The sequence below is a fragment of the Oryctolagus cuniculus genome, chromosome 17, assembly GCF_051225735.1.
Source record: "Oryctolagus cuniculus isolate XC-2025 breed Fujian yellow rabbit chromosome 17, ASM5122573v1, whole genome shotgun sequence".
In the NCBI taxonomy this organism is placed as follows: domain Eukaryota; kingdom Metazoa; phylum Chordata; class Mammalia; order Lagomorpha; family Leporidae; genus Oryctolagus; species Oryctolagus cuniculus.
Window position 1 is genome coordinate 60,751,351 of NC_142883.1, and position 258,041 is coordinate 61,009,391.

At 45.9% G+C, this 258,041-nt stretch overlaps 2 protein-coding genes and 1 long non-coding RNA gene across 3 annotated transcripts; 2 read left to right on the forward strand and 1 right to left on the reverse strand.

Moving 5' to 3' along the window:
* The first annotated feature begins 9,179 nt into the window (after window positions 1-9,179).
* Window positions 9,180-198,343, forward strand: LOC103347106 (uncharacterized). The gene is made up of 7 exons (XM_089317016.1): window positions 9,180-9,400; window positions 28,362-28,393; window positions 159,535-159,573; window positions 163,145-163,219; window positions 167,953-168,006; window positions 191,239-191,313; window positions 195,840-198,343. Exons 1-7 carry the CDS (start codon window positions 9,180-9,182, stop codon window positions 195,863-195,865), a joined length of 522 nt encoding a protein of 173 aa, XP_089173142.1. The 3' UTR covers window positions 195,866-198,343.
* LOC103347368 (leucine-rich repeat-containing protein 37B) lies at window positions 133,479-135,573 on the reverse strand. Its single transcript, XM_070061472.2, is given in 2 exon segments — window positions 133,479-135,287; window positions 135,290-135,573. Coding segments are annotated over 2 exon segments (1,578 nt in total). The 5' UTR covers window positions 135,534-135,573; the 3' UTR covers window positions 133,479-133,953.
* A 7,748-nt stretch (window positions 198,344-206,091) lies between the features above and the next one.
* LOC149121260 (uncharacterized) lies at window positions 206,092-230,092 on the forward strand. The gene is made up of 4 exons (XR_016224357.1): window positions 206,092-206,264; window positions 206,705-206,779; window positions 209,860-209,931; window positions 229,877-230,092. It is a non-coding gene; the product is annotated as an uncharacterized LOC149121260 (long non-coding RNA).
* The last annotated feature ends 27,949 nt before the right edge of the window (window positions 230,093-258,041 follow it).

The window sequence follows — 258,041 nt, forward strand, 5'->3', positions numbered from 1 at the left end:
TCAATAGCTTGAACAGCTATAACTCTATGATTCCTGAATGACCTGCTGGAGTGATTGAGACTACTGGCATTGTGGCATCCCTGAAATTAAGAACTGGCTTCAGTAGAATGCCGCCCTGCATTTGACGACTGACTCAGCAATCCATGGTGCTGGATGTAGACCAGGAGAGCTCTTTTCTCCCGAAGTGGACGCCCAAGATGAGAAAATCGCATCACTGGAAGTTGTCAATCACACCCTGCTGATCCATGATCCTGTGGAGCTCAAGAGAGGCTGGGGGAGGCAGAAGCAGTGCCTCTGCCTCTCTTCTCACTCGGCAATTGATTATTGGGGTCTAATACCAAGTGTATAGCCACCACTTCCTCTCCTGAGTATCATAAAGTGTATTTTCACTATCCCTTACTATAAAAGGTGACTTTTTTTAAAGGTTATATTTATTTATTTGAAAGGCAGAGTTAGAGAGTGAGTGAGAGAGAGAGAGAGATCTTCCATCTGCTGGTTCACTCCCCCCATGGCTGCAATGGCTGGAGCTGGGCTAGTTCAAAGCCAGGAGACAGGAGCTTCTTCTGGGTCTCCCACATAGGTGCAGGGGCCCAAGGATTTGGGCCATCTTCCACTGCTTTCCCAGGCCATAGCAGAGAGCTGGTTTGGAAGTGGAACATCCAGGACAAACTGGCACCCATATGGGATGTCGGCACTACCTGCTAAGGCACAGTGCCGGCCCTTTTCTTTTTGTTTTGCAACTGTTTTGACTCTTTATTGATCCAAAAGGTGTTCATGGGGGGCCAATTCTTCACTGTGCCCCCACAGAGAATACAATCAAGAACAGGACAGGTAGGGAGCTTACAGACAGGTGACGAATAAGAGAGAGGGAAGTGCAGGTTGTGATTAGGGTTTGAGAAGAAGAGAGACAGGGCACCTCATGGAGAAGAAGCCAGGACAGTGTGGAGAGGCATCATAAGAGAGGACCTGAGATGACAGCATTTCAACTCAACCTCATGGATGAGAAGCAGCTGCCATCGCCACACTGGCATCCCCAGAATTCTTGGCTGAGTGATCAGCAAGCCTCAGGAGGATACAGCTGAGCCCTCTGGAGTGATGGGGGCTTCATGCAGGGCTGATGCGACTGGAGCCCAGTGCATGGGGACACTGTATTGCTTGCAAGTCTGAAGGCGTGCTCAGGGCACAATGTCAGACCTCCAGGCCAAGGTGCACTCAGGGCCCTCCTCACACAGGTCACTGTAGGCCCTGGTGCGGGGCCACAATGTTACTCTGCAGGGTTTTGCAGCATGGGACTGAACATGTCACATCAGTGTTTGCCATGCCTGGTTCTGACTGCCAGTAGATGATGGTTGGAAGGCAAGGCCATTGTGAAGCAGGGACCCAGTCAGCCAAGGGCGTAGCCATGATCTGCAATACCTGGGGCTCCGTCCTGGGAGTGGCAGTGACCTTGGAAGAAGCAGTGGACAGAACTGCAGTATAGGCTGGAGACCCGGCCTGCTGCGTGCACTCTCCTCGCAGCCCGGAGCACAGATGCAGTGACTACTCTGCCTTGAAAGCAGCAATTTTGGGGCCGGTGTTGTGTCCCAGCTGCTCCTCTTCCAAGCCAGCTCTCTGCTGTGGCCTGGAAAAGCAGTGGAAGATGGCTCAAGTGCTCTGGCCCCTGTACCCAAGTGGGAGACCCTGAGGAAGCTCCAGGTTCCTGGCTTCAGATTGGCGCAGCTCTGGCCTTTGTGACCATTTGGGGGGTGGACCAGCAGATGGAAGACCTCTCTCTCTGTCTTTCCCTCTCTCTGTCTGTAACTCTAACTCTCAAATAAATCATCTCTTTTTATTTTTTTGACAGGCAGAATGGACAGTGAGAGAGAGAGACAGAGAGAAAGGTCTTCCTTTCCCGTTGGTTCACCCTCTAATGGCCGCTGTGGCTGGTGTGGCCGGCGCACTGCGCTGATCCGATGGCTGGAGCTAGGTGCTTCTCCTGATCTCCCATGGGGTGCAGGGCCCAAGCACTTGGGCCATCCTCCACCGCACTCCTGGGCCACAGCAGAGAGCTGGACAGGAAGAGGAGCAACCGGGACAGAATCTGGCGCTCCGACCGGGACTAGAACCTGGTGTGCCGGCGCCGCAGGTGGAGGATTTATTTGGCACCGGCCAAACAAATCTTTAAAAACCCCAGAAAAACCAAAAAACCTGAGTCTGAAAAGTAATCCCTTTGATACAAGGTCATATATTTTGTATCTCTTAATAAGAAAATTTTATAAATATATATTTAAATATTTATTTATTTGAAAAGCACAGCTATGAACAGAGCGGGAGAGACAGAGAGCGAGTGAGAGAGAGAGAGAGGGAGAGAGAGAGAGGTCTTCTGTCCACTGGTCCACTGATGGCCAGGAAATCCAGGGCTGAACCAGGCTGAAGACAGGAGCTAGGAGCTTAATCCTGGTCTCCTATGTGAGTGCAGGACCCAAATACTTGGGCCATCTTCTGCTTTCCCAGGCCATTAGCAGGGAACTGGATTGGAACTTGAGCAGCTGGGACACGAACTGGCATGATGGCATTGCAGGCAGCAGCTTAGCCCAGCCCCCTGTAAATATTTTTAGAAGTCATAGTAAGTCAGGCACTTTAAAAAATTATTTGTGTGTGTGTGTGTGTGTGTGTGTGTGTGAGAGAGAGAGAGAGAGAGAGAGAGCAAGCTCATCTTCTGGTTCACTCCCCAGATGCCTATAACTAAGGCTGAAGCCAAGAGCCAAGGACCCAGTCCAGGTCTCCCTTGTAGGCTGCAGGGACTGAAATACTTGAACCATCCACACTGTCTCCTGAAGTCTGCTTTAGCAGGAAGCTGAAGTCAGGAGCCAGGGCTGGGTATTGAACCCGGGTCTCCAGTGTTGAATATGGGTGTCTTAAGTGCTGGGCCAAACACTCATCCCCATCATGCACTTTTTTTTTGACAGGCAGAGTGGACAATGAGAGAGAGACAGACAGACAGAAAGGTCTTCCTTTGCTGTTGGTTCACCTTCCAATGGCCACTGTGGCCAGCGTGCTGCGGCCGGCACACCACGCTGATCCGAAGCCAGGAGCCAGGTGCTTATCCTGGTCTCCCATGGGATGCAGGGCCCAAGCACTTTGGCCATCCTCCACTGCACTCCCTGGCCACAGCAGAGAGCTGGTCTGGAAGAGGGGCAACCGGGACAGAATCCGGCACCCCGACTGGGACTAGAACCCAGGGTGCCAGCGCCGCAAGGCGGAGGATTAGCCTATTGAGCCACGGCGCCAGCCCTCTTTTTTTTTTTTTTTTTGATTTATATACAGTGAGAGAGAGAGATAGAGAGAAAGGTCTTCCTTGCATTGGTTCACCCCCCAAACAGCTGCTATGGCCGGCGCTGCGCCAATCTGAAGCTGCCTCCTCCAGGTCTCCCATGTGGGTGCAGGGCCCAAGCACTTGGGCCATCCTCCACTGCCTTCCTGGGCCACAGCAGAGAGCTGGACTGGAAGAGGAGCAACCGGGACTAGAACCCGGTGCCCACCCCGTCATGCACTTTAAAACCTTTCTTCAGTCTCTCAAATACTTTGAACAAAACAAGACACAGATAATAAAGGAATGAACGGTTTTCCAAAAAAGCAGTGTCTTTAAAATACAGAGTACAGCACACCCTCCACATTCCACAGTCATGGCTGCTTGCTGCCATTGTCTAGGGTGTTCTGGGCCTTCCTGGGCCAGGCTGTGCTTAGCACACACTTGGTCGAGCCCCCCTCGCCATTCCCAGTGCTGTGCGCTGAGTGGAAGGAGATGGAAGAGGCAGATTCTGCCCTGGTGCAGGGAGAACTGGTTCTGTTAGCCTGAGAACCTCTGCTCCCATCATAGTTAAGAAACAAATGAATAGAGATCTTGCTTGATTCCCTTTCTAGACATAAACACATCTTGAAGATCAAAAATAAAACACCACTGAGCATACGCAGTGGATGGCCACTGCATAGTGGACAAAGTGAGGGAAGGTGACATCTGTCCCAGGAGGTCCCTTCTCTGGGCTGGCCTGTGGTTGACCTTTGTGGCCACTTTCTGGTAAGACGCACAGCTTGGTCGCATGTTTACATGGTTTAGCTATGGAAGGACACAGACAGCCTTGTATTGTTGGGAACAGATGGAAAAGTCATCACAATTTCCCCTGACCTTTTTTAGTAAAGGAAAACATTTTCATCAGATTGCATAAACCACTGGCTCGGGGCCAGTGTTGTGACACAGTGGGTTAAGCCGGCACTTGCAACGCTGGCATCGATACCAGAGCACAGATTGAGTCCCACTTCTTCTCCTCCTTCTCCTTCTCCTCCTCCTCCTCCTCCTCCTCCTCCTCCTCCTCCTCCTCCTCCTCCTCCTCCTCCTCCTCCTCCTCCTTCTTAAAATTTTATTTATTCGAAAGAGTTAGAGAGGTAGAGCCAGAGAGAAAGAGAAAGAGGTCTTCATCCGCAGGTTCGCTCCCCAAATTACTGCAGAGCTGAGCTGATCTGAAGCCAGGAGCCAGGAACTTCTTCCAGGTCTCCAACACGGATACAGGGGCCCAAGAACTTGGGCCATCTTCTACTGCTTTCCCAGGCCATAGCAGAGAGCTGGATCAGAAGTGGAGCAGCCGGGACTTGACTGACACCCATATGGGATGCTGGCACTGCAGGCTAGGGCTTTAACCCGCTGCGCCACAGCACAGACCCCCCTATTCCACTTATGATCCAGCTCTCTGCTAATGTGTTTAGGAAGCAATGGAAGATTGTCCAAGTACTTGGGCTCCTGTCAACTTAATTCCCTTAAAAAAACTATTTAATTATGCAAATAAGATTAATCACATCATCAAAAAGCGAGTTACCTGAGTTGGCTATTTAGCAGATTGTGTTATTTCAGTGTCTACAGAGATGTGACTATCTCTAAGATAAAAGCTCAACTTGTGGAGTGCAGGTTAGTTTTCCAGAATGTGGCCCCCGCCCCCAGTCCTGGACATCCCAGGAGCCCCGCGTGCATTCACAGGGCTCACACTACACACACCTGCTGCTCTGAACAAGTGCACACCAAGCCGCACGAGTGTTTTGCACTGAGGGCTCCTCACATGCACTCAACACTCTTCTTTCCTGTCCTCCTCACTCAGATCTGCCAAAGCCTCACAGATCACACATCTGAGTCAACTAAAATAGTTCCAAGTTCTACGGCACTAAGGTCTATAAGGCACTTGTCCACTTAAGGCAACGACTTCCAGTGCCTACCGGGAGAAAGGACATTTTTATGCTGTTCTCTGCGTGTCTTCTTTTCCGTGATAGATTTCTTATCAGTCTCCATTTTGTGGGTGAAAAGAAGCAGTTTCATTTGGGTGATGTGTGAAGTCTTTGATGAGAGTGTTTACAATAAAGCTTTTTTAAAAAATATGTATTTGAAAGGCAGAGTGACAGAGAGGGTAGAGTAACAGAGAGGGAGACAGAAAGAGAGAGAGAAAGAGAGAGACTCTTTCATCCACTGGTTCATTCCCACGTGAGTAGCAGGGGCCCAAGGGCTTTGGCCATTCTCTACTGCATTCTCAGGCACATTAGCAGGAAGCGGGATAGGAAGCAGAGCAGCCAGGACTTGAACCGGTGCTCCAATATGGGGTATAGTTTTTGCAAGCATTAGCTTAACCCACTGTGCCAAACACTGGCCCCAGTACTTTCAGATTTAGATAGACTCATTTTTTTTTTACTCCTTAAAAGCAACGTGTAAGAATTTGGGGAATTGAGGGATATGTTAGTACAAAAGTTACCTGTTTAGAAAGTATCAGTATTTTCCTACAATTTGTTCCATGCTAGCCAAGACAGCCAGTAGTGGATGGCGACCGTTTTCTATTTTCCTTTTATGTTTCAATTGTCTTTAATATAATTGATACTAGAGGGGCCAGTGTTGTGGCACAATCGGTTAAAGCTGCATCCTGCAGTGTTGGCATGCTATATGGGTGCCGCTTTGAGTCCCAGCTGCTCCACTTTTGATCTAGCTCTCTGCTAATGTGCCTGGAAAAGCAGTGGTGAATGGCCCTAGTCCTTGGGCCCCTGCACCCACATGGGAGACCCGGAAAAACTTCTTGGCTCCTGGCTTCAGATCAGCTCAGCTCCGGCCACTGCGGCTACCTGGGAGTGAACCAACAGATGGAAGATCTCTCTTTCTCTCTCTCTCTCTCTCTCCCCCTCTGTCTCTCTCTCTCTCCCTTTCTCTCTCTCTCTCTCTCTTTATCTAACTCTGCCTTTTAAATAAATAAAATAAATCTTTAAAAAATAGTTGGTACTAGGAGAAACTCATTCCTTTTTGGCCTTGAGCCTCAATGGCAACATTCATTTAGTTGGCTTAATACTTTCCAAAGAATGTTCCCTTGGACAAATAAAAGAAGTTGCTAGAAAACAAAATTATCAAGGCAGAGTTTTAATTTCCCAAGACGGAAAAATAGAAATTATTTTGTGGATGTTTTTTCCCAAAGTGTAAAGGTATAAAGTTAATTGGGAGGGTCCAGCGCTGTGGTGTAGCAGGTAAGCATTTGCTTGCAGTGCCAGCATCCCATATGGGTGCTGGTTCGAGTCCTGGCTGCTCTACTTCTTATCTTGCTCTCTGCTATGGCCTGGGAAAACAGAAGATGGGTCCAAGCCTTTGGGCCCCTGCATCCTTGTGGGAGACCTGGAGGAAGCTCTTGGCTCCTGGCTTTGGATCGGTGCAGCTCCAGCTGTTGCAGCCAATTGGGGAGTGAACCAGTGGATCGAAGACCTCTCTCTCTCTCTGTAACTCTGACTTTGAAATAAATAATAAATAAATCTTTCTTTTTTAAAAAAATTTTAGACAATCTAGTGAGATTTTTTTTAAAGATTTATTGATTTATTTGAAAGTCATAGTTACATAGAGAGAGGAGAGGCAGAGACAGAGGGGAAGGGAGAGATAGAGATAGAGATAGAGATAGAGATAGAGATAGAGATAGAGATAGAGAGAGAGAGAGAGAAAGAGAAAGAGAGGTCTTCCATCTGATGGTTCATTCCCTAATTGGCCGCAATGGCCAGAGCTGCGCCGATCTGAAGCCAGGAGCCAAAAGCTTCTTCTGGGTCTCCCATGTGGGTGCAAGGTCCCAAGGACTTGGGCCATCTTCTACTGCTTTCCCAGGCCATAGCAGAGAGCTGGATCAGAAGTGGAGAAGCTGGGTCTCGAACCGGCGCCCATATGGGATGCCAGCACTTCAGGGCAGGGCGTTAACCCACTGTCCCACAGCACCAGCCCCATAAGTAAATCTTTCAAAAAAAAAAAAAGAACCCCACCCTGGTTAAAATGCCTGCTCCCATATTGTACTGCTTGAGTTCCATACTCAGCTCCGGCTCCTGACTCCAGATTCCTGCTGATACAGGCTCTGGGAGGCAGCAGTGTTGACTCAAGTCATTGGGTTCCTGGCATCCACACGGGCGACGCAGCTTCAGCACAGCTCAGTACTTGCTCTTGCAGGCATCTGAGGATTGATCCAGCAGATGGGAGCTTAGCTGCCTGCCCTTCCTCCCCTGTGTCATCAGTGCCCCCTCACACGGGGTCAGTCCTGGTCTCCAGTATCCTACACCTTATCTACAACCCCACCCCTCAGAGCAACCCCAGAGCCCTTGAGGCTGACACCTGTGCCTGCTTCCCTCTAGTGAGGGGTAGCGGAGGGGCAGAGGTACAAGTGAGCTGCTTTGCATTGCTTGAAAGCCCCCACGGCCCCCTGTGGTCCCCTGCACCAATATCTGGGTGGCTGACGAGGAAGAGAAACCCACTCACCCCCAGGTGCACCCTCCACTCTGCATGCTCCTTCCCAGCGCTGCGTCTGATTGGTGGTCGGTTCTCAGCACCTCCTCCACTCCACCCACCGGCCCCGCCAGGGGAGTCCCCATCACCTCTGACCTTGCGTCGGGTGCCAGCGGCCTCTGTGTGGGCACACCCCACCGTCTCCTAGGTCAGTCAGCCGCCTCACCTCCACCACCTCCTTCCTGTCTGACCACGCCCTCCTGCCCGAACTGGCTTCTCTGGGTTCCTGGGCCAGACATGCTCCAGTTCTCCCTCTTTAGAGTCTGTTCCCAAATGAACATCTCAGCCTTGACCCTGATCTGCTGTATCACTGACCCAGCAACTTGAATTTCAAGAAATTTTTTAGTTAAAGAATTTATTATATATATTTAGTTGAGAGGCAGAGAGAGAGTGAGAGAGAGAGTGAGAGAGTGAGAAAGATAGCAGTCATATACTGGTTCACTCCACAAATACCCACGACAGCTGGGGCCTGGGCTGATGCCAAGAGCTAGGAACCCAATCCGGGTCTCCTTCATGAATGATAGGAACACAATTCTTTCAGCCATCGTCTGATGCCTCCCTGCACCGGCATGAATCTAGAACAAGAGCCAGAGGCAGGACCTGAACCCACGCACTGCAATGTGGGATGCAGGTGTCATTTTTTTTTTAAATACCAATTGCTCCCTTATCTTTGAATGTATTTCACTAACTTTTTTTTAAAGATTTATTTATTTATTTATTTGAAAGGCAGTTACAGGGAGGCAGAAGCAGGCAGTGGATATCTTTCCATTCGCTGGTTCACGCCTCAGATGACCACAATGACCGGAGCGTCACCAATCTGAAGCCAGGAGCCAGGAGCCAGGAGCTTCCTCTGGGTCTCCTACGTGGGTGCAGGGGCCCAAGCACTTGAGCCATCTTCTGCTGCTTTCCCAGGCCGTAGCAGAGAGCTGGATCGGAAGTGCAGCAGCCGGGACCTGAACCAGCGCCTATATGGGATGCAGGCACCGCAAGCAGCAGCTTTACCCACTTTGCTACAGCGGCGGCCTCCAGACGTCATTTTAACCACTAGGCCAAATGCTCACCATGAGAAGATTCTTTTTAAATTTTTTCAATTGTTTTTAAAATTTATTTTTTATTTGAAGGCGCAGGAGGGGTGGGGGAGAGGGGAAGAGAGAGAGAGCTTCCATACGCGGGTTCACTCCCCAAATGGCTGCCATGGCCTAGGGCTGGACCAGGCGCCAGGAGCTTCATCTGGGTCTCCCACTTGCAGGGACACAAGTGGTTCCGTAAGGGATGCTGGCATCGCAGGCGACGGCCTAACCTGCTAAACCTCGCCGCCGGCCCTGTCTTCGCTTTTTGATTGGTTGGTGCCCTTCCGCATCATCCAATCAGAATGAGCTCCGGGACCCGCCACCTTAACACCGAGGCTATAAATAGGCCGCTGAGCTTCCCCCTCGCCATTTTCTCCGCGAGGCCCGGCTTTTCTGTCCTTCGGCCAGGGGTTGCGCGGTCACCTAACGGCCGTGCGGGGCTCCAGCGCCGATCCCTGGATCCCTGGACAGGACGGCAGCGGCGGACGCCGGCGGGAAGGGCGGGCCCGCGGCCGTGCGCCAGGTGAGGGCGCGGGTTCGGCCGGGCCGAGAGCTTTCCCGCGTCCGCGCGGCGCCGGCTCCTCAGGCCTGGCGAGTCCCGGTGTCCGCGGCCGGAGCGGCGCCGTCGGCCCTGACCCCGTCCCGGAGCGGGAGCCGGGAAGGGAGAGCGAGGACCCGGCGTCCGCGTGGCTCCTCTCGGTCAGCCCCGGCCGGGCAGGGCTCCTGCGGAGACGCCGCCCGGCGGCCTCGGCCTCTGAGGAGGGAGCGGCGCGGCCGCGCGGCCCCTCGTGGCCCGGGTCCCGGCGGTGCCCGCGGGGAGTGGACACTGAGGGGTCGGGTGGAGGCGCCTCCGGGGCGGATGGTGGGGGACCCCCGCTGGGCGGGGTGGGGTGGGGGTCACGATGCCCGCCCCGTGCTGGGAATCCTCTCCTTCGGGTGTGTCTGGTGTAGTGTCCGGGGTTCACGGCTCTACTTCGGACTCGTTTTCACTTCAGGGTAACAAATCCCAGCCGCCCTCCCCTCTCTGCGGAGGGCACGTTCCAGGACCCCCAAGCGACCCCTGAGGACGCAGATCGTATGGAACCCTGTGTATACCATGAGTTTTTAAATGTACATCACGCAAGGTGCATTCGTAGGTTACCCGCAGTGCAGGTCAGGTGTTTAGACGAGAGGTTCCGATGCTGGTTCCGAGGTCCATGTCTCATATTGCAGTACCCGAGTTTGCGACCCGGCTCTGGCTTCCGACTCTGCCCACTAATGCGTAGCTAGGGAAACAGCAGTGACGGATGGAGCGTGTCATTGAGCGGCTGCTGCCCACGTGGTAGACCCTGATGGCATTTTTGGCTGCACACACGTGGGTAGTGAGCCAGCAGATGCGAAGTGTGGCTCTGTTTCTCAAGTAAAATTAAATAAATAAGGGGCATTAGAGGTTTAAAGCACCAATCTCCTTATAAATATGGGACAGTTGTTATAACTGGTGAAGTGAAAGTAGTGACATTGTTGTAGAGGGAGAAAATAGATTACTTTTATTTGGAGCTGCAATAGTTTGTTGGTTCCTAAAACCAATGGGTTATTTCTAACTTTATAGCTTAAGAAAACCATATTACTGTGTGTCTGAGCATGTTAGCCGTTTTTGCATACTTCCTCAGTGAATAAGGAGACTGAAGTTTCTGTTTTTACATTCATGAGCTAATGTTGTCTCTTTACAATGCGTGTTTCGTGAAATGATCTTAGAACTGAGTGATACAGTTATTCTTAAGTGTTGAAATTTAACTGAAATGTGATCCCTGTTAAACATAAGAGTAGGAATAAGAGAGGGAAGAGATGTACAATTTGGGACATGCTCAAGCTGACTTGCCCCAAATGGTAGAGTTAGAAACATACCAGGGGACTCCAATTCAATCCCATCAAGGTGGCATGTACCAATGCCATCTCACTAGTCCAAGTGATCAATTTCTGTTCACAATTGATCATAATGAAAGGACTAAGAGTCAAAGGGAGCACATAAACAAGTCTAGTACCTGCTAATACTACCCGATAGAATAAATAAAGGGGAGAGTGATCCAACATGGGAAGCGAGATACACAGCAGACTCATAGAATGGCACATGTCCTAAACAGCACTCTGGCCTCAGAATCAGCCCTAAAGGCATTCGGATCTGGCTGAAAAGCCCCTTAGAGTATTTCAGGCATGGAAAGCCAAGACACTCTGGCAAAAAACAAAAACAAAAACAAACACAAACACAAACCTAAATGAAAGATCTCTGTGAGTGAGATCCCAGTGGACAGAACAGGTCTTCAAAGAAGGAGGTACCTTTCTCTGAAGGGAGGAGAGAACCTCCACTTTGACTATGACCTTGTCTGAACAAGATAAGAGCCGGTGAACTCAAAAGGCTTCCATAGCCTTGGAAACTCATGACTGGAGCATAGGGAGATTACTGATGCCATAAACAGGAGTGTCAATTTGTAAAGTCAACACCAGGAGTCACTGTGCACTTACTCCTCATGTAGGATCTCTGTCCTTAATGTGCTGTACATTGAGGCTTAATGCTATAACGAGTACTCAAACAGTATTTTTCACTTTGTGTTTCTATGGGGGTGCAAACTGTTGAAATCTTTACTTAATGTATACTAAACTGATCTTCTGTAAAAAAAAAAAATTATCAATTCCCAACTTGACTCTCACTGGGATTAAACATGACAATAGGTCTGATCTGATTTCACCATCATTTAAAAAATCATCTATTATTTTTCACTTTATGTTTCTGTGTGGGAGCAAACTGTTGAATTCTTTACTTAATGTATGCTAAACTGATCTTCTGTAGATAAAGAGAATCGAAAATGAATCTTGATGTGAATGGAAGGGGAGAGGGAGTGGGAAAGGGGAGGGTTGCGGGTGGGAGGGACATTATGGGGGGGAAGGCATTGTAATCCATAAGCTGTACTTTGGAAATTTATGTTCATTAAATAAAAGTTAAAAAAAAAAAGAACTGAGTGATAGGGAAGAAGGTAATGGATATGAGTGATTTCCTCGTGTGAATGAAAGAGGGATGTTATTGATATGATATGGAAGTTTTCCTTGTTGTGTTGTGATTAGTAAGCAGATGCAGTGTATTGTGTTAATTCACAGGTTAGACTCTGTTAGGATGGTAGTAGGTTTGGACCGTGAGAATGATGTCTTTTTTGTGAACAGCCACCTGAAATTAATGATTGGCGCTAAGGCCGAGTTAGTTAGGTTTGCCAGGGTTCATCATGCTGCTGCTAGAGGTGAAACTGTTTTGTAGTCCTTGGGCAAATCGTGACGTTTGCCTGTGAATAGAGTTTGCAAGACAAAATAATATTGCTGATGTTAGGCCATGGGCCAGTGTTAGAGCTGTAGCTCCTGTAAATCTTCGTGATGTTTGAATAAGGACAGTCACAATCACCAGTGTTAATGTGGCTCACTAATGAAAAAGTGGTTAGTGATGCTAGATGTGTTTGACAGAGCGAGATGGCGCTGGTTAGGGGTTTCCTCACAGGGCTCCTCTGGGCAGTGAGAAGGCTCTCTGCTCTGTTTAAGGGATTTCAGATTGTAGGGACTCATGTTATGCTGTAGCCTCCTAGTTTTAACAGTGTGACTGCAAGGCATATTGATCTAGCAATAGTGGCCTCTACATGGGCTTCTGGTAATCACAGGTGAAGACCATACAGGGACATTTTTGCTTTTTACTATCAAAGTTATTATGCATGGTTTCCATTTAAATGCTATGTAGTTTCCTCATTGGGTAATAGTTACTTGGGTTGAAATTACTGTTGATGAAAAGTATCTAGAACAAAATTACTTCTGTGCCTGTGAATGTCATAATTAAGAATGCCTATAGATTAATATTTAAATATAGCTTTCTTTCATGGAAGTGGTCCTTTAGAAAGGGGATACTCACTAGGATTGTTAAGGGAAGCTGTGAGGTGGTATCAAGAGGAGGGTCAGAGAAGAAGCTGGTGAGAGACTGCTTATTTTATAATAGGTTTATTCATAATAAATAGGATTATGAGGTAGTGTATAAGCTCTGTGTTTATTTTGATTCAGAGTATGATGTTTTTGAGTACATTGTTATGGAAATAAGTGTAATTGTAAGTTACATAATTCATAGGAGAAGGGTTAAGTTTGTACATTATCTGACTGTAAGTGTTGGATGCTATTAACTGTGTTTGGCCCACAGTGGCTTCATAGGCTAAAAATACTAGTAGGCAATGAATATTATACATGATATGATAAAATGAGCATTCAGGATTACAAGGATTCCTAAAGTGAATGCATATAATATTGTGCCTTATAAAACACAGAACTGACCATATATCAGTATACTGATAATATTCCTAGTAAGGATGCAGTATATGCTAAAATATTTATACAGATTTAAAGGAATATTGGTGATAATAGAATACCTTAACCTAATGGATTGAAATAATTTATTTCAATGATTATACTCATTATAGTCCTTTTTGAATTCATTCATAGGCTAGACCTAGGGCTAAAATGGAAATTATAATTAGTGCTATGGTAAGTGTAAGTGTTGGGTTTTTTATTTGGGTACTCATGACAGGAGAAGTAAGATAGTAATATCTAAGCTGAATACAAAGGCTGTAATGGCTAAAAGAGAATTTATGGAGGGTAGTAGTTGGGCCGATGCTATAGGATCAAATCTACATATTGTATGGACTTTATTTTTCTATGTAGATATTTAATTACAGCAACCAGATTGTGGTGGTTCCAAGAAGTAGCACTAAAGATATATTGATTGCCAGGGAGAGAGTAAGGTTGATTATTCTTTTTCAGTTTAAAACTGAAGATAATACATTGGAAGCCAATAGCAGTAGTTAACATTAAAAGAATATGATCCTCGGGCCGGTGCCGCAGCTCACTAGGCTAATCCTCCACCTAGCGGCGCCGGCACACCAGGTTCTAGTCCCGGTCGGGGCGCCGGATTCTGTCCCGGTTGCCCCTCTTCCAGGCCAGCCCTCTGCTGTGGCCAGGGAGTGCAGTGGAGGATGGCCCAGGTGCTTGGGCCCTGCACCCCATGGGAGACCAGCAGAAGCACCTGGCTCCTGGCTCCTGCCATCGGATCAGCGCAGTGCGCTGGCCGCAGTGCGCTGGCCGCGGCGGCCATTGGAGGGTGAACCAACGGCAAAGGAAGACCTTTCTCTCTGTCTCTCTCTCTCACTGTCCACTCTGCTTGTCAAAAAAAAAAAAAAAAAAAGAATATGATCCTCATAAGTGAAGGGAGATGTGTCAGGGCCAGCGCTGTGGCATAGCGGGTAAAGCCACTGCCTGCAGTGCCAGATTCCCACATGGGCGCCGGTTCAAGTTCTGGCTGCTCCAGTTCTGATTCAGCCTCTCTGCTGTGGCCTGGGAAGGCAGTGGAAGACAGCACAAGTTGTTAGGCCCATGCACCCACATGGGAGACCTGGAAGAAGGTTCTGGCTCTAGCCATTGCGGCCAACTGGGGAGTGAACCAGTGGATGGAAGACCTCTCTCTCTCTCTCTCTAACTCTGACTTTCAATTAAATACATAAATCTTTTTTTTAAAAGAGATGCATAAGAATAATTAGACTATGTCCACAAATTATGTCAGGCATCAGTTTCAATGCCAAAATGATGGTTTGATATCAAGTGAAATTTTAATTGTTATAAGGTGAGAAAGTAAGATTTATGATTACAAATAGGCTGTGCAATCCTGTGGCTGTGAAGAGTGTTGAACTATCCACAGCCTCAGAGATGGTGAAGGATATATTGAAATATTCTGAAGTTTGTAGACTTGTAAAATCAGCTCCAAGTTTGATTGATTAGTGGAATTTGTATGATATTTTTGGTTTCTTCTATGAAATTATGGTGAGCTTGGGTAATTGATACTCCTGAGACTAATAATTCTGATTATTAGACACAATTCTAGTAGCTTTAGGGCTCAGATGCCTGTTGGTAGGTAGCAGCCCCTTTGCTTTAGGACTAGCCATGAGGGATAGAATGGATAGAAGAATCCAGCAGAGGAAAAAAACTCCTGATAGAATGAAAAAGATCATTTCATATCATGATCCTGGCCCTTAGTTGTACCCTCTCAGACTATATCATCATCCTTGGTATATTGTTAGTGTATTAGTTCCTAGGCCAGGAATGATAGAGTAAAAGAATTAAACTGGAAACCTATCATTAGCTGTATGTTAGAAACAGAGCTGACAAGGGGTTTTGTGGTGTAGCAGGCTAAGCCTCCACCTGCAGTGCTGGCATCACATATGGGTACTAGTTCATGTCCTGGCTGCTCCACTTCCAATCCAGCTCTTTGCTTCTGGCCTGGGAAAACAGTGGAAGATGGTCTAAGCACTTGGGCCCTTGCACCCATGTGGAAGACCCAGAAGAAGCTCTTGGCTTCAAATTGGCTGAGTTCTGGCTATTGCCATTTAGGAGTGAACCAGCCGAGGGAAGACCTTTCTCTCTGTCCCTCCCTCTCTCCATTGGTAACTCTACCTCTCAAATAAGTAAGTAAGTAAATAAATAAGTAAAATCTTAAAGCAATAGCTCTGACAATGCCTTTGTTTATGGTCAGGGCTGGGGTTAACTGTATGATAGCCTGATTTTGGTGGGTCATTAACCATGAGAGTGGAAATATGGGCACTTGGATTGGGTTACAGTGAATTAAAGAACAGCTAGAATTAGAATAAATCTGATTATAGCTGTTGCAGAACTGATGCATGTCAAGACTAAGGAGGCTCTGCCAATAAAATGTATGAGTATGTGAAGAGCTATAAATAGGCTGATAGTTTCTTTTTTTTTTTTTATCTTTTATTTAATGAATATAAATTTCCAAAGTACGACTCATGGGTTACAATGGCTTCCCCCCCCATACCGTCCCTCCCACCAACAACCCTCCCCTTTCCCACTCCCTCTCCCCTTCCATTCACATCAAGATTCATTTTCGATTATCTTAATATAATAATAATATCTTAATATAATAATTACTATCAAAGGAATAAATGAGGCAGGTGCACCTTGAGGGAGGAAGTGGCTAATGATGCTTTTGTTTTATGGCAGAGGCCAGTAATGACTGCTTCTGCTCAAGGCATGACAGCTAGTCCTAACAACTGATAATTGGGCTGTGTGAGCCATACAAGGTAACTGTCCTAGCTGATTTGTTGAATCACAGAATATGAGTGAGATTAGTATTAGAGACCAGGTTCTTCTTTCAGTGATGTGAATGGTTATTTGTTTAAGAATGAGTTGCACCCATCACTGTTGAAGGTAGATGAATTGATTATTGACCAGGCAGTTGGGAGATGGGATTAAAATATTAGGGGAGATGATAATTACAGTGCGTAATCCTGCTATTGTAGGGGTAATGAAAAAAGGTGAGCACACCTTCATTCTGTTTCTCATGGCATTTCGTCTTGGTGATTCAGTGTATTTTGGTGTGGGTTTGGGGGTTAAGTGTAGTTAGTGAGTTTTAGCTGGAGAAATAAAGTGCTAATTTTATTGAGATCATGCTAATTAATTATATTGGTGAGTCTAATTGTGGCATTTTATTACAGAAATATTTTTGCTTTCAGTATTAAACTGATGCTAGTTAGATTCATAATGACATAACAGATATTTGTCATTTTTCAAAGTGTTTTAGTGTTGCTAGTTCAAAGACATGGAGATGTGGTTGGACCCACACACATCAGAGCATTGTCATAATATAAACCAAGTGGAGTAGATGTGAAGGTTGCTTCACGCAAGCACCTTGGGATGGGATTTGTTTTTAGATCAAATGGTGTGTCAACTTCTGAGTGTAAGCCATCTTCAGATGAAAGTAATGTATGGATTGGCATTTCTATAGGTATGACGACTCTGTTATCCACTGTATCCTGGTTTCAAATCTTCTATGGGATTATATAAGAGTCAGAGTTTAAGTCATCATATCTGTATATTCACAGCTTCAATATTGTTGGTGTCCTGTATCTTTTATGGTTAAGAGCTGTTAATTTCATCTATCCTATGTATAGAATTTGTAATTATGACTGGGCAATTAAAATTTGAGTAATAATAATAAAAGACAACACTGTTTCTTCTTGGGCATCTTTGGTTGTCAACATAGGTGAAACAATGTGAAGAACTCAAGAGCTAGCTAAGAATAAGATTAGTAGGGTGGGCCGGCGCGGCGCTGGCACACCAGGTTCTAATCCCGGTCGGGGCGCCGGATTCTGTCCCGGTTGCCCCTCTTCCAGACCAGCTCTCTGCTGTGGCCAGGGAGTACAGTGGAGGATGGCCCAAGTGCTTGGGCCTTGCACCCCATGGGAGACCAGCAGAAGCACCTGGCTCCTGCCATTGGATCAGCGCGGTGCGCTGGCCGCAGTGCGCCGGCCGTGGCGGCCATTGGAGGGTGAACCAACGGCAAAGGAAGACCATTCTCTCTGTCTCTCTCTCTCACTGTCCACTCTGCCTGTAAAAAAAAAAAGATTAGTAGGGTGGAGTCATGAGGGTGTAGTTCTTCTGTAATGGATGATGTAACATCTTGGAATGCTAGTTGAAGTGGATATGCCATAAGGATCTGAAAGATTTCAATCTATAAATTAACCTTGACAAAGTTATGTAATATTTTTACTTATATTTTTATCAAGGAAGGGTTGTAAGGTGTTCGATTCCTTCCTTTGTTGTTTTTTAAATTATTTTTTCTAAAGATTTTATTTATTTATTTGAGAGGCAGAGTTATAGACAGAGGCAGAGACAGAGAAATGCCTTCCATCCATTGGTTCAGTCCCCAAATGGCTGCAACAACTGGAGCTGGGCTGGCCAGAAGCCAGGAGCCAGGAGCTTTCTTGGGGTCTCCCATGAGGGTGCAGGGCTGAAGCATCTTCTACTGCTTTCCCAGACCAGAAGCAGAGAGCTGGATCAAAAGAAGAGCAGCCAGGACATGAACTGACACCCATATGGGATGCCAGTGTAGCAGGCAGAGGCTTAGCCTACTGTGCCACAACGCCTGCAGGATTCCTTCTGTTGTTAATTTAGGATTTTACATAAGCTGGCTCTTCAAGTGTGTGATGTGATGTGGGCACTGTGTAGTCATTTGAGGTTTCTGACAGTTAAATTACTGAGACTTCTTGTTCTGGGGCAAAAACTTCTCAAATAACACAAATTATTACTATAATAGCTCTTAATGAAATAAATGACCCTGGGGCTGGCGCCATGGCTCACTTGGTTAATCCTCCGCCTGTGGTGCCGGCATCCCATGTGGGCACCGGATTCTGGTCCCTGTTGCTTGTCTTCCAGTCCAGCTCTCTGCTGTGGCCTGGGAGGGCAGTGGAGGATGGCCCAAGTGCTTGGGCACCTGCACCCGCATGGGAGACCAGGAAAAGCACCTGGCTTCTGGCTTCAGATCGGCACAACATGCTGGCTATAGCGGCCATTTGGGGGGTGAACCAATGGAAGGAAGACCTTTCTCTCTGTCTCTCTCTCTCACTGTCTAACTCTGCCCAATAGTTAAAAAAAAAAAGAAAGAAATGACCCCGTTGATGATGTAGTATTTCTTGTTGAAATTTCATCAGGAAAGTTGGAGTATTGTCATGGTATGCCCAATTATGCAAGAAAAATATTGATTTATGCTACAAATATAATTAAGTAAATTGTAACTCAGGTAGACTCAAGTGTATATCCTGAAAGTAGTAAAAGTCAGTATGTGACTCCTCCTGCGATTGTGAATGCAGACCTACAGACAAGACACAGTGGAAATGTGGTGTGGCACAGTATGCATCGTGAAGAATGGTGTCTAGGAATGAGTTGGCTAGAGCAAAGCCTTGGGCATCTAACAATAAATAGAAAGATAAAACCCAAGGCTCACAGTATGGGTGGGATCATTTGATATTACCTCCATATGAGGGTTCTAGTAAATGAAACATTTTACTGCTAAAATAGCAACACTTATGTGGGAAAAGCAATAATCATGAAGCTAATATGAAATATGCTCATGTGTCACTGTACATGGTGAGCTCAGATAATGAACTCTAAAAACCAGTGGATATATAGCTCAAACTATTCCTCCATGCCCCATTGCTTCCTTTTTTCTCAGAATATTAGGTTACAATGTGTGGAATTATTCCAAAGTCTGGTAGAATACTGCAGGTCCTTTGGGATGATCAAAGAATCAAAGAATAGATTTTGGTATAAAACTGGGATCTTCCTCCTGTTTGGTAAAAGAAGTAGTGTATAGGTTTCAGTCTGTTAATAGTATTGTAATTCTTGCTTCTAGTACTGGAAGAGATAATAGGATGATTCTTTCTTTTTTAAAGTTTTATTTATTTATTTGAGAGAGAGAGAGAGAGAGAGAGAGTCCCCTATCCACTGGTTCACTCCCCAGATGGCTGCAGTGGCCAGAGCTGTGCTGATCCAAAGCCAGGAGCCAGGAGCTTCTTCCAGGTCTCCAGTGCAGGTGCACAGTTCCAAGACCTGGACCATCTTCCACTGCCTTCAGGCTCTAGCAAAGAGCTGGATTGGAAGTGGAGCAGCTGAGACTTGAACCGGTGCCCATATGGGATGCTGGTGCTGCAGGCTGGGGCTTTAAGCTGCTGTACCACAATGCTGGTCCCAGGAGGATTATATTTGTAAATAATAGTGATCCTACAAATGGTTGGGATATAGTAAGTGATTTAATATTAACTATCATGATGAAATTGGTGGCTCCAAAAATTGATGAGACACCTGCCAGGTAAAGTGCAAAGATAGTAAATCTACTAAAGCTCCTGCGTGTGCTAGATTATTGGCTGCAGGTAGCTAAACTGTCTATCCTGTTCCCACTCCAGCTTCTATAGAAAAAACAGCAGTAATGAAAATGAAGGGAGTAATAATACAAAGCAGATTATCTACTTGAGGAAATGTTGTATCTGGGGCTCTGGGCATTGTAAATGTGGACAGTGTGGGTGTAATTGAGTCAAGTGTGAAGATTTGACTTAGATAGCATTTAGTGTTTATATTTTCATATGCTTTCTAGTGGAATAAGATGGGTTTTACCATATGTCCAAGTTCTTTTGAAAGTGGGTCTTGGATTGTGGTGGGCTTGCACATCCTTTGTGACTTTGGAGATATGCCATTCTCAGTATGGGCTTGTGATTATGTGTGCAGATTATAGGTGGAAATGTGTGGTCGTACTTGGTTGAGTGTCTGTTCTGCATTGACCAATGTGTCTCTCCTTCTGACAATACTACATGGGTTTTATTAGTTAATAGAAAAGTGTTGACATGGAAGGCACTTAATTCCAATTTTTTGAAATTGCTTCAGTTACTTTAGTGTCTCTCTCCACATATGATTTTTTAAAAAGATTTATTTTATTTATTTGAAGGAGTTAGAGGGAGAGGGAGAGGGAGAGAGAGAGAGAGAGAGAGAGAGGTCTTCCATCCGCTGGTTCACTCCCCTGATGACCTCAGTGGTTGGAGCTGAGCCGATCTGAAGCCAGGAGCCAGTTGCTTCTCCCGGGTCTCCCATGTGGGTGCAGGGGCCCCAGGACTTGGGCCATCTTCCACTGATTTCCCAGGCACATTAGCAGGGAGCTGGATCAGAAGTGGAATATCTGGGGCTCAAACCAGTGCCCATATGGGATAACGGCACTGCAGGCCAGGGCTTTAACTCACTGTGTACCACAGTGCTGGCCCCCACATGTGATTTTTTAAAAAATAAATGTGCATACCATTTTTCAACCAGGGAAGTTATATAACTTGCTTTTTGCATTTACTATTTAGTCACTCGTAATTTCCTCACTCAAACACAAGTTGAACTGCAGATCCATAGTATTGTGTGTACAGACGTATAGGAATTTATTTAAGGTGCCTTCTCTCACTGAATGTCTGAAATCCCCACCTCTCGGATTTTCTTATATTTTTTTAAGGGAAAAGGTTTATTGTCAGGTGGGGGAACCTGACAGGCAGGGGGAGAGGGCAAGAGAGTAAGCGAGAGAAAGAAGTCAAGAGAGAGATGAAGAGAGAGAGCACGTGTTCAGGAAGCGTGTCCTATTAAACCTTTGCAGGGGACTGGGAAATATCAGCGAATCCCATTGGAGTAGGGGTGGAGCTGACACCTGTGGTTGGGCCATTTTGTCATCTGGCTTCTAGCAGTGGTGGCGGGGGCTAGAGCTGAGGATGGTGTCCAGGGAGTAGATTTGCACCATTTTACTAAAATTCCCCCCCCCCCACTTTTTTTTTTATAAAGCAAGTGTTGTATGGGATCACATCAGCCCCCAAAGTCCAGGAGGGTTGGAGGGATGATGATCTGTCTTTAGAGCTACTTTCTGTTGACATGGGACAACAAGTTACTCTCTGCTGGCATGGGGTGATGCCTCAAGCTGCGATCTCCTGGGTGGGGAGCCAAGTATATCCCTGTAGCAGCATTGGGTTTACCACCTGACTGGTGAAGGCTTTGGTTCGTTCCATTATCACCTCCTGTAAACAGACACTGTAGTATAAAAGACAGGGTGAGGATAGCAGCCAGTGGTCATAAGAGTGGCATTAACTAAGTAATGAGAGGATTTCATAGAGGAGAGGAAATGAGGGGGGAGTCTCTGGACTCTGTAAGACTGTTTGATGGATGTAGTTTTGCCTGACCTTATTGATTAATATAATAACAACACAGTTAAGGTCCATCTATTCCATAGTACCACATCGGTTAGTGAGGCAATATGGCTTTGGAGACCTCAGATGGCATCAACTGAGGTCTCGATGGGCCTAGTGACCTCCTCTTGTAACTGCAAACAACAGTTGTAAAACTGTTGGAGTTGTTTGCAGTAGGTTGGTTGAGATAACATTGTGGCCGAAAGCTGCTCCTGAGACCACTACTGAGGACAGAGAGGCTGCAGAGCTGATCCCAACCAAGACTGGGAGAAAGGTTGCTCATCTCTTGTGGGTAGAGGGCCTTGTCTGTAGAAAAATTCTGGGGGCTGGTGCTATGGTGCAGCGGGTTAAAGCCCTGGCCTGAAGTGCCGACATCCCATATGGGCGCCGGTTCTAGTCCCGGCTGCTCCTCTTCTGATCCGGCTCTCTGCTGTGGCCTGAGAAAGCAGTAGAAGATGGCCCAAGTCCTTGGGCCCCTGCACAGCATGGGAGACCCGGAAGAAGTTCCTGGCTCTTGGCTCCGGATTGGTACAGCTCCGGCCGTTGAGGCCATCTGGGGCATGAACCAGCAGATGGAAGACCTCTCTCTGTGTCTCTACATCTCTCTGTAACTCTGTATTTCAAATAAATAAAATAAATCTTTAAAAAAAAAAGAAAAATTCTGAACAATCATACAACGTTAAGTGGGAGAGAGGACCATCAATGCGTACGGTTGGAGTGGAGCCATTGATGTAAGAGTAGAGGCTATTATTACAAAGGAATGAGTCCCTAAGTAGGCTAGACAGGGTCTAAAATAAAGGACAGAGTCATTATTAGAGGTCCCAAGAAAGCTGCTGTCTAAATCATGAACAAGTTTTTTGATTGAGAGGCAAAAAGAAACTGACAGAAGGGGCCTGATAATAGTCAGGTGGGCTTTAAGGCCTTGCCATTTATGAGGCCCAGACCTATCTGTCTCTTCACATGGGGTACATCCCAAGGGAGGTGTGAACCTCCTTGGGGAAGGCACCCTGTTGACTTCCCTTATGTAGCTAGCCTGAGAGGAGAGCTGGCCAGGGAAAAGCAGGTGGCATCTCTAACAGGAAATTTGCAGTTCTTTCTGCAATGTTACTGACCCTACTTGGCCATCCCCTCAGCAGCAGTGGTTAGTTTGGAAGCTGGGTCGAGTGAAGGGCTCTTCAGCTTAGAGCCAACAAGGTCTGCAGCTCTGATCTGGGCGTCCTTTGACTCCAGGGCAGATCCATTTCCGGTGACCCGACTGTTTGCTGGCAGAGCTGCCAGGGCTCTTCATAAGCTACTTCTGCTGAAGCCCTGGCTTTCCATATAAACCAGCGCAGTGACTGGGCGGATCACTGTGTAGAGCAGCCTTAATTGGCCTGCCACCTATCTTTGCATTTCTTCTGCTGCCTAGCTTTCGCTTCCTCCTGTTTTTTTTTTTTTTTTTTTTTTTTTTTTTTTTTTTTTTTTTTTAAAGCAGGTCACAGGAAGCTTTTAAGAGGATGCAAGTCAAAGGGGTGCTCAAATCCCATCTTTAATCTTTTATAGTCTAAATTAGAAGTCTATGGTAGGATTTTAAAAAGCATTTATCCTTTTTTAGGCCTGGTAATACAAGATCATTAGACTTTCTAACTTTGGACATTTGTATCTGTAGTATTTTATATTATCATAGCTTAAAATTTAGCACCACTTCACATCTTGACAGTACCTGTAATATAATCCAAATAGCCTGATTAGTTGGTGTCTCTACAAGATGAGAGACAGATATCCTTTGATATTTCCAGGGGCCCAACTGGAAATATCAAAGTCCAGATTTTTTTATTTTTTGGATACCAGTCAAGGATGCCAAGAAGGCTTAAAATATCTGGTTCAAATAGGGTCCCTTAAATCATGACATAATATAGACCAGATTTGATCATTGTTACAAGGTGATTACTCAGATTTTTTTTTTTTTGACAGGCAGAGTGGACAGTGAGAGAGAGAAAGACAGAGAGAAAGGTCTTCCTTTTGCCGTTGGTTCACCCTCCAATGGCCGCCGTGGCTGGCGTGCTGTGGCCAGCGCACCGCACTGATCCGATGGCAGGAGCCAGGTGCTTCTCCTGGTCTCCCATGGGATGCAGGGCCCAAGTACTTGGGCCATCCTCCACTGTACTCCTGGGCCACAGCAGAGAGCTGGCCTGGAAGAGGGGCAACCGGGACAGAATCCGGCACCCCCACTGGGACTAGAACCCGGTGTGCCGGCGCCGCAAGGCGGAGGATTAGCCTAGTGAGCCACGGTGCCGGCCTACTCAGATGTTTTAGAATAAACATATATTTAAACAAATCAAAACTCTTAATAAAAAACTCAGTTGTAAAACAATTAGAGCCTAACAGAGATATTAAGAGAGCACAATACATTACTTCAACAGAACACAAAATCTGTGTCTCTTTGGTCATTCCAAAAATCAGAAATAAAACGTTAAACTTAAGAGCCAGTGCATGGGATCATATCCCATAACTTGGAAGAGTTTTAATAGAGTCAGAACTAGGGAAGAGAGAATAGCTTACTGGAGCTGGCTTGAAAACTGAGAGTCACCAGTTAAACAAAACTATTAAAAGGAGATGCTGCAGGTTCTAAACAGATTTTTAAGACAATTTCAAAATATAAAAACCTCCTTGCTTTAACAGAAGATCAGATTCTAGTTCCATGTCAAATAATAGCTTTTGCTTTCCACCTGCTGATTTCCATTTTGAAATAACCCTTTAGAAATCTCCAAATTAAGACAACCTTTTCTAAATAAGATAACACATTGTATTTTTTTTGACAGGCAGAGTTAGACAGTGAGAGAGAGAGACACAGAGAAATTTCGGTCTTCCTTCCTTTGGTTTACCCCTCAAATGGCTGCTACGGCCATTGGTGCTTCCTCCTGGTCTCCCATGCGGGTGCAGTGCCCAAGGACTTGGGCCATCATCTGCTGCCTTCCCGGGCCACAGTAGAGAGCTAGACTGGAAGAGGAGCAGCTGGGACTAGAATCTGGCACCCATATGGGATGCTGGTGCCGCAGGCAGAGGATTAGCCTAGTGAGCTGTAGCACTGGCCAACACATTGTATTTTAACCTTAGTTACTTTCAAGCAGTGTTGAACTATTTTCATAGAGAATTTATGAAAACATGTTAGCAAACTCAAGTAGTTTTTCCCACAGAACATAAGTTGCTAAGAGTACCAAAGTTTACCTTTAGACATATTTATCTCATTTGCTTTACCCAATTTATATTTAGTAATTACACTTGAATGACTGAAAATGCTAATATTATACCATTCCTCTATCTGAATTATGGTCAAAATTACATTCACATGGAATTCTATTCCTTTTATAAAACTCTAGCTATAAATCAGTTACATTAAACCAGAGACTGCAAAATCCACCTAAGGGTCTATATTGAGTACTGATTACCCATTGCTATTTCATTGGAACCTTGTTAAACCAAATTGCAAAACAAGATGGGCAAGTTACAAAGCAACTTTTTTTTAAAAGGCAGTGATCTTGCTAGATTCAAAGAGAAATTCTTGTAAACCCAATGTCCAGTTAGAGTTGAACCAAATTCTAATACATGAGATTGTTTATTTTTTAGATTCCAATTGGATTTGAGTCTACTTTTCTTTTTACCCAAGAAAGACCTTAGGCCAGTGATGTCCTGGTCAACAGTCAGCCACTCGGGACTGCCTCTGAAACAAAAGTTCAGGCAGCTGCCAGACAGGTCCCAAGGTGACTGTGGGCTGGGGCCGATGTGCCAGGGACAAGAAGTCCACTGGAGACTGTTCATTGTGTTAGGCTTAATGGGGCAGAATATCTATGAGAGTGGATGGACACCCCTCCAGAGATTCCTAAGGAGGAAATCTGATAGGTGACAGAGCAAGGGGCAGTTAGGGAAAAGGAGATATGTCTGGAAATAGTAATTAACCTGGTGAGCTGGCTGGTTTGCAGGGCCAGTAGTGTTGATCTTTATTTCATGTGGGTTGGGAGAGGAGAGATACATCTAGGAAATGCTCACTCCTGGGACCAGGAAATAGAGTTGTAGGAATTGAGGAGACCTGGCGAGGTCAGCTTGAAATTAAAAACCCATCAAAAGACCTGATCATCCTGTCTGACTTGTTCAAGATAAAACAAAAGAGCTATCAAAAGGGTGGGATAGGTGACAGGAGAACTCAGGAGGTTGGAATCACCACTGCCTTGCTATTCTTATGGTAAAATTGGAACAGGAGCAGGAGGGGTGAAGCCCCGTTGGAGAATGAGAGCTGGAGGGTGATGGCATGGAGACAAGCCCACTCCCAAACTTGCCTTTGCTTTTCTGGGAGTAGGGTGTTAGGGAGGATAATAGATTAGGCAGGGGGAGTAGACTTTGGACAAGGGCTAGTTCTGTGATAGGTGGGAATTCCTGGACAGGAGGGGGAGGTACAATTGAGACTGCAAGAGCCGGAGCAGCAAATGTAAAAGAAAGGGGTTTTGGCTTTTTAGCGAGCTTTGGAAGTTCAGAGAACTTGAGCCAGAGGAGGTTTAGACTGAGATAGGAGAAAGCTTGGACATAGGAAATCTTCCACTTTTCCAAATGTTTACAGATAGAGATCTTGAATTGATTGTCAAGGTAGGAGACCACCGAGAGGAGGATTAACTAGAACACAGGGAGAAGCTCTCCTGGTGACCTGTAGAGTCAGACTGGGAGATATTGGGGATCCCTGAGATCACAGCCATCTGACGGGAGGATATGGGAACAGAGGGTGGGTCATTACCCATGCACCCATTGGAGCCCTGGACATAAGCCATAGAAGGGAAACAGGGTTGAGTTGTCACCCACACATGCTATTGCCTGGAGACAGAGTATGGAGGCATGAGGCCGTAGGAGATGTGCCTGGTACCAGGACTTTGGGGCAAAGTTGCATAGAACCATAACCCGTAGAGTCTAAATAAGAGGATCCTCCACCTGCCACGTCTTACTGTTGGGCACCAAAAAATATGTTGTGCCCAGATCGTTAGATCCCCACAGAGACCCCCAGAGAGTCGATCACACCGAACTGCAAAAGCAAGGTTTATTCGGGAGTACAAGCCGTGACAGGGACCCCATCCAACCTACCGGCACAGCGGAGGAAGGAGTGAGGCCCCGGTCTTTGTTTGGGAGAGTTTTTAAAGGAAAAAGGGGCTACATCAGCAGGAAAAAAGAGTTACATACAGCATGGAAGCTCTGGGTACAGGGAGTTACTTTGTTTAGCAATCTCTACTGTGCTGTCCTTGGTCTACCGAGCTAGCTGTCCCTGGTAAGCTTTGATATCTCCGGAATGCCTGAACGCCTGCTTTTACAAGGACACGGGTCTGCTATGGGAAATGGAGGCTGCTTTTTTATTGTTTTAAAATGGAATCACTTTGGTTCTTCATTGCCTCAGAAATTTGGAGGGCTGGTGTGTGGATGGAGATTGCAGAGTGTTCAGAGGTGAAGGAAGTCCGGGGTTGAGTTTTGTTGTTGGCAGAATTCCAGGATCTCAAAGCAGCTCACATCCCCGAGAGGAAAGCAAGGTTGAGGGCAGAGTCTGGCCCCAGGTTTTGGAGCCAGTGAAAGGTCACCACAAAAACAAACAAACAAACAAAAAAACTGGATTTCATTGTTTTTTTTTACTGCGGTATAGTATTCTAAAGAGTACATATCCCATAATTTCTTTATCCAGTCTACCGTTGATGGGCATTTAGGTTGGTTCCAGGTCTTAGCTATTGTGAATTGAGCTGCAATAAACATTAGGGTGCAGACCCCTTTTTTGTTTGCCAATTTAAATTCCTTTGGGTAAATTCCAAGGAGTGGGCTGGGCTGGGTTGAATGGTAGGGTTATGTTCAGGTGAAACCAGTATCTTTTAAACATTTCTTTAAAGAAACCCCGAAATTACACATGTTTCTAGGGCACCACTTAATGGGCAGGCAGCATCCTTTGCGTATGTGCATTCGCACAGATGATCCCCATAGCGTTGGCTGTTTTCACGCTGCTTCTGTGTTATGTTTAAACTTCAAGTGGTCATGGTCATTTGTCATTTCCCTTTTGTCCTCTAGGTTTTGTTTTATTCCTGAAAGCCCTTCTCCAATCGGGAATGCCAGGATCACACTGGTGCTGAGAGTCCTGGGTTTTCAATGTGGGAGGCCTAAGACACATGGTTTCTAGTTGTTTCTCAATGAGTCAGTGAGCCCGTCCTCTAGATAGCTACATTGGCCTCTAGGACAAGGGAGTTATAGGTAGAGCCAGCTCTGTAATAGGGCATAGTGTTCAGGGTCTGGGCCTGGCTTCTGTAAGTCCCCAAACATCCTCCTTGAAGTCCATTCCTGGTAGGGTTGTCCATCCAGCCTGATGGCATGTATGTGTACTGTCTGCGTGGTGAACTGAGAGCACAGTGTGAGGGAATGTTCTTAGGTTAGAGGTCAGCTTCTGCCAGACCCATTGGCAGCTGAGATTCTAAGCTCTGACTTAACCAAAAGATGGGTTTTCCTTCTAGTGAACATCTTTGGAAAGAGCGTTCAGCTCCCTAATGAGCTACCTGTTGCCATAGGTAGTTCAGTGACATGTCCCTGGTGATTGGTGTTGCCATGGACCCATGGACATGGCAGTGAAGGGATTTCCTGGGTGTGTACACACTCAATATTGCCAATACTGGAGGGAAGGCCCAAATGGCCTTTAGACAAAGGAAGTAAATGTGTGTATGTGTGTGGTTGTGTGTGCTTTGCTGTGTATCTAACTTATTTGTATATGTACACTTTCTTGTTATACTCTCATACATGTGGGATCAGGTGTTTTTATGCTTTACTTATTCCTGTGATGTACATGTTTGTATGTATTTGTGTTTGTAGAAATAATGTTGTTAATGTATTCTTTTCTCCTAGGGAGTTGAAGCATCCTGGATGCAAGAATGCAGGTAAACGAACCATTTTCTATATGTTTATGGAGTGGTACAAGTAGTCAGACAGTTAAGCATGTATCTTTAGGGGTCTGTTCAATGTCTATGTACATTTTCATAAGTGTATATAGGCCAGGATTTCTACAAGAGCACTATTTTAGTTATGAATACCATACAGAACAGAACCTGCCAATCATGGGCCAGAAATGTGCAACCCTGGCTGGGTTGAGGTCATAGGAGCCCTTGGCTGACCATCTCCCTTCCTGCACAAGAATGTGTGGGCCATAAACATCCAAGAAGACCCTCAGAAGTCCCAAGTTATCCTCAGGGCACTCTCACGTGGCAGACCTGTGCCACCAGCCTTATGTCACCAGAACTCAGGTCTTCATGGACTACCTCCAAGTCAGCCTCAGAACATAGCTCTCTGTGTGAGGAAATTCTCCACAGAGAGGGCTAGCTTCAGTTCTGTTGGCATCTGAGTTGCTCAGACTCGTGGCTGATTCAAAGGATGTGTTTTACTTTTGATGGAAAGAGTGGCCATCTTTCCACTAAGATTCAGATCCCTGTTGTCATGGCTGTTTTGGTGGAAAGGCCCTGGTGATTGGTGTGCACTAAGGGGCCCTGGAATGGGCAGTGAAGGGCCTCCAGGTGTGTTATACCCCAAGCTTGCCAGTGAGACGTGGAGGGCCCAATGCCTGGACAATTAGATTATATAGACTATACGTGTATCTAAGTGTGTCAGATTGTGTGTACTCCCCAGTGTTGTGTGTGTAGTTATTTGTATATGTACATTGTCTTGTTATAGAATCATGGATATAATACTCATGGATTTATTTCTCTGTTACTTACTTTGGAAACATATGTTTGCATGTATTTTTGAGTATATACAGCTCTAGAAATAATGGCCATAGTATATTCTTCCCTTCTGCAGTGTCAGATTATCCCATATAGCTCCACAGTTAAAGGAACCACTGTCTGTTCTGTAGACCAATAGGAGTACATACACAGTTATGTACACTTCCTCCTCAGTTTGTTCAGTACATGCACACATTTACAGATGTGTGTGTAATGCGTATTTGTCTAAGAGTTTTAACTTTTGTTGTGGATACGATATGGGTTTCCACCTGTCAATGTAGAAGCAAGGGACTTCTTGGAAAGATTAATGGCCTGGGGACTGGGGATGACCCATGGCCTTGCTCCTGTCTTCTGGCTATGTCCATGGGCAACATACATGTGCACACACGTCCAACAGTTTTTCCAAGTGTCTTGGCCTAGGATTAGTGGGTCCTAAAATAGACAGTCTCCTTATGCATCCACCTTGGCTTTCAGACCAGACATCCAGCCTGTGACCTGGTGAGGGGTATCTTTCACATGGGGGTGTTGTCAGTAAAGGGTGGTAACCAGCCATGGGTCCTGAGCGCCTCAGGTGTGGGAGGCATACAGCATGTGGACTCCAGGTGTTTCCAAGAGAGTCAGTGAGCTGGCCCTGCAGTTCTCCTGGGCAGTATCTCTAGGACATGCTGCTTTGGCCAGAGCTGGCTTTCCCAGAGTGTGTAGCCTTCAGGCCTGTGCCATTTCCTGGTCTCTTTGAAGTCCCCAAACAACCCCATTTTGGTTGCACTGTGACAGGACCATCCCTCCAGCCTCATGCCATCTGACCTGGTGCCTAGGTTTACTACCTACAAGGTAACCTCCCCAGAAACACAGATTAGGGGGAGAGGCCAGACTTCACCTACCCTTGTTGACCCGGGAGTCTTTAAGTGCCACAAGTTTTCAAAATGTGGGTTTTCTTTCTGGAAAAGAGTGGCCAACAATCCACTGATGTTGAGGTCCCTGGTTTCAGGGCTGATGCACTGACACGTCCATGGTGATTAGTGTCATCCCATGGTCAATGGAACTATCAGCAAGGATCTCTCTGGGTGTTTCTGACCCCCATGCTTTCCAGCACAGAAGAGGAGGGCTCAGTGGCCCCTCTGTGAAGAGCTTGAGTGTGTGTGTCCAATTCTGTATGAGCTCTTTGGGGCTGTGTATATTAGTTTTGTAAGCCCAATGTGTTGTGAACGTCAGGTATGTGGATGTTACAGATTGGTTTCTATCTGTATTTATTTCTAGGATACATGTTTTATGTATTTGTGGTGTGCACATTTGTAAATTAAAGGTTGTCCTGACTTCCTCCTTCCTTTGAGAGGGAAGCATCCCAGAAGGAAGGATGCAGCTTTACAAGTAAAAAACAACTTTCTTTTTCTTTTTTTAAAAAAGATTTGTTTATTGAAAGCAGCACTAGAGAGAGGAGAGAGAGATACAGAGAGAGAGAGAGAGAGAGAGAGAGAGAGAGAAATCTTCATCCACCATTTCACTCCCATGGTGGCTGCAACAGCCAGGGCTGGACCAGATAGAAGCCAGGAGCCAGGAGTTTCATCCAGGTCTTCCATGAGGGTGTAGGAGCCCAAACACTTGGGACATTTTCTGCTGCTTTCCCAGGCACATTAACAGGGAGCTACATCAGAAGTGGAGCAGGGGCTAATGCTGTGGCATAGTGGTTAAAGTCACCTCTTGTAGTACCTGCATCCCATATAGGTGCCCATTCAAGACCTGGCTGCTTCACTTCTGATCCAGCTTCCTACTATGGCCTGGGAAAACGGTGGAAGATGGCCCAAGATGGAAGATTCTCTATCTCTCACTCTCACTCTCTCTCTTTCTCTCTCTCTGCCTATGCCTATACCTATGCCTATGCCTCTCTGAAACTCTGCCTTTCAAATAAATAAATATATTAAAAAAGTGGAGCAGCTGGGACTTGAACTGGCACCCTTATGGGATGCCGGCACTACAGGCAGCAACTTTACCCACTACACCATAGTGCAGCCCCACAATATTATTTTTCAAAGTATAGAGGTATTTATAAAGTTATATATGTGTCTTTAAACATTCATTCAGTACTTTCACACATTTCCTTAAATACATCAAGGGAGGAATGTGCCCAAAAATGTTACTTTTGCTACATATCCCTTGCAGCACTCAAATTCCCATTAATGAACCAAGAGTCGTCCGGAAATCTCGTTGACATGAGATCCAGGGACTCATGGCTGATCTAGATGCTCACTCTGTCCCTATCTCCTGATCTTAGATGATGCATAGACAGCTCACATCCCTGTGCCCTCCAACAAGGGAGATAACCCACTCACCAGCAGAAGGTCCTTTATTAGACCCATTCTTGTGCTCCTACCTGGTTTTTGATGCTTTATCCTCAGCCTCTGGTGTAGGGGTTTGTTGTCTCCCACATGTCCCATTCGAATAGCCAGTAAACCAGCCACAGGTCCATAATGCCCCTCCAAGCACATGAGAAGCTTAACAGGAGTGGTTTCCAGGAAGTTACTTCTCTAGCCTCCTGCTCACTGTGTCTGAGGCTATAGCTCCTGTTCCACCCACTGTTATCCCTTTTAGACTTGCTGCCTCTGAACTATCTGCACCATGCACAAGTGCATGAGGAGGCCAGCCCAGTGCCTCCTCTGCATGCCATGCCTATGTTTCTGAAGTCACAGGTGCACACCATGCCATCCATGAATCCTGCCAACTGGTGCCTGGACGGTTTGGGGAGAGATCACCTGTGCATGCTTGTAGGGTATCAGAGGCTTGAAGAGCTTGTATGATATTAATCTTGTCTTTTGCTAACAAGCGATGCCATGTGTATGTGTTTGTGTGTTGGGGGGCAGGGCTAAGATGCAGCTGTGGGGGTCAGTGTTGTGGCACAGCAGGTTATCCTGTCACCTGGAATGCCGGTATCCCATATGGCCACCAGTTTATGACCGGTTGCTTCACCTCCTACCCAGCACCTTGCTAATACACTTGGAAAAGCAGTGGAAGATGGCCCAAGTGCCTGGGCCCCTGCACCCACGTGGGAGATCCAGATGAAGCTCCTGGCTTCTGCCTTTGGCCTGACCCAATCCCAGCTGTTATGGCCATTTGGAGAGTGAACCACCAGTAGATGGAGGATCTCTCTCTCTCTCTCTCTCTCTCTCTCTCTCTCTCTCTCTGACTCTGCCTTTCAAATAAATAAATAAATCTTGAAAAAGAAAGATGCAGCTGTGGGCCTGGCTCAGCCATTCCACCAATGGGTGTCCCTGGACAGTGAGCAGTAGAACATCCCCAGGCTCCAGGGAGCCAGAGTTCATTCATGAACTCCTGGTTTGTGAGTATAAGATCATCATTTTGTTTTCCAAGCCACCCATCCTGTAGTGTGTGTGTATGTGTGTGTGTAAATCTTTAATTGCTCAGGAATTGGATTCATGACATTATATGGATAACAGTTTTTTTTCCTGTACATTAATTTTTATATATCAGCAAAGAAAATTCAAAGAGTACTTTTGCTTAGAGAGTTTATTTCCAAGGTAGTGCATTTAAGGACAAGGGCAAATCAGTAAGATGATCCTTGTCCATTCTGTGTCAAACACAAGGGATTGTGGTAAGCCAGATGTTTATGCTTGAACTTGGCAAAACTCATTTCTGCTGGAGTTGTGGACCTAGGTGAACCTGATCTTGCATGTACCTGTTTGATAGTCTAAGGGATTCAAAATGCATAGCACTCACTAACTAAAACTAACTAACTAAAAACCATTCTGGTAACTGAAACCAAATTTTTCTGAAATAAGACTGATGTAAAAGTAAAGTGAAAATTACTAATTCTAAACTCAAATGCCACAAATATAAATAAAAAACCAAAACTCCTAAATTTTGTGATTCAAAGAAACCAAAAGAAACTAAAACTTTATGATCCTATGAATGAAATGGTGACCGATAAAGACAGGCTAACCAGTCACTCAGAGAAAAGAATTTTGTAGACATCATAGAAAGTAACTGCATAATCTCAGAGATTCTGATACTGACTCTTCATAGAAAGGGATTTTATAAATCTAGATTTGCAAAGTTGGGGGCCATTGTTTCCTTATATAACAGGCCTTCCTATGGAGTAGCAATGATCCGGTTAAGTTGAAAGAGGGGTTTTCAGAGGGGAATCTCATATGGAATAATGGTAAATTGCAGAGCCAAGAAATCAGGTGTCATGTTTTCCAGCATTGCACAAAAACAACTGAGAGAAGCTATGTGAAGACAAGTCTTTCTGAATCCTATTGCTCATGCAGAATTCCCAAAACCAAATTTTCTATTAAAAGGAACAAAACCAGAATCTTGGTGGCAATATGCCCATCCCCATATAAAAGTACTAGAGGGAGGAATCAGTAATAAAGAGAGAGAAAGTACTCTCTGATACATGAAAACACTTCCATCTTTGTGTAATTTGTGTTCTCGGCGGGGTAGTTTTCAGGATGAGGGAGACATGGTTGAGACAATGATACCAAGCATGGAAGGACATGATACTAAGAATCAGGGAAGCTCAGAAATGAATGGGCAGACTCAGGAAAGAAGGAGGAAAACAGGAAAAACTAACATCACCCATGAAATGCAAACCAGAAGAAACACAAACAGATCTGTGCCTTTCAGGAAACAGAAGGTGAGAGAGGAAATATACAGAATAGGAGCTTGACCAAAGATTTCAGAAGATGAGAGAGGAATACCAGAAGTTGAATACCTGCATGTGTATGAATGAGATTGCTGGAAGAGGAAAAACCAATGCAATGATCTAAAGCTAATAATTATAATTCAGACTGTTTCCGGAAATGACAATATGCTCTCAAACTCCTCCTTCACAGAAAACTGGGTCATACTTTGAGTGAGTGAAGCCATTTATAGCCTAGTAAAATCTGGGAATTATATGAAAAATATTCAGAGATCTAGAATACAGGGATGAGTAACATAGAAGGGAATGAAAATGATCCAGCTGGTCTGGGTTGGGAGGAAAAAGAAGACAATATTTAAGATGCTCAAGAAGAGCCAAGAACTTTGTGCCATCCAAGCTGCCATTAGGTGAAAAATAACATTGGCATCCAAGACTTTGTGAGAGATCTTGGGTGAGATGGACCCCATGATCCCTTCCAGAGGAAGGAACAGACGTGAGACAAAAACCCTAGAAAGTCATTACTGTAAGGACAGATTTTAACAGCCAACCTGGCAGTGACTTTGCTCAGTGAAGACCAAATGAGATTCCTCTCGAGGGAGTGATGATGGTGGTACTCCCTAGGGTGACTGCTCTCTGATCATTTTAAGTTCTGCCTTTGCTAAAGGTGTTTTCTTATGATGTATTTATTTTACAGAAAAGCATGTAAAGATCAACTAGTACTAGGTGAAAGAATTTAATATAAAGTTCGCAGAGGACTGGTGAGGAGGGATGTGGCTGATGTTGGGTCTCCTGTGTAGTTCAAGTTTCCGATGGTGTGGGAAACTCCAGCTCCTCTGATTGCCAGGACTCCACACTGCAGACTTCTGAGCAGCTAAAGATGTCTGCAAGAAAGACACAGGAGCAGGGGTCAGTGGGGAGGACAGGGATGAGGCTGGGGTGGGGACAGTGGGGTGGGTGTGCAGCTCTCAGAAGGCTCCTGTGCCCTGGGAGGTAACCGTAGGTCCTGAACTGCACAGCAGTCAGGGCCATGGGGGCACTGAGGCCCATTTGGATGGGGTGTGGATGTCCTACAATTGTGAATTCCCCTAGGCACTCACCTGGGCAGCCTTCATGGGACTGGCCGCTTTGGCAGTGAACCTGATGCACAGGAAGGGGGAGGTCTCTTGGCCCCTGGGATTACAAATCCAAGGCCTACTCCCCTTGGTCTTGTGAGGAGCAGGAGGTCTGATGACACAGAATGGGAGTCCTGACCCTGCCCACTCAGTCCTTACCCCACAGGTCTGGGGCCTGTGAGCTGCATGTTAATTATGGACAACTGCACAGAGCCTTTGGTTTCCTTCCTTAATCTTGTAGAAGTTCTTTCTATCCTCCCTGTAAAAGTCATCTCAGAGATTTTATTGGCAAAGAATTATTCTGTGGCATTAAAACCCCACCATTATTGCTTTAGTATATTTTGGCATGGAACATGTGATGGAAGACTTTCTTTTGAAGACATACAGCCAATGCGTATTTGTAATTGAAGTATAAATTAGAGCACAAATGAGAAGAACAGAGGGGCTTGGGGCCCTGCTCCTGCCAATCTTCGAAGTGAGCTTTGCCTTGAATTGCTGGCAAGTTTTTGAATTTTTTTTTTTTTTGACAGGCAGAGAGAAAGGGGCAGATAGAAAGGTCTTCCTTTTCCGTTGGTTCACCCCTCAGTGGCCGCTGTGGCTGGTGTGCTACAGCTGGCGCACTGCACTGATCTGAAGCCAGGAGCCAGGTTCTTCCTCCTGGTCTCCCCCATGCGGGTACAGGGCCCAAAGACCTGGGCCATCCTCCACTGCACTCCTGGGCCACAGCAGAGAGCTGGACTGGAAGAGGAGGAACCGGGACAGAATCAGGCGCTCCGACTGGGACTAGAACCGGGTGTGCCGGCACTGCAGGCAGAGGATTAGCCTAGTGATCCATGGCACTGGCCCAAATGTTTGAATTTGACAGGTACATAGGAAATTTTACACCCAGAAAAATAAAGCAATCAACGTATAAAAAAGGCTCTAAGAAAGGAGGCTGAGGTCCCCAAAAGGCCTGGAGCTCTTGTGTTCTGTGCTGGCTCCTAGTTGGTGTCAGGATGGGCTGGGAACCCACAAGGATACAAAGGTGAGTGCAGTGGGCTCTCTTCCTGGTGTGAAAAGACACCCAAAGGCACCTCTCTCTGTCTCACCCTCTTCCTAATCGTCCTGAGTTTGAAGAGGTCAGGGATGACCCACAGTGTCTCCCCACACCTGTGAAACTGCCTGTTGACTTTGGGTTGGGCAGGTGGGGATGCACCCTGTAGTGGGAGATGTTCAACAGTTCTGGGGGCTTTCCCCAGAAACAACACAACTAACATCCCCCTCCGAAGTCATTTGCATGCCAATCCTGCTAGCATCTCCAGCCTTTCCTTCAGATGAAAGCAGCTACTGGGGGCTCAGCCTGGGAGCCCTAAGGGCTGCCATGGAATGGGGATGTGTCCCTGGAACCACCTCTGGGTGCATCTTTCACTCACCTGCGTGGATCCTGAACATCCATTCATCGCTCTCCAGGTCAGGCTCGACGGCAGCCTCTCCACCTCTGGGCTCCAGTTTGTTGGCTTCCCTGAGGTGTCAAAAGAATGTGAAGCAATGGAGTCCATGTGCCCTTACTTCCCTGACCCCCGTCTACCTGCTCCAAACTCACATTTCCTGATCTTCATCGAGGTCCTCCATGTCCTGTAGACTTTCAGGGTAGTTAACGTCAAGGGAACATGTGGACAGCTGGAAGGAGACAAGTATGTTTCCTGAAACAGGCGTTAAGGAAAAGCCCTGTCCTGGGGGACATGGAGGCCAGAGTCAGACTTCCCTGGAGTCCTCCCTCCATTGACACTGGGACCCTGCCTGCCTGTCCCCAGCCAAGTTCCCTGTGTGGGCAGTCGGGTTGCTCAGTACCGTTTCATAGTGCAGTGTGGGGGTGAGGAGTGAGGGCAGGGCTGATGAAGGGAGAGGGGAGGGCTGCAGAGAGACTGGACCAGCATCCACAGTGCAAGGACATCCACTGCCTGAATGCCACCAGGTCCTTCAGGATGCGAATCATCCACTGTGGTGAGGAGGGAATGTGGGAGAAGCAGGACCAGGTGCTTGTGAGCAAGCAAGCAAGAGAGTCAGAAAAAAATAAAAGAGGAATCACTCACCCCTAGATCGCCGCTGCCAAGATAACTTTCAGATTCTGCCAGGTTGCCTTCTGTGTGCACCAGAGGAGAGAGAAGGAAAGGGGAGAATTAGGCTTGAGGTGAGGACTCGGATCCCTGCTGCTGGTTAGATGATGTAGGCCAACCTTGGACCCCATGTCTGTATCCTTATCCCAGGCCTAGATGGCTTCACCTCTGTAATGAGTGAGAGGATCTGAACTCTGACTTCTTCTTCCAGCCCTCAGATTCCCATCACTGTGCCTAAGAAGTGTCACCTTGTTCCTCCATAGGTAGCCACTGGGTCGATGTGTGCAACTCATTGTTTTCCATCCCTCGTGTTTCCCTTCCTCTATTTTGTCTCATAACTCTTGTCCATTTCCTTTGTCCTTGTCATCTACCAATCACATTATTGTCTGATATGGGAGCTCTGGAGGCCGAGATAAAGATATACTGCCACCTGGGGCTGGCATTGTGGAGGAGCAGGTTCAAGCGCCACCTGTGGGGACCCCTCCATGGGATCCCTGGTTGGTGTCCCTGCTCCTCCACTTCTGATCCAGCTACCTGCTAAAGTGCCTCAGAAAGCAGTGTAGGATGTTTCGTGCTTGGGCCCTGCCAGCTGTTTGGGAGACTCTGATGGAGTTTTGGACTCCTGATTCGGCCTTGTCCAACCTGCTCATTGAGGTTCTATGGGGACTGAGCCAGTGGATAGAAGATTTCACTCTGTTTTTCCCTCTCTGTCTATAACTCCGCCTTTCAAGTAAGTAAATAAATCTTTAAAAAACATATTGCCACGAACAACAATATATCTATAGATCACTTCTTAGGTGGGAAACAAGTGTCATGGATGCTTGTTGGGCCTTGGGAAGGTAATGAGGACCAACCCCATATGTCTGGGGTAACCTCATGGAGTTTGGAAATATTGAATCATCACAAGAATCCCATGTTTCCTGATCCAGTTGAAAAGATGACCCAAAGAGGAGAGGAAATTTAATTTGTTCAAATTCTGGTAGTCGGCCAAGGAGGCAACAGGGTGTCCACAGCAGGTGTATTCTTGGCCATATCAATAAATGGGACTTGCTAGGGTTTTCCTGAGCAGTGGGAGGACTGGGAGGTAGGACATTGGCAGGCCTGAGGACAGGGAACGTGCTAGGCATGACTGGAGGGGGAAAAAGGCTGTGTTTGAAGCAGTGCATCTGAGGGGAACAGTGATGCCCAGTCCTGCTGCCCAGAGGCCCTCCACTGAGCCCAGTGCATTCCAGGAGATGAGGTCAGCAGGACCGCGTGTGTGTCCAGCCCAGGATCCCCTAACACACATCCTCTGGGCAGCCTGTACAGCTATGCAGCGTCTCCAGTAGGTTCTGGATAATGGCCTGTCACACAGTCTACTCCAAACACTAGACTTGGATGAGATGTGGAAGCCAAGATGAACCCAGAGTAATGCTTGGCCCTCACAACTCTAAGATGCTGGGGCCTCCCCAGTCAGCCCAGAGCAAGTATTCTTTAACTCAACTGACCCTGGGTGTGTGTGTGTGTGGGGGGGTGCTCTTCTTCCTTCTGCCCTGAGCTGAGGATGAAGCAAGGAGCCCTTACTGAGACACAATGGCAGCACCTTGCTCTTTGACCTTCAACCTTGTAAGAAAGAAATTTCTGTTCCTGATTAGTTACAGAGTCTCAGGTATTACGTTGTGGCCAGAAATGGACGAAGACAATGGTCAGTGCAAAACCCAGACATCTCTTGTGTTCAATTCGAAGGTAGTGCTGTCCTGTCACAATGCAGTGGATTTGATCTTTGCAATGGCAAAGCCAGGGGTGGTCAGTATTAAAGCAAATGTAAAGTTTTAAATAGTAAAGCAAGAAATGATAGTTAACAATTTCTATTGCTCCAATCCCATGGGCATAAAACCTCTTCCTACTCTATAATTAATATAAAAAAGAACAAATCAGACGTCTACATACAATGTCTTTTTTCCTCCTGAGTTCCTATGTCCTCTCAGAGTCCAAAGCAGTGGGTAACCCAAGCATTGCCCTAATTTGACCCTCTGGTCTTTGTGGGTGTTGCTCCTACCTGAAGAGGCTTCATCGTCACTGGTATAGTCAGAAACGCTCTGTAAGACCCAATCTTGAGAGACACAAACACAGACAATAAGTGTTCACAGAGAGTCTTGCCCGTTCCTCCCCTGGATTGCTCAGCATGACCCTGCCCCTTCTCTGTGCTCTCAGCCCCTTCCTGGGCTCTGTGGACCTGACCTTCAGGCAGACATTGACCACAGCTTCAAGCCTTCCAGGGAGGGAGAGGAGCTGACGGCACCACCTCTCAACGTCTCACTTTCCCTAGTGCACTGAAATATGATGACTCCAGCCTGCATCTGAAACCCCTCACTTTTTTATATACATATTCCTGTAACCATGCAGCAATACCTCTGTGATTGTTTTTTTATAGAGAACTGATAGTGGCTTCAGAGGAACATAACTAGGGTAATACACACAAACTGCCAAACTTGTACACTCAGAACTGTAACACATGGGAGCCCACAGAGATAAAGCCCACCCCCATGCACAAGCCAGTATCTTCCAGGGACCCCAGAAAATGATCATTACCCTTTATCAGGAAGTTAATTTCCCACCAGCGCACTCCAAGTCCTCTGTCATAGCAGGAATTGGGCATCAGGTGGCCTTCCACACTAAAGCCCCCAAGATAGTCCCATCTGTGCTGTCATCTGGACTATTCGTACTATAGGGAGTAAGTGATTCCCGAATACATACCACTTGCTGTTTGTATTGAGATCACCTGTAATTAGAAAATGGCACCATGAGGGTCTGAACACTCTGTGTCCCTTTGCACCTGTCTTTAATGCCCTTGGTGACACTGGGAAACCCCATGTGAAAGAGTGGTCCTATGGAGGGAACCCAAAGACGTGAGCAGAGTGATCACACTCACTCCAGGAGGCATGAGCTCTTCATGGGGGATGTGTCTCTCCAGTCCACTGTGGTTGGAAGTCACAAAATTCCTTTCAAAAGAGGAGAAGTGCTGCAGAGAAAAGCTTGCTGTGGTCCAGTCCTGACAGTCATTTTGTCCCTGTGTCCCGCGTCAGCTCTCTGTCGGTGTAAACTCTCCCTCTCAGTGGCCCTCACCGTGCACAGGGTGTATCATGGACCCTATCCATGGTCAGGTTTTCTTCTCTTCGTATGGTTGAGAAAGGAAGAAGCCGAGGAAGGAACATTTCTGTTTTAGAGGAAGGCGGGGGCCCTTACCTCAGTGTACTCTGGAGTTTCTTTATCCTCCGTGTCACCAGGAAGCTCCTCCCATGCATCCTCCAGGGGCACTAAAAGGACATATGGTGACTGTCAGTACACTGGTGCACCAGGGAGTATTGGTGGAAATGGGCATGGGGCGAGGGTTAAGGTGAAGGAGAAGAACGTGAAAGACCTGAGAAACAGAGCCTTAAGCTTTCTAGCTCAAGGCAGCTTCATTCATGGGAACTATTTGGAGCCAATACCACCATGGTTGCTGTATTTCAGTAAGAGTCCTGGGACGACTCCTGCATGTTTAGAAACCAAATAAACTGCTACTGTCGTCTTGATGTTTCCCAAGGTCACTACTACTCAGGGGTCAATATCTGTTTATTGTATTTGAATATGTCATCTCTCCTATGAGCTTCTGAACTTAATTAAAAGCAACCGTTAGTGGGAGAAGGACTCTGTTGTAGGCAAAGCAACATGTTCATTTATTGCCAATCCCTAGGTACCACACAAGTAAATGAAGAAGATGTAAAAATGGTGAAATTCCACCATTTAAAAATGAGCACCAGGCATTATGGTAAAACTTTTCTCCTGTTCCTATTGTTTTTATTACCATTAGAAATGGTATCTTTATGGATTATAGCATAAGAATTCATTGTATGCAGACAGTGTGTGATGATCAAATCATGTTGACCTTTCCAGCTCCCTAAATATATTTTAAACTGTTTTCATTTGTATTAAATACTTTTCACATATCTTGGGAGTATGTTTCATATCCAGCTAAGCCATGGAATTGTGACCTAACCATCAGACACATGTGGGGTGAGGGTTGAATGAGCTCACTTACATAAAGTGCAGAAGGTGATCAGGTTCTTTTTTGTTTTTGTTTTTGGAGAATTGAACCTTGAGCTGTGCATTTGGGAACACATTTTCTGTGAGAAATATGTACACATATACACATCCAAGCACTTTCAAAGACATACACGCTCACTCATAAAAACTCACCATACTGGGGCACAGAAACCCCCACCATCTAAATGACATAGCTATTTGCAGAGCCTGCCTTAGATGCCTGTAGCTATGTGCTAGTCTTTCTGGTTTTTGTTTTACCACACCCTCAATCTTTTTAATCCACCAGGAAGCTGGAATCAGGTTGGCTCTCCAGAAGAGAACCGGCAGGAAGGTCCCAGTGTCTCCTCCCTTCAGTTGTTCCTCAGCACCTGAGGCATTCTAGAATACGTACAGTGTCCACTGGATCCTGAGTCCACCTGCAGTCAGAGAAAGGAAGTCACTGTGAGGTCAGATACTGTTTGCACAGGTCTCTTCTCCTGGTGCTGACCTTGGGAAACTTGATGGGATACAGTGCATGAGGCAAATGCCCCAATTAAAGCACAGAGGATACTTGTGTGAAATATGTGAGCTTTTCACAGCCCATTTTACGTGTTCATTTTGGTTGGCAAATGCAACATTCATTTGTGAAAATGAAAACCTGGGGGTTGACCTTGTGGCACACTGGGTTAGGCTGCCCCCTGTGAGGCAAGGATCCTATATCAGAGCACCAAATCAAGTCCAGGCTGCCCTGCTGCTGCCAGTTCCCTGCTCATGTACCTGGGAAGGCAGTGGAGGATGTCCCAAGTATTTGAGTCCCTTCCAACCAGTGGGAGACCCCCAGATGGAGTTACTGACTCCTGGCTTCCACATGGCCAGGCCCAGCCATTATAGCCATTTGGGAAGGTAACCAGAGGATTTAAGATCTTTGTCTGTCTGTCTCTCTGTTATTCTGCCTTTCAAATAATGAATAAATCTTTTAAATTAGTAAAATATTTAAACTATGCAGAACTGCTCCTGTGGACAATGCCCAGCACCACATCACTTGTAATTGATGCTGTGATTTCAGGAGACCCTCTTGAGTCATGTCTCACTTTATAACAGACATGCCCTGGGCTTCTCCCACAAATAAATTGTGGAAGTCATCTGCAGTATAGGTGTTCAGATTTTCGTATCTGAGAAAAACGTTGCCTGGGCCTGATGTTGTGACACAGTGAATGGAACTGCTGCCTGCAGTGCCAGCAGTCCATTCTGCAGTGCCAGTTTGCATCCTGGTTGCTCAGCTTCCAATACAATGCCATGCTGTTGTGCCTGCGGAGGCATGGAGAATGTCCCCTGTCACTCATGTGGGAGATCTGGATAGTGCACTGGACTCCTGGCTTTGGCCTGGACCAACTCTGGCCTTTGCAGGCATCTGGGGAGTAAACTACTAGATGGAAGATCTTTTGTTCTCTTCCCCTGTCTCTGTGCAACTCTGCCTTTCAAATAAATAAATAAGACTAGTGATTGTATACCAGGAACATTTGTTTCTGTGACCAAAAACCCCAGTCATACCTTGCCAAGAGATGTGACTTCCTCCTCTGCTCTGTCTCTCGGAATCGCTTCCACCAGGTCCTCAGGAGCAGCTAGGAGAACCATGGGGTAACTGTCAGGTGTTGTGGATGAGTTCGGCAGGGAGACTTGCTTGCTATGGACATGGGCCTAGGCTAGGTGGGGATAGTTGTGAGCAGTGAACTACATCAAATTTCTGTGCTGCACTCAATAACAGAGCAAGAAAAAGACAAGCCAGCCCTGCACCCACAAGTAGCAGGAAGGCCACCTGATGTGGGCTTGGAACTGCACACGTGCCACTGCTGGATCATCCTCCCTGGTAGATGAAAAATCCCAAGAAGAGGAGCAGGAAAGAAATGAGAAGGGAGTTTGGCTTTCTTACTACCAGCAACCAAATCATTATGAAATAGTCAATTTAGAAATAGGCGAATGCCATAGTGCACTGATTCCTTGATGATGCCTCATCTTTGCTCCTGCCCAAAATGGGCGTGGAAATGCCCAAAATGTAGACCATGGAAATCTCCCCATTTTTCTTATTGTGTCCCAAGATCATTTACCTCCATGAATCTACATAAGCAGCTATTTCATTTGCCGTCTTTCTTGTCAGGTATTTTTAAATTGCTGTGGGCAAGTAGACATTTATTATCTGAATCACTTGTAAGTGAAAATTTCAGTGGCATGAATTACTTGGCAGTGCTGTGTAAGCACCACCCCTGTGTGCCCCAACTATTGTCATCATACCCAATCTAAACTCTGCATCTATAAAGGAAGAACTTTACCTTCTCCTCCTTCCATCCCCAACTAATCTGTACTTCCAGTCCCTTTGAATTTGCTTTGTGTAGACATGTCATTGTATTAGAATCATACAGTGTTTGTGTTTCTGTGTCTACTTTATTGCAGTGTGTTGTTTTACCATGTCCTTCCATGGTGTGGTATAAAACTTTAATTCATTTTTATATATTAAAACTCTTCCATTGTGTTCATATACCACATTGTCATTACTCATCCGTTTGTTGATTGGCACAGCTCTGGCCATTGCAGCCATTTGGGGGTGTGAACCAACAGAAGGAAGACCTTTCTCTCTGTCTCTCCCTCTCACTCTCTGTAACTCTCTCAAAAAAAGTAAAATAAAATCTTTACAAAAAAAGGCCAACTTAGATCTATCAAAAAAGTGAAGCAAGTGGACAAGCTGCCACCCTGGAATTCCTGCCTGCAGCTGACAGGTGCAGAGAGCACAGCTGCAGTCAGCATAGCTGAAGCAGTGGTCCTGGAGCCTGTGGCTCACAGCGCACATGCATGGGAGTGTGGATGGGCTCAGAGGCTGAGTGTGCACCTGCTGGAGAACAGACCCAGTGGGGTCCAGTCTCCAGGTCACCCCACTTCTGTATGTTTGTGCTCCACAGGTCCACCAGATTCTCGTGGTGAAGGTCAGAGGAGAACCCCTGTGGGCCCAGGAGAGGGGGAAATACCCATTTGGAAATACTCAGGGGAAAGTGAGCACTGTGAAGTATTCCCAGGTGTTCTTCATAGCAAAGTCACATCCTCCAAGGACACCACCAGAACCTTATGTGACTGGATAGGGGGCATCCAGACAACTCTAGTCCCCACTAGTTTTAGTAAAATAAATAGGGAGAATAGGAGGCTAGGGAAAGGTGAAAGAGGAAAGGTCAGGGACTCGGGTTGGCTTAAAAAGGGGTTGAAACAAGGGTTGATACAAAACTTTCCTTCCCCTACTCCTCACCACCAGTTCAACAGGGCCTCCATGAAATAATAGTGAATTAAAATGGAGACAGCAGTGAGACAGGTATAATTAGGAGTATGAAGGCAAATATAGAGGCCATTGGAAAAGTAACAGAACAGTGGGAATGGAGGCACAGAAGCCTCAGACTGCTATAATTACAGAAATATTCACACAAAGCTCATCTCTCATCCATAATGACACAAAGTCTCCCACAAAGTGGTGGACATTTCTCATAATGCTTTAGACACCCTTAAATGCTCCTGTTACACACTGGAATAATGCTACTGATCCCAGGTGCTTGCTAGTGTGCACTCTGCAAGGCAGGATGTGATGGCTCTTGTGGTTGGATTCCTACTAACCCTGTAGGAGGCCTGCACTGAGTTTCCAACTCCCAGTTTCAGCCAGGCCCAGCCTAGTTGAGGGCATTTTAGGAGTGATGCAGTGAATGGGAGACTCCCTTTATATCTCTCTTTCTGTCTCTGTGTGCATCTTTAAAACAAAAATAAAACCTGGAAAGGGAGTTAATGAAAGGTATGTTTTAGCAAAGGAAAAGAATAAAAGATTAATTTCATGTAGATATAAATCTAAATGTATTGATATCACATTGGCATAGGCAAAGACTTCATATTAAGACCCGGGAAGCACAGGCAATAAAGGCAAAAATAGACATATGAGATTACATCAAGCTAGGAAGCTTCTGCAGAGTAAAGAAACATTCAACAAACTGACACCATGGGCGAAAATGTTTGCAAATGATACTTCTGATAAAGAATTACTATTTACGATATATAAAGAGCTCAAGAAGCTCAACAGCAACAAAACAAGCAATCCAGTTAAGAAATGAGAAAGGATACGACCAAGCATTTTTCAAAAGATGAATTACAGATGGTCCAAAGAAACATGAAAAGATGCTCAGCATTGCTAGCTGTCAGTAAATTCAAATAAAAATCACAGTGAGATTTTACCTCCCCCCTGTTAGAATGGTTATCATCCAAAAATCAAAAAATAAAAAATGCTGTCAAGGACATGGGGAAAATAGTAGCCTAATACTTGGTGGGAAGGTAAACTAGTACAAGCATTGTGGAAGATAGTATGGCAATTTCTCAGAGATCTGAAAATGGATCTACCACAGGTCCCAGCCATTCTACTCCTGGAAATTTACCCAAAGGAATTGAAATCACTATATGAAAGAGTTGTGTGTATCCCTCTGTCGATAGCACTCAGCTCACAGTGGAGTCAACCCAGATGTCCATCAACTGATGATTGGATGAAGAAATTATGGTGTATATATACATGATGGAATGGTACTCAGCCATAAAAAGAATGCAGCCCTGTCTTTCACAAAAATGTAGATGCAACTGCAGACCATTATGCTTAGTGAAATAAACCAGGCCCCAAAAGACAAATATGTTTCCCCAAATTTGTGGTAACATACAGAGTACAAAAAAGTAATGAATATGAGTGAAATTGACATGTTGAGATTTGATTAGTGACCTTATTTGGGCATAGAGTCATTGGAGGATTAACCAGTTAATATGAATTCATATTAGAGGAGCAAGGACTTGTTCCCATAAGACTGGCATTTTTACAAGATGAGGAAACAGGTCCAAGATGGAAGGATGCCATGAAATGATGGGAGCAGATTCAGGTGCTTTGGTAGCCACCTAGGAGGCCCAGGATTTCCAGGAAACCAGCAGAAGCTAAGAAGGGACAGGAAAGATTAGTCCTGATGGGTTTCTGTGGGAGGGTGACTATGCATAAACCTAGATTTCTGACACCCAATCTCCAGACCTGTGGGAAAATAAAATATCATGTACTTCAAACTGACCACCAACCAGGCACTTGATTATGGCAGCCTGAGAAAATTATTATCCCTCAACTAACTATTTTGATTGGCATGTAGAGACATTTCAGCCATGAGAGAAACACATTCTTCTCAGGTTCATATGAAGAAGTCTCCAAGGCAGATCAAAGTATGAGCTCTGTCACACAACTGCTCACTTAAAGTAATGTATGTCACACAGCTTGTGCCACTAGGCAACTATGGTAATACAATAGAGTTCAATCAATGAAGATTACTTGGCAAATTTTGCAAGAACTATGGAAGCTAAATAACATACTGTCCAAAACAAATGGGTCAAAGAAGACTGTATAGACATTTTAAACTATTTTGAACCAAGCAAATAAAAACCCCAAATTTGGGTAGCAATGAAGCAGTGCTCAGAAGGAAAATGGAGCCCTTGAGTGAAATACTTTCAAAAATGATGATGATCTAAAATCAAGGGATTCTTACAACCTAGAAAAGTAGGTTGTAAGTAGAAAAGCAATCTGATGTAAATTAGATAAAAAATGAAAAAATAGCAATTTTCTCAGAAATGGATGTAACAGGAAATAGGAAATGGACAGAGTAAAACAAAAAATCATGAATTAGTTTTTTGAAAAAATCCATAAGATTGTGAAGCCTCCGCCTGTCTAAGCACAAGGCAAAAAGAGAAGAAACAATGTCTGGTACTGCAAATGAGAAGGGAATCCTCACCACTGATGGCATGGACAGGAAAAGGAAAAGAAAAAAGTACTTTACATACTGTATGCCCACAAGTAGGTTCAACGAAGCCAGAAATTCCTTCGGAATCAGAAACTACCCAAACTAACCATGGGCCTGAGACTTTGAAGAGAACTTTACAGCTACAAAAGGCAAAAGAAGGTGTCAGGGCCATGTGGATTCATTGGTGAACTCCAGTCAGTTTTACCAAGAAAAATGTCATCCCCATCCAAGCAAGGGGCCATAGTCCTAGGTGTTTACCCAATTAATTTAAAAAACTTTGTCCCCACAGAACCCTGCCACATGACTGTTTCTGGTGGCTTTCTTCCTGATTGCTTAAATTGGAAACCAGGACCAAGAACATTGGCCCATCTATCCAAGGGGGTATAACTCAGTGATGAAAATCATTGAGCAGTCAAGCCACAAAAAGGAGCAGAAGAATTCTTATGTATGTTACCAAATATAATTCCAACTCTAGGAAATTGTGAAAAATAATGACTAAAGAGATAATTTTTTTTTGACAGGCAGAGTGGACAGTGAGCAAGAGAGACAGAGAGAAAGGTCTTCCTTTGCCATTGGTTCACCCTCCAATGGCCGCCGCCGGTCGGTGCACCGCGCTGATCCGATGGCAGGAGCCAGGAGCCAGGTGCTTTTCCTGGTCTCCCATGGGGTGCAGGGCCCAAGCACTTGGGCCATCCTCCACTGCACTCCCAGGCCACAGCAGAGGGCTGGCCTGGAAGAGGGGCAACCGGGACAGAATCCGGCGCCCTGACCGGGACTAGAACCCGGTGTGCCGGCGCCGCTAGGCGGAGGATTAGCCTAGTGAGCCGCGGCACCGGCCGACTAAACAGATATTTAAAATGACCAGTTCTAGGGTCATGTTCTGGGGTCATTCAAGGGTTCTGGAAACATGGGTAAAGATGAATAACTCCTAGAACTGTACCACCAGAACCAACCTTAGTACAGACTTGGGAGTTGAGTCAATGATAACATTTCTTTATTGGTTCAGTCTCCATAACAAATGTACCCTACTAATGGAAGTGTCATCAGAAAAAGGGAAGTGGGAGTCCAGTATGAGAACCTTAGGAGCTATCTTTTCAGTTTTCATATTTTATCTCCAGTTGTTAATATTGGTGTGAGATCTGGTGGCACTCTCTCAGTAAGATGTCCATTTCAGCCCATGTTGGACAATTGGCCAAACATCTGAACAGTAGCTTGAGATGTTACTACTAACAGTGACCCCAAGTTTAAGCTGTTATCATGTCTTCCCTCTGCACTGGTCACCCTGCTGATTGAGTTGACCAATTCTAATTTTGCAGTCATGGAATGAAAGACACAGATAGCATAGATTTTTAAGAGTTTTGTCTTAACTATGAGACCCTGAATAAAGTAGAATCCTGATTGTTGAATGAGCTTAATGAATGAATTTGCACAGTACCTTCAACTGATTCCTTTGTTGGGGGTATCCTGTTCTTTGGCAAGACAAAGATTTTTCTGACCTTCAGTGCAGAATGGACAGTCGATGTTCTTGACCTCTGACTTCCTTTTCGTCTAAAACTCTTTAGACAAGATCCTGGAACAGTATGACAATAGACAGCTGTTGACATCCCACCAGCAGAAGAGCACAGGGAAGTGTGCAGTTCCTCACTTTCATCCCAGTTTTCCCATTCAATAGTGCAGAGCCATCCTCTAAATCAGAGTTGGATGCTAGGCAGATCTTGCAGTGTGGTGAACATTTCCTACCCAACAGTTTGATAGGGTAGACAAAGACTTTTCTTAAGATGAGAGTACAGGGACTAGTGCTTGAAGGTTCAGACCCTAAAGGGAAGCTGCATGTACCTGGGAAAGTTGCACAGAGTCCCCTGACCCCCATCACCTGTCCTGGTTCCCTGTTATGAGATGTGGAGATACTGATATGGCCTGTGTTGTGTTTGAGCTCAAGAGATTAAAAAGAAGTGGATCTTTATCAAGTCCGGTGCTGCATAATTTTTAAAAGATTTTTTAATTGTTTATTTGATGGGTAGAGTTACAGAGAGAGAGAGAGAGAGAGAGAGAGAGAGAGAGAGAGAGAGAGACAGAGGTCTTCCTTCCATTGGCTTACTCCCCAAATGGCCGCAACAGCCAGAGCTACACTGATCTGAAGCCAGGAGCCAGGTGCCTCCTCCTGGTCTCCCATGGGGGTGCAGGGGCCAAGCACTTGGACCATCCTCCACTGCCTTCCCAGGCCACAGCAGAGAGCTGGACTAGAAGAGGAGCAGCTGGGACTAGAACCTGGCGCCCATATGGGATGCTGGCTCTGCAGGCAGAGGATTAACCTAGTGCACCACGGCGCTGGCCCTGGTGCTGCATAACTGTCTGAAATTCTTCAGTCTTCAAATGCCAGGAAGAATAAGCTGATCACTGGTTGTGACTGAATGCAGGGAGGATACGTGACCACAGAGGAGGACAGGATGGAAATTGCTCTCCCTTCTTCCATGCATAGAAAGTTTTACAGCTCATGGAGAATCTCTCATTCCCATGCTCCCCACACAGCCCCAAGCTATGGGCAGATCTGTGTCTGTTCCATGTTGATTTACTATTAAGCAAATTGAAAATTAGAGACTCTCAGTGAGTTGTCCACATTCTTATAACTGACAAATCATGGATCTGGGACAGTCTCACCATTGGTTCCCTGGGGGACAGAGGACCATGAATGTCTTTACTAGAACCCTGGACTAAGCACCCTCAGTGGCTTTCTGACATCTTCCAGGGCAGGATTTCCTCGGGAACAGTCTTGCTCAGAGCAAAGTTCTGGAGACAATAGAAATCATGACTCAGATCGCTCCCTGCAGGTTTCTTTTCCTGGCTTAAAATAGGACTCTTTCCTCCAGGACACCCTCTCTGAGGGTCTGGAGAAACCCAAACTTACACCCATCCTGGCCCCACATATTCACACTGTCACTGGCTCAGGCTTCCCCATGGCCAGGTGACCCCACAGGGCCAGTGGTGTGTTTGGTTTTAAAACTGGCTCAAAACTCAGGACATTCCACAGCAACTGCCATGTGAGGGTGAGCCAACATTGACTTCTCGGCCATGGCCAACGCTGCATGAACACTGAACAGAAATTCACCCAAAGTGGGGCCATTCCATTGTCGTGGTGTTGGGGGATGGGAAATTTGGGAACAGATTGTTGAAGGGAGTTCGTGTGGTTCTCTCAGTACTGAATTGGTTAATACTGGGGAGAGTCATTAGAACACAAGCCCAACCCCTCTTCCTGTCTCTCTTCTGTCACTCTGCTTGCTCTTCTACTTTTCCACAATGATGGGACACAGCATGGGACCCTTGATATGGGCACCTGATCTTTGACTCCTAGACTTGAGAATCCTGAACTTGGGTGTCTTCTTCCTTTATAATTTACCCTGTCTCAGATGTATGTTTTAATGCCATAGAAAACTTAATATCTGTCCTTCAGAGAAAGTGGCTGAGCAGTCTCAAATCCCTGTATGACAAAAGGCTGGCTGTACTAGGTCTGTGTGCATCTTCATGCCCATGACTTTTCTCACCAAAACCCAGTCCCTAGGAACTCTTCACCTCTCTCTAGACCCTGCAGGGACAGCATACACAGTTCTCTCTCCCATCGGTGAGGTTCATCCATGGCCAGGCTTGCCCCATCCAACCCATGATGCTGCCTGAGGACCATCAGGCAGGCCCCCTTCTCTCAGTCTTCAGATGTCTGCCCCACTGACCAACGGCACTGTCCCTCCTCCCCGTTTCCCTGTAACCCCCAAACAGCAGGGTTCATGTGTTTATCCACCCCACCCTGAAATCCCAGTTACTTTCCAATGTGACAAAAATATATCTGGGTTCAGACTGTTCTTACAGACTTGGTCTCAGATGGCGACCTCTACAGACAGAAGAGGCTAGCTTGAAAGTCCCTTTTTGTGTGATGTCTGTGTTGTGTTTGGTCTGAAATTTTCCTGGCTTGATGACAGTAGTGTGACTTTCTTTCCTATCATCATTCTCTGGATAAGGTGTGAACAAACTTGGCATTGGAAATTATTTTTCTAAATTTAGGAAATATTTTGAAACAACAAACTTAACAGAAGCATCAAAAGTAGAAACTGAATAATACGATGACCAAATGTATTTATAAATCTGTAGACAGCCTGGAATGGGGGAAATAACAGTCCATGAGGAGAGTGATTAAGCAGAAGGTAAGTGGCCAATGGAAGAAGCAGCATTGTGGAGGTCAGTGTGGCCTACCTGCTGGACAGCAGTTGAGATTTCCCATCATGGACCACTCTGGATAGGACGATACGCACGTTCCCACCGCACTCAAGTTTGAACCTTTCAGCTCAAGAGAGTGACAGTTGGAATGGCAGGATGATGTCACTCACCTTGTTACCCTGGTGACAGGACACCATGGAATTTTCAAAGTGAGCCATGCCGCACTGTAGGTGATGCTGTACTGCTATCTACACACACATTTTTCAGTGTCCAAGCGTGGTCATTTTAGAGTCCAAGTTTTGTTTCCAAAACTGACTCCAAGACCCACACATTATCATCCCCTCCTTGTGAAGTAAGTAGAGTGACTTAAAAGGATCTGTTTCCAATATAGTTGATGGTAACAGTTTGAATGAGAGGCATGACCTAGCACTGTACAATCATGTCATCTGCAAACATGGATATTTGGTTTCCTCTTCTGTGACATTTGAAGCTCATTCTTTCTTTAATTCTTTTAGCGTTTTGGAATAATTTGCAAAGTATTGGAGTTGGTTCCTGTCTAAATAAATGTTCTGTAGAATTCAGTTGTGAAGACATCAGGTCCTGGACCTTTCTTTGGCAGGAGACTTTAGGTACTGCTTCAATCGCATTGTTATGGTTTTCTATATCTTCTTGAAGTAATATTGGCAGATAGCATGCACCCAGAAATTCATCTATCTCTTCAAGGTTTTCTAAGTTGATAGCACAAAGTCATTCACAGGAGTTACTTGTAATTCTTTATGTTTCTGTGGTATCATTTTTCATATCTAATTTTATTTATTTTAGGTTTTTTCTCATTTTCTTTGTTAGTTGGCTAAAGATTTACCTGTTTTGCTTATTTTTCAAAAACCATCTTTTCCTATTTTTGATTTTAAGAGTTGTTAGTTTTGTTTGAGTTTCATTTGCTCTTCTCTGATTCTCTTGATTTCTCACCTCCTATTAATTTTGGGTATGGTTTGTTCTTGCTTTTCCAAGTCTTTAACATGAATATTAGATAATTTATTTCCATTTTATAAGGTAAGCTTATTTTTTTAAAACTTTTATTTAGTAGATATAAATTTCCAAAGTTCAGTTTATGGATTACAATGGCTTCCCCCCCCCCCCATAACTTCCCACCCACCCACAACCCTCCCATCTCTCGCTTCCTCTCCCATTTTATTCACAACAAGATTCATTTTTGATTATCTTTATATACAGAAGATCAATTTAGTATATATTAAGTAAAGCTTTCATCAGTTTGCCCCCACACAGAACACAAATTGCCAATATTGTTTGAGCACTAGTCATATCATTAATTCACATTGAACTACACATTAAGGACAGAGATTCTACATGGGGAATAAGTGCACAGTGACTTCTGTTGTTGACTTAACAAATTGACACTCTTGTTTAAGGTGTCAGCAATCGCCCCAGGCTCTAGTCATGAGTTGCAAAGGCCATGGAAGCCCCCTGAGCTCACCAACTTTGCCCTTATTTCGACAAGGCCATAGTCAAAGTGGAAGTTTTCTCCTCCCTTCAGAGAAGGCCCTTCTTTGGTGGCCTATTCTTTCCACTGGGATCTCACTCGCAGAGATCTTTCATTTAGTTTTTTTTTTGCCAGAGTGTCTTGGCTTTCCATGCCTAAACTACTCTCAAGAGCTCTTCAGCCAGATCCAAATGCGTTAAGGACTGATTCTGAGGCCAGAGTGCTGTTTAGGACAACTGCCATTCTATGAGTCTGTTGTGTATCCCACTTCCCATGTTGGATCATTCTCTCCCTTTTTTATTCTATCAGTTAGTATTAGCAGATGCTAGTCTTAGTTACGTGGGCCCTTTGACTCTTAGACCTATCAGTGCAATCAATTGTGAACTGAAATAGATCACTTGGATGAGTGAGGTGGCATTGGTACATGCCACCTTGATGGGATTGTATTGGAATCCCCTGGCACATTTCTAACTCCACCACTTGGGGCAAGTCAGCTTAAACATGTCCCAAATTGTATATCCCCCTCCCTCTCTTATTCCCACTCTTATAATTAACAGAGATCACTTTTCAGTTAACTTTAAACACCTAAGAATAATCGTGTGTTAATTACATAGCTCAACCAATGGTATTAAGTATAACAAACAAAAATACTAAAAGGGATATAGTATTAAATTGTACATCAACAGTGATGATAAGGGCTGATCAAGTCACTGCTTCTCATAGTGTCCATTTCACTTCATCAGGTTTCCTTTTTGATGCTCAGTTAGTTGTCACCGATCAGGGAGAACATACGACATTTGTCCATTTGGGACTGGCTTATTTCACTCAGCATGATGTTTTCCAGGTGTCTCCATTTTGTTGCAAATGACCGGATTTCATTGTTTTTTTACTGCTGTATAGTATTCTATAGAGTACATGTCCCATAATTTCTTTATCCAGTCTACTGTTGATGGTCATTTGGGTTGATTCCAGGTCTTAGCTATTGTGAATTGAGCTGCAATAAACATTAAGGTGCAGAGCGCTTTTTTGTTTACCAATTTCATTTCCTTTGGGTAAATTCCAAGGAGTGGGATGGCTGGGTTGAATGGTAGGGTTATATTCAGGCTTCTGAGGACTCTCCAAACTGACTTCCATAGTGGCTTTACCAGTTTGCATTCCCACCAACAGTGGGTTAGTGTCCCTTTTTCCCTACATCCTCGCCAGCATCTCTTGTTGGTAGATTTCTGAATGTGAGCCATTGCAACTGGGGTGAGGTGAAACCTCATTGTGGTTTTGATTTGCATTTCCCTGATTGCTAGTGATCCTGAACATTTTTTCATGTGTCTGTTGGCCCTTCGGATTTCCTCTTTTGAAAAACGTCTATTGAGGTCCTTGGCCCATACCCAGTTTGCTTAGAGTTTTCATCATGAAAGGGTGTTGTATTTTATCAAATGCTTTCTCTGCATTTATTGAGATAATCACATGGTTTTTCTTCTGCAGTCTATTAATGTGGTGTATCACATTGATTGATTTGCACACACTGAACCATCCCTGCATGCCGGGGATAAATCCCACTTGGTCTGGGTGGATGATCTTTCTGATGTGTTGTTGCATTCTATTGGTCAGTATTCAGTATTTTATTGAGGATTTTTGCATCTATGTTCATCAGGGATATTGGTCTGTAATTCTCTTTCAATGCTGCATCTTTCTCCGGCATAGGAATTAAGGTGATGGTGGCTTCACAGAAAGAAATTAGGAGGATCCCCCCTTTTTCGATTGTTCTGAATAGTTTGAGAAGAATTGGAGTTAGTTCTTCTTTAAATATCTGATAGAATTCAGCAGTGAATCCATCTGGTCCTGGGCTTTTCTTTGTTGGGAGGGCCTTTATTACTATATCAATTTCTGACTCAGTTATGGGTCTGTTTAGGTTTTCTATGTCTTCCTGGTTCAATTTAGGTAGGTTGCATGTGTCCAGGAATCTATCCATTTCTGATAGATTTTCCTGTTTGCTGGCATACAGGTCCTTGTAGTAATTTCTGATGATTCTTTTTATTTCTGTGGGATCTGTTGTTATGTTTCCTTTTTCATCTCTGATTTTATTGATTTGGGTCTTTTCTCTTCTTTTTTTAGTTAGTTGGGCCAATGACGTGTCAATTTTGTTTATTTTTTCAAAAAACCAGCTCCTTGTTTGGCTGATTTTTTGTAATTTTTTTAACTCAATCCTGTTATTTCTTCTCTGATTTTAATTATTTCTCTTCTCCTGCTAGATTTGGGTCTGGTTTGCTGCGGATTTTCTAGATCCTTGAGATGCATTGAAAGCTCATTTATTTGGTGCCTTTCCAATTTCTTGATGTAGGCACCTATTGCTATAAATTTTACTCTTAGCACTGCTTTTGCTATATCCCATAAGTTTTGATATGTTGTGCTGTTGTCCTCATTTACTTCCAGAAAGTTTTTGATTTCTCTTTTGATTTCTTCTATGACCCAGTGTTCATTCAGTAGCATGTTGTTCAATCTCCATGTGTTTGCATATGCTCTAGGGATTCCTGAGTTGCTAATTTCCACCTTCATTCCACTGTGGTCTGAGAAACTGCATCGTATGATTCTAATTTTTTTGAATTTGTTGAGACTTGCTTTATGGCCTAGTATGTGGTTAATCCTAGAGAAGGTTCCATGCACTGCTGAGAAGAATGTAAATTCTTTTTGTGTAGGATGAAAAGTTCTGTAGATATCTGTTAGATCCATTTGGGCAATGGTGTTATTTAAATCTATTGTTTCCTTGTTGGTCTTCTGTCTGGATGATCTGTCTATTTCTGAGAGTGGAGTATTGAAGTCCCCCAGTAATATTGTATTGGAATCTAAGTCTCCCTTTAAGTCCCTTGGCATATCTTTTAAACAAACCGGTGCCCTGTAATTAGGTGCATATACATTGATAATCGTTATATCTTCCTGTTGAATTGATCCCTTAATCATTACATAGTGCCCTTCTTTGTCTCTCTTAACAGTTTTTACATTAAAGTTTATTTTGTCTGATATTAAGATGGCTACGGCTGCTCTTTTTTCATTTCTGTTGGCATGGTATATCTTTTTCCAGCCTTTCACTTTCAGTTTGCATGCATCTTTGTTGGAAAGATGTGTTTCTTGTAGCAGCAAATAGATGGGTTTTGTACCTTAACCCATTCAGCCAATCTGTGCCTTTTAACTGGAGAGTTAAGACCATTAATGTTCAATGTGACTATTGATAAGTAGTAACTTTGCCCTGCCATTTGCCAAAGATATTTTCTAATGTATGCTTTGAACTTCCTGTGATCTTTTGCTGTGAGGTTTCCTTCGTTTACCTTCTTTCACATTGATGACCGTGTTTCTGTGTTTCTCTGTGTAGCACATCTTTAAGCATCTTTTGCAGGGCTGGACGAGTGGCGACAAATTCTTTCAATTTCTGTTTGCTATGAAAGGTCTTTATTTCACCTTCATTCACAAATGAGAGCTTTGTAGGATATAGTATTCTGGGCTGGCAGTTTTCCTCTCTTAGTACCTGGGCTATATTCACCATTCCCTCCTAGCTTGTAGGGTTTCTGATGAGAAGTCAGCTGTGAGTCTAATTGGAGATCCTCTGAGAGTAATCTGACATTTGTCTCTTGCACATTTTAGAATCTTTTCTTTATGTTTCACTGTGGTGAGTTTGATTACAACGTGTTGTGGTGAGGATCTCTTTTGGTCATGTTTACTAGGGGTTCTAAGAGCTTTCTGTACTAGGATGTCTCTGTCCTTCTCCAAACCCAGAAGTTCTCTTCTAGTATCTCACTAAAAAGGCCTTCTAATCCTTTCTCTCTCTCTCCATGCCTTCAGGAACTCCTAGAACCCGAATGTTGGGTTTTTTCATAGTATCCTGTAGATTCCCAACAATCTTTTTTAGATTTCTAATTTCCTCTTCTTTTCTTTTGTTTGACTGTATACTTTCCTGTGCTCTCTCTTCTAAGTCCGATATTCTCTCTTCTGTTTCACTGACTCTGTTTTTAAGGCTCTGTAATGCGTTTGTTATTTGATCTATTGAGTTCTTCATTTCATTTTGATTTCTCTTCACTATCATACTTTCCTGTTCTACTAGTTTCTGTGTTTCATTTTGATTCCTCCTTAAGATTTCATTTTTACAAGATTTTCTATCTTGTCCAGTAAGGATTTCTGTAGTTCAAGAATTTGTTTTTGAGAACTTCTAAATGTTCTTATCATAAATTTTTTTGTGATCTGTATCTTGCATTTCTTCTATCTCATCATCTTCATAATCTTGGCTTGGGGTGTCTTGTTCATTTGGGGGCATCATAATGTCTTCCTTGATCTTGTTTCCTCGGTTTCTGTGTTTGTTGCTCGGCATTGTTGAGATATTCTTTGAATTCTTCTTCCCTCGCTGTGGTGTTTTTTTCATGTTATACTATGACTGTGTTAAGTGGACTTTCTGCTTTTGGAGGAGCCTTAGAGGCTTGAGGCTTGAGATGGGTGTGGCCAGAGAGCTTTGCTTGGTTCTTCAGGTTTAAGGGTGTGCTAAAGGTGACACACTGAGGTTAGGCATGATAAATCTCTCTCTTTATTTATTTATATATATTTTTTGATTCAGGAGGGAAGTAATTCTGCATAGGTGAGCAGAATTGAAGGTAGTCAGCTTCCGATATCTGTCTTCTGTGGGTATTTCATTCGTTTTTCCCCCCAGGACCACACAAAGTATCTGTCCTGCCCTCAGTATTGGCTCAAATTCTCCTGCAGTCTCCCACCGGGTTGCCAAGGTTACTGAATTGTAGCGTCTCTGGAGAGTACTCACGTGAACTCTGTGAGTTCTCTCGCCCACCGTCTCTTTTTTCACCGCCTCAGTTCATTAACTCCACCCTTTCACTAAGTCCTAACCTCCTGTTATTTCACCCCCCAGAGTCAGGTTTTTCTGTTTGACTGGGGCGGGCACAGCTCTCAGGTCTCACACAGCCCTGAGATCGCTAGTGCACCTTTTACATAAGTCCAAAATGGCTCCTGCTCTGTCTCTTGCTCACCTTTGCAAGGCGGGTGGAGAGAGACTGTACTGGTCCCCCCCTTTTCTTTTTCCCTCTCTCTGTAGGTAGTCTGGTGAACTTTACCCAGTGGGGCTTCAAGCCAGTTTCCCTGCCTATGTCTCGGGGAGCTCACCTCCCCTTCCAGCGCAGATGCGTAGGCTCCGCTGTTTGGCTTCCGTGGGCGTCCTTGCTCTCCCCGCAAGTCGTCCATGTCACATCCACTAGATCCGGAAGTTTCCTCTGCAATTTTTTCTCCAAGCCTTTCCTGAGATTACCGTAATTCAACTTTTATTAACCTATCTTTTCCCGGACTATCAGTGCGCATCCTCTCTATTCCGCCATCTTGGCTCCCAGCTTATTGTTGTAAACCTTCCTCTGAATACTGCATTGTCTGATCTCAAATTTTGATATGTTTTGTTGATATTCTCATTTGTTTCAAGAATTTTTATTTCTACTTTAATTTCTTCCATGATCCATTAGTCATTCAGTAGCATGTTGTTTAATTTCCACGTATTTGCAAATTTTCCATTGCTATAATTGATTTTTTAAAGATTTATTTATTTTTTTGAAAGTCAGAATTACACAGAGAGAGGCGAGGCAGAGAAAGAAAGAAAGAGAGAAAGAGAGAGAGAGAGAGGTCTTCCATCCACTGGTTCACTTACCAATGAGCTGCAATGGCTGGAGCTATGCTGATTCGAAGTCAGGATCCAGGAGCCTCCTCCAGGTCTCCCACGTGGGTGCAGAGGCCCAAGGACTTGGACCACCTTCTACTTTTTCCCAGGCCATAGCAGAGAGCTGGATTGGAAGTGGAGCAGCCAGGACTCGAACCAGCTCCCATATGGGATGCTGTCACTGCAGGTGGCGGCTTCACCCGCTACGCCACAGTGCCGGCCCATGTGATTGATTTCTGAATGTTTTCCTTTGTGATTTGAAAATATACATGACTTCAATTTATTTTTTTTGTTTACTGAGGCTTAATTTGTGGCCTCATCTGTGGTCTTTTTTTTCTTTTTTTTATTTAATAAATGTAAATATACAAAGTGCAACTTTTGCATTGTTGTGGCTTTTTCCCCCATAACCTCCCTTCCACCCGCAGCCATCCCATCTCCCATTCCCCCTCCCATCACACTCTTCATCACGTTTCATTTTCAATTATCTTTATATACAGAAGTTCCACTTAGTATCTACCAAGCAAAGATTTCAACAGACTGCACCCACACAACCGCACAAGATATAGAGTAGTGTTCGACTAGTAGTTTTATCATTAACTCTCATAGTAAAACATATTAAGGACAGAGATCCTACGTGGGGAGCATGTGCACAGTGACTCCCATTGTTGATTTAACAATTGACACCCTTATTTATGATTCAGTAATTACCTGAGGCTCTTGCCATGAGCTATCGAGGCTATGGAAGCCCCTTGAGTTCACCAACTCTGAACTTATTTAGTCAAGGCCATATCACAGTGGAGGTTCCTTCCTCCCTTCAGTGAAAGGTGCCTCCTTCTTTGATGGCCTGTTCTTTCTGCTGGGATCTTGTTCACCGAGATCTTTCATTCAGGTTGTTTTTGCTACAGTGTCTTGGCTTTCCATGCCTGTGAGACTCTCATGGGCCTTTTAGCCAGATCCAAATGCCCCAAGGGTTGATTCTGAGGCTGGAGTGCTGTTTAGGGCATTTGCTATTCTATGAGTCTGCTGTGTGTCCTGCTTCCCCCGTCGGATCACTGTCTCCCTTTTAATTCTATCCTTCTTTTGCAGACACTGGTCTTTTTTGTGAAATCTCTTTGACACTTACCCTTTTTGATCAATTATGTACTTAAACTTATCACTTTAACAAGTGAGATGGCATTGGTACATGCCTCCTTGATAAGATTGAATTGGAATCCCCTGGCACATTTCTAGCTCCACCATTGGAGGTAAGTCCGAGTGAGCATGTGCCAACCTGTATATCTCCTCCCTCTCTTATTCCCACTCTTATATTTAACAGAGATCACTTTTCTGTTAATTTTAAATGCCTAAGAATAATTGTGTATTAATTACAGAGTTCAACCAATGGTATTAATAGAACAAAACAACAACAACAACAACAACAACAATACTAAAAGGAATAAAATAGTAAGTTGTTCCTCAACAGTCAAGACAAGGGCTGATCACGTCACTGTTTCTCATAGTGTCCATTTCACTTCAATGGATTTCCTTTTAGGTGCTTGGTTAGTTGTCATCGATCAGGGAGAACATATATTTGTCCCTTTGGGATTGGCTTATTTCACTCAGCATGATGGTTTCCAGGTGTCTCCATTTTGTTGCAAATGACCGGATTTCATTGTTTTTTTACTGCTGTATAGTATTCTATAGAGTACATGTCCCATAATTTCTTTATCTAGTGATCTGTTGATGGGCATTTAGGTTGATTCCAGGTCTTAGCTATTGTGAATAGAGCTGCAATAAACACTGAGGTGCGAACAGCTCTTTTTTTCCCATTTAATTCCCTTTGGGTAAATTTCAAGGAGTGGGATGGCTGGGTCATGTGGGTGGGCTATATTCAGGCTTCTGAGCACTCTCCAAACTGACTTCCATAGTGGCTTTACCAGTTTGCTTTCCCACCAACAGTGGGTTAGTGTCCCTTTTTCCCCACATCCTCACCATCATCTGTTGTTAGTTGATTTCTGTATGTAAGCCATTGTAACTGGGGTGAGGTGAAACCTCATTGTGGTTTTGATTTGCATTTCCCTGATGGCTAGGAATCCTGAGCATTTTTTCATGTGTCTGTTAGCCATTTGGATGTCCTCTTTTTATTTTTTTATTTTAAATTTTTTGAGAGGCAGAATTAGACAGTGAGAGAGAGAGAGACAGAGAGATAGGTCTTCTTTTTCCCACTGGTTCACCTCCCAAGTAGCTGCTACGTCTGGTGTGCTGTGGCCGGCATGCTGCGCCAATCCAAAGCCAGGAGCCAGGTGCTTCCTCCTGGTCTCCCATGTGGGTTCAGGGCCCAAGGACCTGGGCCATCCTCCACTGCACTCCTGGGCCACAGCAGAGAGCTGGCCTGGAAGAGGAGCAACCAGGACAGAATCCAGCACCCCAACTGGGACTAGAACCTGGGGTGCTGGTGCCACAGGAGGAGGATTAGCCTAATGAGCTGTGGCACTGGCCTGGATTTCCTCTTTTGACAAATGTCTGTTAAGGTCCTTGGCCCATCTTTTTATTGGGTTGTTTGTTTTGTTGCTGTGGAGTTTCTTGATCATTTTATAGATTCTAGATTCTATTTGTTAATCCTTTATCAGTTGTGTAGTTTGCTAATAACATCTCCAATTCTGTTGATTGCCTCTTCACTTTCCTGTTTCTTTTGCTGTAAAGAAACTTTTCAATTTGAGGTAATCCCATTTGATTATTTTAGCTTTGATTACCCGTGCCTCTGGGGTCTTCTCCAGGAATTCTTTGCCTTTTCCAATGTCTTGAAGGGTTTCCCCTATGCTCTTAATTAATTTCATGGTGTTGCGGTGTGTCTCTAGTTCTTTGATCCATGTTGAGTGGATTTTTGTATAAGGTGTAAGGTAGGATTCTTGCTTCACACTTCAACATGTGGACATCCAGTTTTCTCAGCACCATTTGTTGAAGAGGCTGTCCTTGTTCCAGGGATTGGTTTTAGGTCCTTTGTGAAATATGAGTTAGTTTAGATGTTTGGATTTATTTCTGGTGTTTCTATTCTGTTCCATTGGTCTATCCATCTGTTTTTGTACCAGTACCAGGCTGTTTTGATTATAACTGCCCTGTAGTATGTCTTGAGGTCTGGAATTGTGATGCCTCCGGCTTTGTTTTTATTGTAAAGGATTGTTTTAGCTATTCGCAGTCTCCTGTGTCTCCATATTAATTTCAGCATCATTTTTTTAGGTCTTTGAAGAATGACTTTGGTATTTTGATTGGTATTGCATTGAGCTTGTAAATTGCTTTTAGGAGGTTGGACATTTTGATGATATTGATTCTTCCAATCCATGAGCATGGCAGATTTTTCCATTTTTTGTGTCTTCTATTTATTTATTTAATGTTTTGTAATTTTCATCATAGAGGTCTTTGACATCCTTGGTTAAATTTATCCCAAGGTACTTGATTGTTTTTGTGGTATTGTGAATGGGATTGATCTTAGAAGTTCTTCCTCAGCCACGGCATTGTGTATACAAAGGCTGCTGATTTCTGAGCATTGACTTTGTATCCTGCTACTTTACCAAACTCTTTTATTTTTTTTTATTTTTTTTGACAGGCAGAGTGGACAGTGAGAGAGACAGAGAGAAAGGTCTTCCTTTGCCATTGGTTCACCCTCCAATGGCCACCGTGGCCGTCGTGCTGCAGCCGGTGCACCGCAATGATAAGATGGCAGGAGCCAGGTACTTATCCTGGTCTCCCATGGGGTGCAGGGCCCAAGCACTTGGGCCATCCTCCACTGCACTCCCTGGCCACAGCAGAGAGCTGGCCTGGAAGAGGGGCAACTGGGACAGAATCCAGTGCCCTGACTGGGACTAGAACCTGGTGTGCCGGTGCCGCAAGGTGGAGGATTAGCCTAGTGAGCCGTGGCGCTGGCCCCAAACTCTTTTATGAGTTCCAATAGTCTCTTATAGGGATTTTTGGATCCCCTATATATAGGATCATGTTATCTACAAATAGGGATAGTTTAACTTCCTCCTTTCCATTTGTATCCCTTTCATTTCTTTTTCTTGCCCGATGGCTCTGGCTAAAACTTCTAGGACTATATTGAATAGCAATGGTGAGAGTGGGCATCCCTGTCTGGTGCCAGTTTTCAGTGGAAATGCCTCCAACTTTTCCCCATTCAATATGATGCTGGCCATTGGTTTATCATAAATTGCCTTAATTGTATTGAGGAATGCTCCTTCTAACCCCAATTTGTGTAGAGTTTTCATTATGATAGGGTGTTTTATTTTTGTCAAATGCTTTCTCTGCATCTGTTGAGATAATCATATGATTTTTGTTCCTCAACTTGTTAATGTGATTATCACATTGATTGACTTTTGAATATTGAACCATCCCTGCATACCAGGGATAAATCCCACTTGGTCCGGGTGAATGATCTTTCTGATGTGCAGTTGGATTTGGTTTGCCAGAATTTTGTTGAGTATTTTTGCATCTGTGTTCATCGGGGAGATAGGTCTGTAGTTTTCTTTCTCTGTTGTGAATTTTCCAGGCTTAGGAATTAAGGTGATATTGGCTTCATAGAAAGAATTTGGAAGGATTCCCTCCCATTCAATTGTTTTGAATAATTTGAGAAGAACTGGAGTTAGTTGTTCTTTAAATTTCTGGTAGAATTTAGTGGTGAAGCCATCCGGTCCTGGGCTCTTCTTTTTCAGTAGTGCGTTTATTACTGATTCAATTTCTTTCATGGTTATGTGTCTGATTAGGTTTTCTATATCTTCACGGCTCAGTTTAGGAAGGTTGTATGTGTCCAGGAATCTATCCATTTCTTCCAGGTTCCCCAATTTGTTAGCATACATCTCTTTGTAGTGATTTCTGATGATTCTTTTTATTTCTGTTGTGTCTGCTGTTACATTTTCATTATTATCTTTGATTTTTTTTTGCAGGCAGAGTGGACAGTGTGAGAGAGAGAGAGAGAGAAAGGTCTTCCTTTTGCCGTTGGTTCACCCTCCAATGGCCGCCGCGGCTGGTGCACCACGCTGATCCAAATGCATGAAGCAGGTGCTTCTCCTGGTCTCCCATGGGGTGCAGGGCCCAAGTACTTGGGCCATCCTCCACTGCACTCCCTGGCCACAGCAGAGAGCTGGCCTGGAAGAGGGGCAACTGGGACAGAATCCGGCGCCCCGACTGGGACTAGAACCCGGTGTGCCGGCGTCGCAAGGTGGAGGATTAGCCTAGTAACCTGCGGCGCCGGCCTATTATCTTTGATTTTACAGATTTGGGTCTTCTCTCTCCTTTTTTGGTTAGTTGGGCCAATGGTGTGTCTATTTTGTTTATCTTTCAAAGAACCAGCTCCAGGTTCTGTTGATCTTTTGTATTTTTTTTTTTTTGATTCAATTCTGTTTATTTCTTCTCTAATCTTTAGTATTTCTTTCCTTCTGCTGGGTTTGGGCTTGAGGCTTGATTTACTGCTGTTTTTCTAAATCCTTGAGGAGCATGGAAAGGTCATTTTTTTTGGTTCCTTTCCAGTTTCTTGATGTAGGCCCAATTGCTATAAACTTTCCTCTTAGCACTGCTTTGCTGTATCCCACAGGTTTTGATAGGTTGTATTGTCATTTTCATTTGTTTCTAGAAATCTTTTGATTTCTCCTTTGATTTCTTCTATGACCCACTGTTCATTCAGAATCATGCTGTCCATTCTCCATGTGTTTGCATATGGTGTAGAGAGTCTTGGGTTGTTGATTTCGAATTTCACTGCACTATGGTCTGAGAAGATGCATGGTATAGTTTCAATTATTTTTGAATTTGTTGAGGCTCCCTTTATGGCCTAGTGTATGGTCAATCCTAGAGTATGTTCCATGTACTGGGGAGAAATATGTGAACTCTGTGGTTGTGGGGTGGAAGGCTCTGAAGATATCTACTAGGTTTATTTGGTCTATAGCATCAATTAGCACTGTTGTGTCTTTGTTGATTTTCTGTCTGGTTGATCTGTCCATTGGTGAGAGTGGGGTGTTAAAGTCCCCTGTTACTATTGTATTTGAATCTATATCTCCCTTTTAGTCCTTTAGTAATTCTTTCAAGTAGCCAGGCGCCCTGTAATTAGGTGCATATACATTTATAATAGTAATGTCTTCATGTTGGATAGATCCTTTAATCATTATATAATGTCCTTCTTTGTCTCTTTTAATAGTTTTTATGTTAAAGTCTATTTTATCTGATATTAGGATGGCCACACCAGCTCTTTTTTTGATTTCTGTTAGCTTGGAATATCTTTTTCCATCCTTTCACTTTCAGTCTGCGTGCATCTTTGCTGATAAGGTGTGTTTCCTGAGGCAGCATATAAATGGATTCTCTTTTTTTGATCCAATCAGCTAGTCTGTGCCTCTTGGTAGTAGAGTTAAGGCCATTTACATTCAGTGTGACTACTGTTAAGTACTGTCTTTTTCCAGTCATGTTTCCTGAAATGAGCTGTTTATGTATTTTGAGATTTGTTTGTAGCTTATTCTACATTTGATTTTTTTGTAGTGAAGTTCTTTTTTTATTATTATTTTTTGACAGGCAGAGGGGACAGTGAGAGAGATACACACAGAGAAAGGTCTACCTTTTCCGTTGGTTCACCCCCCAATGGCCGCTGCAGCAGGCATGCTGCGGCCGGTGCGCTGCAGCCAGCGCACTGCGCTGATCCAAAGCCAGGACCCAGGTGCTTCCTCCTGGTCTCCCATGTGGGTATAGGGCCCAAGCACTTGGGCCATCCTCCACTGCCTTCCTGGGCTGCAGCAGAGAGCTGGACTGGAAGAGAAGCAACTGGGACTAGAACCCGGTGCCCACATGGGACGCCGGTGCTGCAGGCTGAGGATTAACCTAGTGAGCCATGGTGCTGGCCCCTGTAGTGTAAACCACTATTGAATTTTATTGCAAAGCATGCTAACTAGATTTTAAGGAAACTGAGGGAATAACTGATGAGCTCTAGTAATCATGCATTGAATTCAGGGTTTTATATTAAACCCTCAGTGTTGAAAAAAGATGCCTCCTATCACTTAAATTGTCCTTTTATAGCTCTTAGCCCATTTTACCAAAGATGACACTTGTAGATTTTCTTTCCTTCTCTGTTATTTTCAGAAGTTTAATTTTTAATGTCTGTCTTAAACTTGAACCAAATGTTACAAAATGATGCAATGATTCTTTGAGGATGAAATATATTTGTGGGGATTTTGATTCCCTGAAGTTACTGAAAATTTAGAAATTTTGTAATTGAGAAACAGGATAAAGAGGTGAGCATTCACATCACTTAACCCCTTCTCTTTTGGGAAAATTTTATCTCAAATAGCCTTTCTTTCCCTAAATTGACACATGTGTTTCCTTTTCTCGCCTTCCCAATTTCTTCCTCTTTGTTCCATGGTGTTCCTGCAGCACTTTGCCCCAGAAAAGTCAGGTAAAGTGATTACTCTATAGAAAATCTTTGGTTTTTTAAAAAGACATTTGTAAAAAAAAAAAAAAAAAAGAAGAAATTATCAATTCCCAACTTGACTCTCACTGGGATTAAACATGACAATAGGTCTGATCTGATTTCATCATCATTTAAAAAAATCATCTATTATTTTTCACTTTATGTTTGTGTGGGAGCAAACTGTTGAAATCTTTACTTAATATATGCTAAACTGATCTTCTGTATATAAAGAGAATCGAAAATGAATCCTCATGTGAATGGAAGGGGAGAGGGAGTGGGAAAGGGGAGGGATGCGGGTGGGAGAGACAATATGGGGGGGGGAAGCCATTGTAATCCATAAGCTGTACTTTGGAAATTTATATTCATTAAATAAAAGTAAAAAAAAAGACATTTGGAAAAGGTGGCTAACTAGCTACTATCAAAACTAGAGGGGAGGGGCCAGCACTGTGGCACAGTGGGTTAAAGCCCCAGCCTGCAGTGTCAGCATTCCCTATGGGCGCCAGTTCAAGTCCCAGCTGCTCCTCTTCCAATCCAGCTCTCTGCTATGGCCTGGGAAAGCAGTGGAAGATGGCCCAAGTCCTTGGGCGCCTGCACCCACGTGGGAGACCTGGAAGAATCTCCTGTTTCCTGGCTTTGGATTGGCACAGCTCCTGCCATTGTGGCCAATTGGGGAGTGAACCAGCGGAATGGAAGACCTCTCTCTCTCTCTCTGGCTCAACCTCTCTGTGTAACTCGGTCTTTCAAATAAATAAAATAATTCTTTAAAAAACTAGAGGGGATGACCCGGGAGGGCAGTGGAGGATGGCCCAGGTGCTTGGGCCCTGCACCTGCATGGGAGACCAGGAGGAAGCACCTGGCTCCTGGCTTCAGATCAGCGCAGCACCAGCCATAACGTTTGGGGAGTGAACCAATGGAAGGAAGACCTTTCTCTCTGTGTCTCTCTCTATCACTGTCTATAACTCTACCTGTCAAAAAAAAACCAACTAGAGAGGAGCAGCAAGTAGAGTTTGGTGCTTCAGTAAGAGATTTTAGCCCTAGCTAAAAGTAAGTACTGGTTACATTTTAAAGGAATTGAAAATAATTTATCCTCTTGCAAAAAGAGATCTGACTTTACTATCACTGGATGTCTTCCTTATGTTTTGGCCATAATTAAGCAACCCTCTCTAGCAAAATTTCTTCTCTGCTCTACCTTGAGCCAATAAAACCAGTTTTTCTTATCTTTCTCTTTCCTGTGATCTAGAGAAGTGCTGCCTTCATTTTGGTACCCTAGCTGCTGGAGTGCTGAGATATGTTAAATTAACCTGCCAGAAATAGTGCTGCCATGCAGGTAGGGAAAGTTGTAGGAACTATGGGTGTAAGGCTTGTGTTCTGTTTTATTATACTGCACTTTGAGCCTGGTGATGGCATCAATTACTTTTCTGGAATAAATTGAAGGCTGAGCTAGAACACTCATCAGACACTCTTTTGTGGCTGCTTTGAGTTCATTTATCAAAATCAGGTGGCTAACATTTTGGCATCACTTTCTTAGGTTTTATTTCAACTTTATTAAATTAGGCCTATCTTACATAATTTCTATCAGTTATACTTGGCAGCATGGTACTTTATTTTTTTATAATTTAGTGAAAATCGGCACCATAGAAGCGGATAGTGAATAGAGTAATTCATGGGTGAGGAAGTGATGGAGACACCTAGTAACCACATGTTTTACCTGGACTCTTATGCAAGGGTACATGCTACATGGCTTTATTCAGATTATGATACAGATGGAATCACATCTTGACTTTCAGTCTGGATGAAAGTGGATATGGAGGTAGAGATTTAAGCACGTGCCTTGTGTTTCCTGGAAACTACTGAAATTCATTTGGATGAAAGATTCTCAGATGGTGATAGTTTATTACACCTCTGCCTTTTTCTTGGGACAACTTCAAGTCATATAGTAAAATACAAAATGTCCTTGATTTACCATTTTTTTGTTTGCCTGAAACTACTCATATTTGATTTTGTTCCCACATTACATATGATGGAAAAGCCAGGATTACCTGGCAGAATTTAATTCTTCCTTGGATCTAGTTTCATTTTTAATGTGGGATCCCTTCCTTAAATCTGATTACTCTAGCTCTCTAGAATAACTTAAAACATTCTTACCACATCTTTGGTCACAAGAACTAAAAACAATTCCTTTTATTTCTTAAGGTGCTCAACAAATCACCTTTATTTTGAGATGGTAGTCTTTCAAGTTACTGTTACTTACAACCCTTCTCAGTGATGATAAAATACTGAGTTCCCTTCATGGTGCACTCATATAAACCTCTTGTGGCATATTTTAATAGCTACATTCTTAGACTTAGAGAACATGCACATTTTAGCCTTTGGAATACCCCAAATATTAAAAGGTGTTGCTTTGTTTTAGGTTAGCTGCTTCTCTTTCTGATGCCATAGAATATAGCATGTTAGGTGTCCTAGCCACCTCCTCTTAATGTTTTTCACTGGTTTTTAAATCGTATAATGACCAGTAGATTCATCGAGTGGCATGCAACTGACAAGTACTATGATATTTAAGATGAAGGCAAATAATTTTAACTATTTTTGCTATAGGTTTATAGGAGAAATGGGCTGTAAAAGAAATCTCTATAAACCAAAGAGAGCATTTAGGAAACTATATTTTATAGAGGATCACTAATGTGTCCTTAATTTAAGATATAAGATATACAGTTTACACTCCTCTTCCAGTCCAGCTCTCTGCTGTGGCCCAGGAAGGCAGTGGAGGATGGCCCAGGTGTTTGGGCACCTGCACCCACATGGGAGACCAGGAAGAAGCACCTGGCAAAAAAGGGAGTGACTCAAATGCATGTCTTTTGGTAGACTCTATTTTATTGCAGGATAAATCTCTAGGAAAAGGAAAACATTGCCTTGGTTAGCTATTACCTCTATTGTCAGGATCTCCCCCTCTGGGAATTGGCCAGGTTGCTGTGAAGGAAGAGTCAAGGAGACTGAGGAAGATCAAGCTAAACACACTTTATTGGTACTCTAGGTGACTAGGAGGAGAGATCACTCAAGCCAACTCCTGCAGGCACTAGGCGCTATGGACCAGGAGCTTCTCCCCATGGGCACAAGGCACTACGGACCAGAGAGAGAGGCTGAGCAACCTCTGGTTTACAGCATCTGATGGTCCCCTTATATACAGTTTCTAGAGGCTAGCCCCGCTCACCCGCTGATCTCCCAGGGTCCCGTAGTCATGGCAACAACAGTTATGACCATTGGTTTGTGGTTTGTGGTTAGGCTGTCCGATCAGGCCATCCCTTTTCAAACTTACGCTCTAGAACGGTTACTTTTCGTCTGTGCTACAGTTACTTTCTCTGAGAATGGTTCCCTAACAGTCCTCCCTTTTCTTTAAATGCTCTCATAGCCCTGTAAAGCCGGTTGAGCCGCTAGGCCAAGGGGATGAATATTCTTGAGCATATCCCGGATTGATTTCCAGATTTGGGGTCTCCTTTTTCTTCTTCTTCTTCTATTTCTGGTGGGCTGGGTTCCTCTCGGAGGGCTAGGTATCCCTTCGTGAAATTCCATCCAGTTGAGAAGAGGTGCTGTAAGATAGGCAAGCATACAAGAACTATACAAAATATTGCTCCTATTTTAAACCATTTCCAGGATGGGAGCCAAGAGGAAACTGTGTCAGTCAGAGTATTTATTGTCTGTTCCACTGTTTTGACCTGACCTATCTTAAATGCCGCTATATTTTGAAGCTGTATTATCTGTAGAGCTCTCTTAGTAATGTTAGCCTCAAGATGAGCGGTTGCAATTACCCACTCTAGCCAGGTAGAATGGTTGTGTTTGAACATATCAGCTAGTTGTGTTGCATCAGGAATAGATAGATTGTTCCACGGAATGGTGGTAATGCAAACTCTTCCACACTTGAGTTCTCTTTCCAAAGCTAGTATAGTAATCATCTGTTCTATTTGAACCGTGTGTGCTTTGAGCATTTGGAACCCCATAGCATGTGTCTTAAGCAGTGCTGACTGATCACCTAGCTGAGCCTAGTGCTTCTGAATTATCTTCAGGAGGGACTCCAAAGCATCTCCCTGTAGTTGGGTAGTACTTATAGCCAGTACTCCAGTCACAGCACCAGCTACCACGGCTGCTGACACTGCTATAGTGACAATAGCTGCTGTTACTCCAAAGTCTTTTTTTTTTTTGTGCATCGGTTTGATTGGTATAGTCAAATCAGACATATTTACTGGTTCATATGTGAAGGGAGTTGCCTTTACCACCATATATGGAGCCAAGAATGTTATCATTCTCTCTTCCCATTCCAAGTCCCTTATATAGCAACTGATCTCCTTTTTAGAATCTAATGGGTGTGTGCATCTAGTACACAATACCTCCCCTTCTGTCCTGCATGTCCAACTTCCTGAGTCTTCCCTTACTGGAGTTTTACAAAATGTTTGGGAAACATTTCATATCCTGCCTGCCAAAAACAATGTGTTGACTGATTATTACTTGGAGGTCTGCATCTAATATCCTGACCTTGGTATATTTGAATCACAGGTAAAGGGTACATTACTAATATCAGGGTATGTATAGGCTGGTGGGTTTTCTACTAAGCCTAATACTTATTCTTCTGTTTTTACATTTGGAAATATAATTAAGATGATGATTGTCATGATCAATCCATAAGCTCTGAGCATAGGTAGTTCAAATTTTTCCCACAATCTCATTAAGTTACCTAATACTTTAAATCATGTAAGTGCTTGCTTACCTTCAATTAACTTACCTTTATCTGAGTCCCATCTCTTTAATTCTTCTTTTACCTGTTGTAGATGTGCTTGTTGTTGGGCCGCTAATTCATCTTGTTGGTCCTCGGGCAATCCCTCAAAAGGGTTTACAACTGGTGGATTTTCTTCCTCACTTAATTGTTTAAGTGCATACTGTTCGTAGAGGTCTTTTGCTTCTCTTTCTTTAATGTACATTTCTCCATTTGCTGCTGCTGTTGCCATTTCTGGAGTTCTTTAGTCCTAGCTCTGGAATACATAATCCCTAATTCTTTCTGTAAAAAGCACAACTGACAGTGGTATCTACATTTCTTACAAACACATGAATTCTTTTGACAGGATAATTGCAATTGATATTCCATTAGTGCCTAATTGGAAATTCCCAAATCCTGAGGTCCTGGGGCTGGAACATTCCTAACATGTCTTTGGGGCAAGCTAATAATCCCCTTTTCAGGTGTGTTGATCACTAATGCTCCTTCTCCTTTCCAAAGGATGGTAGTGAGCCCTTTCCAGTCTTTACTGTTTGGTAATCTATAAAAGCAAAAGAGTTTTTTGTCTTTAAATTTCTGAAGTTGGAGTGCTTGCTCTAGTTTTTGCCATCTCTGATGGATATATCTTTCAGTAGGAGTATAGCCCCCTATTCCTCTCCTTTTCTTTTGATTAAGGGTGATAAGAGCCAATTGTAGCTGTGCTTCAAAGGTTTGAACTACGTCAGCAAATTTATGCATTTCTTGTTTTAAGGATTAATTAGCTCTCTCAACCATTCCCTGCGACTGTGGATTATAGGGTGTGCCTGTAGTATGATCAATATTTAAATATTGGCACAGTCCTGTGACCCTTTCTGCTGTGAAGTTAAGCCATTATCTGTATGGAGTGCTTGGATATGAAATAGGTTCTGTAGTTCTAATATTCCCCATACTGTTTCCTGGGCAGTTTCCTTAGGAATTAGCTTAGCCCATAGAAGGCCAGTAGATGTCTCAATGGCTACCAGAATTAGCCAGGCGTCATAATGGGTCACATCCATTTGCCACAGTCCTGACCCTGATCTACTAATACGAGGAGTAGTTCCTCCTTTATGCACACACTTGGGGCAGTTCTTTATTATTTGTTCTGCTACAATTTTTGGTAAGCTGAATTGTTGTCTCAAGTATGATGCATCACTATGCCATTTAGCATGATCATCTGTGGCTGTCTCAATATGTTCTAGAAAAAAGATGTTTGGTGACTTATATATGTTTTTATATACTAATTTTTTATGGAGGACAGGCATTAAAATTAACTGAGCTATTAGTTGTCCTGTCTTTACACATCTTTCAGTGTATTTATTTGTGAAACTAATTTGCCAATATTTTCATTGCCTGGTATTCCCTTATGTCCAGGCACCCATTGGATGTAAATTTCTTCTTCACTTTGTATAGCTTCTAGTATGGTTCTAAGCAAAGGTTCTTCAATATTAACAGGTAAAGGTCTGGCCTCAATTAATGTATATACATATTGGGAATCCGTAACTATATTCATTATTGGGGGTCCTTCTTGAAGGGCTAGTAGCATGGCTCTTTTTTCTAATTCTTGATTACTTTCCTCACTCTCCTTAACTAGTTTAACTCCATCTGATCTCCAAAAGCGATATCTTCCTTGCCCCTGTTTGCTTCCTCCATCAACAGAGTAAGTAGGTCCTGGCACGGGATGACCTTGAAGACTGCTTAGCGCTCTTCTAAGCATTAAAGGCACATGGATACATTCAATCTGCAGTACCCAATGCAAGTAGGGGTCCTCCTGAATCATAATGTCTAAATCCTCTTTTTTTTTATAGGTAACCTATATATAGGTTCTTGCCCTATTCATATAATACATTCTTGTCAAATTTTATGTAGATATTTTAGGGCTCTAGTTAGAGGAGATGCTGCTAATACCTTTGGAAATTCCTGTCTACCTACCCAAAGGATATCACATCCTTGGTGCACTTTATAATTTATGGTGTTACCTCCCATCCTAACTGTACAATAAACTTCCTTGCTGGGGTCCCAGTAGCTTAAAGGTTTGTGTTCTTGTAATAGCCTCCTTATAGTCCATAACTCCTGTCTTGCTTCGGGGGTCCATTCCCTGATACTATTTAACTCTTCATTTCCCTTCCTCATGAGAGTAAAAGGTTTTGTCTTAATTCCAGGAACAGCTTGGGTCATCCAATTAAGGAGTCCTACTAACTTTTGTAGTTCGTTTAGAAGTTCTGGCAACTCTAGTTTTTGCAATGTCCATTTATTCGGGTGCAACAAGAACCCCATCCATGAATAAGGATATTATTCTTGTAATTTCTCATTTGGGGTCTTGAATCCATTTTCTAGAAGCATTTTTCTAAGTTTTTCTATGATCAGTTTGTGTTGTTTTGGAGAATGATCGGACCCAATATGTATAACATCCATATATTGATAAAGATCTACCTCTGGATGTTGTTGTCTCCAGGGCTCTAGTATGTCCCTTAGTGTACTTTGGTAAATCAAGGGACTCAATACAAAACCTTGTGGGAGGCAATTCCAAACATACCTATGGCCTGGACCTTGATTATTAGCCTCTGGGATGGTAAAGGCAGTGTACTGCCTGAAGTCCTTATCCAGAGGGATGGTAAAATAAGCATCCCCTATATCCAAAACAGTAACCTGGTTTCTTCTTTGTAATCCTCCAGGGTGTGGAATACCTAACTGAACTTCTCTTCCCTTATCTACTAATTTATTAAGTTCTCTAAAATCTATTAATATTCACCATTTACCTGATTTTTCCCTTATCACAAATATTGGGGTGTTCCAGGGATTATCTGGGCTTGCTGGAAATATCTTCCCTTCCTCTAGTAGTCTTTTGGTATTTCCTTAATCCCTTCTAATTTTTTTTTTTGGTTAAAGGCCATTGAGGAATCAAGGGACCTTTATTAGGATCCTTCATTTTAATCTATATTGGGGTAATTTGGGTAGAGAGTTGCACCATAATTAGGGCTACCCCAACTTTGTTAAGATATCCCTTCCAAATATATTGATGGGAATATCTGGGGATATTAGAATGGATGTCTTTGTCTTCCTTCCTTTTTTATCTTTTTTTTTAACAGGCAGAGTGGACAGTGAGAGAGAGAGACAGAAAGGTCTTCCTTTTGCCGTTGGTTCACCCTCCAATGGCCGCTGCGGCTGGTACTTATCCTGGTCTCCCATGTGGGCGCAGGGCCCAAGTACTTGGGCCATCCTCCACTGCACTCCCTGGCCACAGCAGAGAGCTGGCCTGGAAGAGGAGCAACTGGGACATATCCGGTGCCCTGACCAGGACTAGACCCTGGTGTGCTGGGGTGGGGGTGCAGGCAGAGGATTAGCCTATTGAGCCATGGCGCTGGCCCTATATAAAGTTTCTAAAGGTTAGCAACGCCCACCCGCTGACCTCCCAGGATCCTGTAGTTATAGCGACGATGGTTATGACAGTTGGTTTGTGGTTTGCTGTTGGACCGTTGGATCAGGCTGTCCCTTTCAAACTTACACTCTAAAGCAGTTACTTTTCTACTGCACAGTTACTTTCTTTCAAACTGCGCTCTAGTTACTTTCTCTGAGAATGGTTCCCTAACATATATAGTCAGTGGGAGTAATAAAATTTACATTTGATAATGTTGGATATGCAGTTTTTGCCTAAACTGTAAAGCTTTGGACTTGTATTTGACCTTCTGGAGATACTAACCTTTCTCACAACCTCTCCTAGTAGTCTCACTGTTAGGATCTTCATAAATGACATATACAACTATAGAGCTTGATAGATTGTGGTGGTAAACTTCCCTGAGAGCAGAAGAATTGATTAGATGAACTTTCATAGTCTTCATCCATTTGAAACAAGGAGCAAAGCTGTCATCTCCATTTTTAATCTCTAATATTCAAAAGAACACTCACAGACCTTTCCTGGTTTAGTCCTGTTTTTCTAACTTCATTCGATACCAGAAAAAAAGATGCCATTTCAAATCATTTGAAAGGAAATTGGTCTCTAATTAATTCATTATTTTGAACTGATTCAGAATTACACTTTCTGTCATACTAAAGGAAATTTATTTGTTGCTTGTTGCTTGATATTCCATGAAAGCCATGATAGAACCGTCGGAAAACAGCACGACACTGGATTCCCACTTGAAAACACTCTTGGTGGTAGAGGACTCTTACTTCCACTGATTACAATTTGACCCTCACTTTTCACCTGCAACTCATCTGTTGGTGGCTCCATCTCTAGAATCTCCTTCTCTCACCTGTCCCACGCGCAGTCACCAGTGGGACTTGCCCTAAGTGACTCTCTGAGGCCAACATCACTAGGTGCTTACAGAAGAGGCAGATTCTCAGCCCTGTTCTAGACCGACTCAGGCAGTTACTGTGGGGGTAGGGTTCAGAGCCCCAGGTAACTGTGGTGCAAGCTCAAGTCTGTTTTAGAGCACTGCTGTGATGGCATGGTTCCCCATGGTGACTCTTGCTCAGCATTCAAAGGCCTGGAAGACCTGGCTTCACTCTCCCGCTTTCCCTGCATCTCTGTGCCTCAGAAGCTTCCATGTTTTCTCTTTCTCCCATGATATTCTCTCCAAGATGTCTGTCTGATGATGCCCAGTGTCCATTGGAAGTAAGGAAATGATAAGTCAACAAATGGACAGTGGACAGAAACCTCAATGAAATATAGATGCTTTAATAAATATATAAAGACATTTAAATTTATGAGTAATCAGAGAAATCCAAATTCAGCTGGGAACACTTTTATTTTTATTAGCAAAAAGACAAAGAGTATCCGGTGGTGAAGAGGTGATGGAAGGTTTACTGTTGTGGCATAGCAGGCTAAGCCGTCACTTGAGAAGCGTAAATTCAATATTGGAGAGCCTGGTTAAAGTCTTGGACCCTCTGCTTCTTCTTCTTTTTTTAAAGATTTTATGCATTTATTTGAGAGGTAGCGTTATAGACAATGAGGCTGAGAGAGAGAGAGTGGTCTTCCATCTGCTGGTTCATTCCACAAATGGCCGCAATGGCTGGAGCTGTGCTGATCCAAAGCCAAAAGCCAGGAGCTTCTTCTGGTCTCCCACATGGTTGCAGGGGCCCAAGGACTTGAGCCATATTCTACTGCCTTTCCAGGTGATAGCAGAGAGCTGGATTGGAAGAGGAGCAGTCAGGACTAGAACCGGCATCCATATGGGCTGCCGGTGCCACAGGCAGGGGATTAACCTACTGTGCTACAGCGCTGGCCCCAGACCATTTGCTTCTGAGCCAGATGCCTGCTAGTGCACCTAGGAGGCAGTAGACGATGGGCCAAGTGCTTGATTCCTCGCCATCCCTGTGGGAGACCCAGAATCAAGTATTAGATCTTAGCTTTGGCCTGGCCCAGCCATGGCTGTTTTGGGCATTTGGGGAATAAAGCAGTGGATGGAAGATTCTCTCTTTCTCTCACTCTCTCATTTGCTCTCACTCTATCTCTCCCTCCCCCCACTCCCATTTTTCAAGTAAACAAATACATATTTTTAAAAAGGATGAAGGGAAACGAATGTTCTTATATTCTGTTATCTGGAGTGTAAGTAAGTGTACGCAGCTTTTCTGAGGGCAATTAAAATTTCCTATCTCTGTAGTCTTCATCCATTTTCGTCCTTTTTTTAGAGATTTATTTATTTATTTGAAAGTCAGATTTACACACAGAGAGAAGGAGAGGCAGAGAAAGAGAGAGGTCTTCAATCCACTGGTTCACTCCCCAATTGGCCGCAATGGCCAGAGCTGTGCCTATCCAAATCCAGGAACCAGGAGCCAGGAGCTTCTTCTGGTCTCCCACATGGGTGCAGGGGCCCAAGGACTTGGGTCATCTTCTACTGCTTTCCCAGGTCATAGCAGAGAGCTGGATCAGAAGTGGAGCATCCAGGACTCAATCCAGCACCCATATGAGATGCTGGCACCGCAGGTGGCAGCTTTTACCACTATGCCACAGTGTAGGCCTCCCCATTTTCTTTCTAGACTTCTGTTTTGCAAAATGTTTGTCCATGTTCACAAGTTTGCACAAGGATTTTCCTTGCAGCAATACATGAGAAGAGGACATAATCCAAAATTCATTGATAGAGGGATTATTAAGCAAACTGTGAAATGGCCATCCATACTACAGAATATCATGCAGGAGTTTAAATGAATAGGGGAACCAGCTGAGTACTAGGAGGGAAAAAAATCCAGGAGAAACCATGAAGTGGGAGAACCAAGTTGTGGGATGTTACTATTTAGGTTAAAAAAAGAAAGAAACCACACAACACACCTATTATGCTCTATGTAAATATATTTGTAGATAATTTTTGGAAGGATATATGCCAAACTCAGAGCATGATTATTACCTCATAGGTAGGAAATTAGGACACAATGAAGGTCTTCACTATCCCTAACACTTTTTATCTACTAAGGATATAATCAGGTATTACTGATAAATGCAAATAACTATAAGTAGTTTCTTATTTCATATTCTGTGCCTGGTTCAAATAAGCATTGAATTATAATCAGCAGATGTTGATTGTGACTGGAGAGGGGAATACTTTTTCTCAGACATACTGACCTCAAAATACTGCAACAAGAAAGCTCTTACAATGCAGTTAGTTTTTTGTATTCATGTTTTGGGAGCGTGTACTCACAGGTTCTCAGCCCAATGGTATGCTTTCCATACATTTTCTTTCTTTCTTTTTTTTTTTTGACAGGCAGATTGGATAGTGAGAGGGAGAGAGACAGAGAGAAAGGTCTTCCTTTTGCCGTTGGTTCACCCTCCAATGGCCGCCACAGCTGGCGCACTGCACCGCACTGATCTGAAGGCAGGAGCCAGGTGCTTCTCCTGGTCTCCCATGGGGTGCAGGGCCCACACACTTGGGCCATCCTCCACTGCCTTCCCTGGCCACAGCAGACAGCTGGCCTGGAAGAGGGGCAACTGGGAAAGAATCCGGCGCCCTGACCAGGACTAGAACCCGGTGTGCCGGCACCGCTAGGTGGAGGATTAGCCTATTGAGCCACGGCACTGGCCCCATACATTTTCATCAATGAAAGAAATTGAGTTTCCTTGGAAATTTCTGTAAAGGAACACAGTTCACATCCTTGAATGGGTTGGAAAAGAATGAACAGAATGAGGGAAAAATCATGGCACCCTCATGGGAGAGTACTGAAACACAGAAATATTATCAGCTTTCTAATAAATACCAGTGCCCTTAAGGTCCATAGCTCTCTACTTCCAGGTTTGCTCACTCAATAAATAATGAGGGGCCACTGACACAAACAATGAAGCATCCTCTCAGAAACTTAACTTTGTCTCTGTCCAGTCTCTTTGACAGTAAAGACAGTCAATCACTTTGAATATTAAGTATTTTCACCAAAATAACTCAGGTGTCTACACTGACTTCTACAAATCAGTGAGAAAAAGATAAATAACTCAAGAAAAAAAATGGGCAAAATGTATTGTCACTAATAAGAATAATGAAAACCTATGGCAGGTAATACCAGTGCTTTGGCCAAGTGCCCTCTGCTGAAATCTTTCTAAGTATTGAATGGATACAGACAATTTAAAATCAGAGGGACTAATGTGCTGATGTGGAAAGCCTTTTGGAATACAGCATAGGGTAAAAGTGCCGATTACTGAGCCAGGAGCCAAGCATTACCTCCATAGGAAAAAAAAAAAGAGAGGAGGTTGGAAGGAAAGACACACAGCCTGAGTTACAGGTGATAGAGTGAGGACCAGGGGATGATGAGGGTGTGTGGGGGTTCATACTTTCACATTTTATCCTACATTCTTCTGTGCACTTTTTAAAAAGGGGAAAGGTACTCATCATAATGGACACATGTTTACAAGAAGCTGTTAAATGACTTATATTTAGCTTCAACTCTGAATTGCTGTGAGTGCTTACCTTTAACTCTGTCCTCACTCCTCAGCAACAATGAACCTATTTGTTTTAGGTACACATTTTCCTGGAAGCAGGAGCAGCAATAAAACAGATACCTGTATGCTCACCTGCCTGGTGGATATGTCCTCTCGGGTTACTTTATGCTCATCAATAAAAAGTGCCTAACACTGAACACATCTCCCACTAACGGGCTCTTCTTTCTGACTGCTGTGCTTCTGCCTTATAGACCACCATCATTCTCGCTGTCATCCAGGGAAAGACTGTGGAGTCACGCATTTTTATTTTCTGTTACAACCTATCCCACAACTCTTTAAGCCAGTGACTTATTCTGTCTGTTTTTTTGTATTCTCCCGGGACTTCCTTTTCACTTCTATCCCAGCCACTCTGGCTCCATTCTCACTATGCTCCTAGATTTTGCTAGAGTATTTCTATTTTGTCTCTCAGAATTAAAATATCCTGTCTAGATCACTCTACATATGGATGCTAAAATAATCCTCCTTGGGCGGGCATTTGGCCTAGTGTTAGACACTGGGTAAGACACTGTAATGCATCCCACATCAGAGTGCCGGGTTTTGATATCCAGCTCCAGTTAGTTCCTGGCTTCAACTTCCTGCCAGTGCAGACCCCTGGAGGCAGTGGTGATGCCTCAAGTAGTTGTGTTCCTGTCACCCACATACAAGACCTGGTTTGAGTTCTGGGCTCCCCTCGCTGGCCTCCCCACTCTCTGCCATTGCATGCATTTAGAGAATGAATAAGCGAATGAGACCTCTTTCTCTGTTGCACTGCTTCTCAAGTAAATAAATAAAAACCTTTAAAAGAAAATAATAGATTAAAATATCCCCCATTTGAAATCATCTTTCTCTTGCTCACAAGCTTTTAATGACACTCCATATCTCATTATGAACTTTGAAACCCCTCAGCCAATATTCAAGGTTGTTTGCATATCTTTCATTGCTTCCTAAATCAATCTCTTGTAGCCAGACTGTCTCTTAAATCTTGATCATTCCATCAGACAAATATTTGCCTAAGATAGACTCCCCATTTTTTTCTTGATTTTACAAATTATAGCCATATTGTAGGCCTCAGGTAAAGTTTTAGAATAACTGTGCTCTATCTGTGGTTCCTGTGACACCCTGGAATGGCACAAAATGGCTACTATGTATAGAGGAACAAAGGTGAGGTCAGGGTATAACTGAGGGGCTCAGCAATAATGGTATTTATTACGAGTTTACATTCACATATGCTTGGAAGTGATGTATTGTGTGTCCACTCATCTAAATACACAACGGTCTAGTGAACTGATCACGGCCATAATCCAGTTTTACAGATGAGGAGATTGAATCCAAGCTAAGTAACTTGTCCAAAGTCACAAAGCTAATCACTGGGAGACCTGTGTTCAAAGCCAGGCAACCTGGCTCCAGAATCTATCCTTAAAACTGTTGTATCATCTCTAATAAGTTGGGATGAGGGCTGTGTTTAAGAATGGGAGTAAAGCAATGAGGTAATAATATGGCAGAAATCAACAAAAAATGAATCAGGAAAAGCAGTAAGGGCAATCACATATGAGACTGTAGAAGGCACACAAGAGTAAGAAGAGAAGGAGGATAAGGAAAGCTCACAAGCAAAGTGGCCACTTGGTGGGTGAACCAACGGAAAAAGGAAGACATTTCTCTCTGTCTTTCACTGTCCTACTCTGTCTGCCAAAACACACACACACACACGCACACACACACAGTCAACATAAGGTGGGGACTTGAGGAGGGCTCAGGAGGCTCTTGAGGAAAAGCTGCTGAGACAGGCAGGCTGTAGGGAACCATGAGGAAGGGAGATTCTTACAATATGCTGAAGGTGCCATTGTAGCTGTTGGGCTCTGGTACAGGAACTTTGTGAAGCTTCTGCACTGGGCTGAGGCCAGTGCATGAAAGTGTCTCATCTTTGCAGGAGCAGAGCTCACAGACATTTATGGTGGCAGCCGCATTCAGGGGTTGATCTGTGACTTCAGTTAGGGTTGGGTGCTGAGTCTGAACCTGGCCTGGATGTAGATCTGTAGTCTTCTTCAGGGATGGAGAATGGCCAGCTTTTGCAGTGGGTACCAGAGTTCTGGTAAGCTCCATCTTGGAAGGCTGAGCTATGACACTGGGTGATGTTGGGTGCTGAGCTTGATGCTGACCTGCTGTTGGAACTGTCATCTCATTGTACCCTGGGGACTGAGTTACAAGCTCCTTTAGTGGCTCTGTAGACTGAGTTAGGGTCATTTGCATGGTAGTAGAAGGTGTAACCTCTGTAGTAGTTGTGGGGTGTGGGTAATTTCCAGGTCCAGAGGCTTCACTGTGACTGGAGGTAGGTTTGCATGCTGAGTCTGAAACTGGACTGGAGGTGAAAATGTCACCTCAGGAGGATGGCGGAATAGTGAGGGCGCGCACCGATAGTCTGGGAAAAGATAGTTTAATAAAAGTGGAGTTACGGTAGCCTCAGGAAAAGGATCAGGAAAAAATTGCAGAGGAAACTTCCGGATCTAGTGGCTGTGACTCGGAGGACCTACGGGGAGAGCAAGGTTGCCCACCACGTGGAAGCCAAGCCACGGGAGCCGCAGAGTCTGCGCACCAGTGCTGGAAGGGGAGAAGGAAAATTGAAGAAGCTCAAACTGCCTCAGTAAGACTTGAGCAAACATCAATCTCTGGAGTTAAGACTTTGGTGGACCTGTGTGGAGAGCGTGGGAGCCCACAGTTTGGACACCAGCGGCAGACTCAACACACCAGTGCTGGAACGCAAGGTGAGCTGAACCTCAATAGCCCGAGACACTGGCAGGCAAGCAGAAAGAGGTAAAAGTTCACCAGGCTAACTAGAAGAGAGAGAGAGAGACAGAAAAAAAAAGTGACCGATACAGACATGAGTTTCTCTCTCTCTGCTCACCTCTCATAGGCGAGCAAGACAAAGAGCAGGCGCCATCTTGGACATACGTCATAAGCAGGGCGACCTCAGGTCTGCACCGGCCCTGAGCCTAGCAGAAAAACCTAACTTGGGGTGGGGGGTGCATTAACTGGAGATTAGGACCTAGTGAATGTGTGGTGCTACTGAGCTGAGACTGTGAAAAAAGAGACGATGGGGGAGAGAACTCACAGAATTCACGTGAGTACTCTCCAGAGATGCTACAATTCAGCAACCTTGGCAACCCAGTGGGAGACTGCAGGAGAATTTGAGCCCACACTGAGGGCAGGACAGATTCCCTGTGTGGTCCTTGGGAAAGAGCTTCCGATCTCTGGCTCCTGTGGGTATATCATTTGCCTGCTAACTACCTCCAATTCTGTTCAGCTGTGTGGAATTACTTCCCTTTTGAATCAAAAGAAAGAAAGAAAGAGAGAGAGATTTACCATGCCTTACCTGGGACTGTCACCTTTGGCACACCCTTAACCCTGAGGAACCAAACAGAGCTCTCAGGCCACACCCATCTCATGCCTCTAAGGCTCCATCAAAAACAGACAGTCCACTTAATCCAGAGTCATAGTATAACAAGAAAAAGCACCACAGTGAAGAAACCAAATATCTCCAATATGCCAAACAACAAGCGCAAAAACCAAGGTAATAAGAACAAGGAAGACACTATGATGCCCCCAAATGAAAAAGACACCCCAATTCAAGATTATGAAGATGATGAGATAGAAGAAATGCAAGAAGCGGATCTCATTTATTTCATTATCCATTTTAGTATTTTCTCTTTGTTTTGTTCTAGTACTATTGGTTGAACTCTGTGATTAACACACAATTATTCTTAGGTGTTTAAATTTTAACTGAAAAATGATCCCTGTTAAATATAAGAGTGGGAATAAGAGAGGGAGGAGATGTACAATTTGGGACATGCTCAATCGGACTTGCCCCAAATGGTGGAGTTAGAATCATGCCAGGGGATCCCAATACAATCCCATCAAGGTGGCATGTACCAATGCCATCTCACTAGTCCAAGTGATCAATTTCAGTTCACAATTGATCACACTGATAGGTCTAAGAGTCAAAGGGATCACACAAACAAGTCTAGTGTCTGCTAATACTAGCTGATAGAATCAAAAAGGGAGAGAACAATCCATCATGGGAAGTGGGATACACAGTAAACTCATAGAATGGCAGATGCCCTAAATAGCACTCTTCAGAATCAGCCCTTAAGGCATTCGGATATGGCTGAAGAGCCCATGAGAGTATTTTAGGCATGGAAAGCCAAGACACCCTGGGAAAAAAATAAAGGAAGACCTAAATGGAAGATCTCGGTGAGTGAGATCCCAGTGGAAAGAATGGGGCCATCAAAGAAGGAGGTACCTTTCTCTGAAGGGAGGAGAGAACTTCCACTTTGACTATGACCCTGTCGGAATAAGATCAAAGTCGGTGAACTCAAAAGGCTTCCATAGCCTTGGCAACTCATGACAAGAGCCTAGGGAGATTATTGATGCCATAAACAAGAGTGTCAAATTGTTAAGTCAACAACAGGAGTCACTGTGTACTTACTTCTCATGTGGGATCTGTCCTTAGTGTGTTGTCCAATGTGAAGTAATGCTATAACTAGTATGGAAACAGTATTTTACACTTTATGTTCTGTGTGGGTGCAAACTGATGAAATCTTTACTTAATATATACTGAATTGATCTTCTGTATATAAAGATAATTGAAAATGAATCTTGATGTGAATGGAATGGGAGAGGGAGCGGGAGATGGGAGGGGTGTGAGTGGGAGGGAAATTGTGTGGGGGGAAGCCATTGTAATCCATTAACTGTACTTTGAAAATTTATATTTACTAAATAAAAAATTTTAAAAAAAGAAAAAAAAGAAAATGTCAAAATGTCACCTCAGAGTACATTGGATAAGGAGGAGGAGATATAGACTTGAAGGCTGTAGAATGTCATCCTGTGTAGTGGATATCTGAGTTATGGTTGGCTCTAGCTTTGAAGGTTCAGCTGTGGCACTGGGTGACAATGGATGCAGAGTTTGATCTTGACTTGGTTTTGGAACTACATTCTCATAATAAACTGGAGGATGATAGACCACTTCATTATGTGGCCCTGGAGGCTGCCCTGAAGTCTCCTGCATGGTTGGGAGTGGTTCACCCTTCACAATGGATTCTGGAGTTAGGGTAAGTTCTACATCAAAAGGTTGAACTGTGACTTCTGTCAGGGTTGGATGCTGAGCCTGAACCTGGTGTGGTTGTGAAAGTACCTCCTCATGGAGCACGGGAGGTACTTTAGTCTTCTTCAGGGCTGTAGAATGTTCAGCCTTCCTGGTACGCTTTGCATTTATGGTAAGCACTGTGTCCAAAGGCTGAACTGTGATGTGAGGCAATGTTGGATATTGAGCTTGATTATGACCCAGTGTTGGAACTGTCACCTCTTGATGTATTGGAGATTGGGTTACACCCTCCGTGGGAGGGTGACTTGAGGTCTCCTGCATGTCTGTAGAGGGTTCAGTCACCATACTGCTGGTTTCTGGAGTTATGGTAAGTCCCAGGTCCAGATGTTGAGTTGTGACTGGAGTCAGGTTTGAAGATGGAGCTGTAGTCTTGCTCAGGTCTGCAGGATGCTCAGCCTCTGTAGTAGGTTCTGTAGTAATGGTAAGTGCCAGGTCTAAAGGTTGATTTGTGACACTGGGTGATAGTGGAGGTTGATTTTGATCCTGACCTAATGTTGGAACTGTCATCACATGATGCACTGGTACTGAGCTACAGTTTCTTTAGTTGGAGTCTCCTGCACATTTGTGGCAAGTTCAGCCTCTGTAATGGGCTGTGGAGTTATTGTAAGTGCCAGATCAAAAGGTCGAAACATGATGCGGGGTGATTTTGGAAACTGATCTTCATCCTGAGCTGGTGTTGGAACTGTCACCCCCTGATATCCTGGGGGTTGAGCTATACCCCCCTTAGATGGCCCTGGAAGCTGAACTGGGGCCTCCTGCATGATTGGAGAAAGTCCGCCTTCCATTCCAGGTTGTGTAGTTATGGTGAGTTCCACATCCAAAGGTTGACCTGTGACTTTGGTCAGGTTTGGTTGCTGAGTTTGAAGCTCCTGCTGGGTTGCAGATGATTGAGTGTTAGGGAAGTCTTGTGGCTTGGCTGGGGCTACATTTTGTACTGGAGCTTGTTCTGCATTCCTGAGGGGCTCTGGAGGCTCAGCTGAGAAAGTTCCATCTTTTCAGGCAGTGCCAGAGGCTTGGCAAGAGGAGGCTCAAGCTGGGTTGGAGAAAATTCAACTCACTCGGTGGGAACTGTAGGCTGGGCAGGTCCTTCCTGCTGACTCCAGTAAGGACAAACTTCTGGAGTGGGCTTTAGGGTTCTGGTAAGGTCAATATCCACATGTTTTGGTGTGGTTTTAGACAACCTTAAATGCTGAGTTCTAAGTATTTCTTCCGGAATAAGAGGTGAAAATAATGTCATATTCATTGGGATAGCATCACTCATCTCTGGGAAGATTACTGAAGGCTGGTTTGTGTTTCCCTGTTGGAGTGGTAATTGGTAAGCACTTACGGGGCACTCTAGAGGTGGAACAGAAATCCCCTGCTGGCTTGGTGAAGGTTCCTTCAGTTCTTCAGGCTGAGCTGGGATCCCTGGAACTGGGGAGTGCTCATCCTCTTCCGGGGGCTTTGGCTGCTGAGCTGTGTCTGCCTCCTGGTCTTTCAAAGGCTCATGCTTCATAGGGAACACTGAGGCGTGAGCTTGGGCTTCCTGATGGATTGGAGAAGGTCCAGCCTCCACGGGGATCTGTACATAATGGGTTCTCTGGCTCAATAGTCAGCTGCTTGCTGGTATTGTTCTTCCAGGCTTGCAATATCTTCATGAATGCCCCCTTTGGGTTCCCTATAGATGCTTCTTCAACTGTCAAAAAAAGAAGAGACTGCTTTTTGGCACAGAAGACTGATGGGACAGTTTTATGTCAGTCCACAGCCCTACACTCTGATCAATTAAATTAGGAGTCAAATCTAATATTTGGGATACCATTGAGACTTTAAATTTTAAAAAGAATTTTTTGACGGGCAGAGTGGACAGTGAGAGAGAGAGAAACAGAGAGAAAGGTCTTCCTTTTGCCGTTGGTTCACCCTCCAATGGCCGCCACGGCTGGCGTGCTGTGGCCTGCGCACCGCGCTGATCCAAAGGCAGGAGCCAGGTGCTTCTCTTGGTCTCCCATGGGGTGCAGGGCCTAAGCACTTGGGCCATCCTCCACTGCCTTCCCTGGCCACAGCAGAGAGCTGGCCTGGAAGAGGGGCAACCGGGAAAGAATCCAGCTCCCCGACAGGGACCAGAACCAAGTGGGCCAGTGCCGCTAGGTGGAGGATTAGCCTACTGAGCCGTGCCGGCCATCATTGAGACTTTAGAGAGAAAAGTAAAACCAAACTCAAACCTTATGAAAAGGCAACAACAAAGGAGAAAAAGGTATTTTTGAGAGGGGCATTCAGAAGAGTTCACAGTGTTAAAAAAGCAGTAACTATGATCAGTATTATTTCATTGGTTTCCAATGACCAACCACTCCAGGCTTAGAATAAGGCTGGAGGACAAATGGCCCCACCCAGCTGCCCCTTCTGTGGCTCTGCCCCTGCTTCTCAGCCACATCATTGCACAGTCCTGCCTCATGCTGAGGGAGCACAGGCTTCCTCCCTCCCTCCCTCCCTCCCTCCCTCCCTCCCTCCCTCCCTCCCTCCCTGTGGCCCTGTGTTCTTGCTGCCATCACAGGTGTCCATGGCAAAAGATAGGCATGTAAGGGGAGTGAGGGCAGAGGTGGTCAAGCCAAGGGGCCTTGCTCCTCACCTCAATGTGTTCTTTCCCACCCTTGTAAAGGGAGATTAACAATGCTTGTCCTTCTCACCTCTTGAGACGAAGGGAATAATATAATTGGTAGGAAACTGGTCTGGAAGGTGAGCAACACTGTGTAGATGGGTATACAGTTATCACTGTGCTAATGCCTGCCTGAGATCCGAATTCAAGCTGTCTAAGGAAGAAAGTGGTCACATTTTGGAAGTCATGACATCAGTGGTAATAACCCTCATCTACAGAAAGATACTTAAAAGTACCCGAGTGTTCTGTGGATAGAAAAGTGTGAGACTCAGAGCAGGTTCAGAGTTGGACAGTCTACAGGAATGGAGGAGCCTTCCGACTGCATCAGAGGAGCCAGGCAGCCATTTCTGGTTATGGGACCAGAAACTCCCAGGCTCCCAATAAAACAGCATCACTTGTACTCTTCTCTACAAGTGCAAAAACAAACAACCGCAGTGAGCAGTGTAGACCTGTTCTATAAGACAGAGGGCCCTTGAGGCCCAACACATAGAAAACCAGTTTATAGACTGTGTGCAAATGAGTTATCATTGGAAAGCAAAGCACCCAAGAGCACAGAACACCACGTGTGTGGTTCCCAACATTACTTCCTTCCCCTTCCATCTCTTTTTCATGATCCTTTGTGCATATGTAAGTTACATTATTAAATTACATAGTGGTAATTGGGAACCTGACTTTTAGCAAGGGAGCAGTTTAGCAATTTAGGGAGTTGAAATCTGAATGGATGAATAAAAATATAGCAGTTAATCACATTGTTACTTTAAACTTGTCCCTAAAATTTTAAAGTAAGAAATTTAAAACAAATAAAAATTAAAAAAAAAAAAAAAGATCATCAGGTAGTTCCGACTCACGCCAATGTGTCGTATTTGCCAGGCTTGATGGTCATGCAGACACTCTTGATAGTATGTTTAAATTGGCAGAGGCAGCAGGCCATATGGCTAGGTAAGATCCTATGAATAGAAACAAAGAACTAAGTTACCTGTAAAGGGGTTCCTTGGGTGGGTCAAACAGGTGAGCCAAGGTGCCAGCAAAGGCGTTCTTGAGGTGTGCGGCCAGGACATCTGGGTAGGTGCCTGGTGGCCAATTGTTGCTCTTGAATATGAGACTAGAGGAAGGAGGGAGAGGTGCCCAGAGAAGGAGTAGGCATGGAAGTGGGTGTGGTGTGCCAGCACCTGGAAGGGAGCAGAAGACCCCAGGTAATCAAAGCCGCCAGGGTCTGCCATGGGTGTGAGCGAGTCAGGCGATTCAGGTGGGACATTCAAGGAGTGGGAAGACCAGGGCTCAGAGAGCCAAGGGATCTGGACTGGGAGCCCCTGGTCTTCCCATGTGGGGTCTCCTAAGTGATGGGAAAGTGCAGGTCTCCTGTCCTCACCTTACTCGACTCCTGCTCTTTCTGTCCACTCGGGGCTTCTGTACTCTCATTGATATAGGTCTCAGTCCTCCACTGCTCTGTGTCCCATTCTTTCTTGGCTATCTTTTCTTCCTGCTGCTCACTGAGGAGCTTCATCAGGATGCCTGTTTTGGAGATGAGCTTGGCACAGGGCAGTTGCGCCTGGGCCTCAGAGCAGTCCATTTTCAGAGTGCGGATGACGTGAGAAATGAGCTTTTTCATGTCCGTGTTGGGGATGAGGGACCGTAGCTGCTGATTCAGCTGAATTTCAAACTGTTCTCCCTGGGACAGCATCACGGGGTAGGTGAAGCCTGCGGGCATGGTGAGGGCTTCAGTGCCCTCGCTGGGGTATTCCCACTGTGTTTCCTTGGTTTGGTCCACAGTTGGCATTACGTTGAACTCGGTCCCAGCAGAATCTGTAGCTGAAGGATCTATGTGCATTTTGTCGCCAGGGAGCGTTTCTTCATGCACAGTGGTGTTTTCTGTCAAAATATTTTCTTCGAAAACACGCCCTCCGGAATGGTTTTCCTCCCGTGTCTTCTATAGAAGGTTCTGAAAGTGCCAATTCTCTCAGAGGAGGACTCCCCTGAGAATGCAGGCCTCCGGGGGATGAGAAAGCCTCTCCGGATGGGGAATTTATGAGACTCCGCAGTGCAGGGAACGGAGGCCTCTTCCCAGCCATCAGCCTGTTGAGGGAATTTTTCCTTCTGAACTTCTGACTCAGTTTGGCCTTGGGGGTTCGGAGGACCAGGTGAGAGAGAGCGAGTTTTATGAAAGCGGTAATTCTGTCTGGAATGCGAGATTGGTTTCCCTGCCGCCTTATTTTTGGCTCTAGCATTGGCATCTTCTAAGACAAAAATGGTGTAGGTTAAGTCTTCCTTTGTTGTTGATCTCAGAGAGAGATTTTGGAGGGGAGGTAGAAGGCCTGCCCAGGATGTGTTTCTTCAGGAAAGAGGGGGCTGCAGCCTCACGTTCCTTCGTGAGCAAGGGCTCCATGTGCAAGGAGTTTCCGGCCACCTGCCTGGGCCTCTGAGCCACTTGAAGCTCCTTCAGCTCCCTGGAGCCTGCTCTCCCAAGCCTTCTTCCCCCAATGCTCTCCGCAAAGGGCCAGGTGCCCTGTCTCCTCCCGAGGCTCTTCCTCATCTCCTGGAGGTGCCTTTCCCGTAAGCCCTTTGGCCCCTTGGTGACTTTTTTCACTCTCTGCAGCCTGTACCCCACACTTGGCATGGTTGCCAGGCTGTTCTTCTGTGATGGGGCAGTTTCTGATTTCTTTAGGAGGATTTGAGGGTTAAATTGAGGACCTAACAGGATAGGCTGCATAAGTGTGGCTTTTTCTTCCTTTTTAACCTCATCGATTTTTTTCTTGAATAACTTCATCTAACAAATTCTCCAGAAAATAGAGCTTTCTCAACTTATTTCTGTAAGGATGAGAGGGCCTCCTTATGTGGGTTTTCACATAGCTCAGGGACTTATCTCTATCTTGCACATTTGAAAAAAGCAGTGTAATGAATGGTAATAATGTTGATTCTACATTTTGTAGATTTTCCTCTGAGAAATAAGGCAATAATAAGTGCACTAATAACGTCACTTTCATCGTTGAGGTCCCGCTGTTCACTCATGCGGCCTGGGAAGTCCACACTGTTTCTCCTTGATACTGAGTTCTCTGGCTCAATAGTCAGCTGCTTGCTGGTATTGTTCTTCCAGGCTTGCAATATCTTCATGAATGCCCCCTTTGGGTTCCCTATAGATGCTTCTTCAACTGTCAAAAAAAGAAGAGACTGCTTTTTGGCACAGAAGACTGATGGGACAGTTTTATGTCAGTCCACAGCCCTACACTCTGATCAATTAAATTAGGAGTCAAATCTAATATTTGGGATACCATTGAGACTTTAAATTTTAAAAAGAATTTTTTGACGGGCAGAGTGGACAGTGAGAGAGAGAGAAACAGAGAGAAAGGTCTTCCTTTTGCCGTTGGTTTGCCCTCCAATGGCCGCCACGGCTGGCGTGCTGTGGCCTGTGCACCGCGCAGATCCAAAGGCAGGAGCCAGGTGCTTCTCTTGGTCTCCCATGGGGTGCAGGGCCCAAGCACTTGGGCCATCCTCCACTGCCTTCCCTGGCCACAGCAGAGAGCTGGCCTGGAAGAGGGGCAACCGGGAAAGAATCCAGCTCCCCGACCAGGACTAGAACCAAGTGGGCCAGTGCCGCTAGGTGGAGGATTAGCCTATTGAGCTGGGGCGCCAGCGATCATTGAGACTTTAGAGAGAAAAGTAAAACCAAACTCAAACCTTATGAAAAGGCAACAACAAAGGAGAAAAAGGTATTTTTGAGAGGGGCATTCAGAAGAGTTCACAGTGTTAAAAAGCAGTAACTATGATCAGTATTATTTCATTGGTTTCCAATGACCAACCACTCCAGGCTTAGAATAAGGCTGGAGGACAAATGGCCCCACCCAGCTGCCCCTTCTGTGGCTCTGCCCCTGCTTCTCAGCCACATCATTGCACAGTCCTGCCTCATGCTGAGGGAGCACAGGCTTCCTCCCTCCCTCCCTCCCTCCCTCCCTGTGGCCCTGTGTTCTTGCTGCCATCACAGGTGTCCATGGCAAAAGATAGGCATGTAAGGGGAGTGAGGGCAGAGGTGGTCAAGCCAAGGGGCCTTGCTCCTCACCTCAATGTGTTCTTTCCCACCCTTGTAAAGGGAGATTAACAATGCTTGTCCTTCTCACCTCTTGAGACGAAGGGAATAATATAATTGGTAGGAAACTGGTCTGGAAGGTGAGCAACACTGTGTAGATGGGTATACAGTTATCACTGTGCTAATGCCTCAGATCCCTGACTGAGATCCGAATTCAAGCTGTCTAAGGAAGAAAGTGGTCACATTTTGGAAGTCATGACATCAGTGGTAATAACCCTCATCTACAGAAAGATACTTAAAAGTACCCGAGTGTTCTGTGGATAGAAAAGTGTGAGACTCAGAGCAGGTTCAGAGTTGGACAGTCTACAGGAATGGAGGAGCCTTCCGACTGCATCAGAGGAGCCAGGCAGCCATTTCTGGTTATGGGACCAGAAACTCCCAGGCTCCCAATAAAACAGCATCACTTGTACTCTTCTCTACAAGTGCAAAAACAAACAACCGCAGTGAGCAGTGTAGACCTGTTCTATAAGACAGAGGGCCCTTGAGGCCCAACACATAGAAAACCAGTTTATAGACTGTGTGCAAATGAGTTATCATTGGAAAGCAAAGCACCCAAGAGCACAGAACACCACGTGTGTGGTTCCCAACATTACTTCCTTCCCCTTCCATCTCTTTTTCATGATCCTTTGTGCATATGTAAGTTACATTATTAAATTACATAGTGGTAATTGGGAACCTGACTTTTAGCAAGGGAGCAGTTTAGCAATTTAGGGAGTTGAAATCTGAATGGATGAATAAAAATATAGCAGTTAATCACATTGTTACTTTAAACTTGTCCCTAAAATTTTAAAGTAAGAAATTTAAAACAAATAAAAATTAAAAAAAAAAAAAAAAGATCATCAGGTAGTTCCGACTCACGCCAATGTGTCGTATTTGCCAGGCTTGATGGTCATGCAGACACTCTTGATAGTATGTTTAAATTGGCAGAGGCAGCAGGCCATATGGCTAGGTAAGATCCTATGAATAGAAACAAAGAACTAAGTTACCTGTAAAGGGGTTCCTTGGGTGGGTCAAACAGGTGAGCCAAGGTGCCAGCAAAGGCGTTCTTGAGGTGTGCGGCCAGGACATCTGGGTAGGTGCCTGGTGGCCAATTGTTGCTCTTGAATATGAGACTAGAGGAAGGAGGGAGAGGTGCCCAGAGAAGGAGTAGGCATGGAAGTGGGTGTGGTGTGCCAGCACCTGGAAGGGAGCAGAAGACCCCAGGTAATCAAAGCCGCCAGGGTCTGCCATGGGTGTGAGCGAGTCAGGCGATTCAGGTGGGACATTCAAGGAGTGGGAAGACCAGGGCTCAGAGAGCCAAGGGATCTGGACTGGGAGCCCCTGGTCTTCCCATGTGGGGTCTCCTAAGTGATGGGAAAGTGCAGGTCTCCTGTCCTCACCTTACTCGACTCCTGCTCTTTCTGTCCACTCGGGGCTTCTGTACTCTCATTGATATAGGTCTCAGTCCTCCACTGCTCTGTGTCCCATTCTTTCTTGGCTATCTTTTCTTCCTGCTGCTCACTGAGGAGCTTCATCAGGATGCCTGTTTTGGAGATGAGCTTGGCACAGGGCAGTTGCGCCTGGGCCTCAGAGCAGTCCATTTTCAGAGTGCGGATGACGTGAGAAATGAGCTTTTTCATGTCCGTGTTGGGGATGAGGGACCGTAGCTGCTGATTCAGCTGAATTTCAAACTGTTCTCCCTGGGACAGCATCACGGGGTAGGTGAAGCCTGCGGGCATGGTGAGGGCTTCAGTGCCCTCGCTGGGGTATTCCCACTGTGTTTCCTTGGTTTGGTCCACAGTTGGCATTACGTTGAACTCGGTCCCAGCAGAATCTGTAGCTGAAGGATCTATGTGCATTTTGTCGCCAGGGAGCGTTTCTTCATGCACAGTGGTGTTTTCTGTCAAAATATTTTCTTCGAAAACACGCCCTCCGGAATGGTTTTCCTCCCGTGTCTTCTATAGAAGGTTCTGAAAGTGCCAATTCTCTCAGAGGAGGACTCCCCTGAGAATGCAGGCCTCCGGGGGATGAGAAAGCCTCTCCGGATGGGGAATTTATGAGACTCCGCAGTGCAGGGAACGGAGGCCTCTTCCCAGCCGTCAGCCTGTTGAGGGAATTTTTCCTTCTGAACTTCTGACTCAGTTTGGCCTTGGGGGTTCGGAGGACCAGGTGAGAGAGAGCGAGTTTTATGAAAGCGGTAATTCTGTCTGGAATGCGAGATTGGTTTCCCTGCCGCCTTATTTTTGGCTCTAGCATTGGCATCTTCTAAGACAAAAATGGTGTAGGTTAAGTCTTCCTTTGTTGTTGATCTCAGAGAGAGATTTTGGAGGGGAGGTAGAAGGCCTGCCCAGGATGTGTTTCTTCAGGAAAGAGGGGGCTGCAGCCTCACGTTCCTTCGTGAGCAAGGGCTCCATGTGCAAGGAGTTTCCGGCCACCTGCCTGGGCCTCTGAGCCACTTGAAGCTCCTTCAGCTCCCTGGAGCCTGCTCTCCCAAGCCTTCTTCCCCCAATGCTCTCCGCAAAGGGCCAGGTGCCCTGTCTCCTCCCGAGGCTCTTCCTCATCTCCTGGAGGTGCCTTTCCCGTAAGCCCTTTGGCCCCTTGGTGACTTTTTTCACTCTCTGCAGCCTGTACCCCACACTTGGCATGGTTGCCAGGCTGTTCTTCTGTGATGGGGCAGTTTCTGATTTCTTTAGGAGGATTTGAGGGTTAAATTGAGGACCTAACAGGATAGGCTGCATAAGTGTGGCTTTTTCTTCCTTTTTAACCTCATCGATTTTTTTCTTGAATAACTTCATCTAACAAATTCTCCAGAAAATAGAGCTTTCTCAACTTATTTCTGTAAGGATGAGAGGGCCTCCTTATGTGGGTTTTCACATAGCTCAGGGACTTATCTCTATCTTGCACATTTGAAAAAAGCAGTGTAATGAATGGTAATAATGTTGATTCTACATTTTGTAGATTTTCCTCTGAGAAATAAGGCAATAATAAGTGCACTAATAACGTCACTTTCATCGTTGAGGTCCCGCTGTTCACTCATGCGGCCTGGGAAGTCCACACTGTTTCTCCTTGATACTGAGTTCTCTGGCTCAATAGTCAGCTGCTTGCTGGTATTGTTCTTCCAGGCTTGCAATATCTTCATGAATGCCCCCTTTGGGTTCCCTATAGATGCTTCTTCAACTGTCAAAAAAAGAAGAGACTGCTTTTTGGCACAGAAGACTGATGGGACAGTTTTATGTCAGTCCACAGCCCTACACTCTGATCAATTAAATTAGGAGTCAAATCTAATATTTGGGATACCATTGAGACTTTAAATTTTAAAAAGAATTTTTTGACGGGCAGAGTGGACAGTGAGAGAGAGAGAAACAGAGAGAAAGGTCTTCCTTTTGCCGTTGGTTTGCCCTCCAATGGCCGCCACGGCTGGCGTGCTGTGGCCTGTGCACCGCGCAGATCCAAAGGCAGGAGCCAGGTGCTTCTCTTGGTCTCCCATGGGGTGCAGGGCCCAAGCACTTGGGCCATCCTCCACTGCCTTCCCTGGCCACAGCAGAGAGCTGGCCTGGAAGAGGGGCAACCGGGAAAGAATCCAGCTCCCCGACCGGGACTAGAACCAAGTGGGCCAGTGCCGCTAGGTGGAGGATTAGCCTATTGAGCTGGGGCGCCAGCGATCATTGAGACTTTAGAGAGAAAAGTAAAACCAAACTCAAACCTTATGAAAAGGCAACAACAAAGGAGAAAAAGGTATTTTTGAGAGGGGCATTCAGAAGAGTTCACAGTGTTAAAAAGCAGTAACTATGATCAGTATTATTTCATTGGTTTCCAATGACCAACCACTCCAGGCTTAGAATAAGGCTGGAGGACAAATGGCCCCACCCAGCTGCCCCTTCTGTGGCTCTGCCCCTGCTTCTCAGCCACATCATTGCACAGTCCTGCCTCATGCTGAGGGAGCACAGGCTTCCTCCCTCCCTCCCTCCCTCCCTCCCTGTGGCCCTGTGTTCTTGCTGCCATCACAGGTGTCCATGGCAAAAGATAGGCATGTAAGGGGAGTGAGGGCAGAGGTGGTCAAGCCAAGGGGCCTTGCTCCTCACCTCAATGTGTTCTTTCCCACCCTTGTAAAGGGAGATTAACAATGCTTGTCCTTCTCACCTCTTGAGACGAAGGGAATAATATAATTGGTAGGAAACTGGTCTGGAAGGTGAGCAACACTGTGTAGATGGGTATACAGTTATCACTGTGCTAATGCCTCAGATCCCTGACTGAGATCCGAATTCAAGCTGTCTAAGGAAGAAAGTGGTCACATTTTGGAAGTCATGACATCAGTGGTAATAACCCTCATCTACAGAAAGATACTTAAAAGTACCCGAGTGTTCTGTGGATAGAAAAGTGTGAGACTCAGAGCAGGTTCAGAGTTGGACAGTCTACAGGAATGGAGGAGCCTTCCGACTGCATCAGAGGAGCCAGGCAGCCATTTCTGGTTATGGGACCAGAAACTCCCAGGCTCCCAATAAAACAGCATCACTTGTACTCTTCTCTACAAGTGCAAAAACAAACAACCGCAGTGAGCAGTGTAGACCTGTTCTATAAGACAGAGGGCCCTTGAGGCCCAACACATAGAAAACCAGTTTATAGACTGTGTGCAAATGAGTTATCATTGGAAAGCAAAGCACCCAAGAGCACAGAACACCACGTGTGTGGTTCCCAACATTACTTCCTTCCCCTTCCATCTCTTTTTCATGATCCTTTGTGCATATGTAAGTTACATTATTAAATTACATAGTGGTAATTGGGAACCTGACTTTTAGCAAGGGAGCAGTTTAGCAATTTAGGGAGTTGAAATCTGAATGGATGAATAAAAATATAGCAGTTAATCACATTGTTACTTTAAACTTGTCCCTAAAATTTTAAAGTAAGAAATTTAAAACAAATAAAAATTAAAAAAAAAAAAAAAAGATCATCAGGTAGTTCCGACTCACGCCAATGTGTCGTATTTGCCAGGCTTGATGGTCATGCAGACACTCTTGATAGTATGTTTAAATTGGCAGAGGCAGCAGGCCATATGGCTAGGTAAGATCCTATGAATAGAAACAAAGAACTAAGTTACCTGTAAAGGGGTTCCTTGGGTGGGTCAAACAGGTGAGCCAAGGTGCCAGCAAAGGCGTTCTTGAGGTGTGCGGCCAGGACATCTGGGTAGGTGCCTGGTGGCCAATTGTTGCTCTTGAATATGAGACTAGAGGAAGGAGGGAGAGGTGCCCAGAGAAGGAGTAGGCATGGAAGTGGGTGTGGTGTGCCAGCACCTGGAAGGGAGCAGAAGACCCCAGGTAATCAAAGCCGCCAGGGTCTGCCATGGGTGTGAGCGAGTCAGGCGATTCAGGTGGGACATTCAAGGAGTGGGAAGACCAGGGCTCAGAGAGCCAAGGGATCTGGACTGGGAGCCCCTGGTCTTCCCATGTGGGGTCTCCTAAGTGATGGGAAAGTGCAGGTCTCCTGTCCTCACCTTACTCGACTCCTGCTCTTTCTGTCCACTCGGGGCTTCTGTACTCTCATTGATATAGGTCTCAGTCCTCCACTGCTCTGTGTCCCATTCTTTCTTGGCTATCTTTTCTTCCTGCTGCTCACTGAGGAGCTTCATCAGGATGCCTGTTTTGGAGATGAGCTTGGCACAGGGCAGTTGCGCCTGGGCCTCAGAGCAGTCCATTTTCAGAGTGCGGATGACGTGAGAAATGAGCTTTTTCATGTCCGTGTTGGGGATGAGGGACCGTAGCTGCTGATTCAGCTGAATTTCAAACTGTTCTCCCTGGGACAGCATCACGGGGTAGGTGAAGCCTGCGGGCATGGTGAGGGCTTCAGTGCCCTCGCTGGGGTATTCCCACTGTGTTTCCTTGGTTTGGTCCACAGTTGGCATTACGTTGAACTCGGTCCCAGCAGAATCTGTAGCTGAAGGATCTATGTGCATTTTGTCGCCAGGGAGCGTTTCTTCATGCACAGTGGTGTTTTCTGTCAAAATATTTTCTTCGAAAACACGCCCTCCAGAATGGTTTTCCTCCCGTGTCTTCTATAGAAGGTTCTGAAAGTGCCAATTCTCTCAGAGGAGGACTCCCCTGAGAATGCAGGCCTCCGGGGGATGAGAAAGCCTCTCCGGATGGGGAATTTATGAGACTCCGCAGTGCAGGGAACGGAGGCCTCTTCCCAGCCGTCAGCCTGTTGAGGGAATTTTTCCTTCTGAACTTCTGACTCAGTTTGGCCTTGGGGGTTCGGAGGACCAGGTGAGAGAGAGCGAGTTTTATGAAAGCGGTAATTCTGTCTGGAATGCGAGATTGGTTTCCCTGCCGCCTTATTTTTGGCTCTAGCATTGGCATCTTCTAAGACAAAAATGGTGTAGGTTAAGTCTTCCTTTGTTGTTGATCTCAGAGAGAGATTTTGGAGGGGAGGTAGAAGGCCTGCCCAGGATGTGTTTCTTCAGGAAAGAGGGGGCTGCAGCCTCACGTTCCTTCGTGAGCAAGGGCTCCATGTGCAAGGAGTTTCCGGCCACCTGCCTGGGCCTCTGAGCCACTTGAAGCTCCTTCAGCTCCCTGGAGCCTGCTCTCCCAAGCCTTCTTCCCCCAATGCTCTCCGCAAAGGGCCAGGTGCCCTGTCTCCTCCCGAGGCTCTTCCTCATCTCCTGGAGGTGCCTTTCCCGTAAGCCCTTTGGCCCCTTGGTGACTTTTTTCACTCTCTGCAGCCTGTACCCCACACTTGGCATGGTTGCCAGGCTGTTCTTCTGTGATGGGGCAGTTTCTGATTTCTTTAGGAGGATTTGAGGGTTAAATTGAGGACCTAACAGGATAGGCTGCATAAGTGTGGCTTTTTCTTCCTTTTTAACCTCATCGATTTTTTTCTTGAATAACTTCATCTAACAAATTCTCCAGAAAATAGAGCTTTCTCAACTTATTTCTGTAAGGATGAGAGGGCCTCCTTATGTGGGTTTTCACATAGCTCAGGGACTTATCTCTATCTTGCACATTTGAAAAAAGCAGTGTAATGAATGGTAATAATGTTGATTCTACATTTTGTAGATTTTCCTCTGAGAAATAAGGCAATAATAAGTGCACTAATAACGTCACTTTCATCGTTGAGGTCCCGCTGTTCACTCATGCGGCCTGGGAAGTCCACACTGTTTCTCCTTGATACTGAGTTCTCTGGCTCAATAGTCAGCTGCTTGCTGGTATTGTTCTTCCAGGCTTGCAATATCTTCATGAATGCCCCCTTTGGGTTCCCTATAGATGCTTCTTCAACTGTCAAAAAAAGAAGAGACTGCTTTTTGGCACAGAAGACTGATGGGACAGTTTTATGTCAGTCCACAGCCCTACACTCTGATCAATTAAATTAGGAGTCAAATCTAATATTTGGGATACCATTGAGACTTTAAATTTTAAAAAGAATTTTTTGACGGGCAGAGTGGACAGTGAGAGAGAGAGAAACAGAGAGAAAGGTCTTCCTTTTGCCGTTGGTTTGCCCTCCAATGGCCGCCACGGCTGGCGTGCTGTGGCCTGTGCACCGCGCAGATCCAAAGGCAGGAGCCAGGTGCTTCTCTTGGTCTCCCATGGGGTGCAGGGCCCAAGCACTTGGGCCATCCTCCACTGCCTTCCCTGGCCACAGCAGAGAGCTGGCCTGGAAGAGGGGCAACCGGGAAAGAATCCAGCTCCCCGACCAGGACTAGAACCAAGTGGGCCAGTGCCGCTAGGTGGAGGATTAGCCTATTGAGCTGGGGCGCCAGCGATCATTGAGACTTTAGAGAGAAAAGTAAAACCAAACTCAAACCTTATGAAAAGGCAACAACAAAGGAGAAAAAGGTATTTTTGAGAGGGGCATTCAGAAGAGTTCACAGTGTTAAAAAGCAGTAACTATGATCAGTATTATTTCATTGGTTTCCAATGACCAACCACTCCAGGCTTAGAATAAGGCTGGAGGACAAATGGCCCCACCCAGCTGCCCCTTCTGTGGCTCTGCCCCTGCTTCTCAGCCACATCATTGCACAGTCCTGCCTCATGCTGAGGGAGCACAGGCTTCCTCCCTCCCTCCCTCCCTCCCTCCCTGTGGCCCTGTGTTCTTGCTGCCATCACAGGTGTCCATGGCAAAAGATAGGCATGTAAGGGGAGTGAGGGCAGAGGTGGTCAAGCCAAGGGGCCTTGCTCCTCACCTCAATGTGTTCTTTCCCACCCTTGTAAAGGGAGATTAACAATGCTTGTCCTTCTCACCTCTTGAGACGAAGGGAATAATATAATTGGTAGGAAACTGGTCTGGAAGGTGAGCAACACTGTGTAGATGGGTATACAGTTATCACTGTGCTAATGCCTCAGATCCCTGACTGAGATCCGAATTCAAGCTGTCTAAGGAAGAAAGTGGTCACATTTTGGAAGTCATGACATCAGTGGTAATAACCCTCATCTACAGAAAGATACTTAAAAGTACCCGAGTGTTCTGTGGATAGAAAAGTGTGAGACTCAGAGCAGGTTCAGAGTTGGACAGTCTACAGGAATGGAGGAGCCTTCCGACTGCATCAGAGGAGCCAGGCAGCCATTTCTGGTTATGGGACCAGAAACTCCCAGGCTCCCAATAAAACAGCATCACTTGTACTCTTCTCTACAAGTGCAAAAACAAACAACCGCAGTGAGCAGTGTAGACCTGTTCTATAAGACAGAGGGCCCTTGAGGCCCAACACATAGAAAACCAGTTTATAGACTGTGTGCAAATGAGTTATCATTGGAAAGCAAAGCACCCAAGAGCACAGAACACCACGTGTGTGGTTCCCAACATTACTTCCTTCCCCTTCCATCTCTTTTTCATGATCCTTTGTGCATATGTAAGTTACATTATTAAATTACATAGTGGTAATTGGGAACCTGACTTTTAGCAAGGGAGCAGTTTAGCAATTTAGGGAGTTGAAATCTGAATGGATGAATAAAAATATAGCAGTTAATCACATTGTTACTTTAAACTTGTCCCTAAAATTTTAAAGTAAGAAATTTAAAACAAATAAAAATTAAAAAAAAAAAAAAAAGATCATCAGGTAGTTCCGACTCACGCCAATGTGTCGTATTTGCCAGGCTTGATGGTCATGCAGACACTCTTGATAGTATGTTTAAATTGGCAGAGGCAGCAGGCCATATGGCTAGGTAAGATCCTATGAATAGAAACAAAGAACTAAGTTACCTGTAAAGGGGTTCCTTGGGTGGGTCAAACAGGTGAGCCAAGGTGCCAGCAAAGGCGTTCTTGAGGTGTGCGGCCAGGACATCTGGGTAGGTGCCTGGTGGCCAATTGTTGCTCTTGAATATGAGACTAGAGGAAGGAGGGAGAGGTGCCCAGAGAAGGAGTAGGCATGGAAGTGGGTGTGGTGTGCCAGCACCTGGAAGGGAGCAGAAGACCCCAGGTAATCAAAGCCGCCAGGGTCTGCCATGGGTGTGAGCGAGTCAGGCGATTCAGGTGGGACATTCAAGGAGTGGGAAGACCAGGGCTCAGAGAGCCAAGGGATCTGGACTGGGAGCCCCTGGTCTTCCCATGTGGGGTCTCCTAAGTGATGGGAAAGTGCAGGTCTCCTGTCCTCACCTTACTCGACTCCTGCTCTTTCTGTCCACTCGGGGCTTCTGTACTCTCATTGATATAGGTCTCAGTCCTCCACTGCTCTGTGTCCCATTCTTTCTTGGCTATCTTTTCTTCCTGCTGCTCACTGAGGAGCTTCATCAGGATGCCTGTTTTGGAGATGAGCTTGGCACAGGGCAGTTGCGCCTGGGCCTCAGAGCAGTCCATTTTCAGAGTGCGGATGACGTGAGAAATGAGCTTTTTCATGTCCGTGTTGGGGATGAGGGACCGTAGCTGCTGATTCAGCTGAATTTCAAACTGTTCTCCCTGGGACAGCATCACGGGGTAGGTGAAGCCTGCGGGCATGGTGAGGGCTTCAGTGCCCTCGCTGGGGTATTCCCACTGTGTTTCCTTGGTTTGGTCCACAGTTGGCATTACGTTGAACTCGGTCCCAGCAGAATCTGTAGCTGAAGGATCTATGTGCATTTTGTCGCCAGGGAGCGTTTCTTCATGCACAGTGGTGTTTTCTGTCAAAATATTTTCTTCGAAAACACGCCCTCCGGAATGGTTTTCCTCCCGTGTCTTCTATAGAAGGTTCTGAAAGTGCCAATTCTCTCAGAGGAGGACTCCCCTGAGAATGCAGGCCTCCGGGGGATGAGAAAGCCTCTCCGGATGGGGAATTTATGAGACTCCGCAGTGCAGGGAACGGAGGCCTCTTCCCAGCCGTCAGCCTGTTGAGGGAATTTTTCCTTCTGAACTTCTGACTCAGTTTGGCCTTGGGGGTTCGGAGGACCAGGTGAGAGAGAGCGAGTTTTATGAAAGCGGTAATTCTGTCTGGAATGCGAGATTGGTTTCCCTGCCGCCTTATTTTTGGCTCTAGCATTGGCATCTTCTAAGACAAAAATGGTGTAGGTTAAGTCTTCCTTTGTTGTTGATCTCAGAGAGAGATTTTGGAGGGGAGGTAGAAGGCCTGCCCAGGATGTGTTTCTTCAGGAAAGAGGGGGCTGCAGCCTCACGTTCCTTCGTGAGCAAGGGCTCCATGTGCAAGGAGTTTCCGGCCACCTGCCTGGGCCTCTGAGCCACTTGAAGCTCCTTCAGCTCCCTGGAGCCTGCTCTCCCAAGCCTTCTTCCCCCAATGCTCTCCGCAAAGGGCCAGGTGCCCTGTCTCCTCCCGAGGCTCTTCCTCATCTCCTGGAGGTGCCTTTCCCGTAAGCCCTTTGGCCCCTTGGTGACTTTTTTCACTCTCTGCAGCCTGTACCCCACACTTGGCATGGTTGCCAGGCTGTTCTTCTGTGATGGGGCAGTTTCTGATTTCTTTAGGAGGATTTGAGGGTTAAATTGAGGACCTAACAGGATAGGCTGCATAAGTGTGGCTTTTTCTTCCTTTTTAACCTCATCGATTTTTTTCTTGAATAACTTCATCTAACAAATTCTCCAGAAAATAGAGCTTTCTCAACTTATTTCTGTAAGGATGAGAGGGCCTCCTTATGTGGGTTTTCACATAGCTCAGGGACTTATCTCTATCTTGCACATTTGAAAAAAGCAGTGTAATGAATGGTAATAATGTTGATTCTACATTTTGTAGATTTTCCTCTGAGAAATAAGGCAATAATAAGTGCACTAATAACGTCACTTTCATCGTTGAGGTCCCGCTGTTCACTCATGCGGCCTGGGAAGTCCACACTGTTTCTCCTTGATACTGAGTTCTCTGGCTCAATAGTCAGCTGCTTGCTGGTATTGTTCTTCCAGGCTTGCAATATCTTCATGAATGCCCCCTTTGGGTTCCCTATAGATGCTTCTTCAACTGTCAAAAAAAGAAGAGACTGCTTTTTGGCACAGAAGACTGATGGGACAGTTTTATGTCAGTCCACAGCCCTACACTCTGATCAATTAAATTAGGAGTCAAATCTAATATTTGGGATACCATTGAGACTTTAAATTTTAAAAAGAATTTTTTGACGGGCAGAGTGGACAGTGAGAGAGAGAGAAACAGAGAGAAAGGTCTTCCTTTTGCCGTTGGTTTGCCCTCCAATGGCCGCCACGGCTGGCGTGCTGTGGCCTGTGCACCGCGCAGATCCAAAGGCAGGAGCCAGGTGCTTCTCTTGGTCTCCCATGGGGTGCAGGGCCCAAGCACTTGGGCCATCCTCCACTGCCTTCCCTGGCCACAGCAGAGAGCTGGCCTGGAAGAGGGGCAACCGGGAAAGAATCCAGCTCCCCGACCGGGACTAGAACCAAGTGGGCCAGTGCCGCTAGGTGGAGGATTAGCCTATTGAGCTGGGGCGCCAGCGATCATTGAGACTTTAGAGAGAAAAGTAAAACCAAACTCAAACCTTATGAAAAGGCAACAACAAAGGAGAAAAAGGTATTTTTGAGAGGGGCATTCAGAAGAGTTCACAGTGTTAAAAAGCAGTAACTATGATCAGTATTATTTCATTGGTTTCCAATGACCAACCACTCCAGGCTTAGAATAAGGCTGGAGGACAAATGGCCCCACCCAGCTGCCCCTTCTGTGGCTCTGCCCCTGCTTCTCAGCCACATCATTGCACAGTCCTGCCTCATGCTGAGGGAGCACAGGCTTCCTCCCTCCCTCCCTCCCTCCCTCCCTGTGGCCCTGTGTTCTTGCTGCCATCACAGGTGTCCATGGCAAAAGATAGGCATGTAAGGGGAGTGAGGGCAGAGGTGGTCAAGCCAAGGGGCCTTGCTCCTCACCTCAATGTGTTCTTTCCCACCCTTGTAAAGGGAGATTAACAATGCTTGTCCTTCTCACCTCTTGAGACGAAGGGAATAATATAATTGGTAGGAAACTGGTCTGGAAGGTGAGCAACACTGTGTAGATGGGTATACAGTTATCACTGTGCTAATGCCTCAGATCCCTGACTGAGATCCGAATTCAAGCTGTCTAAGGAAGAAAGTGGTCACATTTTGGAAGTCATGACATCAGTGGTAATAACCCTCATCTACAGAAAGATACTTAAAAGTACCCGAGTGTTCTGTGGATAGAAAAGTGTGAGACTCAGAGCAGGTTCAGAGTTGGACAGTCTACAGGAATGGAGGAGCCTTCCGACTGCATCAGAGGAGCCAGGCAGCCATTTCTGGTTATGGGACCAGAAACTCCCAGGCTCCCAATAAAACAGCATCACTTGTACTCTTCTCTACAAGTGCAAAAACAAACAACCGCAGTGAGCAGTGTAGACCTGTTCTATAAGACAGAGGGCCCTTGAGGCCCAACACATAGAAAACCAGTTTATAGACTGTGTGCAAATGAGTTATCATTGGAAAGCAAAGCACCCAAGAGCACAGAACACCACGTGTGTGGTTCCCAACATTACTTCCTTCCCCTTCCATCTCTTTTTCATGATCCTTTGTGCATATGTAAGTTACATTATTAAATTACATAGTGGTAATTGGGAACCTGACTTTTAGCAAGGGAGCAGTTTAGCAATTTAGGGAGTTGAAATCTGAATGGATGAATAAAAATATAGCAGTTAATCACATTGTTACTTTAAACTTGTCCCTAAAATTTTAAAGTAAGAAATTTAAAACAAATAAAAATTAAAAAAAAAAAAAAAAGATCATCAGGTAGTTCCGACTCACGCCAATGTGTCGTATTTGCCAGGCTTGATGGTCATGCAGACACTCTTGATAGTATGTTTAAATTGGCAGAGGCAGCAGGCCATATGGCTAGGTAAGATCCTATGAATAGAAACAAAGAACTAAGTTACCTGTAAAGGGGTTCCTTGGGTGGGTCAAACAGGTGAGCCAAGGTGCCAGCAAAGGCGTTCTTGAGGTGTGCGGCCAGGACATCTGGGTAGGTGCCTGGTGGCCAATTGTTGCTCTTGAATATGAGACTAGAGGAAGGAGGGAGAGGTGCCCAGAGAAGGAGTAGGCATGGAAGTGGGTGTGGTGTGCCAGCACCTGGAAGGGAGCAGAAGACCCCAGGTAATCAAAGCCGCCAGGGTCTGCCATGGGTGTGAGCGAGTCAGGCGATTCAGGTGGGACATTCAAGGAGTGGGAAGACCAGGGCTCAGAGAGCCAAGGGATCTGGACTGGGAGCCCCTGGTCTTCCCATGTGGGGTCTCCTAAGTGATGGGAAAGTGCAGGTCTCCTGTCCTCACCTTACTCGACTCCTGCTCTTTCTGTCCACTCGGGGCTTCTGTACTCTCATTGATATAGGTCTCAGTCCTCCACTGCTCTGTGTCCCATTCTTTCTTGGCTATCTTTTCTTCCTGCTGCTCACTGAGGAGCTTCATCAGGATGCCTGTTTTGGAGATGAGCTTGGCACAGGGCAGTTGCGCCTGGGCCTCAGAGCAGTCCATTTTCAGAGTGCGGATGACGTGAGAAATGAGCTTTTTCATGTCCGTGTTGGGGATGAGGGACCGTAGCTGCTGATTCAGCTGAATTTCAAACTGTTCTCCCTGGGACAGCATCACGGGGTAGGTGAAGCCTGCGGGCATGGTGAGGGCTTCAGTGCCCTCGCTGGGGTATTCCCACTGTGTTTCCTTGGTTTGGTCCACAGTTGGCATTACGTTGAACTCGGTCCCAGCAGAATCTGTAGCTGAAGGATCTATGTGCATTTTGTCGCCAGGGAGCGTTTCTTCATGCACAGTGGTGTTTTCTGTCAAAATATTTTCTTCGAAAACACGCCCTCCAGAATGGTTTTCCTCCCGTGTCTTCTATAGAAGGTTCTGAAAGTGCCAATTCTCTCAGAGGAGGACTCCCCTGAGAATGCAGGCCTCCGGGGGATGAGAAAGCCTCTCCGGATGGGGAATTTATGAGACTCCGCAGTGCAGGGAACGGAGGCCTCTTCCCAGCCGTCAGCCTGTTGAGGGAATTTTTCCTTCTGAACTTCTGACTCAGTTTGGCCTTGGGGGTTCGGAGGACCAGGTGAGAGAGAGCGAGTTTTATGAAAGCGGTAATTCTGTCTGGAATGCGAGATTGGTTTCCCTGCCGCCTTATTTTTGGCTCTAGCATTGGCATCTTCTAAGACAAAAATGGTGTAGGTTAAGTCTTCCTTTGTTGTTGATCTCAGAGAGAGATTTTGGAGGGGAGGTAGAAGGCCTGCCCAGGATGTGTTTCTTCAGGAAAGAGGGGGCTGCAGCCTCACGTTCCTTCGTGAGCAAGGGCTCCATGTGCAAGGAGTTTCCGGCCACCTGCCTGGGCCTCTGAGCCACTTGAAGCTCCTTCAGCTCCCTGGAGCCTGCTCTCCCAAGCCTTCTTCCCCCAATGCTCTCCGCAAAGGGCCAGGTGCCCTGTCTCCTCCCGAGGCTCTTCCTCATCTCCTGGAGGTGCCTTTCCCGTAAGCCCTTTGGCCCCTTGGTGACTTTTTTCACTCTCTGCAGCCTGTACCCCACACTTGGCATGGTTGCCAGGCTGTTCTTCTGTGATGGGGCAGTTTCTGATTTCTTTAGGAGGATTTGAGGGTTAAATTGAGGACCTAACAGGATAGGCTGCATAAGTGTGGCTTTTTCTTCCTTTTTAACCTCATCGATTTTTTTCTTGAATAACTTCATCTAACAAATTCTCCAGAAAATAGAGCTTTCTCAACTTATTTCTGTAAGGATGAGAGGGCCTCCTTATGTGGGTTTTCACATAGCTCAGGGACTTATCTCTATCTTGCACATTTGAAAAAAGCAGTGTAATGAATGGTAATAATGTTGATTCTACATTTTGTAGATTTTCCTCTGAGAAATAAGGCAATAATAAGTGCACTAATAACGTCACTTTCATCGTTGAGGTCCCGCTGTTCACTCATGCGGCCTGGGAAGTCCACACTGTTTCTCCTTGATACTGAGTTCTCTGGCTCAATAGTCAGCTGCTTGCTGGTATTGTTCTTCCAGGCTTGCAATATCTTCATGAATGCCCCCTTTGGGTTCCCTATAGATGCTTCTTCAACTGTCAAAAAAAGAAGAGACTGCTTTTTGGCACAGAAGACTGATGGGACAGTTTTATGTCAGTCCACAGCCCTACACTCTGATCAATTAAATTAGGAGTCAAATCTAATATTTGGGGTACCATTGAGACTTTAAACTTTAAAAAGAATTTTTTGACGGGCAGAGTGGACAGTGAGAGAGAGAGAAACAGAGAGAAAGGTCTTCCTTTTGCCGTTGGTTTGCCCTCCAATGGCTGCCACGGCTGGCGTGCTGTGGCCTGTGCACCGCGCAGATCCAAAGGCAGGAGCCAGGTGCTTCTCTTGGTCTCCCATGGGGTGCAGGGCCCAAGCACTTGGGCCATCCTCCACTGCCTTCCCTGGCCACAGCAGAGAGCTGGCCTGGAAGAGGGGCAACCGGGAAAGAATCCAGCTCCCCGACCGGGACTAGAACCAAGTGGGCCAGTGCCGCTAGGTGGAGGATTAGCCTATTGAGCTGGGGCGCCAGCGATCATTGAGACTTTAGAGAGAAAAGTAAAACCAAACTCAAACCTTATGAAAAGGCAACAACAAAGGAGAAAAAGGTATTTTTGAGAGGGGCATTCAGAAGAGTTCACAGTGTTAAAAAGCAGTAACTATGATCAGTATTATTTCATTGGTTTCCAATGACCAACCACTCCAGGCTTAGAATAAGGCTGGAGGACAAATGGCCCCACCCAGCTGCCCCTTCTGTGGCTCTGCCCCTGCTTCTCAGCCACATCATTGCACAGTCCTGCCTCATGCTGAGGGAGCACAGGCTTCCTCCCTCCCTCCCTCCCTCCCTCCCTCCCTCCCTCCCTCCCTGTGGCCCTGTGTTCTTGCTGCCATCACAGGTGTCCATGGCAAAAGATAGGCATGTAAGGGGAGTGAGGGCAGAGGTGGTCAAGCCAAGGGGCCTTGCTCCTCACCTCAATGTGTTCTTTCCCACCCTTGTAAAGGGAGATTAACAATGCTTGTCCTTCTCACCTCTTGAGACGAAGGGAATAATATAATTGGTAGGAAACTGGTCTGGAAGGTGAGCAACACTGTGTAGATGGGTATACAGTTATCACTGTGCTAATGCCTCAGATCCCTGACTGAGATCCGAATTCAAGCTGTCTAAGGAAGAAAGTGGTCACATTTTGGAAGTCATGACATCAGTGGTAATAACCCTCATCTACAGAAAGATACTTAAAAGTACCCGAGTGTTCTGTGGATAGAAAAGTGTGAGACTCAGAGCAGGTTCAGAGTTGGACAGTCTACAGGAATGGAGGAGCCTTCCGACTGCATCAGAGGAGCCAGGCAGCCATTTCTGGTTATGGGACCAGAAACTCCCAGGCTCCCAATAAAACAGCATCACTTGTACTCTTCTCTACAAGTGCAAAAACAAACAACCGCAGTGAGCAGTGTAGACCTGTTCTATAAGACAGAGGGCCCTTGAGGCCCAACACATAGAAAACCAGTTTATAGACTGTGTGCAAATGAGTTATCATTGGAAAGCAAAGCACCCAAGAGCACAGAACACCACGTGTGTGGTTCCCAACATTACTTCCTTCCCCTTCCATCTCTTTTTCATGATCCTTTGTGCATATGTAAGTTACATTATTAAATTACATAGTGGTAATTGGGAACCTGACTTTTAGCAAGGGAGCAGTTTAGCAATTTAGGGAGTTGAAATCTGAATGGATGAATAAAAATATAGCAGTTAATCACATTGTTACTTTAAACTTGTCCCTAAAATTTTAAAGTAAGAAATTTAAAACAAATAAAAATTAAAAAAAAAAAAAAAGATCATCAGGTAGTTCCGACTCACGCCAATGTGTCGTATTTGCCAGGCTTGATGGTCATGCAGACACTCTTGATAGTATGTTTAAATTGGCAGAGGCAGCAGGCCATATGGCTAGGTAAGATCCTATGAATAGAAACAAAGAACTAAGTTACCTGTAAAGGGGTTCCTTGGGTGGGTCAAACAGGTGAGCCAAGGTGCCAGCAAAGGCGTTCTTGAGGTGTGCGGCCAGGACATCTGGGTAGGTGCCTGGTGGCCAATTGTTGCTCTTGAATATGAGACTAGAGGAAGGAGGGAGAGGTGCCCAGAGAAGGAGTAGGCATGGAAGTGGGTGTGGTGTGCCAGCACCTGGAAGGGAGCAGAAGACCCCAGGTAATCAAAGCCGCCAGGGTCTGCCATGGGTGTGAGCGAGTCAGGCGATTCAGGTGGGACATTCAAGGAGTGGGAAGACCAGGGCTCAGAGAGCCAAGGGATCTGGACTGGGAGCCCCTGGTCTTCCCATGTGGGGTCTCCTAAGTGATGGGAAAGTGCAGGTCTCCTGTCCTCACCTTACTCGACTCCTGCTCTTTCTGTCCACTCGGGGCTTCTGTACTCTCATTGATATAGGTCTCAGTCCTCCACTGCTCTGTGTCCCATTCTTTCTTGGCTATCTTTTCTTCCTGCTGCTCACTGAGGAGCTTCATCAGGATGCCTGTTTTGGAGATGAGCTTGGCACAGGGCAGTTGCGCCTGGGCCTCAGAGCAGTCCATTTTCAGAGTGCGGATGACGTGAGAAATGAGCTTTTTCATGTCCGTGTTGGGGATGAGGGACCGTAGCTGCTGATTCAGCTGAATTTCAAACTGTTCTCCCTGGGACAGCATCACGGGGTAGGTGAAGCCTGCGGGCATGGTGAGGGCTTCAGTGCCCTCGCTGGGGTATTCCCACTGTGTTTCCTTGGTTTGGTCCACAGTTGGCATTACGTTGAACTCGGTCCCAGCAGAATCTGTAGCTGAAGGATCTATGTGCATTTTGTCGCCAGGGAGCGTTTCTTCATGCACAGTGGTGTTTTCTGTCAAAATATTTTCTTCGAAAACACGCCCTCCGGAATGGTTTTCCTCCCGTGTCTTCTATAGAAGGTTCTGAAAGTGCCAATTCTCTCAGAGGAGGACTCCCCTGAGAATGCAGGCCTCCGGGGGATGAGAAAGCCTCTCCGGATGGGGAATTTATGAGACTCCGCAGTGCAGGGAACGGAGGCCTCTTCCCAGCCGTCAGCCTGTTGAGGGAATTTTTCCTTCTGAACTTCTGACTCAGTTTGGCCTTGGGGGTTCGGAGGACCAGGTGAGAGAGAGCGAGTTTTATGAAAGCGGTAATTCTGTCTGGAATGCGAGATTGGTTTCCCTGCCGCCTTATTTTTGGCTCTAGCATTGGCATCTTCTAAGACAAAAATGGTGTAGGTTAAGTCTTCCTTTGTTGTTGATCTCAGAGAGAGATTTTGGAGGGGAGGTAGAAGGCCTGCCCAGGATGTGTTTCTTCAGGAAAGAGGGGGCTGCAGCCTCACGTTCCTTCGTGAGCAAGGGCTCCATGTGCAAGGAGTTTCCGGCCACCTGCCTGGGCCTCTGAGCCACTTGAAGCTCCTTCAGCTCCCTGGAGCCTGCTCTCCCAAGCCTTCTTCCCCCAATGCTCTCCGCAAAGGGCCAGGTGCCCTGTCTCCTCCCGAGGCTCTTCCTCATCTCCTGGAGGTGCCTTTCCCGTAAGCCCTTTGGCCCCTTGGTGACTTTTTTCACTCTCTGCAGCCTGTACCCCACACTTGGCATGGTTGCCAGGCTGTTCTTCTGTGATGGGGCAGTTTCTGATTTCTTTAGGAGGATTTGAGGGTTAAATTGAGGACCTAACAGGATAGGCTGCATAAGTGTGGCTTTTTCTTCCTTTTTAACCTCATCGATTTTTTTCTTGAATAACTTCATCTAACAAATTCTCCAGAAAATAGAGCTTTCTCAACTTATTTCTGTAAGGATGAGAGGGCCTCCTTATGTGGGTTTTCACATAGCTCAGGGACTTATCTCTATCTTGCACATTTGAAAAAAGCAGTGTAATGAATGGTAATAATGTTGATTCTACATTTTGTAGATTTTCCTCTGAGAAATAAGGCAATAATAAGTGCACTAATAACGTCACTTTCATCGTTGAGGTCCCGCTGTTCACTCATGCGGCCTGGGAAGTCCACACTGTTTCTCCTTGATACTGAGTTCTCTGGCTCAATAGTCAGCTGCTTGCTGGTATTGTTCTTCCAGGCTTGCAATATCTTCATGAATGCCCCCTTTGGGTTCCCTATAGATGCTTCTTCAACTGTCAAAAAAAGAAGAGACTGCTTTTTGGCACAGAAGACTGCTGGGACAGTTTTATGTCAGTCCACAGCCCTACACTCTGATCAATTAAATTAGGAGTCAAATCTAATATTTGGGGTACCATTGAGACTTTAAACTTTAAAAAGAATTTTTTGACGGGCAGAGTGGACAGTGAGAGAGAGAGAAACAGAGAGAAAGGTCTTCCTTTTGCCGTTGGTTTGCCCTCCAATGGCCGCCACGGCTGGCGTGCTGTGGCCTGTGCACCGCGCAGATCCAAAGGCAGGAGCCAGGTGCTTCTCTTGGTCTCCCATGGGGTGCAGGGCCCAAGCACTTGGGCCATCCTCCACTGCCTTCCCTGGCCACAGCAGAGAGCTGGCCTGGAAGAGGGGCAACCGGGAAAGAATCCAGCTCCCCGACCGGGACTAGAACCAAGTGGGCCAGTGCCGCTAGGTGGAGGATTAGCCTATTGAGCTGGGGCGCCAGCGATCATTGAGACTTTAGAGAGAAAAGTAAAACCAAACTCAAACCTTATGAAAAGGCAACAACAAAGGAGAAAAAGGTATTTTTGAGAGGGGCATTCAGAAGAGTTCACAGTGTTAAAAAGCAGTAACTATGATCAGTATTATTTCATTGGTTTCCAATGACCAACCACTCCAGGCTTAGAATAAGGCTGGAGGACAAATGGCCCCACCCAGCTGCCCCTTCTGTGGCTCTGCCCCTGCTTCTCAGCCACATCATTGCACAGTCCTGCCTCATGCTGAGGGAGCACAGGCTTCCTCCCTCCCTCCCTCCCTCCATCCCTCCCTCCCTCCCTCCCTGTGGCCCTGTGTTCTTGCTGCCATCACAGGTGTCCATGGCAAAAGATAGGCATGTAAGGGGAGTGAGGGCAGAGGTGGTCAAGCCAAGGGGCCTTGCTCCTCACCTCAATGTGTTCTTTCCCACCCTTGTAAAGGGAGATTAACAATGCTTGTCCTTCTCACCTCTTGAGACGAAGGGAATAATATAATTGGTAGGAAACTGGTCTGGAAGGTGAGCAACACTGTGTAGATGGGTATACAGTTATCACTGTGCTAATGCCTCAGATCCCTGACTGAGATCCGAATTCAAGCTGTCTAAGGAAGAAAGTGGTCACATTTTGGAAGTCATGACATCAGTGGTAATAACCCTCATCTACAGAAAGATACTTAAAAGTACCCGAGTGTTCTGTGGATAGAAAAGTGTGAGACTCAGAGCAGGTTCAGAGTTGGACAGTCTACAGGAATGGAGGAGCCTTCCGACTGCATCAGAGGAGCCAGGCAGCCATTTCTGGTTATGGGACCAGAAACTCCCAGGCTCCCAATAAAACAGCATCACTTGTACTCTTCTCTACAAGTGCAAAAACAAACAACCGCAGTGAGCAGTGTAGACCTGTTCTATAAGACAGAGGGCCCTTGAGGCCCAACACATAGAAAACCAGTTTATAGACTGTGTGCAAATGAGTTATCATTGGAAAGCAAAGCACCCAAGAGCACAGAACACCACGTGTGTGGTTCCCAACATTACTTCCTTCCCCTTCCATCTCTTTTTCATGATCCTTTGTGCATATGTAAGTTACATTATTAAATTACATAGTGGTAATTGGGAACCTGACTTTTAGCAAGGGAGCAGTTTAGCAATTTAGGGAGTTGAAATCTGAATGGATGAATAAAAATATAGCAGTTAATCACATTGTTACTTTAAACTTGTCCCTAAAATTTTAAAGTAAGAAATTTAAAACAAATAAAAATTAAAAAAAAAAAAAAGATCATCAGGTAGTTCCGACTCACGCCCATGTGTCGTATTTGCCAGGCTTGATGGTCATGCAGACACTCTTGATAGTATGTTTAAATTGGCAGAGGCAGCAGGCCATATGGCTAGGTAAGATCCTATGAATAGAAACAAAGAACTAAGTTACCTGTAAAGGGGTTCCTTGGGTGGGTCAAACAGGTGAGCCAAGGTGCCAGCAAAGGCGTTCTTGAGGTGTGCGGCCAGGACATCTGGGTAGGTGCCTGGTGGCCAATTGTTGCTCTTGAATATGAGACTAGAGGAAGGAGGGAGAGGTGCCCAGAGAAGGAGTAGGCATGGAAGTGGGTGTGGTGTGCCAGCACCTGGAAGGGAGCAGAAGACCCCAGGTAATCAAAGCCGCCAGGGTCTGCCATGGGTGTGAGCGAGTCAGGCGATTCAGGTGGGACATTCAAGGAGTGGGAAGACCAGGGCTCAGAGAGCCAAGGGATCTGGACTGGGAGCCCCTGGTCTTCCCATGTGGGGTCTCCTAAGTGATGGGAAAGTGCAGGTCTCCTGTCCTCACCTTACTCGACTCCTGCTCTTTCTGTCCACTCGGGGCTTCTGTACTCTCATTGATATAGGTCTCAGTCCTCCACTGCTCTGTGTCCCATTCTTTCTTGGCTATCTTTTCTTCCTGCTGCTCACTGAGGAGCTTCATCAGGATGCCTGTTTTGGAGATGAGCTTGGCACAGGGCAGTTGCGCCTGGGCCTCAGAGCAGTCCATTTTCAGAGTGCGGATGACGTGAGAAATGAGCTTTTTCATGTCCGTGTTGGGGATGAGGGACCGTAGCTGCTGATTCAGCTGAATTTCAAACTGTTCTCCCTGGGACAGCATCACGGGGTAGGTGAAGCCTGCGGGCATGGTGAGGGCTTCAGTGCCCTCGCTGGGGTATTCCCACTGTGTTTCCTTGGTTTGGTCCACAGTTGGCATTACGTTGAACTCGGTCCCAGCAGAATCTGTAGCTGAAGGATCTATGTGCATTTTGTCGCCAGGGAGCGTTTCTTCATGCACAGTGGTGTTTTCTGTCAAAATATTTTCTTCGAAAACACGCCCTCCGGAATGGTTTTCCTCCCGTGTCTTCTATAGAAGGTTCTGAAAGTGCCAATTCTCTCAGAGGAGGACTCCCCTGAGAATGCAGGCCTCCGGGGGATGAGAAAGCCTCTCCGGATGGGGAATTTATGAGACTCCGCAGTGCAGGGAACGGAGGCCTCTTCCCAGCCGTCAGCCTGTTGAGGGAATTTTTCCTTCTGAACTTCTGACTCAGTTTGGCCTTGGGGGTTCGGAGGACCAGGTGAGAGAGAGCGAGTTTTATGAAAGCGGTAATTCTGTCTGGAATGCGAGATTGGTTTCCCTGCCGCCTTATTTTTGGCTCTAGCATTGGCATCTTCTAAGACAAAAATGGTGTAGGTTAAGTCTTCCTTTGTTGTTGATCTCAGAGAGAGATTTTGGAGGGGAGGTAGAAGGCCTGCCCAGGATGTGTTTCTTCAGGAAAGAGGGGGCTGCAGCCTCACGTTCCTTCGTGAGCAAGGGCTCCATGTGCAAGGAGTTTCCGGCCACCTGCCTGGGCCTCTGAGCCACTTGAAGCTCCTTCAGCTCCCTGGAGCCTGCTCTCCCAAGCCTTCTTCCCCCAATGCTCTCCGCAAAGGGCCAGGTGCCCTGTCTCCTCCCGAGGCTCTTCCTCATCTCCTGGAGGTGCCTTTCCCGTAAGCCCTTTGGCCCCTTGGTGACTTTTTTCACTCTCTGCAGCCTGTACCCCACACTTGGCATGGTTGCCAGGCTGTTCTTCTGTGATGGGGCAGTTTCTGATTTCTTTAGGAGGATTTGAGGGTTAAATTGAGGACCTAACAGGATAGGCTGCATAAGTGTGGCTTTTTCTTCCTTTTTAACCTCATCGATTTTTTTCTTGAATAACTTCATCTAACAAATTCTCCAGAAAATAGAGCTTTCTCAACTTATTTCTGTAAGGATGAGAGGGCCTCCTTATGTGGGTTTTCACATAGCTCAGGGACTTATCTCTATCTTGCACATTTGAAAAAAGCAGTGTAATGAATGGTAATAATGTTGATTCTACATTTTGTAGATTTTCCTCTGAGAAATAAGGCAATAATAAGTGCACTAATAACGTCACTTTCATCGTTGAGGTCCCGCTGTTCACTCATGCGGCCTGGGAAGTCCACACTGTTTCTCCTTGATACTGAGTTCTCTGGCTCAATAGTCAGCTGCTTGCTGGTATTGTTCTTCCAGGCTTGCAATATCTTCATGAATGCCCCCTTTGGGTTCCCTATAGATGCTTCTTCAACTGTCAAAAAAAGAAGAGACTGCTTTTTGGCACAGAAGACTGCTGGGACAGTTTTATGTCAGTCCACAGCCCTACACTCTGATCAATTAAATTAGGAGTCAAATCTAATATTTGGGGTACCATTGAGACTTTAAACTTTAAAAAGAATTTTTTGACGGGCAGAGTGGACAGTGAGAGAGAGAGAAACAGAGAGAAAGGTCTTCCTTTTGCCGTTGGTTTGCCCTCCAATGGCCGCCACGGCTGGCGTGCTGTGGCCTGTGCACCGCGCAGATCCAAAGGCAGGAGCCAGGTGCTTCTCTTGGTCTCCCATGGGGTGCAGGGCCCAAGCACTTGGGCCATCCTCCACTGCCTTCCCTGGCCACAGCAGAGAGCTGGCCTGGAAGAGGGGCAACCGGGAAAGAATCCAGCTCCCCGACCGGGACTAGAACCAAGTGGGCCAGTGCCGCTAGGTGGAGGATTAGCCTATTGAGCTGGGGCGCCAGCGATCATTGAGACTTTAGAGAGAAAAGTAAAACCAAACTCAAACCTTATGAAAAGGCAACAACAAAGGAGAAAAAGGTATTTTTGAGAGGGGCATTCAGAAGAGTTCACAGTGTTAAAAAGCAGTAACTATGATCAGTATTATTTCATTGGTTTCCAATGACCAACCACTCCAGGCTTAGAATAAGGCTGGAGGACAAATGGCCCCACCCAGCTGCCCCTTCTGTGGCTCTGCCCCTGCTTCTCAGCCACATCATTGCACAGTCCTGCCTCATGCTGAGGGAGCACAGGCTTCCTCCCTCCCTCCCTCCCTCCCTCCCTCCCTCCCTCCCTCCCTCCCTGTGGCCCTGTGTTCTTGCTGCCATCACAGGTGTCCATGGCAAAAGATAGGCATGTAAGGGGAGTGAGGGCAGAGGTGGTCAAGCCAAGGGGCCTTGCTCCTCACCTCAATGTGTTCTTTCCCACCCTTGTAAAGGGAGATTAACAATGCTTGTCCTTCTCACCTCTTGAGACGAAGGGAATAATATAATTGGTAGGAAACTGGTCTGGAAGGTGAGCAACACTGTGTAGATGGGTATACAGTTATCACTGTGCTAATGCCTCAGATCCCTGACTGAGATCCGAATTCAAGCTGTCTAAGGAAGAAAGTGGTCACATTTTGGAAGTCATGACATCAGTGGTAATAACCCTCATCTACAGAAAGATACTTAAAAGTACCCGAGTGTTCTGTGGATAGAAAAGTGTGAGACTCAGAGCAGGTTCAGAGTTGGACAGTCTACAGGAATGGAGGAGCCTTCCGACTGCATCAGAGGAGCCAGGCAGCCATTTCTGGTTATGGGACCAGAAACTCCCAGGCTCCCAATAAAACAGCATCACTTGTACTCTTCTCTACAAGTGCAAAAACAAACAACCGCAGTGAGCAGTGTAGACCTGTTCTATAAGACAGAGGGCCCTTGAGGCCCAACACATAGAAAACCAGTTTATAGACTGTGTGCAAATGAGTTATCATTGGAAAGCAAAGCACCCAAGAGCACAGAACACCACATGTGTGGTTCCCAACATTACTTCCTTCCCCTTCCATCTCTTTTTCATGATCCTTTGTGCATATGTAAGTTACATTATTAAATTACATAGTGGTAATTGGGAACCTGACTTTTAGCAAGGGAGCAGTTTAGCAATTTAGGGAGTTGAAATCTGAATGGATGAATAAAAATATAGCAGTTAATCACATTGTTACTTTAAACTTGTCCCTAAAATTTTAAAGTAAGAAATTTAAAACAAATAAAAATTAAAAAAAAAAAAAAGATCATCAGGTAGTTCCGACTCACGCCAATGTGTCGTATTTGCCAGGCTTGATGGTCATGCAGACACTCTTGATAGTATGTTTAAATTGGCAGAGGCAGCAGGCCATATGGCTAGGTAAGATCCTATGAATAGAAACAAAGAACTAAGTTACCTGTAAAGGGGTTCCTTGGGTGGGTCAAACAGGTGAGCCAAGGTGCCAGCAAAGGCGTTCTTGAGGTGTGCGGCCAGGACATCTGGGTAGGTGCCTGGTGGCCAATTGTTGCTCTTGAATATGAGACTAGAGGAAGGAGGGAGAGGTGCCCAGAGAAGGAGTAGGCATGGAAGTGGGTGTGGTGTGCCAGCACCTGGAAGGGAGCAGAAGACCCCAGGTAATCAAAGCCGCCAGGGTCTGCCATGGGTGTGAGCGAGTCAGGCGATTCAGGTGGGACATTCAAGGAGTGGGAAGACCAGGGCTCAGAGAGCCAAGGGATCTGGACTGGGAGCCCCTGGTCTTCCCATGTGGGGTCTCCTAAGTGATGGGAAAGTGCAGGTCTCCTGTCCTCACCTTACTCGACTCCTGCTCTTTCTGTCCACTCGGGGCTTCTGTACTCTCATTGATATAGGTCTCAGTCCTCCACTGCTCTGTGTCCCATTCTTTCTTGGCTATCTTTTCTTCCTGCTGCTCACTGAGGAGCTTCATCAGGATGCCTGTTTTGGAGATGAGCTTGGCACAGGGCAGTTGCGCCTGGGCCTCAGAGCAGTCCATTTTCAGAGTGCGGATGACGTGAGAAATGAGCTTTTTCATGTCCGTGTTGGGGATGAGGGACCGTAGCTGCTGATTCAGCTGAATTTCAAACTGTTCTCCCTGGGACAGCATCACGGGGTAGGTGAAGCCTGCGGGCATGGTGAGGGCTTCAGTGCCCTCGCTGGGGTATTCCCACTGTGTTTCCTTGGTTTGGTCCACAGTTGGCATTACGTTGAACTCGGTCCCAGCAGAATCTGTAGCTGAAGGATCTATGTGCATTTTGTCGCCAGGGAGCGTTTCTTCATGCACAGTGGTGTTTTCTGTCAAAATATTTTCTTCGAAAACACGCCCTCCGGAATGGTTTTCCTCCCGTGTCTTCTATAGAAGGTTCTGAAAGTGCCAATTCTCTCAGAGGAGGACTCCCCTGAGAATGCAGGCCTCCGGGGGATGAGAAAGCCTCTCCGGATGGGGAATTTATGAGACTCCGCAGTGCAGGGAACGGAGGCCTCTTCCCAGCCGTCAGCCTGTTGAGGGAATTTTTCCTTCTGAACTTCTGACTCAGTTTGGCCTTGGGGGTTCGGAGGACCAGGTGAGAGAGAGCGAGTTTTATGAAAGCGGTAATTCTGTCTGGAATGCGAGATTGGTTTCCCTGCCGCCTTATTTTTGGCTCTAGCATTGGCATCTTCTAAGACAAAAATGGTGTAGGTTAAGTCTTCCTTTGTTGTTGATCTCAGAGAGAGATTTTGGAGGGGAGGTAGAAGGCCTGCCCAGGATGTGTTTCTTCAGGAAAGAGGGGGCTGCAGCCTCACGTTCCTTCGTGAGCAAGGGCTCCATGTGCAAGGAGTTTCCGGCCACCTGCCTGGGCCTCTGAGCCACTTGAAGCTCCTTCAGCTCCCTGGAGCCTGCTCTCCCAAGCCTTCTTCCCCCAATGCTCTCCGCAAAGGGCCAGGTGCCCTGTCTCCTCCCGAGGCTCTTCCTCATCTCCTGGAGGTGCCTTTCCCGTAAGCCCTTTGGCCCCTTGGTGACTTTTTTCACTCTCTGCAGCCTGTACCCCACACTTGGCATGGTTGCCAGGCTGTTCTTCTGTGATGGGGCAGTTTCTGATTTCTTTAGGAGGATTTGAGGGTTAAATTGAGGACCTAACAGGATAGGCTGCATAAGTGTGGCTTTTTCTTCCTTTTTAACCTCATCGATTTTTTTCTTGAATAACTTCATCTAACAAATTCTCCAGAAAATAGAGCTTTCTCAACTTATTTCTGTAAGGATGAGAGGGCCTCCTTATGTGGGTTTTCACATAGCTCAGGGACTTATCTCTATCTTGCACATTTGAAAAAAGCAGTGTAATGAATGGTAATAATGTTGATTCTACATTTTGTAGATTTTCCTCTGAGAAATAAGGCAATAATAAGTGCACTAATAACGTCACTTTCATCGTTGAGGTCCCGCTGTTCACTCATGCGGCCTGGGAAGTCCACACTGTTTCTCCTTGATACTGAGTTCTCTGGCTCAATAGTCAGCTGCTTGCTGGTATTGTTCTTCCAGGCTTGCAATATCTTCATGAATGCCCCCTTTGGGTTCCCTATAGATGCTTCTTCAACTGTCAAAAAAAGAAGAGACTGCTTTTTGGCACAGAAGACTGCTGGGACAGTTTTATGTCAGTCCACAGCCCTACACTCTGATCAATTAAATTAGGAGTCAAATCTAATATTTGGGGTACCATTGAGACTTTAAACTTTAAAAAGAATTTTTTGACGGGCAGAGTGGACAGTGAGAGAGAGAGAAACAGAGAGAAAGGTCTTCCTTTTGCCGTTGGTTTGCCCTCCAATGGCCGCCACGGCTGGCGTGCTGTGGCCTGTGCACCGCGCAGATCCAAAGGCAGGAGCCAGGTGCTTCTCTTGGTCTCCCATGGGGTGCAGGGCCCAAGCACTTGGGCCATCCTCCACTGCCTTCCCTGGCCACAGCAGAGAGCTGGCCTGGAAGAGGGGCAACCGGGAAAGAATCCAGCTCCCCGACCGGGACTAGAACCAAGTGGGCCAGTGCCGCTAGGTGGAGGATTAGCCTATTGAGCTGGGGCGCCAGCGATCATTGAGACTTTAGAGAGAAAAGTAAAACCAAACTCAAACCTTATGAAAAGGCAACAACAAAGGAGAAAAAGGTATTTTTGAGAGGGGCATTCAGAAGAGTTCACAGTGTTAAAAAGCAGTAACTATGATCAGTATTATTTCATTGGTTTCCAATGACCAACCACTCCAGGCTTAGAATAAGGCTGGAGGACAAATGGCCCCACCCAGCTGCCCCTTCTGTGGCTCTGCCCCTGCTTCTCAGCCACATCATTGCACAGTCCTGCCTCATGCTGAGGGAGCACAGGCTTCCTCCCTCCCTCCCTCCCTCCCTCCCTCCCTCCCTCCCTCCCTGTGGCCCTGTGTTCTTGCTGCCATCACAGGTGTCCATGGCAAAAGATAGGCATGTAAGGGGAGTGAGGGCAGAGGTGGTCAAGCCAAGGGGCCTTGCTCCTCACCTCAATGTGTTCTTTCCCACCCTTGTAAAGGGAGATTAACAATGCTTGTCCTTCTCACCTCTTGAGACGAAGGGAATAATATAATTGGTAGGAAACTGGTCTGGAAGGTGAGCAACACTGTGTAGATGGGTATACAGTTATCACTGTGCTAATGCCTCAGATCCCTGACTGAGATCCGAATTCAAGCTGTCTAAGGAAGAAAGTGGTCACATTTTGGAAGTCATGACATCAGTGGTAATAACCCTCATCTACAGAAAGATACTTAAAAGTACCCGAGTGTTCTGTGGATAGAAAAGTGTGAGACTCAGAGCAGGTTCAGAGTTGGACAGTCTACAGGAATGGAGGAGCCTTCCGACTGCATCAGAGGAGCCAGGCAGCCATTTCTGGTTATGGGACCAGAAACTCCCAGGCTCCCAATAAAACAGCATCACTTGTACTCTTCTCTACAAGTGCAAAAACAAACAACCGCAGTGAGCAGTGTAGACCTGTTCTATAAGACAGAGGGCCCTTGAGGCCCAACACATAGAAAACCAGTTTATAGACTGTGTGCAAATGAGTTATCATTGGAAAGCAAAGCACCCAAGAGCACAGAACACCACATGTGTGGTTCCCAACATTACTTCCTTCCCCTTCCATCTCTTTTTCATGATCCTTTGTGCATATGTAAGTTACATTATTAAATTACATAGTGGTAATTGGGAACCTGACTTTTAGCAAGGGAGCAGTTTAGCAATTTAGGGAGTTGAAATCTGAATGGATGAATAAAAATATAGCAGTTAATCACATTGTTACTTTAAACTTGTCCCTAAAATTTTAAAGTAAGAAATTTAAAACAAATAAAAATTAAAAAAAAAAAAAAGATCATCAGGTAGTTCCGACTCACGCCAATGTGTCGTATTTGCCAGGCTTGATGGTCATGCAGACACTCTTGATAGTATGTTTAAATTGGCAGAGGCAGCAGGCCATATGGCTAGGTAAGATCCTATGAATAGAAACAAAGAACTAAGTTACCTGTAAAGGGGTTCCTTGGGTGGGTCAAACAGGTGAGCCAAGGTGCCAGCAAAGGCGTTCTTGAGGTGTGCGGCCAGGACATCTGGGTAGGTGCCTGGTGGCCAATTGTTGCTCTTGAATATGAGACTAGAGGAAGGAGGGAGAGGTGCCCAGAGAAGGAGTAGGCATGGAAGTGGGTGTGGTGTGCCAGCACCTGGAAGGGAGCAGAAGACCCCAGGTAATCAAAGCCGCCAGGGTCTGCCATGGGTGTGAGCGAGTCAGGCGATTCAGGTGGGACATTCAAGGAGTGGGAAGACCAGGGCTCAGAGAGCCAAGGGATCTGGACTGGGAGCCCCTGGTCTTCCCATGTGGGGTCTCCTAAGTGATGGGAAAGTGCAGGTCTCCTGTCCTCACCTTACTCGACTCCTGCTCTTTCTGTCCACTCGGGGCTTCTGTACTCTCATTGATATAGGTCTCAGTCCTCCACTGCTCTGTGTCCCATTCTTTCTTGGCTATCTTTTCTTCCTGCTGCTCACTGAGGAGCTTCATCAGGATGCCTGTTTTGGAGATGAGCTTGGCACAGGGCAGTTGCGCCTGGGCCTCAGAGCAGTCCATTTTCAGAGTGCGGATGACGTGAGAAATGAGCTTTTTCATGTCCGTGTTGGGGATGAGGGACCGTAGCTGCTGATTCAGCTGAATTTCAAACTGTTCTCCCTGGGACAGCATCACGGGGTAGGTGAAGCCTGCGGGCATGGTGAGGGCTTCAGTGCCCTCGCTGGGGTATTCCCACTGTGTTTCCTTGGTTTGGTCCACAGTTGGCATTACGTTGAACTCGGTCCCAGCAGAATCTGTAGCTGAAGGATCTATGTGCATTTTGTCGCCAGGGAGCGTTTCTTCATGCACAGTGGTGTTTTCTGTCAAAATATTTTCTTCGAAAACACGCCCTCCGGAATGGTTTTCCTCCCGTGTCTTCTATAGAAGGTTCTGAAAGTGCCAATTCTCTCAGAGGAGGACTCCCCTGAGAATGCAGGCCTCCGGGGGATGAGAAAGCCTCTCCGGATGGGGAATTTATGAGACTCCGCAGTGCAGGGAACGGAGGCCTCTTCCCAGCCGTCAGCCTGTTGAGGGAATTTTTCCTTCTGAACTTCTGACTCAGTTTGGCCTTGGGGGTTCGGAGGACCAGGTGAGAGAGAGCGAGTTTTATGAAAGCGGTAATTCTGTCTGGAATGCGAGATTGGTTTCCCTGCCGCCTTATTTTTGGCTCTAGCATTGGCATCTTCTAAGACAAAAATGGTGTAGGTTAAGTCTTCCTTTGTTGTTGATCTCAGAGAGAGATTTTGGAGGGGAGGTAGAAGGCCTGCCCAGGATGTGTTTCTTCAGGAAAGAGGGGGCTGCAGCCTCACGTTCCTTCGTGAGCAAGGGCTCCATGTGCAAGGAGTTTCCGGCCACCTGCCTGGGCCTCTGAGCCACTTGAAGCTCCTTCAGCTCCCTGGAGCCTGCTCTCCCAAGCCTTCTTCCCCCAATGCTCTCCGCAAAGGGCCAGGTGCCCTGTCTCCTCCCGAGGCTCTTCCTCATCTCCTGGAGGTGCCTTTCCCGTAAGCCCTTTGGCCCCTTGGTGACTTTTTTCACTCTCTGCAGCCTGTACCCCACACTTGGCATGGTTGCCAGGCTGTTCTTCTGTGATGGGGCAGTTTCTGATTTCTTTAGGAGGATTTGAGGGTTAAATTGAGGACCTAACAGGATAGGCTGCATAAGTGTGGCTTTTTCTTCCTTTTTAACCTCATCGATTTTTTTCTTGAATAACTTCATCTAACAAATTCTCCAGAAAATAGAGCTTTCTCAACTTATTTCTGTAAGGATGAGAGGGCCTCCTTATGTGGGTTTTCACATAGCTCAGGGACTTATCTCTATCTTGCACATTTGAAAAAAGCAGTGTAATGAATGGTAATAATGTTGATTCTACATTTTGTAGATTTTCCTCTGAGAAATAAGGCAATAATAAGTGCACTAATAACGTCACTTTCATCGTTGAGGTCCCGCTGTTCACTCATGCGGCCTGGGAAGTCCACACTGTTTCTCCTTGATACTGAGTTCTCTGGCTCAATAGTCAGCTGCTTGCTGGTATTGTTCTTCCAGGCTTGCAATATCTTCATGAATGCCCCCTTTGGGTTCCCTATAGATGCTTCTTCAACTGTCAAAAAAAGAAGAGACTGCTTTTTGGCACAGAAGACTGCTGGGACAGTTTTATGTCAGTCCACAGCCCTACACTCTGATCAATTAAATTAGGAGTCAAATCTAATATTTGGGGTACCATTGAGACTTTAAACTTTAAAAAGAATTTTTTGACGGGCAGAGTGGACAGTGAGAGAGAGAGAAACAGAGAGAAAGGTCTTCCTTTTGCCGTTGGTTTGCCCTCCAATGGCCGCCACGGCTGGCGTGCTGTGGCCTGTGCACCGCGCAGATCCAAAGGCAGGAGCCAGGTGCTTCTCTTGGTCTCCCATGGGGTGCAGGGCCCAAGCACTTGGGCCATCCTCCACTGCCTTCCCTGGCCACAGCAGAGAGCTGGCCTGGAAGAGGGGCAACCGGGAAAGAATCCAGCTCCCCGACCGGGACTAGAACCAAGTGGGCCAGTGCCGCTAGGTGGAGGATTAGCCTATTGAGCTGGGGCGCCAGCGATCATTGAGACTTTAGAGAGAAAAGTAAAACCAAACTCAAACCTTATGAAAAGGCAACAACAAAGGAGAAAAAGGTATTTTTGAGAGGGGCATTCAGAAGAGTTCACAGTGTTAAAAAGCAGTAACTATGATCAGTATTATTTCATTGGTTTCCAATGACCAACCACTCCAGGCTTAGAATAAGGCTGGAGGACAAATGGCCCCACCCAGCTGCCCCTTCTGTGGCTCTGCCCCTGCTTCTCAGCCACATCATTGCACAGTCCTGCCTCATGCTGAGGGAGCACAGGCTTCCTCCCTCCCTCCCTCCCTCCCTCCCTGTGGCCCTGTGTTCTTGCTGCCATCACAGGTGTCCATGGCAAAAGATAGGCATGTAAGGGGAGTGAGGGCAGAGGTGGTCAAGCCAAGGGGCCTTGCTCCTCACCTCAATGTGTTCTTTCCCACCCTTGTAAAGTGAGATTAACAATGCTTGTCCTTCTCACCTCTTGAGACGAAGGGAATAATATAATTGGTAGGAAACTGGTCTGGAAGGTGAGCAACACTGTGTAGATGGGTATACAGTTATCACTGTGCTAATGCCTCAGATCCCTGACTGAGATCCGAATTCAAGCTGTCTAAGGAAGAAAGTGGTCACATTTTGGAAGTCATGACATCAGTGGTAATAACCCTCATCTACAGAAAGATACTTAAAAGTACCCGAGTGTTCTGTGGATAGAAAAGTGTGAGACTCAGAGCAGGTTCAGAGTCTACAGGAATGGAGGAGCCTTCCGACTGCATCAGAGGAGCCAGGCAGCCATTTCTGGTTATGGGACCAGAAACTCCCAGGCTCCCAATAAAACAGCATCACTTGTACTCTTCTCTACAAGTGCAAAAACAAACAACCGCAGTGAGCAGTGTAGACCTGTTCTATAAGACAGAGGGCCCTTGAGGCCCAACACATAGAAAACCAGTTTATAGACTGTGTGCAAATGAGTTATCATTGGAAAGCAAAGCACCCAAGAGCACAGAACACCACGTGTGTGGTTCCCAACATTACTTCCTTCCCCTTCCATCTCTTTTTCATGATCCTTTGTGCATATGTAAGTTACATTATTAAATTACATAGTGGTAATTGGGAACCTGACTTTTAGCAAGGGAGCAGTTTAGCAATTTAGGGAGTTGAAATCTGAATGGATGAATAAAAATATAGCAGTTAATCACATTGTTACTTTAAACTTGTCCCTAAAATTTTAAAGTAAGAAATTTAAAACAAATAAAAATTAAAAAAAAAAAAAAAGATCATCAGGTAGTTCCGACTCACGCCAATGTGTCGTATTTGCCAGGCTTGATGGTCATGCAGACACTCTTGATAGTATGTTTAAATTGGCAGAGGCAGCAGGCCATATGGCTAGGTAAGATCCTATGAATAGAAACAAAGAACTAAGTTACCTGTAAAGGGGTTCCTTGGGTGGGTCAAACAGGTGAGCCAAGGTGCCAGCAAAGGCGTTCTTGAGGTGTGCGGCCAGGACATCTGGGTAGGTGCCTGGTGGCCAATTGTTGCTCTTGAATATGAGACTAGAGGAAGGAGGGAGAGGTGCCCAGAGAAGGAGTAGGCATGGAAGTGGGTGTGGTGTGCCAGCACCTGGAAGGGAGCAGAAGACCCCAGGTAATCAAAGCCGCCAGGGTCTGCCATGGGTGTGAGCGAGTCAGGCGATTCAGGTGGGACATTCAAGGAGTGGGAAGACCAGGGCTCAGAGAGCCAAGGGATCTGGACTGGGAGCCCCTGGTCTTCCCATGTGGGGTCTCCTAAGTGATGGGAAAGTGCAGGTCTCCTGTCCTCACCTTACTCGACTCCTGCTCTTTCTGTCCACTCGGGGCTTCTGTACTCTCATTGATATAGGTCTCAGTCCTCCACTGCTCTGTGTCCCATTCTTTCTTGGCTATCTTTTCTTCCTGCTGCTCACTGAGGAGCTTCATCAGGATGCCTGTTTTGGAGATGAGCTTGGCACAGGGCAGTTGCGCCTGGGCCTCAGAGCAGTCCATTTTCAGAGTGCGGATGACGTGAGAAATGAGCTTTTTCATGTCCGTGTTGGGGATGAGGGACCGTAGCTGCTGATTCAGCTGAATTTCAAACTGTTCTCCCTGGGACAGCATCACGGGGTAGGTGAAGCCTGCGGGCATGGTGAGGGCTTCAGTGCCCTCGCTGGGGTATTCCCACTGTGTTTCCTTGGTTTGGTCCACAGTTGGCATTACGTTGAACTCGGTCCCAGCAGAATCTGTAGCTGAAGGATCTATGTGCATTTTGTCGCCAGGGAGCGTTTCTTCATGCACAGTGGTGTTTTCTGTCAAAATATTTTCTTCGAAAACACGCCCTCCGGAATGGTTTTCCTCCCGTGTCTTCTATAGAAGGTTCTGAAAGTGCCAATTCTCTCAGAGGAGGACTCCCCTGAGAATGCAGGCCTCCGGGGGATGAGAAAGCCTCTCCGGATGGGGAATTTATGAGACTCCGCAGTGCAGGGAACGGAGGCCTCTTCCCAGCCGTCAGCCTGTTGAGGGAATTTTTCCTTCTGAACTTCTGACTCAGTTTGGCCTTGGGGGTTCGGAGGACCAGGTGAGAGAGAGCGAGTTTTATGAAAGCGGTAATTCTGTCTGGAATGCGAGATTGGTTTCCCTGCCGCCTTATTTTTGGCTCTAGCATTGGCATCTTCTAAGACAAAAATGGTGTAGGTTAAGTCTTCCTTTGTTGTTGATCTCAGAGAGAGATTTTGGAGGGGAGGTAGAAGGCCTGCCCAGGATGTGTTTCTTCAGGAAAGAGGGGGCTGCAGCCTCACGTTCCTTCGTGAGCAAGGGCTCCATGTGCAAGGAGTTTCCGGCCACCTGCCTGGGCCTCTGAGCCACTTGAAGCTCCTTCAGCTCCCTGGAGCCTGCTCTCCCAAGCCTTCTTCCCCCAATGCTCTCCGCAAAGGGCCAGGTGCCCTGTCTCCTCCCGAGGCTCTTCCTCATCTCCTGGAGGTGCCTTTCCCGTAAGCCCTTTGGCCCCTTGGTGACTTTTTTCACTCTCTGCAGCCTGTACCCCACACTTGGCATGGTTGCCAGGCTGTTCTTCTGTGATGGGGCAGTTTCTGATTTCTTTAGGAGGATTTGAGGGTTAAATTGAGGACCTAACAGGATAGGCTGCATAAGTGTGGCTTTTTCTTCCTTTTTAACCTCATCGATTTTTTTCTTGAATAACTTCATCTAACAAATTCTCCAGAAAATAGAGCTTTCTCAACTTATTTCTGTAAGGATGAGAGGGCCTCCTTATGTGGGTTTTCACATAGCTCAGGGACTTATCTCTATCTTGCACATTTGAAAAAAGCAGTGTAATGAATGGTAATAATGTTGATTCTACATTTTGTAGATTTTCCTCTGAGAAATAAGGCAATAATAAGTGCACTAATAACGTCACTTTCATCGTTGAGGTCCCGCTGTTCACTCATGCGGCCTGGGAAGTCCACACTGTTTCTCCTTGATACTGAGTTCTCTGGCTCAATAGTCAGCTGCTTGCTGGTATTGTTCTTCCAGGCTTGCAATATCTTCATGAATGCCCCCTTTGGGTTCCCTATAGATGCTTCTTCAACTATCAAAAAAAGAAGAGACTGCTTTTTGGCACAGAAGACTGATGGGACAGTTTTATGTCAGTCCACAGCCCTACACTCTGATCAATTAAATTAGGAGTCAAATCTAATATTTGGGGTACCATTGAGACTTTAAACTTTAAAAAGAATTTTTTGACGGGCAGAGTGGACAGTGAGAGAGAGAGAAACAGAGAGAAAGGTCTTCCTTTTGCCGTTGGTTTGCCCTCCAATGGCCGCCACGGCTGGCGTGCTGTGGCCTGTGCACCGCGCAGATCCAAAGGCAGGAGCCAGGTGCTTCTCTTGGTCTCCCATGGGGTGCAGGGCCCAAGCACTTGGGCCATCCTCCACTGCCTTCCCTGGCCACAGCAGAGAGCTGGCCTGGAAGAGGGGCAACCGGGAAAGAATCCAGCTCCCCGACCGGGACTAGAACCAAGTGGGCCAGTGCCGCTAGGTGGAGGATTAGCCTATTGAGCTGGGGCGCCAGCGATCATTGAGACTTTAGAGAGAAAAGTAAAACCAAACTCAAACCTTATGAAAAGGCAACAACAAAGGAGAAAAAGGTATTTTTGAGAGGGGCATTCAGAAGAGTTCACAGTGTTAAAAAGCAGTAACTATGATCAGTATTATTTCATTGGTTTCCAATGACCAACCACTCCAGGCTTAGAATAAGGCTGGAGGACAAATGGCCCCACCCAGCTGCCCCTTCTGTGGCTCTGCCCCTGCTTCTCAGCCACATCATTGCACAGTCCTGCCTCATGCTGAGGGAGCACAGGCTTCCTCCCTCCCTCCCTCCCTCCCTCCCTCCCTCCCTCCCTCCCTGTGGCCCTGTGTTCTTGCTGCCATCACAGGTGTCCATGGCAAAAGATAGGCATGTAAGGGGAGTGAGGGCAGAGGTGGTCAAGCCAAGGGGCCTTGCTCCTCACCTCAATGTGTTCTTTCCCACCCTTGTAAAGGGAGATTAACAATGCTTGTCCTTCTCACCTCTTGAGACGAAGGGAATAATATAATTGGTAGGAAACTGGTCTGGAAGGTGAGCAACACTGTGTAGATGGGTATACAGTTATCACTGTGCTAATGCCTCAGATCCCTGCCTGAGATCCGAATTCAAGCTGTCTAAGGAAGAAAGTGGTCACATTTTGGAAGTCATGACATCAGTGGTAATAACCCTCATCTACAGAAAGATACTTAAAAGTACCCGAGTGTTCTGTGGATAGAAAAGTGTGAGACTCAGAGCAGGTTCAGAGTTGGACAGTCTACAGGAATGGAGGAGCCTTCCGACTGCATCAGAGGAGCCAGGCAGCCATTTCTGGTTATGGGACCAGAAACTCCCAGGCTCCCAATAAAACAGCATCACTTGTACTCTTCTCTACAAGTGCAAAAACAAACAACCGCAGTGAGCAGTGTAGACCTGTTCTATAAGACAGAGGGCCCTTGAGGCCCAACACATAGAAAACCAGTTTATAGACTGTGTGCAAATGAGTTATCATTGGAAAGCAAAGCACCCAAGAGCACAGAACACCACATGTGTGGTTCCCAACATTACTTCCTTCCCCTTCCATCTCTTTTTCATGATCCTTTGTGCATATGTAAGTTACATTATTAAATTACATAGTGGTAATTGGGAACCTGACTTTTAGCAAGGGAGCAGTTTAGCAATTTAGGGAGTTGAAATCTGAATGGATGAATAAAAATATAGCAGTTAATCACATTGTTACTTTAAACTTGTCCCTAAAATTTTAAAGTAAGAAATTTAAAACAAATAAAAATTAAAAAAAAAAAAAAGATCATCAGGTAGTTCCGACTCACGCCAATGTGTCGTATTTGCCAGGCTTGATGGTCATGCAGACACTCTTGATAGTATGTTTAAATTGGCAGAGGCAGCAGGCCATATGGCTAGGTAAGATCCTATGAATAGAAACAAAGAACTAAGTTACCTGTAAAGGGGTTCCTTGGGTGGGTCAAACAGGTGAGCCAAGGTGCCAGCAAAGGCGTTCTTGAGGTGTGCGGCCAGGACATCTGGGTAGGTGCCTGGTGGCCAATTGTTGCTCTTGAATATGAGACTAGAGGAAGGAGGGAGAGGTGCCCAGAGAAGGAGTAGGCATGGAAGTGGGTGTGGTGTGCCAGCACCTGGAAGGGAGCAGAAGACCCCAGGTAATCAAAGCCGCCAGGGTCTGCCATGGGTGTGAGCGAGTCAGGCGATTCAGGTGGGACATTCAAGGAGTGGGAAGACCAGGGCTCAGAGAGCCAAGGGATCTGGACTGGGAGCCCCTGGTCTTCCCATGTGGGGTCTCCTAAGTGATGGGAAAGTGCAGGTCTCCTGTCCTCACCTTACTCGACTCCTGCTCTTTCTGTCCACTCGGGGCTTCTGTACTCTCATTGATATAGGTCTCAGTCCTCCACTGCTCTGTGTCCCATTCTTTCTTGGCTATCTTTTCTTCCTGCTGCTCACTGAGGAGCTTCATCAGGATGCCTGTTTTGGAGATGAGCTTGGCACAGGGCAGTTGCGCCTGGGCCTCAGAGCAGTCCATTTTCAGAGTGCGGATGACGTGAGAAATGAGCTTTTTCATGTCCGTGTTGGGGATGAGGGACCGTAGCTGCTGATTCAGCTGAATTTCAAACTGTTCTCCCTGGGACAGCATCACGGGGTAGGTGAAGCCTGCGGGCATGGTGAGGGCTTCAGTGCCCTCGCTGGGGTATTCCCACTGTGTTTCCTTGGTTTGGTCCACAGTTGGCATTACGTTGAACTCGGTCCCAGCAGAATCTGTAGCTGAAGGATCTATGTGCATTTTGTCGCCAGGGAGCGTTTCTTCATGCACAGTGGTGTTTTCTGTCAAAATATTTTCTTCGAAAACACGCCCTCCGGAATGGTTTTCCTCCCGTGTCTTCTATAGAAGGTTCTGAAAGTGCCAATTCTCTCAGAGGAGGACTCCCCTGAGAATGCAGGCCTCCGGGGGATGAGAAAGCCTCTCCGGATGGGGAATTTATGAGACTCCGCAGTGCAGGGAACGGAGGCCTCTTCCCAGCCGTCAGCCTGTTGAGGGAATTTTTCCTTCTGAACTTCTGACTCAGTTTGGCCTTGGGGGTTCGGAGGACCAGGTGAGAGAGAGCGAGTTTTATGAAAGCGGTAATTCTGTCTGGAATGCGAGATTGGTTTCCCTGCCGCCTTATTTTTGGCTCTAGCATTGGCATCTTCTAAGACAAAAATGGTGTAGGTTAAGTCTTCCTTTGTTGTTGATCTCAGAGAGAGATTTTGGAGGGGAGGTAGAAGGCCTGCCCAGGATGTGTTTCTTCAGGAAAGAGGGGGCTGCAGCCTCACGTTCCTTCGTGAGCAAGGGCTCCATGTGCAAGGAGTTTCCGGCCACCTGCCTGGGCCTCTGAGCCACTTGAAGCTCCTTCAGCTCCCTGGAGCCTGCTCTCCCAAGCCTTCTTCCCCCAATGCTCTCCGCAAAGGGCCAGGTGCCCTGTCTCCTCCCGAGGCTCTTCCTCATCTCCTGGAGGTGCCTTTCCCGTAAGCCCTTTGGCCCCTTGGTGACTTTTTTCACTCTCTGCAGCCTGTACCCCACACTTGGCATGGTTGCCAGGCTGTTCTTCTGTGATGGGGCAGTTTCTGATTTCTTTAGGAGGATTTGAGGGTTAAATTGAGGACCTAACAGGATAGGCTGCATAAGTGTGGCTTTTTCTTCCTTTTTAACCTCATCGATTTTTTTCTTGAATAACTTCATCTAACAAATTCTCCAGAAAATAGAGCTTTCTCAACTTATTTCTGTAAGGATGAGAGGGCCTCCTTATGTGGGTTTTCACATAGCTCAGGGACTTATCTCTATCTTGCACATTTGAAAAAAGCAGTGTAATGAATGGTAATAATGTTGATTCTACATTTTGTAGATTTTCCTCTGAGAAATAAGGCAATAATAAGTGCACTAATAACGTCACTTTCATCGTTGAGGTCCCGCTGTTCACTCATGCGGCCTGGGAAGTCCACACTGTTTCTCCTTGATACTGAGTTCTCTGGCTCAATAGTCAGCTGCTTGCTGGTATTGTTCTTCCAGGCTTGCAATATCTTCATGAATGCCCCCTTTGGGTTCCCTATAGATGCTTCTTCAACTGTCAAAAAAAGAAGAGACTGCTTTTTGGCACAGAAGACTGCTGGGACAGTTTTATGTCAGTCCACAGCCCTACACTCTGATCAATTAAATTAGGAGTCAAATCTAATATTTGGGGTACCATTGAGACTTTAAACTTTAAAAAGAATTTTTTGACGGGCAGAGTGGACAGTGAGAGAGAGAGAAACAGAGAGAAAGGTCTTCCTTTTGCCGTTGGTTTGCCCTCCAATGGCCGCCACGGCTGGCGTGCTGTGGCCTGTGCACCGCGCAGATCCAAAGGCAGGAGCCAGGTGCTTCTCTTGGTCTCCCATGGGGTGCAGGGCCCAAGCACTTGGGCCATCCTCCACTGCCTTCCCTGGCCACAGCAGAGAGCTGGCCTGGAAGAGGGGCAACCGGGAAAGAATCCAGCTCCCCGACCGGGACTAGAACCAAGTGGGCCAGTGCCGCTAGGTGGAGGATTAGCCTATTGAGCTGGGGCGCCAGCGATCATTGAGACTTTAGAGAGAAAAGTAAAACCAAACTCAAACCTTATGAAAAGGCAACAACAAAGGAGAAAAAGGTATTTTTGAGAGGGGCATTCAGAAGAGTTCACAGTGTTAAAAAGCAGTAACTATGATCAGTATTATTTCATTGGTTTCCAATGACCAACCACTCCAGGCTTAGAATAAGGCTGGAGGACAAATGGCCCCACCCAGCTGCCCCTTCTGTGGCTCTGCCCCTGCTTCTCAGCCACATCATTGCACAGTCCTGCCTCATGCTGAGGGAGCACAGGCTTCCTCCCTCCCTCCCTCCCTCCCTCCCTCCCTCCCTCCCTCCCTCCCTGTGGCCCTGTGTTCTTGCTGCCATCACAGGTGTCCATGGCAAAAGATAGGCATGTAAGGGGAGTGAGGGCAGAGGTGGTCAAGCCAAGGGGCCTTGCTCCTCACCTCAATGTGTTCTTTCCCACCCTTGTAAAGGGAGATTAACAATGCTTGTCCTTCTCACCTCTTGAGACGAAGGGAATAATATAATTGGTAGGAAACTGGTCTGGAAGGTGAGCAACACTGTGTAGATGGGTATACAGTTATCACTGTGCTAATGCCTCAGATCCCTGCCTGAGATCCGAATTCAAGCTGTCTAAGGAAGAAAGTGGTCACATTTTGGAAGTCATGACATCAGTGGTAATAACCCTCATCTACAGAAAGATACTTAAAAGTACCCGAGTGTTCTGTGGATAGAAAAGTGTGAGACTCAGAGCAGGTTCAGAGTTGGACAGTCTACAGGAATGGAGGAGCCTTCCGACTGCATCAGAGGAGCCAGGCAGCCATTTCTGGTTATGGGACCAGAAACTCCCAGGCTCCCAATAAAACAGCATCACTTGTACTCTTCTCTACAAGTGCAAAAACAAACAACCGCAGTGAGCAGTGTAGACCTGTTCTATAAGACAGAGGGCCCTTGAGGCCCAACACATAGAAAACCAGTTTATAGACTGTGTGCAAATGAGTTATCATTGGAAAGCAAAGCACCCAAGAGCACAGAACACCACATGTGTGGTTCCCAACATTACTTCCTTCCCCTTCCATCTCTTTTTCATGATCCTTTGTGCATATGTAAGTTACATTATTAAATTACATAGTGGTAATTGGGAACCTGACTTTTAGCAAGGGAGCAGTTTAGCAATTTAGGGAGTTGAAATCTGAATGGATGAATAAAAATATAGCAGTTAATCACATTGTTACTTTAAACTTGTCCCTAAAATTTTAAAGTAAGAAATTTAAAACAAATAAAAATTAAAAAAAAAGATCATCAGGTAGTTCCAACTCACGCCAATGTGTCGCATTTGCCAGGCTTGATGGTCATGCAGACACTCTTGATAGTATGTTTAAATTGGCAGAGGCAGCAGGCCATATGGCTAGGTAAGATCCTATGAATAGAAACAAAGAACTAAGTTACCTGTAAAGGGGTTCCTTGGGTGGGTCAAACAGGTGAGCCAAGGTGCCAGCAAAGGCGTTCTTGAGGTGTGCGGCCAGGACATCTGGGTAGGTGCCTGGTGGCCAATTGTTGCTCTTGAATATGAGACTAGAGGAAGGAGGGAGAGGTGCCCAGAGAAGGAGTAGGCATGGAAGTGGGTGTGGTGTGCCAGCACCTGGAAGGGAGCAGAAGACCCCAGGTAATCAAAGCCGCCAGGGTCTGCCATGGGTGTGAGCGAGTCAGGCGATTCAGGTGGGACATTCAAGGAGTGGGAAGACCAGGGCTCAGAGAGCCAAGGGATCTGGACTGGGAGCCCCTGGTCTTCCCATGTGGGGTCTCCTAAGTGATGGGAAAGTGCAGGTCTCCTGTCCTCACCTTACTCGACTCCTGCTCTTTCTGTCCACTCGGGGCTTCTGTACTCTCATTGATATAGGTCTCAGTCCTCCACTGCTCTGTGTCCCATTCTTCCTTGGCTATCTTTTCTTCCTGCTGCTCACTGAGGAGCTTCATCAGGATGCCTGTTTTGGAGGTGAGCTTGGCACAGGGCAGTTGCGCCTGGGCCTCAGAGCTTGGGCTTCCTGATGGATTGGAGAAGGCTCAGCCTCCTTGGGGTCTGTACATTTTCAGCTGTTTCCTCCTGTTGGGTCATGGAGGGTTTCTCATCCTGCATTACTTCTGGGGATTGAATTGGCAATGGTTCAACCTCTTCAAGAGGCTTTGGAGGCATAGCTGGGACTGAGGCCTGAGTTGTCGTGGCCTGATGGCTGACTGGAAATGTTTCCACTTCTGCTGCAGGTTTTGGTGTTACGGTCAGCTGCAGGTCTGGAGGTTTAGTAGTCACATTGTGCAAGTCGTACTGCTGAACTTGATAGTGACCGGGAGATAAAATGGTCACTGCGTGAGGACTTGGAGGCTGGGTTGGGACTTCTGTCTTCTTTCCAGAAGACTCAACCTCCTCAGAAGACTCAGAGGGCTGCCTTGGTTGCTCCTGCTCACTGATATAAGGTTCTGTCTCCATAGGAGGGACTGGAGTCAGAGCTAGGGCCTCCAGCTGGCCTGGAGGAGCTTGAGTCTCCACCAGGGCCTCCGCGTACTGAGCAATCTGCTGCTGTTCTCTGAGAGAAGTCTCTGTCTCCACGGGAGGGCCTGGAGGAGGCTGAGTCTCCACCAGAGCCTCCGCATACTGAGCTATCTGCTCCTGTTCACGGGGAGAAGGTTCTGCCTCCACGGAAGGGCGTGCAGTGTGAGCTCTGGGTGCCTGCTGGAATGGGGAAGGTTCCGTCTCTGCAGAAGGGACCGGAGTCTGCTCTGGGGGTTCCTGCTGGGCTGGAGAAGCTTCTGTCTCCAGGGAAGGGCCCAGAGTTTGATATGGGGTCTCCTGCTGGGCTGGAGAGGGTTTGTTCTCTACAGAAGACTCAACATACTGAGTGGGCTGCTCCTGTTCACTAATATAGGGTTCTGTCTCCACAGGAGGGCCTGGAGTCTGAGCAGAGCCCTCCTGCTGCGCTGGAGCAGAGTCCCGCTCCATGGTAGGCTCCGGAGTTATGGTCAGCGCCACATCTGCAGGCTTGATGGTCACGTTGGGCAGGTTATAACAGTGATCTTGATTCTGATCTAGAGACCAGTCTGTCCCCTTCTGAATCTGTGTTGTCTGAGCTATGATAGTCTCTTCAGGAGAGTCTAGCGCTTGAGCTTGGGGATCTTGCTGTACTGGAGATTTGACTTCCACAGGGAGTGCCAAAGGCTTCTCCGGGTCTTCCACTTGGCTTCTAGAAGGTTCGATCTCGGGAGACTCAGAAGGCTGAGCAGGCTGCTCCTGATTGCTGGGGAATATTCAGTGGTCACAGGCAGGCCTGGAGGCTGAGCTGGGGCCCCCTGCTGGCCTACAGATGGGCTGACTTCCTCAGCATACTCTGAGGGCTGAGCTGTGGCATCGTTTTGGGTAGAGAAAGGTCCAGTCTCCTCAGGGAGATCTGAAGTCTGAGCTAGACCCTCTTGAGTCCAAGATTCCACCCTCCCAGGGAATTCCAGAGTCTGCACTGGGGCCTCTTGTTGGGCTGAGGGGAGTCCCACTCCCTCAGGATGCCCCAGAGGCTGAGCTGGAGCCTGCTCCGTGCTTGGAGTAGATTGAACTTCCTCACCTGCCCCTGAGGCTTCTGTCAGCTCCGTGTCTGCAGGTTTCAGTGTGACGCTGGGGAAGTTTGCTTGGAGAGCTACAATCTGAGGTGAGGATGGAGTGTTAGGATCATGATACACTGATGCCTGACCTACTACTTCTGCAGTAGCAAATGGATTCTGAGCGGGGGCCTCCTGCTGCAACGGAGATGCTTCTTCCTCGGGCTGCTGCAGGTCTGCACCTGGGCCCTCTTGCTGGGGTGAAGAAGGTTCATCTGGTTCAATGGGCTGTGGAGGCGGAGCTTGTTCTTCTTGCTGTGGGGAGGAGGATTGGATGGGCTCCTGAGTCTCTGGATTTTGAGTCTGGCCCTCCAGCAGGAATTGAGATGGTTCAGCCTGCTCAGAGGGCTGTGCAGTTTCCCCTGGGTTCTCCTGGGATTCTGTATGAAAACCACCAGGATAGACCCCATAGTCAGCCAGCAAAACTTGATTTTGACCCTGAAGCTTGTCTGCTTTGTCTGGAGTTCCAACACCAACCTTAGGAAGCCGTCGACGCCGAGCTAGATCTTTCTTGGGAGTCAGGGGTGAAACAATCAACTTGTTTCCTTGTGAACTCTGACTGTCTAGAGGCAGAACGAGTGCTTCCAATGACTGGTGAGCATTTCCTTCCAGTCGAGGAGGCAGAGCCAGGGGCTGATCCTGATCCCCGTCTAGCACGGGAATCACCTCTGGTAGCCTCTGTTGTCGAGTCAGCCTATTGAAATACTGGTACGGAACAGAAAGCTGTTCTGGCTCTGGGGGCAGTTCCAGAAAAGGAAGCAAACTCACAGTGGACTCTTGAGGCGAGGCCAGCATCTGGGAGAGAGCAGAAGACCGCAGGTCATCAAAGCTGCGGGGTCTGCCGGGGGTCTGAGCGGGTCAGGTGATTCAGGTGGGAAGTTCGAGGAGTGGGAAGACCAGGGCTCAGAGAGCCAAGGGAGGCTGGAGGTCATCTGGACCAGGTCCTGGGTCCACTCCAGAGGCTGAGTCGCCTGGACCAGCAGCCACAGCAGTTGCCACTTGAAGAGGAGCCATGGGACCCACAGGCACAGATGGGTCATTGACGGGGTTTTCAGGATACAGTGACTCAGGCTGCTGGGGCACATGCAGTATGCCCTGAGCAGGAGCTGATGGATTATGGCAGCCCCTTGGAGCACGTGCCTTAGCAACTGTGCACCCCACCCCACCCTTTATGACACCTGACCTTTATTTACACATTCTTTATTAGGCTCCGCCTCCAGGGCTCTTCAGCTTTGAGCCAGGGCAGCCTTTTTCTACAGCCACTGGGCCCCAGCCTCCGCTGCCCATGCAGAGGCGACAGCTGCCTCCCTGCCAGCCTCATCATCCCTCATCACAAGGCAGGATCTGGGTAACAGACCCAGGTGGTGAAGAACCAAAATTACTCCATTTTAAAACAATAAAAAAAGCAGCCTCCATTTCCCATAGCAGACCCAGGTCCTTGTAAAAGCAGGCATTCAGGCATTCCAGAGATATCAAACTTTACCAGGGACAGCTAGCTCGGTAGACCAAGGACAGCACAGTAGAGATTGCTAAACAAAGTAACTCCCTGCCCCCAAAGCTCCTGTGCTGTAAGCCCCCACTGCAACTCCCTGTACCCAAAGCTTCCATGCTGTATGAACTCTTTTTTCCTGCTGATGTAGCCCATTTTTCCTTTAAAAACACTCCCAAACAAAGACTGGGGCCTCACTCCTTCCTCTGCTGCATGGGTTCGTTGGATGGGGTCCCTGTTGTGGCTTGTACTCCCGAAGAAACCTTGCTCTTGCAGTTTGGTGTGATCAACTCTCTGGGGGTCTCTGCGGGGATCTAATGATCTGGGCACAACATATTTGGGGGCTTGTCTGGGATTGTGATCCCCAAAAAGCCCCTCAGCTACTTCAACCCCGAAGGTTTGCTCCAGTTGACTGGGTGAATTTGTTTGTTTGTTCGTTAAACAATGAATCTGAAGCATTGGCCGTTGTATCTGTATTCTGAATCTGTGGAGGGTCACTGCCCAAGTGGACACGCTTGCAGGGCACACCCCGCAGGAAACGGGAGATGTCCCGATTCCTCATCTGGGACCTGGGTAGGTCCAATCTGTATCTGGGGACGAAGAGAACAGGGACTGCTGCAGAGTTCTTGTCCCATCTGTAAGGTCTTTGGTCTCCTTCAGACTCCCGGAGGTTTGCCCTTGGAGCAGTCGAGATCTTCTGTAATATGACCATCTGAATCTGTCCGCAGAAATTCTATATGGGCCCTGTGTTTGTCTTTTCGTTAAGTGGTGTTTGTGTTATTTCTGTTGACAACTGACTTAACTGGACAGAATATGGGGTGACTCCACTGGATCTAACTCTTGCACAGTAAAAAAAAATGTAAAAAAAAAGGTGGCTCATAATAATGTAGGTTAAGGGCTGGGTCGGTCGGGCTGGAGCGCAAAGTGGAGTTGGGTGTGCGCCTCCCCCCGGCACCTGGGGAGCAGGCGGCGGGGACTCTGGATGAGAGCTGGGCCCTTCCCATGGATTGCCCCAGCTGCGATGGGAGTTGTGGCCGCCTTCGGGGAGCCTGGCAGGCTCTGCATGCGCGGTGCTCCCAGGGTCGGGGTGCGAGGAGGAGACCCCTCTCCTTTTCCCGCAGTGCCGCGCAGTGCGTGGCCCCTCCCCCCGCCGGGCCCACCCCTGTGGCTTCAGTTCCATGCAGCAGCTGGCCTTGGCCAGCACCTAACAGCCAACTTAGAAGTGGTGCAGACAGCCAACTTAGAAGTGGTGCAGACCGGGGGAATCCAATTGTTAAAGCATCCTGAGGGCCCGTGGCATGTGTTGATGCGATGTGATTTCTGCCCAGTGCTCTAAATGTCAAAGTAAAAAATTTCAATAAAGCGCGGAAAGCCAGCGGGAGCCCTGGGGGGCTGGTGGCATCCCTGAGCTCTTGCTGGCCCTTAAAAATCTGGGGGAGAGGGTATAAATCTCTCACACCGGGCCATACCCATATCTGCAACAGGTCTCCAAGGTGAACAGCCTCTGGTATGTTAAAACAATGTAAATGTTAAAAAGGACAATTACAATTGGGTTAATTTCTGTAAAGGAGAGAGTCCATGTCTGTCGCTCCCCGTCTTCGTGGAGGAACGACACAGGACCCTGTGTTGTTCTTTCGTCTGCTCGGCCCTCCCCGGGTTTGCTGCTGGTTCTTCCCGGGTTGGCTACCGTCCCTTCCACCTCCGTGGAAGGGCGGTTCCCCCTGCCACATTCCCCACTTCCGCGGGGGAGCGGCACACCACCGGCTGGCTCTCTCGGGGGCTGCACAGGTGTTCCTCAGGTGTTCCTGGTGCATGTTGTCTCTCTCCTCCTTTATAGTCCTCCTCCGCCAATCCCAACTCGGCTGCCCACACGCCGAGTACACTGCTCTCCTCCAATCAGGAGCGGCTCTTGCAGCTTGTCAAGTTGGTGAGAGGCAGCTGGGTAGAAGCTGTACGCTCCTCTCCCAGTGCCACATTGTGGGAGAGCAGATGCATAGAATAAGTCTTAATTCCAGTAACTCAGTCCAGTCCGGGTTGCTCCCCACACATGTCTATCGCCAGGCTCTGTTGGCGGGTTTCAAAGCAGTGGCGCTGTGCGCAAGATTGGCACAAAATTTGATTTTGGCCTTAGAGATTGGCATGGACTGGGTAACTCTCCTCCCCCTTGCCTTATCTCAGAATTTGAACTCTATCTTAAAATCAGGTCTGGTCCAAAGTCTACTCTCCCTGTCTTATCAATGAAACAAATCGGGTATCCCACCCTTCTGATGGCTCTTCTGTTTTATCTCGTACAAGCCAGAAGATATTGCTTTGTAACTTGCTGAACTTATTTTGCAATTTGTTTTAAAAAATTTCTGGGTGGTCAGTACTCAATGAAACAGTAATAGGTAATTAGCACTTGTTTTAGATAAATACAATTTTAATTTTAATTAAATTCAGATAGAGATATATAATATCAGGATCTTAAGTCATTTAGGTGTAACTGCTAATTTAAATTGGGTAAAGACAAATGAGATAAGTGTCTAAATGTAAACTTTGGTACTTTCAACACCTTACACCTTATGTTCTATAGAAAAACTACTTAAATTTGCTAACGTGTTTTCATAGATTGTCTATATAAAAAGTAGTTCAACATCACTTAAAATTAATTAACACTGAAATTTAATGTGTTACCTTGTTTAAGAATGTTGTCTTAATTTAAAGATTTTAATAGGTTATTTCAAAATGTAAAGCAAGAAAATTGACAGATAAAAAACATCACAAGCATAAAAAATTTTTTGAAGTAAGAGGGTATGCAAAAGTCACAAAAAGTTATAAGAAAAAAAATTTTTGGACATGGAAGCTATTACTGATTCTCTGTTAAAGCAATAAGTTAAAGTAATCTATTATGTTCTCTTGATGTCTTTGTTAAATTCTACTTGTTTAAAAACAACTGAGTTTTTATTAAGAACTATGGGTTATTTAAATATGTGCTTATTTTCAAACCTTTAAATAATCACCCTGTAACAGTGATCAAATTTGGTCTGTATTATGTCATAATATAAAATGGTATTAATACAAATGTCTGAAAATTATAAAGTCTGGTAATCTAGTGTTACTGAACATAATGGTCATCTTGGTGAAGGGGCCCCAGAGGCCTAAAAAAGTTAAGTGTGCCTTGTAAAATCCTACAGGTGCTTTCAAAAATGCTATGTAAAGTAAACAAGTGTCTCTTCTTGGTTAACAAGTTTGTAATTTTAAATATAACAACTTAAGGTCTTTTGTCATCCACAGTTTTGTATATCAGATTTACTACTCATAAAACTAAAGTGTTGTTGGTTCTGTGTTTAACTGTCCTCCTATTGGTTGCAATGGACTTTTTCCAGCTACATCTATTGTATTCAGTACCTTGGGATGACTTTGTGGACTGATAAAGCCAATAATGAATTACAGGTACCAACTAGGAAAAAGTATAGTTAACTGAGTTTACTAAGATCAGAAAGTAATTCAAATCAATTGGTAATTTATAAAAAAGGTTAAAGATTCTAACAACTATCACTGAAACTGCTTTATTGTTCTGATGTATGTGACCCTATAGTTTGCTGTGAAACTAAATGCATCTATCTAATCAACTCCTCTGTATCATTTATGTATGTTTTTCTAATGTCTCTGCTGGACTAAATGTTATGTATACAAGAAAGTTATCTCAAGTGTTCATATTGCTGTAGAGTTTGATTATATTGTAATCTGTAACAAAATGTTTCCTGTAAGTTTAAACAGCTAAAGTTAATTGAAAATTCGTGTAACCTAAATCTCTGTAAACTTGTTAAAAAAAACAACTGAAAACATTTTATTACTTGTGCTTAAATTTGCTGGTTAAACAAGCTACACCATGTTGGGTATTTAAGAGATGTTTCCAAGTACATGTATTTTTTTTTTTGACAGGCAGAGTGGACAGTGAGAGAGAGAGACAGAGAGAAAGGTCTTCCTTTTGCCATTGGTTCACCCTCCAATGGCTGCCGTGGCCGGAGTGCTGCGGCTGGCGCACTGCGCTGATCCGATGGCAGGAGCCAGGTGCTTCTCCTGGTCTCCCATGGGGTGCAGGGCCCAAGCACTTGGGCCATCCCCCACTGCACTCCCTGGCCACAGCAGAGAGCTGGCCTGGAAGAGGGGCAACCGGGACAGAATCCGGTGCCCTGACGGGGACTAGAACCCGGTGTGCCAGAGCCGCAAGGCAGAGGATTAGCCTAGTGAGCCATGGCGCCAGCCCCAAGTACATGTATTCTTAACATTTGTAAAGGACATTGGACCTTCTGGTAAGTGTTTTCCTAAGTTGTTTTCTAATAATTAAATCTACTTGCTAAGTTTTCATTTGATATTACTCTTAAAATGTTTGTGCATGGAAAAGCTGCCCTACCTTTTTGACCCTATTGCCATATATAATTATTCCTTGTAAGATTACTTAATTACTTGGATTAAAGACTAGCATAAAAAATTAAAGCTCCCTCCAGGCAACACCACACAGAGTAACGTGTCTGTTTTGCCTCTGGTGGTGCAAGGTTTTTAAGCATGGCTGGTAACTGGTAAGATTTTGTAGTGATAATCTGGCAGTATCCTTGCATAGCTATTTGGGTAAGGATATAAGTCAGTTCTGTTAAAGGTCAACCATGTTCAGAAATCAGAGTAACTCAGCCCAGCTAAATATTCATAAAAAACATGCCTATGACTATAGACTTCTAGTCTAGGCAATGAAAATTAGAGGTGGGACTGAGCACTCCCTTGACTTGCATTCTCTGGTCTGATTTAACAAGAACCAGGAGAAAAAGAGAGCTGGGCATCAGAAGCAATGTAAAGATGGGTGGCAGGCCTATTATAGGCAGCTCTGTACAGTGATCTGCCCTCAGGGAGACCCAACAGGCCAGTCCACTGCAGTGGCGTTCAATGTGGTAAGTCTGGGCTTCAGCAGAAGTCAGCTTGTGAAGAGCCCTGGCAGCTCTGCCAGCCAAGAGTTGGATCACTGGAAATGGACCTGTCCTGGAGTCGAAGGACTTCAGGTCAGAGCCACGGATCTTATTGGCTCTAAGCTGAAAAGCCCTTCACTCAGCCCAGCCTCCAAAGTGACCACCACTGTTGAAAGAATGGCCAAGTAGGGTCAGTAACATTGCAGACAGAGCTGTAAATTTCCTATTGGAGATGCCACCTGCCTTTACCTGGCCAGCTCTCCTCCCAGGCCAGGTAAGTAATAAAAGTCAACAGAGTGCCTTCCCCAAGGAGGTTCACACCTCCCTTAAAATGTACCCTATGTAAAAAGATAAATAGGTCTAGGTCCCTTAACTTACAAGGCCTAAAGCCCACCAGGTTATTATCAAGCCCCTTCTATCAGGTTCTCTTTGCATCTCAATCAGAAAACTTATTTGTAACTTGGACAACACCTTTCTTGACTCCTCTAATAGCAACTCTGGACCCTGCCTGGCCCACTCCTGGGCCTCATTCCTTTGTAATTTTGTTGCTTATTAAAATCAGTGGTACACAGACATTCTGTACATATCCTGTGGGGGCAGCTGTAGTATCTTTTAAACAGTATTACCGTAAATAGTGTACTTCAAAATGTAAATTACCTTGTTTAAAACTGTGACTTTAACATCTGTATAATTAGTGCATATGGCATCTACTCTCCATTATCAGGATAATTCATTATTAGGTAAATTTGGCTAGTAGGAAATACAGTTCTGTGAGCAGTGTTTCCTATTAAATATCAACTACTATCTCAGTTACACATAACAGCAGCAGCTCCGCCTTGTTCAGAAAAAGTAAATGCACAAAGTTAAAAAGTTTAAAAGATATACTGCAAATAGCTAGTCATTATTCTGAGTACTAAAGTAGAGCAGAAATTAAATGCTGAGGATTTCTGTAAATTCTTTGTTCTCTGTAGTAGATCGCCGTTTATACTCCCAGCATGTGTGTACTGGTAATCCTCTCCCACACTAATGAGTGATTTTTCTCCCAGTTTTGGCTGGAATATGCTTTATTCTCACCCTGTCTCTATAGTACAGTGTCTGGTTAAGTGTTTACAGCTGGTGATAGAGCGAACCAAGGCCTTCGGCAACCAGGAGGTCAACCAAATGCTACTACAGGAATGTGCTCGGCTCCCCACCCAGGATACAGTGGCTTAAGACATCGCCCCATGGCAGTGCAGAGTGCCTCGTTGCCCCACATCAACAGGGGTGGCTCTGAAGACGGATCGTCATCCCTCTGTACCTCTTGGACTTTTGGGACTGATGTGATGGGCTGTGCGCCACTCTGGGAAAAAATGCTGCTTTTACGCTGATCACTCGGGCCTAATAAAAGATAACATGGCTGGCTAAGGTCAGGGAGGGGCTGGCAAGATAAAAAAAAGAACAGGAGGCCTCTCAGGGGTGGTTTGAGTCTTGGTTCAATTCTTCTCCGTGGCAAGCCACCCTACTATCAGGACTCATAGGGCCCTTGTTCTCCTGATTTTAATTTTAACCTTCAGACCTTGCATTGTTAACAAACTTGTACAGTTTATGAAGCAGAGATTGGACACCATTCAATTAATGGTCCAACAGTCCCAATATAAACCCTTAAATGTTTGTAAAACCTATAAAATGTCAGTCCAAAACCCATGATTGGGTTTTTCAAACATGTACAAAAACAAGGGGGGAATGAAGAACCAAAGTGACTCCATTTTAAAACAAAAAAAAAAGCAGCCTCCATTTCCCATAGCAGACCCGTGTCCTTGTAAAAGCAGGCATTCAGGCATTCCGGAGATATCAAAGCTTACCAGGGACAGCTAGCTCGGTAGACCAAGGACAGCACAGTAGAGATTGCTAAACAAGGTAACTCCCTGAGCCCAAAGCTTCCATGCTGTATGAACTCTTTTTTTCCTGCTGATGTAGCCCCTTTTTCCTTTAAAAACTCTCCCAAACAAAGACCGGGGCCTCACTCCTTCCTCCGCTGTGCAGTTTGGTTGGATGGGGTCCCTGTCGTGGCTTGTACTTCTGAATAAACCTTGCTGTTGCAGTTCGGTGTGATCGACTCTCTGGGGGTCTCTGCGGGGATCTAACGATCTGGGCACAACAGTGGCTCCAGGACTCCAGCAGCCCACTGGTGTGGGGTGGGGTGGAGGAGGTGGAGTTTCCCAAGGAAGTAACGGGGCTGGCTTTTTTGGAGGGGGGTCTTCAGAGTTGTGGTCTGGTTCTGGTTGCTAGCTTGAATTTTCCTCTTCCAAGTTCAAATCCAAGAGCTGTCTTTCCTCCCATCAGGGCCAGTTAGGGCAGACGTAGGAGGACACATATTATGCTTATTTATTATGGAATGAGGCCATTTCCTCTAAAGTCTCAGTATCCTTTTTTTTCATATTTGACAATTCTGTTAGGTAGGGGCTACAGTGAAATCAGTTCTTAGAAGATTTCTGTAGGAGACGCGGGCAATTCAGTGTGGGTGTGATGATTAGAACACATATGAATAGCAGTTTACATTGCCATAGGAAAACTTCCCCCATTCTACCTTGGCTCGGTACAGCTACTAACATAGAAGTAACAATGGCACTTTCTAGTGGTTTTACCCTGTGTGGCCATAGAGAAGATGTGTAAGATGTTAAAGTGCACAAAGCATACTGCTGTCACCAGAACCCAGCTGACTTCCTTCAGAGCCCTTTTCAGAATCTATTTTGTTATGCACTGTCTGACACAGCTTCTACTATGGAAACTCCAAGAGAGGTCTCTGTCTTATTCCCAGTACCTAGCACATGGCTTGGCATATGGTAATGATTTTCATAGTTTTTAAATTTGAAATGATTATTTGAGAAGTAGAGAGACAGAGGGAGGTAGAGAGCGCTCTTATGTACTGGATTATTTCCCAAATACCTGCAATGGCTGAGATGGGGCCAGTCAAACCAGAAATCAAGAACTCAATCCAGCTTTGCCATATGGGTGGCAAGAACCCAACTACCCAAGCCGTTGCTGCTCTCAAAGTCTGCATTAGGAGGAAGCTGGAGTTAGAAGCCAGACCTGTGTGTTGAACCCCAGGTACTCTGAATGTGGGATATAAATGTCTTTATTGCCAAATATCCTGGTAATGGTGTTAAAAGTGGAAGTGAAGGGGCTGGTGCTGTGGCTTAGCAGGTAAAGCCGGTGCCTGCAGTGCTGGGATCCCATATGGTGCTGGCTCGAGTCCCGGCTGCTCCTCTTCTGATCCAGCTGTCTGCAATGGACTGGGAAAGCAGTAGAAGATGGTCCAAATCTGTGGACCCCTTCATCATGTGGGAGACCTGGAGGAAGCTCCTGACTCCTGGCTTCAGTTTGGCCCAGCTCTGGCTGTTGTGGCCATCTGGGGAGTAAACCAGTGGATGGAAGACCTCTCTCTGCCTCTGCCTCTCTGTAACTCTGCCTTCCAAATAAAGAAATAAATCTTTAAAAAATGGAAGTGAGCGCAAGATTTGGTTCATTTGAGGATCTGTTAACAAGTTTCTAATCAGTGCTGAATTCCTTTCTCTCATATTTCAAAGGAAGGTTTTTTTTTTTTTTAAAAAAAAAGATTTATTTATTTATTTGAAAGGCAGAGTTTACAGAGGAGCAGAGGCAGAGGGATCTTCTGTCTGCTGGTTCACTCCCCAAATGGATGCAATGGCCAGAGTTGTGCTGATCTGAGCCAGAAGCCAGAGCTGCTTCTGGGTCCCCCACGGGTGCAGGGGCCCAAGCACTTGGGGCATCCTCCACTGCTTTCCCAGGCTAGAGCAGAGAGCTGGATTGGAAGTGGAGCAGCTGGGACTCGAACCGGTGTCCATATGGGATGCTGGTGCTGCAGGTGGCGGCTTTACCTGCTATGCCACAGCACCGGCCCAGGAACTTCTTAAAGTTTGCAGTTTCATTGACTGGCTTTTATTTAAATTGGATTAAAGTGTTTTATATGGAAAAAATTTAATATACTTTTCAGAATGCAACTGACAGGTACTAGCCTATGTTTATGGGAGGAAAAAAATCAATTACCTGAGACAAGGGGCCTAGATATCTTGGAAACATGTCTTGAGAACAACCCAACATTTGCAGATCAAAGGCCCTGCCCAATATCATTGTAAGGAAGGTCCCAAGTCTGGTGCCAGGAACCTTTCTGCCCAGTAATGTAACACCCAGGGAGGATCCTGCACTTGGGTGTTCTGCCTAGTAATCTTCCAGAGATGGGTAGGGAATATGGTTGAAAAAATTTGCCCATACCCATACAAACCATAGTCTAAATGCGGATGGGGGCATATACACTGACTTTTGGCTGAGCTCCCTTCTTGATGAGTCAGGTGCACTTCTTCATCAACCTCACTAGCATGCTTGCTGCCAGTCTCTTGTCTCTCCTCTGAATTCTTGTCCAATGGGGAGGTAAGGACTCCATTATAAATGTACCTGAACAAATGCTGTGAAGAGTTGGCCTGTCTTCCTGGGAGAAGTGAGGGATGATCCCAGAAGCTTAAAAGGCCTATTTGCCTGTGAGAAACTCCCCTTTAGACTACCTTGGTGATGTCACAGCTCTTTCCATATTTCAAGGGGAGAAGCAAATTTTGGAAGTGCTGAGCTTCAACTTCCAGCCTTACTGGCAATGCCGCTTTCTCTACCTTTGTCAAAACAACACACACACACACACACACACACACAACCAACAAAACACAACTTTGGGCTGAGTTAACAAATCAAACTCACATAAGACCACAGTTAGTTTGTTCTGAATTCCTGGGATCCTGTATGTGGGGAGTTCTGAAAGGCTTGTGTTCAAGCAGCCCAGCATCTGCAACCCCTGGAAATGTCGTAGGGTGGCTTGTCCATGTTCTTTTCTTCAGGGCAAGAAAAGAGTTCAAGGATGAGACTTAGGTAAAGCTTAGCAGAGAAACAAGATTTAGTTACATGCAAAGTGATGCATGCTCGAGAGAGCTACATTCTGTAAGGTTCAGGTCCATCCTTTTCTATGGCCTGGAGGCCAAAGGGATGGGCTTGGAGCAGAGCTTCTAAGAGCAGAAAGAGCATTTTCCTAGAAATTTTCTCACCTTACACTTTGTTTTTTTTTTTCACAGTTGTTAAAAAATGTATGAAGTGCCAACTATTTTTGGCTCAAAGAATTTTGTGATCTTAGATGTAGAAGCTATGGAAATAGGAAGTATGGAAACAAAAATGTCCTATCGGTGTTGAATAGTAAGGTATTAGGTGGGTGGGTGTGTCAAAGTGAGTTTAAATCTGGGATAGAGACCACTGAACTAACACACTTCATTGTATAACGTTGGGGGCAGTTGTGTACTCCCTTTGAACCAAAACTGCACTAGATTGTGAACAAAGCTTTGGAGAGAGCATTTCAGCATTTTATTTGCAGATACTGGCCTACCTACCAATCAAAACACAACTCCCTTCTAGGCAACCTGGAGACACACAGCTTTGGACCCAAGAAGGTTTGAGTATATACAAGGGTAGGGAGACATATTAGGGAGAGGTAAACAACCTAGACCTTTAGTTTGGTTCATAAAGGGTATGCAGTGATGGGAATTCCACCTGAGGGCAAGGGAAATTAGACCACCACTAGAAGGGCTGCCCTAGATCAAGGCCACCTTGGATAACTCAGCTAGAATTTCTCTGTCTAGGCCTTCGGGATTGGGAAGCAGGAGAGCAATTATGTTCAGAGACTTTCTGGAAAGTATCAAGTTTCTTTTGAACACATAAAACATTCATACCACTGTGGAACTAGCAGGGATCACCATCAGTGACACTAGTAGTGTGGCCTCTTTCAAGGCTCACACAAAAGCAGTTGATTAGACAAATCATATTTGCCCAATGTCTGTGTCAGCAATGAAGCCTGAAATGGAATTCTTGATTCAGAGAACAGAATCTTACAATTTCCCTCCTCTGCAGTGATTTAACACATACTCTCTGCTTACAATATAGCCATAGATAGAAGCTGTTTCCATTCATCATCTCTTTGGCAATATCCTTCATAAGGTGGATTGAATTGCTAAACCTGTTTTATGGAAGAGATGACAGCTTAGAGATAATAGAAATCTTCAACTCTTTCTCATCTATAACATGTAAAATTGTGTAAAAAAATCTGAGACAAAATTAGGACTCAAATCCCAGTGTCCAGTGCTTTTTAGCACAGTGTATACTAGGCAATGATCAAGAAAGGAGAGCTGGATCAAACACTTTATCATTCTACATTATAAACTGGGGAGATAATGTTTGCTGGCTTTTTTTCTCAGAAATGTCATAACAGATTTGAGATCATTGTTGTGAAAACTTTAGTAAATAAGAGCATACTATGGAACATCTTCGATGTCCCTCTTTAAATCCTAGTAACTTTTCAAAATGAGTTTATTTGCTCATGGAAACAAGCACTTTAAAGATAGTTGAGAAAGCCCTACCTAAAACCACAATCAACAGTTTCTGGAATCTATCTGACAATGCTTTCTGAATAGTTTGTTTCTGGGATGTCTTCTCCTTCGTAAGGAAAAATAGTGGTCTTAGATTCAACCAGAACAAATGGATGGAGAATGTCTAGATGAGTGCTGATAATATGTCTAAAAATGGAAGTATGTCCACTCTTCTTGGATGCATATCTTGGTGATGACGGGCACACACAGCACACGGTATCCTGGGAGGGCCCATCACCACTGTTGCCCTCTATTCCAGAAGTTCCTGGTGTGCTGGCAGTGAGGTCTGGGATGGGAACTGGGCACTCATGGATCTCAAATTGGTAAGTGGAAGCCGCACATCTACAAACTCTGCCCTTCTGTGAGTCAAAGGCCGAGACACCATACAGAGAATGGATTGGTGGTGAGTACAGATGATCTGTCCCTTCATCAGGTATCATCCATGGGAGCCTACTGTATTTCACTTGCTGACATCCCTACCGCTGACTTAAGACTCCTGAGACTAGGACCATAGATTCTAGAAAAAAATAATAGAAGATCCTTTTCAGGTACATAGGTTGGCCCCTTTTCCCATTCAAACCCTTCCATTAACAGACAAAGAACCAAATGTTTACATGAGAGTGTGTTGAAACCTTCAGATGATTTTGCTGAGACAACTTATCTGTGTTTGAAAGACTATTTTGGGCTGGTGCCACAGCTCACTAGGCTAATCCTCTGCCTGCAGCACTGGCACATCGGGTTCTAGTCCCGGTAGGGGCACCGGATTCTGTCCCGGTAGCTCCTCTTCCAGTCCAGCTCTCTGCTGTGTCTCGGGAGTGCAGTGGAGGATGGCCCAAGTGCTTGGGCCCTGCACCACATGGGAGACCAGGAGGAAGCACCTGGCTCCTGGCTTCGGATCGGCACAGCACGCCGGCTGTAGCGGCCATTTGTGGGGTGAACCAATGGAAAAGGAAGACCTTTTTCTCTGTCTCTCTCTCACTAACTCTGCCTGTCCAAAAAAAAAAGACTATTTTGCATAAAACAAGTTCTTAACCCAAAACTGGGAAGATGTTATTTCTTCCCTAAGCTTCCTGGCAGGAGATCAGCTGAAGGATTTTAAATATCAGCCTTCTGTGAGGTATTGCCCAATGTAAAAATCTGCCCAGGAATTTAATAGGGATGGCCTGAAATGTATCTGAAAAGATTAATTTTTAAAATATATATGTATTAATTTATTTGAAAGAACAACAGAGGGAGAGAGGGAGAGGAGGGGGAAAGGGAGAGCAGAGAAGAGGAGAAAAAGAGAAGAGAAGGGAAAGGAAGGGAAGAGAAGGGAAGGGAAGGGAAGGGAAGGGAAAGGAAGGGAAGGGAAGGGAAGGGGAAGGGAGGGAAGGGGAGGGGAGGGGAGGGGAGGGGAGGGGAGGGGAGGGGAGGAGAGTGGAGAAAGAACAAAAGAAATATCTTCAACCAGGGCTGGTGCTGTGGCGTAGTGGGTAAAACCACTGCCTGCATGTCAGCATCCCATATGGGCACCAGTTCAAGTCCCAGGTGCTCCTCTTCCCATCCAGCTCTCTGCTCTGGCCTGGGAAAGCAGTAGAAGATGGCCCAAGTCCTTGGACCCCTGCACCTGCATGGGAGACCTGGAAGAAGCTCCTGGCTCCTGGCTCCTGGCTCCTGGCTCCTGGCTCCTGGCTTTGGATGAGTGCAGCTCCAGCCATTGTGGCCATTTGAGGAGTGAACCAGCAAATGGAAGACAGACTTTCTCTCTCTCTCTCTCCCACCCCTGTGTAACTCTGCCTTCCAAGTAAATAAATAAATCTTTTAAAAAAAGAAAAAAAAGAAATATTTCAACCTTCCGGTTTACTACCCTAATGTCCATAACAGCCAGAGGTAGGTCAGGCAGAAGCCAGGAGCCAGGAGCTGCCACACGGGTGGCAGGGGCCCAAGCACTTGGGCTATCTTCTTCCTTCTCAGGCATGTTAGTAAGATGTTGGATCATAAGCAGAGCAGCCAGCACTGGAACTGGCATTCTGATATAGGAGTGACAGCTTAATCTGCTGCACCACAATACCAGCCTTAAAGATGAATTTCAGAAATAGGAAAAAAGTCTTTTCCTTATTCCCTCACCTCTCTCTTGCAGTGATAATGGACTTCCCTCCTTCAGAGTATCCAAAGGCTTCTCCACCACCCGGAATCCTAGAACAGCAACACTGTGGGGAGCAAGCCAGACTGGACTGAGTTACTGGAATTAAGACTTATTCTATGCATCTGCTCTCCCACAGTATGGCGCTGGGAGAGGAGTAAACAGCTTCTACCCAGCTGCCTCTCACCAACTTGACAAGCTGCAGGAGCTGCTCCTGATTGGAGGAGAGCGGCGTACTCGGCGTGTGGGCAGCCGAGTTAGGATTGGCGGAGGAGGACTATAAAGGAGGAGAGAGACGGCATGCACCAGGAACATCTAAGAGGAACATCTAAGGGGAACACCTGTGCAGCCCCCGAGAGAGCCGGCCGGCGGTGTGCCGCTCCCCTGCGGAAGTGGGGAATGTGGCCAGGGGGAACTGCCCTTCCACGGAGGTGGAAGGGATAGTAGCCAACCCGGGAAGAACCAGCAGCAAACCCGGGGAGGGCCGAGCAGACGAAAGAACAGCGCAGGGTCCTGTGTTGCTCCTCCACGAAGAGGGGGAGCGACATAATGGTGCCGTGACTCGGATATGAAGCCTAGGCAGCGTTTAGTGTCGTTCCTCCACGAAGAGGGGGAGCGACATAATGGTGCCGTGACTCGGATAGGAAACCTAGCTCGGATAGGAAACCTGACTCGGACAGGAAACCTAGCTTGGATAGGAAACCTAGGACGGATAGGAAACTTAGGAGGGAAGAAACGGGAAGAAATGGGAAAATATCGGAGAGAGAGAGATTAGCAAACAGCCTAGGGAAAAGCCGGACGAAAAAAGGTGCCGGAAGAAGCTATTGAAAGCCTAGGCATGGACTCAGATACGGATTACAGGGGGAAGCTGGGAGAAATCTCTAAGGTTGAAAGCGAAAGTGAAAGCTAGAACAAACAGACTCGGACGCGGACTGTGGGGAGAGGCCAGGAGAAATGAGGGAGGAATATTGTTGGAAGAAAACTTGGGGAAACATACCGGGTAGAGAAAAGTGTTAGGGAAATTGAAGCCGCGGGGGGCAGGCCGAGGCGGATACGAAAGCCACTTTGGGGTTCTCAAGTTAGCCCGGGAATGGGGGGCGAAAAGTTGAAACCAGAAGCTGAAACGTAAGCCAGATTGGGATCCGTCTGATTAGCCCGGGGAGCAAAGGACGGGAAGCCAGATCGTGGGGCGGAAACGTGAGCTGGGTTGAATTCGCCAGGTTAGCCCGGGGAACTTAGATTGAATGCTAGTGGCGGAGACGTAAGCTACGCTGTGTGACTCGCGGAGGCTGCCGCACACAGACAGAGCGTGCAGGGCTCAAGTAGATAGGGAACGCTGGGCTAGTGCGAAGCCGCGCAGATGAGAGGCGCAGGCTGAAGCGGCTCAGAGCCGGAAAGCCGCCGAGAAGCAGCCTCGGGGCGGGCGCCGGGAAGCCGCGGGGATAAGAGAAACAGAAGATTAGAAGTAAAATGAGAGAAATAGGAATGTTGGCAGATAGAGGTAAAATGGGAGAAATAGGAATGCCCGGAGATAGAGAAATAGAGAAATAGAAAGGCCTCCCCACCATACTGCAATGAGAAGGCTTGGATTCGGTCTGCCTGATTAGTGAGGCGATGAGCACCTGCGGGCGGCTAGCAGCTTATGCGCCGCAGGTCACCGAAGACAGGCACGAATTAACATCAATAAGGCCTCCCCACAACACAGCAATGAGAGAGCTTGGATTCGGTCTGCCTGATTAGTAAGGCGGTAAGTACCAGCAGGCAGCTCGACCAGAGTATGAGCTGCAGGTCACCGAAGATAGGCATGAACCAACACTAATAAGTCTCCCCCACAATACGGCAATGAGAAGGCTTGGATTCGGTTTGCCTGATTGTTAGGGCTTGTAAGCCCCTGCAGGCAGAGCAGAGCATGCGCTGCAGGGCACCGAACACAGGCACGCATCAGCGCCTAAAAACCTCCTCACAACATGGCGAAGAGAGGACCCGGATTCGGTTTGCCTGATTGATAGGACTTGTAAGAGCCTGTGGCAACTCTAGCAAGTAGAGCAGAGTGTGTGCCGCGGGACACCGAAGACAGGCACGTATCAACACCAAAAAATAAAAAGAAAGGGGGATCTGTGGGGAGCAAGCCGGACTGGACTGAGTTACTGGAATTAAGACTTATTCTATGCATCTGCTCTCCCACAGTATGGCGCTGGGAGAGGAGTAAACAGCTTCTACCCAGCTGCCTCTCACCAACTTGACAAGCTGCAGGAGCTGCTCCTGATTGGAGGAGAGCGGCGTACTCGGCGTGTGGGCAGCCGAGTTAGGATTGGCGGAGGAGGACTATAAAGGAGGAGAGAGACGGCATGCACCAGGAACATCTAAGAGGAACATCTAAGGGGAACACCTGTGCAGCCCCCGAGAGAGCCGGCCGGCGGTGTGCCGCTCCCCTGCGGAAGTGGGGAATGTGGCCAGGGGGAACTGCCCTTCCACGGAGGTGGAAGGGATAGTAGCCAACCCGGGAAGAACCAGCAGCAAACCCGGGGAGGGCCGAGCAGACGAAAGAACAGCGCAGGGTCCTGTGTTGCTCCTCCACGAAGAGGGGGAGCGACACAACACCACTTCTAAGACACAAAAGAACTTCAAGCTTTGCTTCTCAGGTGGTCACACAGTGTCTTCGTTTTCCTTTTCAAGGTCAGAGAGCCCCGAAGCTGTTAGAATTTTAATTGAAATGTCCTCCCTACAATCTTCATGTTAACTTCAAAATGTTTTGTGACTAGAAATCGAAACTCCAGCAGTTGACAGTTGAGGTGTCCTTTAGCTTCAAAATCAAGTAAGATTCACCACTGAATTACTAGAAACAGACATCAGTTTTTATTGTTATATACCACACAAATTATGAAACACCACCACATGTGTAATGTATGTGATCATATATAACTCAAATGCACGTCCTCCCCACCTCCCAGTCCTTCTGGCTAACGTTCAGGATTGTAGTGTTGAAGGGGAGTGTGGTCAGTAAAATGAAAAACTCTGTGTTTACCTTGATGCTCCTTGTGTGCATGCATTGAAACTAAAAGAACACTTCTCCAGTTCTTGACATTGGCACTGTCTAGGGCAAGCACTTGGTGTTAAAACCGGCCTACGTCTGGTGCCGAGAAGATCCTCAAGTCACAAAAGACACACCTACAGATATCACGACCTGCCACATATTTTCATTTTGGATACGAGATTTGTCAATACCGATCTCACAGTGTGAAGATTAAAATGGGATAGAGCACTCAGCAGACTCATAGAATGGCAGATGTCCTAAATAGCACTCTGGCCTCAGAATCAGCCCTAAAGGCATTCGGATCTGGTTGAAAAGCCCATGAGAGTATTTCAGGCATGGAAAGCCAAGACACTCTGGCAAAAGATCTCTGTGAGTGAGATCTCAGTGGAAAGAACAGGTCTTCAAAGAGGGAGGTACCTTTCTCTGAAGGGAGGAGAGAACCTCCACTTTGACTATGACCTTGTCTAAACAAGATAAGAATTGGAGAACTCAGATGGCTTCCATAGCCTTGGGAACTCATGACTGGAGCATAGGGAGATTACTGATGCCATAGACAGGAGTGTCAATTTGTAAAGTCAACAACAGGAGTCACTGTGCACTTACTCCTCATGTAGGATCTCTGTCCTTAATGTGCTGTGCATTGAGATTTAATGCTATAACGAGTACTCAAATAATATATTTCACTTTGTGTTTCTATGGGGGTGCAAACTGTTGAAATCTTTACTTAATGCATACTAAACTGATCCTCTGTAAAAAAAAAAAATTATCAACTCCCAACTTGATTCTCACTGGGATTAAACATGACAATAGGTCTGATCTGATTTCATCATCATTTAAAAAAATCATCTATTATTCCTCACTTTATGTTTCTGTGAGGGAGCAAACTGTTGAAATCCTTACTTAATATATACTAAGCTGATCTTCTGTATATTAAGATAATCGAAAATGAATCTTGATGTGAATGGAAGGGGAGAGGGAGTGGGAAAGGGGAGGGCTGTGGGTGGGAGGGACGGTATGGGGGGAAGCCATTGTAATCCATAAATCGTACTTTGGAAATTTATATTCATTAAATAAAAGTTTAAAAAAAATGGGATAGAGCGATGTCAGCATTGCATTCATAGTAAGCCCTAAATCAGTGAGCGCTTTAAAGCCACAGCACTTCTCTGCAACATTTTAAGGCACTTGAGTAACTGGAAAGTGTCCCTGACTCTGGTGATGAATAGTGGTGATGAAAGCAACCAAGGAAGCCCTGCCAAAGCAAGTGATAGGGCTGTGGGTGAGCCGCAAAATGTGTTAGTCTTCTCCCTCAGTAGCTAGGGCTGGGAATATGAGAAGGAATGTATAAGGTGAATAGATCACATACTACTCCTCTCCCCAAGTTACTAACCTGTTGGAGGTGAGAATACACATACCTCTGTGAATTTACCAGCAACTGTAGCAGTTAGAGGTTCACGTGCCTTCACAAACTGCTTTGAGAATGCAACTATCTTCTGAGTGTTAACTGAATTTCTTACATCACTAGTTTTTAGTAAATGTATATTTCTCATTTGAAAAGCATAGTATATAAAAATGAGGTTGTATCAAAATGTTTGTGCAGGGGGCCAGTGCTGTGGTATAATGCAGGTGCTATAATGCAGGTGCTAAGCCTGCACCTGCATTTCTGGCATCCCATATGGGCGCAAGTTCTAGTCCCAGCTGCTCTTCTTTCAGTCCAGCTCCCTGCTGATGGCCTGGGAAAGCAGTGAAAGATGACCCAAGTGCTTGGGTCCCTGCACCCACATGGGAGACCTGGAAGAAGCTCCTGGTTTCCCTCCCTCCCTCCCTCTCACCCTCCCTCTTACCCTTCTTCTTTTTACCTTTCTGTCATTTAAACAAATTTTTTGAGTTAGCATATTTTATTTATTTTTAAATTTTTTTAATTTTTTTTTGACAGGCAGAGTAGACAGTGAGAGAGAGAGAGAGACAGAGAGAAAAGTCTTCCTTTTTCCATTGGTTCACCACCCAATGGCCTCTGCAGATGGCACACTGCGGTCAGTGCACCACGCTGATGTGAAGCCAGGAACCAGGTGCTTCCCCTGGTCTCCCACGCGGGTGCAGGGCCCAAGCACTTGGGCCATCCTCCACTGCACTCCCAGGCCACAGCAGAGAGCTGGCCTGGAAGAGAGGCAATCGGGACAGAATCCAGTGCCCCGACCAGGACTAGAACCCGGGGTGCCAGCGCCGCAGGCGGAGGATTAGCCTATTGAGCTGTGGCGCCAGCCCAAGTTAGCATATTTTAAACTTACATTACAGTAAAAAGGCTTAATACTTCAGGGAGTAAGAAGTTTACCAAGTAAAAATCAAAAAGACTCTAATTTAGTGGGAATATAGACAATGGCTATAAATAATAATTGAGTGGAAAAAATGACCATTTCACCCATATACAATTTATTTGTCATTCATAATTTCTTTCAATGAAATAGAACCAATGACAATGTAACATCCAGATATTTCCTCTGTGGTTACAAGGTAATAATTTAGCTCATTTAGACTTTTAGCCATTTCTTCTTAACAGGTTATGCACAGGTATGACTTCATGCAGATTGCAATGCAAATCATCATATATTACATTTTTGGTGTTCTATTAGTTACCACAGAAACTAATAGGGAAAATATATGGTATTTGTCTTTTGTGGCACTCGCTTATTTCACTAAGCATAATTGTTTCCAGTTGCATCCATTTTGTTGTGAAAGACAGGATTTCTCTTTTTTTTTGTGGCTGAATAGTATTCTATAGTGTATATATACCAAATTTTACTTATCCAGTCATCAGTTGATGGGCATCTCGGTTGATTCGTATCTTAGCTACTGTGTATTGAACTGCAATAAACATAGGGGTACAAATAACTCTTTCATATGCCAATTTCATTTTTCTTGGATAAATTCCCAAAGGTGGGATGGCTGGGTCATATCATAGATGTATTTTTGGATTTCTGAGGAATCGCCATATAGTCTTCCATAGTGGTTGCCCTAGTTTACACTCCCACCTGCAATGATTTAGGGTACCAACTTCCGTACATCTTTGCCAGCATTAACTATTTTTCAATTTTTGGATGATAGCCATTCTAAATGGGGTGTGGTGAAACCTGGTTGTTTTTATTTGTGTTTCCCTGGTGGCTAGTGATCCTGAGCATTTTATACTGTTTCTGCTGACCATTTGTATTTCATCCTTTCAAAAATGCCTACTCGTGTCCTTTGCTCTTTTTAGCTAGCTTGTTTATTTTGTTGTTCTTGAGTTTCCTGAACTGTTCATGGATCCTAGAAAATCCATTATCAGTTGCATACTTTGCAAGTATTTTCTCCCATTCTGTTGGTTGCTTTATTTTGTTAAGTGTTTCTTTTGAGTGCAGAAACATCTTTTTTTAAAAAAGATTTTATTTATTTATTTATTTAATTGAAAGTCAGAGTTACACAGAGACAGAAGGAGAGGCTGAGAAAGAGAGAGAGAGACCTTCCATCCGCTGGTTCACTCCCCAGTTGGCCACAATGGCCAGAGCTATGCCGATCCAAAACAAGGAGCCAGGAGCCTTCTCTGGGTCTTCCACGTGGGTGCAGGGGCCGAAGGATGTGGTACATCTTCTACGGCTTTTCCAGGCCACAGCAGAGAGCTCTGCCCCTCTTTGTCTCCCTTAACAGTTTTGTGTTAAAGTTTATTTTGTCAGATATTAAGATGGCTACGCCCACTCTTTTTTCATTTCTGTTGGCATGGTATATCTTTTTCCAGCCTTTCACTTTCAGTCTGCATGCATCTTTGTTGGAAAGATGTGTTTCTTGTAAGCAGCAAATAGATGGGTTTTGTTCCTTAATCCATTCAGCCAATCTGTGTCTTTTAACTGGAGAGTTGAGGCCATTAACATTCAATGTGACTATTGATAAGTAGTAACTTTGCCCTGCCATTTTCCCAGAGATGTTTTCTAATATATGCTTTGAACTTCCTGTGATCTTTTGCTGTGAGGTTTCCTTCCTTTACCTTCTTTCATATTGATGACCATGTTTCTGTGTGTAACACCTCTTTAAGCATCTTTTGCAGGGCTAGACGAGTGGCGACAAATTCTTTCAATTTCTGTTTGCTATGAAAGGTCTTTATTCACAAATGAGAGCTTTGCAGGATATAATATTCTGGGCTGGCAGTTTTTCTCTCTTAGTACCTGGGCTATGTCTCGCCATTCCCTTCTAGCGTGTAGGGTTTCTGATGAGAAGTCAGCTGTGAGTCTAATTGGAGATCCTCTGAGAGTAATCTGACGTTTGTCTCTTGCACATTTTAGGATCTTTTCTTTATGTTTCACTGTGGTGAGTTTGATTACAATGTGTCATCATGAGGATCTCTTTTGGTCATGTTTACTAGGGGTTCTATGAGCTTCCTGTACTAGGATGTCTCTGTCCTTCTCCAAACCTGGGAAGTTCTCTGCTAGTATCTCACTAAAAAGGCCTTCTAATCCTTTCTCTCTCTCCATGCCTTCAGGAACTCCCAGAACCCGAATGTTGGGTTTTTTAATAGTATCCTGTAGATTCCTAGCCATATTTTTTAGATTTCTAATTTCCTCTTCTTTTCTTTGGTTTGACTATATACTTTCCTGTTCTCTGTCTTCTAAGTCCGATATTCTCTCTTCTGCTTCACTGACTCTGTTTTTAAGGCTCTCTAATGTGTTTGTCATTTGATCTATTGAGTTCTGCATTTCATTTTGGTTTCTCTGCACTATCACATTTTCCTGTTCTACTAGTTTCTGTGTTTCATTTTGATTCCTCCTTAAGACTTCATTTTCACGAGAGAGATTTTCTATCCTGTCCAGTAAGGATTTCTGTAGTTCAAGAATTTGTTTTTGAGAACTTCTAAATGTTCTTATCATAAATTTTTTGAGATATGTATCTTGTATTTCTTCTATCTCATCATCTTCATAATCTTGACTTGGGGTGTCTTATTCATTTGGGGGTGTCATAATGTCTTCCTTGTTCTTGTTTCCTCAGTTTATGTGTTTGTTGCTTGGCGTTGTTGAGATATTCTTTGGATTCTTCTTCCCTCGCTGTGGTGTTTTTTTCTTGTTATACTATTATTGTATTAAGTGGACTGTCTGCTTTTGATGGAGCCTTAGAGGCTTCAGATGGGTGTGGCCAGAGAGCTCTGTTTGGTTCTTCAGGGTTAGGGGTGTGCCAAAGGTGACACACCCAGGTTAGGCATGGTAAATTTCTCTCTCTCCTCTCCCTCTCTCTCTCTGATCCAGAAGGGAAGTAATTCTGCACAGCTGAGCGGAATTGAAGGTAGTCAGCTTCTGATCTCTGGCTCCTGTGGGTATAACATTTGTCTGCTCTTTCCCAAGGACCACACAAAGAATCTGTTCTGCCCTCAGTGTGGGCTCAAATTCCCCTACAGTCTCTCACTGGGTTGCCAATTTTACCAAATTGTAGCGTCTCTGGAGAGTACTCACGTGAACTCTGTGATTTCTCTCACCCACTGTCTCTTTTTTCACTGCCTCAGTTCATTAGCTCCACACATTCACTAGGTCCTAACCTCCTGTTATTTCACACACACACACACACACACACACACACCCCAGAGTCCAGTTTTTCCACTTGGCTTTGGCAGGTGCAGCCTGGAGGTCGCACAGCTTTTACGTATGTCCAAAATGGTACCTGCTCTTTGTCTTGCTCGCCTTTGAGAGGTGAGTGGAGAGAGAGAGACTCGTGCCTGTACCAGTCCTTTCCCTCTCTGTCTCTCTCTCTCTCTTCTCGAGTTAGCCTGGTGAACTTTTCCCCATGGTGCTTCAGGCCTCATTCCCTCTAGGCTTCTCCTTCTGCTTTCCTGCCAGTGTCTCAAGCTACTGAGGTTTTGGCTCACCTCGCGTTCCAGCGCTGCTGTGTAGATTCCGCGACTGGTGTCCTGAGCTGTGGGCTCCCACGCTTTCTACGCAGGTCCACCGTGAATCACTGGTTCTGGAAGAGTTTCCTCTGCTGTTTCTTCCACAACTCTTCCTTGAACCTGCAGTATCTCAACTTTTATTAAACTGTCTCTTCCCGAACTATCAGTGTGCTCCCTTCCTATTCCGCCATCTTGCCGGACACCCAAGCTCTGGACATTCTTACTCCATAATGTGGTAACTCAAAATCGTCTCCGCCCACGTTTGCTGTTCATGATTAGCATTTTCTCATTTTTTACTATTGTACATTATGTCTGTGCCTGGGGTAAACCTAAGGGTAAGCTTTAGATTCTCTTGCATCTTTTCTGAGCCTGAATCTTTGGGTATTTGTAGTCACTTTCTCAGTTTTTCCATACATAACTTGCAGTTGCTTTTAAAGAAAGATTTACTTATTTATTTGAAAGGCAGAGAGAGAGAGAGCAAGGAGGAAAGAGAGAGAAAAAGAAAGAGAAAGAGAGAGAGAGAGAGAGAGAGAGAGAGAGAGCTAGAGAGAGAGCACTTCCATCTACTGGTCTACTTCCCAAATTGCTACAACCATCAAGTGTGGAACGAGCCATAGCCAGGAGCCAAGAATTCCATCCTGGTCTCCCACTTGGGTGGCAGGGGTTCAAGAACTTAGGCCGTCTTCTGCTGCCTTCCCAGATACATAAGCAGGAAGCTGGACTGGAAGCAGAGTAGCTTGGACTCAAATCTGTCTCTGGAAAGTCCCCAAACATGTACATTCTGATGGCACTGCATCTTGTCCCTTTAGTCACCTGACCTCATGCCTCTGTGAACTGCTCTCATGGCAATCTCAGAACACAGAATGAGGACATGTTCTCAAGGGAGAGGCCCAGCTGCAGCCTCCCCTGTTGGCACCTGAGTGTCTGAGTCCTCCATGGGTTATTGAAAGTATGAACTTTCCTTTGTGGTAAGCATCTTTGGGAAGAGTGGCCAGCTCCCCACTGAGAGCCAGTGAGCTGTTTCAGGGTGATACTCATGTATTTGGGAGTTGTAGATTTATTTGTGGCTATGTTATTCTACAATATGTGTGTATGTAGCTTTATATGTATACCTTTCTAGAAATTACAATAGTAATGAATTCTTTCCTCCTAGGAGTTGGAGCATTCTGTACCCAAGAATACACCTACACAGGTAAAGGATCCATTTCCTATCTGTAGACTCTTTCAAGTATTTTTTTTTGACAGGCAGAGTGGACAGTGAGAGAGAGAGAGAGAGAGACAGAGAAAGGTCTTCCTTTGCCATTAGTTCACCCTCCAATGGCTGCCGTGGCCAGTGAACTGTGCTGATCCGATGACAGGAGCCAGGTACTTATCCTGGTCTCCCATGGGGTGCAGGGCCCAAGCACTTGGGCCATCCTCCACTGCACTCCCTGGCCACAGCAGAGAGCTGGCCTGGAAGAGGGGTAACTGGGACAGAATCCGGCGCCCCGACTGGAACTAGAACCTGGTGTGCCGGTGCTGCAAGGCGGAGGATTAGCCTAGTGAGCCACGGCGCCGGCCTTCAAGTGTTTTTGTAAAAGGAAAGATGTGGGTCCAGAGTGTCTCCCACAAGTGAGAGAGGCCTAGGGTATGTGGATCCTAAATGTTTCCAAGTCAGTGAGCTGGCCCTTTGCTTGCCAGGTTCACTTTCCAGCTCAAGGGAGTGTGGGCCAGACTCGGTGGTCTAATAATGCTTGGTAATACCAGTCTGGAGCTGTTCCTGGGCCCTACGAAGTCCCCTAATTCCCATCTTGCTGCCTTTCCTTCATGGCTATCCTCAGTCTGGCACCATAGCACCTTAAGTCTGTGAGTGCTGCCTCCAGGGTAGTTTTAGGAAATAGAGTGAGACGTTCTCAGGGGAAAGGCCCAGGTACGGCTGTCACTCGTGGATCTCAGGTCCCCTTGGGTATTCAGAATATGTGCTTTGTTTCTCTGGAAAGAGTGGCCAGCTCCACACTGAGAGTGAAGTCCCTGCTGTCGGGGTGGTTCAGTGACATGGCCGTGCAGATTGGTGTCAGACAAGGGACCCTGGACTTGGCAGCAGAAGGACTCCATGGGTATTTTTGCCTCCCAGCTATCCAGAGAGGGGGAGGAGATCTCACTGTCATGAGGACAAAAAAGATTATCTGTATGTCAAATTGTGTGTTTCCCTGCCTGATGTGTGTTGTTTGTTTCCATATGTATACTTTCAGTTTATAGATGCATATATTTAGGAATCATAGATTTTTCTAGCTATATTACTTTTTCTGACATAGAGTGATGATAGTGATGAATCCATATTCCTAGGATGTTGAAGGTTCTCAGCTACAAGGATGTAGCCAGATGGGTCCTGGAAAATTTTTCTGTAATTTTAAACAAGTGTGAGTAGTTACACAAACACACAGAGAAACACACACACATACATCTTTAGAGGTTCATTCAGTGTTTATGAACATTTACATAGTTGTGTAGCCAAAGATTTTTTGGAAGTTGGTTGTTTCCCTTTGGACATCATACAGGGCTCATTCTCTCACCAACAAACCAAGAGATGTCTGGAAACTTGCTGCTTGAGGTGGGACAGGACGTGGGCTTTCCAAGGCCTTAGGTCCTACTTTGTCCTGGGTTGTACATGAGCAATCCCCATTCCCACTTACCTCTAGCAGTTGGCTAAACCTCTTTGCCCAAGAGAGTTGGGCCCTAAGTTAGAAACACTCCTTATATATCTTAATGGGTTAGCAGGACTGAAAGTCGCCCTCTGACCTGGTGAGCTGGATCTCTTTTATGTCTTGTTGTTCAGAAGGCTGGTAAACCTGCTGTGGGCCCAGAATGCCCCTCCAAGACAAGCGGCTTACAGCATGTAGGTTCCGTGTGTTTCCCAGAAAGCTAGTGTGGTGGCCCTCCAGCTAGCCTGGTCCATATCTCTAGGACAAGTTCATTTTGGCTGAGTCTGGCTCCCAGAGTGTGTAATCTTCAGGGATGGTGGCCAGAGCTGACTCTGGGGAGTGTGCAGATCCACATTCTGGTGGCACCATGGCATAGCTGACCCTGCAGCCAGGTGTCATCTTCCTGGTACCTGCCTATCCTGCCTAAAAGGAAACCTCAAAACCCAGAGGAAGGGCCAGCATTATGGCACAGTGGGTTCAGCCACCACCTACGATGCCAGCATCCCATATGGGATTCAAGCTGTGTCTTATCTGCTCTGCTTGCTATCCAACCCTCTGCTAATGCAGCTGGGAAAGAAATAGAAGGTGGTCCAATTCCTTGGGTCCCTGCACCCATGTGGGAGACCCAGATGGAGTTCTAGACTCCTGGCTTTGGTCTGGCCTAGCCCTGGCTTTTGTGGCCATCTGGGGAGTGAACCAGTGGATGGAACATCTCTCTGTTTCTCCCTCCCTCTCTGTAACTGTGCCTTTGAAACACAAAATAATCATTTTTTTTTGGTGTTTAAACCCAAACATTATTGCTTTTGTGCATATCAGCATTGAAGGGGTGACGGAAAACACTTCTTTTCAAAAGGTCATAAACCCAGTGTGCATATATAATTTAACTATAATTAGAGCACAAATAAAAGGAACACAAGGGATTTATAACTCTGCTCCTCTTGCTCTTCAAAGTGAGCTTTGCTTTGAATTGCCATCGTGTTTCTGTGTGAATTAGACAGATGCACAATTTTATATTCCTTCCAAATAAAACAATCCAACCATATAAATAATCCTTCTTTATCAGCCTTTTACGAAAGTAGGTTGAGGGCCCCAATGGCTTGGGCAAATCCCTGTAGCTCTTGTGTTTTTTTTTTAAGATTCATTCATTTATTTGAGTCGGAATTACACAGAAAGAGAAGGAGAGGCAGAGAGATAGAGAGAGGTCTTCCATCCGATGGTTCACTCCCCAGATGCCGCAATGGCCAGGGCTCCAAAGTCCGAAGCCAGGAGCCAGGAGCTTCTATTGGGTCTCCCACACGGGTGCTGGGGCCCAAGCACTTGAGGCATCTTCTACTTTCCCAGGCCATAGCAGAGAGCTGGATCGGAAGTGGGGCAGCTGGGACTTGAACCAGTGCCCATATGGGATGCCAGCACTGCAGATGGTGGCTTTACCTGCTGTGCCACAGCGCCGGCCCCATCTCTTTGTTCTGTGCTAGCCTCTGTAATGTCAGGATAAGTTGGGTGCCCACAGGGCTGCAAAGGTGAGTGCAGTGGGATGTTCTCCTGGAGTGAAAAGGAGCCTCAAAATGTGACTCTCTCACCCCCTTCCTAATCATCCTGAGCTGGAGGAGGTCAGGGATGGCCCTGTGTCTCCCCATGGCAGAGAGTCTCCCTGTTGACTTTGGGGATGGGCAGGCAGGGATGTGGGCTCTGGAGGGAGATGTTCAGCAGCTCTGGCGGCTCTCCCCAGAAACACACGACCAGCAGCTCCCTCTGATGACGTTCGTGTGCCAGTCCTCCCCTTCTGATGAAAGCAGCCACTGGGGGCTCAGCCTGGGAGCCCTAGGGGCTGCCATGGAATGGGGATGTGTCCCTGGGACCACCTCAGGGCACATCCTTTACTTGCCTGTGTAGATCCTGAACATCCATTAGTGTCTACTTGATGGATCAAGGCTGATGGCAGCCTCTCCACTTCTGGGCTCCATTTTGTTGGCTTCCCTGAGGTATCACAAAGAATGTGAAGCAGTGAAGTCCGTGTGCACTTATTTCTCTGCCCCCCATCTTCCTGCTCCAAACTCACATTTCCTGTTCTTCTTGGTCAAGGTCCTCCATGTCCAGAAGACTTTGGGGATAGTTCACGTCCAGGGAACATGTGGACACCTGGAAAGAAGAAACAGTGTGAGTTTCCTGAACCAGGCATTAAGGAAAAGCCCTTTCTTAGGGGACATGGAGGCCAGAGTCAGACTTCCCTGGAGTCCTCCCTCCATGGACCCTGGGACCCTGCCTGCCTGTCCCCAGCCCAGCTCCCTGTGTGGGCAGTCGGGTTCCTCAGCAGTGTTTCATAGTGCAGTGTGGGGGTGAGGAATAAGGGCAAGGCTGATGAAGGGAGAGGGGAGGGCTGCAGAGAGACTGGATCAGCATCCACAGTGCAAGGACATCCACTGCCTGGATGCCACCAGGTCCTGCAGGATGCGAATCATCCACTGTGGTGAGGTGGGAATGTGGGAGAAGCAGGACCAGGGGCTTGTGAGCAAGAAAGCGAGAGAATCAGAAAAAAATGAAAGAGGAATCACTCACCCCCCGATTGCCACACCCAGTGGAAAGTTCAGGTGCTGCCCCATAGCCTTCCATGTGCACCAGAGCAGGGGTGTTGAGGTTGCCAGAGAGAAGGAAAGGGGAGAGTTAGACTTGAGGTGAGGACTCGGATCCCTGCTGCTGGTTGGATGATGTGGGCCAGCCTTGGGAGCCCATGTCTATATCCCTATCCCAGGCCTGGATGTCTTCACCTCTGCAATGAGCAAGTGGATCTCTGAACGTTCACCTCTTCTTCCTGCCCTCAGCTCCCATGACTGTGGCCAGGAAAGGACCCCCGTGTCATCTTGTTACTCCATAGGGAGCCATGTCCATGACATGATCTCTGTAACACACTGTTTTCCACCCTTCATCTTTCCCTTCCTCTATTCTCTCTCCTAATTATTGCCAGTCTCCTTTGCATTCGTCAGCCTGCACGAATCAAATTGCCATCGGCTATGAGAGCTTTGTAGGTAAAATGGCACTGTGGTCATGCCAGCGTCCCCCCAGAGCACTGGTTAGTGTTCTGAATGCCCCACTTCTGATCCAGCTCCCTCTTAACGGGCCTGGGAATGCACCAGAAGATGGCCCAAGTGCTTGTCCCCTTGCCACCTATGTGGGAGAAGTGGATGGAGTTTCAGGCTCCTGACTGGCCTGGCACAGCTCAGGTATTGGGGCCATTTGTGAAGTAAACCTAAGGATGGGAGAGCCCTTCCTCTTGTTTCTCCTTCTCTTTCTAATACTGTGGGGCTTTTTAAATATTTATTTATTTATTTGAAATGAGGAGTTACAGAGAGAGAGAGGGAGAGACACAGAGATCGTCCATGTGCTGGTTCACCCCTCAGATAGCCGCAATGGCTGGGACTGTGCCAGATGTCAGGGGTCAGAAGCTTCTTCTGAGCTCCCATGTGGGTGTAGGGCCCAGGGACTTGGACCATCTTCTGCTGTTTCCGAGGTGCATTAGCAGGGGGCTGGATTGGCAGTGGAGCAGCCAGCACTCAACCCAGCTGCCATATGGGATGCTGGTACTGCAAGCTGCCACTTAACCTGCTTCACCATTCGCCAACCCTGTCACTGTGCCTTTTTAAGAAATAAATAAATGAATGAATACTGCTACCCACAACAGTAAGTCTATAGATCCCTTCCTAAGAGGGGAGCAAGTGTAACAGGCCTGGCTCCTGCTGGCTCCTGGGAAAGCTGATGAGGAACAACTGCAGGTGTTGAATCGCTGTTCTGTGTCTGAGGAAACCTCAGGGAGTGTGAAAATATTTATTTCTCACAATAACCCCTGTGTTCCCTGACCCATATGAAAAGATGACCCCAAGAGGAGAAGAAATTTAACTTGTTCAAATTCTGGTAGTCTGCCAAGGAGGCAATAAATGAGACTTGCCAGTGATTTCACTGCAGGCCTGAGGGCACGGAACGTGCCTGGCCTGAGTGGAGGGGGGAACAGGGCAGCACTGACTAGAGCAGCGTGTCTGAGGGGACCAGTGACCCCCGGCCCTGCTGCTCAGAGGCCCTCCACAGAGCCCAGCACATTCCAGAAGATGAGGTCAGCAGGACCATGAGGGCCAGTGTGTGCGTCCAGCCCAGAACCCCCTCTGGGAAGCCTGCACAACCATGCTGCATCTCCAGTGGCAGCTGGATGACAGCCCATCATGCAGCCTACTCCAGACACTTGACTTGGGCGAGATGTGGAAGCTGAGATGAACTCAGGGTTATGCCCTCTCCTCACAACTGGAAGTCAGTCAGCCCAAAGGAAGTATTTAACTCACCCAGCCTGGGCAGGCCTTGTAAACTGGAGTAGACAATGAGGACAGAGCATGAAGGTGCTGATCCACGGACTGGCCATGCAGAGGGAAGGGTCCACTAGTCACTGTCGGCTGGCACTTGCTACAAGGACTCTGTAGGTTCCAGCCGGTGCCTGTGAGAGAGGGCGCCCACTGCATCCCCTGTCCTTGATGCAGCAAGGAGCCCTTCCTCAGAAGCAATGCAGCACCTTGGTCTTGGACCTGCCAGCCTCCAACAGGAAGAAAGAATTTCTGTTCCTTGTGAATGACTGAGTGTCAAGGGTTTTGTTGCTGCGCACAAATGGACTGACAATGGTCAGTGCCAAAGTCAAATACAAATCTCCTGCGCTAAGTTCCTAGTCAGTGCTGTCCCTCATGACACAGTGGATTTCAGCTTTGCCTTGGCAAAGCCAAGGATGGTGGGTATTAGAGAAAATTACATTTTTCATTCCAAAGGAAGAAAACTCAGTTCTCCTCATGCCCATGGAAATAAAACCTGTTGCTACTGTGCCAATCCCATAGAAGAACAAAGCAGACTTCTATGTACACTGCCTCTCTTTCCTCCTGACTTCATGTGTCCTCTCAGGAGTCCTAAGAGGCAGGTGTACTCCCATTGTTCCCTCTTAATGACCCCCGGTCCTTATGGGTGTTGCTCCGTACCTGAAGAGACTTCAGCTTCACTGTAGGACTTGGAAATGCTCTGTGAGGCCCAATCTTCAGAGACACAAAGACAGACAATAAGTGTTCACAGAGGTGTCTCACCCATTCCTCCCCTCACCCCTGTGCACATCCTGGATCACACAGCATGACCCTGCTCCGCCTCGGTGCTCTCAGCCCCTTCCTGGGCTCTGTGGCCCTGCCCCTCAGCCAGACATTGACCACAGCTTCAAGTGTTCCAGTGAGGGAGAGGAGCTGACGGCTCCTCCTCTCAATGTCTCACTTTCCCCACGCCTGAATGACAGTGGCTCCAGCCTCCATCTGAAAACCCCCCAGATCCCACTGTGCTGTGCATGCTCTGAGCTTTATGACTGCATCCCCAGTTCCCTTCCACAGCAAGGAGCTGGCATCAGGTGACCATGCATGATAAAGTCCCCAGGGTAGTCCCCCCTATGTCACCATCTGGACTATTCCTGCTACAGGGAGTGATTCCAGAGTACGTACCATTTGTCATTCCTACTGTGGTCACCTGTAATTAGAAGACAACACTGTAAGGAACAGATCGAGTTGTGTGCCGTGACCGCGGGTCTTTCATTCACTTGGTGCCATTGAAACCAGATGGGGAAGAGCAGTCCCATGGAGGGAACCCCAGGACAAGAACAGAGAGATCCTAGTTCATGCCAGCAGACACGAGCTCTTCACACATGTCTGTTCGGTGCACTTTGGTTGGCAGTATTACAGAATTCGCAAAGGAAGGGATATGGTGCTGAGGAAAATCTTGCTATGTCCAGTGCCAACTGGTGCTGCCATTTTGCTCGTTGTGTCCTGAGTCAGCCCTCAGTAGATACAGACTCTACTGCAGTTGCTCCCATAAAGCACAGGGTGTGTGATTGACCCTACCTGTGTTTGGATTTTTCTTTCTGTTTTATTAAGAAAGCAGCCAAGGAAGGAGCGTTTCTGTTTTAGAGAAAGGTGGGGCACCTCACCTCAGTGTGTGGAGATTCTTTATCCGCTGTGTCAGCAGGAAGCTCCGCCTCTGCATCCTCCTTGGGCACTAGGAGGAAATAGGGTAACTGTCAGTACAGGTAGAGCTGCCCCTCAGTGACCCGAGGAACACTGATGGACATGGGCGTGGGGCGAGGGTTAAGGCAGAGCAGACGAGCAGGAAAGAAATGAGAAGCAGAGCCTTTGGCTTTCTAGCAAGAGGCAGCTTCATCCAGGTGAAGCAGTCCACTGAAATCGGGTCAGTACCACCGTGATTGCAGTATTTCAGGAAAAATCCTAGGACGCTTCCTGTCTGTTGAGAACCGGACCTAAACTCCCACTGCTGTCTTGGTGTCTCTAAAGGTCATTTCTTCTCCTGGCACTTACTGTATTTGAATATATCACCTCTCCTATCAGCTTCTGAACACGCTAAAAAGCAACCTTTATTGGGAGTAGGGACTCCATTGTATGAAAACATCCCATTATATTCAGGTATTCCACAGTCCCGCATTATCAAAGCAATTAAATAAGATTTAAAACACTGAAATCCAAATGTATTCCTAATGTATTTAATGGGTCTTGTGACCTCTTTGTCTTTCTTTTCTATATGATATGTTTATGTCCATTGAACGGGCGGCCCAGGCCTGCTATCTAAAGCAACAGTGGGATAGTTGATGAAAGAAGTCAGCATGTGGTGGGCAGTGGTGTCTCTCAAAGACTGCACAGGAGATTTGAGACAAGGGTGATGGACACAAGGCTCACAACATCATTGTAGTTTCAGTCCTTATTTTGCGCTGTACGCTCAGGGAGAATTCTACTGCTGGGTTTGAGCATTTAATTCCACAGCTTGTGTTGATCATCTGTTAAATTCAATAACATTTCTCCCTTATCTTTCTCTGCTTTGGCCAGCTGCTGAGAAAGGGCCTTGGCCTTGCCATTGGTTTACCTTCACTGCGAGAATCTGTGAGTTGACCAGAATTTTTGTTTATGTTTCACATTCATGATGATGTAGAAGCCTGCAGTTCAGTGTACCCATTGCTTCTTGGGTTATTTGACCTTGGAGCTCAGCTTGTAATCATGTATAACATCTTGGATCTCTATAGTTATGATAACTCTTGGGGCATATGTAAGTCCTGGACTCCCTTTCATGGTGTTGATAGTTATCTCATGACTGAGTGCTGACTACAGCTCAGTAGCCAGGAGGTCAGGGTTCATACTTGCTTTTCTCATTGGGACGTGAATGTCTTGGGCCACTTCTTTATGTATTATGTCATGTAAGGAGTGGAATGGAACCTACCCTTCAGACACATGTGGGGAGACGGCTGAACGATTCACTTACATAAAGTGCAGAGGGAGATCAGATATTTTTGAGAACCAAGACTTGAGTTGTGCACGTTGAAAAACATGTTCTGGGGAAATGCACACACACACACACACACACAAATGCTTTCAAACACATTCATGACCACTCATATAGATCTCACAACACTGATGCACACAAACCTAACACCATCTACATGGCAAAGCTATTTCCAGGGCCTGCCATACGTAGCCATAGATGTCCCTGGCCCATCAGTTTCTTTCTCCACACCCCCAGTCCTTTTTCCACCAAGAAACTGGAATCAGGTTGGATCACCAGAAGAAAGCAGGCAGGAAGTTCCCTCTCCCATCCCTTCGATCGTTCCTCAGCAGTAGAGGGATTCTAGAATATGTAGGGTTTTCACTTGCTCTTGAGGTCATCTGCAATCAGAGAAAGGAAGTCACTGTGGGACAGCCGTGTTTGCACAAGTCTTTCCTCTTGCTGACCTTGGGAAGCCTGAAGGGACATAGTGTGTGAGGCAACTGCCCTCAAATAAAGCACAGATGGCACTTGTGTGCCTGCAAGATACAAGCTTTCCACATGTCCATTTAGGTTGGCAATTCTTTTTTTTTTTTTTTTTTTGACAGGCAGAGTGGACAGTGAGAGAGAGAGACAGAGAAAGGTCTTCCTTTGCCGTTGGTTCACCCTCCAATGGCCGCTGCGGCCGGTGTGCCGTGCTGATCCAATGGCAGGAACCAGGTCTTATCCTGGTCTCTCATGGGGTGCAGGGCCCAAGCACTTGGGCCATCCTCCACTGCACTCCCTGGCCACAGCAGAGAGCTGGCCTGGAAGAGGGGCAACCAGGACAGAATCCGGCGCTCCGAAAGGGACTAGAACCCAGTGTGCCGGTGCCGCAGATGCAGGATTAGCCTATTGAGCCGTGGCACCGGCCTAGGTTGGCAATTCTAACATTGATTTGTAAGAACAAAAAGCTGGGGGCTGGCATTGTAGGGCAGTGGGTTAAGCCACCCCATTTGATGCTAGCATCTTGTGTCAGCATACCCGGCTGATTTTCCTATTAATGTGCCTGGGAAGGCACTGGAAGATGGCCCACGTACTTAAGTCCCTGCTACCCACATGGGAGACCCAGGTGAATTTCCTGGCTTCTGGCTTCATCCTGGCCTGGCCCTGCCTATAATGGCCATGTGCGAAGTGAACCAAAGGATTTAAGATCTCTCTCTCTCTGTCTTTCCCTCTTGCTTTCTGTTACTTTGCCTTTCAAGTAAACACTTGAGGGGCTTCATCATCTGCCCAAAGTAGATGCTTCACTCGCAGGACCTTTGAGTCACTGGAGACTGAATCCATTCAGCTGAGTTCATATTTGAGAAGGTGTAGTTACACCTGCGGGTGTTCTTTGAAGATGAAAAGGCAGGACCAAGATGGGAGACAGCCAGGAGATGGTGGGGGAAGAAATTCAAGCACTGCTGTAGCTATCCAGAAAGCCCTGGGTTCCAGGAAACCAGAGGAAGCTGGGAACGGGCAAGGAAAGGTTGTCCCTGGTGGATTTCTGAGGGAGTCTGCCTTGCCTACACCTGGGTTTCTGACACCCAACCCTCAGACGTGAGACAGCATTTCCTGATTTTCAAACCAACCAACCAACCTGGTCCTTAGTTATGGCCACCCTAAAAACCAGTACAGACACCTTCAATCAATGAGACTTGATTTGCATTTAGAGCAATTTCCACAGTAAGAGAACTACATTCTGTGGTTCACATGAAGAAGTTTCCGAGGTAGACCAAAGTGTGAGCCCTATCACACACTGTACTTATTTAAATATTGCATGTCATACAGAATATGCTACTAAGTCATTAAGGGATTGCACTAGAATTCAGTAAAGGAAGATTGCTTGGAAAATTCCCCAGCAAGTATGGAAGCCAAATAACATACTGTCCAAAACAAATGGATCCCTAGTAGACTCTGTGGTAAATTTAAATTATTGTGAACAAAACAAAATGCAGAAATCAATGTAATAGAAAATAGGAACTCAACAGCAAAAACCAAAAAGTCAAAAATCGTTTCTTTGAAAAGCTCAGTAAGATTGTGAAACCTCTCCCAATCCAAGCTCAAAAAAGAGGTAACAGTGTACTGCTACATCCTTACCATGGATGGTGTGGACAGTAAATGGAAAATAAAGGAGTGCTTTGCATACTGTGTGCTCACAAAGCAGACAGATACCATGAAACAGACTGATTCCTTTAGAGTCAGAAACCACTTCTGCTAGCCAAGCTGAGATCTAACCAAGCTGAAGAGGCCTTTGTAACTAGGAAAGACATGAACGCATAAGTTTGCAACAAAAGGTATCAGGCCTAGATGGATCCATTGGCCAATTCCAGCCAATTCTTACCAAGAAAAACATTGTCCCCAAACAAGCAAGGGGGAAGCTGTATATACCTGGGAAAGTTGCACAGACCCTCACACCTCATCCCCACCCCCACCCCTGTGCCTAAGCTCCCTGTGTGAGATGTGGAAATATTGATATGTTCTGTTCGTGGTTTTGAGCTCCAGGGATTAAAAACAAGTGAAAACTTTCCAAGTTGTCGCTTCACTATTGAATTTGTTCAGTCTTCAAATGCCTGGAAGAATAAGTGAGTCATGTGGGGGTGACTGAATACAGGGAGGATTCTAGGATGACTACCGAAGAGGGGAGAGTGAAAGTCACTCTTCCTCCTTCCATGGGTAGAAAGCTTTCTACCTCCTGGAGAATCTCTGTGATTGCCCAAGGATTAGCTCTGAGTTATGGCAGATTAGCAGTTGTTCCGTGTGATTTGTAGTTGAGCAAGTTGAAGTTTACAGATTGACCGTTGCTTGTCCAGAGCCCCAAAACTGACAAGTGATGGATCAGGGGCAGGATCACTGTTGTGTCCCTAGTGGACAGAGAACCCTGAACACCCGAGATGTCTTCTTCCTGCCCCCAAGAACCCTGGACTAGGAGCTCCTCTACTCTCTCAAAGCCTCCAGGACCAGGGTTTCCTAGGGAACACCCATGTTCTGGAAGAAGTGTCAGAGACAAGAGAAATTGTGAGCCAGATGTCTCCTCTGGGTTTCTAATCCTGACCTAAAGTGGGACACTTCCCTCCAGGACTTTCTCTCTGAGGGTCTGGAGAAGCCCATATTGAGCCCTTCGTGGTCTGGCATCTTCACACTGTCCCCTGTCTCCCAGCCTTCCCCATAATCAGATGACCACCCCATGGCCCAGTGGTCAGGGCATCCCCCAGCAAGTGCCATGTTAGGGTGAGCCATGAATTCTCTTCCTTGCCATGGCCTTGCCCACATGCACACTTAACAGAAATTCACCTGAAATGGTGCCATGTGGGCGGGGCCTCAGGGACCTTCCTTTCTGTGATTCCCTGTGGTTTGCCTGTGGTTTGTCCTCTCCAACAGGTTGACATTGACACCCATCACTGTGGTGGTGTAGGATGGGGCTTTCAGCAGTGATTAGAGTTGAAGGGGATTCCTGTGGTTGTCTCAGGACTGAACTGGTCAGGACCTGGGTGGGTCATCAGGAAGCAAGCTCAGCCCCTCCCACTGTCTCTCTTCTGCATGGTCCTGCTCTTCCACTTGTGCACCATGGTAGGATACAACCTGGAACGCTTACCAGATATGAGCACCTGATCTCCAGACTCCCACCATTGACAACCCTGAGCTCAAGGATCTTCTTTCCTTTATAATTTACCCTGTGTCTGGTGTGGTTTAATTTCTCAGAACACTAGGAATTCCTGCTCAGAAAGTAGCTGAGCAGCCTCAAATTTCTGTCTGAGAAAGGGCAGTGTCTGTGTCAGCTCTGGTGTGCCCATGACCTTCCTCACCAAAACTCAGTCCTTAGGAAGCCCTCACCTCTCTCTAGAGCCTGCAGGGACAGAAGACACATTCCCTCTCCTGTCAGAGAGGTCAACCCATTGTCAAACCTTCTGCATTCAACCCCATTTCTCCCTGCAGACCACCAAGTACGTCCCCTCTCTTCTGTCTTCAGATGTCCATCTCGTTGACCCAGCCACACTGTCCCTCCTCCCCACTTCCCTGATAGTCCCCAAACAGCAGGGTTCATGTGTTCACCCACCCCGTGGAAATCCCAGCCTGACATCCCAGTTTCTTTTCTCATGTGAAAAAATATCTCTGGATTACCACTGTTCTTATAGTCTTGGTCTCAGATGGTGACCTCTGAAGAGATGGGCATGAAAGTTCCCTCTTGAGTGATGTCTGTTTTGTGTTTGGTCTCAATTTCTCCTGACCTGACGAAAGTAGTGTGGTTTCTTCCCTCTCATCTATTCTCTCAAATAGCTGTGAGCAAACTTGACATTAGGAATAATGTGTATTTTAAAATATAGGAAATATTTACAACAGCAAATAAATAGAAGCCCTGAAAGTAGAAAGTGAGTAATACTAACCTCCAGATTTATAGATCTGTAGACAGGTTGGAGTAGGGGAAGTGAAAGTCCCTGAGGAAAGTGTGTCATGCAGCACGTGCTGGCCCCCTGGAAGAAACAGCCCCGTGGAGGTCTCTGTGACTTACCTGCTGAGCAGCAGTTGTGATTCCCCATCTCGGACCACTCTGGCCGTGAAGATGTGGACGGCACTACTGCGTTCAACTGTGAGCCTCTCAGCTCACAGAGTGACAGTTGGAACGGAAGGCTGATGTCACTCAGCACATTACCGTGGTGACAGGACACCATATAGTTTTCAGAGTGAGGCCATGCCCCACTGTACGTGATGCTGGGCTGCTGTCTACACAGCTATACTTTTCTATGTCCAAGTGTGTCATTGGACAGTCCCAAAATTTGTTTCTAAACCTGAATCCAAGACCCACACACTGCCATTCTCTGCTTGTGACAGTAAGTTGAATGAATAAAAAGGACCTGTTTTCAATCATGGCATTTTCAGCGTGAGGCTGGCATAGCAAACATGTTGAGAGTAGAAGGGGTTCATTCCATGCTTGATTTGAGATCCCATTATTATCCCGTGACATATCTAGATCAAGCAGTTTATATTTGTTCTAAATTAAATTAAAAATTGATTTATTAGGAATTTCACTTTAAAATCTCCCTCACTCTTAATCAAATTCTTCATATGATCATTGCTTTAACAAAATACCTGGGGTTGCATAAATTGTAAAAAAGAAAAAAAGGAAAAAGGCTTCATGAGAGCAGGCATTTGGGCAGCAGTTAAGGTGTCCCTTGGTTTGCCCACATTCCATATCAGGGCCTAAGTAAAGTCTGGGTCCAACCCTGAGACCACCTTGCTGCTACTGTGCAGCCTGGGAGGCAGACAATGGCTGCTTGAGTAGCTGGATTCCTGCCACCCACACGGGAGACCTGCATTCACTTCCCAACTTGTGACTTTGGTGTTGTATATTCATCTTCATTTGTTGGGATAATACTTTTAATTTCTGACAGGCTCTGGTGTTGAATTTTTAAATAAAAATAAGTATTGCTGGGATGGCTCTGTGTCACAGTGGGTAAAGCCACCACCTTGCAGTGCTGGCATCTGGTATGGGCACTGGTTCAAGTCCTGGCTTCTCCACTTCTGATCCAGCTCTCTGCCGTGGCCTGGGAAAGCAGTGGAAAATGGTCCAAGTCCTGCATGGGACTCAGAAGAGGCTCCTGGCTCCTGTTCAGATCAGCTCAGCGCTGGCCGTTGTGGCCATTTTGCGAGTGAAACAGGATGGAAGACCTCTCTGTAACTTTGCTTTTCAAATAAATAAGTAAATCTTAAAAAAAAAAAAAAACAAAAAAATAACAAATTGCTGCTTGGTCTCAAGGTGTTTGTGAATACTCCACACACCCTTGTATTGTGAATTGCCAGTTGAATGTGCATTTTGATCTGGGAACATGCTCTGTAGGATTTATGATAGTTAATATTGCACAGATTGTTGCTTGGACACTGAATGTGTTAAGTGCACCAGTGTTTGGCATGGTGCTGTTGAGGAATGCACTATTCTAGACGTATTTCTTAGATGCAGGTGATTGATGATGCTTCAGTTCAACCCTGAACTCACAGGCGCCCTGGGTTGATTGGGCACGAGGCTGTAACCAGCTCCTGGCTTGTGCATTGTCAATTGACATCCCCAGACCTTCCAGGAGTTGGACTATTCCTCTTTGCCCAACAGTGGAGGTTCTGGACTGGACCCAGTGCTTATGCACCCACCTGGCTATTAGGCCCACGCTCTGCCTTGGATCTAGTGAGGTGAGTCTCATGTGTTGTGTTGCCCAGAATGGTGGTACAACCACACTTGAATCCTGTCGCTATGCAGATAAAGGAACAATTTTCCTGGTTTTTTAGACAGCTTTTTGTCCAGTTATGTACTTGTCTTTATCTAATTGTTTGTAAGAGGACATGGCCAAGTATTTTCCAAGAGGGTTATTTTTGTTATAGACAACAGAAAGGTCTCAGCTTCTCAATGATGAACGAAGAGACACCTGGAAACCTTGCTGGGCTAAGATCAGAGGTGACCTGGGCTGATACAGGCCGTTGTTCTTACCTAGGACTTTGGGGAGGCCTGTGGCATGTGGCTTAGGAGTATAACTAAAAGAGGTAGTCAGTTGGTCTTTTAAGTAACCTGTTCCCTGCCTTTAGGACAAAATAATTTTGGCCTGCCTCGGCTCTCTTTTAAGTCCTGTGGCCTTAGCCTGGCTATATGAATTCCCCATCATCCGCACTGTTGTCCTACCTGGCATGGCTCTCCTGTAGCCTGGTTTCATGTTACCGCATGCTTTTATGTACTGCCTGCCTCCAGAGGAACCTGACAGTGCATAGTAATGGAAAGTTCTCAGGGGATAGCCCCAGCTCCAGCCCCTCCTCTGCTCTCAAGTTGGAGCCTTGGTGGTTTATTGAAGAGATTTATTGAAGAGATGGTTGCATACCCTTGGGAAGAGAGGCAGTATCACCACTTGGAGTGAGGTCCTTTTAGTCAGGGATGGTTCAATGGCATGGGAATGTGTCTAGTGAGTGGTGTCTGCCTTAGTAATCTGGGGCTGGCAATGAAGGGACTCTCTGGGTGTTTATGCCCCATGCGCTTGCCTTTAGGGGAGTAGAGGTCCCAATGGTCCTTGACCTGGGAGATGGATTTTGTGTGTTTCCATGGATTATGTGTATATTGGAGGGTCTCCCTGGGTGTTTATGACCTCAAATTTGCCAGTAGGAGTACAGAGGGACCAGTGATCCCTGGAGAAATGGACTGTGTGTGTGTATGTGTGTGTGTCTGTGTGTGTGTGTAGACAAGGCATGTTTCTAAGTATTTGGTGAATATTTATTCATATATTTAATACTTTCTTGATAGCAACTAATGATTTTGGGAGCCATGTATTTATTTCTGTATTACTTATTTGTTTTGGTAACTTTTTGTTCCAGAACATTTTTTAATCTACAAAAGAAAATTTGTGAAGTAGTACAAAGAGTTTATGTATACCCAATACCCGGATTTCTCTTTTATTAACATCTCATATTAGCATTGTATGTTTTTGCAATTAATGAACCACATCCAGCTTCCCCTATTTGTTTTCCAAATTCCTTCTATCCTCCCCACCCCTCCCAGTGTTTAGTAATCAACATTCTGTGTTCACATTGAATTTTATTTTGCTTCCACAGATGAGGGAGAACATATGATATTTGTCTTTCTGGCTTATTTCACTCAGCGTGATGTCTTCCATTTGCATCTATTTTGCTAAAAATGATAAGATCCCATTCTTTTAATGGCTGGATAGTGTTCCATTGTGTGTATATACCACTTCTTTTATATCCACTCACTTTTGGGGTCCTATCCAAGAAAACATAGCCTACTTCAACATCTTGAAGTACTTGCCCTTGGTTTTCTAGTAGCTATTTTATAATTTCATGTCTAACATTTAGATCTTTGATCCTTCTTGAGTTGATTTATGTATTTTGAGAGATAGGATTCCAATTTTTTAAAAGATTTATTTATTTATTTTAAAGGTGGAGTTACAGAAAGGCAGAAGCAGAGACAGAGGCAGAAAGAGAGAGAGAGAGAGAGAGAGAGAGAGAGAGAGAGAGGTCTTCCATCCACGGGTTCATTCCCCAGATTGCTGCAATGGCCAGAGCTGTGTCGATCTGAAGCTAAGAGCCAGGAGCTTCCTCCAAGTCTTCCCACATGGGTGCAGGGGCCCAAGGACTTGAGCCATCTTCTACTGCTTTTCCAGGCCATAGCAGAGAGCTGGTTCAGAAGTGGAGCATCCAGGACTTGAAGCAGTGCCCATATGGAATGTTGGCAGTGCCGGCGACAGCTTTACCCTCTACGCCACAGCGCTGGCCCCAGGACTCTAATTTCATTCTTCTATGTATATACCAAGTTTTGCCAGCACCATTATTGAAAAGGCTGTCCTTTCCCCATATTCTTGGTGCCTTTGTCAAAGATCAGTGGGCTGTTTTCACATGTCTTAATTTCTGAGTTCTCTATTGCACTTCATTGATCTGTGTGTTGGCTATTGTGCCAGTTCTGTGGTGTTTTAGGTCCTGCACCTTTGCAGTTTGCTTTGAAATCAGCTATTGGGACACCATCAGCTTTTTGTTTGGTTTTGCTCAGAGTTGCTTGGCTCTTCTGGGTCTTTTGTGATTCCAAATGGATTTTTTGGTTGTTTCTTCTAATTGTGTAAAGAATGTCATTGATGTTTTGATTTGCGTTGCATTGAATCTGTAGGATTATTTAGGTAGTACAGACATTTTGATTACATTAGTTATTACAGTCCATGGGCATGCAGTTTGTTTCCACTTTTTTTGTGTCCTTGGTGATCTCTTCTGTCATTGTTCTATATTTTTATTGTAGAGATCTTTAACTTATTTGGTTAAATTTCTTTCTAAATATGAATGGAAAATTAGCAGGCAGTATACTAGCCAAGTTCAATGAAGAGAGTACACCTGACAGACCAGGTGCTGATCTAAAGAAAGAATTGAGAACCTAGTCTACATTAAGAATGGATTTTTACAGGAATTCAGTATGGCCAGGTGTCATATTGCTTGTAAGAAAGCCTTAAAATGCAGAGTGAGGGACTGGCATTGTGGCACAGCGTGTTAAGCCACCAGTTGTTAAGCCACTGCCTGTGTGCCAGCATCCCATACGGGTGCCATTCAAGTCCTGTCTGCTCTGTTTCCAAATCAGCTGCCCACTAATGAGACTGGGAAAGGAGCAGAAGAAGGCTCAAGCCCTTGATCCTCTGTTCCCACGTGGAAGACTCAGATGGACTTCCAGGCTCTTGGCTTTAGCCTGGCCGTTGCAGTGATTTGGGGAGTGAGCCAGTAGTTGGAAGATCTCTTGCTCTCTCTCTCTCTCTCTCTCTCTTTCAATCTCTATCTATTATCTATCTATCTCTATTTCTATATCTCTATCTTTATCTCTATTTCTCTCTCCATCTCTCTTTGTAACTCTGCCCTTCAAATAATCTTTTAAAAAAAATCCTGATATGGAGGCAAAGTTCTCAGGGGAGAGGCCCAGCTTAACTCATTTTTAGTATTTGAGAAAGCTCTTACTGGTTTCCATTATGGCTGTACCAGTTTATGTTCCCATTAACTGTTCACCATAGTCATATTAAAAAGGCATGGTGATATGTAATAGAAGTTTTTATTTACATTTCCTGGGGGGATTAGTGATGTTGAGTGTATTTCCATGTATCTTTTGTACTTGCGTATGTACTCTTTGAGATATGTATGTGGCTGTCTTTGCTCCATTTATTTTTTTTTAACTTTTATTTAATGAATATACGTTTCCAAAGTATGAATAATGGATTACTATGGCTTCCCCCCCATACCGTCCCTCCCACCCACAACCCTCCCCTTTCCCACTCCCTCTCCCCTTCCATTCACATCAAGACTCATTTTCGATTATCTTAATATACAGAAGATCAGCTTAGTATACATTAAGTAAGGATTTCAACAGTTTGCTCCCACACAGAAACATAAAGTGAAAAATAATAGATGATTTTTTTTAATGATGATGAAATCAGATCAGACCTATTGTCATGTTTAATCCCAGTGAGAGTCAAGTTGGGAGTTGATAGTTTGTTTTCTTTTCTTTTCTTTCTTTTTTTTTTTTTTTTACAGAGGATCAGTTTAGTATGCATTAAGTAAAGATTTCAACAGTTTGCACCCCCATAGAAACACAAAGTGAAATATATTATTTGAGTACTCATTATAGCATTAAATCTCAATGCACAGCACATTAAGGACAGAGATCCTACATGAGGAGTAAGTGCACAGTGACTCCTGTTGTTGACTTTACCAATTGACACTCCTGTCTATGGCATCAGTAATCTCCCTATGCTCCAGTCATGAGTTTCCAAGGCTATGGAAGCCCTGTGAGTTCTGCTCCATTTATTAAGGAAATTACATGGTGTCTTGTAATACAGCTGTTGGAGGTCCTTGAATGTTTTGAGTGTTAACCCCTTATGAGATGAGTGATTTGCACTTGTTGTCTCCTGTTCTGTAGGTCATCTCCTCACTCTGTTGGTTGTTTCCTGTGCTGTCAAGAAGCTTTGTGGTTGGAGGCATCACATTGGTGTATTTTCATTTTTGTTCTCTCTGGTTTTAGGGCCAAATCCAACAAACATCCCAGTGAACATCAACATCATGAATTCAAAAAATCCTTTTTCCTATTTTTTCTTGATGGAGGTGGTTTAGGTTTAGAGTTTGAAACCTTCCTCTTGGCCAGTGCCACGGCTCACTTGGCTAGTCCTCCACCTGCGGCGCCAGCACCCATGGTTCTAGTCCAGGTTAGGGTGCCAGATTCTGTCCTGGTTGCCCCTCTTCCAGTCCAGCTCTCTGCTGTGGCCCAGGAAGGCAGTGGAGGATGGCCCAAGTGCTTGGACCCTGCACCCACATGGGAGACCAAGAGTAAGCACTTGGCTCCTGGCTTCGGACTGGCACAGCACACCAGCTGTAGCAGCCATTTGGGGAGTGAAGCAACGGAAGGAAGACCTTTGTCTCTGTCTCTCTTGCTGTCTAACTTTGCCTGTCCAAAAAAAAAAAAAAGAAAAAAAGAAACCTTTCTCTTCAGTCTTAATCCATTTTGTCTTGAGTCTGTTGGGAAGCCACAAGCCCTTGATTCTGCAGCAGGAAAACCTAGAAACCATAGTCAACTTTATCAAAAGCACACTGCCCAACCTGGGCTTGGTACAGATGGAGAAGACCATCAACCAGGTGTTTGAGATGGACATCGCTAAGCAGTTACAAGCTTATGAAGTCGAGTACCACATGCTTCAAGAAGGGCTCATTGACTCCTCCCCACTCAGTGAAAACCAAGGAATGGATAAATGAGAGAAAACCAACAACAGCTTACACAAACAGAACCTTGACCTCCTTGAACAATTGCAGGTGGCAAACAGCAGGATCCAAAGCCTGGAGGCCATGGTGGAGAGCTGCTGAGCAGTGAGAGCAAGCTGAAGCAGGCCCTGTTGGCACCATCTACTGCTTTCCCAGGCCATGTCAAAGAGCTGGATCCGAAGTGCAGCATCCAGTACTTGAACCAGCAGCACTCATATGGGATGCCAGCACTGGAGGCCAGGTCTTTAACCTGCTATACCAGGCTCCAGCCCAAATCTAAAAACATTGTTGTCATCCACTCATAGATCTCACTGCAGTGACTATGCATCTATTTCCTTTTGGTTATAATTTTCCTGAGCAGTTCTGCTGCCTGAGAGCAGCACTTTGTTTCCAGTTGGGCTCTCTCACTGGATGCTTCCTAATTGTACGGGTGCCAGTGAAAGGCTGCCAGGACAGATAGATCAGTCGGGGTCCCAGCACTGGTTCTGAGGGTCCCCCATGAGGAGTTCCCCTGCCTCCTAAGGCCATTCTGCTTTTCCACACGCTGCTGTCTTCACTTCTGGACCTGCTGATCTGAACCATCCCTAGCATGCACGTACACACAGGAGACTAGACCAGCGCCTCCACCGCATGCCTCGGCAGCATTTCTGAGGTCACTGGTACACATTATGGAATCCGTGAATTCTTCCAGCCTGTGCTTGGAGTGCTCTGGGACAGGTCACCTGTATATGCTTGCAGGGCGTCAGAGGCTGGAAGGGCTTGTATGACATTGTCCTGCATTTGTTGTCAAGTCATGCATGTGTGTATGTGCAGGGGTGCTTAAGATGCAGCTGTGACCAGGCTCAGCCATTCCTTCAATGGGAGTCCATGGAGAGTGAGCACTAGAGCATCCCCAGGCTACAGGAAACCAGGAGTTCATTCACACAGTCCTGCTGTTAACTTTACATGTGTGAGGATCAGTGTTTTATTTCCAGGAAACCCAGTCTGTAGTGTGTGTGCATACATCTTTAATTCTCAGGAATTAGATTCATGATGTTATGTGAATGATAGGATTTTATTTATACATTAATTTTTTACATGGGAAAAAAAAAGTCAAGGAGTTCTTTCCCTTTGAGAATTTATTTCAAAACAGTGCATTTAATGGCAACATGGGTGAATCAGTAAGAGGGTCCTTGGCCATCATGTATCAAACACAAGGAATCGTAGCATGCCTGCTTTCTTTGTCTGAAATTGGCAAGATCGTATTGTGCTAGCGTTGTGGGCCTAAGTATATATGACTTTATGTGTATCTGTCTTGTAATCTTAGGAATTCAAGAGGAATAATGATCACTAATAAATGAAAAAAATTTGTGTAGTTAAACCAGATTTTTCTGAAGATTGATATAAAGTGAAAATTATTATCTAAATTCAAATGACACAAATATAAGTAGAAAAAAACACTAATTTTTTATTTTGTGACTCAAATAAACCAGAAGAAACTCAGACCTAATGATCCTATGAATGAAATAGTGACAACAGAGAAAGGGTAACCAGTAACTTAGAGGAAGCATTTTGTAGACACACAATAAAAATAACTCCGTGAGCTCCAGGATTCTGACACTGCCTCTCTGTATAAAGGGACTGAATCTAGATTTGGGAACTTGGGGGCTGTTGTCCTCCATAACAGGACTTCTACTGAGTAAGAATAATCAGGTCAGACTGATTGAGAGGGGAGGTTCATGAAGCAATGAACTACAGAGGCAGGAGATTAGGTGTTGTATTATTTAGCATTGCGCAGAAACAACTGAGAAAGCAGGGTGAGGCGAGACAGGCATTTCTGAATGCTGTTGCTCATTCAGAATTTCCAAAACCTAATTTTCTGTAAAAAGGATGACAACAACATATTGATGGATCATACAAGGGTACCAGAGGGAGAATCAGTAATCGAAACAAAGAAGGAACCACGCCACACATGAACAGACTCCGATCTTGCTGTCCTTTGTGTGTGGAGCAGAGTCGTTTTCAGGATGAAGGAAAAATCACCAAGACAATGGTACCAAGCGTGAAGGGACATCATTACTAAGAATCAGGGAAACTCAGAAATGGATGGGCAGGACTCAGGAAAGAAGAAGGAAAACAGGAGAAAATAACATCAGCCTTGAAATGCAAACCACAAGAAACACAGGAACAGACTGTGCCTTAGAAGAAGCAGAAGGTGACATAAAGGGAAATACTTACTGTTAAGAACAGGAATTTTACTGAAGATTTCAGAACACTAGAGGGAAATACCAAAGGTGAATCCATGCATGTGTATGAATGGGATTCCTGGAAGAGGGAACCAATGCAGTGATCCAGACTAATAATTAGAATTCAGACTTCTTCTGCTATGAAGTATACTCCCACACTACTTCACAGAATCCTGGGTCTGACTTTGAGTGACTGATGTCACTGATACTCTAGTAGCATCTGTGAATTAAAAGAAAATGTGTTCATGCATCTAGAGTTCAAGGATGAGCGGCACAGGAGGAAATGAAAATGAGACTCTCACCAGTCTTGTAGAGACAGCGAGTCTGGGACAGGGGAATAAAATGTATTTAAGATACTCAAGAAGAGAAAGGATAAGTCAGGAATTTTGTGCCATTCAAGCTGACGTTAGGTGAAAAATGCTTTGGCGTCCAGGTGGTCATGAGAGGTCTTGGGTGAGATGGACCTCATGGTCCCTTCCAGAGGAGGAGCAGACATGAGACAACACAACCACTAGGAAGTCATTGCTGCAGCACAGATTGAAAAGACCACGCCTGGCAGTGACTTTCAGTGGAGACCACAGCTTTCCGGTTCCTTTCCAGAGAGTGCTGGTGAGGGCACTCACTAGGTGACTGCTCCCGGACCCTTTGAACTTATACCTTTGCTAAGCTTGTTTTCCTACACTGTGCTTTATTAGACAAAACCATATGAAACCAACTGGTGCTCGGTGATGATTTAATATCAGAGCTCGCAGAGGACTGGTGAGGAGGGCCGTGGCTGCTGTTGTGTCTCCTCCTGTGTGGTTCAAGCTTCCGATGGTGTGGGAAGCTCCAGCTCCTCTGGGTCCAAGGACTCCACACTGCAGACTTCCGAGCAGCTGAAGATGTCTGCAAGAAAGACACAGGAGCAGGGGTCAGTGGGGGGACAGGGATGCAGCAGGGGTGTGGGCAGTGGGGTGGGAGTACAGCACTCACAGGGCTCCTAATCTCAGGATCTCCCGAACTCAGCAGCAGTCAGGGTCCTGGTCACTGAGGCCCATTTGCTAGGGCGAATTCCCCCAGGCATTCATGGGACAGCCTTCAGGGAGGTGACCCCTTAAACTGTGAACTTGATGCACAGGAAAGGGCAAGTCTCTCAGGCCCTGGGATTTCTCTCTCTCTCTCTCTCTCTCTCTCTCTCTCTCTCTCTCTCTCTCTCTCTCTCTCATTTACTAAATTTCCAAAGTACAACTTTTGGATTGTAGCGGCTTTTTTCCCCCATAAACTCCCTCCCACCGCAACCATCCTATCTCCCACTCCCTCTCCCATCCCATTCACATCAAGATTCATTTTCAATTATCTTTATATACAGAAGATCAGTTTAGTATACACTAAGTAAAGATTTCAACATTTTGCACCCACACAGAAACACAAAGTATAGAGCACTGTTTGAGTACCAGTTATACCGTTAATTCACATAGTACAACACATTAAGGACAGAGATCCGACATGAGGAGTAAGTGCACAGTGACACCTGTTGTTGGTCTAACAATTGACACTCTTATTTATGATGTCAGTAATCACCCGAGGCTCTTGTCATGAGCTGCCAACGCTATGGAATCCTATTTTTTTTTTGGACAGGTAGAGTTAGGCAGTGAGAGAGAGAGACAGAGAGAAAGGTCTTCCTTCCATTGGTTTACCCCCCAAAAGGGTGCTATGGCCAACGTGCTGCGGCCGGCTTGTTGCGCCAATCTGAAGCCAGGAGCCAACTTCCTCCTGGTCTCCCATGCAGGGGCAGGGCCCAAGCATTTGGGCCATCCTCCACTGCCTTCCCAGGCCACAGCAGAGAGCTGCTCTGAAAGAGGAGCAACCGGGACTGAATCCAGTGCCCCACCCATGACTAGAACCTGGGGTCCCAGTGCTACAGCAGAGGATTAGCCTAGTGAGCCACGGCGCTGGCCTGGGAGCCTCTTGAGTTCGCCAACTCCCATCTTGTTTAGACAAGGCCATAGTCAAAGTGGAAGTTCTCTCCTCCCTTCAGAGAAAGGTACCTCTTTCTTTGATGGCCTGTTCTTTCTGCTGGGATCTCACTCACATAGATCTTTCATTTAGGTCATTTATTTTTCCCCTGAGTGTCTTGGCTTTCCATGCTAAAATACTCTCATGGGCTCTTCAGCCAGATCCGAATGCCTTAAGGGCTGAACTGAGGCCAAAGCACTGTTTAAAACATCTGCCATTCTGTGAGTCTGCTGTGTATCCTGCTTCCCATGTTGGATTGTTCTCTCCATTTTAGTTCTATCAGTTCGTATTAGGAGACACTAGTCTTGTTTATGTGTCCCTTTGACTCTTAATCCTATCATTATGATCAATTATGAACTGAAACTGATCACTTTGACTAGTGAGATGGCATTGGTACATGCCACCTTGATGGGATTGAATTGGAATCGTCTGGTATGTTTCTAGCTCTACCATTAGGGGTAAGTCGATTGTGCATGTGCCAAACTGTACATCTCCTCCCTCTCTTATTCCCACTCTTAGATTTCATGGGGATCACTTTTCAGTTAAATTTCAACACTTCAGAATAATTGAGTGTTAATTAAGGAGTTCAATCAATGGTACTAAATAGAACAAAAAAATACTAAAAGGAATAAAGTAGTAAGTTGTTCCTCGACAATAAGGACAAGGGCTGATCAAGTCACTGTTTCTTATAGTGTCCATTTCACTTCAACAGGTTTCCTTTTAGGTGCTCAGTTAGTTATCACCGATCAGGGAGAACATATGATATTTGTCCCTTTGGGACTGGCTTATTTCACTCAGTATGATGTTTTCCAGATTCCTCCATTTTGTTGCAAATGACCGGATTTCATTTTTTTTAACTGCTGTATAGTATCCTATAGAGTACATGTCCCATAATTTCTTTATCCAGTCTACTGTTGATGGGCATTTAGGTCGATTCCATGTCTTAGCTATTGTGAATTGAGCTGCAATAAACATTGAGGTGCAGACAGCTCTTTTATTTGCCAATTTAATATCCTTTGGGTAAATTCCAAGGAGAGGATTGGCTGGATTGTATGGTAGGGTTATATTCAGGTTTCTGAGGAATCTCCACACTGGCTTCCATAGTGGCTTTACCAGTTTGCATTCCCACCAACAGTGGGTTAGTGTCCCTTTTTCCCCACTTATTCAGCAGCATCTGTTTTTGGTAGATTTGTGTAAGTAAGCCGTTCTAACCTGGTCCTGGGATTAAAAAGCCAAGGCCTACTCCCCTGGGTCTGATGACACAGGGTGGGGCCGTGATCCTGCCCAGTCTGACCTCACCATCAAGATCCAGGATCCAGCCTGTGACCCACATGTTAACTACAGACAACTGCCCCAGCTCTTCGGTTTCCTTCCCTAATCCTGCAGAACTTCTTTCTATCCTCCCTGTAGATCTGATCTCAAGCATGTAATTGGAAACAATTATTTTCTGGCATTAAAACCATATCATGATTGCTTTAGTACCTTTCAGCATGGAACTGGGATGGAAGCCACTTCTTCTGAAAGGGTCATAAAACCAGTGTGTGTGTATAATTGAAGTGTAAAATCAGAGCACAGACGAGAAGAACAGAGGGACTTGTGGCCCTGTTCCTGTCACTCTCCAAAGTGAGCTTTGCTTTGAATTGATGTCAAGTGTTTCTGTTTGAACTTGACAGCTAACCAGATGATTTTATATCCCCCCCAATAAAACAGTTTAAACATATTTTAAAAAGCCTCGGTCGTCACCCTCTAAGAAAAGGGGCTGAGGGCCCCCTGAGGATTGGGGAAATCCCAGCAGCCCCTTGTTCTGCACTGGCCTCTAAGTGGTGTCAGGATGGGCCGCGTACCCACAGGTCTGCAAATGTGGATCTGTGGTCTCTTCTGGTGTGAAAAGGAGCCCAGAGGTGCCTCCCTCTGTCCATCCTCACCTCATTGTCTCGAGGTGGAGGAGCTCAGGGACAACACCAGTGTCCCACCACAGCTGGTGAGGCTCCCTGTTGGCATCCATGTCGGGCAGGCAGGAAAGTGCCCTCTAGAGGGAGGTGTTGAGTGGCTCTGGTGGCTCTTCTAGAAACACCACCACCCGTGGCCACACTGAAGCCATTCACATGCCAGTCGTACCAGCACCCCCAGCCTTCCCTTCAGATGAAAGCAGCTCCTGGGGGCTCAGCCTGGGAGCCCTAGGAGGATGTGTCCCTGGGACCACCTCAGGGCACATCCTTCACTCACCTGCGTGGATCCTGAATAGCCATTCCTCTCCACTCTCCAGGTCAGCCTCGACGGCAGCCTCTCCACCTCTGGGCTCCAGTTTGTTGGCTTCCCTGAGGTGTCACAAAGAATGTGAAGCAATGGAGTCCATGTGCCCTTACTTCCCTGACCCCTGTCTACCTGCTCCAAACTCGCAATTCCTGATCTTCGTCGAGGTCCTCCATGTCCTGAAGTCTTTGGGGATAGTTCACATCCAGGGAACATGTGGACAGCTGGAAGGAGACAAGTATGTTTCCTAAACCAGGCATTAAGGAAAAGCCCTGTGCTGGGGCACATGGAGGCCAGAGTCAGACTTCCCTGGAGTCCTCCCTCCATGGACCCTGGGACCCTGCCTGCCTGTCCCACCCCAGCGCCCTGTGTGGGCAGTCGGGTTGCTCAGCACCGTTTCATAGTGCAGTCTGGGGGTGAGGAGTGAGGGCAAGGCTGATGAAGGGAGAGGGGAGGGCTGCAGAGAGACTGGATCAGCATCCACAGTGCAAGGACATCCACTGCCTGGATGCCACCAGGTCCTTCAGGATGCGAATCATCCACTGTGGTGAGGAGGGAATGTGGGAGAAGCAGGACCAGGGGCTTGTGAGCAAGAAAGGAAGAGAATCAGAAAAGAGATGAAAGAAGAAATCACTTACTCCCAGATCGCTGCTCCCGAGGGAATGTTCGGATGCAGCCACATAGCCTTCCATGTGCACCAGAGCAGGGGTGTTGAGGTTGCCAGAGAGAAGGAAAGGGGAGAGTTAGACTTGAGGTGAGGACTCGGATCCCTGCTGCTGGTTGGATGATGTAGGCCAACCTTGGACCCCATGTCTGTATCCCTATCCCAGGCCTAGATGGCTTCACCTCTGTATAAGTGAGAGGATCTCTGAACTTTGCCTTCTTCTTCCAGCCCTCAGATTCCCATCACTGTGCCTAAGAAGTGTCACCTTGTTCCTCCATAGGTAGCCACTGGGTCGGTGTGTGCAACTCATTGTTTTCCATCCCTCGTGTTTCCCTTCCTCTGTTTTGTCTCATAACTCTTGTCCATTTCCTTTGTCCTTGTCATCTTCTACCAATCATATTGTTGTCTAATATGGGAGCTCTGGAGGCCAAGATAAAGATAAACTGCCACCTGGGGCTGGCATTGTGGTGCAGCAGGTTCAAGCGCCACCTGTGGGGACCCCTCCATGGGATCACTGGTTGGTGTCCCTGCTCCTCCACTTCTGATCCAGCTCCCTGCTAATGTGCCTCAGAAAGCAGTGTAGGATGTTTCGTGCTTGGGCCCTGCCAGCTGTTTGGGAGACTCTGATGGAGTTTCGGGATCCTGATTCATCCTGGCCCAACCTGCTCATAGAGATTCTATAGGGACTGAGCCAGTGGATTGAAGATTTCTCTCTACTTTTCCCTCTTTGTCTATAACTCTGCCTTTCAAGTAGTAAATAAATCTTTAAAAAACGTATTGCCATGCACAGCAATACATCTATAGATCACTTACATGAGGAACAAGTGTCATGGACGCTTGTTGGGCCTTGGGAAGGTAATGAGGACCAACCCCATATGTCTGGGGTAACCTCATGGAGTTTTGAAATATTTAATCATCACAAGAATCCCATGTTTCTTGATCCAGTTGAAAAGATGACCCAAAGAGGAGAGGAAATTTAATTTGTTCAAATTCTGGTAGTCGGCCAAGGAGGCAACAGGGTATCCACAGCAGGTGCATTCTTGGCCATATCAATAAATGGGACTTTCTAGGGTTTTCCTGAGCAGTGGGAGGACTGGGAAGTAGGACATTGGCAGGCCTGAGGACAGGGAACGTGCTAGGCATGACTGGAGGGGGAACAGGCTGTGTTTGAAGCAGTGCATCTGAGGGGAACAGTGATGCCCAGTCCTGCTGCCCAGAGGCCCTCCACTGAGCCCAGTGCAATCCAGCAGATGAGGTCAGCAGGACCGTGTGTGTGTCCAGCCCAGGATCCCCTAACACACATCCTCTGGGCAGCCTGTACAGCTATGCAGTGTCTCCAGTAGCAGCTGGACAATGGCCTGTCACACAGTCTACTCCAAACACTAGACTTGGATGAGATGTGGAAGCCAAGATGAACCCAGAGTAATGCTTGGCCCTCACAACTCTAAGATGCTGGGGCCTCCCCAGTCAGCCCAGAGCAAGTATTCTTTAACTCAACTGACCCTGGGGGTGTGTGTGTGTGTGTGGGTGCTCTTCTTCCTTCTGCCCTGAGCTGAGGATGAAGCAAGGAGCCCTTACTGAGACACAATGGCAGCACCTTGCTCTTTGACCTGCAACCTTGTAAGAAAGAAATTTCTGTTCCTGATTAATTACAGAATCTCAGGTATTACGTTGTGGCCAGAAATGGACGAAGACAATGGTCAGTGATAAACCCAGACATCTCTTGTGTTCAATTTGAAGGCAGTGCTGTCCTGTCACAATGCAGTGGATTTGATCTTTGCAATGGCAAAGCCGGGGTGGTCAGTATAAAAGAAAATGTAAAGTTTTAAATAGTAAAGCAAGAAATGATAGTTAACAATTTCTATTGCTCCAATCCCATGGGCATAAAACCTCTTCCTACTCTATAATTAATATAAAAAAGAACAAATCAGACGTCTACATACAATGTCTTTTTTCCTCCTCTGTTCCTATGTCCTCTCAGGGGTCCAAAGCAGCAGATAACCCAAGCATTGCCCTAATCTGACCCTCTGGTCTTTGTGGGTGTTGCTCCTACCTGAAGAGGCTTCATCGTCACTGGTATAGTCTGAAACGCTCTGTAAGACCCAATCTTGAGAGACACAAACACAGACAGTAAGTGTTCAGAGAGAGTCTCGCCCGTTCCTCCCCTGGATTGCTCAGCATGACCCTGCCCCTTCTCTGTGCTCTCAGCCCCTTCCTGGGCTCTGTGGACCTGACCTTCAGGCAGACATTGACCACAGCTTCAAGCCTTCCAGGGAGGGAGAGGAGCTGAGGCACCACCTCTCAACATCTCACTTTCCCTAGTGCACTGAAATACGGTGCCTCCAGCCTGCATCTGAAACCCCTCACTCTTTTATATACATATTCCTATAACCATGCAGCAATACCTCTGTGATTGTTTTTTTGTAGAGAACTGTTAGTGGCTTCAGAGGAACATAACTAGGGTAATACACACAAACTGCCAAACTTGTGCACTCAAAACTGTAACACATGGGAACCCACATAGATAAAGCCCACCCCCATGCACAAGCCAGTATCTTCCAGGGACCCCAGGAATGATCATTACCCTTTATCAGGGTGTTAATTTCCCACCAGCACACTCCTAGTCCTCTGTCATAGCAGGAATTGGGCATCAGGTGGCTTTCCACACTAAAGCCCCCAAGATAGTCCCATCTGTGCTGTCATCTGGACTATTCATACTACAGGGAGTAAGTGATTCCTGAATACATACCATTTGCTGTTCGTATTGAGATCACCTGTAATTAGAAAATGGCACCATGAGGGTCTGAACACTCTGTGTCCCTTTGCACCTGTCTTTAATGCCCTTGGTGACACTGGGAAACCCCGTGTGAAAGAGTGGTCCTATGGAGGGAACCCAAAGATGTGAGCAGAGCGATCACACTCAGGCCAGCAGGCATGAGCTCTTCATGGGGGACGTGTCTCTCCAGTCCACTGTGGTGGGAAGTCACAAAATTCCTTTCAAAAGAGGAGAAGTGCTGCAGAGAAAAGCTTGCTGTGGTCCAGTCCTGACAGTCATTTTGTCCCTGTGTCCCACGTCAGCTCTCTGTTGGTGTAAACTCTCCCTCTCAGTGGCCCTCACTGTGCACAGGGTGTATCATGGACCCTATCCATGGTCAGATTTTTCTTCTCTTCATCTGGTTGAGAAAGGAAGAAGCCAAGGAAGGAACATTTCTGTTTTAGAGGAAGGCGGGTGCCCTTACCTCAGTGTACTCTGGAGTTTCTTTATCCTCCGTGTCACCAGGAAGCTCCTCCCATGCATCCTCCAGGGGCACTAGACGGACATATGGTGACTGTCAGTACACTGGTGCGTCAGGGAGCATTGGTGGACATGGGCATGGGGCGAGGGTTAAGGCCAAGGAGAAGAACGTGAAAGACCTGAGAAGCAGAGCCTTAAGCTTTCTAGCTCAAAGCAGCTTCATTCATGGGAACTATTCGGGGTCAATACCACTGAAATACCACAGTTGCTGTATTTCAGTAAGAGTCCTGGGACGACTCCTGCATGTTTAGAAGCCAAATAAACTGCTACTGTTGTCTTGATGTTTCCCAAGGTCACTACTACTCAGGGGTCAATATCTGTTTATTGTATTTGAATATGTCATCTCTCCTATGAGCTTCTGAACTTAATTAAAAGCAACCGTTAGTGGGAGAAGGACTCAGTTGTAGGCAAAGCAACATGTTCATTTATTGCCAATCGCTAGTTGTCAACACGGGTAAATAAAGATTTTAAAATGCTAAAATTCTGCCATTTACAAATGAACACCAGTTATCACGTGGTAACTTTTCTCCTGGCCTTCCTTTTTTATTACTATAATGGTACATCTTTGTGGAGTGTAGCATAGGAATTCATTATATGCAGACAGTGTGTGATGATCAAATCAAGTGGGTTTACTTTTCCAGTTTCCTCAATATGTTTTATATTCTTTTGATTAATATTAAATGCTTTCACCTCTTTGGAGTATAGTGTGATGTGTCAGATATGTAAAGACTGTGTATGGTACAGATGAGGGCTGTTAGCATTCCCCTTCCTTATTATGACAACTTTGGAGCCATTGAGCTCCTCTCTTCTATTTACTCCATTTATTCCTCCTGGATATTATGGGCTATTGTAAACTGCTGGTCTTCCTTTTCCACGTGATGTGTGCATACCCCTTGAGTCAACAGCCTCCCAGGCTCATGCAACCCAAAGCCAACGGCAGGATCATGGATCAAGGAAGTCAGCATGTGGTGGGCAGTGATGTCTCTCACCATGCTGCACAGGGGATTTGTGAAGGGTGACGAGCTCAAAAGAACCCTTCAGGGTGTGCGCTGCTGGGTTTGAGCAATGATTTCTAAGGCTCGTGTTGATGATCTATGAAATCCAATCAAGTGTCTCCCTTTTTCTTGTCTGTTTTGGCCAGGTGCTGAGGAAAGACTGGACCTGACAGAGGTGGACCTTTGCTGTCCACCATGGTGCCACACAGCTCTCAGAATCTGTGAGTTGATGAGGATTTCTGTCTGTGTGTTTCATGTTCATGATGCTGCCAAAGCCTGCAGTTTGGTGTACCTATTGCTACTTGGATCATGTGACCACAGAAATCAGCTTATAATTATGTACAGCTTTGGGATCTCTGTGGATCTGATAGTTCTTGGCACATAAGTACTGGAACTCCCTTGCATGGTGGTGCTGGTTATCCCATGGCTGGGAGTTCACTGCAGGCCAGTAGTCAGAAGGATCAAGCTGGGGACTTATTTGCCTCTCTCACTTGGGCCTTCAAGGTCTTGGGCAATTTGTGTTTGCATCATGTCTGTGTAAGCTGTGGAAATGTAACTTACCCTTCCGGCATTAGGTGGGGATGGGGTTGAATGGGTTCATTTACATAGAGTGCCGCCAGTGATCAGATTCTTCTCAACTTTTGAGAACTTGAGCTCTGCATCGGAATGCATTTTCTAGGGAAAACACACACACACACACACACACACACACACACACTTTTAAAAAACATACATGATCAATCATAAAAACCTCACAACACTGATACACACAAACCCACACAATCTCTAAATGACCCAGCTCCTTCCAGGGCCTGCCTTAGATGCCCATAGCTATGCACTGGCCCATCTGTTTCTTTCACACACCCGAGATCCTCTTATCCACCAGGAAACTGAAATCAGGTTGAATCACCAGGGGAGAGCAGGCAGAAAGCTCCCACTCTCTCCTCCCTTCGGTTTCCCTCAACAACCGAGGGATTCCAGGATACATACCGTTTTCGCTGGATCTCGAGTCCGTCTGCAACCAGAGAGAGAGAGTCTCTGTAGGACCGCATTCTGTCTGCACAGGGCTCCTGTGGGAAACCTGATGGGACACAGTGCATGAGGCAGCCGCCCCCAGATAAAGCACAGAGCACACTTGTGTGCAAGACACGACCTTCCACAGGTGATGGCGCATGTCTGTTTGCTTGGCAAATACAAGATGCTCTTTTAAGAATGAAAAGTGCTACTGAGGAAATGCCCCGTACCACATAGCTTGGAAACGCTGCTGTCATTTTTTTAAATTTATTTGACAGATAGAGTTAGACAGTGATAGAGAGAGACAGAGAGAAAGTTCTTCCTTCCGTTGATTCACCCCCAAAATGGCCGCTATGGCCGGCGCGCTGCACTGATCTGAAGCCAGGAGCCAGGTGCTTCTCCTGGTCTCCCATGTGGGTGCAGGGCCCAACCACTTGGGCCATCCTCCACTGTCTTCCCGGGCCACAGCAGAGAGCTGGACTGGAAGAGGAGCAACCATATGGGATACTGGTGCCACAGGCAGAGGATTAACCAAGTGAGCCACGGCACCGACCCTGCTGCGGTCATTTTTGAAGACCATCTTGAGTCAGGTCTCACTTAATAATAGGCGAGCACTTAATTTATACCAACAGGAAAATTGTGGGAGTCATCTGCAATGTATGCAGCCAGATTTTCAATTTGAGAAAGAAAATTGATTGTAAACAAAGAAACAAAGGCACCCATACCTTGCCAAGCCTTCTCCTCTGCCCTGTGTTTGGTGTGTTCTTCCACCAGGTCGTCGGGGGCAGCTGGGAGGACACAGGGTAACTGTCAGTAAATTCGAGCTGTGGACAAGTTAGGCAGGGACACTTGCCTATGTGGACATGGGACTAGGACTTGTGGGTTGGTGAGCAGTGAACAACATGGACAGTTCTGTGCTGCACTCAGTGACAGAGCAAGAAAAAAAGCCAGCCCCACGCCCACAAGCAATTCAGAAAGGCCACCAGAAGTGGGCTCTGAACTGCTCGTGGACACTTTGGGGCCATCCTCGTAGGTGGGTGAAAGAAGGCCAAGCAGAGGGGCGGGAAATAAATGAGGAACGGGGTCTTGATTTCTTGCCCAAAGCAACCAAGTCAATGTGAAATAGTTTGAGGTAGTCACGTGCTGTAGTGCACTGACTCCTTTGCAAGGTCTCATCACTGCTCCTGCCCATTTTGTAGGCCATGGAAATCCCCAGTTTTTCTTGAAGTGTTCCAACATCACTTACCTCCATGGCTCAACATGAGCTGCTGCCTCATTGGCTGTCTGTTCTGTTGGGTATTTGTATTTTGATATTTTAAGATTTATTTTATTTCTTTGAAAGGCAGAGACAGGGAGAGAGTGGGGGTGGGGAGAGAGAATCTTCTATCTGCTGGCTCACCCTCCAGATGGCTGCAATGGCCACGGTTAGGCCAGGCTGAAGCCAGGAGCCTGGGTCACCTCTGGGTCTCATATGTAGACAGCAGGGGCCCAGGCACTTGGACCATCCCGCACTGCTTTCCCAGGAACAGTAGCAGGAGCAGGAACAGCAGCTGCTGGGACTCAAACTGGAGCTCCAGTAGGGACAGGCTTTCCTCATGCACCACCGTGCCAGGCCCTCTGTTGGGTGTTTTAAGTTGCTATGGGGAAGCAGACATATTACTTATTATTTTAATCATTTGGAAGGGAACACTGCAGTGGCATGAATTATTTGACAATGCTGGCATACCTTATTCCTGTGTGCTGCAACTGTTGTCATCATACCCACTGTAAATTCTGCAGTTATTAAGAAAGAAATCTACCTTCCCCTCTCCTTCCATCCCTGGCTTATCTGTACTTTCAGTTCCTTTGGTTTGTTTCTTGTGGACATGCCACTTTAAGTGTTTGCCTTTAGTGCTTGCCTTTTTCAGTAAGCATTGTGTGTTACCACGTTCGTCCATGTTGTGGTATACATCAAACTTTGATTGTCTATATACTCCATTTTCATCACACGTTCATTTGTTGGTGGACACTGGGAAATACTCCAGTTCTGTGTCTCCACCTGCTGCCTGCTATGAGCGCTGGGGTGGAGAGATACCTGCTTGCCCCCTGCTTTCCACTTTTTGGTGATTTATACCACAGGTGGTATATGAGGTGAGAAACTACCTGATAGTCCTTAGGTACATGATAGGGATTCATGTCAAAAATGAAAGCAACTCAGTTAAAAATGGTAAATTGACACGTGCACAGTGAAAGTATCCTGGTAGCCAGCATGCATAGGGAGCAGTGCTCAACACCGTCTGCTGTAAGGAACCATGAACTGAGATGACAATGAGTCCAGGAACCATGAATCAGGATACTGTGACCCAGGCATCCCACTGCCACAGAGAAGGCCAACAAATGATCACACCCACAGCTGTGACAAGGGCTCACAGCGTTGTGCAGAGAAAGTGCAACTGTCCAATGGTGCTGTCAGTGAAGAGGATGTGGTAGAACCCTGTCTGTAGGCCACATGTGCCTGCTTGATGAAGAGGGAGAAAGGCATAGTTCATGCTAGAGAATTGCTGGACCTTGGAAACATGGTGCTGGGTGGGAGAAGCCGCACACCAAGGGTCACCTTTCCTGTGGTTCTGTTTATATGAGAAGCATGTCGCAAAGAAATTCAGAGACAAAGTACATTCATGATTGCCAGGGCCTGGGATTAAGTGAAGGGAAGAGATTGCTCAGTGATAAGTGGTTTCCTCTGGGGTGGTGGTGAAATGGTTTTTGAAATCTTGGAGGTGTCTGCACATCCATGCAAATATTTAATAAAACGACATCAGTGTTTGATTTAGCAGGTGATTTTTGGGATGAATCCTTTACACATCAGTAACATAACAAGAAAATGGTCCCAGAACCTGCATCTTAGTGTAGTGGGCAAAGCCTGTCTCCTGCAATGCCAGCATCCCATATGGGCTGGCATTGGGTTCATGTACCAGCTGCTCTACTTCAGCGCAGCTCCCTGCGAATGGCCTGGGAAAGCAGTGGAAAATGGCCTGAGTCCTTGGGCTCCTGACACCATGTGAGAGACCCAGAAGAAACTCTTGGTTCCTGGCTCTGGACCAGCTCAGCTCTGGCTGTTGTGGCCATTTGGGGAGTGAGCCATAAGATGGATGATTCTCTCTCTCTCTCTCTCTCTCTCTCTCTCTTTCTCTTTCTCTTTCAAATAAATAAATAAATCTTAAAAAAAGGAAAGGGCCCACCTTCCAGGCTTAACTGACATCAGAAGAGCTTGAAGGTCATCAGCTCTGTCCTTACAACAAGAAGAAGTCTGAACCAAGTGGAAACCGAAGGCTCCACTTAGAACCCTGACAGTGGAAGTTCCCAGGCGAGCCGCCACCTGAAGTTTCTGCCTGCAGAGGGCAAAGCTGACAGGCACAGCCGACATTGTCTCACTGGAGAGGGGTCACGGAGCCAGTTGCTCACAGGAACGCATACATGGGAATGGCCTGCAGAGGCTGTGTGTGCACCTGCTTCCCAGTGAGCACCCGCAGGGTCCAGTCTCACGGGGCCACCACACTCTCACAGGAGTGTGCTCCACGAGTCCACCATTCTCATGCTGAAGGTCAGAGGAAGTCCACTGTGGGCTCAGGTTAGGGGGAAATTGCAACTGGAAATAGTCGGATGGGAAAGCTCCCAGTGTGAATTATTCTCCGGTAGACAAAAAACTGAGATAGAGCATAATATGACATAATGCTTCCCTTCTCACTGCCAACAGGGTGTTCATGCAACAGCAGTGAATGACAGTGGAGCAGCAAATACGCCCGTCCAGGAACAATCAAGGCAGACGCTCTCCAACTGTCTACAGCAATCTTTACTGTGCATGTGCCTACAACAGAGCGTCAAAATCCTTGAGGCCAAAATTAATGGAGCAGAAAGGCAGACCAGTTCACGGTTATCATTGAAGACTTCAACACCACATCACAAGTTACTGCCAGGCCCAGTAGGAGGGGACAAGTGAAGGCAGAGTGGCAGAGAACAACACCAGCGTGGGATCCGTCGTGCTCCCCTGCCAGATATGTTATCATATCGTCATGTCGTCACAGCAGGACCTGGGAAGAGGACCTTCGCTGGCCACGAAGTCACTGGAGGTTGAGTCACTTAGGTTGAGTTCATACTGGAGTAGGGTGGGCCTGTTCTCATCTGACCAGTGTTCCTACAAGATGAGAAGAGAGGCCCGGGGTGGGAGAATGCCATGGGATGGTGGGAGAAGAAACGCAAGGGCTGCAGTACCCACCCAGGAGACCCAGGGCTTCCAGGAGCCCGGCACAAGCTGGGAAGTGAAGGAAAAGGTTCTCTTATGACTTTCTGAGGGCGCCTGGCCATACTTGCACCCGGAGTTCTGACACCCAACCTGCAGACTCACGAGACAATGTTTCTCATACTTCAAACCAACCAACCAACTTGGACCTTGCTTTGACACTCTAGGAATCTAATCTGGGCACCATCAGCCAACCTGGTTCTATTGCCATTTAGAGAAATTTCAGCAGCCAGAAACACATTCTTCTCTGGGTCAGATCAAGTTTCCACGGTAGACCAAAGAATGACTCCTTTCACACACAGTACTTAAAATAATACGTGTTATACAAAATACACTACTTAGTCATTACGGCATCACACTAGAGTTCAATAAGGAAAGATTGCTTGGAAAATCCCCCCAATAAATATGGAGGCTGTATAACATACTCTCTGAAACAAATGGGTCCAATGTAGAGTCTATGGGAAATTTAAACTATTTTGAACAAAAATAGTCTGTGGGTTGTATTGAAGCAGTGCTCAGGAGGAAAATGTTACCACTGAATGAAAGACATTAGAAAATGAGGGTGATCTTCTCTGGCTCTCCTTCTATCTCTGAGACTCTGGCTTTCAAATAAACAAATAAAAATCTTTACAAAAAGAAAAGAAATGAGGATGATTTACAATAATAAGGGATTCTTATGCTCTGGGAAACCAGAGGGCCAAAGGGCAACACAATGCATATTACACATATAAAAGAAACCAATGTGATAAAAAAAAATAGGAACTCAATAGGAAAAACCCAAAAGTCAAAAATCAGATCTTTGAAAAGATCAGCAAGATTGTGATACCTCTCCCTCTCCAAGCACAAAAAAAGAAGAAACATTGTATTGTCACATCCTTGCCACTGATAGCAAGTACAATAAAAAGAAAATAAGGAATTACTTTGCCTACTGTGTGCCCACAGATTGGACAGATTCCGTGAAACAGACCGATTACTCCAGAGTCAGAAACTACCCACACTAAGCAAGGGGAGATGGACCCTCTGAAGAGCCTTTATAATTAGGAAAGACACGAATGTATGAGTTTGCAAGAAAGTAAGGTGCTAGGCTGAGATGGATTCATTGGTCAATCGCATCCCATTCTTACCAAGAAAACGTCATGCCACATAATCGTAGGTACTTACCCAGTCAACGTTAAGAATAATGTCCTCACAGAACCTGCCACAGGAATGCTCCAGGTGGCCTTCTTCCTGCTTGCTGAAATCAGAAGCCACTAAGAAGTCCTCTAATACTTGGAGGACCATCAAAGATGGGATGTTGCTCAGTGATGACAATCACTCAACAATCAGCCTACAAAAAGATTTAAAAGAATTCCTAGATCTGTCGCCAAGTCACAGGGACCTGCAGACTCAGTGGCTGCAACTCTAGGAAATTCTGAATAGCACGAGTATAAATGCAGTAAAATGACCAGTCCTGGGTCGTGTTCTGAGGTCTTTCGGGGGTTCTGGGAGACACGGGTAGAGATGAACGGGTGATGCTCAGGTCATGTTTAGGGCAGTGAAACCACTGTGTATTGCTGGTGAGTGACCTGAGGCATCTGTGGAACTCAGAGAACTCTACCACCAGAGTCAGTCTTGGTGCCAACTTCAGAGCTGAGTAATAGCGACCTGTCACTGTTGGTTCAGTTTCTATAACATATGTATCCTACCAGTGGAAGTGTCAATAGAAAAAGGGAAAGTGGGAATTCAGTATGAGAACTTTCTGAACTCTATATTCAATTTGCATGCTCATCTCCAACTGTTACTATTAATGCAGAATCTGGTGACACTGTCTCAGGAAGAGGTCTGCTTCAGCCCCTGTTGCACCATCAGGTAAATGTCTGAACATTAGCCTGAGAGGTTGCCATTGACAGTGAACCCAAGGTTAAGTTGTTAATACAGCTTTCCCCTGTACTGGGCACCCTGCTGATTGATTTGACCATTTTACTGTGCGTACATGGAATAAAAGATAGCATAGGATTTTTAAAGCTTTGTCATCACCATGAGACCTTGAATAAAGTAGAATCTTGACTTTTAAATGAGCTTGATGATCAATTTACACTGTACCTTCGTCGACTCCTTCACAGGGTGCATCCTGTTCTTTGGCAAGACACGGATTTTTCTGACTTTCTCGATAGGACGGACGGTAGATATTCTTGACTTCCGAGTTGCTTTTCTTCTTAAACTCTGGAGACAAGACCCTGGAACAGTATGACAGTACAGACAGCTGTTGACATCCCACTGGCAGGAGACCACAGGGAAGTGTGTGCTCATTTGGCTGAAGTTCTAACTTTGGTGCCAGTTTTCACCTTGAGTATTACAGAGCCACCTCCAGAATCAGAGTTGGATACTAGGCAGATGTGCAGTGTGGTGAACACTTCTACTCAACAGTCTGATAGTGCGGGTGAATACTTCACTTGAGATGAGACTGTGGACAGGCATCAGAAGATAGTGGCTGAGAGCAGAGGGGCTGGTACCAGAAGGTCTGTGTTCAGCTCCTGGAGGGAAGCTGCATGTACTTGGGAAAGTTGCACAGGTACCACCCCTAACCCCACCCCCACAGTGTCTCAGGTCCCTATTACGAGATAGAGAAATAATGCTATGTCCATGTGTTGTGTTGTCAAGCTCAGGTGATTAAAAACACGTGAAGCTTTACCGAGCTGATGCTGCATAATTGTCTGAAATTGTTCACTCTCCAAATGTCAGAGAACGAGTGTGTCACTCGGTAGTGGCTGCATACAGGGAGGGTTCTTGGATGACCCCTGAGGCAGATAGGGTGGGAGTTCCTCTTCCCCTGTCCATGGATAGGAAGCTTTCCACGTGGAGAATCTCTGATTTCCCACGCAGCCCACAGCACAGCCCCAAGCTATGGGCAGCTCAGCAGCCATTCCATGTAATTTATAATTAAGCAAATGTAAATTTAGGGATTGTCAGTGACTTGTCCAGAGTCCCCACATTGACAGGTGATGGATCTGGGGCAGGATCACTGTGTTTTCCTGGGAGACAGAAGGCTCTGAACACCTGGAATGTCCACTTCCTGCCCTAGAACCCTGGGCCAGGAGCTCCTCTCACTCTTTCTCAAGTTCTCCAGGACCAGGCTTTCCTTGGGAACAGGATGTTCTGGGAAAAGTCCCAGAGACAAGAGAAACCACAGCCCACTGGTGGGGGTCATGAGCATGAAGGTGCACACTCAGAGCTGGTACAGCCTCTGCCCCTCTCAGACAAGTATTGGAGGCTGCTGAGCTACTTTGTAAGAAACACAGGTCTACTTAAGGCTTCTGTGGCGTTAAAAACACCTGACTTTCATCAACACTGAGCCCTAGGAACTCCTCACGCCTCCAGAGACCCTGCATGGACAGGAGGCACAACTCTCTCTCTTGTCAGAGAGGCACCTGTCATCAAGCCTGCCCCCTCCAAATCCAGTATTCTGCCTGAGGACCACCAGGCATGCCGCTTCCCTCTCCCTTTAAATGTCCCCATCACTGACTCAAAAGCACTGTCCCCCTCTGTCCCACTTCCTTGAGAGCCCCAAACAGCAGGGTGCATGTGTTCATCCAACCCGTGGAAACTCCACCCTGAGATCCCAGTTTCTTTCCATTGTAAAAACAAAAATCTCTGTATTCAGACTGTTCTTACAGACTTGGTCTCAGATGGCAACCTCTATATTCAGAAGAGATTGGCTTGAAAGTTCTCTTTTGTAAGATGCCTGTGTTGTGTCTGGTCTCAATTTCTCCTGACCAGATGAATGTAGTATGGGTTTCTTCAGTCTTTTCTCTGGAGAGGTGTGAGCAAACTTGGCATTAGAAATAAGGTATTTTCTAAATTTAAGATGTATTTATACAAATGCTGTTGAGTTTCTGTGTTTTTATACCCTGCAAAAATGCTCAGGGTGAACAGCCATCAGGGAAACGCAAATAAAAAACCACAATGAGATTTCACCCCACCCCAGTCAGAATGGCTGTCAACTAAAAATCAAAAAATAACCACTGCTGATGAAACTATGGAGAAAAGGTACCCTAAATACACTGTTGGTGGGAATGGAAGCTGGTATAGCCATTGTGGAAGACAGTGTGGAGATTCCTCAAAAAATAGATCTGCCATATGATCCAGTCATCCCATTTCTGGGAAGATACCCAAGGGAAACGAAATAAGCATGTGAGCGAGTTATCTGTACCCCTGTGTTGATAGCAGCTCAATTCACAATAGCTAAGGTAGAGAATCAACCCGTATTTCCATCAACTGGTAACTCATTAAAGAAAATGTGGTACAAATATACACGATGAAATACTACTCAGCCATAAAAAAGAACGAAATTCTGTCTTTTGCAACAAATGTATGCAATCGGAGACCATTATGCTTATGAAAGAAGGCAGGTCCCAAAAGACAAATAGATGCTTTCTCCGGTTGGTTGTAGCTAATATATAGAGTACAAAAAACATAATGTATATCAAGCTAAACTGACATCTTATGATTTGATTGTTGTCTACAGCTCTCGTCTCTACCCTTGTAAAACAGAGATCTATCTACATTTTACTTGTGGAGATCTTTGGTTAAAGGAGTTTTGAACCGGTGATTGTAAAGTAAATTGAAATTTTAGTCATTGCAAAAAATTTAAAGAAAAAAATAAGAGAAAGGTAGGAGGATGGAATAAGGGAGAAAATGTTGTATTCTTGGAGTCTTATCTATGAAATTCATGAAATCCATTCTCTATAAGTAAATTTAAAAGCAAGTCAAAAAAGAACTCAAAAAAGAAATATTTGAACAATAAGCTTAATGGCTTGTGATACCTTTCTTACCCCTTGGCCTATTTCTACATCATCAGGTATATCTAGATCAAACAACTTATAAGTTGTTCCATATTAAATTAAAATTGTATTCTTAGAAATGCCATTAAACATCTCCCTCATCTTTTATTCCATTGTTCATATTCCATGTTTTAGCAGAATATCTGAGGCTGCGCAGACTGACAAATGGGCATCAGGACTGCGGGCACTTGGACGGCCGTTAAGCGGTGCTTTGGGATGCTCCCACCCCTACCAGAGTGCAAATTCTCAGGTCACGGCTCCAGTCTGGAGTCTACGTTGCGGCTACTGTGCAGCCTGGGAGGCAGCCGATGATTGCTTGAGGAATCGAGTCTGCCACACACATCGCTTCAATTCCCAACCCCTGACTTCAGCCTGGCCCATGCCTGGCTGTGCAGACACTTCAAGAGTGAACTGGTGTGCTGGCGCCGTGGCTCAATAGGCTAATCCTCCACCTGCGGCGCCGGCACACCAGGTTCTAGTCCTGGTCAGGGCGCTGGTTCTGTCCTGGTTGCTCCTCTTCCAGTCCAGCTCTCTGCTGTGGCCCAGGAAGGCAGTGGAGGATGGCCCAGGTGCTTGGGCCCTGCACCTGCATGGGAGACCAGGAGGAAGCACCTGGCTCCTGGCTTCGGATTACCCACTTGGGGGGTAAACCAACGGAAAAGGAAGACCTTTCTCTCTGTCTCTCTCTCTCACTGTCTGACTCTGCCTGTCCAAGAAAAAAAAAGTGAACTGGTGGATAGGAGATAACTCTGACTGTGTCTCCTTGTCTCTAGGCCTTTCAAACAAGTAAGGAAATTCAGACGCAAATTGAGATGCCCACGTCCCTTATTGGAGTTCCTGCACTGGTACCTGGCCGCATCTCATGACTGAAGAACCCTCCCAGAGCAGGCCTTGGGAGATGGCTAGGATGGCTCAGAAATGATATGACTGCCACCCTCCTGAGAGCTCTGGGTTGTGGTCCTGGCTCCCAGCTCTGGCCTGTGTGCAAGCTCGTGTGGGCATTGTGGAGTGAGTCGGTGGAAGGGAGGGAGTGCTGTCTCTCTCCAGTCCTCCCACCTCCTCTGTCACCCTCTCCCTCTATCCTCTCCCCTCTTCCCTTCTCCATCTCTGTCACTCTGCCTCTATAATTTAAGATGCTTACTTAGAACACACACATACACTCAAACACACACACACACACACACACACACACACGGAGCCTTGAAAGCCGTGCTCAGACTGCCTCAGAGAGAATGGTCATCAGGGAGCCCATGTGATGTGACCACCGTGGAGTCAGGACCCAGAGAGCAGGGAAGGGCAGTTGTCCTCTCTCAGACAGGTCTCTCCCTGGGTCCCGTGGGAGCTATGTTAATCCCTTCAGTGGCAGCCCACGGTGACCTCATTACTTCATGCTTGTCTCTGCCTCTTAAAATTTCCTCTTCCTTCCAGCATCGCTACACTGGGGACCAAGCTTCCATCCCAGAAACGTTTTGGCGACACACTCAGACTGCACCACACAGAGCACTGTCCCCCAGCTTCTAGAATTCATAATGGCAGATACTGATGCGGTGAAACCCCGCATCACCGCAGATGGCGCTGCTTTTCCTCAGGGATCACTCGGCCGCACGGGCGGGTGGGCAGGGGAGGGGAGGGAGAGGCAGTGTTCTGTTGTTCAGCAGGGAGACTCGTAGGGTCTGCAGCTCGAGAGAAAAGTTGTGTGTGAGCATGGGGGGCAGTGGGCAAGGGCAGACAGAGAGACAAGGAGAGAGAGAGAGAGAGAGAGAGAGAGAGAGGCAGTGACTGAGTAGAAGGAATAAGTTCTTACGTTGCCCAGCATGGTGGAATTTGCTGCAGTTCACAATAATCTCTTTTGTGAGCAAGTAGAAAAGGGGAGTTCAAAGGACCCAAAACTAAAGTGATGATAAACAGAGGAAAACTTTACCTTGATTCGGTGAGTACCTGTTGTCCACATTTATTGATCTGTCACACCATAGTCAATAACTATTGGCTGTTACTAAGTGCTGGTCTCCGATTGTTTCAAATGTTTAATGAGAGGACAGTGGTGCAGGATCTGTCTTGTTCATCACACACTGAACACGCAGATAGAAGTGGAGTACGTGCAGGCCAAGCCCTGGAACGAAGCCCGCACAGTGTCGGTGCTGCTTGGTGCTGGGTCAGTCGATGCTGAAGGTTCTGCAGCAGTGTTCCAGAAGCTTCTTCCAGAGCCGGGCCTCGCGGGGAGTGACGGAGGGGAGGGAGGAAAGGCAGATTTCTCGTCCATGTCTGTGCCTTTTACCTCCACTACACCCATGCTGTTTCTCTTGTTGTGAACATGGAATTTTCTTTCAAACAAAATTTGATAAGATTAAATATAATAAATACATAAATTATATGTAAATATATAAATTGTTTATGTGATTATATAAAGAAAATAAATATACATATTATGAATATAATCATGCTATTTTGCTCCTGGCCTAAAGGGAGAGCAGTCCAGAGGAGACATGGTGGTGATGGCCCACATCTGCTTGTTGATGCCTGGGGTCTGAGGGAAGAGCTAGTGGCTGGGACTGAATCCACAGCGAGGAGCTGGCATCATCTGGAGACACCGTCGCTCAAGACCAGCAGTGGAGCTGGGTTCAGACGGAGGGCTGCAGGAAACCTCCTGTGTGGCCTTGGCGTCCTGCAGCAGGGGAGCCCGGGGCATGCAGAGTGCTGGTCTGGTCAAGGGCTCCACAGGTGAGCGACACCAGTGACCTGGCAGAGGCCCCTGGCATTTCCATAGAACTCTGGAAGTCCCACAGAGTGCCTTCCACACGTGGGACAGTGCTGGGCAAACCCAGGGGCCGCTCTGGTTCAGAGGGAGGAGAGACGCCAATGAACATGTGTAAATCAGCCATGCGCACAGACTACTTTGTTCTGTTCCTTAACATCTGTACAAGTTATTTGCGATACAGGATGTGAGATGCATAAAACATCTGCAATGGCCTCTTGCTTCTGAACTTGACTTATGAATATATTAGTGTTCTGTGTCTTGCAGCTTATTTGGGGAAGGATGACCAGAGTCTTTAGAATAGATCTAAAACTTCAGACTTTGATGTCACTCACCACAACATTGTCTGGAATTCCAAAAATGTTCCATCAGCGGTGATCTGGGTCTTTCTGGATTTGACATTTGATAGAAGTTGGGTAAGTGAATATCATATATTTTTCCTATGTGACCCTGTCATTCAAGGCATAGAATTTATCTGCGATGTCACTGCCAATTAAAACTGAAAACAGGCAGAGGATGTAACGATGCTGAGCAAAGAGCAAATATAATTTCGTTGTCCTCCAAGACACATATCGACAGTCGGTTTCTGCTGTTAGGATTACCTGAAAAATGCCTTCCTCTGTGGGCCTCAGTGAGTACCACGCAGAGAATCCAGGAACTCAAAGGGGAGATGTAACACAGAAACTGTCGGTCTGCTCTACAAATGAAATACTGGCAAGATGATAAATGGTGCCTTCAGCCTCTTGTTTCCAGATTGTGCAGACGGGGCATTTAAGTAGCAGATTCTTCCATAAATTTGAACTTCTTTCCATGGCTGTGCTACTACCTGGTTCCCTTTTCAGTTGACTTTAAATGACAGTGGGGCAAGTAGTTATGTCCTTCGCATTTCCATAAAATGAGAGTTTTGCTCAGTCTTCACAAACCACAAAAATTGTTCAGTAGCATGCAGTTTAACTTTTATGTTTGTAAAGCTTCTATTCTTCTTGTAATTTTATTCCTTTGCTGTCTGAGAAGATAAATGTATAATTTCAATTTTTAAAGATTTTATTTATTTAAAAGGCAGAGTTAGAGAGAGAGGGAGAGACAGAGAGAGAGGTCTTCCATCCACTGGTTCACTCCCCAGATGGTCACAATGGCCGGACCTGAGCCAATCCAAAGCCAGGTGCCGAGAGCTTCTTCTGGTCTCCACGTGGGTGCAGGAACCCAAGCACTTCAGGCATCTTCTACTGCTTTCCCAGGCCATAAGCAGGGAGCTGGATGGGAAGAGGAGCAGCTGGGACACGAATGGTGCCCATCAGGTATACGGGTGTCATAGGCGGAGGCTTAGCCTACTATGCCACAGCACAGCCCTACAACTTGCATTTTTTATTCAGCATTTCATTAACAATGTTTAACTCATTAAAAATAAGCTGCAGAATCATAGCATTAAGCTGTACAGATGCATGGAAATGTGTTTAATCTGGCTGCTCCTACAGAATGCCTGTATTTCCCTCATCTCAGTTTTTGGTTGTTATAATATATAATGCTGAAATCAATGTTCTTTCCTATAAATGTGTGGCACAGCGGGTCAAACCGCCACCTGCAATGTGTGCATCCATATTGGCGCTGGTTCACACCCTGGCTGCTCCACTTCCAATCCAGATTTCTGCTAATGGCCTGAGAAAAGCAGAGGAACCTGGCCCAAGTGCCTGGGCCCCTGCCACCCACTGGGGACACTGGATTAACCTCCTGGCTTTGGACTGACCCAGGCTTGACTTGTAGCAGCCATCTTGGGAGTGAATTGGCAGATACAGATTCGATCTCTCCCTGCCCTCCTTTGTAACTCTAGCTTTCGAATAAATTTTTAAAAGAATAATAAAATAAGAGACATAAAATTGTACATGTTTAACAGGCACTATGTATGTTATGGGCAAACAAAATCCCTAATGCACACTCATTGGAAGAAATGGTACCAATTTTGCCATCTTGTTCTCTTGTGAATGCTGTTTAAACTATGTGTCAAGGTCTTGGTCGTTGCCTCCGTCTTCTGAACTTTAAGCCTGAAATACCGTCTCCAGCCCCACGTGACAGGATCGTGTCGATTGTTGGAGGACTTCCTGGTCCACCGGGGCTGCGCGGCTCTGGGCGCCCCTGACAGGCCGCTCTCCTGCAATCCACGACCCCAGACCTGGGGACTGGCCCGCGCGGCCGAGGTCGAGGGCGGTGTCCCTCGTGCAGCGGGGGCAGTTGTGCTGGAGCGAGCTCCGAGGCGGACGTCCCAGGGCCACGCGGGATGTCCTCTCCCTGCCCGGCGGGAGGGAGGTGGTCCAGGTCCGTACACCTCCATGCTCCTGTCTGGCTCTGCCCCTGTACGTTAGTGCCGGTGGTCAAGCGCCCCCCATCGTCCACTTTTATATCGTCCAGTGAGGCCGGCCAGGTGGCGGGTCCGGAGGGGGAGGTGGGGGTGGGGGAGTGGGGGCCCAACGGATGCTCGGACGGTTACAGTTGGGGCTGATTGACCGGTGCGTGGTAGGAGTTAGCGGTTGGGTGGGTGATAGGGCATGAGGCTTGCTGTGGTAAAATAATGCTTATGTAACTCATTTTCTTTATATAGAAGTTGTAGTGATTAATATACAGATACTGTGTGTAATCACAGATACTAAGATACGTTGAATATATATAACAAATATGCATTGTATAAATCTTAGTACTTATATCAGAATATTAGAATGCTATGATTATTTAATTATTAACATTGTTATAAATATTAGAAACCCACAGAGGCAGGACCTGCAGCTATGGAGAGTTGACTGCATTGTTCCAAAGCTGCAGCCCTCACTGAACAGGTAAGCTTAAGTCATTCCATCTGCCACAGCCACCATTTGGCTCCAAGTGTTTGATGGAAACCAGTGAGAGCCAGCACAGTGGCTCACTTGGTTAAACCTCCGCCCACAGCGCTGGCACCCCATATGGGCGCCGGGTTCTAGTTCTGGTTGCCCCTCTTCCAGTCCAGCTCTCTGCTGTGGCCCGGGAGGGCAGTGCAGGATGGCCCAAGTGGTTGGGCCCTGCACCCACATGGGAGACCAGGAGGAAGCACTTGGCTCCTGGCTTTGGATCTACGCATCGCCGGCCATAGCAGCTATTTGGGGGGTGAACCAATGGAAGGAAGACCTTTTTCTCTGTCTCTCTCTCTCACTGTCTAACTCTGCCTGTCAAAAAAAAAAAAAAAAAAGAAAGAAAGAAGGAAAAAAACCAGTGAGTGTGCATTGCACTGAATGGGAAACAAGCCCACCTGAGTCCACCCAAAGGATGAACTCAGAAACAAGAAGGAAACAGTAGGCGAGGTGTTTATTGATACCTGGTCATTTTTAACAAAGGGTTTACTTATTTATTTATTTATTTATTTGAGGGGCAGTTTCAGAGAGAAGGAGAGATAGAAAGGTCCTCCATCTGCTGGTTCACTCTCCAAATGGCTGTAAGGGCCAGAGCTGGGCCAATCTGAAACTAGCAGCCAGGAGCTTCTTCTGGGTCTCCCATGTAGGTGCAGGGGCCCAAACAATGGGGCCATCTTCCACTGCTTTCCCAGGTGCATTAGAAGGGAGCTGGATTGGAAGTGGAGCAACCAGGACTTGAACCAGCGCCCATAGGGGATGCCAGGCTGCAGATTAATCTGCACCACAGCACTGGCCCTAGGGATTCATTTTGTGACACCATCAGAATGAAGAGATATATTTCTTCTTTCATTTATTAACGTTTGTCATGAATAAAATATTGAATCCCTTTAGATGTCTCTGAAATGAAAGGATTTGTTGAGTCATAACAGATGCCAGCCAGGAAGAAAGGACTGGTCTTGGACAAGTTCCAGCAGCCCTTGGCACCAGGGGTGGCCAGCACTGGAGAGCTGTGTGTCAAATCTACACAGCTGGCATATTTCACACTGCAAGTCTGGGGAGAAGAAAGCATGCATGGCTCCCACTGAGCCTGCACTGCCTACAGATAAGAGCAGTGGACAAGCACAGAGCACATCTTTAGTATTCAAGGAGAGTGCATGACTTGGTGTTGCTGGGTGAAGAATGGAGGGGGCTTGTGGCGTAGCAGGTAAAGCCACTGCCTGTGATGCTGGCATCCCGTATGGGTGCCAGTTTGAGTCCCAGCCACTCCACTTCTGATCCAGGTCCCTACTAATGTGCCTGGGAAAGCAGTGATGGATGGCCAAGTACTTGGGCTCCTGCACCTATGCGGGAGACCTAGCTCCGGCCGTTGTAGGTGTTTGGGGAGTGAACCAGCAGATGGAAGATCTCTTTCTCTATGAGTCTCCCTCTCTAGCTCTGTAACTCTGTCTTTCAAATAAATAATTTTTTTTTTGACAGGCAGAGTGGACAGTGAGAGAGAGAGACAGAGAGAAAGGTTTTCCTTTGCCGTTGGTTCACCCTCCAATGGCCGCCCTGCGGCCGGCGCACCGCGCCGATCCGATGGCAGGAGCCAGGAGCCAGGTGCTTTTCCTGGTCTCCCATGGGGTGCAGGGCCCAAGCACCTGGGCCATCCTCCACTGCACTCCCTGGCCACAGCAGAGAGCTGGCCTGGAAGAGGGGCAACCGGGACAGAATCCGGTGCCCTGACCGGGACTAGAACCTGGTGTGCCGGCGCCGCTAGGCGGAGGATTAGCCTAGTGAGCCGCGGCGCCGGCCCTCAAATAAATAATTTTTTTGACAGGCAGACTGGACAGTGACAGAGAGACAGAGAGAAAGCTCTTCCTTTTTGCCATTGGTTCACCCTCCAATGGCCACTGCGGCCAGTGGGCTGCGGCCAGTGCACTGCGCTAATCCGAAGCCAGGAGCCAGGCACTTCTCCTGGTCTCCCATGGGGTGCAGGGCCCAAGCACTTGGGACATCCTCCACTGCACTCCCTGGCCACAGCAGAGAGCTGGCCTGGAAGAGGGGCAACCGGGACAGACTCCAGCGCCCCGACCGGGACTAGAACCCGGTGTGCCGGCGCCGCAGGTGGAGGATTAGCCTAGTGAGCCACGGCGCTGGCCAATACATTTTTTAAAAAAAGGAAAAGTGGAAAGAACCCTTGATGCCCTGCTCCTGGGTGCTGAGTGGAGGCTTAATGCAGGTGTAGGAGTGGGGAGCAGCTTTTTCTTGCTATTTCTGTTTTGGTCCCAATCTGTTCACTGGACTGCTTTTTTTTCTTTCTCCAACCTTATAAATACATTTAGGACATCTTAGAATTGTATCAGTCTCTAGACATGAGACAAGAGAATTGTATGCCAGCCTTCTCCTACTCATTCCTAATGACAGACAGAGACAAGGAAGGATAATGAGTTCACCTGGAAGGTTTAGGATATAGTGTCCGGGTCTGGGCCTATCCGTGTCCCTGGGGAGTCTCAGACTCCCACCTTGCTGTCCCACCCCACAGCGCTGCCCTTCAAGACTGATGCCATCTCACCTGGTGCATTCGTGTACTGCCCCCAGGATAATCTCAGAGCACAGAGGGAACTCAGCCAGCTCCAACCACCCCCACTGGCACTCAAGTCTCTGAGCCCCATGGGCATTCAAACACGATTTTCCTTCTGGTGGACATCTTTGGGAAGGATGGCCGGCCCCTCACTCAGAGTGAGGTTTCTGTTGTCAGGGCAGGTTCAGCGATGAGGTCTTAGTGACTGGTGTTAACCAAGAGCTCCTCTATGTGGTAGCAACAGTGCACCTGGGGTGTTTATGCTAGTAGGGGAGGGGAGGACCCAGTGGCCCATGGACAAACAGATTAAGTGTGTGTGTGTGTGTGTTAGATTACATGTGTCTTCCTACATTGTGTGCACATTTATTTGTATATGTACACTTTCCTATAAGCTCATGTATTTTGAGTCAGGTTTATTTCCACCTGAATTGTTTTTGAAACATATGTGTCTGTATGTCTGCATCTCTAGAAAAAATGTCCATGAGGAGTTGTTGCCCCCAGGATACTGAAGCGTGTCAGTGACAAGGACACAGCTACCCAGGTAAGGGAATAATTTTCAGTGAGTATTTGTTCAGTTATATGCATGTCTTTGGAGGTTTGTTCAATAGTTACATGTATTTACATAAGTGTATATAACCAAAGATTTTTCCAAGTGCATTATTTCTACTATGTGCACCTGTAGGTCTCAACTCCCAATTGGTAAACAGAGAGCCATCTGGAAAACTCACTGCATTGCAGTGGGAGAGGACCCAGACTTTCCAAAGTCTTAGGTCTTCCCTTGTCCTGGACATATCCATGGGCAGTGCATGTGCCCACCCACCCCTAGAAGTTGGGCTAATGCTCGTTAGCCAGGAAGAGTGGGCCCAAAGTTAGACACACTCCTTATGCATCTCCTTGGGCTAGCCCCCAACACTCACCCTCAGACCCAGTGACATGGGCCTCCCTTGTGTCCTGCTGCCCACTAGTGCTGGTTAACCAGCCACGGAATCCACAGTGCCCCAGCAAAACACGGGAGGTTTAAGACATGCAGTTTCTCGGCCGGCGCCATGGCTCACTAGGCTAATCCTCTGCCTGTGGCGCCGGCACACCGGGTTCTAGTTCTGGTTGGGGCACCGGATTCTGTCCCGGTTGCCCCTCTTCCAGGCCAGCTCTCTGCTATGGCCAGGGAGTGCAGTGGAGGATGGCCCAAGTGCTTGGGCCCTGCACCCCATGGGAGACCAGGATAAGTACCTGGCTCCTGCCATCGGATCAGCGCGGTGCGCCGGCCGCAACGTTCTGGCCGCGGTGGCCATTAGAGGGTGAACCAACGGCAAAGGAAGACCTTTCTCTCTGTCTCTCTCTCTCTCTCTCACTGTCCACTCTGCCTGTCAAAAAAATAAATTAAAAAAAAAAAACACATGCAGTTTCCAAGACTGTGAGGTGGCCCTCCAGCCAGCCTGCTCACTCTCTCTAGAACAAGGATGTTTGGGCAGGGTCTGGCTCTTTCACACGGTGTGGCCGTCAGGTACTTGGGCCGTTCCCTGGCTCTAGGAGTTCACCAGACACACACTTTCAGCCACACAGTGTCAGAGCTGTTCTTCCAGCCTGGAGCTGTCATAACTGCCCACAAGAAAAGCCCCGATCACAGAGAGAATGTTCTCAGAAGTGACACTGCTCCAGCCGCCTGTCTGCACCCAGTCTCTGCAGTGCCAAGGTGTTGAAGACATGGTTTTCTGCCGGCGCCACGGCTCACTAGGCTAATCCTCCGTCTGCGGCGCCGGCACACCGGGTTCTAGTCCCGGTCGGGGTGCCGGATTCTGTCCTGGTTGCCCCTCTTCCAGGCCAGCTCTCTGCTGTGGCCCGGGAGTGCAGTGGAGGATGTCCCAAGTGCTTGGGCCCTGCACCCCATGGGAGACCAGGAGAAGCACCTGGCTCCTGGCTACGGATCAGCACGGTGCGCCGGCCACAGCGCGCCGGCCGCGGTGGCCATTGAAGGGTAAACCAATGGCAAAGGAAGACCTTTCTCTCTGTCTCTCTCTCACTGTCCACTCTGCCTGTCAAAAAATAAAAATAAAAAAAATACATGGTTTTCCTTCTGGGGAAAATCTTCGGAAAGCACAGTCAGGTCACACTCAGAGGGAGGTCCCTGTGGTCAGGGCTGCTGCCGTGACAACACTGGTGACTGGGGTCCTGCAAGGAACCCTGGATGCCAAGGGTCTCCTTGGATGTTTATGGCCATCGTAATTGCCAGCAGCAGAAGGAAGGGACCAGTGGTCACTGACGAGAGAGCGAGAGAGAGATAGGGAGGTTGTGCTTCCTTGATGTATATGTATATTGAATTTTATATGTTCATTTTTCGTAAACTATGAACCATTGGGAACCATAGTTTTATTTCTGCCTGCATTATTTCTGAGGACATATGTGTTTATGTATACCTTTGTGGTTAAAAAAAAGTCATAATCTCCCTCTCCCTAGGATAATGAAGCATCCCAGGTACAAGGATATGAGTATAAAGGTCAAATTAAAATGTTCTACATTTTATAGCACATGTGAATATTTATTCAGTTATGTCCATCCGTTTCATGACTTGTTCAGTACTTGCATATGTTTGCCTCAGTCGGTATCACTAAGTGTTTTCGTAAGAGGTAAATCTTGCAGTACACTCCATGCAGACCTCAGCCTTCCATTTATGAACCAAGAGACATCTGGAACCCTGGCCAGATGTGACCCTACATGTTCATGTGACCCTACATGAACAATTAGGGTCCCTAATGTGACCCTACATGAACAAGTGCACGGGAACTTGACATCTCCACCCTATGCAACAGTTAGAATAACCCTCTTCACTCGCCATTGGATGCCCTAAATTGGACGCACTCCTTACGCATCCACACGGCCCAATATGCTGCATCACAAGTCACGTTGCCCAGAAGGGATTGTAGACCAGCTGTGCATCCCGAGTGCCCCTCTGAGAGTGCAGGAGGCCTAAGACACATGGTCCCTGCTTATTCCCCAGCACCCCAGGGAGCTGGCCCTCCAGGTGGCTATGCCGTTCTCTCCAGGACAGAGGAGTTCGAGGGCAGACCATGCTTTCAAACTGTGTGTGGCATTCAGGGACTGGGGTCTCTCCCTGGCCCTTGGGAGCCCTCAACCTCCCTCTTGCTGTCCTACCTGGACAGTTGTCCCCACAGCCTGGTGCCACCTTACCCTGTGGCTATATTTGCTTCCTCCAGGGTAACCTCAGAACACAGAGTGAGGGAAAGTTCTTAGGGTAGACACCCAGCTCCAGCCAACCCCATCAGCACCCATGACTCTGGGTCCCGTGGGTTACTCTGTAAATGGCTGGTCCTTCTGGTACATACGATTCCAAAGTGTGCCCAGCTTCCTACTGAGAACAGGCTCCCTTTTGGTCAGGGCGGTTCAGGGACATTTCCCTGGTGATGGTGTCAGCCAAAGGCTCTTGGTGTTTATGCCCCAGACTGACTGTAGTGGAGAGGAGAGCCCAGTGAGCTATGGACAAGGACATTGTGTATATGCCATTTGTATGTGTTTGCCTTTGTTGTCTGTATATTTAATTTGCATATGCACACTTTCTTGTTATAAACTTAAGTATTTGGAAACTGAAGGTTTACTTCAATCTCTATTACTTACTTCTGTTATATATATGTTTATATATTCCCTTGTATATACATTTTTGAAATAATGATATTAATAAATTCTTCCCTCCTAGAATGTTGAAGTATCCCAGACACAACAGCACCATCACACAGGTACAGGAACAATTTCCTACATTCCTAGACTAGTGTGATAGTGACATTGTACACACGTCTTTGGGGGATCCTCAAAGTTTATGTACATTGATTTAATTGGATGTAGCCTAGGATTACTCCAAGAGCATTATTTTGGCTACAAACACCCCAAGGATTCAACCTCCCATTGATGAGCCAAGACACATCTTGAGCTCTGCATGGATGGAGGCCACAGGGACTTTTGGCTGACCCAAACCCCTGATGCTGGACTAGACATTGGCCTTGTGTGGGGGTGCTTGGCTCCCCACTGCAACAGTTGGGGTACCCTCTTCTTCCCACAGTGGAGGCTTCAAATCAGACACAGTTCTTTACAACAACATGGGGAGGTCCAACACTTACCTCTGACCTGGTCACGTGGTCTCTCACATCCTGTGTTACCCACAGGTGAGGTACCCCAGATCTGGGTCCTGAAGCCCCCTCCAGAGGTGGGGAGGGCTAAGCATGTTGTCTCCAAGCAAGACAGGTAGCTGGGCCTCCAGGTGGACTGGTCCATCTCTAGGGCAGGGAAGTCTGGGGAGACCCAACGATCCTATGTTATGGCCCCCATGGTTGCCAGTGGGGAGAGATTTAAGTGTCTGTGCGTGTTCCACTGTGTGTTTCTCTGAGTTGTGTGTATATTTAACTCACTTATATCCAGTTTTTCCATAAACTCAAACTGTCTTGTAATCTTAGGAATTCAATAGGAATAAAATCACTAATTAATAAAAAAATTACTGTAGTTTAAACCAGATTTTTCTGAAATGAGATTGATATAAAGTGAAAATTATTAAATTCAAATGACACAAAACTAAGTAGAAAAACACTGATTTTTTAATTTGTGACTCAAATAAACCAGAAGAAACTCAGACCTAATGATCCTATGAATGAAATAGGGACCAACAGAGAAAGGGCAACCAGTAACTCAGGGGAAGCATTTTGTAGACACACGATAGAAATAACTCCGTGAGCTCCAGGATTCTGACACTGCCTCTCTGTATAAAGGGAATGAATCTAGATTTGGGAACTTAGGGGCTGTTGTCCTCCATAACAGGACTTCTACTGATTAAGAATAATCAGGTCAGACTGATTGAGAGGGGAGGTTCATGAAACAATGATGAACTACAGAGGCAGGAGATTAGGTGTTGTATTATTTAGCATTGCGCAGAAACAACTGAGAAAGCAGGGTGAGGCGAGACAGGCATTTCTGAATGCTGTTGCTCATTCAGAATTTCCAAAACCTAATTTTCTGTAAAAAGGATGACAACAACATATTGATGGATCATACAAGGGTACCAGAGGGAGAATCAGTAATCGAAACAAAGAAGGAACCACGCCACACATGAACAGACTCCGATCTTGCTGTCCTTTGTGTGTGGAGCAGAGTCGTTTTCAGGATGAAGGAAAAATCACCAAGACAATGGTACCAAGCGTGAAGGGACATCATTACTAAGAATCAGGGAAACTCAGAAATGGATGGGCAGGACTCAGGAAAGAAGAAGGAAAACAGGAGAAAATAACATCAGCCTTGAAATGCAAACCACAAGAAACACAGGAACGGACTGTGCCTTAGAAGAAGCAGAAGGTGGCATAAAGGGAAATACTGTTAAGAATAGGAATTTTACTGAAGATTTTAGAACACGAGAGGGAAATACCAAAGGTGAATCCATGCATGTGTATGAATGGGATTCCTGGAAGAGGGAACCAATGCAGTGATCCAGACTAATAATTAGAATTCAGACTTCTTCTGCTATGAAGTATACTCCCACACTACTTCACAGAATCCTGGGTCTGACTTTGAGTGACTGATGTCACTGATACTCTAGTAGCATCTGTGAATTAAAAGAAAATGTGTTCATGCATCTAGAGTTCAAGGATGAGTGGCACAGGAGGAAATGAAAATGAGACTCTCACCAGTCTTGTAGAGACAGCGAGTCTGGGTCAGGGGAATAAAAATGTATTTAAGATACTCAAGAAGATGGACAGAAAGAGGGCGGAGCCAAGATGGCAGAATAGTGAGGGCGCGCACCGACAGTCCGGGAAAATTTAGTTTAATAAAAGGGGAGTTATGGTAGCCTCAGAAAAAAGAACCAGGAAAATGTTGCAGAGGAAACTCTTCTGGATCAAGTGGCTGTGAATCGGAGGACCTACTGGGAGAACAAGGTCGCCCACTGCGCGGAAGCCGAGCCGCGGGACCGAGCCGCGGAAGCCGCAGGGTCTGCGCGCCAGTGCTCGAAGAGGAGTGCATGCCACACAGACAACAGCGGGGAGACTTGGGACGTCCAGGGCTCCGAGTCCACACAATGGCACTAGAAGGGGAGGTGAGCTCAATAACCCAAGACATTGGTGGGGAAACGGGGGTCAGAATCTAGAGGGGGGCCGGAAAGTGCAGCAAACTCACTACCGGAAAGAAGGAAAAAAGCTTGGGGGTTTCTCTTTCCCCTAACCTTGGAAAGGTTGCAAGGCTGCAAGGCTTGAAGAATTCACAAGAGACAAAGCGCAGGCCCCCTCTCTGGATTTACATATCAACGGGGGAGAGCTAAGGAACTGAGTCACTACAATTCAGTAGCCTAGGCAACCCAGTGGGAGTCCAAAGGAGCCTAAACAGACTCTGTGGGTAGAAGCCAGAGACTGGAAGCTAAATACCATCAGTTCTGCACAGCCGTGCCTTGCAGTGTTACTTACCCCCTGAATAAACAAAATAAATAAATAAATAAATAAATAAATAAATAGAGAGAGATTTACCACGCATAACCTGAGGATGTCACCTTTGCACACCCTTAACCAGGAAGAACCAAGCAGAGCTCTCAGGCCGCACCCATCTCAAGCCTCCAAGGCTCCTCCAACAGCAGGCAGTCCACTTAACAGGGACATAGTATAAAATAAAAAAAAACGCACAGTGATGAAAGAAGAATTAACTATGCCAAGTAACAAACACAGAAATCGAGGGAACAAGATCAACCATGACACTATGATGCCTCCAAATAAACAAAACACCCCAAACCAAGATTATGAAGATGATGAGATAGAAGAAATGCAAGATATGGATTTCAAAAAATTTATGATAAGAACATTTAGAAGTTTTCAAAAGCAAATCCTTGAACTACAGAAATCCTTAATGGACAAGATTGAAAATCTCTCTCGTGAAAATGAAATTTTAAGGAAGAATCAAAATGAAACTCAGAAACTAGTAGAACAGGAAAGTGTGATTGTGAAGAGAAATGAAGAGCTCAATAGATCAAATGACAAACACATTAGAAAGCCTTAAAAACAGAATGGGTGAAGCAGAAGAGAGAATATCGGACTTAGAAGATAGAGCACAGGAAAACATACAGTCAAACCAAAGAAAAGAAGAGGAAATTAGAAATCTAAAAAATATTGTTGGGAATCTAGAGGATACTATTAAAAAAACCAACATTCGAGTTCGAGGAGTTCCTGAAGGCATGGAGAGAGAGAAAGGATTAGAAGGCCTTTTAGTGAGATACTAGCAGAGAACTTCCCAGGTTTGGAGAAGGACAGAGACATCCTAGTACAGGAAGCTCATAGAACCCCCAATAACCATGACCAAAAGAGATCCTCACCACGACACATGGTAATTAAACTTACCACAGTGAAACATAAAGAAAAGATCCTAAAATGTGCAAGAGAGAAACGTCAGATTACTCTCAGAGGATCTCCAATCAGACTCACAGCAGACTTCTCATCAGAAACACTACAGGCTAGGAGGGAATGGCGAGATAGAGCCCAGGTACTAAGAGAGAAAAATTGCCAGCCCAGAATATTATATCCTGCCAAGCTCTCATTTGTGAATGAAGGTGAAATAAAGACCTTTCATAGCAAACAGAAATTGAAAGAATTTGTCGCCACTGGTCTAGCCCTGCAAAAGATGTGCTACACTCAGAAACACAGAAACACGGCCATCAATACGAAAGAAGGGAAAGGAAGAACACCTACCAGTAAAAGAGCATGGGAAGCTCAAAGCATATACTAGAAAATATTTCCGGGAAAATGGCAGGGCAAAGTCACTACGTATCAATAGTCACATTGAACATTAATGGTCTGAATTCTTCAGTTAAAAGACACAGATTGGCTGACTGGCTCAAAGAACACAACCCAACGATTTGTTGCCTACAAGAAACACATCTCTCTAACAAAGAGGCATGCAGACTGAAAGTGAAAGGTTGGAAAAAGATATTCCATGCCAACAGAAACCAAAAAAAAGCAGGTGTAGCCATATTAATATCAGACAAAATAAACTTTAATACAAAAACTGTTAAGAGAGACAAAGAGGGACACTATATAATGATTAAGGGTTCAATTCAACAGGAAGATGTAACTATTATAAATGTATATGCACCTAATTACAGGGCACCGGTCTATTTAAAAGATATGTTAAGGGACTTAAAGGGAGATTTAGATTCCAATACAATAGTACTGGGGGACTTCAATACTCCACTCTCAGAAATAGACAGATCATCCGGACAGAAGATCAACAAGGAAACAGCAGATTTAATTGACACTATTGCCCAAATGGATCTAACAGATATCTACAGAACTTTCAACCCTACATCTACAGACTTCACATTCTTCTCAGCAGCGCATGGAACCTTCTCTAGGATTGACCACATACTAGGCCATAAAGCAAGTCTCAGCAAATTTAAAAGAATTAGAATCATACCATGCAGCTTCTCAGACCACAGCGGGATGAAGCTGGAAATTAGCAACTCAGGAAACCCCAGAAAGTATGCAAACACATGGAGACTGAACAACATGCTCCTGAATGAACACTGGGTCATTCAAGAAATCAAAAGAGAAATCAAAAACTTTCTGGAAGTAAATGAAGACAACAACACAACATATCAAAACTTATGGGATACAGCAAAAGCAGTATTGAGAGGCAAATTTATAGCAATAGGTGCCTATACCAAGAAATTGGAAAGGTACCAAATAAATGAGCTTTCAGCGCACCTCAAGGACCTAGAAAAACTGCAGCAAACCAAACCCAAATCTAGTAGGAGAAGAGAAATAATTAAAACCAGAGAAGAAATTAACAGGATTGAATCCAAAAAAAACATTACAAAAAATCAGCCAAGCGAGAAGCTGGTTTTTTGAAAAAATAAACAAAATTGACACCCCATTGGCCCAACTAACTAAAAAAAGAAGAGAAAAGACCCAAATCAATAAAATCAGAGATGAAAAAGGAAACGTAACAACAGACACCACAGAAATAAAAAGAATCATCAGAAATTACTACAAGGACCTGTATGCCAGCAAACAGGAAAACCTATCAGAAATGGATAGATTCCTGGACACATGCAACCTACCTAAATTGAACCATGAAGACATCGAAAACCTAAATAGACCCATAACTGAAACAGAAATTGAAACAGTAATAAAGGCCCTCCCAACAAAGAAAAGCCCAGGACCAGATGGATTCACTGCTGAATTCTACCAGACATTTAAAGAAGAACTAACTCCAATTCTTCTCAAACTATTCAGAACAATCGAAGAAGAGGGAATCCTCCCAAATTATCTCTATGAAGCCAGCATCACCTTAATCCCTAAGCCAGAGAAAGATGCAGCACTGAAAGAAAATTACAGACCAATATCCCTGATGAACATAGACGCAAAAATCCTCAATAAAATTCTGGCCAATAGAGTACAACAACACATCAGAAAGATCATCCACCCAGACCAAGTGGGATTCATCCCTGGTATGCAGGGATGGTACAACATTCGCAAATCAATCAATGTGATTCACCACATTAACAGACTGCAGAAGAAAAACCATATGATTATCTCAATTGATGCAGAGAAAGCATTTGATAAAATTCAACACCCTTTCATGATGAAAACTCTAAGCAAATTGGGTATAGAAGGAACATTCCTCAATATAATCAAAGCAATTTATAAAAAACCCACAGCCAGCATCCTATTGAATGGGGAAAAGTTGGAAGCATTTCCACTGAAATCTGGCACCAGGCAGGGATGTCCACTCTCACCACTGCTATTTAACATAGTTCTGGAAGTTTTAGCCAGAGCCATCAGACAAGAAAAAGAAATCAAAGGAATACAAATCGAGAAGGAAGAAGTCAAACTATCCCTCTTTGCAGATTATATGATTCTGTACTTAGAGGATCCAAAGAACTCTACTAAGAGACTATTGGAACTCATAGAGGAGTTTGGCAAAGTGGCAGGATATAAAATCAATGCACAAAAATCAACAGCCTTTGTATACACAAGCAATGCCATGACTGAGAAAGAACTGCTAAGATCAATCCCATTCACAATAGCTACAAAAACAATCAAATACCTTGGAATAAACTTAACCAAGGACGTTAAAGATCTCTACGATGAGAATTACAAAATCTTAAAGAAAGAAATAGAAGAGGATACCAAAAAATGGAAAAATCTTCCATGCTCATAGATTGGAAGAATCAGTATCATCAAAATGTCCATTCTCCCAAAAGCAATTTATAGATTCAATGCAATCCCAATCAAGATACCAAAACATTATTCTCAGACCTAGAAAAAATGATGCTGAAATTCATATGGAGGCACAAGAGACCTCGAATAGCTAAAGCAATCTTGTACAACAAAAACAAAGCTGGAGGCATCACAATACCAGATTTCAGGACATACTAAGGGCAGTTGTAATCAAAACAGCATGGTACTGGTACAGAAACAGATGGATAGACCAATGGAACAGAATTGAAACACCAGAAATCAACCCAAACATCTACAGCCAACTTATATTTGATCAAGGATCTAAAACTAATTCCTGGAACAAGGACAGTCTATTCAATAAATGGTGCTGGGAAAATTGGATTTCCACATGCAGAAGCATGAAGCAAGACCCCTACCTTACGCCTTACACAAAAATCCACTCAACATGGATTAAAGACCTAAATCTGCGTCCTGACACCATCAAGTTACTAGAGAACATTGGAGAAACCCTTCAAGATATTGGCACAGGCAAAGAATTTCTGGAAAAGACCCGGGAGGCACAGGCAGTCAAAGCCAAAATCAACTATTGGGATTGCATCAAATTGAGACGTTTCTGTACTGCAAAAGAAACAGTCAGGAGAGTGAAGAGACAACCGACAGAATGGGAAAAAATATTTGCAAACTATGCAACAGATAAAGGGTTAATAACCAGAATCTACAAAGAGATCAAGAAACTCCACAAAAACAAAACCAACAACCCACTTAAGAGATGGGCCAACGACCTCAATAGACATTTTTCAAAAGAGGAAATGGAAATGGCCAACAGGCACATGAAAAAATGTTCAAGGTCCCTAGGAATCAGGGAAATGCAAATCAAAACCACAATGAGGTTTCACCTCACCCCGGTTAGAATGGCTCACATACAGAAATCTACCAACAACAGATGCTGGCGAGGATGTGGGGAAAAAGGGACACTAACCCACTGTTGGTGGGAATGCAAACTGGTCAAGCCACTATGGAAATCAGTCTGGAGATTCCGCAGAAACCTGAATATAACCCTACCGTTCGACCCAGCCATCCCACTCCTTGGAATTTACCCAAAGGAGTTTAAATTGACAAACAAAAAAGCAGTCTGCACCCTAATGTTTATTGCAGCTCAATTCACAATAGCCAAGACCTGGAACCAACCTAAATGCCCATCAACGGTAGACTGGATAAAGAAATTATGGGATATGTATTCTTTAGAATACTATACCGCAGTAAGAAACAACGAAATCCAGTCATTTGCAACAAAATGGAGGAATCTGGAACACATCATGCTGAGTGAAGTAAGCCAGTCCCAAAGGGACAAATACCATATGTTCTCCCTGATCGGTGACAAGTGACCAAACACCAAAAAGGAAACCTCCTGAAGTGAAATGGACACTATGAGAAATGGTGACTTGATCAGCATAGCCCTGACTGTTAATGAACAACTTAATACATTATCCCTCTTAGTAGTTTTTTTGTCTGTTCTACTTAATGTGACTGGTTTAATTCTGTAATTATCACACAGTTATTATTAAGTGTTGAAAATTAACTGAAATGTGATCCCTGTTAAACATAAGAGTGGGAATAAGAGAGGGAAGAGATGTATAATTTGGGGCATGCTCGGGCTGCCTTGCCCCAAACGGTAGATCTAGAAACATACCAGGGGATTCCAATTCAATCCCATCAAGGTGGCATGTACCAATGCCATCTCACTATTCCAAGTGATCAATTTCAGTTCACAATTGATCATAATGAAAGGACTAAGAGTCAAAGGGAGCACATAAACAAGTCTAGTACCTGCTAACACTAACCGATAGAATAAAGGGGAGAGTGATCCAACATGGGAAGTGAGATACTCAGCAGACTCATAGAATGGCAGATGTCCTAAATAGCACTCTGGACTCAGAATCAGCCCTAAAGGCATTCGGATCTGGCTGAAAAGCCCATGAGAGTATTTCAGGCATGGAAAGCCAAGACACTCTGGCAAAAAGATCTCTGTGAGTGAGATCCCAGTGGAAAGAACAGGTCTTCAAAGAAGGAGGTACCTTTCTCTGAAGGGAGGAGAGAACCTCCACTATGAATATGACCTTGTCTAAACAAGATAAGAGTCAGAGAACTGAAAAGGCTTCCATAGCCTTGGAATCTCATGACTGGAGCATAGGGAGATTACTGATGCCATAAACAGGAGTGTCAATTTGTAAAGTCAACAACAGGAGTCACTGTGCACTTACTCCTCATGTAGGATCTCTGTCCTTAATGTGCTGTACATTGAGGCTTAATGCTATAACGAGTACTCAAACAGTATATTTCACTTTGTGTTTCTATGTGGGTGCAAACTGTTGAAATCTTCACTTAATGCATACTAAACTGATCCTCTGTAAAAAAAAAAAAAAAGAAATTATCAATTCCCAACTTGACTCTCACTGGGATTAAACATGACAATAGGTCTGATCTGATTTCATCATCATTTAAAAAATCATCTATTATTTTTCACTTTATGTTTCTGCATGGGAGCAAACTGTTGAAATCTTTACTTAATGTATACTAAGCTGATCTTCTGTATATTAAGATAATCAAAAATGAATCTTGATGTGAATGGAAGGGGAGAGGGAGTGGGAAAGGGGGGGGTTGTGGGTGGGAGGGACAGTATGGGGGGGAAGCCATTGTAATCCATAAGTCGTACTTGGGAAATTTATATTCATTAAATAAAAGTTAAAAAAAAGAGAGAGAGAGACAGAAAGATGGGCTAGAACTGTAACCTCGCTGTTTGGATCAATACTTTAAAATAAAAGATACAGGAGAAAGAAAAAAAATAATCAAGAAGAGAAAGGATAAGTCAGGAATTTTGTGCCATCCAAGCTGACCTTAGGTGATAAATGCTTTGGCGTCCAGGTGGTCATGAGAAGTCTTGGGTGAGATGGACCTCATGGTCCCTTCCAGAGGAGGAGCAGACACGAGACAACACAACCACTAGGAAGTCATTGCTGCAGCACAGATTGAAAAGACCACGCCTGGCAGTGACTTTCAGTGGAGACCACATCTTTCCGGTTCCTTTCCAGAGAGTGCTGGTGAGGGCACTCACTAGGTGACTGCTCCTGGACCCTTTGAACTTCTACCTTTGCTAAGCTTGTTTTTCTACACTGTGCTTTATTAGACAAAACCATATGAAACCAACTGGTGCTCGGTGATGATTTAATATCAGAGCTCACAGAGGACTGGTGAGGAGGGCCGTGGCTGCTGTTGTGTCTCCTCCTGTGTGGTTCAAGCTTCCGATGGTGTGGGAAGCTCCAGCTCCTCTGGTCCAAGGACTCCACACTGCAGACTTCCGAGCATCTGAAGATGTCTGCAAGAAAGACACAGGAGCAGGGGTCAGTGGGGGGACAGGGATGCAGCAGGGGTGTGGGCAGTGGGGTGGGAGTACAGCACTCACAGGGCTCCTGATCTCAGGATCTCCCGAACTCAGCAGCAGTCAGGGTCGTGGTCACTGAGGCCCATTTGCTAGGGCGAATTCCCCCAGGCATTCATGGGACAGCCTTCAGGGAGGTGACCCCTTAAACTGTGAACTTGATGCACAGGAAAGGGCAAGTCTCTCGGGCCCTAGGATTTCTCTCTCTCTCTCTCTCTCTCTCTCTCTCATTTACTAAATATAAATTTCCAAAGTACAACTTTAGGATTGTAGTGGCTTTTTTCCCCCATAAACTCCCTCCCACCGCAACCATCCTATCTCCCACTCCCTCTCCCATCCCACTCACATCAAGATTCATTTTCAATTATCTTTATATACAGAAGATCAATTTAGTATATACTAAGTAAAGATTTCAACATTTTGCACCCACACAGAAACACAAAGTATAGAGCACTGTTTGAGTACCAGTTATACCGTTAATTCACATGGCACAACACATTAAGGACAGAGATCTGACATGAGGAGTAAGTGCACAGTGACACCTGTTGTTGGTTTAACAATTGACACTCTTATTTATGATGTCAGTAATCACCCGAGGCTCTTGTCATGAGCTGCCAATGCTATGGAGTCCTATTTTTTTTTTGTACAGGTAGAGTTAGACAGTGATTGAGAGAGACAGAGAGAAAGGTCTTCCTTCCGTTGGTTAACCCCCCAAATGGGTGCTATGGCCAATGTGCTGCAGCCGGCTTGTTGCGCCGATCCTAAGCAAGGAGACAACTTCCTCCTGGTTGCCCATGTGGGTGCAGGGCCCAAGCATTTGGGCCATCCTCCACTGCCTTCCCAGGCCACAGCAGAGAGCTGCACTGAAAGAGGAGCAACTGGGACAGAATCCAGTGCCCCAACCGGGACTAGAACCTGGGGTTCCAGCGCCACAGGCAGAGGATTAGCCTAGTGAGCCACGGCGCTGGCCTGGGAGCCTCTTGAGTTTGCCAACTCCCATTGGTTTAGACAAGGCCATAGTCAAAGTGGAAGTTCTCTCCTCCCTTCAGAGAAAGGTACCTCTTTCTTTGATGGCCTATTCTTTCCGCTGGGATCTCGCTCACAGAGATCTTTTATTTAGGTCATTTGTTTTTTCCCTGAGTGTCTTGGCTTTCCATGCCTAAAATACTCTCATGGGCTCTTCAGCCAGATCCGAATGCCTTAAGGGCTGAACTGAGGCCAAAGCGCTGTTTAAAACATCTGCCATTCTGTGAGTCTGCTGTGTATCCCGCTTCTCATGTTGGATCGTTCTCTCCCTTTTTTATTCTATCAGTTAGTATTAGCAGACACTAGACTTGTTTATGTGTCCCTTTGACTCTTAATCCTATCATTATGATCAATTATGAACTGAAGCTGATCACTTTGACTAGTGAGATGGCATTGGTACATGCCACCTTGATGGGATTGAATTGGAATCCCCTGGTATGTTTCTAGCTCTACCATTAGGGGTAAGTCTGATTGTGCGTGTGCCAAACTGTACATCTCCTCCCTCTCTTATTCCACTCTTATATTTAATGGGGATCACTTTTCAGTTAAATTTCAACACTTTAGAATAATTGTGTGTTAATTAAGGAGTTCAACCAATGGTACTAAATAGAACAAAAAAAATACGAAAAGGAATAAAGTAGTAGTAAGTTGTTCCTCGACAATCAGGACAAGGGCTGATCAAGTCACTGTTTCTCATAGTGTCCATTTCACTTCAACAGGTTTCCTTTTAGGTGCTCAGTTAGTTGTCACCAATCAGGGAGAACGTATGATATTTGTCCCTTTGGGACCGGCTTATTTCACTCAGCTTGATATTTGCCAGATTCCTCCATTTTGTTGCAAATGACCGGATTTCATTTTTTTTTACTGCTGTATAGTATTCTATAGAGTACATGTCCCATAATTTCTTTATCCAGTCTACTGTTGATGGGCATTTAGGTCGATTCCATGTCTTAGCTATTGTGAATTGAGCTGCAATAAACACTGAGGTGCAGACAGGTCTTTTTTTGGCCAATTTAATATCCTTTGGGTAAATTCCAAGGAGAGGATTGGCTGGATTGTATGGTAGGGTTATATTCAGGTTTCTGAGGAATCTCCACACTGGCTTCCATAGTGGCTTTACCAGTTTGCATTCCCACCAACAGTGGGTTAGTGTCCCTTTTTCCCCACTTATTCAGCAGCATCTGTTTTTGGTAGATTTGTGTAAGTAAGCCGTTCTAACCTAGTCCTGGGATTAAAAAGCCAAGGCGTACTCCCCTGGGTCTGAGGACACAGGGTGGGGCCGTGATCCTGCCCAGTCTGACCTCACCCTCAGGATCCAGGATCCAGCCTGTGACCCACATGTTAACTACAGACAACTTCCCCAGCTCATCGGTTTCCTTCCCTAATCCTGCAGAACTTCAGAAAAGAGATGAAAGAAGAAATCACTTACTCCCAGATCGCTGCTCCCGAGGGAATGTTCGGATGCAGCCACATAGCCTTCCATGTGCACCAGAGCAGGGGTGTTGAGGTTGCCAGAGAGAAGGAAAGGGGAGAGTTAGACTTGAGGTGAGGACTCGGATCCCTGCTGCTGGTTGGATGATGTAGGCCAACCTTGGACCCCATGTCTATATCCCTATCCCAGGGCCTAGATGGCTTCACCTCTGTAATAAGTGAGAGGATCTCTGAACTTTGCCTTCTTCTTCCTGCCTCAGATTCCCATCACTGTGCCTAAGAAGTGGCACCTTGTTCCTCCATAGGTAGCCACTGGGTCGATGTATGCAACTCATTGTTTTCCATCCTTCCTGTTTCCCTAAATCTATTTTGTCTCATAACTCTTGTCCATTTCCTTTGTCCTTGTCATCTTCTACCAATCATATTATTCTCTGATATGGGAGCTCTGGAGGCCAAGATAAAGATATACTGCCACCTGGGGCTGGCATTGTGGTGCAGCAGGTTCAAGCGCCACCTGTGGGGACCCCTCCATGGGATCACTGGTTGGTGTCCCTGCTCCTCCACTTCTGATCCAGCTACCTGCTAAAGTGCCTCAGAAAGCAGTGTAGGATGTCTCGTGCTTGGGCCCTGCCAGCTGTTTGGAAGACTCTGATGGAGTTTTGGACTCCTGATTTGGCCTGGCCCAACCTGCTCATTGAGGTTCTATGGGGACTGAGCCAGTGGATGGAAGATTTCTCTCTGATTTTCCCTCTTTGTCTATAACTCTGCCTTTCAAGTAGTAGATAAATCTTTAAAAAACATATTGCAATGCACAGCAATACATCTATAGATCACTTACATGGGGAACAAGTGTCATGGATGCTTGTTGGGCCTTGGAAAGGTAATGAGGGCCAACCCCATATGTCTGGGGTAACCTCATGGAGTTTGGAAATATTGAATCATCACAAGAATCCCATGTTTCCTGATCCACTTGAAAAGATGACCCCAAGAGGAGAGGAAATTTAATTTGTTCAAATTCTGGTAGTCGGCCAAGGAGGCAACAGGGGGTCCACAGCAGGTGTATTCTTGGCCATATCAATAAATGGGACATGCTAGGGTTTTCACTGAGCAGTGGGAGGACTGGGAAGTAGGACATTGGCAGGCCTGAGGACAGGGAACGTGCTAGGCATGACTGGAGGGGGAACAGGCTGTGTTTGAAGCAGTGCATCTGAGGGGAACAGTGATGCCCAGTCCTGCTGCCCAGAGGCCCTCCACTGAGCCCAGTGCATTCCAGCAGATGAGGTCAGCAGGACCGCGTGTGTGTCCAGCCCAGGATCCCCTAACACACATCCTCTGGGCAGCCTGTACAGCTATGCGGCGTCTCCAGTAGCATCTGGATAATGGCCTGTCACACAGTCTACTCCAAACACTAGACTTGGATGAGATGTGGAAGCCAAGATGAACCCAGAGTAATGCTTGGCCCTCACAACTCTAAGATGCTAGGGCCTCCCCAGTCAGCCCAGAGCAAGTATTCTTTAACTCAACTGACCCTGAGGGTGTGGGGGGTGGGTGCTCTTCTTCCTTCTGCCCTGAGCTGAGGATGAAGCAAGGAGCCCTTACTGAGACACAATGGCAGCACCTTGCTCTTTGACCTGCAACCTTGTAAGAAAGAAATTTCTGTTCCTGATTAATTACAGAATCTCAGGTATTACGTTGTGGCCAGAAATGGACGAAGACAATGGTCAGTGCAAAACCCAGACATCTCTTGTGTTCAATTCGAAGGTAGTGCTGTCCTGTCACAATGCAGTGGATTTGATCTTTGCAATGGCAAAGCCGGGGGTGGTCGGTATTAAAGAAAATGTAAAGTTTTAAATAGTAAAGCAAGAAATGATAAAAAGTTCTATTGCTCCAATCCCATGGGTATACAATCTCTTCCTACTCTATAATTAATATAAAAAAGAAAAATCAGACGTCTACATATTATGTCTTTTTTCCTCCTGAGTTCCTATGTCCTCTCAGAGTCCAAAGCAGTGGATAACCCAAGCATTGCCCTAATTTGACCCTCTGGTCTTTGTGGGTGTTGCTCCTACCTGAAGAGACTTCATCCTCACTGTTATAGTCCGAAATGCTCTGCAAGACCCAATCTTGAGAGACACAAACACAGACAGTAAGTGTTCACAGAGAGTCTCACCCGTTCCTCCCCTGCATTGCTCAGCATGACCCTGCCCCTTCTCTGTGCTCTCAGCCCCTTCCTGGGCTCTGTGGACCTGACCTTCAGGCAGACATTGACCACAGCTTCAAGCCTTCCAGGGAGGGAGAGGAGCTGACGGCACCACCTCTCAACGTCTCACTTTCCCTAGTGCACTGAAATACGATGCTTCCAGCCTGCATCTGAAACCCCTCACTTTTTTATATACATATTCCTGTAACCATGCAGCGATACCTCTGTGATTGTTTTTTTATAGAGAACTGATAGTGGCTTCAGAAGAACATAACTAGAGTAATACACACAAACTGCCAAACTTGTAGACTCAGAACTGTAATACATGGAAACCCACATAGATAAAGCCCACCCCCATGCACAAGCCAGTATCTTCCAGGGACCCCAGAAAATGATCATTACCCTGTATGAAGAAGTTAATTTCCCACCACCGCACTCCTAGTCCTCTTTCATAGCAGGAATTGGGCGTTAGGTGGCCTTCCACACTAAAGCCCCCAAGATAGTCCCATCTGTGCTGTCATCTGGACTATTCATACTACAGGGAATAAGTGATTCCCGAATACATACCACTTGCTGTTCGTATTGAGATCACCTGTAATTAGAAAATGGCACCATGAGGGTCTGAACACTCTGTGTCCCTTTGCACCTGTCTTTAATGACCTTGGTGACACTGGGAAACCCCATGTGAAAGAGTGGTCCTATGGAGGGAACCCAAAGACGTGAGCAGAGCGATCACACTCAGGCCAGTAGGCATGAGCTCTTCATGGGGGACGTGTCTCTCCAGTCCACTGTGGTTGGAAGTCACAAAATTCCTTTCAAAAGAGGAGAAGTGCTGCAGAGAAAAGCTTGCTGTGGTCCAGTCCTGACAGTCATTTTGTCCCTGTGTCCTGCATCAGCTCTCTGTTGGTGTAAACTCTCCCTCTCAGTGGCCCTCACCGTGCACAGGGTGTATCATGGACCCTATCCATGGTCAGATTTTTCTTCTCTTCATCTGGTTGAGAAAGGAAGAAGCCAAGGAAGGAACATTTCTGTTTTAGAGGAAGGCGGGGGCCCTTACCTCAGTGTACTCTGGAGTTTCTTTATCCTCCGTGTCACCAGGAAGCTCCTCCCATGCATCCTCCAGGGGCACTAGATGGACATATGGTGACTGTCAGTACACTGGTGCATCAGGGAGCATTGGTGGACATGGGCATGGGGCAAGGGTTAAGGCCAAGGAAAAGAACGTGAAAGACCTGAGAAGCAGAGCCTTAAGCTTTCTAGCTCAAGGCAGCTTCATTCATGGGAACTATTTGGGGTCAATACCACCACGGTTGCTGCATTTCCGTAAGAGTCCTGGGATGACTCCTGCATGTTTAGAAGCCAAATAAACTGCTACTGTCGTCTTGATGTTTCCCAAGGTCACTACTACTCAGGGGTCAATATCTGTTTATTGTATTTGAATATGTCATCTCTCCTATGAGCTTCTGAACTTACTTAAAAGCAACCATTATGGGAGAAGGACTCAGTTGTAGGCGAAGCAACATGTTCATTTATTGCCAATCCCTAGATACCACACAAGTAAATAAAGAAGATGTAAAAATGTTGAAATTCCACCATTTAAAAATGAGAACCAGGCATTATGGTAAAACTTTTCTCCTGATCCTATTGTTTTTATTACCATTATAAGTGGTATCTTTATGGATCATAGCATAAGGATTCATTGTATGCAGACAGTGTGTGATGATCAAATCATGTTGACCTTTCCAGCTCCCTAAATATATTTTAAACTGTTTTCATTAGTATTAAATACTTTTCATATATGTTGGGAGTATGTTTCATATCCAGCTAAGCCATGGAATTGTGACCTAACCATCAGACACATGTGGGGTGAGGGTTGAATGAGCTCACTTACATAAAGTTCAGACGGTGATCAGGTTCTTTTTTGTTTTTGTTTTTTGAGAATTGAACCTTGAGCTGTGCATTTGGGAACACATTTTCTGTGGGAAATATGTACACATATACACATCCAAGCACTTTCAAAGACATACACGCTCACTCCTAAAAACTCACCATACTGGGGCACAGAAACCCCCACCATCTAAATGACATAGCTGTTTCCAGAGCCTGCCTTAGATGCCTGTAGCTATGTGCTAGTCTTTCTGGTTTTTGTTTTACCACACCCTCAATCTTTTTAATCCACCAGGAAGCTGGAATCAGGTTGGCTCTCCAGAAGAGAACCGGCAGGACGGTCCCAGTGTCTCATCCCTTCAGTTGTTCCTCAGCACCTGAGGCATTCTAGAATACGTACAGTGTCCACTGGATCCTGAGTCCACCTGCAGTCAGAGAAAGGAAGTCACTGTGAGATCAGATACTGTTTGTACAGGTCTCTCCTCCTGGTGCTGACCTTGGGAAACTTGATGGGATACAGTGCATGAGGCAAATGCCCTAAATAAAGCACAGAGGATACTTGTGTGAAATACGTGAGCTTTTCACAGCCCATTTTATGTGTTCATTTTGGTGGGCAAATGCAACATTCATTTGTGAAAATGAAAACCTGGGGGTTGGCCTTGTGGCACACTGGGTTAGGCTGCCCCCTGTGAAGCAAGCATCCCATATCAGAGCACCAAATCAAGTCCAGGCTGCCCTGCTGCTGCCAGTTCCCTGCTCATGTACCTGGGAAGGCAGTGGAGGATGTCCCAAGTATTTGAGTCCCTTCCATCCAGTGGGAGACCCCCCCCCCAAGATGGAGTTCCAGGCTCCTGGCTTCCACATGGCCCAGCCCCAGCCATTATAGCCATTTGGGAAGGTAACCAGAGGATTTAAGATCTTTGTCTGTCTCTCTATTATTCTGCCTTTCAAATAATGAATAAATCTTTTAAATCATAAAATATTTAAACTATGCAGAACTGCTCCTGTGGAAAACGCCCAGCACCACATCAATTGTAATTGATTCTGTCATTTTATGAGACCCTCTTGAGTCATGTCTCACTTTATAACAGACATGCTCTGGGCTTTCCCCAACAAATAAATTGTGGAAGTCATCTGCAGTATAGGTGTTCAGATTTTCGTATCTGAGAAAAACGTTGCCTGGACCTGATGTTGTGACACAGTGAATGGAACTGCTGCCTGCAGTGCCAGCAGTCCATCCTGCAGTGCCAGTTTGCATCCTGGTTGCTCAGCTTCCAATACAATGTCATGCTGTTGTGCCTGGGGAGGCATGGAGAATGTCCCATGTCACTCATGTGGGAGATCTGGATAGCACAGTGGACTCCTGGCTTTGGCCTGGACCAACTCTCGCCTTTGTAGGCATCTGGGGAGTAAAATACTAGATGGAAGATCTTTTATTCTCTTCCCCTGTCTCTGTGCAACTCTGCCTTTCAAATAAATAAGTAAATAAGACTGGTGATTGTATACCAGGAACATTTCTTTCTGTGACCAAAAACCCCAGTCATACCTTGCCAAGAGATGTGACCTCCTCCTCTGCTCTGCCTCTCGGAATCGCTTCCACCAGGTCCTCAGGAGCAGCTAGGAGAACCACAGGGTAACTGTCAGGTGTTGTGGATGAGTTCGGCAGGGAGACTTGCTTGCTGTGGACATGGGCCTAGGCTAGGTGGGGGTGGTTGGTGAGCAGTGAACAATGTCAAGAGTTCTGTGCTGCACTCAGTAACAGAGCAAGAAAAAGACAAGCCAGCCCTGCACCCACAAGTAGCAGGAAGGCCACCTGATGTGGGCTTGGAACTGCACACGTGACACTGCTGGGCCATCCTCCCTGGTGGATGACAAAGCTCAAGAAGAGGAGCAGGAAAGAAATGAGAAGGGGAGTTTTGGCTTTCTTACTACCAGCAACCAAATCATTATGAAACAGTCAATTTAGAAATAGGCGAATGCCATAGTGCACTGATTCCTTGATGATGCCTCATCATTGCTCCTGCCCAAAATGGGCATAGAAATGCCCAAAATGTAGACCATGGAAATCCCCACATTTTTCTTGTGTGTCCCAAGATCATTTACCTCCATGAATCTACATAAGCAGCTATTACATTTGCCATCTTTCCTTTCAGGTATTTTTAAATTGCTATGGGCAAGTAGACATTTATTATCTGAATCACTTGTAAGTGAAAATTTCAGTGGCATGAATTACTTGGCAGTGCTGTGTAAGCACCACCCCTGTGTGCCCCAACAGTTTTCATCATACCCAATCTAAACTCTGCATCTATAAAGGAAGAACGTTACCTTCTCCTCCTTCCATTCCCAACTAATCTGTACTTCCAGTCCCTTTGAATTTGCCTATTGTAGACATGTCATTGTAATGGAAACATACAGTGTTTGTCTTTCTGTGTCCACCTTATTACAGTGTCAGGTGTTACCATGTCCATCCCTCGTCTGGTATAAAACGTAAATTCACTTTTACGTATTAAAACTCTTCCATTGTGTTCATATACCACATTGTCATTACTCATCTGTTTGTTGTTGGATACTGGGAAATAACCCAGTTTTTGTTGTTTCTACTTTCTGCTTGCCGTGAACACTTAGGTACAGAGAGATACCTGCTTCATCTTCTGTTGTCCACTTTTTGGTGATACACAGAGTGTGACAGGGGGAGACTACCTCAAAAAAGCCAACATAGGGGCTGGCACCGTGGCACAGTAAGTTAATCCTCTGGCTGCAGTGCTGGCATCCCATATGGGCACCAGTTCTAGTCCCAACTGCCCCTCTTCCCAGTTCCCTCCCCCTTTCACTTGAAGGACCTGTGAAGGTGACCTTATTTGGGCATGGAGACATTGGAGGATTATCCAGTTAATATGAATTCATATTGGACTAGCAAGGACTTGTTCCCATATGACTGGCATTTTTACAAGATGAGGAAACAGGTCCAAGATGGAAGGATGCCATGAAATGATGGGGGTAGAAATCCAGGTGCTATGGTAGCCACACAGGAGGCCCAGGATTTCCAGGAAACCAGCAAAAGCCGGGAAGGGACAGGAAAGATTAGTCCTGATGGGTTTCTGTGGGAGGGTGACTATGCATAAACCTAGATTTCTGACACCCAATCTCCAGACCTGTGGGAAAATAAAATATCATGTACTTCAAACTGACCACCAACCAGGCACTTGATTATGGCAGCCCGAGAAAATTATTATCCCTAAACTAACTATTTTGATTGGCGTGTAGAGACATTTCAGCCATGAGGGAAACACATTCTTCTCAGGTTCATGTGAAGAAGTCTCCAAGGCAGATCAAAGTATGAGCTCTGTCACACAACTGCTCACTTAAAGTAATGTATGTCACACAGCTTGTGCCACTAGGCAACTATGGTAATACAATAGAGTTCAATCAATGCAATGAAGATTACTTGGCAAATTTTGTAAGAACTATGGAAGCTAAATAACATACTCTCCAAAACAAATGGGACAAAGAAGACTGTATAGACATTTTAAACTATTTTGAACAAAGCAAATAAAAACCCCTTTTGCAACTTTGGGTTGCAATGAAGCAGTGCTCAGAAGGAAAATGGAGCCCTTGAGTGAAACACTTTCGAAAACAATGATGATCTAAAATCAATAAGGGATTCTTACAGCCCAGAAAATTAGATGACCAAAAGCAATCTGATGTAAATTAGATAAAAAATGAAAAAATAGCAATTTTCTCAGAAATGAGTATAATAGGAAATAGGAAATGGGCAGAATAAAACAAAAAATCAAAAAATATTTCTTTTAAAAAAAATGCATAAGATTGTGAAACCTCCGCCTGTCAAAGCACAAGGCAAAAAGAGGAGAAACAATGTCTGCTACTGCAAATGAGAAGGGAATCCTCACCTTTCATGGCATGGACAGGAAAAGGAAAAGAAAAAAGTACTTTACATACTGTATGCCCACAAGTAGGTTCAACGAAGCCTGAAATTCCTTCAGAGTCAGAAACTACCCAAACTAACCCATGGGCCCGAGCCTTTGAAGAGAACTTTACAGCTACAAAAGGTGAAAGAAGGTGTCAGGGCCATGTGGATTCATTGGTGAACTCCAGTCAGTTTTACCAAGAAAAATGTCATCCCCATCCAAGCAAGGGGCCATAGTCCTAGGTGTTTACCCAATTAATTTAAAAAACTTTGTCCCCACAGAACCCTGCCACATGACTGTTTCTGGTGGCTTTCTTCCTGATTGCTTAAATTGGAAACCAGGACCAAGAACATTGGCCCATCTATCCAAGGGGGTATAACTCAGTGATGAAAATCATTGAGCAATCAAGCCACAAAAAGGAGCAGGAGAGTTCTTAGATGTATGTTACCAAATCTAATTCCAACTCTAGGAAACTGAAAAAGAATGACTAAACAGATATTTAAAATGACCAGTTCTAGGGTCATGTTCTGGGGTCATTCAAGGGTTCTAGAAACATGGGTAAAGATGAATAACTCCTAGGACTATACCACCAGAAACAACCAACCTTAGTGCAGACTTGGGAGTTGAGTAAATAGTAACATTTCTTTATTGGTTCAGTCTCCATAACGAATGTACCGTACTAGTGGAAGTGTCATCAGAAAAAGGGAAGTGGGAGTCCAGTATGAGAACTTTAGGAGCTATCTGTTCAGTTTTCATATTTTATCTCCAATTGTTAATATTGGTGTGAAATCTGGTGGCACTATCTCAGTAAGATGTCCATTTCAGCCCATGTTGGACAATTGGGCAAACGTCTGAATAGTAGCTTAGATGTTACTACTAACAGTGACCCCAAGTTTAAGTTGTTAACATGTCTTCCCTGTGTAGTGGTCACCCTGCTGATTGAGTTGACCAATTCTAATTTTGCAGTCATGGAATGAAAGATACAGATAGCATAGCTTTTTAAGAGTTTTGTCTTAACTATGAGGCCCTGAATAAAGCAGAATCTGATTGTTGAATGAGCTTCATGATTGAATTTGCAGAGTACCTTCAACTGATTCCTTTGTTGGGGGCATCCTGTTCTTTGGCAAGACATGGATTTTTCCGGCCTTCTGTGTGGAATGGACAGTCGATGTACTTGACCTCTGACTTCCTTTTTGTCTAAAACTCTTTAGACAAGAACCTGGAACAGTATGACAATACAGACAGCTGTTGACATCCAGCTGGCAGGAGACCACAGAGAAGTGTATGATCATTGCAGTTCCTCACTTTCTTCCCAGTTTTCCCATTCAATAGTGGATCAGGTTGTTGAAAGGAGTTCGTGTGGTTCTCAGTACTGAATTGGTTAATACAGGGGAGAGTCACTAGAACACAAGCCCAACCCCTCTTCCTGTCTCTCTTCTGTCACTCTGCTTGCTCTTCTACTTTTCCACAATGATGGGACACAACACGGGACCCTTGATATGGGCACCTGATCTTTGACTGCTAGACTTGAGAATCCTGAGCTTGAGGGTCTTCTTTCTTTATAATTTACTCTGTCTCAGATGAATTTTTTAATGCCACAGAAAAGTTAATATCTGTCCTTCAGAGAAAGTGGCTGAGCAGTCTCAAATCCCTGTATGACAAAAGGCTGGCTGTACCAGCTCTGCGTTTGCACCTTCATGCCCATGACCTTTCTCACCAAAACCCAGTCCCTAGGAACTCTTCACCTCTCGCTAGACCCTGCAGGGACAGCATACACAATTCCCTCTCCCCTTGGTGAGGTTCATCCTTCACCAGGCCTGCCCCATCCAACCCATGATTCTGCTTGAGGACCATCAGGCAGGCCCCCTTCTCTCAGTCTTCAGATGTCTGCCCCACTGACCAATGGCACTGTCCCTCCTCCCCATTTCCCTGTAACTCCCAAACAGCAGGGTTCATGTGTTTATCCACCCCACCCTGAAATCCCAGTTTCTTCCAATGTGACAAAAATATATCTGGGTTCAGACTGTTCTTACAGTCTTGGTCTCAGATGGCGACCTCTACAGACAGAAGAGGCTGGCTTGAAAGTGCCTTTTTGTGTGATGTCTGTGTTGTGTTTGGTCTTAATTTTTCCTGACTGATGAGAGTAGTGTGAGTTTCTTTCCTATCATCATTCTCTGGATAAGGTGCAAACAAACTTGACATTGGAAATAATGTGTTTCTCTAAATTTAGGAAAGATTTTGAAACAACAAACTTAACAGAAGCATCAAAAGTAGAAACTGAATAATACGGATAACCAACTATCTTTATAAATCTGTAGACAGCCTGGAATGGGGAAATGACAGTCCATGAGGAGAATGATTAAGCAGAAGGTAAGTGGCCGGTGGAGAAGCAGCATTGTGGAGGTCAGTGTGGCCTACCTGCTGGACAGCAGTTGAGATTTCCCATCGCGGACCACTCTGGATAGGACGATACGCATGTTCCCACCGCACTCAAGTTTGAACCTTTCAGCTCAAGAGAGTGACAGTTGGAATGGCAGGATGATGTCATTCACCTTGTTACCCTGGTGACAGGACACCATGGAATTTTCAAAGTGAGCCATGCCACACTGTAGGTGCTGCTGTACTGCTGTCTACACACATATTTTTCAGTGTCCAAGCGTGGTCATTTTAGAGTCCAAGTTTTGTTTCCAAAACTGACTGCAAGACCCACACATTCTCATTCCCTCCTTGTGAAGTAAGTTGAGTGACTTAAGAGGATCTGTTTCCAATATAGTTGAGGTAACAGTTTGAATGAGAGGCATGACCTAGCACTGTACAGCATCATGTCATCTGCAAACATGGATATTTGGTTTCCTCTTCTGTGACATTTGAAGCTCATTGTTTCTTCAATTCTGTAATTGCTCATGCTAATACTTTCTAATTTTTAAGATATATTTATTTATTTGAAAGGCAGAGTTACAGAGAGGCAGAGGCGGAGGCAGAAGCAGAAAGAGAGAGAGAGAGAGAGGTCTTCCATCCGCTGGTTCACTCCCCAGATGGGTGCAACTGCCAGAGCTGTGCCGATCGAAGCCAGGAGCCAGGCACTTCTTCTGGGTCTTCCACGTGGGTACAGGGGCCCAAGGACTTGGGCCATCTTCCACTGCTTTCCCAGGCCATAGCAGAGAGTTGAATCAGAAGAGAAGCATCCAGAACAGAAACTGGCACCCATAAGGGATACTGGCACTACAGGCAGTGGCTTTACTCACTACGCCACAACACAGCACCCCCTCCCCCTTGCTCATGCTTTCAACACTATATCAAGTACGAGTGGTAAAAATTGGACATCCTTGTCTTGTTCTGGATCTGCTTTCAAGTGTTCTGAATTCAGGATGATCCTGATTGCCAGTTTGTCATATACATACATGCACACACATGTAGCTGTATCATTTTGAGATATGCTCCTTGTAGAACTAATTTGTTGAGGGTTTTTATAGAGATGGGATGCTGAATCATGATTTCTCTGCATCTATCGAGATGATCATATGGTGTTCTTCAGTCTGCTATTGTGACTTATATTTATGGGTTTGTGAATGTTGAACCACACTTGCACCTCTGGGGTAAATGCTAGTTGATCATGGTATATGATCTTTTTGATGTAGTGTTGGATTCAGTTTGCTAATCTTTTGTTGAGCATTTCTACATCTGTGTGTATCAGGAATATTGGTCTATAGTTTACTTTTTATGTTATATCTTTGTTTGGTTTTGGTATCAGAGTAACACTGGCCTCATAAGAAGAATTCAGCAGAATTCTTTCATTTTCAGTGTTTTTGAATAATTTGCAAAGTATTGGAGTTAGTTCCTGTCTAAATGTTCTGTAGAATTCAGTTGTGAAGACATCAGGTTCTGGACCTTTCTTTGACAGGAGACTTTAGGTACTGCTTCCATTGTATTGTTATGGTTTTCTATATCTTCTTGAAGTAATATTGGCAGATAGCGTGCACCCAGGAATTCATCCATCTCTTCAAGGTTTTCTAAGTTGATAGCACAAAGTCATTCACCGGAGTCACTTGTAATTCTTTGTGTTTCTGTGGTATCATTTTTCATCTCTAATTTTATTTATTTTAGGTTTTTTCTCTGTTTTCTTTGTTAGTTGGCTAAAGATTTACCTGTTTTGCTTATTTTTCAAAAACCATCTTTTCCTTTTTTTTTATTTTAAGAGTTGTTAGTTTTGTTTGAGTTTCATTAATTTCTGCTCTGATTCTCTTGATTTCTCACCTCCTACTAATTTTGGGTATGGTTTTTCTTGCTTTTCCAAGTCTTTAACATGAATATTAGATAATTTATTTGAGATTTTTCCATTTTAAGGGAAGCTTGTTGTTGTAAACCTTCCTCTGAATACTGCATTGGCTGTCCTCAGATTTTGATATGTGTTGTTGATATTCTCATTTGTTTCAAGAATTTTTATTTCTACTTTAATTTCTTCCATGATCCATTAGTCATTCAGTAGCATGTTGTTTAATTTCCATGTATTTGCAGATTTTCTGTTGTTACAATTAATATTTTTAAAGATTTATTTATTTATTTGAAAGTCAGAATTACACAGAGGAGAAGCAGCGGAGGGTGGGGGGCGTCCATTCGCTGGTTCACTCACCAATTAGCCACAATAGCTGGAGCTATGCTGATTCGAAGGCAGGATCCAGGAGCTTCCTCCAGGTTTCCCACATGGGTGCAGAGGCCCAAGGACTTGGGCCATCTTCTACTGCTTTCCCAGGCCATAGCAGAGAGCTGGATTGGAAGTGGAGCAGCCAGGACTCGAACCAGCTCCCATATGGGATGCTGGCACTGCAGGAGGCAGCTTCACCCGCTACACCACAGCTCCAGCCCGCATAATTGATTTCTAAATGTTTTCCTTTGTGGCTTGAAAATATACATGATGTCAATTTATTTTTTTGTTTACTGAGTCTTAATTTGTGGCCTCATCTGGGGTCTATCCTAGAAAATGTTCCATGTGCTGATGAGTAGAATGTGTACTCTATAATTGTTGGGGAAATGTTGTTTAAAGTCTCCTAGGTCCATTTGCTCTATGATACGGTACAACTCTGATTTTTCTTTGATGCCTGTCAGTGGTTGAAGTCTCCTGGTATTACTGTGGTGGAGTCTATCTCTCCCTTTAGCCCTAATAATATTTACGGTATTTGTACGGACTTGTGTGCCTGTATTTTCATATATGTTATATTATCTTGATGAATTGATCCTTTTATGAATATATGATATCCTTGTCTCTTTTTGCAGCTCTTAATTTAAAGTCTATTTTATCTGATACCAGTATGGTTCCTGCAGCTTGTTACTGGTTTCCATTTACATGATATATCTTTTTCCAAGCCTTCATTTTTGCTCTTTTTTTTTTTAAAAAAAAAAGAGGTACAGAGAGGCAGAGGCAGAGAGAGAAGTCTTCCACCTGCTGATTTACTCCCCAGTTGTCTGTAATGGCCTGAGCTGAGCCAATATGAAGCCAGGATCCAGGAGCTTCTTCTGGGTCTCCCACGCTGGTGCAGGGGCCCAAGGACTTGGGCCATCTTCTACTGCTTTCCCAGGCCATAGCAGAGAGCTGGATTGGAAGTGGAGCAGCCGGGTCTAGAACTGGCACCCTTTTGGGATACCGGCCTGCAGGTTGTCGCTTTACCCACTATGCCACAATGCTGCCCCTCCAATCCTTACATTTTCAGCTTATATGTATATTTATCTGTTAATTGAGTGTAGACAGCATAAAGTTGGATCATGTACATTTGTCCATTCAGGGGGATAAACAATTTATCCATTCAGGAAGTATACATCTGTGTAAGTTATGATGGTACCAATTCTTTCCTCCTAGGATGTTAAAGCTTCCCAGATGCAAGGATACAGCTACACAGGTAAAGGAAGATTAACTAGTTCATAGAATTTATGAGTATTTAAATAGTTACATGTCTTACAGGTTCACTCACTTTTGTTCATACTTCCCTAAGCGACATAGGTAAGGGTTTTCCAGTAGGGTTCTTTCACGATGGACACAGTACAGGTCCCACTTCCTACTGATGAACCATGGATGGGATGAAGTTGTAGGGGCCCTTGGATGATAGAAGCCCTTACTGACAGCCTCCATCGATGTAAAACTGGCTCTGGGCCTTGTGCATGGTGATTTGCGTCCATGGCTTCCTCCAGTGGTTGTGACAGTACTCGTCACCCCACAGTGGAGGGCCCTGTGTCAGTCACACCTCGTGCGTACCTTTGGGAAGGCCCAGCACTTGCCCTCTGACCCAGTGATGTGGGTTTGTGTTATGTCACATTTTCCATAAGGTGTGGGATCTGGGTGTGTACATTGTTTGTCAGAATCTGTGAAACAGCTCCAGGGAAATTTGAGTGGGGCTGTCCCATAGATAAGGTTGAGAAAAACATTGGCATTTTCATACTCACTTTGCAAATAATAAAGAGGTAGAATTCGCCGGCGCAGCAGCTCACTAGGCTAATCCTCTGGCTTGTGGCCCCGGCACACCGGGTTCTACTCCTGGTTGGGGCGCCGGATTCTGTCCCGGTAGCCCCTCTTCCAGGCCAGCTCTCTGCTGTGGCCCAGGAGTGCAGTGGAGGATGGCCCAAGTGCTTGGGCCCTGCACCCCATGGGAGACCAGGAGAAGTACCTGACTCCTGCCATCGGATCAGCGCGGTGCGCCTGCCACACCATGCCGGCCGCGGCGGCCATTGGAGCTGAAGCAAAGGCAAAGGAAGACCTTTCTCTCTGTCTCTCTCTCTCACTGTCCACTCTGCCTGTCAAAAAATAAAAAAAGAGGTAGAATTGTCCGCTTATGTTTATTTTATTCCTGTACTCTGTTTCATAATTTTGGATGTAGTTTTGCACGTATATTGCTAGATGTGTAACTCCTTTATTTTTCAGTGTCTAGTAAATGCTATTTGGTAACCTGTAAATGGCAATTGTTCTTAGCTGGTATAATGTAGGTGCATAGACATCTATATCCGATGGTGTCTTTGCTTCTTTTTGTCTCCATCTGCTGTCGTGCACAGGATGCCTAACTAATCCCCATCTATGAAAACCACTGGACAGCGACTCAGTCAGTAGTCCAGCAGGGGGCAGCAGGGAAGAAGTCAACGGTTCTGAGCATCCTGCAGTGTGGACAAACGGCCAGCAGGTGGAGCCCCAAAGCGCCTTGGCTGCCCTGAGCCTGGCCGCACACATGTGCATTTCCCACTGTTGTCTGGCTGCCTCTGTCCGGGAAAGTGCACTCCCGGCTGCTTCTGTTGCAACCGGAGGAGGCACCGCTGCACCTTCAGGGAGACTTGAAGCCACGTTCACAGAGAGGAAAAGGCTCCCGATGTGACACGGGTGCTTGAAGAGGGAGGTTTCTGGGAAGCAGCACCTGAGACGCCCTCGTTTTCCAGAATGTTCTCTGCTGGGGTCTTTACTTCCTCACTTAATGTCTTAGCTAAGTTTACTTTACAAAAATATCTGTCCTTGAGGAGTATAATGGATGCCGTCAGGTCAGACTAGAGTTCTTGTGGATTTAGTATTGCTTAGGGGAGACTCAGAGAGGGACAGATGTCTACACAGCAGGAGAGAAGCCAGAGAATCTGTCACACCCTGCAGTGTGGTCTGGGGAGAGGCCGCTTCTGTCAGAGCCTGAATTGGAGGGACAATGGGAGCCCCAAGTGCCTGATGCTTTTTTTTTTTTAACAGGTAGAGTTACAGACAGTGAGAGAGAGAGACAGAGAGAAAAGTCTTCCTTCCATTGGTTCACTCCCTAAATGGCCACCACGGCCAGCACTGCACTGATCCAAAATCAGGAGCCAGGTGCTTTCTCCTGGTCTCTCGTGCGGGTGCAGAGCCCAAACACCTGGGCCATCCTCCACTGCACTCCCGGGCCACAGCAGAGAGCTGGACTGGAAGAGGAACAACCGAGACTAGAACTTGGTGCCCATACGGGATGCTGGTGCTTCAGGCCAGGGCGTTATCCTGCTGTGCACAGCGCTGGCCCAAGGGGTGTTGAATTTTATCTGCATCTATTGAAATGACCATATGGGTTTTTTTTTAAAGAGCTTTTTAAAATTTACTTGAGAGGTAGAGTTACAGACAGAGAGAGGGAAGAGGAGCAGCCGGGGTATGAGCTGGTGCCCATATGGGATGCCAGCAGCACAGGTGGAGGCCTCGCCCACGATGCTACAGTGAAGGCCCCAACCACATGGTTTTTGTTCTTCATTCTATTGATGTGATTTATGACACCTACTGATTTGTGAATGTTCAAGCGCACTTGCATTTCTTGGATAAATTCCACTGGATCATCATGTGTGATCTTTGTGATGTGGTTTTGGATTTAATTTGCTAATTTTTTTGAGAATCTGCATCTATGTTCATTGAGGATCTCGTTTGTAGGTTTATTTTCGTGTCATATCTTTGTTTGGTTTTGGTATCAAAGTGTTACTGGGCTCATAAGAAGAGTTTGGCAGAGTTCCATGCTGTTTTGTATTTGGAATAATTTGAGAAGTATTGGAGTTACTTGCTCTTTGAATGTTTTATAGAATCCAGCAGCAAAGCTATCAGGTCCTGGGCTTTTCCTTGATGTAAGACTTTTGGTTACTGCCCCAATCTCATTGCTTGTTACAAGTCCATTTAGGTTCTGTATATCATCCTGATTTAGTCTTTTTTTAAGATTTATTTTATTTATTCAAAGAAGTTACAGAGAGGTAGAGGTAGAGGTAGAGACAAGGAGAGAGAGACAAGGAGAGAGAGAGAGAGAGATTGAGAGATCTTTCATCATTGTAGAGATCTTTCACTCCTCAAATGGCTGAAATGGCCGGAGCTGAGCCGACCTGAAGCCAGGAGCCCTAGGACTTGGACAATTCTCCGCTGCTTTCCCAGGAGACTGAATGGGAAATGGAGCAGCTGGGACTCAAACTGGTGCCCATATGGGATGCTGGCACTGCAGGCCAGGGCTTTAACCTAATGTGTCACAGAGCCAGTCCTCCTGATTTAGTCTTAGTAGGTTACGTGTATCCAGGAGTTTATCCATTTCTTCCAGGTTTTCCAGTTTATTAGCATACAATTCTTCACAGTAATTTCTTGTAAGATTTTGCATTTCAGTGCTGTTGGTTGAAATATCTCCTTTTTCATCTCTAATTTTATTTGAGTTTTCTCTCTCTCTTTCTTTGTTAGTGTGGCTAGAAGTTTAACTATTTTCTTTATCTGCTCAAAATGCCAACTTTTTCCTTTGTTGTTTTTTGAAAATTTCCAAATTTCCTTTATTTCTACTCTGATCCTTAATTATTTCTGACCTCCTGCTGATTTGGGGTTTGGTTTTTTCTCATTTTTCTAAGTCTTCAAGATACATCATTCGATCTTTAATTTGAGGGATTTGTCTTTTTTGATGTAAACACTTAATGCTGTAAACTTCCCTATTAATACTGCCTTTGCTGTGTCTCACAGGTTTTGATACGTTGTGATCTCATTTTCATTTATTTCAAGAAAGTTTTTCATTTTAATTTCTTCAATGACCCATTGATCAATCAGTAGCATGTTTAATTTCCAAGTATTTATGAGTATTATATTGTTCTTTTTTGGGGGGACAGGCAGAGTGGACAGTGAGAGAGAGAGACAGAGAGAAAGGTCTTCCTTTGCCTTTGGTTCACCCTCTAATGGCCGCCATGGCCAGCGCCCTGTGGCAGACGCACCACGCTGATCCGATGGCAGGAGCCAGGTACTTCTCCTGGTCTCCCATGGGGTGCAGGGCCCAAGCACTTGGGCCATCTTCCGCTGCACTCCCTGGCCACAGCAGAGAGCTGGCCTGGAAGAGGGGCAAGTGGGACAGAATCTGGCACCCCGACCGGGTCTAGAACCCAGTGTGCTGGCGCCGCAAGGCGGAGGATTAGCCTAGTGAGCAGCGGCACCGGCCTACATTGTTCTTGTTGTTGATTTCTAGTTTTATTGGTTTCTGGTCTGAGAAATTACATGATATAATTTCAGTCTTTTCACATTTGCTGAGACTTATGTGTGGCCTAACATGTGGTCCTATCCTGGAGAATGCTCCGTGTGCTGATGAGAAGAACGTGTGTTCTGTAGCTACAGGTGAAATGTGCTGGACATGTCTGCTATGTCCACTTGCTCAATAGTCGGTTTCAACTCTGATGTATCTTTATTGATTTTCTGTCTGCATGATCTGTCCTTTAGTGAGAGTGGGGTGTTGAAGGCACCCACTGTGATGTATTGGAGTCTGTCTCTTCCTTTAGGTCTAGTACTATTTGCTGCATATATCTGAGTGGTCTTGTGTTGGGTATATTCATACTTCTGATTGTTATGTCTTCTTGCTGAGTTGTATAAAAATATAGTGTCCTTTTTATCTCTTTTACAATTTTTAATTTAAAGTCTCTGTTACCTGATATCAGGATAGCTATGCCTGCTCAGTTTGGTTTCTAGTTGCCTAGTATATCTTTTTCCAACCCCTCACTTTCAGACTGTGTGTGTCTTGGTGAAGTAAGTTCTTGTAGGCAGCCTATAGTGGAGTCTTGATTCTTTATCCATGCAACTGATCTAAGTCTTTTGGTTGGAGAATTTAATCCATTTATATTCAAGGGAAGTATTGATAGAAAAGAACTAAGACGTTTATTTTGTTGATTGGACACAGATTCTACCTGCTCTGTTACTGTATTTGTTGGTGTCCTGTGTTTTCATGTTTATTTCTAATGCAGGAAGCCCTTCAGAATTTCTTGGAAGGCTGGTCTTGTAGTGGTGAACTCTCTCACTTTTTGCTTAACTGGAAAATGCCTTGTTTCTTTTTCACTTTTAAAGGATAGCTTTGCTGGATATAATATTCTTGGTGAACTTTTTTCTTTTTTTCTTAAGATTTTATTTATTTATGTATTTGAGAGTTAGAGTTACAGAGGTAGAGACAGAGAGAGAGGGAGGGTCTTCCCTCTGCTGGTTCACTCCCCAAATGGCCACTATGGTAGGAACTGCTTTTCTTCTGGGTCTCCCACGAGGGTGCAGGGGCCCAAGGACCTGGGCCATCTTCCAGTGCTTTCCCAGGCCACAGCAGAGAGCTGGATCGGAAATAGAGCAGTGGGGACTCCAAGTGTCACCTACGTGGGATGCTTGATGTTATCTAATTGGTTTTTCTTAATATGTAACTTGATTCTTTTCTCTGGCTGTCTTTGGAATTCTCTCTTTGTCTAACTTTCGACAGTATGACTAGAATTTGCCTTAGGGAGATCTTTCTTGGTTGAGTCTACTTGGTGTTCTTTGGGCTTCTTGTATCTGGATTTCGGTGTCTCTTTAAAGACATGGGACATTTTCAACTATTACTTTATTTAGCAGATTCTCAACACCTTTCTGCTTTTCCTATCTTTTAGGATTACCTTCCGGGGTCTTTTGCAAGAAGTCTTTGCCGGTACCTATATCTTGCAGGGTTTCTCCAATGTTCTCTAATAATTTGATGGTGTCAGGTCATAGATTTAGGTCTTTAATCCATGTTGAGTGGATTTTTGTGTAAGGTGAAAGGTAGGGGTCTTGCTTCATGCTTCTGCATGTGGAAATCCAGTTTTCCCAGCACCATTTATTAAATAGACTGTCCTTACTCCAGGGATTGGTTTTGGATCCTTGATCAAATATAAGTTGGATGTTGATGTTTGGATTGATTTCTGGTGTTTCTATTCTGTTCCATTGGTCTATCCATCTGTTTCTGTACCAGTACCATGCTGTTTTGATTACAACTGCCCTGTAGTATGTCCTGAAATCTGGTATTGTGATGCCTCCAGCTTTGTTTTTGTTGTACAAGATTGCTTTATCTATTCGAGGTCTCCTGTATCTCCATATGAATTTTAGCATCATTTTTTCTAGATCTGAGAATAATGTCTTTGGGATTTTGATTGGTATTGCATTGAATCTCTAAATTGCTTTTGGGAGAATGGACATTTTGATGATGTTGATTCTTCCAATCCAGGAGCATGGAATTTTTTCCATTTTTTTGGTATCCTCTTCTATTTCTTCTTTAAGATTTTGTAATTCTCATCTTAGAGATCTTTAACGTCCTTGGTTAAGTTTATTCCAAGGTATTTATTGTCTTGTGGCTGTTGTGAATAGGATTGATCTTAGAAGTTCTTCCTCAGCCGTGGCATTGTCTGTGTATACAAAGGCTGTTGATTTTTGTGCATTGATTTTATATCCTGCTACTTTTCCAAACTCTTCTATGAGTTCCAATAGTCTCTTAGTAGAGCTCTTTGGGTCCCCTAAATAATGAATGATATCATCTGCAAAGAGGGATAGTTTGAGTTCTTCCTTCCCAATTTGTATCCTTTTAATTTTTTTTTCTTGCCTTATGGCTCTGGCTAAAACTTCCAGAACTATATTGAATAGCAGTGGTGAGAGTGGGCATCCCTGTCTGGTACCAGATCTCAGTGGAAATTCTTCCAACTTTTCCCCATTCAATAGGATGTTGGCCATTGGTTTTCCTTTTTTTTTTTTTTAATTTTTTGACAGGCAGAGTGGACAGTGAGAGAGAGAGACAGAGAGAAAGCTCTTCCTTTTGCCGTTGGTTCACCCTCCAATGGCCACCACAGTCGGCACACCGCACTGATCCGATGGCAGGAGCCAGGTACTTATCTTGGTCTCCCATGGGATGCAGTGCCCAAGTACTTGGGCCATCCTCCACTGCACTACCTGGCCACAGCAGAGAGCTGGCCTGGAAGAGGGGCAAATGGGACAGAATCTGGCGCCCCAACCGGGACTACAACCCGGTGTGCTGGCGCCGCAAGGTGGAGGATTAGCCTAGTGAGCTGCAGCGCCAGCTGGCCGTTGGTTTTTCATAAATTGCTTTGATTGTATTGAGGAATGTTCCTTCCATACCCAGTTTGCTTAGAGTTTTCATCATGAAAGGGTGTTGTATTTTATCAAATGCCTTCTCAGCATCTATTGAGATAATCATATTGTTTTTCTTCTGCAGTCTGTTAATGTGGTGTATCACATTGATTGATTTGCACACATTGAACCATCCCTGCATACCAGGGATAAATCCCACTTGGTCTGGGTGGATGATCTTTCTGATGTGTTGTTGCATTCTATTGGCGAGAATTTTATTGAGGATTTTCGCATCTATGTTCATCAGGGATATTGGTCTGTAATTCTCTTTCAATGCTGCATCTTTTTCTGGCTTAGGAATTAAGGTGATGTTGGCTTCATAGAAAGAATTTGGGAAGATTCCCTCTTTTTCGATTGTTCTGAATAGTTTGAGAAGAATTGGAGTTAGTTCTTCTTTAAATGTCTGGTAGAATTCAGCAGTGAATCCATCTGGTCCTGGGCTTTTCTTTGTTGGGAGGGCCTTTATTACTGTTTCAAATTGTCTCAGTTATGGGTCTGTTTAGGCTTTCTATGTCTTCCTGGTTCAATTTAGGTAGGTTGCATGTGTCCAGGAATCTATCCATTTCTGATAGGTTTCTCTGTTTGCTGGCATACAGGTCCTTGTAGTAATTTCTCATGATTCTTTTTATTTCTGTGGGATCTGTTGTTAGGTTTCCTTTTTCATCTCTGATTTTATTGATTTGGGTCTTTTCTTTTTTTAGTTGGGCCAATGGGGTGTCAATTTTGTTTATTTTATCAAAAAACCACCTCCCCGTTTGGCTTATTTTTTGTAATTTTTTTTATTCAATCCTGTTTATTTCTTCTCTGATTTTAATTATTTCTCTTCTCCTACTAGATTTGGGTCTGGTTTGCTGCAGATTTTCTAGATCCTTGAGATGCACTGAAAGCTCAGTTATTTGGTGCCTTTCCAATTTCTTGATGTAGGCACCTAGTGCTATAAACTTTCCTCTTAACACTGATTTGGCTGTATCCCATAAGTTTTGGTATGTTGTGCTGTTATCCTCATTTACTTCCAGAAAATTTTTGATTTCTCTTTTGATTTCTTCTATGACCCAGTGTTCATTCAGTAGCATGTTGTTCAATCTCCATGTGTTTGCATATGCTCTAGGGATTCCTGAGTTGCTAATTCCACCTTCATTCCACTATGGTCTGAGAAGCTGCATGGTATGATTCTAATTCTTTGGAATTTGTTGAGACTTGCTTTATGGCCTAGTATGTGGTCAATCCTAGAGAAGGTTCCATGTACTGCTGAGAAGAATGTAAATGCTTTATGTGTAGGATGAAAAGTTCTGTAGATATCTGTTAGATCCATTTGGGCTATAGTGTCATTTAAATCTACTGTCTCCTTGTTGATCTTCTGTCCTGTTGATCTGTCTATTTCTGAGAGTGGAGTATTGAAGTCCCTCTGTACTATTGTATTGGGGTCTAAGTCTCCCTTTAAGTCCCTTAACAAATCTTTTAAATAAACCGGTGCCCTGTAATTAGGTGCATATACATTGATAATCGTTATATCTTCCTGTTGAATTGATCCCTTAATCATTATATAGTGCCCCTCTTTGTCTCTCCTAACAGATTTTGTGGTAAAGTTTATGTTGTCAGATATTAAGATAGCTACAGCTGCTCTTTTTTCATTTCTGTTGGCATGGTATATCTTTTTCCAGCCTTTCACTTTCAGTCTGTATGCATCTTTGTTGGAAAGATGTGTTTCTTGTAAGCAGCAAATAGATGGGTTTTGTTCCTTAACCCAGTCAGCCAATCTGTGTCTTTTAACTGGACAGTTCAGGCCATTAACGTTCAATGAGACTATTGATAAGCAGTAACTTTGCCCTGCCATTTCCCAAAGATATCTTCTAATATATGTTTTGAACTTCCTGTGATCTTTTGCTGTGAGGTTTCCTTCCTTTACCTTCTTTCACATTGATGACCGTGTTTCTGTGTTTCTCTGTGTAGCACATCTTTAAGCATCTTTTGCAGGGCTGGACGAGTGGCGACAAATTCTTTCAATTTCTGTTTGCTGTGAAAGGTCTTTATTTCACCTTCATTCACAAATGAGAGCTTTGCAGGATATAATATTCTGGGCTGGCACTTTTTCTCTCTTAGTACCTGGGCTCTATCTCGCCATTCCCTCCTAGCTTGTAGGATTTCTGATGAGAAGTCAGCTGTGAGTCTGATTGGAGATCCTCTGAGAGTAATCTGATGTTTCTCTCTTGCACATTTTAGGATCTTTTCTTTATGTTTCACTGTGGTGAGTTTGATTACAATGTGTCATCATGAGGATCTCTTTTGGTCACGTTTACTAGGGGTTCTATGAGCTTCCTGTACTAGGATGTCTCTGTCCTTCTCCAAACCTGGGAAGTTCTCTGCTAGTAGCTCACTAAAAAGGCCTTCTAATCCTTTCTCTCTCTCCATGCCTTCAGGAACTCCTAGAACCTGAATGTTGGGTTTTTTAATAGTATCTTGAAGATTCTTGACAATATGTTTTAGATTTCTAATTTCCTCTTCTTTTCTTTGGTTTGACTGTATATTTTCCTGTTCTCTGTCTTCTAAGTCCGATATTCTCTCTTCTGCTTCACTCATTCTGTTTTTAAGGCTCTCTAATGTGTTTCTCATTTGATCTATTGAATTCTTCATTTCATTATTTCTCATCACTATCACAGTTTCATGTTCTACTAGTTGTTTCATTTCATTTTGATTCCTCCTTAATATTTCGTTTTCACAAGAGAGATTTTCTATCTTGTCCATTAAGGATTTCTGTAGTTCGAGAATTTGTTTTTGAGAACTTCTTAATGTTCTTATCAATTTTTTTGTGATCTGTATCTTGCATTTCTTCTATCTCATCATCTTCATAATCTTGAATTGGGGTGTCTATTTCATTTGGGGGCATCATAGTGTCTTCCTTGTTCTTGTTACCTCAGTTTCTGCGTTTGTTGTTTGTCATATTGGAGATATTCTTTGGATTCTTTGCTGTGGTGCTTTTTCTCATTGTACTGTGACTCTAGATTCAGTGGACTGTCTGCTTTTGATGGATCCTTAGAGGCTGTAATGGGTGTGGCCAGAGAGCTCTGTTTGGTTCTTCAGGGTTAAGGGTGTGCCAAAGGTGATCCACCCAGATTGTTCTCTCACTCGCTTGCTCGCTCTCTCTCTCTCTTTTTTTTTCTGACTCAGTTGGGAAGTAATTCCACACAGCTGAGTGGGATTGAGGGTAGTTGATGTATGAAATCTGGCCCCTGTGGGTATTTGTCTGCTTACCCCTGGGAGCACACACAGAGTTTATGGAGCCCTCAGTGTGGTCTCAAATTTCTCTGCAGTCTCTTACCAGTTTGCACAAGTTACCGAGTTTGTGTACTCCGTGAGTTCTCTCTCCTCCCGTCAGATTTTCACAGTCTCAGTTCATTAGCTCCACACTTTCACTAACTAGGTCTTAACCTCCTGTTATTTCTCCCAACCAGAGTCAGGTTTTTCTGCTTGGCTAATGGCAGGCACCTCTCTACATATGTAAAATGGCGCCTGCTCTTTGTCTTGCTCAGCTTTCTAAGGTGAGTGGAGAGAGAGGTTAATGTCCGTGCCGGTTCCCCTTATTTGTTCATTTTTTCTCTCCTCCAGTCAGCCTGGTGAACTTTCCCCAGTGGGGCTTCAGGCCTCATTCCCTGTGGGCTCTTTCTGCCTTTCCCCGCCAATGTCTCGGGTTACTGAGGTTTTTTGTTTCACCTCCCCTTCCCGCACTGGCATGCACACTCTGCGACTCACGTGGCTCGGCTCCCGCGGCGGCTCAGCTTCCAGGTGGGCGACCTTGCTCTCCCCCTAGGTCCTCCATGTCACTTCCACTAGATCCAGAAGAGTTTCCTCTGCAATTTTTTCCTGAGCCTTTTCCTGAGGCTACAGTAATTCAACTTTTATTAAATATCTTTTCCTGGACTATTGGTGTGTGCCCTCACTATTCTGCCATCTTGTCTCCGCCCCTTATTATTATTTTTTAAAGATGTATTTATTTGAAAGGCAGAGGTACAGAGAGAGGGAAGGAGGGAGGGAGGGAGGGAGAAAGGGAGAGAAGGAGAGAGAGACAGAGAAAGAGAGAAAAAAGAGAGAGAGAGAGATCTTCTGTCCTCTGGTTCACTCCCCAGATGGCTGCAAATTGTTGGAGCTGGGCCAGGAGACAGGAGATTCCTCCGGGTCTCCCACATGGGTGCAGGGGCCCAAGCACTTGGGCCATTTTCTGCTGCTTTCCCAGATGCATTAGCAGGGAGCTGGATTGGAAGCAGAGCAGCCAGGGCTCGAACCGGTGTCCATATGGGATGCTAGCATCCTGATCTAGCACCTGTGTTCAAGGTGCTATAGCCAAGAGGTGGAGGCAACCTTCTTTGCAGGGCCTCTACACATGGACTGAAGACTCTGACTTGGGTGCAGTTTCACAGCACATACTGGGACCCTTGCTGGTTCTGGGGACCCTGGTTCTGGGGACCCCAAGCAACTGCCCTCATTTCGTCCAGACCACTATGTCTAGCCTCAGCCCCAGGGCACTGAAGAGAGAGACTTTGCCTGGGATGATAGAAACAGACATCTTAAACGGATGTCTCCCAGTCGATTCCCAAAGGAATCGACCTCATTGGTAATGGAGAATGAAGGCACACATGCTTTTAGGTGCTCTGGAGAACCATGGGGATTGTGGGGAAAGGCAATTAGGGACAGAGTCATGATCAGGCCAAACTGTAGGGCCAGCCAGTCTGCAAGAGAGAATTGTGAATAATACAGATAAGAGTGATGTAGGTAATGAGGTATTAATTTTTTTTTGACTCTGGTCATGTACAAAGATACACATTCTAAGTACTGACATAAATAAAAAGCACAATCAGATAAAGTTTATTTAGAAGATGAGAAAGTGGACACACACACACATGTGAGCATGGGTTGCTCCATGTAGAGAAATCAGTCGCAGTCATGAGTAGACAGTGGGCCAGATTTGCCTGCGAAGAGAATGGGTGGGAGAAGGAAGACAGACAGGGCTCCAGGCAGTCCCTCCAGCTGTGGTCTGTGGTGGAAGAGAGACCCCCTCCCTTCTTATGGTCTCTTACGAGCTTGGGGCAGTGCCTTTCCAGGCGTGGAGCTACCTGGGAATGAATTATATGGCACCTCCACGAGTTCCACATGGAGCTCATTATAAATATTGATAGGTCCCGGATGAAGCAGCAACATCCCAGGAAAGGGGGTGTCTTGATTGACAAGTGAGAGGATAGAATTACACATAGGGGCTTGTGACCTGCATCTCAGCAATCCTAAACAAACTTCCTGCCTATTTCTATCACATCAAAAGAAGCTGAAATGTCAAAAAAGAGACAGCATGCGCGGTGGGTGTCACGCAATGTCCCTTCAAGAGAGCCGTTATTGACTGGATTAGTTTTGTGGGGCACAAAATTTATAACTCAGGACATTGTAGGAAATGATAACGCAACCACCCAGTGGTTCATGGAGTTCAAGAGCTGGGTGTGTTTAGGGGAAGAGAGGAAGAGAGCCCTCCCCATGCACTGCTGTCCTGAATGTCTGCACACATGGAAAAAGCTGAGCCTCTCTGAAGAGCAAAATCAAGAGGTGCAGGGAGGAAACAGACTTTATTAAAATATTAAGCTGATCACTAAGCAAATAAATGAGAAGATAAAAACCAACCAGCCTGCGAGAGAGGAGAATCACACCCAGCATTGCTACGATCTACAATGTCTTTTCAAAAAAAAAAAAAAAAGTAAGCAAAAAATCCAGGAAGGCATGACCCACACACTGGGAGGAAAAAGCAGGCCAGGAAACTGCCTGTGAGAGGGCTCAGATGTTGGACTTAGCAGAAAGAGACGTGCATTGGGCCTTTTAGAATGAAAAAAAAAAAAGTAGCAACCACAAGAATGCTGGAGTGGCTGCTGTGCTATCAGGCAAGATAAACAACACGAAAATGTTACTAGAGAGAAACAGGGACACTTAATACTGTCAAAAATATATAACAGTCCCAGATAAATATCCAGCCAATGGCAAAGGACCAAGATACATGGAACAGCACTGACAAAATGAAGGGAGAAATAGACAAGTCGACCAAAATGGCTGGAGATTTCCACAACCTGCTTTCAGAAACGTACAGAAAAATTCGACCAAAGGTCAACAAGGAAGTGGAAGGTCAGAGCAACACTATAAACCGATTATATCTAACAGACATCTCTGGAACACTTCATCCAACAACGGCAGAATATACCTTCTTATCAAGTGCAAATACAACATCCTGTAGACCATAGACTCAATTAAGCCTAGAGAGAATTATTAAAAGCTGTAACAAATTTAAAAGATAGAAACGTATAAAGTTCATTTCCAACACAGAGTAAGATGAAAAACCAGTAGCAGTAAAAAATTGAGGAAATTAAAAAGTATGTGAAACTTAAGCAACACATTTTTTTTAAATTACCTATTTGAGAGGCAGAGTGAGAGAGAGAGAGAGAGAGAGAGAGAGGGAGGGAGGGAGAGAGAGAATGAGAAACAGTAAGAAATCCTCCATCCTGTGGTTCACTCCCCAAATGGCCACAGCAGCCAGGGCTTGTCCAGGCTGAAGCCAGGAGCCTGGAACTCCATCATGGGTCTCCCCTGTGGGTGGAACTCAACTACTTGAGAGCATCACCCAGTGCAGCAATAGCAGGGAGCTGGATCGGAAGTGGAGCCTCTGGGACTCAACTGGGCACTCCTGACGTGGGGTGTGGGCATCCCAAGCAAAGGCTTAAACTGCTGTGCCACCACACGCTCCTCACAATTACTTACAAAAATGCAGCTGTAACAAAGCACCATGAATCCTGTGGCGTAATGCAACAGGAATTCCCTACGTTAGAGCTGTGCAGGGTAGGAGTGGAGGTGGTCCTGGCCGGGTGGCCTTGCATAGGGTCCCGTAAGCCTGCTCAGGTGTGGGCAGGGCTGCATCCCTGTACTACAGACTCTGGGGAGGAGGCGGCTGCTGAGTTCATCCAGATTTTGGGCTGAACTCTGTTCCTCAAGGGTGCAGTACTGAGGACCCCCTTTCCTTGCTGTCTGTCACCTGCGGGCTGGTGCCATGTTTCCATGTGGCTCCTGTCTACAGTCATGGGCTCCGTCTCTCTCTCGCCCCCTCAGCTCTCTCTGACCTGCCCTTCTGTGTCCCCTCTCTCACTCAGCCCAGATTAAGTTCTCTGACTCCTGCCATCAGACTGGGCCCACTGGTGTGGGGGTGCCTCTGGGAAGGCCCATGGCCGTGACATCAGTGACACCTGCTAAGGCTCTCCTGCCCAGCGACACGGTCACAGGACATAGGGTGAGGACTGGAGGTTCTTTTGGGAGGCCACTCCATCTACTACAGTCCTCTAAACAGGCGTTTCTTGCTGCCATCCCACCACACTTATTCTTTCTGGGTCACCAAGGACCTACACATTACCAGATCCAGCGGTCAGTCCTCAGTGTGGCTGGCATTGGCCCTCTGTAACACTGGATCTGCCTGACGCCTTTCTTTGCATGATGGTTTCAGCCCCTGCCTTTAGGGTCCTTTGTCCCTGACAGCTCTTGGTCTGCTTTGCTGCTTCCTGCTTTAACCCACTGCCTGGAGCTGCCTGGCTCCAAGGCTCTGGTCTTGAATCTGTTCTCCCTCCAACTAAGTGGTTGCACTTCTTCAATAGCTTGAACAGCTATAACTCTATGATTCCTGAATGACCTGCTGGAGTGATTGAGACTACTGGCATTGTGGCATCCCTGAAATTAAGAACTGGCTTCAGTAAAACGCCGCCCTGCATTTGACGCTGACTCAGCAATCCATGGTGCTGGATGCAGACCAGGAGAGCTCTTTTCTCCCGAGGTGGACGCCCAAGATGAGGAAATCGCATCACTGGAAGTTGTCAATCACACCCTGCTGATCCATGATCCTGTGGAGCTCAAGAGAGGCTGGGGGAGGCAGAAGCAGTGCCTCTGCCTCTCTTCTCACTCGGCAATTGATTATTGGGGTCTAATACCAAGTGTATAGCCACCACTTCCTCTCCTGAGTATCATAAAGTGTATTTTCACTAACCCTTACTATAAAAGCTGACTTTTTTAAAGGTTATATTTATTTATTTGAAAGACAGAGTTAGAGAGTGAGAGTGAGAGAGAGAGAGAGAGAGATCTTCCATCTGCTGGTTCACTCCCCCCATGGCTGCAATGGCTGGAGCTGGGCTAGTTCAAAGCCAGGAGACAGGAGCTTCTTCTGGGTCTCCCACATAGGTGCAGGGGCCCAAGGATTTGGGCCATCTTCCACTGCTTTCCCAGGCCATAGCAGAGAGCTGGTTTGGAAGTGGAACATCCAGGACAAACTGGCACCCATATGGGATGTCGGCACTACCTGCTAAGGCACAGTGCCGGCCCTTTTCTTTTTGTTTTGCAACTGTTTTGACTCTTTATTGATCCAAAAGGTGTTCATGGAGGGCCCATTCTTCACTGTGCCCCCACAGAGAATACAATCAAGAACAGGACAGGTAGGGAGCTTACAGACAGGTGACGAATAAGAGAGAGGGAAGTGCAGGTTGTGATTAGGGTTTGAGATAAGAAGAGAGACAGGGCACCTCGTGGAGAAGAAGCCAGGACAGTGTGGAGAAGCATCATAGGAGAGGACCTGAGATGACAGCATTTCAACTCAACCTCATGGATGAGAAGCAGCTGCCATCGCCACACTGGCATCCCCAGAATTCTTGGCTGAGTGATCAGCATGCCTCATGAGGATACAGCTGAGCCCTCTGGAGGGGGGGGCTTCATGCAGGGCTGATGCGACTGGAGCCCAGTGCATGGGGACACTGTATTGCTTGCAAGTCTGAAGGCGTGCTCAGGGCACAATGTCAGACCTCCAGGCCAAGGTGCACTCAGGGCCCTCCTCACACAGGTCACTGTAGGCCCTGGTGCGGGGCCACAATGTTACTCTGCAGGGTTTTGCAGCACGGGACTGAACATGTCACGTCAGTGTTTGCCATGCCTGGTTCTGACTGCCAGTAGATGATGGTTGGAAGGCAAGGCCATTGTGAAGCAGGGACCCAGTCAGCCAAGGGCGTAGCCATGATCTGCAATACCTGGGGCTCCGTCCTGGGAGTGGCAGTGACCTTGGAAGAAGCAGTGGACAGAACTGCAGTATAGGCCGGAGACCTGGCCTGCTGCGTGCACTCTCCTCGCAGCCCGGAGCACAGATGCAGTGACTACTCTGCCTTGAAAGGAGCAATTTCGGGGCCGGTGTTGTGTCCCAGCTGCCCCTCTTCCAAGCCAGCTCTCTGCTGTGGCCTGGAAAAGCAGTGGAAGATGGCTCAAGTGCTCCGGCCCCTGTACCCAAGTGGGAGACCCTGAGGAAGCTCCAGGTTCCTGGCTTCAGATTGGCGCAGCTCTGGCCTTTGTGACCATTTGGGGGGTGAACCAGCAGATGGAAGACCTCTCTCTCTGTCTTTCCCTCTCTCTGTCTGTAACTCTACCTCTCAAATAAATCATCTCTTTTTATTTTTTTGACAGGCAGAATGGACAGTGAGAGAGAGAGACAGAGAGAAAGGTCTTCCTTTCCTGTTGGTTCACCCTCCAATGGCCGCTGTGGCTGGTGTGGCCGGCGCACTGCGCTGATCCGATGGCTGGAGCTAGGTGCTTCTCCTGGTCTCCCATGGGGTGCAGGGCCCAAGCACTTGGGCCATCCTCCACCGCACTCCTGGGCCACAGCAGAGAGCTGGACAGGAAGAGGAGCAACCGGGACAGAATCTGGTGCTCTGACCGGGACTAGAACCTGGTGTGCCGGCACCGCAGGTGGAGGATTTATTTGGCGCCGGCCAAACAAATCTTTAAAAACCCCAGAAAAAAACAAAAAACCTGAGTCTGAAAAGTAATCCCTTTGATCCAAGGTCATATATTTTGTATCTCTTAATAAGAAAATTTTATAAATATATATTTAAATATTTATTTATTTGAAAAGCACAGCTATGAACAGAGCGGGAGAGACAGAGAGTGAGTGAGAGAGAGAGAGAGAGAGAGAGGGAGAGAGAGAGAGAGAGAGAGAGAGGGAGAGAGAGAGAGGTCTTCTGTCCACTGGTCCACTGATGGCCAGGAAATCCAGGGCTGAACCAGGCTGAAGACAGGAGCTAGGAGCTTAATCCTGGTCTCCTATGTGAGTGCAGGACCCAAATACTTGGGCCATCTTCTGCTTTCCCAGGCCATTAGCAGGGAGCTGGATTGGAACTTGAGCAGCTGGGACACGAACTGGCATGATGGCATTGCAGGCAGCAGCTTAGCCCAGCCCCCTGTAAATATTTTTAGAAGTCATAGTAAGTCAGGCACTTTAAAAAATTATTTGTGTGTGTGTGTGTGTGTGAGAGAGAGAGAGAGAGAGAGCAAGCACATCTTCTGGTTCACTCCCCAGATGCCTATAACTAAGGCTGAAGCCAAGAGCCAGGGACCCAGTCCAGGTCTCCCTTGTAGGCTGCAGGGACTGAAATACTTGAACCATCCACACTGCCTCCTGCAGTCTGCTTTAGCAGGAAGCTGAAGTCAGGAGCCAGGGCTGGGTATTGAACCCGGGTCTCCAGTGTTGAATATGGGTGTCTTAACTGCTGGGCCAAACACTCATCCCCATCATGCAATTTTTTTTTTTGACAGGCACAGTGGACAGTGAGAGAGAGAGAGACAGACAGAAAGGTCTTCCTTTGCTGTTGGTTCACCTTCCAATGGCCACTGTGGCCAGCGTGCTGCGGCCGGCACACCGCGCTGATCCGAAGCCAGGAGCCAGGTGCTTATCCTGGTCTCCCATGGGGTGCAGGGCCCAAGCACTTGGGCCATCCTCCACTGCACTCCCTGGCCACAGCAGAGAGCTGGCCTGGAAGAGGGGCAACCGGGACAGAATCCGGCGCCCCGACTGGGACTAGAACCCAGGGTGCCAGCGCCGCAAGGCGGAGGATTAGCCTATTGAGCCACGGCGCCGGCCCTCTTTTTTTTTTTTTTTTTTTGATTTATAGACAGTGAGAGAGAGAGAGAGAGAGAGAGAAAGGTCTTCCTTCCATTGGTTCACCCCCCAAACGGCTGCTATGGCCGGCGCTGCGCCAATCCAAAGCTGCCTCCTCCAGGTCTCCCATGTGGGTGCAGGGCCCAAGCACTTGGGCCATCCTCCACTGCCTTCCTGGGCCACAGCAGAGAGCTGGACTGGAAGAGGAGCAACCGGGACTAGAACCCGGTGCCCACCCCGTCATGCACTTTAAAACCTTTCTTCAGTCTCTCAAATACTTTTTGAACAAAACAAGACACAGATAATAAAGGAATGAACGGTTTTCCAAAAAAGCAGTGTCTTTAAAATACAGAGTACAGCACACCCTCCACATTCCACAGTCATGGCTGCTTGCTGCCATTGTCTAGGGTGTTCTGGGCCTCCCTGGGCCAGGCTGTGCTTAGCACACACTTGGTCGAGCCCCCCTCGCCATTCCCAGTGCTGTGCGCTGAGTGGAAGGAGATGGAAGAGGCAGATTCTGCCCTGGTGCAGGGAGAACTGGTTCTGTTAGCCTGAGAACCTCTGCTCCCATCATAGTTAAGAAACAAATGAATAGAGATCTTGCTTGATTCCCTTTCTAGACATAAACACATCTTGAAGATCAAAAATAAAACACCACTGAGCATACGCAGTGGATGGCCACTGCATAGTG

Excerpts from the sequence above, each read along its gene's own strand:
- LOC103347106 (XM_089317016.1), top strand. The coding sequence starts at position 9,180 with ATGAGCTCCGGGACCCGCCACCTTAACACCGAGGCTATAAATAGGCCG. Across the intron at positions 159,574-163,144 it reads CCAAGAATACACCTACACAG|GTCCTCCATGTCCAGAAGAC; the intron begins GTAAAGGATCCA and ends TTCTTGGTCAAG. Across the intron at positions 163,220-167,952 it reads ACCTGGAAAGAAGAAACAGT|CTGCTGAGAAAGGGCCTTGG; the intron begins GTGAGTTTCCTG and ends TGCTTTGGCCAG.